Below are 254,462 nucleotides of genomic sequence, written 5' to 3' on the forward strand. Positions count from 1 at the left end.
TAGTAAGGAAACTAGCTGTGTTTTAGGAAGGAAACTAACTTAGTTAGGAACTCTATTTAGGAAGGAGATAGGAACTTTATTTTAAGAAGGAAAATAACTCCATCCCAGTCAAACCAGGACAGCAGCAGTGGCCAATGGCTTCCTGAGCAGTATGTACAGGAGCCTTGTCAAAAGGCCAAAAAGTATACCCCTAGACATCACTCATTAGACCACATTAGACCTCCTTGGTCCTGAGTTTAATCAACATTTTGCTCCCTTTCTCTCCATGTGGGTCTGTAATGTCACTGAAGATCCACAGGGTGGGAGAAATGTCCAAGCTGCAGTCTGTCATGGCTGACCTTTGGTCAGCCTACCCAGCGCCGTGACTCAGGCCACAGCGTGCACAGGAATTCTGTGCTTTGAGGGCACCCCAGAGGTGCCCCTTCTGGCTAAGCTGTGCCACCCCGAGTCCTGTCCTTGTCTCTGCAGTGTCAGTGCTGCTGTGCCACCCCAGTGAGCAGCAGCAAAGTGGAGGCCCCACACCTCTATCACCAGCTCACTGCCAGGCCTGTGCTCAGTGTCAGCTTCACCTTCCGCTCTTGGCCATGGCCATCAACAGCCTCTGCTTCGGCCTCAAGGATGCCCATGGAGGCTGCATGGTGTGAGTTGCAGCACCCCCAGACCTCCTGCATCACCTCCGGCCAGTAGGGAGGTGGCCCTGGGGCCTTTTTTTTTTTTTTTTCCCAGGTGGCCACAGGGGTGGCAGACAGGCCTTGGGCCAGGGGTCTCAGGGCCTTGTCCATCCACTGCTGGGGACAGGAAAAACAGACGTGTGTCGCTTGTTTGAGACATCTGCTTGCCATCCTGTGTCTTTAACCTCAGTGAGCACCTGGGAGTTACTGCAGCTGCTTCTTGTAGGCATCCTGCTCACCTGCCGTGGCATTTATTTATCACAACTAAGTGACAAATCTGCGGGGGCTCCGGCGCAGGAGCAGCAGCAACTCCCCGGCATTATAACGAGTGGTTCTGATTCCGTGTCACTGCGGCTCGGTGCCAGACGAGCCCAACCCCGCGGGACGAGCCCAGCCCCGCAGCCGCAGCCGCGGCCGAGGCAGCTCGAACGCTCCGCGGGGGCCCGGCGGCCTTCGGGGCAGCGGCCCCGCCGCGAGGCCCCGCCGCCCCCTGGCGGGCCCCGCCGGGCCTCGCAGCCCGCTCGGGGGGGGCGGGGCCTGAGGGCCGGGCCCTCCCGCTCGCCCCGCCCCGCCCCCGCCCCGCCCCGCCCCGGCCGCCGCCGCGCACGTCGGGCCCAGGGCGGCTTCTGCGCGGGCGCGGCGGGAGCAGGGGAGGGGCGGCGCCCCCCTGGGCGGCGGGGCGGGGCGGGGCCTCCTCCCGCCCCTCCCGCCCCTCCCGGCGGTGTCGCCGCCGGTTCGAGCCCCCGGGCCGCCCGCTCGGGGCCGTCCCGGGAGGGCCGGGGACAGCGGCCCCCGGCTCCGGCAGCGGCCCGGAGGGGAGCCGGGCCTCGGGCCTCGGGCCTCCTCCAGAGAGCTCCGCCGCCGGGCGGGACGAGGGGGCCGAGGCGGGGAGCGGGGGGGCGGCGCTGGGGCTGCGGGCACGGCCAGAGCCGCGTCGTGAGGCGAGCGGCCTCCGGGCGGCCCCCGAGCCCAAAGCGGGGGGATTTCGACCCAAAGCAGCGCAGGGCGAGGCTGGCGGCAGCCGTCGGCCCCTGAGCTCTACGGATCCCCTGTGTTATATATGGAGTGGTAATTCGCGTCGAGAAGATGGTTGATGTTAATAAAGAAGGGGGAGATGTGGGAGTTGTGGCCATGGGGGTGGGAAAACACCATGGTTGATGATAACATCAGGACTCTTAACGACGAGACCATCAGGAATGTAAAAGAGTTTAGAGGGAACAAAGAAGGGTGATTCAGGAGACCCCATGCAGTCTCCGGTTTCTTGTTCTCCAGCTGTTAAGGCATGGAAGTTTCTGGGTGTTTGCTGCTGTTGTTATATGCAAAGTTGTATGACCAATTAAAAGATGTTTTTGAAAAGGACTGCTGTGGGGTGAAGGGTATAAGAAGGGAGCCTGCCATCAAGATAAAAAAGGCAACACAATGAAGTTATATCATCAGTAAAGAAGTAGAAAGAAGGAATGAAAAGGAACAGGCTGGCAGAATAGAGACGGACGGGAACAGGCACATTGATCGCCTCATGAAGATAGGTTCGGCCAAACTCAGCAAACCACTCGGAGAAGCTCGTACTGAAAGTCGCTGGAATTGGCGCACCGGAGCTGGGAAGAAGCTCAAGCTGAGAGAAGCGGAGCCGCGCACACAACTGCCTCTCACTGGTAAGCAGCTGCACATTATGGGGAATCATACGTCCTTAGGAACAAAGACTGTCCTGGTAACCTTACAGATCATTCTCCTTATTAACAATCGGACAGTTTATGAGCCTGAAATATGGAACCAAATTGAGGTCAAAGTGTGGGACTCTGCTACTAAAAACGACAAGGTTGCGGTGGGATTGCTCGGCACCTGGCAAGCAGTCTCTGAGGCCTTAAAGAGCCGTGTGGGGCCACAGTCAGAAGCATGTGGTTTGCCAGACAGTGAGGGAGCTGCGGGCTCCTTTGCTGATCTGACTGCTACGCCATGGGCCCCTCTGCTGCTGCAGCCATCGAAGGCTTTTGCTGTTATGCCCCCTGCTGACCTGGACGTGCCTTTTGACCCAGGCCCTATTGGCCTTGAAAAGGAGGTGGATATGCTTTTCTTCGATCTGGGAAGAAGGGGATACATAAGGCCTGAAGACTGAGTTGCTTGACAACTTAAAGCAAGACATATTGTTCAAAGGGAATGGAAAATGGAGACTTAAGTCATGGAACTTAAAGGATCGTTTGTTACCTTTTCTGATCGTGAATATGTGTAGGCGTACTCGATTTTAGTAAGTTATGGAACTTAAGGATTGTTTGTTACCTTTCCTGATTGTACGTATGTATAGGCATGCTTGCGTTTAGTAGTAAAGCAATGTTCTGTATATTTAGAATGTTTGATGTTTGTGTGTGCGTGTTGGTGGAGCGTAGACTCCCTGCACACCCAGCTCTGTTTACTTGCCTTTTATACCTTTTAGAAATATTCCTTTTATAAATATTACAAAATTCAGATTGAGTTGAGACCTCATTTATAACACCCCCAGAGCAGCTCGACCCTGCAAATGAGACAGCTGCATATCAGGGCTACTGGGCCTGCAGGGTGCTGAGGCAGCAGTGTGAGAAACACTCTGTAGCCAGTAACTTAGACTTAGGCGAGGATCTCAGTGAAGTAGTAATTTATGTGCGATTGCAATGGCAGGAGAGCACACCTACTAGTTCCAAAACACAGTTTATATACTTTTTGATGATGACAGGACCCTCCCATTTCCCCACTGAGTGGGTAATCCAGGTTCACAATCTATCTGATGCTTCACAGACAATGCATGGCCTTCAGTTAAATTTCTGATTTCTTTTGACTTTTTTACTGTTTGAAGTGGTAACGTTTCTTCACTTATCCAACTTGACACCGTGATTTTCACCTAATTGTTCTAAGGAGTCTGATTGTCTGCATTTTACAAGGTCGCCTGCTAAATTTTCTTATCACTGCAAGCATATCTCAATACCACATTCCTTACCTTTAAACAATGTAACTCTGCAAAACCAACATTTTTATTCCCACAGCAATGAGAAGCCGCCCAGGTTTCAGCACAAGCAGGAGGTGATGGGGCTTCCACCACTGCCATGCCACCCTGGTAAGCAGCAGCAGAGTACAAGCGTATCATCTCTGTCACCAGCCCTAGATGCCCATTTCCCAGAGTGTCAGGCTTGCCTCCAGGTGCCCACTCCCAGAATGCTGCACCTGACCCATCCTATGGAACTTGAAAGGGTGCCTGAGATCCCCACCTCGTGCCTAGGTCTCCCTGAAGCCACAGGGGACACACACACATACCCTTGGTCACCTTCTGTGCCACCAGACCCTCTCTGCAGGCAGCAGGGACCAGGGAACAGACAGAGCCTGGGGTGCAGGGGGCAAGGGGCTCAGCATCCGTGGATGCCCAGCCCTGACAGCCCTGTCCTTGGAGCTACCAAGCCTCTGCCCCGTGATGTTCCCCAGCTGCAGCGACCTTCACAGGGGGAACCCTGGGGTTCCCGAGCCCAGCACCCCTTTGCCAGTGCTCTAGAACTACATCTGCAAGCAAGGTGGGTATGGGGCACTGGAGAAGGGGGAGGACACCTAGGAGACACCAGGGAGATGTCTCACAGGCTGTGTGTCCTTACTCAGAGCTGGACCAAGTGCACAGCACTCCTGTGACAGGCAGAGGTGAGTGGGGGTGGTTTTTGGCAGGGGGCAGCTCTTGGGCCAGGGAGCTCAGGGCCTTGTCCCTTTGCAAAGGGTAGGAGGGACAGGAGCACAGTGGCAATGCCAGAGTCCCCTTGGCTGAGGTAAAATCCAGCTTTTTTTCATTTTCTACCCCAAAATGAGCTTTCCACTAGCAAAAACCCTGTGCAGAGGGTGGGTGGCACCAAGGCAGGTGGGTGTCCCTCCTCTCCTGTGCCTTTGCCCTCCCCAGCATCCTTGTCTTCCCCAACTAATGTTGTCCCCAGGTTCCTCACACCTCCTGAGCATTCTCATCCTTCTCCACCATCTTCAGCCCTCCCAGCTGTCTTTGTCCTCAGGCTCCTCCACCTTCCTTAACACCCTCATCCTTAGTAACTGTCCTTGGCCATTTCAAACCTTCTCATCCCTCCTGAGCATCACTGTCTGTCCTGACCATCCTTATCCCCACCCAAACACCCTCATCCCCTCAACTTGCTGCCCACTTCACTATCAGCTGCTGGCAGCTATGTGCAGTGCTTAGACAGAAATTAATGAGCATCCTCTGTCTCCCCCAATGTGCTGTGTCACTGTCTCCACACTGCTTCTTCTCTCCCCCTGCAGGGTGACAGGGAGCTGGGTGGCAATGGTGGCTATTGCCACAGTCCCCTGTCATCCAGTGGCACCCCAAGGACATCAGGAACCCCTATGCCATGCTGCACCAGAGCAGGGTGGAGTGGTACTGTAGTGGCACAGCTGGGTGACAACAGCACATCTGGGTGGCAATGACGTGGAAGGATTGAAGTAGGACAGCTGGATCACAGAAGCACAGCTGGATTGCAGTGACATGGCTGGACTGCAATGTCACTGCTGGATCAGTGCCATAGCTGGATCACGGTTGGATGTCTGTTAAAATGGCATAGATAGGCAATTGCAAATGCACAGCTGGATTGCACTAGCACATCTGGGTTGTAACAGCACATCTGGATCATGGGAGCATTGGTGTAATGCAAGTGCATGGCTGGAATGGGATGGCACAGCTGGATCACAGCCACACATCTGGGTTGCAATAACACAGCTGGACTGCAATGCCGCAGCCAGCTTGTGGTGGCGCAGCTTGGGTTGTGGTGCCCTGACCAGGTACACCATGCCACAGAAGGGTTGTGGTCCGAGTAAGGGTCAGGTGGCAATGTCCTCACTTTGGGTTCATGGCCATGGAGCCATCAGCCTCACAGCGAGCCCTAAGTCATGCCTCAGCTGTGCGTGTGCCCCTGGTTGGCCCCAGCCCTTGTCTCAGCTCAGTGCAGAGTGAAAATGTAATCAAAATGGAAAGTCAGGTTGGTTTGTAGATCTTCATGTGTCCTTTGCAGAATGGGAAGGTTGGGCAGCTGCTGAGGTGTATGCCACCCTTTTGGTGAATAATGAAAGGGCTGGGATGAATTAGGGTAAATAAAACCCTTTTGGGGACAGAGCCAGCTCTGCCTCGTTCTGGAATACCAGACGGTCCTGCACCAGGAAAAAAGGCCAACAAAGAGGGAAAAAAAAAAAGGGGGGGAGGGGGGGAGAGAGCGGGATGGGGAGAAGAAATGCAAAGGACTTTCCAGACCTGGGCTGGACTTTAACCGGGTTGGGATTTCTGGGTTTTAAGTTCAGCCCGGTGTCAGCCCCGCCCCCGGGAGGGAGCTGTATGAATATTCCATTCTCGTGAACATTCACGGGGCGGGCGGGGCGGTTAACCCCGGGCGGGCGCTTCCGGGTCAGCGGCACCGGCACCGGTACCGATAGCGGCAGCAGTGCAGGTAGGGGCGGCCCTAGGGTGGGTGCGGGCGAGGGCCCTGGGGGCAGCGGGCAGCGCCGGGAGGAGGCAGCCGCGGCCCAGCCGCCGAGGAGCGCGGGCTCGGCCTTGCTCTTGGTGTCTCCGCTCCGAAATCGGCGGGCGCGAGCGCGCGGAGCGGAACGGCGCGGGAGAGGGTCTGAACGCACGCCCTAGAGATCGTTGTTAAAATGAGGTTAAAAAAAAAAAGTGGGGGGAGCTTAGAGTTTGGCTGTGCAAGGGTAAGCCTGGGATGATACTCGCTCACTGTGAGCTTTTGGAGAATCCTGCACCACGTGGTCTTTCTAATTAATCCACACAGCTATAACAGATCTTCTCACATGCTTTATTAAAGAAGCATATTGCCAAGACGCCTTAAATAAAACAGCTCACACAGCAACCGATTCAGGGGAACTGCCACAATTCAATGCAAAAATCACAAGCCTCATTTTATTGTTTATTCTCTAGAGCATGAAAATCTTGTAATTTGAATGGGTTTACCCTGTCTGCTTCCTATACTTTCTGATAGTTACTCCACATGAAGCCTTGCATGATGTAATAGAGAAGCAAAGATGTTCATAACCCCATAACCTGAGGAGCTGGGTAAAGTTGTACATCATAAACAACACACTTGTATAAACACAAAGGAGATTTTCAGAGTTGTTGAGGACCTGGAGGAGGAAAAAAACATCTGTGAATAGAGTGTGGGTGCTGCAGGACTTCAGAAAAAGGTGCTTTTTCGAGGGATGAGGCCGTTGGCCAGGTCCCAGCGCACCTCCCAGCGCAGGGCAGCTCTCTTCTTCTCTGTGGGCACCATGTAGGCATTGGGGACGCAGGTGCGCTGTGGCCTGCTGGGAGGCCAGGCCGGGTCGAGCATCTGCTCCCGAATGCCCCAGCGCAAATCCTTCCGCTGGTCCTCGCCTGGCACATGGAACCTCTCCCACTCTCGCTTGTATTCAAAGTACTTGGCAACCCGATCGGTTTTGCCACGGTTTCGGCCCAGTGCTTCTAACCTTGGTGGAATGAAGGACTTGGGCGGTCCTGCTGTGGCTGTGTACTGAGAGGTGGGAGAGCCCTGGAGGACCCTGAGAAGAAAGGGGGGACCATCCCCAGGGGTCTGTTGGTGACAGTGAGGCTCCAGGGAGGACTCTTCAAGGGAGCTGCTGCTTGTCTCAATTTCTCCCTCAGAAAGGCTGTCTTCTGGGCCAGTGCTCAGCTGACACATTTTCTGTCTCAGGCTCCAGACCTCATCACTGGTGTCCCATGTGCTGATGACTGACTCATCAGAGACCTCAACTCCTCCATCAGGTCTCCGCCTCAGCACCTTCCTCTTCATTGCCAGCCTTCTTGAGTTCCCAGGGGACCACGGTGCAGCAGGGGGCTCTGCAAATGCAGGAAGGGCTGGCTTCAGCCCCGTGGCCACAGTGTAGGGGTCACAGCGGGGGGGTACTCTCCAGCTCTCACTGCTGCCATGCTGCTCCTCATAGCTCAGAGTGGCCCATCTATACCTTTCTGCTCCCTGTGTGTTCTCCATGGTTTCTGCTGGGCTGGCTGGATCCTGCAAAAATAAACTTGCAGTTTATGTCTTGCAGTGCATCCAAGTTGGATGAAGACATGTAAAAAGGGGCTCTGAGAAAGAGTCTCGGACTCTTGGCCACCCTGAAGCTTCTCAAGTTTATGGGTGTCAATCTAGGCTCCAGTTACACAGAGGAGTCCCTAACTATATACAAGTCTACTGCAAACTATGGCACTGCATATGAAGTATCAGTGTGAGACTGGATAAAAACACAGGGCAGATTCACTTTGCTCTGTGGCTGTAAGCCTTGTCAGAGGTATTAATGATTCTCCCTTTATGCAAACCACTATGTTCTTTCAAAAACACCATACCCTAGTCATGATTAAATCTAGGGACATCAAATAAGGGTGTTTTATTTCCACAGATGAGGAAAAGATGTTCATTTAGATGTTGACCATTACAGCCTAAAGGCAGAGCTCCAGGCTGAGTTGTGGGGGGTCTGGTTGAGGTGAGACTAAAGACTGGCTGCAAAAGGGACGTGGACACTGTTCACATTTAGTGTGCAGGTTTGGGGCTATCTTTATGCCATTAAACAGGTTTGGAAATGCAAGTTTCAATCGTGTAGCAGCGATACCATTATGAAATGTTAGAGCAGATGGTGCTGCGAGATGACTGGTAGCTGTTAGCAGGCTGTCTGAAGTGTTGATGCTAGCTGAGCACACGGCGAGAACGGGAACTGCTCCGTGACAGCTTTGCACAGGAAATGTGGGAATGTGCTGCTGCCGTGCTGGGCTGCTGGAGCAGAGCTGGTCTGACAGCGGTGGCTGGAGGAAGACGAGTGATTAAAAGTGCCAAAGAGATTTGGAACCTCAAGTAAGATAAAATTGCCCCAGCCAAGCACCTTGACTGTTCCCACATGCTGCTAGGAACACTGAATGATGAAAAAGAGACAAAAGCGTAATTACATAGATAATTCCTTTACAGAAAGCCTACAGGCACACGTGTAATAAAAACTGCACAAAAAGGCAGAAACACAGATTTTCTCCTTTCTCTGCAGGACCTGAGGAGCTACCAGCTACTGATTAAAACTCCAAGGGACGCACTCACTATGGCAGATGGGAGTGGGGCTACTGATCGAGAGCAGCTCCTGAAGAGGGTGCAGGACTTGGAGGAGGAGGTGAAGCGACTGCAGGAAAAGCTGTTTGAGGGCAAGGAGAGCACTGTGGCAAAAGACACTGTTTCAGCCTCCAGGAAACACAGGAAGCAGCAGCAGCGACCATTTGATTTCAGCGCCTACAGCCGCAGGCACGTGGCACTGAAGATTGCTTACCTCGGCTGGGGGTACCAAGGCTTTGCCAGCCAGGAGAACACCAGCAACACAATTGAAGAGAAGTTGTTCGAAGCCTTGAAGAAGACGCGTCTGGTAGATGACAGACAGACCTCCAACTATCACCGCTGTGGGCGGACAGACAAAGGAGTCAGTGCCTTTGGGCAGGTCAGGATGGATTCACAAGCTCCAGTGTGGGGAGCTCGGGATGGAGATTCTATGGGATTAGTGATGAATGGTGATGAGCTTGGTGCTCAGTACATGGCAGTGCAGATTGGATTTGTTTTTAAAGAACTTTTTCAGACACTAATAGATTATTAGTGCTGTTGTTTTCAGGGGAGGATAAAATGCACTTTAGGCTGCCATTTCCTGAGCCAGGGCAGCTATTAGAACAGCTCAGCACTGCCAAAAAGGGGAGATGCCCCTTCTTCCCCACATGAACATTTTGCTCTTCCTGTGCCAATTGCAATGCTTGGCAGACCCCTCTTAGCTGAGTTAACTCACTAACACAGCAAAAATAATAACTGGATGGCTTCCCACAGACTGAGAAAGCTGAATTCCCGTGCAGAAGGGTCTGAGGAGAGCTGCAGCCAGCGGAAGGGAGCGTGGGAGTGGGAGCTGGAGGGAGGGGAGCAGCTGGCCCACATGGTGGCAGGGAGCCATCGGGAAGGCACAGCCTCCGCATGCTGCCATCAGAGCTTTAGGGTGGCTTTGCTTTCCTCCTCTTCCTCCTCCTGCTTGTGCTCTGAGAGCAGATTGTGCTTAGCTTTTGCTTTGCTGGGATGGTTTTAACCTGCACCACTCATCTGCTCTAGGTCACAAAGCAAACCACATGAAATAAAGGCATGGACCACCTTTACATGTGCTGCTTGATGCGCTTACAAACCTGCAAGTGTTAATTCACCTGTTCCCATGCTAGATTTCTCAGCCAGTTGAACTGTTAGTGGGTGCAAGTCATGATCTCCAGTGTGGGGGAGGTGGGAGGAGTTAAAAAAAAAAAAAAAAAAAAAAAAAAAGCACATGTGTATCTTGCAGACTGATTAAAACTGAAGCCATTTAGAGACCATGTAGGTCTCTGCTATGTAGGCAGTTTGCAAGTTTCTCTGTTTTATTAAAGGAATCTGTAGCATCTGGTAGGAAGCTCAGTAGAGGCACTTGCAGTTTTACCCACAGGAAGGAGTGGTAAGACAGACCAATTTAAGATACCTTCCTCTGTAGGAGATCCTGAATTTCTACCAAAATGTAAGGCAGAGGTGTAGGAAGACTTGGCTTTACATGCAAAGTACACCCATCCACTACCTAATCCCAGTTTTCCTAATTTTGCAGGTGATTTCCCTGGATCTCCGCTCAAACCTGTCAGAGGGGAAGAAACTAAATGGTTGCAAGGGTAACTCAGAAGGGAAAAACAGTAAATCAGAGGAAGAGCTCTGCTACACCCATATTCTGAACAGGGTGCTCCCACCAGATATCCGCGTGCTGGCCTGGTCCCCTGTGGAGCCTGACTTCAGCGCCCGGTTTCAGCTGCCTCAGGAGGACCCTACCGCTACTTCTTTCCCTGCGCGGACCTTGACGTGGCCCTCATGCACTCTGCCGCCCAGAGGTATGTGGGGACACATGATTTCCGTAACCTGTGTAAAATGGACGTGGCCAACGGTGTGATCAACTTCCAGAGAACAATTCTCAGCGCCCAGGTGATGTGGGTGGACAGGGGAGCTGAAGCTGGGCTGCAGGACCCTTTTCGACTATGCCAGTTTGAGGTGACAGGACAAGCATTCCTCTACCACCAAGTGCGCTGCATGATGGCCATCCTTTTCCTGATCGGACAGAGGATGGAGAGCCCAGAAATCATTGATGAGCTGCTGGATGTAGAGAAGAATCCCCGAAAACCACAGTACAGGTATGGACAGCTCAGGAAACCTCCTAGGCTGCTTCTCAGAGACCACTGTGTGCGAAGCACTGGTGGCAAAGCCCTCTTCTGCCAGCCTGCAAAGCCATCTTGTACAGGAAGGAAGCAAGCTGCCAGTGGCCTCTCTCTGAGATAGTGTTAAAGATCACCTTTTCTTGTTACTGCTTTACTCAGACAAGTTATTGATGGTTTTAGCCCTAGTTATTTGGTTAAAAAAAATATATATCAAAAAAAGCAGTTTTGTGAGAGGCAGTACTGTTGTTAGCAGAAAGAGCCAGCTGTTGTGCTGTTGCATTAGCCTTGTGATCCTTTTTTATTGCAGGCCCTCTCTAGCATGCCTCCAAACCCTTAGCCATCTGTTTGTAACACTTTCTCTCCTTTTCCCTAGCATGGCTGTGGAGTTTCCCCTGGTCCTGTATGACTGTGAGTTTGAGAACATTCAGTGGATCTATGACCGGGAGGTACAGGAGTTCAATGTTACCCACCTGCAGCAGCTCTGGGCCAGCCACGCAGTCAAAACTCAAGTGCTGCATAACATGTTACAAGGCCTGGATGCTGCTCCTGTGGCTGCAGGGAAAGGTAAAAAGATGGCAGAAATTATATAGGGATAGTATTAACGGGTTTAAAAAATAAATAAACAAGGGGATAATCAAACAGATGTTTGAAAGTACAGCTATTTCTTCACTTATGTTGCAGGACCAGGGGATGTCACTGCTACTGTCCTTTGGGGAGATCTGAAACCTCCAGTGCAAAACCAGGCCAGCAGCTTCATGGAAGGCGTCAAAGCCCGTACATACAAGCCCTTACTGGAGCGGCCCAAGTGTGAGGGGCTGGAGTCCCGCATCCAGCACTGCCTGCGGAGGGGCCGCAGCCAGGCTGCTGAGCGGGCTGCCAAGCGGCTCTGCACCACTGGAGGCCCGGAGCTCGCCTCACCAACCAGTGACTCCTGAAGGGATGTTCGCCTTTTTTCTTTCCATTTCCTGTTGCGAGTTTGATAAATTTCCGTTAATTTGGGTAAAGTGCTGCTGTGTCGCGGCCTGTGGAGGGGCACGAGCGGGGGGGGAAAGGAGTGGGGCGCGGGTTGGCCTCCTCAGAGCAGCCCCCCCGCGGTGTGGCAGCCCCGGGCTTGAGGTACCGAGGCCTCCCCACGCACTGCGGAAGGCGGGGCACGGCACGGCACGGCACGGCACGGCACGGCACGGCACGGCACGGCACGGCACGGCACGGCACGGCACGACGGCCCGGCCACCCCCCGGCCCGATACCTGCCGCCCCCCAGCTGCTCCCGTCCTCGCGCCGCAGCCGTTGCCGGTCCCCAACCGCCGCCCGCCTTCAAACGGCCGAAGGGGCGGGACGGGAGGGCGGCACTGCCCTTTTCCATTGGCGGTGCGCCTTGTCGCTCATCTCCTTCCGCCTTTTCCCGTTGGGTGAGGAGGCCGAGGGGCCGCCTTCCGCGCCGCCGCCATTGGCCGGAAGGGCGAAGGGGGAGGAGAGGAAAATGGCGGCGAGCGGCGGGGCGCTGTGGCGCCGGCGAGTGGCCGCCCTGTGCCGGGCCGCGCGCTCCGTCTGCGGGCGGGCGGCGGGGGCGGAGCGGCTGGCGGGGCGGCTGCGGGCGCGGCGGAGGGAGGAGGAGGAGGAGAAGAAGAAGCGGGAGGTGAGCGCGGTCGGGCCGGGGGCGTTGCTCCCCTCGCTCCGCGGGGTGCCCAGCAGCGACCGCCGGGAGCCGTCGTCCCGCCGCCTGCCTCTCGTCCCCCGCAGGTGCCCGGGAACCCGGCGCGGAGACGGGCCCGAGAGCTGGCCGCGCTGCAGCGGGTGCACCCCAACGTGTTGGCCAGAGTGCTGAAGCAGGGAGCCGTGTACCAGGACGAGGAGGTGGTGGTGCTCAACAAGCCCTATGGCCTCCCCGTGCACGGTGAGGGGCGCCCGGGGCCAGCGTGGTGCCCGTCCCACCGGGTGAAACGTCTGCTGGTCCCCCTCATGGGCAATGGCACGTTGGGAGGTGGTAGAAAACACCCCCAAACACAAAGAATGCCGCTGCTGTTATGCTGTAGGGCTGCAGATACCTTGCATGTTTCCCGCGCAGTGTGGGTCATCGCTTTGGTTTTAGCATGTAGTGAGTTCAGAAGGGGCCTTGGGCTTGGGGGTTCTCCCATCTGACCAAACAGGGGAGAATAGCTATACCTGTCATGGTGTTAGAGGGGTCCTCTGTCTCTGTCCTTTTTGTGCTGTGGTTTTCTTTCTTCCTTTCAGCTCCAAGGAAAGGTGTGGGGTGTTTGCCATCTTTAGATCATGGCTCGAATTGAGCTGCCTTAGCAACTTGTTCTGTAGAAGAAATGCCTAGTGCTGTCTCTCACTGATTACTGTTAAGAGAAGAATCCCGGTATATCTTGCAGCCCATTCGTCTTGTTTTGTGGGATTAATTTAAGCTAGAGTAGGATGTGAATACCTGCCCTTATTGCCTTGCTGTCTGTGGGTTATGCAGGTGGCCCTGGAATTACGAACTGTATCACTGATGTGCTGCCAATTTTGGCCAAGATGCTGGAAAACATGAGAGCTGAAACCCTGCACCTGTGTCATCGGCTGGACAAAGAGACCACAGGTGTCATGGTACTGGCACGGAGCAAGGAGGCAGCAGACAGGATCCGACTCCTCTTCAAAACTCGCCAAGTGGAGAAGATATACTGGTAGGAATGGTTTTGTAGGAAAAAAAAGTCTTTGGCGAGGAGCAAAGGGAGAATTGCCAGTGTGCAGATGTTGGAAAGTGGGGCTCTATGAAAGCAATGGGTATTTGATCATGAGCATTTGGGTCACCCATTAGAGGGCTGGCTCCTGGGAAGAGAGATGAGGGTGGGTTCCTGTCCTAGATGTGCAGAGGGCTGGAGCTGCACCCCACAGACCTCTGCTTTCCCTCCACAGGGCAATTAGCGTAGGGCACCCTGACCCTGCTGAGGGCATTGTGGAAATCCCCGTGGTAGAGAAGGAGGTGCAGAGCCACCAGCCACACTACAAGGTGAGTGAGCACCATCTCAGCCACAGTTTGAATGCTTTCTTCCCTTTCCTATGGGCTCACCCTCTCTTTATTATTCAGATGACACTGGCTCCAAACTACCGCCTGTCTCCTGAGGATGGGAAGGTGCTGAAAACTCGCAAGAATCGCAGTGCAGAAAGTGCTGTGACACGGTACCGCATTCTGGCTAGCTCATCTGCCTGCTCTCTGCTGGAGCTCCAGCCCATCACAGGTGAGGTTTGGCCATGTTTGTGCATTGTGACAGCTGCCCAGCTGCTTTGTGCTTTCTGTGCTTTGTGCCTGACTGTGCTTTCTGTGCAGTCAGGAGCAGTCCTGGAAGTAGGAACAAGCTGTAGAGCTTGGCCAAGGCTCTGGGAAGTAACAGTTTGCTGCCAGTGGTCTCAGCACAGGGTTATCTGGTGCAAGAATGCTGGTGGATGGATGGCAGGTGTGGAGCTGATGCCCACTGTGGCAGATGTGATGTTTCTCCTCTTCTTCCTCTTCATCTCAGGAGTGAAGCACCAGATCCGGGTTCACCTGGCCTATGGGTTGGGGTGTCCAATACTGGGGGATCACAAATACTCACACTGGAACAAGCTGGCACCCCAGGTAAGGCAGGTACTGTGCCACAGAGTGTTGCAAAGACCAGCTGTTTGGTGGCACCTGCTGGGGTTTTGAAGTCAGGCTGCTGACGTGGGACTGTGGAAGGGATGCTGGGTCTGTCCTCATGCCACTCTCTGTCTTCACTGCAGAAGCTTCCTGAAATCACCCTGAGGAGGCTGAAGCTGGAGCAGAGCAAGGCTCGCCACCTCCCCCTGCACCTTCATGCCCACCGCCTCTCCCTGCCACTGGGTGCCAGTGGGGGCAAGTGGATAGACCTCGTTTGTGAGCCACCTGTCTTCTTTCACAGGACATTGAGGAAGCTGGAGCTGGACATTGATAAAAACTAGGATGAGGCTCATCAGCAGGACAGGACTGGTTCTGTGCATCTCCGTGCCTCTAGCACATGGTAGTGCTGGATCTAGCCTTGCTGCAGTGATGTCTGCCTTGCAGCAAGTGGTGTGATATGGTCTGTGGTCTCTGCTGCTTGGGAGAAACCTCATCTGATGGGTAACAGCGTTGCTGGCTTCAGCGTGTGCACTTTTGCCCACAGTCCAGGCCTGGTTTAGAGCAGAAATGTGGCTAGGTGCACTCAGGAGCCTCTTGTTCATGCTGATAAATCTGGGTAGAAACTGGGCATCACTCAGTCTGTGTTTTGAACTTGACCATGTGTAATAAAGGACCCATCTCCTGCGGAGGTGAAGGTTGTGTGGTTGTCTGTGGGCAGGGTGGGATGATCTCAGTGCCTGGGCAGGTTTGAGTCCATGTGGGTGTAACCCCACCTGGCTTGGGACCTCCCTGGCTCATCCCTTCTGTGCCGTCTATCATCCTGGCACTCTGATTTGGAGACTCCTTTTGTTTGAAAATGCAGCAAAAATGAAATTTGGCAGCAGCTGTGGGTTTTGACTGTTGAGAGACTGTTCAGAGCTGCAGCATGGTGGGGACTCCCTCGCCTCGGCTTGGCTGAGCAGCCCAGGGCTCCCCCAGCTTGGTGCTGTCAGCACAGGGCTTTGGCTGCCTGCTTTTTGGGCAGCAGCCGTACTGCCAGAGTGGGGGAGCTTTTCTACCCTTCTCTTTTCCATCCCACCACCCCCTTCTGATTTCCATATTGCTTATTTCTAGATCCCTCTACTTGCATTGCTCTCCCACTGGAGCTTGCTACCTTGTCCCTGATTGTGTGGGCTGCTGGTCCCATGGTGCCAGGCTGGAGAGGGTGAGAGGGAGAGATTAAAAAGCTGGCATGCGGGGAATTGCAGTCTATGCTCTGCATCAGTAGTGCAGCCACTGACATCTCAGCTCCCACTGTCCCTTGGCCTGTCCCCAAGTCTTGGGACTGGGGGACCTTCAGGAGCCCTAGTTCTCTGCCCGTGCAGGATTGCTGGAAAGGGCTCTTTGTACCCTGTGGGGCCACTCAGCTGGGGCTTTTCAGTAGGGTTATGCCCCATACTTGCTTGTTACAGGAGGCAAAAATAGCTTGGGAGTCCCACACCCCATGAACATGCTGCTGGAAATACATCTGCTTATGAGAGAGGGGAGTAAAACCACCAAGATCTGGTATGCAGTGGGACAAGTGGTGGCTGGGCAGGAATGCTGTCTTCCTGGCCGTGGTGCTGTGACTGCGAGGTGTTCTGTTTTTTTGTTTGTTTTTTTTTTTTTTTTTTTTTCCCTATTTCAAGGCATGCTATTTGCATCCTCACCAGGGAAAGGCTTCCCCTGTAATTATCAGTCAATTTAACGCACTGTCTAAGCTGTCGTTTACAGCTGCCTGGCTGGCAGTGCTTGGCATGCGATACCTTCAGACGTACAAAATCACTTGCCACGCTGCTTGCACCTCAGACAGTACCAGAGCTCCAGGCAGCAGCACCAACTTCCATTTCCCTGTGGTGCGTCCTGTCCCAGATAGAAAAATGTCCCTGTCACACACAGCTGCTGAGTATATGCTTTCGGATGCCCTCCTCCCGGACCCCAGTGGCTCCCGTGCCAAGGGCTTGCGTCTGGAGCTGCCAAGTGACCGTATGCTGAAGTTCATCGCAGTGGGGCTGCCCCTCTTCCTCGTCTCTCTGGCCTTTGCCCGGGAGTTCTCTGCTGGTGAGTTGTGGGGGACGGGGGTTTGCACCAGCCACTGATCACATTTTGTTGCTGGGACAGATTTGGTCTATGGGGGTGGTGGGTGCTGTAAAAGCTTGGTGTTTTCACACACATGGGCATGCTCTGAGACAGAACGCTAAAATCCTCTAAAATGGGATTTCCAGGCTTTCTGTCTCAGGTCTATTAGTTGATTGTGGATTCTAATTGATTTTGATCAATCTGATGGGGTTTTATTGTTTTGTCTAATTTCTGGTAGCCATCACGGTGCACAAACAGCAATCCTAAAACCCCAGCAATCTTAAAGGCACTGGTTTGTCTGTGCTCCACTGCTCACCGGCTGCTCTGCTTACAGCACTCCTTTGTGTTCCCACTGCAACAGCAGAGTTGTTTCAGAGGAGTTGCTGGTGGAGTGTCGGGGTTCCCCATGGTGCTCTCTGGGGGCTGTACTGTACCAGGGTGCCTCCTTGTCTTGGTGCTTGCCTGGATGACTGGGATGGGCTGGTGATGGCAGTACACAGGACTTCACTGATAGAGCTGTTGGGTGTTTCTCAACCTCAAGCCAGAACAGGATTTGGCTAATGTTCTGCTGCAGGATTAGGTTTCACACTGGGTTCTAGCTGGGCTTAAATATTGCTGCCATGAACCCGTGGCTGTGCTCAAAGGGAAGTAAGTGTTCAGGAGGTGATGGTAAAGCTCCTCTGACGGCCAGAAAATGCAGTGGGGACAGGCATTTCCAAGAGACATTCAAAAAGAGCCCTGTCCCACATGCTCATCTCCTCTCCTCATTTGTAGGCTCGCAGATCAGCTGCTTCTCCCCCTCCAACTTCACGGGGAAGCAATCTGCCTATGCTGACACGGCTTGCTGGGACTCACTCCTCCACCATGGCTTTGATGCTGAAGGACATGCTGTCACCAAGTCCCTTTGGGTTCTCAAGGTATGTTGATGGGCCTGGATGGGACCACCAAGATGGTGTCTGGGCACTACCAGGTCTCACCATGATGGCAGTGGGGATGGATCTTGCAGGAGCAAAGTAGTCCAGCACCTCACCCCCGCTAAAATCCCTCTACCCTGGGGGTACTCTAAGATGATTTCTCTAACCTGGGGGTGGTCTTCTCCACCCAGGTTTTCCCGTACTCGCTGCTGGTAGTGGCGGTGCTCATGTACCTGCCCTACCTGCTGTGGCGCTATGCAGCCACCCCTGCCCTTCACTCCGATCTTCTCTTCATCATTGATGAGCTGGACAAGTCCTACAACCGCTCTGTACGCCTCGTACAGCACATGAGGAAGGTCCAGCAGTCCAGTACTGAGCCAGAACAATTTTGGGAGGAATATGAGAGGTGAGATGGTGGGATGGGGATGTGCTTCTTTAGCCCCTCTGTGCTGTATTTGGTGTATTTGGTATCCTCACTCAGGGTGGCTTCAGTGAAGTAGTGGGGTGGCTTCAAGTCACTGCTCTCTTTCCAGGGCTCGCCAGGAGAGGTACTTCGAGTTCCCACTGCTGGAGCGCTACCTGGTGTGCAAACAGCACTCCCACTCCCTGGTCATCATCTACCTCCTGAGGAACCTTCTCCTGCTCTTGTTCTTGGCTGCCACTTGTCTCTACCTGGTCTTTCTCCATCTCAACATCTTCTTTCAGGATGAGTTCAGCTGCTCCATCAAAACAGGGCTGCTTCAAGCTGAGCCCTATGTTCCCCCACTCATCCCTTGCAAGCTGGTCTTCTTCTCTGTCTTCCAGCTCATCAGCCTCACGGTTGGTGGTGTCTATGTCCTCCTTATGCCTGTAGTCATCTACAATGCTCTGCAGCTCTGCCAGTGGGACAAAGGGTTCCTCTCTGTCTATGAGATGCTGCCTGCCTTTGATCTTCTCAGCCGCAAGATGCTCACCTGCCCCATCAATGACCTCAACATCATCCTTCTTTTCCTCCGGGCCAACATCTCCGAGCTGACATCCTTCAGCCGCCTCAGTGCTGTAAGCGCCTTGCGGGAGGCCACTGCTGACAAGCAGGACATCGATACCGTTGTTGACTTCATGACACTGCTGGCTGGGCTGGAGGCCTCCAAGCCAAAATACGAGGCTTGTGTGCCCATGGCCAATGGTGAGGCCATAGGTAGGTCTTAGGGGTAGAGATGACCTCTCTTTGCAGTCTTCTCAGCACCCACACTGTCACATCCTACCTTGTGGATGAGGCTGAACCTGTCCACTCTGTACCTTAGCCTCTTGCCAAGACCTTAAAGCTTTTTGGGCGAGGGTTGGGGTGCTGCAGGGGTCACTGAGGGGGCAGCTGATGGCTTTCTCTCCCCTTTCATGTCTGGGGACTGGTTTGGCAGCCAGGGCCGTGGTGCTACCACAAGCCCACGCGTAGGCAGGGGTTGCTATAGGAACAGTTTCGCTGAGAAAACTGCAGAGTTTAAACCCAGGCTCTGGGCAAACTGGGGGACTGGGAGGGTCCTCATTTTTGAGGAAGACAACAGCCTGGTCTGTTGATGAGTGGGGGCTTAGCCTTAAATTTTAGGGTGCTGGTGTAATACTCTCATGTTACCATGGCTGTGGGTGGTGGACAGGCTCCCAAAGCACCAATGCTTCCTCTACCACGTAAGATTTTGTGGGGAGGTGGGGGGGGGCACCTCCTTTGTCATCTCCTGGAGTAGCTCACAGTGGTTTCTGGGCTCTGCAAAACAACTCACCCCTGGCAGGGTGGGAGCCAGGATGCCTCCGCTCCTTTCCTGGCCCTGAATATGCAGTCTGAGGTTTGTGGTTTTGAAATGAATAAATATGGAAAGAAAGGGACATTGAGCTGTATTTAGCATTGTTGTTGGCATGGCAACTGCAGGGCTGGCACAACCAGCTCTGGGTCTAGCTGGTGGAGAAAGCCCAGGATGCTGGTGTGAGGTGGCTCAAATGCTCAGGTACTGAATTTTTTCCTCTTTTCCCTGCCCTATCCAGAAACGAAGCCTGGAGCGGAAGCAAAGGGAAAAGCTACCCGTGACTCCCTCGGCTCTGCCTGAGCCTGGCCCCAGCAGCTTCTGGATCTAAGCCTGGTCGCTTTGTTGGGATCCACTTGCATCCCCTTCAATGGTAGTAGCATTGGTTGTGTACGTTAAACTCAGGTTTTGATACAGGTGTGACGGCTTCTGTAATATGGTACTGGCAGCCGGGCTGAGCTCACCTGTCTGTCCCCCTTTCCATTGTGCTGGGGTTGAATCCTCCCCACCTCTCCAGCCAAAAAGGGTCAAAACATAAAACAGTACAGTAACTCTCAGACATCTGAGTGCTGCGTGCTGTAGTGCTGCTTCCATGAGAATTTTTCCTGATGTCACAGCAGGATTGAGAAATGAGGGTTTCAGTGATATGGTTGGATGGGGGGGAGAGGACCCAAGAACCCTCTAGCCATTCTCTGTTATTAACTAGGACATCCGCTGCAGCAGACACTCCTGTCACAAAGAGATGTGTAAAACAGGAGCCCTTGGCTATATCTCTGCCCCTTTCCTTGATGGGATGTGCCCTGTGCTCTCAGCCCTAGAGGGAAATTGTCCTGCAGGGGGGTGAAATTCTTCCTCAAGGCACGTTGGGGAGGGTAGTGGGGCTTGGGGGCCACCCAGCACTGCTACAGCAAAGCAAGGGCCAGAAGGTGGGTGGGAAGGAAAGGGAAAGAGGAGCTGCAGGGGCTAGGATGCTCCTGGAGTAGAAGGGAACCTTTTTGCTGGAACACAGAGCCTTTTGCCAGGACCAGGCAGCTTCTGGCAGCTCAGTGGGGACTGCAGCAATAGAGAAGTGACATCCCTGTGACCCAGGTTTCCTCCAGGTCTCCAAAAGCCAAGGAAAAAGGGGGAGGGAAAAGAGAAATCTTAAAAAAAAAAAAAAAAAAACTTAAAGACAAGTGTGTCAGAGCAGATGATGCCAGGAGGAACAGGCTTGCAGGAGCAGCTTGGTGCTTGTGACACTGCAATGCCTCCAGCTAAATTTAGAGGTGTGGGGTGGAGGCATGAAGCCGCACTGGGTGTGCATGGCCAGGATGCTCTGGGGCAGGAGCTGCAGCTCTCACTTGGAGCTCTGCCTAGGGGTGGAAGAAGAGTGAGTTGCAAGCTTATGGGTAAGGATCAAAGGACAGGCTACCGTGCCTTATGCTGCTGTGAGCATTTGCTGCGGGACACCTGATCAGGAAGAAGAGGTAAATGAAGCCTTAAGACAGCTGGAAGTAACCTCTTAGTCACAAACCCTAGTTCTCCTGGAGGACTTCAACCACCCTGAAATCTGCTGGGAAGACCACATAGCTAGGTACACAGTTCAGGAGGTTCCAGCAGTGCATTGATGACAACTTTTTGACACAGGTGGTGGAGAAGCCAACAAGATAGTTGTGCTGCTGGATCTTGTATTAACAAATCAGGAAGGATTAGTTGCAGATGTGAGGGTCGGGGTGACAAAGGGGGGGGAACTACAGGCCAGTCACTTCTCAGTCCCTGGGAAGCTCATGGAGCTGAAGGTGAAAAACATTTTCAGATATATGGAGGACAGGAAGGTGATCATCACTAGTCAGCAGGGAATTTACAGATAGGAGACTTGTGCCTAACCAGCCTGATAGCTTTTTACGGTGAACTTGGTGGATGAGAGGAGAACAGTGGAGGTTGTTTACCTTGGCTTTACTAGGGCTTAACACTGTCTCCTCACAGACAAATTGATGAAGTATGGGTTAGATGAGTGGACAGTAAGGTGGACTGAAAACAGGCTGAATGACTGGTCCTGGAGTATGGTGATCAGTGTGGAAAAAGTCCAGATAGAGGCCAGTTATGAGTGCCGCCTGGGTAGGCACTGGGTCCAAGAGTATTTAATGTCTTCGTTAATTACCTCAATGCCAACCTTAATGCCAACATTAATGACCTAAGCCAACAAAGAGAGTTGTGCTGCTGGACCTTGTATTAATGAAATCAGGAAGGACTAGTTGGAGATGTGAGGGTCAGGGGCAACCTTGGCTGCGGTGATTGTGATATGGTGGAGTTCAGGATCTTGCAAGGAAGAAGCAGGGCAAAAAGTAGGCTTGTGACCCTGGACTTCAGCAGAGCAAACTTTGGCCTCTTCAGGGATCTACTTGGAAGAATCCCATGGGTAAGGACCCTAGAAGGAAAGGGAGGTTCAAGACAGCTGGTCAATATTCAAGCATCACTTCCAAGCTCAAGATCGGTGCATCCCTGTGAGTAAGAAGGCAAGCAAAGGGAGCAGGAGACCTGTATGGATGAGCAGGGAGCTCCTGGCAAAGCTCAGACAGAAGAAAGAATTCTACAGCATGTGGAAAAAGGGACAGGCCACTCAGGAGGGATATGGGGAAAATGTCAGAGTATGCAGGGATCAGGACGGCTAAGATCAGCCCTCAGGAGTCTCAAGCCCTGGAGATGAGAGAGGAAATCCGGAGAAAGGAGGACTTTCCCTTGGTCTAAGGGGATTGGGTCAGAGATCATCTAAGCAAACTCAACATCCACAAAGCCATGGGCCCTGATGGAATGCACCCACGCGTGCTGAAGGAGCTGGGTGATGTTATTGTTACGCCACTCTCCATAATCTTCGAAAGGTCATGAAGAACAGGAGAGGTGCCTGAGGACTGGAAGAAAGCCTGTGTTATCCCAGTCTTCAAAAAGGGCAAGAAAGAGGACCCAGGCAACTACAGGCCAGTCAGTCTCACCTTCATCCCTGGAAAGATGATGGAGAATCTCATCCTGGAGGTCATCTCCAACCATGTGGAGGATAAGGGGTGATCAGGAGTAGTCACCACGGATTCACCGAGGAGAAATCATGCATAACCCATCTGATAGCCTTCTGGGATGAGGTGACTAGCTGGGTAGATGAGGGGAGAGCGGTGGATGTGATCTACCCTGACTTCAGCAAGGCTTTTGACACTGTTTCCCATGACATCCTCATAGATAAGCTCAGGAAGTGCAGCCTAGATGGGTGGTGAGGTAGATTGATAATTGGCTGGAAGGCAGAGCTCAGAGGGTTGTGCTCAGTGGCGCGGAGTCTAGTTGGAGGCCTGTAGCCACCGGTGTCACCCAGGGGTCAGTAATGGGTCCAGAGTTTTCCAACTTATTCATGAACGACCTGGATGAAGGAATGGAGTGCACCCTCAGCAAGTTTGCTGATGGCACAAAGCTGGGAGGAGTGGCTGACCCCCTAGAGGCTGTGCTGCCATTCAGAGGTACCTGGACAGGTTGGGGAGGTGGGCTGGGAGGAACCTCATGAAGTTCAACAAGTGCAAGTGCAGGGTCCTGCACCTAGGGAGAAATAATGCCAAGCACCAGTACAGTCTGGGGCTGACTTGCTAGAGAGCTGCTCTGCAGAGAGGGACCTGGGAGTCCTGGTGGGCAGCAGGCTGACTGTGAGTCAGTAATGTGCCCTTGTGGCCAAGAAGGCCAATGGGGTTGCTGGGCTGCATTCGGAAGTGTTGCCAGCAGGTCAAGCGAGGTGATCCTCCCACTCTGCTCAGCCCTGGTGAGGCCACACCTGGAGTATTGTGTCCAGTTCTGGGCTCCCCAGTACCAGAGGGTTGCGGAGCTACCAGACTGAGAGCAGGGGAGGGCTGAGATGATGAGCAGGGGACTGGAGCACCAGTGTGAGGACACGCTGAGACAACGGGGCCACGCTGGCCTGGAAAGAAGACGGAGGTGAGACCTCATTAACGGACGTATGAACAGCTGCGGGGAGGGGGCAGGAGGACGTTGCCGCCCTCTTTTCCCGCCCCGTGGCTCTGTGGCGGCTGCGGCCGAGCCCGGGCGGAGGGGGCGCGGTCCGCCTTCGGGAGCGGGCTCAGCGGGGACACGGCCGGGCAGGCGTCGCTCCGCCCCTCCGCTGCCGGGTGCCCCGCGGCCGTGCTTCAGCGGCCGTCTCCCCGCGCCGAGGGGCACCGGGGGGCCTGGTCGTGCCCGGCGGGAGAGGGGAAGGGCAGGGCCTGAAACCGGGGCCTGAGGGCCGGGCCCTCCCGGCCCGGCCCGGCCCGGCCCGGCCGCCGCCGCCGCGCACGTCGGGCCCCGGGCGGCTTCTGCGCGGGCGCGGCGGGAGCAGGGGAGGGGCGGCGCCCCCTGGCGGCGGGGCGGGGCGGGGCCTCCTCCCGCCCCTCCCGCCCCTCCCGGCGGTGTCGCCGCCGGTTCGAGCCCCGGGGCCGCCCGCTCGGGGCCGTCCCGGGAGGGCCGGGACAGCGGCCCCCGGCTCCGGCAGCGGCCCGGAGGGGAGCCGGGCCTCGGGCCTTGGGCCTCCTCCAGAGAGCTCCGCCGCCGGGCGGGACGAGGGGGCCGAGGCGGGGAGCGGGCGGGCGGCGCTGCGGCTGCGGGCACGGCCAGAGCCGCGTCGCGAGGCGAGGAGCCCCCCCGGAGCCCCCCAGCGCCCGCCCGGGAGCGGGTTCCGAGCGGGTCCCTGTAACGGGGACGCCTCCCTCGCGACCCAGCCCGAGCGATCGCCTCATCCCCCATTTGGAAACGTCCTAACCCAAAATGAGGAGCCACGATTGGAAAACCTAAATTTCTCTACCAGGTGGTCTCACAGGGCAGAAAATAATCTCCCACGCTGCCACTGAGGCACTTCCATAATAAGAACTTAATAAAATGCCTCAACTAATCATCTCCCAAGGTCCCTGCAGTTATTAGCAGTTCTCACCTGAGGTCTCTCCACATAAAGCTCAAATTTAAGAGCTTGTTTGAGTGCACCCTGCCCTTCCAGCATGACCGAAGGAGGGAGAATATCTCTGTAAAGATGCACGCCTTGAGATGATATTTAATACTCTATATTTAGGCCCCTGCATCCCTGGAGGTTGTCAAAATTTAATACCGTCCCTGTAAGAAGGAGGGACGTGACATTGCTCCTCTTCCACCACCACCCCAACAAGAGCGGGGATGAGGTGCTGAGACACCTTCCTAGCTCTGCTGTGATTGAGGGGGGCCCGGTATGATTCCTCCTGGACATGTTTTGGAAGCACCAATGAAACCCAGGCTTCCCCAGCAAAAACCAAAATCACCGAAAACGAGGTTATGGGGGGCTGCTCGTTTCTGGGGGGGTCTGCAGCCTCTTCCCCACCCCCCTCCGCTTACCTCGGGGGGAAGCCATGCCACCCCACAGAGCTGGCGCTGGGAGCTGCCATATGCAGCCTGAGAAAAACAGGAAGGAGGGATGGGGACAGCTGGCGGGGACCCCGTGTGGGGCCAGTGCCAGCCGCTGCACAGTGACCCGGCCTCACTGACTGCCAGCCCTGCCAGCTCCACTTGCCGCTCCCCAAAGTGCTCGGTGCCAGTACCGGCGTGTCCCCAAGTTGGAATGTGTGATCCCCTGCAAGTGTGACATGCTCACCCATCTCCAGCCCCGCACTGCGTGGACATAAGTTTTTACCTCTGCATCCCAGGGTCATGTTTAGGAGATGCTGAGTGTCTGGAAAGCATCACCCAGGGCGGGTGGTTTTCAGGGGGCCCCCACTATGAGCAACAGCCCTGGTAGGAAAATGCACAGGCTGGCTCAGGCTCAAAACGCTGCTAATGATTAGAAATGTTCTGGCATTTTGCATCCCTCCTCCGCAGCCTGCGGGATTCGCGGTGCTAAGAGGCTCTGCCAGGACTGGGGGCCTGTGGATGGAGCAGGTTTTGGGGGGGGACCTGGGACAAAGCTCCACCCAAACTGTGGAATTTTTCAGGTTTTGCATGTAATTGGATGATGCTCCCAACATTTTGCACAGTGATTTTGGGGGGGCCTTCCCACTAGCACAGATTTTCCTGGAGCCATCCCCGTGATGCATAGATCACCCCAGCTTCGCTCAGCTCCCCAAGAAATGCCTCATCTTGCTTTGCTGGAGCAGGCAGCCATGAGCCAGCGATCAATCTGGAGGCTCTAAAAAGGGAAGGGGGATTGGTTTCCCATCTAAAAGCGCCGTCTGAGCAGTGCAGCCTTTGTCTTGAAGCTGGAGCAGGCTTTTAGGAGCAGATCGGTGCTGGGAGCGCAGCTATTTTTTTCCCCTCGCTGGTGGGAAGAGGTGGCATTTGCAGCAACTCGAAACTGGCTCAGGGAGAACGGGTGCGAGTGGCTCACAGGGATTCAAGGGATGCTCAACCAGCACCCTGCTCCCCTGTGTGCTGCCTCGGCTGATGCGCCCTGGGGGGGGCGGTAGCTGTGGACCCCTCCCACCCCCTCTTGGGCCCTGGAGTGGGATGGGGATGTGGGGATGGGGATGGGGTGAGGGACGGGGAGGGGGACAGGGACAAAGACAATGAGGGAAATGAGGATGGGGATGGGATCAGGAACGGGGATGGTGATAGGGACAAGGATCGGGATGGGGACAGGGATAATGATGGTGTTAAGGTTGGGCATGGGGGCATAGGTGGGAATGATGAGAGGAATTATGTCAGGGATGGGGAGTGGGAACGGGGGTGGGAATGGGGACATGGGTGGGCATGATGAGAGGGATGGGATCAGTGGTACTGATAAAGAAAGGGATAAAGGGAGGGGATGGGGACAGCAACGGAGATGGGGATGGTGGCAGTAGCAGCAGTGAGGACTGTGACAGTGGTAGGAATGGGGACGGTGATGACAATGGATCAGGGATGATGACCTCCTTGGTGGTGAACAGGGGTACTGGTGATGCCATCAAAGAGGCAGGTCAGTGCCACCAGACCCCTGAGCTGGTGGTGGGGGACAGCAGGTGCAGTCCCACAAACCAGCCTGCCCAGGGGTCCCTGTCCATGGGGGGGGGGGGGAGAAGGGGCTCAGCGTGTTTTGGGGGCTGGTTGGAGCAAACACCAGTGCACGGAGCCCACTGGCGAGTCTAGTGGTTGCTTAGCAACCCCAAAACGGATTCGAGGCATGTGAGGTGGGTGATGCAGGGGGCTGCAGGCTGCACCCCCTAAGGTGCTCTGTGGGTCCCCCATCTTGGTGTGGTCTGAGGGGTCTGCGCACTGTCCCCAAGGGCTGGGAAAGTGGCTGGGCTCAGATATTTTGATAGAAAACATCCAAAACTTGGGAAGGAGATGCTGCTGCAGGCATGCCCCGTGTGCTTACCCGGCCTCACCATCTTCATCCTTGGCCCTCCTTTGGGTTTGAGCTCTAAGTAGGTCAGAGCTGGTGTGGAAAGGTTTCCCTCTGCTCCCACAAAAGCAAACCTGGGGGCAAAGCCCCCAGTGTGGGAGCTAAGTATCACCCCCAAGCAGTCACATAACCCCCACTTGCTGCAAGTTCAGCTATGTGTGCATGACCCTGGTACAACCCCTCCCCAAATCAGCGCAAATTCAGGCACAACCCTATTAAATCAGCCCCGCTGGGCACAAAGCACAGCCCCCTGCCCTATTACAAGCCCCAGAGCCCCATGCCATAGGCACAGAGCCCATCCCATTAAATATTTGATAGCATCATCTGTACTGCTGGATTTATATTGCATGAAGCCCCAGCGCAGGCTGACGGCTCCTTTAAGCATTAGGAGGGAGTTGGAGGCGAGGGGAGTTGCTGCAAGAGAAATTGGAGGAGGCAGCGAGAGAAAGAGAGAGAGAGAGAGAGAGGGAGAGAGAAGGGGGAAAAAAATTAAAAAACTAAAGCCCAAGCCTGGCAGGAGCAGCAGTGCTGGCGGGGAGGTGGGCTGATAGGCTCGCCCCGAGGAAGCGCATTACGTAGGCAAGCAGCTCCGCTCAACTTGCCACCTGCGCCGGGAGAGCGAGCCCCTGCGTGAGCCCCTCACCACCATGGACTGCTGCAACGTATGTACCTCGCGCCCTCCGGCTTTCTGGTTTTAATTACTTTTTTTTTTTTTTTTTTCTTTCTCCTGTTTTTGTGCAAGGCACGGTGGCAGGGATGCGGGGGGGGGGGGGGGGGGGGGGGGGGATTGTGCTGTTGTGGGGGACGATGCTGCAGGACTGTGGGTGCAGCACCCAGGAGCCAAACCAACTCCATTCCCTCCCCAAGATCTGCTGCAAAGCCTTGCACCCCAAGATCCCTGCTGCTCCCATGGGTGCTGCCGGGGCTCAGAGGAAAGCACTCCAAATATCCCTTTTCCAGCCAGTTTTGCATGGCATCCCAATGGGGCAGGGCAGGAAACTCCCCCCTTTCCCCAGACCCAGCAGTCAGACCCCTCTTTCTGTTCTTCTCCAGCATTATGTCCCCCCAAAAGCCTCTCCAGGAGGCAGTGAAGGTTTCTTACAGCCAAGAGAGAATCTGGTGCTTCCTCCTGCTCACAGAGGGGATCGCAGTGCTGCACCCTCCAGCCTCACCCCAGGGTGAGCCCCCCTTGCCACCCAGTCACCAGACGGCTCAGAGAGCAGATCCAGCAGAATGAACATATGTTTTTCCCCTTTTCATCCTTTTTTTTTTTTTTTTAATTTCCTGCCTTTCCCCCTTTTCTCTCCCTTTTTTTTTTTTTTTAAAAAAAAAAAAACCTTTTGCCCCAGCTGGCATTAGAGCACTTCTGGCTGCATCTGGGGTGGCAAAGCCCACCCTGGATATGGGATTTCCTCCCGACAAAGCCCACCCTGGATATGGGATTTCCTCCCGACAAAGCCCACCCTGGATATAGGATTTCGCCATGGATATACAAATCCCCCCCCCCACCCCCCCACCCCAGATATAGGATTTCCCCTGCGGGTATAGGATTTCCCCCCTGCCTATAACATTTCCACCCTGCCTATCACATTTCCACCCTGGACCTGCCACTTAAGCTCCTGTCCCCCTTTCCATCAGTTCAACAAACCTCGGTGCCTCCTGTGCCACTTTGCAGTGACATCGTGTCACCTCTAAGGCAGTGCAGGGCTTTAGTGTCCCATGCATCCCCAGTGCTCCCACAGAGCCCGTGTGAGAAAAGGAACACACACACACACACCTGGCCAGGGTGCACACTTTTGCATGAATCAGTCCTGGGTGCTTTCTCTCGTGGGCGGGATGAGCCACGGCTGCCATACCCCCAGCCCAAACATGCAGCTTGCAAAGAACCAAAAAAACTCTTCAAAAAGTCCTTTAAAGCAAACAGTGGTGGTGATGTGAAGGATGCAGTGGCAGTGGGGTGCCCAGTGCCAACCCCCTCTGGTCCCATTTGAATGCTATATGTGCTTTTTTTTTTTTTTTTTTTCCCTCCCCAGCTTTTCACCTGTTTCCACTGCTCAGCAGTGATAACTTTAATGGGGGTCGACCACTCCAACTGCAGTGGCAGGAGGGGGCTGGGCTGCAGGGCGTTATATGGGGGGCCATTGCATAAGGAGACATGCTTTGGGGTCAGGATGCAATGCACAGGTTGTGCATTTTCAACAGGGTATAAATGTGATTATTTCGCCACCACCACTCCTTCCCAATTTTCCCATTGATTTTCAGCATTTTGCAGCACTTCTGGTTAAAAAGACTGGGCAGTCAGCAGGAGCAAAGCAGGGTGAAAGTGATGACCCCCGCAAAACCTCCCTCTGTTCCCCTGGATGGCCCCTCCTGGTATTGAAGCACTCAGGGGACCAGGATCTGGCCCTAGCAGTGCATTTGTCTAGATGGTGTTTGTGGCAGGGTGGTATTGGAAGGTAGTGATGGGAAAAAGCAGGGTTAAAGTATCTTTCTGACACTGTAACCATGCTCTGTTGCTTGCATGCACCATGAGTCCCCTGAGGACCTTGATTTTTTTTTAGCAAAAGACCAGGTTTAGGAGCTCCTGGCATAGGGCAAAGCAGGGACCCCACCCCGTAACTGCCCCTCGCTGTCAGCAGGAGGGAGCCTGCACAAAGCTGGACGAGGACATCCTGGACATCCCCCTGGACGACCCCGATGCCAATGCGGCGGCGGCCAAGATCCAGGCCAGCTTTCGTGGCCACATGACCCGCAAGAAGATCAAGGAGGGGGAGATGGACCGGAAAACCAAGGATGCTGAGTGCGCCAACAGCACCCGTGGTGGAGACCTCCGCAATGGTGACTAGGTACCCCCTGATGTTCCTTACTCTTAAAGCAGGGATTCTTCAAGTAGCCTTCCCCATCCCAGCTCCTGCTGGACCACTTGGGCTGGAGAAGGGTTTTTCTTATTCCAGGAGTCAAAAAGCAAGCAGGAGGTATTCAGGCAGCCCTGCCTTGCCCTAATTTTGCGGGTGCGCCGTAGTAGTTAGCATAGGAACGGCGGGGAAGGCAAAGCCCTAGATTTGAATTGAATTTCTCCCTTAGCAACACCACCCCAAACGCCTCGCCTCAGCACATGCTATTTTTAAAAGCCTGTGTCACAGTCTCCTGGCAGGAAAAGGGAAATTTAAAAGCGCCCACGGTACCAGGGCTGTGGGGCTGGGGATGCTGGGGGTGCCGGGGGTGCAGGGAACAGTCCCAACCCCCGAACACTGCTTTGGGGTTGGCAGCTGTGCCATCCTGCTGCTGCCCCAGCTCCATGCAGGGCACTGGAGTGCAGATGCAGCTGGGATGCAGGGGGGGCTGTAGCAGGGATGTAATTGGAATTCAATGACAATGCAGTAGGGCATGGACCTGGGATGAGATGGGCATTTGGTGGGGGTGCAATGGAACTGCAGTGAAAATTCAGTAAGGATGCAGCAGAGATGCAGCTGCCGATTGCCAATGCTGCAAAGCTTGTTAAGGCCACAAGGCTCATTAGGACTGCCTCTCTGAGTCACCTGAGCAGGGTCTCTTCCTGTGTCAGCTCCAGCCCACAGTGAGCTGGGTTCAGCTCCCACTCCCCACTGAGGTCCTTGGAAAAAAGGTGCCCAGGCTGGGTATCTCTGCTCCCCAAACCCAAAGGTCACCCTAAGTGCCCCAGCTGCCTGGACAGGGCAGGGGACAGGTAGGAGCAGGGGCAGTGGAGGACAGGGAGAAGTTGCAAGGATAGGGTGCAGGCAGGACATGGAGGAGGTGCAGGATGGATGAAGGAGCAGGGCTTGAGCAGGGTGCAGGTGCAGGGTGCAGGTACAGGCAGGGCCATGCATGCAGTCTGACTGCTCTGCTCTCTTCTTGCTTGCAGGGCCCACCGGAGCCGCCCTGCCGAGCCCCCTCAGTCGTCAAGGCGCAGGAGCCCCCGCTTTGCCCTGACCCCGCATGCATCCCCTGGGCCCCCGCAGCTGGGGCCCCCCCTCACCCCTGCCCCAATAAAGGTCCCTGCCAGAGGCCGGGCTGTCCTTGCCACCATGGGGACATCACAGCACCGGGAGAGACATCACACGATGAGGGAGTGAGGTCATGCTGGTGGAGCTGTGACAGCCACGGGTGGGTGGGGTAACCAGTAGAACCGCGATGTCTGGTGTGATGCCATACCTGCACGCATGATGTCACTGGCAAGCACTCAATGTGTGACATTGTGTGACGTCATACAGGCATGTGTGACATCACTGGTGGACATGTGATGGCCAGCATGATATCACACAAGTGTGCGTGGCACTCCTGGGGGACGAGAGCTAGCTCTGGTGAAACTCTGCAGCCCTCGGTGGGCGCTGTGACATCACCACAGGACATGTGGTGGCTGGAGTGACATCATACAGGTGTGTCTGATGTCACAACTGGATGTATGATGGTGGGTGTGACATCATGCAGGCATGTGTGACATCACTGATGGACCCGTGACAGCCGGCTTGAAGTCACACAGGCAAGAGTTGAACGCTGTGATGCCACACGCCCCCCCCATGACATCACACCACCGGTCACGGCAGGTGCGATGCAGACATGGCAAGCTGTGACATCACAGCAAGGGACAGCAGGTCAAGTGGTGCACTAACACACACCGTCAGCATGACCCCAAAGGCCCTGGCTGCCTAGTGTGACATGGGGCCAACAACCCACCACATCCTCACAAAATCAGCCCAAAGCATTTTAATCAAAAAAAAAAAAATCTAAAAAAAGTGCTCCTCCCACCTCCCCCCATAGCCACCTCCAACCCCCCCTGCCTCCCAACACCTTTAATGTTCGTTTATGAAAAATGCCCATTACCACTGATACATTAAAAAAAAAAAAAAAAAATAAGAGGACCCCTCCTCCAGTTGGGGCTGTTTTGGGGTGCTGGCATCGGCGGGGAGTCTCGGGCCACCAAAACCCGGAGCGCGGGCACCTCCCACACCCATTAAACAACCGCAGGACAAGTCCAGCTGCTCCAGGTGTCTTAAAAGAAAAAAAAAAGGTGGAAAAAAGCCCCCAAAAGTGGGCAGGGTGAGATGTCAGAGGGGGACATCCCATTATTCGGGGGGTCACACCAAGGAGCCGGCCCGGCTCTGTGCTGGCACCATGACAGGGATGGCACCTGCCCGTGCCAGGCTGGAGGGGGGCAGCCCCCCTGGAGTGGCAGGGGGCTGCGGGGGGTGCCAGGGGGCCCCGTTGGTGGGGGGGGGGCATCCCCCAGCCCGGTGGGGTCCCCGGTAGCTGCCAGCAGCTGTGAGGACAGAGGCAGTGTCAGAGAGGGGTGAGGCCCCATAGGGTCTGTCCCGGGCACCCACAATGGAAGACAAGGTGCTGGTCTTGGAGATGGCATCTGCGGGGGGAGTCCGTGTCCAGGAGGGGGTTTTGGGGGCCACGGCATCTTCCCTGTGGACAGAGGAGAGAATGGCAACACCTGCTGGAAATCCGGCTGCTCCCCACCACGCACTCCCAAAATCACCTGTATTTTTGGCTGACACTCCCCAGCCCCCAAAGCAACAAAAGAACTCAGACCTGATGAGCCACAGGAGCCCCCCCCATGCAGGGGACAGAAAGAGGGATTCACCCAGCAGGGAGGGGGAACAGAGGTGGAAAATATCCTCGTTAACTCTGAAATCTAATGATGACCAGAAATCTCCCCCCCTCATTAATTCCAAGACGTAGCAATAACTTGTTGAACCTCTGTCCCGGGGAGGGGTGTAGGGGTGTGTGGGGGGCTGCCCTCACTTGATCTCATTCGCTGCCTCCTCCTGGCCATCACGTTTCTTCCTCCGGTAGCCGACAAGCCGGCGGGCAAAGAAGGCAACAGTAGCTAGAGCGCCCAGGGAACCCAGCACGGCACCAGCGATGATGGCCCCCTCACTGGCTGCGGGGAGAGAAGTGGCAGGGGCAGCTTTGCCTCTCCCTCACCTCGCTGCGAGGATCGTGCCCCCCTCCCCAGTCCTGCGGACACGTACTTACTTGAGTGCACCTCCAGGATGATGCGGCACTCAGCTGACCCTGCTTGGTTCTCAGCCACACATTTGTAGAGGCCCGACATGTCCAGCGAGAGGTTCGTCAGCTTGAGGGTGCCCCTAGCCCGGTCTGCAGGGGAGGAATTGGGGTGCTGCCCCATGGCTACCCCCCTGCCCCACACCCACCTCGGTACAGCAGGGATAGCAGGGGGCAAGGTTACGGGGATGCTCACTCTCCTCCCCCCTTTGCACAGCAAGGCTGGGAGCAGGCAGAATTCAGGGGACGACCCCAGCCCCTCCACCTCTCCCCCCCTCCAAAGCTTTCCCCCACCCCCAGCCCCACCTTACCCTGGGCAGGGGGGAAGAAGACCTGCGGGGTGGGTGCGATGCGCTGCCACTGGTAGGCGGGTGAGGGCTTGCCCTTCTCAGAGGCACAGCTCAGCGTCACGTTGGCCCCCACCGCGGGGCTGCCCCGAAGCTGGCAGGCGGGGGGGGCTGGCGGCACTGCAGGCACTACATTAGTCCTGGCCCCGGGGCCACAGGGGGGCACAGGGGACCGGGGTGCCCTGCAGGCCCTTACCCAGCACCGTGAGGTTGATGACGGCCACGTTCTTGCCCGTGCTGGTGGCATCATCCACCACGTTGACAGTGCACATATACTGGCCTGAGTCACGCTCCCGTGTGGCGTTGATGAAAACTGAGATGTTGTGGGTGAGGACAGGGTACAGGAACCCCACGCGGGGCTTCAGCTCTGTCTCCTCCACCTTCACCACCCCATCCAGGTATGTTAGGATCTGCGCAGAGAAAACTCCTGCTCGGACATGTCTGGATGGCACTGCAGGAGGGGAAACCCCTCCAAACCCCACATTTTGGGGAGCAGCAGCAGTCATGTGAGCTACTTCCATCCTCACCCACCCTGAGCATCCACAGCATGGAAACTAAGGACACATCCCCACCACGGGCACCATGAGCATCCTACCACCATAGGCACCTCCTTACCACGGGTACCATAGGCACATCCCCATTGTGGGCACCCCAAGCATCTCTCCATCATGGGCAACTCCCCAGCATGGGCATCCCTCCCTGTGGGCTCCATGACCATCGTGGGTACCATGGACATCTCTCCATCGTGGGCACCTCCCCACTGTGGGCACCACCCCCACATTGTGGGCAACACAAGCATCCCCCATGTTGAAGGCACCGTAGGCACCTTCCCACTCTGTCCCCCCAGTCACCTGGAAGGGGTCAGCATCAGCCTTATCCAGCAGCCACGTGACATAGGGCTTTTTCTGTGAGCGGCTGGTGTACCAGGCAGGCAGCACCACTCCCTGCCCCTCCACGGAGAAGACGGAGCCTGTCCCCACGTGCACCTCCAGCACAGCTGAGCAGACACCTGCCCAGCAGGAAAATGGGACATGACTCAACACCAGGTGCCAGTTTTACCAAAAAAAAAAAAAAAAAAAAAAAAAGGAAAAAATAATAACAACCCCACCAATTGTTAGAAAAACACCCTGTTCCAAAGAAAAGGAAAGAAAAAGCATGTTATCGCCTGGAGACTGGGCCAGGAGGAAATTTTTCCTCCTTCCCCGCCATGGGAAGGGCTTTCCGGCCAGCCGGAGGATGCAGGACAAAGCCTTCCCCTCCCACGGCCACTTCCCCCCACGAAACAAGCATGGGAAAGCATCTGCCCCAGGCTGCCGATTGCATCAGGGATAAATCCCCAAGCTCCCCAAATGCTTTTGGAGGAGCCCACAGGATGCCATGCAGCCCTGGGGCTGGTGCTACCTCCTGCCCCTGGGCGATTTCATTTTTTATGGGGGAAACCCATATAGCACCTGCTTCATTGCAGGCACCCAGCCAGCACCCCCGCATCATTTTGCACCCTCTCAGGTCCTTTGCCACCCCCACAAGTGCTAAACCAGAATAACTGCTGTGTGGCCTTCTGTGTTCCGTCCCCCCCGTCCCCCCCGTCCCAGTGTCATCCACGGGGCTGTGAGGGTGTCAATGCCCCCACCGAAGTATCCCCCCCAGCATCAATTCCCTCAAAAATAAAGTCAGGAGCAGGGGGGATCAGAGTGGGTGCCACAGGTCAGGGAAGGGGGGTGCCTGGCTAGCAGGGGGTGGGATTATTTCCCAGCTTTGCTCAGAAAAGGATCAGCTGGAAAATAATCTGCTCAGGCGAGGTCGGGTGCCTGGAAACAGTTTGCATTGGGTTCCCTCCAGGGCTGAGAATTAAATGCCATGGGTAACCCCAGCACGGCTGCCCCATCCCCATGTCACTGGCTGTCCCCATTCCACTGTCCTCACCCTGAAAAAATGGGGGTGGGGTGGGGGGCTTTACTACTCGTGGCCTGTGGGGGGATTTGGGGCAAATTTTGCAGCTAACATGGGGATTTGGGCATCAGTGCACAGCCTGGATGGGTTTAACCCACAAATTAACTCACACCCAAGCTCAGCCCCTGCTCTCACAGCCCCCTTTCTCTCCTTATCCCCCCCCCCCGCCTCCCCCCCAGCGTGCACACAAACTTCTCCAGGATTTTTTTCAGGGCAGGAAGATGAAAACAAGGCGCCTGGGGGTATTTTTAGCCTCCTGCATTCATCCGCTCTTCCCCCAGCAAGGCTTCAGCGCAACTTCCTGAGGGCGCCTTGCAGCCCCAGGCAGGAAGCCCTGCGCCAGCTGATAACACAGGCTCCCCCCCACAAATTCAAAGTCCTAACACACACCCACCCCACCCCCCCCCACCCCACCCCCAGTCCCCTACTTGGGCCAGTTTGGCCAAGGAAAGGCAGGAGAAATCAGCCCTGGCTGGGCGAGGGCGGACACCTCAGCGCTTAAAAATAGCTAAACCCAACCTAAGAACATAAAACCTTAAGTCCTACCCAGGGGGGAAAACATGGTGGAGACAGCAGCGCAGGTCACCTGAACGCAAGTAGCATCACAAAAAAAAAAAAAAAATAAATTAAAAGAAGTTAAAATAAAATACAGAGGATGGTTCATTAACTACTCAGACGAGCCCGAGTCACACAAGTGGTTTCGCATTTTTGATTTAAGGTTGGAAATGGGAAGCCAAAGGGTCAGAGCAGGTTGGGAGTGAAAAGCAGTGATTTGGAAACTAATCACCCCCAACATCTGCACTCTTCACCCCATGAAAATTCAGGATTTTCAGCCCATCAGCATCTTTACGGCCCAGGTAAAGCACAGCAAAAGCTATGCACAACAGGCAAAGTTGAGGTAGAAAGCCAAGTTCTTGGGGCTGAGCAGCAACTGGGCACCAACATTGGCTCAAGAGGGAGTGAACAGCAAGATGCTCAGCCCCGGCCACAGGCTTCCCATCAATTTTGCCTCAAGATAAAGCCCTGAAATCTTTCCAAGATCAGAGATAGCAACAAATACGCATATAATTACTCACAGGGTTACCATGGCCATGAGCAAACACTTCTGCACTGAGCTCCTATGTCATTGAGCTGTTATTTCAAAAGCAGGCTGCAGGACCAGACTGAAGTTGTCCCAGTGTAGCCAGCCCAAGCCATGTTTTCCCAGTCCCACTGGGAATCAGTGGCAAAGCTCAGCAGACACCTTTTTCCAGTGGTTCTTATCCTCCCTGTCGCTGGTTAGTACCCATACATATGGAAATGTCTAAAACACAGCAAATCCACTGGCGCTTACCCCAGACCAAGCTCCCTTTGCTGTTACAAGCATGCATTAACGCTGAAACCTAGTGACAACCAATTCAACAACAATCTGTGGCTGCAGCATTTCTCTGTCATCCTTCAGCAACAGAGATCTGAGATTGCAGCTCCATCATCACCCCCAGAACACTGGGGAGAAGCGACACTATCAAAACACAGATATTGTCTTTCTGGAGGATGCTTGCTTCCAAAATCACTTTTTTTTTTTTTCATTGTAGAACTGACCCACAGCCCCTCATGCAGGAGGAATCGCCCCCAAAAGTGCTGGAATAGCAGGTGCTTGAGCTCAGGCCGGGGATGCAGCACCAGAGGTCAGCTCCCTGGGGACCAGGACCAAACCCTTTGGCATGCGGGTGCTGCTGCTGGCATCAGCTCCAGATTTAGCCACCTTGCCACTGCAAATCCTCTAATGCTTTAAACAGATAGAAAAAATTAAGCTGCTCGGGGTGTGCATATGCATATCGGCATGGGTGCCTGGGGCACTCGCCTGCTGCCGTCCCTGAGGGCCATCCGGCTGCTGTTTGGGATGAAAAACTCAGGTTTTTATTCAACTGCCTTGAGCTAAGCATCTGTCTGGGGAGGGCTTCCCTCTGCTTCAGCCCATCTGCCAGTTTTTTTCCTTCAGAAAAAGCCTTTAAATCCCTGAAGACCTCTAGCAGTGATTGCACAACCTCATTGACAAACTGCAGCACCTGTATGAAACACTGAGCTGCCCTCTCCCCCTCACCCCCCTCTCCTCCCACTGGCTAAATCCTACCATTTCAGCCCAAAATGCTGCCTCCCACATCAAAATGCCCCCTCCACCCCCCACTCCCCAAATCCTCTTGCAAAAAGCATCCTCCCCAAAACTGTAGTGCCCAGCCAGACGCTATAAGCTATTAACCACTTGGGAATTAATGGGCTGAAGACGGATTGCGTTTGATGCCCTCACTCTATAGGATTAAGGCGATCTGGCCATGTGAAACCGAGACAGAAATTAAACCGAGAGACGACGGCTTGGGTTTAATATGCTCGGCTCGTGCTTCTCCAGAGCGGAAACAGTGGCTGAGCAGGAATCTGACTGGAAAAATGGCCCCTAAGAGCCTTGAAGAAAGGTCAAGAGACTGCCTTGCATGGCCCTTCAAGGAAACGAGCCTGCACCCACCCAGCCATGGGGTTTTCTTCCCTCCCTCAGCTCTGGGCTATTTATAAATGGGCTGATAGAAGCTGCTGGTCCGTGGAACAGCGCCCGTTGGGAAAACCCACAGCAGCTTTTCTCACGACCCAGGGGCAGAAAGTGCCGTATCCTCTGTAGAGCCAAAATCAGGAAAAAAATGTGACTTTTCTATAGATAGACACAGGCAGCCAGCTTTAACCCCCAACGTGCCCAGCCCCAAATTTCACTGCTCAGCCAGTGACATGGGGACAAGGAAGAAGCAATGGGACCACCAAGCATCATCCCTCATTTTTCTTTCTTCTTTCCCATTTTTCTCCCATCACTAGTTTTGCTATGATCCAATGTGGACCCCATAGGATGGGATGTTTGAAAGCATCCGAACCCACCAATTTGGTGCCCAAACATCTTTTCACCGCATTTCTATTCTATGGGGTAATTTGGGTCCTGTAGCATCATGCCCCAAGACTTCAGCATGACTTTGTCCAGGCAACCTGGCACAACCCTATGCAAATTTACATTGTAGACAACACAATGGCTCATCCCAGCACCCTTTAATAGCTTTTTAATGGAAAAAAAATAATAATAATAAAAAAGAAAAACAGCAGTCTCCTGAGGCTGGGGACCCCTAGACAGTGTTCCGCCATGGAGGAAATGCCACCCAAGCATCCCAAGCCACTGCCATTGTTTTGGGGGCCATTTCCTTTGCTAGCAACTTGAAGGGCTGTTTCCCTTTGAAGCACACCCAGCACTTCCAACCTTTCCCTTAAGATCACAAAAAAAAAAAGGATGGAAACGGATGGGGGGGGGGGAAGATAAGAAGGAAAAAAGCCCGTAGACAGAGAGGGGTTGAAACCCTCTCCACTTTGCACATCCAGGCCAGCTTGGAGGCATCGGTAAACAAGGGGGGAGGCGGCAGGTTTTATAATGGGAAAAAAAATAATTGATTTTTTCTGCTCAGCGCTGTGCAGGAGAGCAAGTTGTCAGCAGGGAAGGGGAGAGCAGGCCAGGAGCAGCACATCCACATCCCTGCGCCCTGGTCCCGTCGGGGTGATTCGGGTCCGGGACTTTGGGGGTTCTGCACCGCCCCGGGGTAACTCCGCGGCCCCGTTTGCTTTTCCCTCTGGGGGCACCGAAAGAACGGCAGCTGCCTCCCGCTGGGGATCGGGAACGCGGAGCGGAGCCGGGGGGTGCCCCTGGGGCTCCCCCCGTCGGTCCCCGGTTCCCTCCCGCCCCGCAGGTCCCACCGGCTGCTTCCCCCGCCTTCTGCCGCTGTCCCCCCGCTCCTCCCGGCGGCATCCCCGGCTGCCCCGCGCCGTGCCCGGTGCCCCCCGCTTCCCACCGGTCCTACCGGTATCCCCCCTCCACGGCGTCCCCAGCCCCCGGGAGCCCTGCCGGATGCCCCCCAGCTCCCCGCCCGGTGCCGCGGCGCTCACCCAGCAGCGCAGCCAGCGCCAGCGCGCCCGGCGGCAGCGCGCCCATGGCCGGAGCCGGAGCCGCAGCAGGTGCCGGGGCCGCGCCGGGGCCGCGCCGGGGCGGGGGGGACCGGGACGGGGGGGGGGGGTCTGGGGCGGGGCCCAGGTGGGGGCGGGGTTTGTCGGGGGGTGGGGCTCCTCTCCCCACCCACACCCCGGGGGTCCAAACCACCTCCCCCCCCATTCCAGCCAATCACGGTTATTTGTTAATTAGTAGGGTTATTAATAATTAATTAGGGCATTATTGCGGGGGGGGGGAAGCTTGTCACCTCCCCAGGGGTCACGCTGCTGCTCCCCTGGGGACCCCAGAGCCCCGCAGGGCTCTTCCTCCTCCCAATGGCCCCTGAACAGACGCATTAATCCTCAAAAAGCAGTAAAAAGCATAGTTCAAAACCAAACTGAAAAGACAAAACAGGGACGTTTTGACCCTCTGGCTGGAAGCAGCCCCAGCTCGCTGTGAGCACCCGAGCTGTGTGGCCTTGGCCTGCCTGCAGCTGGGGCGAGGAGCGGGGATGGGGCCTGGAGCAGAGGCAAGGTCCCAGAGGGATTTGGGAGCATATGGGGGGGGGGGATTTGCAGGGCAGGTGGACGCAGTGCATCCTCCCAGAGCAAGGACAGTGGGTACCCAGGAGGCAAGGAGCTTGGTAGGCCCCAACCAACAAAGGACATCAGCGGACCCCCTCAGCAGCATAACCAGCCTCGAGCATGGCAGGACGCAGCCCTGGGGACCACTGGGGGATCCATCCCGGGCTGGAACAGATCTTGGCAAGAGAAGCGGGAAGAGCAGGGAAGGGGCAGGACGGGGGCTGCACACCAGCGATCCCGGCCACCAGATGCCCTCTGCTGGGAACAGCACCAGGAGAGGCTTTGCAGCTAATCCTGGCCCTAACAGGTGGTAGAACCCTTATTTCTCCCCAAAAAGCCTCCCCACACACTTTCATCGCTCAACGCTTCAGGAGAAACAAAAAGTCTCTCTGCTAGGTAAGGCCACACACCAGACAGCCTGAGAAGCCTTAAACCCACACAACCCATCCCCACTACCAGAGGATCCCAAGTGGAAGAGCCCCATTTCCACCCATTTCTCCAGCCCCATGCTCAGTGCCCAGCTGCATTTGCAGCTTTTCTGACCTTAACTTGCTTGTTCCAGTCCCAAATTGTCAGGGAAAGTCACCACTGAACACAGAGGAGTCTCAAATGCTGCCATGCAGCAGTGAGGAGGAGCCTCCCCATGCAGAGCCACATCAAGTGTGAGGAAAACGATGGGGGCAAAGGCGTCTCATGTTTCCTAAATGGTGGGGGTTAGATGGGGCTGGGAAGCAGTGCCAAGGGACACAGAGCACTTCCAAATGCTGTTCATCTTCCCTGCTGCAACTCCACAGATGGTGTTCCCAAGCTGAAGACATGTCCAGAGCTGGGGGGGAGGGGGGTCAGAAGGCAGAAGCTGAAGGCAAAGGAGGAAACTCAGCTCCACCAAGGGACACACTGCTGTCCCACATCCCTTGAGGCACAGCCACCAACCAGGGCTATAAAGCCACTTCCACTCCCTCCTCTCCCCAAACCTTCTGTCCAAGCCTGGCAAGAGGGATGCTCAGGCACCCATGCTGGTAACAAAACAAGCACAGCCACACTCACCATCCTCCATAGCTGCTGACCCTGGACACAATACAACCAAAACTGAAAGGCTCTCACAGGGATGACCTCTGGAACAAAACCCCAGTGGAAATTTCCAGGGTGCTGCTCAGAGCCCCGGCAGGAAAGCTGTGTCCCTGCAGATGGATCCAACCCCAGGAGGAGAAAGACAGCTCTAGGAGTCCGTGCGCATTTGCTTGATTTTATTAGGACTGACACATTCATTGTATGTCACAACGTCACTGATCAATGAGCTTTAGAAAAAACAAAATGCCAGCACCAGCCAGCAAAGTAATGGGGCTTATATAGTAACACTTCTGAAAAGGCTTTAAATGCTTCCTCCCGGCCCCCCCGACCCACCCACCCCTTTCCCCCCACCCCAGTTCTCACAGCTTTGATTGTATCCATAAGCATGGTTTGACAAAACGTTTCCCAGCTGCCAGGTTATTCTCACAGAGGCTAAATAGAATTCAAAAAAAAAAAAAAAAAAGCCCAGGAATAATTTTAATGTTAAAAATAAAATAAAATAAAAATAAAATAAAAGCAGATATGGCAACACTACTAGTAAAGTGGAATACATCACAGAAACGAAAGTCTTTGCAGGCAACACTGTTTGGATAGAACACTTGATGGGTGAAAAAATGTGAAATTCTAAATTATATACAATAGTATCTAGGGTGGCTTTGAAAAACAGTCTCATTTAATGTGATTCAAGGTTTAACTTGCCATTATCTATTGCTTATTTATTCAGATCTGTAATAACACTTAGAGACGGATGTGTAAAAATGAGACATAGTGGAAAAACAGCTTTTTGTATGAAACGCCAAGCATACGCTCAGTCCGATGTGGAATGTACCTACAGTCATTTCATGTACAGGGCTCTCATCGCAGCACTGCTTGGTGCAGAGCTGGCTGGTCGACGGCTGTCCCACACGCCTGGGGCGAGCTCTTTGAAACCGCCCGCAAGCATCTTTCCCTCTGAAACGCATTTCAAGTGGAAAGTCTTACTTGCCCAGCTGTGAACAGACAGGATCTGAAAACGTCCAGTAGTGAGATGGAAACAGGCAGAAGCCCTAATCCTTATGAAGGACGAGATTCAGTTGTTAAATTTTAAGGGGTATCCAATGGCTTTTTCCAGGCACTCTACCAAAGAGCCAGCAGAAAGAAAATCCCTCTCCACTTCCACAAATTTGATGTAGATGGATTTTGGTGAGACACCGGGCTCTACAATGCAGTTCTGAGATAAAAACGCATTGATCCCAACCCACTCTTTGCTGAAGGTTTTGGTGTTTGCCTGAAAATGTAAAAACAGGCACTGCTGGAGAGTTCTGACCTCAGCAATACCAAGGTAACAGTAGATAATACGGGCAGACTCCATCTCCACCCGGAGAGATGCCTGCGGTGATGGCACTTCCAGCTCCCCTTGAGTCTCATTGCCAGGATCGGTGCCTCGGTGTTCCATGAGAGGCGAGTGGGGCTTCTCATGACACTCTTCATACCCAATGGCATACAAGCCCGGGCTTTTGGGGATGCCTCCTGGTAATAAATACTGAACAATATTTCCTCCCGTTGGCTTGGAGTGAGCAATGGGTATCCAGTCAATCTCCATGTGCAGCTCGAGGCACCTTGCTTCACTAATAGTGATCTCTAGGAATTTGTAGTAAACATTTTTCCAGTTCATTTTCTGTACTCTGGTCATGATAACCCTGCCCTCTGGCTTCTCCGAGTTGAAATACTCCCGGAGCCGTTTGCCAAGGGGCACCTGCGAGCTGATCTCTGCGTAGTGGTAGCGAATATCCTCCTTCCAGCGTGTGTTGTAACCGATGCCAAAAATGGCCAGTTTATTAGAGAGATGTAGCCTGGAGAAGTCTGTCCAGCTCTGAAACAGCTCCCACTTCAACTGGACAGACTCCAGGATTTGCATAATGTTCTGCATCACGTCGCGCTTCCTGGAAAAATGAACAGAAGGGTAAGCTGTCAGTAACCGTTCTGCTAAGATCAGAGCTGCTAAACCACCCCAGCCAACACACCAGCTTTCAGAAAATGCTGATCTGCTGCTCGGCACAAGGCACAGCAGAGAAGGTGCGAGCAGGGCTGCTGCTGTCTGCATGGAGAAGGCTTGACCTCAGCACTGCTTTACAGAATCTTTATGAATTGGGCAGTGTCAAGGCTGAAAAGACAATTGCAAAAATTCACATGCTGAGCAGCTGAAGAATCACCACACTGCACATTTGCTAGACTGCTTTTTCAGCTGTGGGTATTTAATTACTGTATACATCCTATGTCACTACATGAATTTCCAGACTACAACACCACACTGTTGTCTTTAAATTAACCTCATCAAAAAAGAAAAAAAAAAAACCTCTCAAACAAGAAACTGAACTCCATCCAATCTCTCTAGCAAACTGCACTTTCAGCTGGAAATAACCCGGAGAAGAAAACATGAGCTGCCCTGCTAAGAGATCTCCAAGTACAGGTTCAGAGAAAGATTTGTGCTCTTATTGCTACCACCGCACCCAGAACCACACTGTAGAAATGTACCTGTATTGCTTAAAAGCAACTGCAAGCAAACATTTCTCTGGTACTACTAAATTAATGTGAACTCTTTTCTTTTTTTTCACAGATGTGTGTACAGCCCTGAAATACTTTGCTTCAGCTTGTCCTGCTGTTTCCTCACAGAAGTTTAAGTGCATTTGCCTGCACCTTGCTCAAAAAAAAAAAAAACAAAAAAAACAAAAACAGAACTTGCCTTTCTTCTTGAAGCAAAAGTGTTGTCTGTTTTCACCTCCATGCTTCCATAATTCCAAAAATGGAAATGGATTTTGTTTCAGCTTCCCAAATAAAAAAAAAAGTTTGCAAGCACAGTGAGCAACTACAGTGAAGACCAGGGCTGACTTTTCCAGAGCAATTCCCCTCTTTTCCTCTTACTTAAGGCTCTCGTTTCAACTAACTGCACACAGACATCCTGTTCTTGCTTATTTGGAAAAATACTATGTGCATGCATAGCTTGTGGGCAACATCAGCACTCAGTCCATCAAAGACAACTGAAGCTGCTTCCCTAATTCGTTACCGACACTCACATGCTTCTATCTAAGTCACTACCCTGAAATTATATCAGTGAACAACAGGTTGCAATTGTGAAAACACAAAACAAGCCAAGGAGATCCAAAGGCTTGCTGCCAGCACTAGGCAAGAAACAGGGCTCTTGGGACATGGAGAACTCACCCAGGCCACAAACCACAACCCAAATCCACCCATGACAAGTGCACCTCTGCAGAGCAGAAGATGCAAGCAAAGATTCCCTACTCCACAGCTTGCTGCTGGATCAGGACACAAGCGAAGCATTAAGCTGCACCATGATGCGCATCTGAAATCCTTCCAGAGATCAAATAAAGAAACTCTTGCATTTCCAAAGATTTCTTTTGGCTGCTAATAACAACACCAGTGTCAAAGTAAGTTTCACTGTAGGGATTCACGCATTGCTAAGCATTCAGGCAGGAGCATTTGCATACATCTGAAGTAAGCTGAACATCTTCATTCAGGAAGAATGAGACACTTCAAGCATAATTAGTAGACAGAACTATTGATTTTAAGAATTCTTGCCCTACAATCCAAGTCATAGGAAGATAGCACAACACTGTTGGTAACTGAGAAACATCTTGGTCCAACCAAAGTGATTTGAAAGCTAGCTCCACTCAACTCTCCTCACCTATCTGTTATACTATATCTTGTTATACTACATCTGTAAATCTGCACTGCAATCATATGGGTGTCACCACATCCCAGAGAGGATCAGGCGCTGAAGCTACTGGATACATTATCTCCCTCGACTTCCCACTAGAACAACATGCACCTTCTTCCTTGCACTGGGTGACAGAGCTTTCTTCTGCAGGGTGAACATGAACTCCCTTCTTCTTATGGGCTCGTACCACCCACTTCCATGGATTCATCATGGACAAACACCAAAGGCAGCAGAGCTGCACGAGCTTAGAGTACGTGAGGAGCTGCCAAAGCTTTTTCTTTTTACCTGAAGCAACTTGTGTTCGCTACGTTCACAAAGACTGCTTTAATTCCTTAAAATCAGCCTTCTGTAACAGCTCCCTATAGAGTTAGGGCACAAGACTGGTGAGACAGTAAGGTCAGAAGTATTAACTGGTTATGAAACAACTCCTTAAGCAATAGCAGACAACACCCCACAAACTGCACGGGACAGACACGAGGCTGGGATTCTCACAGTTACTTTTCTGCCCAAAAAATCTCTACATGGAACACACGCAGGATATAAAGGTCTCTCTTTCCATTTTTGCATTACATTGATCTAATGGTTCAAAGGAAAAAAAAGGTTGGGAGCTACAGAGCCTTTCCACAGTGCAAGAGGGGTTCAATCGTTCAATCAACTTCACAGCTCCTCAGCTCAAAAAGCTTTTTTTTCCTAGGTGCTGCACATCCAAATCAAGCCTAGTATGCTCCAGCTTACTTTACAGAGACATAAATTAAGAGGCAACAGCATCCCAAAATTTATCTATTTTACTCAGAGGACTGCTGGAGACTGACTTCAGTTTTCCAGGCAGGTCGTTCAACTCTACAGTCAAGTTTAATATAAAGGAACACAAACTGACACACCGAATTTTCCCAAATGCAACACATGATTTTGGGAAAGCTCTCCAACTGCTGGGTTTACTGTAAGCTATCCATTTCTTCCTTGGCAGACTGAAGTCAACCTGGTCTCAGGAGTGTTATGCTCCCTGCTGAACAACATTACACATATTAGGTGACCACTGGCTCTGCAAGCTTCACACAAGCCCAAGCCCAACACATCAAGTCTGAGCAGCCGAGGCAGAAATCACTCACTCCACCCAGTGAGAGCTAGGGCTTTATCCGACTAGCATGCAGTGTATTTCAGCTTTCTAGCAGCAGCAATCTTGCCAGCCAAGCAGAAGAATGCCTGGATAGACCTTAAAAGGCATTTTGGTAAGTGCATCACTACTGTGATCAACACATAACAGAGTTCATAGAGCACTAAGGAGGGAACGTGCTTGGAAAGCACAGGATAAGAGCCAAAGGTTGTTAAAAACACCTGTTGCATTGTCAACAAACTCTTATTTCTTAAATTACTTCTTAGAAGTCACTTCCACTTTCCCCAGACTAGCAGCAGAAGAGAAGGCAAGGACAGAAACACTATACAAGAAAAGCGCATGAGTATTTACTCCAAATACATTTACATTTACAGACACTACAGCATACAAGCCTGAACTTTTTCAATAGATAAAAGTGGAAAGAACTTTCTCTACAGCTTTCCTGATGCTTCTTCAGATGCTGAGCAGCAGTGTCACTACGCTTGGAAGATGTCATCTCAGACTTGCACTTTAGACTTTTGGAAGTGTAAGTTCATCCTCTGGGGACAAGACACACAAGGTGACATAGTAAACAGCTGGCTCAGTGCAGGGCTGTGCAACAGCAGCCTGTTTTACCAGTGTTACACATTCATTACATTACAGAGAGACAGAAGAGAGACAGCCAAACTCAGTTTAAGGAAACGGTTCCATCCAAACCCAGATACATGAGAACACAGTGTGGGTAGATTTTCATACAACAGTGAAGGAATAAAGCTAGGAACAAAAAAAAAAAAGCCACCTTTACTAATTACACCATAAATACTATTGCTAAGCTTAGTTCAGCATAAAAAAGAGCTGAAACTCTGGTGAAAAAAAAAAAATTAGTCACTCATCCAACTACTGCTGGGAACAAGAATAATTTCACTAGAGACAGTCTCCAGCAGCACCTCACATATCAGATAAAATACAGGCTTCCCATGGAGGGAATCTTTCAGTTTGAGCACAGAGGAAACAGTATGGAAAAAGAAATGTTAAAAACGCTCTCATTTTCATTTTAGCATCTCCCCTTCCCACTTACACCAGGATTCAACAGCTCAGCAGCAGTCCCGCTGCTGAGCTTCGCTTTCCCAGTCTCCACACAGCACCTCCAGGTATAAGGGCACTCTGCACCTTGACCAAAATACTGGCTGATGAAAAATGGTACCTAGTACCTCCAAATCATGCTACAGTCATGACTACACATGGGGCCAAGCCCAGGAACTGGGAAGCATGCAGTTCTGTAGCTGTGCTCCCCTGTTCTCCAGAGCCAAGAGCTTAAGGCACAGCTAACTCTGTGAAGACAACCCCTCTTTTCACAAGCATGAAAAATTTGGGCGGGGGGATGACTCACTGGGTAGGGGGGCAGTTGAGTGGTAACTGGGAATAAACCCCTTAGCTGTAGTTTTGCAATCACTTACACCACAGCTCTGTCCTGCTAGGTAATAGCTAAATTAATGTGATGTAGCTCAAGCACAGGTGCTGCTCTGCCAGAACACAGAGCTGAGAGTGCTTCTTGTCTTTCTGCTGGTTGCTGGAAGACAGAAACACCTAACATGGCACAGTAGGTAGAAGCCAAACTGTTATTTCTCTCTCTCTTTAGAGCAAGGAAAGAAAATCTGGGCAAGTAAAGAGTTTATCCTGGTTCAGCCCTGTGACACACAGGGCCATGTCATTTTTCATCTGCAGAAGGTGCCCTAGAGCTGCATTTTACCACACTGCGTACTACGACCATCAGCACCTGGCTCAGACTGGTCATCTGCACTTCCATCTCCTCAGAAGCTTTTGCAATTCAAATGAGGAAAGTCTCAAGACTTAGTGCAAATTTGTTCTCAGGCACTGTTTCTAAACAAAAGCAGACTTCAAAAAAACTGAAACAGCTAGTTTCAGTGAAGGATCTAACTCTGCAGGCTTTTTCTATTTCATCTTCAAAAAGCCTGCAGTGAAAAAAAATACTCCTCAAATTTAAAATAGTAGAACAGCGTCTTAAGTAGCATTTCAATTTTCAAAACAGTTTACTGGGAGACAGTAGCATGCCGAGTGAATGCAACAGCATGGCCAACATGGGCCACCTGACAGAGTAGTTGTTTTGAAGGGCAGTTGTTTTCTATCTGAAGTCAAGAGGTGCAGTGCTGTCAATGCTAACAGGCTGTGCAGCTTGCTTGGAGATACAAGGTACTAAGTTTGTTGGCGCATAACCAGGTCCTGGTGCTGGCTAAACTTCAGGAAGAGCGCAACCCCTGGCACACAGCAGGCAGAAGCAAAGCAAGCTATCTTGCTTCTACAGACCTCTGGTCTGTTGATAGCAATAGTGACTTCTTATGTGCGTTTTATCAGAAAAAGAACAGTCAGAAGAAATTCCAGTGCTCAGAGAGCTCAGTATTAAAGCCTGAAGCTGTGCACTGTAGTGGAACGATAAGTTTTCTATAGCAAGCACGTTAGAGATGCTCTCACCTTCATCCCTCCTGTTAGGGAAATAATCTGCATGTGTTTTCTACAACCACGCTCCCATGTTTTTCTACAAGCCACTCAGCTCAGCTCTTGGAATCCACTCACTCATAAGGGGAGCAAAGGATTCCTGCTGGACTGCTGCTGGTTTTTGCAGTGCCACACTCAGCCTCAGGGATACAGAGGCAAAAGCGCTGCAGAGAAATCCCTTCCAAAACTCCATGGGAGGGAGAAGCAAAGACAGCATTTTAAGAACATACGTACAAATAGCCAGGCATCTCCACACTGGAAATTCTCTACTTCAAACATCTCAACACAAGATTCACCAGAAAATGTGAATATACCTTCTCTGAACACATCATCGCTTCCACCAATTTTACTGAGATTATTTCAGCTTTAAATTTCCACGTGTCCAAGTAAGCAGACAAACTGGTGGCCTGTGTTCTTTGAAATAAGCTACATGCATTTTAAAACACCATCCAAAAACATGAGTAAGCTTGGCTTTTTTTTTTTTTTTTTTTTAATTTAAAGTTAATAAATACCCAGCTTATCTATAGTATCTGTCAGGCTTCTCAAGACTGCTTGTAATCACTCCAATCTGAATGTTCATTTCCTTAACTGATTTCCAAGACAACTGCTGAGGTGCTAAACTGGACAAAGTAAAGTCTGGCACACCAGCATGCAGCAATCTTTCGCTTTTCAAACCCCTACCTTGAAAATCTGCATTTGACACTGCTGGGCCACACTGACCAACCAGACAAAGTTTAGCAAGAACGAATGCCAGATTCTTTACCTGGGAGGGGACAACCCTGGCTGTATGTACAGCACTGGGGACAAGAGGCTGGAAAGCAGCTGCAGAAAGGGATCTGGGGGTTCTGGTTGACAGCAAGGCGAAGATAGATCAACACAGTGCTCTGGACACCAAAAGGGCCAACTGCACCCTGGGGTGCCTCAGGCATGGCGCTACTAGCTGGCGCTAAGGGAAGGGACTGTACATCTGCGCTCTGCCTCATGAGGCCTCACCTCAGGCACTGTGTGCAGGTTTGGGCACCACAGTATGAAAAGGACATAAAACTACTAGAGAGGGCCCAAAGGAGGGCTAAAAAGATGGAGAAGGGTCTGGAGGGGAAGACGTGTGAGGAGTGGCTGAGGTCCCTTGGTTTGTTTAGCCCAGAGCAGAGCAGGCTGAGGGGAGGCCTCATGGCGACCTGCAGCTCCCTCACGAGGGGAGCAGAGGGGCAGGCGCTGAGCTCTGCTCTCTGGGGACAGCGACAGGACCCAAAGGAATGGCATGGAGCTGGGACAGGGGAGGGTCAGGCTGGGGGTTAGGGAAAGGTTCTGCACCGAAAGGTGACTGGGCCCTGAAACAGGCTCCCCAGGGATGTGGTCACAGAATTGAGCCTTTGTTTAAGAGGCGGTTGGACAACACTCTCAGACACATGGATTGATGTTTGGGTTGTCCTGTGTGAACCCAGGAGTTGGACTCAGCGACCCTTATGGGTCCCTTCCAACTTAGGGTATTCTGCGATTCTGTAACACCTTCTACTTCACATCCCTGACAGTGCAGAAGACATGAAGAGTGCTTATTGACTTCTTTGCTTTTCATTGCTCGATGTAGTGAAACAGCATATTTTTCAGGTTTCTTTACATCTTTGAAAGACAACCTGAGTCAGTTTGATCTGAGTCTGATTTCCTTGATTCTCAGAGGGGCAAGGAAAAAAAGCCACTTTCAGCAATTCACTGTGTTGGAAAATGCTCTGTGCTTCCACTGAGCACGTAAGATTGGCTTATCACCTGCATGCTTCACAAAATGCCCAAGAGTTCAGAGACACACATGAATTTTAGAGACCTTGGGAGGAGAAAATAAAACCCCAGCTCTGGACAGTCTGATCCAGCCATGCAACTACACAACAGAACTCTGGAAGAGAAGATCAGACAGTATGAATACACCACATGCTCCTCTGAGCCTTGACCTCAAAACATTCAGGTTTATTTTCAATGCAACTCCCTAAGGCACATCCTGAAGGTGAAATTAACCATGAGGAGCTTCTTAGGACTGTTCTAAGAGGTGACAATAATGATTAGAGTGAAAAAAATATATATTTTTCCTCCAGTTGCTAACTGGAATTTGATCCACATTAAGGAAAACAAAAGTGACCATCAGGTACAGGCTAATCCTGGAAAATTAATCTGAAGAGAAGAATTTGATAAAGCTAAGCCATTACAAAGGTCACTTTAAAAAATCTTCCTATTTATTTATTTATTTTACTGTAACTGAGTAATTTAAAAAAGTTATATTACTAGCTAGGGACACTATGTAGATGTGTACAGCAATGATGAATTATCATCATAGACAAGCTCACTTTCCAGCATAGGAAATACTTTAGCCAACCCTATAAAGGGGTTGGTGGTGTAAGACACCATGGTCCACATGTGTTCCCACCCTAAAGAGCCTGCAAGCCAATTTGAAATAGCTCACTTCATCACATTCTGATCTGCAGTTACCCTATGAGTATTAAAATATGAGAGGCTGGAAGAAAGTAGCCCTGGTCTGAAGAATTACGGCACAATTCCTGTCATTTTTTGAAATACTCTGTGTTATTGTTGGCAAGGCAATGGAGATTCACATGCTCAAAACATTTTAAATGCTCCAGTATTTGTCAGATTAAACCAATCCAAAAGGTTACAAGTCAGATCTGGAAAGTTATAAAAATAAAAATCATGAGCTTTGGCATGCCTTCCCACCAAGGAAGGAAAATGCGTGAACTTTTCATGCAAGCATTACTCACACCAAGCCAAGTCAACAATACACACTACTACAGGGATGGTGTCATGTCAGTCTCTTTCCTCCACCTATATTCTCCTTTTGATCCATTTTAAATATCTAGTCAGTGTGCACCATTGCACATGTAAACACCTAGGTATCCAAGTTATGATCCTGTAATTGGTTTAGTGGAAAAAAGTGTTACGACAAAGACTGCTCTATAAAAAAGTTTTTTCCCTTATGTCCAAAGGGGCAAAATTCAGGCAAGTTCAGGCAGATGGAAAAAACAGATCATAAATACATTGAAGAGTTTGGACTCATCTCATGATAACCACAGCCTGCCCACACATCCCTAACAGTTCTGTTGTGTATTTTATCCACTTTTTTAAGTCCTTGCATTCATGCAGTGAGTCTTATTTGCTGTATGATGAAGCCAAGAATGGACAAAGTTGTGAAGCTTTTCAGATGCTCTGAGGTAACTGGAATAATGCATAAAGCAGATTCAACTGTATGAATAGTCTTGCACAATGTATTTATAATTATAATCAGAAGTTTCAAATATCCTCCCTCCTGCAAAATATCCCCAGGGAAATACATTCCAGGGTAAAACATTCATAAATTACTTACTGAGTGTCTTCTGAAGATTCCTGTTTTATCTTTAATGTTCTTTTTGTGGTAGGCATTTCATCTGAAAGGTAGAATTCCAACACACAGTTATGTTTTAAATAATGTTCCTGGTGGTTTTTTTCTTCCTTTTTTTTTTTTTTTTTGTGTGTGTGTGTGTGTGTGTGTGTGTGTGTGTATGTCTGTGTGTGTGTTTTTTCAGGCTGAAATTAAAATCAAACTTACTTCCTAAGTCCACTAAATTCTGCCACATACACAAGACAGCTCCAGATCCTACATCCTTCTTACGAGAAAAAAAAATTCTTTCATATGACATGGTCAGTTACAAGATCTGAATCTCCCTCTGCAAGTGCAAAACCTTTCAAGGACAATAGCACAATTCCTGTTATTAAGTCACAAGTCAATTCAATTACAAACTACATTGTGGGGAAAAAAAAAGAAGAGAAACTATCCTGCTTTCAATAGCACATTTGAAGAGCAAGCACCAGAACAAATGCATCTGTATTCCATTTAGATTTTGTGTGCTAAATGCTTTTCTCATAAATTCTTTGAACATTAAGAATATTGTAAGCCTCAGTGCACCCAAATGCCTCTGTAATACAACTGAATGAAAATGGTGACAAACTAGAAGACCACAGTTTGAGTCACCAGAACAACTAGATGGAGTTAGCTGTCATTTACTTATGTTTTGAAACATCATCATCTCCCCACCATTTCTCTCTCCTAAGAGAAATTCTCTCACCATATTTCTGACTCCTAAACTCCTTAGGGAAGAACTCTAAGAGAACTAGAATATGCTTAATTTGCAAGTTGGCTGTTTTAATATCAAATTGCAATTTAATCCTCTCTCAAAGCATCTGCATCCACTGGTCCCCTGAACACAGATGTGTATAGGTATGTGACTGCAACTCCCATTCCTGTTCAGCCTACAAATCACGAGGAAAGGCACACCAACAGCTTTTTTCCAATTCATCTTCTAACTACTGCCTCACCTGAGTCTGCTGAATTTGATCAACTTCAAGTTTTTGACACGTAAATAAGACCTGTTTCTCTATGCTTACACAAGGGAAGAACATGTACGATAAGGTCCATAGCTCAAGAGATACAAGTATGCTTAAGGAAACCCACTTTTTCACTGCAGCTGGACAAAACTGCCCAGATTCATGTGCTTTCTTTTTTGATGAAGAATATGGTCATTGGCTCCATTTGACAACTTTAAATAAACCACAGGCAACAAGTAAATCTCCAAATCAATTAATGTACTGACTCTTACTCAGAGAAACTGACACCACTAATTCAAGCAGGAAAAGCATGTGAGCTTGCTTACTTTTTGAAGGCCACATCTGGATATAAGCAAATTTACATGTTTAAATCTAACATACCAGTTACGATAAATGGGACGAAGGAGAAACATTCTTATAGTCCTTGGCATCAACAACAACAGCTTGGATATTGTTGACCTGACCTTGTTCACCCCTCTGATTATTACCCATTAGCAATAATTCAGGCTGGCAGAAATGAAATTGCTGAGAGAAGCCTGAGGGCTATCAAAAGGGACTTCAGGGGATTGGGGTGGTTACCAGATGGAGTGGGTGTGGAGGTGGTGTTTCCTTCAATCCCTTCAGTGGTGGAGAGGGATACTGAGCAGACACGGAAGGCCCAGCTGATTAATACATGGCTGAAAGGCTGGTGCTGTCACAGCAATTTTTTTTTTTTTTTTTTTTTTTTTTTTTGATCGTGGGGAGGTTTACTCAGCACCTAGCCTCATGGCTCCAGATTGGTCCCACCTGTCCCAAAGGGGAAAACAGACTCTAGCCTGAGAACTGACAGGGCTCATCAAGAGGGCTTTAAACTAGGTGTAAAGGGGGACAGGGGGAACAGAGACACAGCAGAGATAAGCCTGGTGGAGCAGTCCCAGGGTTGAGGGTGAAGGCAACGGTGCAACACAAGTGCATCTACACCAATGACTGCAGCATGGGCAACAAACAGGAGGAGCTGGAAGCCATTATGCAGCAGGCAAACTATGACCTAGTCGCCACTACTGAAACGTGGTAGGACCACTCCTGTAACTGGAGTGCTGCAAAGGATGCCTACAAGCTCTTCAGAAGGGATAGGCAGCTAAGGAGGGGCAGTGGCGTAGCTCTCTGTATTAGAGACTTTTTCAATGCTGTTGACCTCAGGGTTGGGAACAAAAAGGTAGAGTCCTTGTGGAAAAGGATCAGGGGGTTGGCCAACAAGGTGGGCATCCTGGTGGGGGTCTGTTACAGACTGCCAAACCAGGATGAAGAGACACAGGAGGAGTTCTCCAAGCAGCTGGCAGAAGTCACTCAATCTCCAGCACTTGTCCTCATGGCCAACTTTAACTTCCCACACATATGTTGGAAAAACAATACAGTCCTGAGGAAGCAGTCTAGGAGGTTCCTGGAGTCAGGAAACTCTCTTCCATGCACTCAGCTGATTATTGTGCCTTCCAGAGAGGGTGCCCCGCTAGACCTGCTGTTCACAAACAGAGAAGGACTGGTGGGAGATGTGGTGGTAGGGAAGAAGTCTTGGGCAGAGTGACCATGACATGGTAGAGTTCAATATTATTGGAGAAGTCAGAAGGGGCATCAGTAAAACTGCTACCTTGGACTTCTGAAGGGCAGACTTTGACTTGTTTAGGACACTGGTAGGGAGGGTCCCTTGGGGGGCAGTCCCAAAGGGCAGAGGGGTCCAGAAAGGCTGGACACTCCTGAAGAAGGAAGTCTTCAAGGCGCTGGAGCAGGCTGTCCCATGTGCCGTAAGATGAGCCGGTGGGGAAGAAGACTGGTGTTCCAGTCTTCTGCTTGGTTCCACTTGGTGGAACCAAGGACTTTTGCTGTGTCTTCAGGAGAAAAAGAGAGTTTTTGCCTGGTGGAAGAAGGGGCAGGCAACTCAGGGAGAATACAAGGAAGCTGCCATGATATGAAAAGAAAGGATCAGGAAGGCCAAAGCCTAGCACAAGCTCAACCTGGCCACTAAGGTTAAGGATAACAAAAAATGTTTTTCTAAATAGATTAATGGCAAGAGGAGGGCCAAAGAGAATCTCCAGTCTTTACTGAATGCAGGGGGGAACATGACTGCTGAGGAGAAGGAAAAGAAGGAGGTTCTTAATGCCTTCTTTGCATCTGTCTTTACTAGCCAGACCACTGATCCTCAGAGTACTCGGCCTCCTGACCTGGAAGTCTGGGATGAGGAGCAGAAGAAATACCCAAAAGTTCAGGTGGAAACAGAGACCTGCTGCTCCACCTGGACTGTCACAAGTCCATGGCACCAGATGAGATCCACCTGAGGGTGCTGAGGGAGTTGTCAGATGTGATTGCGTTGCCACTTTCTATCATCTATCAGCAGTCATGGTCATCTGGAAAGGTCCTACATGTCTGAAGACTTGATAATTGGATGCCCATCTATACAAAGGGTCATAAGAAGGACCCAGGAAAAAACAGGCCTATCAATCTGACCTCGGTGCCTTTCTGGTGATGGAACAGGTCATCTTGAAGGCAATCATGCAATGTATGCAGCACCACTGGCGGATTAGGCCCAGTCAACATGGGTTCACAAAAGGCAAGTCCTGCCTGACCAACCTCATCTCCTATGACTGGTGACCTACCTGGTGGATGAGGGAAAGGCTGTGGATGTAGTCTACCTGGACTTCAGCAAGGCCTCTGACATGGTCTCCCACAGTATTCTCCTGGAGAGGCTGGCAGCCCATGGCTATGAATGGTACACTCTTCTGCTGGGTTAAAAACTGGCTGGACAGATGGGCCCAGAGAGTGGTGGTGAATGGAGTGAAATCCAGCTGGCAGTCAGTGGTGTTTCCCAGGGGTGGGTGTTACGGGCCCATCCTCTTTAATGTCTTTGATGACTTGGATGAGGGAACTGAGTGCACCCTCTGTAAGTTTGCAAACAACACCAAGTTGGGGGGAAGTGTCGACCTGCTGGAAGGTAGAAGGCCCTGCAGAGGGACCTGGACAGGATGGGTCGATGGGCAGAGGCCAAGGGATGAGGTTCAACATGGCCAAGTGCCGGGTCCTGCACTTTGGCCACAACAACCCCATGCAGCGCTACAGGCTGGGGGCAGAGTAACTCAAAAGCTGTGCAGAGGAAAAGGAGATGGGGACGTTGGTTGATGCTCACCTGAACATGAGTCAGCACTGTGCCCAGGTGGCCAAGAAGGCCAACGGCCTCCTGGCTTGTGTCAGGAACAGTGCAGCCAGCAGAATCGGGGAGGTGATCATCCCCCTGTACTCTGCTCTGGTGAGGCCACACCTTGAGTGCTGTGTTTAGCTTTGGGCCCCTCACTACAAGAAGGAAATTTAGTGCCTGGAACGCGTCCACAGCAGGGCTACAAAGCTGGTGAAGGACCTGGAACACAAGTCCCATGAGGAGCAACTGAGGGAGCTGGGGTTGTTTAGTCTGGAAAAGAGGAGGCTCAGGGGAGACCTTATCGCTCTCTACAACTACCTGAAAGGAAGCTGTGGGGAGCTGAGGGTTGTCCTCTTCTTGCAGATAACTAGTGACAGGACTAGAGGGAATGTCCTCGAGTTGCACCATGGGAGGTTCAGGTTGAAAATTACGAAACATTTCTTCTCAGAGAGTAGTCAGGCATTGGGACGGGTTGCCCAGGGAGGTGATGGCATCACTGTCCCTGGAGGTGTTCAAGGAAAGGTTGGAGCTGGTGCTTCGGGACATGGTTTAGTGGGTGACATTAGCAGTACAGTGATGGCTGGACTAGATGATCTTGGAGGTGTTTTTCAATCTTAATGGTTCTATGATGCTAAATCCTGCTCATACTTAAGCGAACAGCATTTGAACGGTAGCTGGCACTCAAGGGCCTCCAAAGCAGAATATTGCTGACAGGGAAAACATCTGGTAAAACCAAAGTAGTGGGTGGAAGGAAAGGAGAGACAGGGAATGCATTTTCTTTTCCAAGGTTTCTGGCCACATAACCCTTTTCTCCTGATCTGGATATTCCACCAGCCTTCAAGAACCACTGTTTGCTTTTGGTGATGAACAGGGAGACATTTCTCTCCCTTTTCTCTCCATAGAGATTAGCTGTTTAGCATCTGAGCACATTATGTCCCAAACATCAAAATCAGTACTGTATGAATGCAGAGCACAGGTAACATCAGAGGGTAGAGACGCACTAATGGGATTTCTTACCCAATTCCTGTTCACCAGTCTGGTAGCAATGAAGATCCTGACTGTGGTTTCCCCAGTCCTCCTGCGAATACTCTTCCATCGTGCTGCCATCTGACTCCAGCTCTTGGTACAAGCCACTGCTGTTAATGAGGACAGGCTGGCAGGGCTGCGAATCCCATCCTCCCTGTCCAAACACCTGCTCCAGCTGTTCAAATGTGTAGCTGCTTTTCCTCTTCCCAACACCATGCTCCTTCACACGGCTGTAACACCTGCGAAGGGTCTAAGACAGAAAACTGTGTGTTAATCACCCGGAGGCGATGCTTCAGAAGAGCACACATTCACTTGCAGACAGTTACACAACTGCTAGGCAGAGTTTAGGTTTTTACTTTTGCTGCTCAGTATTTGCCACACGCTCACAAGCTAAATGCAAGGCTGTCAAGTTAATCTACACCTGGCAGGAAGCATCGTTTTTATCCGAGGTTCCTGATGCAGTGTTTTAGCTTTAACATCTACAACACAGAACAAAGTTGCATAGCAGCTACAGGTTCATCAGATTTAACTTGGGCAACTTATTCTCCTCCCCACTTCAGAGTCCCCAGACCTGTTATGTAACATAGGGAAAAAAAAATAGATCCCCAGTCAGAGATACCAACCAGCCAAGAAAATGCACACCTATTACAAGGAGGAGAAAGCAGAGCTGGTGTCGTGGCCACAGCTTGGAGAAGGTGAAGCAGGGAGGAGAAGGAAAGGAAGGAAGAAAGAAAGAGTCCCCAGAAGCACAGACAGTCCAACCTTCCTTACTCTGGTAAGAAGGCATAAGGTACAAAATGTATGCCTAAGCTATTCAGCTAATAAAATATATATTACTTACATATTTTGCATTCCTTACTAACTCACTCTGTCTCTTGTGAAGCTGCTGAAATTTAAAAGAGGTCAAATCAATAATGCTCCAAATTCCCAGACTTCGACATCAATCATTAAGAAACAGTACTCAGGTGGCTCTGTCTAATAATCCATTACAACAAATTTCAGTGCAGAGGTCAAAACCTCCAATAAAGACAGATGCAAAAACCTGTTCGGGTTTTGGTGATCTCTGCAACATCCTGTACTGATGGCCAAGTTGGCAGCTATGCATAGCACAAAGCCATAACAAGCCTATGAATTCCATCCACATTTCCCCCCTAATTCAGAGCTACAGGCAAGCTATTTGGGGGAAAGTCTTTCTAAGCATCCCCCAATGTGTTTTTAATTCAACCACCACTCTGCTTTTAAAAGATAACATCCTGCTCCAGGTTTACTGTATCTGAGCAATTTGCCGTTTGGTAAATTTCTAGAAAGCGTTTTTTCCACATTATATTTCTTAGATTGTTCAGGTGCTAACTTAAATGGCAATCAGAGCCGCCTCTAGAGTTCAAAAGAGGCATTCATTTGGGAATAACTAGTCATGTCACCTTGTTTTCTGGAGGAGGACTACAGCTCTTAAATGACTAGTAAGTACACAGCATTGCATAAAATAGTTGGTTTTCCCCCAAAAGGAACCTTACATCTCCAGAAAGCTCCAACGTACCTAATGCTCCTCATATACTGGTTTAACAGCATCAGCAGGAGAGGAATATATTTCTAACCAGTTTCCTCGTGATATTCAGAGCCCTGGGGGGAGCAGCAAAGCTGCTAAGCAGCAAGTCAGTTTTACCCTGCTGTTTCAAAAACAAAACACAACAGAAAACCCACATAAGCACAAAGGCAGCAATAAGCACAAGAGTTATATTCCATGGTTTGGGAGGAGAACCTGAAAGCTTTCAACCTCACCCACTGTTGGGAGGCTTCAAAGCAGAGACCCCTTCTTCCACCACGGCAGAGGCAGTTTCAGACCACTGCAGTTCAGGTCACAAGAGATACAGCCCAAGTGACGTCTAAGCATGATTTTCTAGCAGCCACTTTGGAAGAGTGATTGGGGCAGCCAAACATGTCAGCATTTTGAGGTTTGGTGACCAGATTTTGCCTTTGCTACGTCTCAGGATAAGCAGGTAGATCCTCTTTGGATGGACACCACCAAATTTTAAGATTCCGTCACCTCTGCTGCAAATAGGGTAGAAAACAACCATCTACGTAATCCTGACACCAAGAACCCATCCAAGAAAAACATCAACTGTCACTGGGGACAACTTCCATTCCCAGTGGCTGGGCGTACAGATAAGCTTGGTTGTTAAAAGTTGGCACCAAGAACCCCTCGGGAACACTGAGGCAGTTTTAAATGATCAGGTTTGACCTGTGCTTCCCCTTCAGAGAAGCGCACTCAAGAATATATTGCCCACCTCTTAATCTAACTTCTGTCCACTCAGTTCAAATCTCAGAGCACTACAGGCAAACTCACATATCAGGCCCAACTCTCTTTTTAAAATCCATACAAGACAGATTTGGGAAATATGCTTCCCAATTTCTAATTCCTACATCTGCCCCAACTCATGCACCGGGGCTAACTACAGTTAGAGTTTCTAGCTGATTTTGTTAGCAGTCAAGCAAAACAAACAATCTTTAGCACAAAAAGCCTGTATTCTTGGACAAGCTCTTTTGGAAAGGCTCAACATCTGCAGTCGCTTGCTCTATTTTAAGTGTGTTTCAAACAACACTCCCTACCAATTGAGTTATCGAGTATCTCACACTGAGCTGCAGCCTGCAAATAGCTATTCCATTCAGGTTATGAACAGGTTTATTTTGTCATGAATAAGTGAACTGAGCATCAACAGAGACCAGTATAAAAACTAAAGGGAGTGATGGAAAGGGCGGGGGCAAAAATAAGCAAGCAATATTCTTGGTCAAGAGTACTTCTGAGGTTACTGCCCAGATGACTCTGGACAAGGCTGAGTGATCCACCTGCTGGATCCACCTCCACTTTTGCTGATATGTTATCCAAAGTTTGAGCATTCAAGCACTTCCCTCCAGCCTTCAAAAGCAGGAGAAAACCTGCAGCCAAGCAGCTGCTGGCTCCTTGGCCCAGTGTCCTGGAGACTGGAGTTTCCCAGTAACTCTTCCTTCTTGGAGGTGCTCTCCAGTGTCTCCAACAGACAGGCCCTATTACCTAAGTGATGTAAACTCCGCACAACACGATCCAGCTCTGTTTCACAGATGCCCGCAGGCTTCTGCTTAGCAGGGATGAAGTGGACCAGACCAATGGCTTTCCCTCTGCAGCTCCTGCAACAATTTTCTCCGCTTGTTCTCTCATGAGACCTAAAGAATTGCTCAGACTTCAGCATAAGCTCCCTGGACATTTTACAGCACTCCATGGCTTGGACACCCTTTTGCCCCAGCTGGGTATTTTCCTCACTAAGATGTAAGATCTAGTTTTTCCTAACACACCTCCTGGAGTACAGCTCAAATCTTGCCAGGTGGTTCCTAAAGCAGATATACACATTAACACAGACAGAAAAACAGCACATTTAGGGCCAGTTTGTTTTCAGTTCCTTGATTACTAGTGATTGCGTGGACTGGAAAACAGAGCCTTTTGCTTACTGTTCTGCAACACAAGGATAGATTACCCCCACTTAAATTATAGTTTAAACAATACATTGAAATCTAAAGGAGAAGAGAATTAAGAGGCTCAGTGTGGAGGCTTGCCACCTTCTGATTTTAGCACTACTTGTAGCTTAGGAGCCCTTACCTCCTCTATGAGGAGCAAAACCACCTGACAAGTGATTACTCTGCAGGAACTGCAGCACAAAGTTTAGAAACGCTGCTCAGAAACACCCTACTAAGAGGTGTGGAGGGAAGCTGTAGATGCAGTCCTTCTCCCAGCAAAAAGATGAGGACAAGCTGTGCCACAGCAAGCTTTTCATGTGCAACCCCAGAGAGATGGTCCAAGACAAGAAGCTTCAGATCTCTGCTCTGAGATCCACCCTTACTCAGGCGGACGTTATGGGCTCTACCGAGCAGCTAAGTGGTCTATGTACGTGTCTGTATTCAATGGCCATATTTACTTATTGGCATCTATTAAATGATAGCTGCTGGCCTAGCCCAGTCCCGGTGGCCCAGAGTAGCACTTAGTGCTATTCAGGATCAACGACATGCTTTCACTTAATGGAAGAGAGGAGTCCTTGCTGAATTAAGAAAGGCAGTATCAAACAGCTGCATGTGGTGCCTCATCATGCCAGGATACTCGCAAGTAACAAAACCATACGGGGATGAAAGAAATGGTTCTTCAAGTTTGGGGAGGTTGCACTGCACGTGGGGATGACTGGCAGAGTGAAAGCTCTTGAACCCTTCATTTCCATGCTGGCAAATTGGATCACAAGGAAACAAACAACTACAGATGGCCGATACCTCTGCTCAACATGCTAGATCATGAACTGCCTTTGTTAAAAGATGTGAAAGGCAGGAGAACAGATGCAAATGGGAATATCACCATAAGAAGCCCTATTTCTGTTGTTTAGGTGTTGTTTCTATCTAGAAAAAAAGAAGAAAGCACAGCTTGAACTCAAGAAAACTGTATACCACAGCAGAAAGGCAGCTGAAGACTTCAATGCATCTCAAGCAGTGCCTGAGACACTGAGTCATAGCAATGCTGTACAAAGCACACAAGCAGCCTCACAGAAACCCACCCTTAAAACTTTGCAGTAGCTGCTGCAGACCTGTCTGAAGACACTCCAGCCCTGCAGGTGGCTGCACATCTGCCAGATCACAGCACTCAGGGATACGCTGGCAGTCAAAATAAATCATACTTTACACCAAAGAACGAAGCCTCAATTGTATCCTGATGTGCCCCAATGCCCAGAGACTTCCTGACGGATTTGGCTCCTGCCCAAGGGTGTCCAGAACAAAACAACGAAAGTGACATGAATGTACTGAGGGGAAAAGGCTGGTCTGGGGAATACAGACAAGTTGCTCATCCAATTGAGAAAGGAACCAGAAATTGCTTTGGACAATGACTTGAAGAAGCAAAGTCACACTACAAGACGCAGATGAGATTTTCAGTCAGTACAGGTAAGCCACATGTTTTTAAGGTGGATTAGTTAGCAAGAGTTAGAACCTAACAAAAAATCACAGTGTATTTTTCATCACTGCCAATTTCTAAATCACAATTAAACATAGTTAAAATAAGCCTGAACAAGAATGACCTGTAGAGGTCAGTCTAGATGATTATCAAGGTCTTCATACACCCCTTCGCTGAGCGCACATGGCTCCCATTAGCTCTCTGAACTGCCACAGCAGACATCAAACTATGTTGTCCATTTTGCTTACCAAGACAGTAGAGTTTGGAAACAGCAGCCCCACAAGCTTCAAGATGCAAGCCTTGTCGTGCTGGCAGGATTTCATGGAGTGCACAAACAGGCATGGCAGGACTTTGCCAGAAACCAAGAGGGAAAGAAGCCAGGTAAAAACAAGCTGTGGCCTGGCTGGGCAAGGAAAACAGTGCAGAAATGGCAAATTTCCCTGCAGTGGCAGTGGGCTGCACCTTGTGGCTCAAAATAGCCACCTGCAAAGATCCTCCACTGGCTGCTGATATTAGAGCTGAGAATAAAATTATTCATACACTTCTCATGGATTTGATGTTGATCAGGCTAGACACCCAGAGAGAAAAAAAATTCTCCATTACCACCTGCAGAAAGACAGACAGTGGGGAACTTCCCTCTCCGGATGGACTCAGCTCCTGGTCTAAGATAGCTCTGGAGGAAAACTACCTAGTTAGCGCTCATTACCTTGAGAAGGCAGATCAGCAAAACCCTCTCTGCCTTGCCAATCTACAACAGCAACGACTTCCAGCTCTGTAAAGATTTTTGGTGGGATGGATATGTCACAGAGATGGAACTCAGCTTACAGAGGTGCATGGATAAGGTTCAACCCAGTCCTGGCATGAACTGCACCTGGCACCAACTGCTCAGTAGCCAGAGGACTGGGACAACATCTCATCACCAAGCCTTTACTGATGGATCTCGTAATCATGCAACAGCAGCATGTCCAACAAATATCAGGGGAATGAGGTGCCACAGAAACATTGCAAATGCATGTGAAAGAACACCTGGAGGGACACAGACTTGTGCTATCAGCTGGCCAAGGCTTTCCCCCCATAGTTAGACTAAGACTAAAGAATGGTTGCGGGTTTTGCCCTTGCATAACACAGGACGAATTCCACTTCCAAAGCGCATATGGGACTGCAGACACTTTCACTGCAATTCAACCAATACTAAGGGCTTACTTTATTCCCACTAAGACCTAATAGCAAAGCTTTTAAGGGCTGTGACACCTAATAATAGTCTTGCATGCCTGTTTGCTCAATAAAGGTATTCTTTCCTACACTACCCAAAACCAGTTTAAAACCCATTGCTACCTACTCCAAAGCAATGAAGACTATGATTGTACAGGTCATCTTTCTCTAGAAACAGAATCATTCCTAAAAAAAAAAAAAATCATACTATGAAGTTTCATACTAACACTGCGAATGTGACAAATATTTCTATGACACCTATCAAGTCTGCCCTGAAAGAAAAGTGCAACAGTCTGGACCAAAGAGATCTAACAGGTTAAGTAACTATTGGCAAGCCAAGAGAGACTGCACAGGTCTATCCCTGTTGGTTCTAGGTCCCATATGAACTGGCAGAACGATGCCACTGCCCCTCCAGAAGACAAAGAGCAGCACAAATTCTCCTGCAGGTGGTATGGAAAACACTCCACTCCAAAACAAGCTCCATATGGGTGGCAGAAAGCATCAACATGGGTGGCACCCCACAGCACACAACTTGCATAGTTCTAAAAGTTGAAAGCTTTACACACAACCTTAGAAGGATGCAAGTGCCAGTCCTGAGGCTGGGGTCCCCAGAGAAAGGTCCCTGCCTGGCAAGTCCAACCTCAGCCTTTGTGCTGTAGCTGCATTGAAAAATCATTATCAATGGAGAGCAATGTCTACATCCAGAGCAGCAGGAAAAACTGGAAGTGAAATACTAGAGGTTGCTTTAACTCCAGTTTTCACCAGAAATAATGGTCAAAATAAGGGCTGGTGACTGGTGAGACCACAGAGGTCCAGAGAGTATCATCTCCTTAGCTCCTAGATTTACACATTTAACAGGATGCTTAACTGGAACAGTGGTGAAAGTGAACTGGTACCCACACAGGCACTTGAAGCTCTGTGCTTTCATGCCAGCTTCATTCTGTTGAGCATTTCAGGTGCATCCAGTTGCTTCTAAGATAAATATAATCCATGATCAACCATGTAACAACTCCTGCATCACTGCCACTGGGACTCTTTTCTGACAAAGAAGTTTCTGCCGACGCGATGTCCAAAATCTCAGCCAACCTGTGTGTGTTGGCTAAGGACAAGCAACAAATCAGCAGGATTTTAACACCTTTCCAAGTCTTCAGTGGTTCTCCTCCTAAGGGGGACAAGACACATGCTCTCACCCTAAGATGTAACGTTCATAAACATGACTTGCTGCCCGCGCAAAGACATGTGTGAGCTGCTTTTAGCCCTGTAACTTGCAGTAGAAGCAGCAAACTAACTTTGCTTGTCTGGGTGTGTAACCTTAGTGCACATCTGCATCATAGAACCACTACAAAAGTGCAGCTGGCAGAGCTGCCTTCCAGAAAAAAGGCAATCTGGCCTGCGGTGCTAACCTACCTCCCTGAATGGCTTGAGACAGCATTCTGGCAACAGGTCTCCTTCCATGGCTAACTTCTGCCAGCTCTGTTACAGCAACTGGATTTTCTTCCTCCATGCTTTTTGCTCTTCCATCTCTGCCAGCCAAGTTGTGAGATGTGAACCAAGCTGTAAAGGTAATACACCACCTACAAGACTTTGGGGAAAAATAAAATTTAACCAGTTTGTCCCTCTGCAATGAGTTCCTGGTCTCAACTATGTGTGTCAGCAGGATAATTAGGTACTTCATTCCCAAAAAGACAGCAGAAGTTACTGGACAGTAAAGATACTTGTCCGGCACATGCAAAGCAAGACAGATGGAGAAGAGCACAACACCACTCTGCAAATACACTACAGCAAGTAGCCCAGCCAAACTAGACAGATACAGCTGCTACGCAAGAGGGTTCACTCCACATGATGCTGACATCTTCCAGAGATGCTTCTCTACTGCAGTACCATAATACATCCGAGAAGGAGTAAAGCAAATAAATCTGTTCTTTGTCACTGAAGAGTGTATTTTTTTTTTCCAGCTTATAAATGTCAACAGAAAGTTGCTCCCACCTACTGGGGTCTGTAAGATTCTCCAGCAAGAAGTGAGTTCTTGGAGAGGATTCAGAACAGGAACTGCAAGAAATGACCTAGCCTGGAAAACTAAAGGCGTCTGAATCTAAGCCAAAGAAAGATCAAGAGGTGACTTGAACACTGCCTGTGCACATCTCAGTGAGTAGAACCACAAGGACAAGGATCTCAGCCTGAGATAACAGGAGAGAAGGTAACAAACAAAAGACAAAGGTAAAACATGTAAATTAATAGAAGGCAAAGCTGTTCTGAAGGTAATTGTTTGGATGGGTTGCTACTAAAGGTACTGATACTCCATCCTTTGAAATCTTCAAACTAAGAGACAGCCACTGCTTTAGGTTATTGAGCCCAATGATGAAATTTAATCTCCTGCATCATGCAGAAGGTCAAACTAGATTACTACAGGAGTCTCTTCTGAGACAGTCTGGTTAGCACAGCATTTCCTTCCTTAAAAACAACTTCATGCTACAAAGATTTTAAAATAGATTGTTTACATTGTAAAGCAGCAAAAAACACAGCCACATTAAAGTAAGCCCCTGTCATCATCGTTTTACTTATAAAGCAAGAGAACGTGAACAGCTGATATTCAAGCATAATTTTTCACTCCATTGTGTTTCATGTGGGTTAGTGGCATTCACTTCCCCCCTCTGTGCCTACATTCTCCATGTGAAAGCATGGGACAAGTGTCTTCAAGGTGTTTTGTTTTTTTTTTCTTTGCAAAACAAATCATGTATTTGCGGACAACCACAACCCAACAGAATCTCCAGTAACCTGTCCAGGGTGACAGGCAGGTCACTGTGCATGTGAAGTCAAACATGAGGGCAGCAAGTTTGCAATCGGCAGCAGAACTTGTGAGTTGTCCCAGCTGAGAGTTAGATACTAGGTCTGTTCTTTGAATGAACAACTTGGCACCCACTTCTGGGAGAGGCAAACAAATTTCAGCATCTCAGCGACTAAATAAAAGCAGAACCCATGCTTTCCCAATTTTACATGGGAACTGAAGAAACGACAAATTAAGAATGACCCTGAATTCATTTTAACAGTCTCCCAACTGCTGAACTGCAACTTTTAAGGAGCGATTTCTTTGCTCGAGAGAGGGTTGCTAGCTGCAATTGCAGCCAGTGAACTTCTAGTACTGAAATACTCACAGCCCAGCTAAACGAAGCACTGTCAGGACAGCAAGTCTTTGATTTCACCTTTGATAAAGGAAGATGCACACAGCAGAAACAAATTATTTTTCTGCAGATTTAAAAATGCACAAGCTCCAGTACTGAAAAACAGCTGCAGGAACACTGAACAATCCTTTAAAAAAAATGAAATAATTTCCTGAAAATTGTCCTTGACTTGCATGGCTCATGCTATGCCACACTGGTCAGTGGCAACCATAAAGCCTGAGCTCATCTGCACTTCCCTAGAGCATCCACCTCTGCCAGACATCGCAGCCATATGCAGAGGTTGGAAGAGGATGAAACGGCGATGTTCATGTGCATTATGTGACTGAAAGCGATGATAGAACATACATATTGGATATATCAGCTTTTTTGGCCGTCATATGGAAACTTCAGAGCACTAAGTGAAAGCTCATTTTTCTGCAGTTGACAGCCTCTGCCCTTTGCAACCCCAGTCAGTAGCTAACCGTCTACCCTCTGGCTGAAGTAACAGCACTGCTAGGTGAAGGGCACAAAACAGAAGTTACTGCATATAAATCCGGAAAGGGTTTTGTAAAATATCCCATTCCTTTGCTTTTAAAAAATAGTTATAAGGTCAAACTGAAGAGCTGAAGGTGCTCCACACCGCTGCATAGAGGGACCAGTTTCAGGACACACAGACGCTGAGCCAGGCTAATTCCCTCATTATCATTTCTGAGTAAAAACATACTTCGCAAAGAGGAGCAGGGCTGGAGGAAAAGCACATGTGTTTTAGTAAACAATTCTTTAACAAGAGCTGTGAGACCACAGTCGTAGGAACAGTCGGAGCATATTACCAAACAAGTCATGATTAAGGATACAGCTTGGCATGCCAGGATGAGGAAACTATGGAGCACAACACAGCTTCTGGGAACCCAACCGGCAGAAATCAAGATGCTTCAGTTCTTCTGCAGTTCCTGATCGCTGAGCTAACTTGTCCACACACATCAGAGCAATGAAGTCAGGCTCAAGGTCTCTTTCTGCAGAAATAAACTAGGAATAGTTGTTGGAACCGTTACGTGTGAATCCCCAAATCTGAAACAGACACTCAGGAGTGGCCAAACTGAACAGCAGTCTCATTTCCAGACTGCAGACCAGCACTGCTTATGTGCAGAAAACCACATGCAGATGTTAAGAAACAGAGAAGATCTGAACTGGGACCTTACTTTACATCCTGTTTGAATTAGAAGATAACGCATATATGTGATACAACTGGAGAACTGGAAAACTTTGTTCTTCAGAGAGGTGACTTTTTCCTTTCCACTCATTTCTAACTCACTTTTCAAGATTTGGCAGAGCCCAGAAATTAGGTGTCCTGAAGAAAGCCAATAGAGAGTTCTTATCTAAAATGTATTTATAAGGTAAGTCAGGTCCAAAACATTTTAAGCATGATTTACACTTATGATCAATCAGCAAATACTTACAGTACTCTCCCTTGAGGGACATTAAGTCAAAGTATCTTATAAAGTCATGGAAATATAGAACATTATGACTACAAGTAGGCAAGTGGAATGATGCAACTAAGCATTCATTCATCACCACCACCCTTGGCTCTGCTTTTAGCTCTGACGACCGACAGCATAAGACTATGAAGTACCTGTGACCTGCCCTTGTTCCCGCAGCAAGTCCAAGTCTTCACGCTCCATCTTAAGAGCACCTTCAAACATCAACCACTCTGCATCCAGAAGTGATTTTCACCCTCGGTTGAGCATGAAAGAGCCAAGCAGCCAATTCTGCCTGGAATTCTACAAAAAAACAGGATTTTAGGATTGGCAGCAGCTACTGCAACTACTTCAATAATTCCCGTAACAATGTCAACTCTTGGCTCTCTCAAAAACCTCAGCTTTCAAAGAGTGCTCATTTTACAGCAATTCTTGAAAAACCTACTGCAAGCCCGAAGGCTTTGTTAAAGCTCCACCATCACAATGTTTTTGCATCTCCAAGACCACAGCGGTAAAGACCCTCACACCAGCATGGATCCAGGATATACAAAAACTCGGGCACCAGCAGGACCTCACCACTGGGCACAGGGTAAGACATTAGCCCTGCTCCAGGACGTGCACAGGATGATGAAAGCCTGCAATGAGGAGCCTTCCTTGCTGACATCAAACTGCTGCTGTTCACCTGGCCGTGCTGGCAGAAAGCCCATGACCGAATAGTCTAGGACAGCATGTCAATGGAAAACAGACAGCCCCTTTATGTTGAGCCTTTTAACCAGATGCTGTGGGGTATGTTATTTCAGACTCCATGAGGACGCACGGTGCATTGATCTAGAAGAATCTGTAGACAAATGCCTGACAGATCTTTCAAGAGGTGCTCTTGAAGCTACGACAACATGAAAAGTAAAAGCCTCGTAGTCTTTCATTCCCTCTAAACTCTTTGATACATACATATGAAAACACAACTTATGGTTTCTTTGCAACTTAAGCATTTCATTGACAACAAATCTGTTGAAGCACTTCTCAATGGGGGAGAAGTCTCTCCTGCAGTAAAGTAGACAACTGCTGGGAAGAGGGGATCTTTCACCAGCCACAGCCCTTGACCAGCATCCTCCCAAAGCATTGTATGACCAGGATGGCCAGCTCTGGGCTGCTCTGGTAGCAAGGCTTCTCCTTGCTTCTCTCTCGCTTTGCATCCCATGAGGCAACTGCTTGCAGAACCTACAGTCAGAATTACGGTAGCAGTCCTCAACAACCTCTGCAGGAGCTGCTGCAACAACTAAAAATCATCAGAGCCTTCGCGGTGAGGAAAACTACCTGAAGTAGTTTTTCCATCATGCATTGGACTCTAGCAAAACCCAAAGTGTCCCAGTTTTGTGGAAGAAACAATTTATGTTGGAAGTTGCTCAGAAAACAAGGGACTTTGAGAAGTTTTGCAGTGGATGAAGTATCTGCTTAAAAGCAACATTTCTCTCAAAAGCATTTTGATGCGTTTGGGGAATTAAGCCCTAAACAGCAAATGCATGGAGACAAAAAGATGACACGCGAAAATATATTTAGTAACCGTTACATCCTTAGGAAGGGGCTTTGCTTCATTTCAATCATCTTTCCAAAGATGCATGCTGATCTAATTATCAGGTAGATGTTGAAGGCAAGTCCCCTTCTTGCTTATTCCTGAGCATCTCTCAGGATGCTCAGCAGCACGTGTAATTGCCTACAACACATAACTGCCACTGGTCTTCTTTATCAGTACTGCAGAATTACAGAGTCCCTTACTCCACATACTTTGCAAATCAAAGACCTGGGTACATGTGCCTGGACAGTTCCAGACAGGATGGGCCAGCACAGCTGTGTTTAGTGGCTAAAACAAGGCACAGAGGAGCAAACGTCCTTGCTGATCCCCAGCAGTAACAAGAGATAACAAGATGTTATTTTTTAATCAATCAACATTTCAAGTGACTGCACAGAAGACCCAATGGGTTATAAGAGGGTAAAACAAAAGCCTTGAGGGAACTCAGAGCATTTAATTTGCTGAGTTTCATTCACACTTATGAACTGAAACCTCTAGCGCTTCTTATGGACTGCGGGCACTGCTGGGGCACCACTGCCTGCCCATTGCACGACCCGTTGCCGTCCCTTCCACCCCACCATGTGGTCCTCAACGCAGCTCCAGTCCTCATGGCACACTGAGTATCTACTCCCAAATGGAACCCAACCTCTTCCTTTTCGCTAGGGAATGATGCGATTGGAAACTCAACCCTCTAAAACCTACCACCAAAGGAAACACAGCTGTAACACAGCTTAATTGTCAGAGAAGCTTTCTGAGATTGCAGCATGCTCTGCGTGGTCATAACCCAGAGAGAGCTTCTCATCTGTGAAATGAACCCCAAACCACGGAAGGACTGCACACTCAACACAGCCAACCTGAACCCACACCGTTCCTCAGCACTGCAGAAGCTCCCTTTCCCACAGGGCTGCCAACACCACCCCACTGCTGGCCAAGGGCCGCTGGAGGACGCATCAGGGGACTAATCCAACCCACCCAGGGCCGTGGGGCTCTGCAGAAGGACCTAGGGCTGCCTGGCACACCCACGGGAAGGTGCCGCGGGGCCTCCCGCGGCCGACCCCTAAAGAGGCTGCTGCTACCTGCCCACTCGAGGGGAACCTAAGGGCCGAACCCCGAGGGCACAGCAGCGCCCGCAGCCCTGCAACGCTGCCGGGGGGCTCCACGCAAGGAGAAGCGAACAGCCGGGGGGACTCGCACGACCCCGAGTCCCCGGGACAGGAGATACCGTCGCCCTCCTGCGGCCTCCCCCCCCCGCCCCCCGGGCCCGCCGCCCCCCCCGGTGCCCGGGAGCGGCCGGGGGTACCTTGATGCGCTCCCGGCACTGCGAGGGGGTGCGCTCGTAGCCCAGCTCGGCCAGCGCGCGGGAGACGCGCTCGTACATGGCGGGCCCGGGGGCCTTGCTGCCGAACACGGTGCCGGCGCCCTCCAGCTGCTGGTAGCGCGCCTCCACCAGCCGCTCGTTGCCCCACACGGCGATGAGCGCGTTGGTCTCCGCCGGCGTCCAGGACATGCCGCGGCAAGCGGCGGCGGCGGCGGCCGCGGCGGCGCCGCCCGGCGAGAAGGAGACGGAGGGCGAGGCCCCGCCGCGGCCCCCCGCGCCGCCGCCGCCCCCCAGCCCGGCCCCGCCGGCCGCCGGCCCCGGGCCGAGCGGGGAGGCGCCACTGGGGGTGGACGGGTCGGAGAGGCTGGGGTTGCCGTCGCTCAGCGCGCCCGGCGAGCCCGGCGACAGCACCTCCATCTTGGGGATCTTCAGCGGCGGCTCGGCGGCGGGGAGCTGCGAGGAACCGCAGGACGCCGCCATATTGGAGCTGCCGGACCGAGCGGGCGGAAGTGACGCGCGGGCTCCCCTCGGGAGGGCCTTCCGGCGGCCCCGAGTCGAGAGGACCGCGGAGGGGGCGTGGCGGAGAGGGGGGCGTGGCTAGAAGACGGGGCGTGGCCGCGGCTGGCGGGGGCGGGGCTTCGCTGGATGCGAGGCGTGGTCCTGCGAGGAGGGGGCGTGGTTAAGCGGACAGGGCGGGGCTTTTGTCAGCGGGGGCGACTCCTAACCGGGCGGGGCGTGTCTCTAGGGGGCGGGGCTTGCCTCGAGGGGCGGGGCCTGTCTCGCGCGCTGCCCCGGGGTGCCGCCGCGCAGAAGGCGCCGCGTGTGCCCCGCAGCCGCCCCCCCGCCGAGCCCCCAATTAAAGCGGCTGCGGGCAGAGGGGCCCTTCCCGGCCTTGATTGATGAGCTCGGGGGGCGCTAACGAAGGGCAGCAGGGGCCGGCTCCGCGCCTCGCCCTTCTCCTGGGACCCTCCCCGAGCCCCCTTTTGGGGTCCCTACGGGTTGGCGCTGCCTGGCTCCATCCTCGGCGTCCCCCCCCCATCGCGCAGCCCGTTAAACAAAATGCTTTAATTAGCGTCGTGTTGGTTAAACAAACCCGTGTTTGGCAAAAGGCAGCTCTTCAGGCAGGACTGGGGGGGGAGGGGGGGCGGTGGCCCCCCCCCGGCTGCTGCAGCACATCTGGCAGGGAGCGGCCCGGGAGCAATCAGAGCCGTAATTATCCAATTCTAATTACAGGGATTACCGCGGTTGTGGCATTACAAATTTCATGAGCTGCAGGCGCTGGAATACATTAAACGCCTCCACTCCAGCGAGGGGATGCTGTCAGGGCACAGGAACACGGGGCTCTTTGTGAGCAGCGATGGGGAGCAAGGGGCACCCAGTGGGATGTCGAGTGTCCCCAAGGGGTGCACCCACTGCCAGTGTGTCCCCAGAGGGGTGCACTTGCTGCCAGCCCTGCAATGTGTGCCTAGATTTGTGCCAGCCTGCCAGCCCTGTGACATGTCCCTAAATGGGTGCACCCACTGCCAGTGTGTCCCCAAAGGGGTACACCCACTGCCAGCCCTGCAACACATCCCCCATGGGATGCATGCCCTTGCTAGCATGTCCCCAAAGGGTGTCCAAAGGGACGCACACACTGAAACCCTCCCAGTGCGTCCCCTGATGGATGCCCCCACTGCCTGCCTTGCTGTGCATCCCCAAATCCAGGTCCCCAGACAGATATCCCCACCTCAGTCCCTGACAGTTTGTCCCCACAGCTGGGTTCCCAAAGGGACGTGCCAACTGCTGAAGTGTCCCCAAAGGGTTGCACCCATCACCACCCCTGCTGGCGTGCCCCAAACTATGCAGCCATTGACGCACATCCTCAGTGCTGGGTGTTCATGTGCCCAAGCCCGAGTGTCCCTGTTACCATCCACCCTTCCCCCCCCCTCGGCACTGCACACACACACATCCCTCCCCCCCCCCCCCACACACACACAAAACCCATTCCGAGCTAATCAGAACACAATTAGAGGGGCTCTCCATAATGCAGGGGAGCAGGCGGAGGGGAGGGATGCAAATGAGGTTAACAGTTAATTACGTATTGAAAAATTCATTATTCCTCTAGAGCAGCTGATTGCGATGCAGCCCTGCATCTCCATTAGGGCTGTTTGACCATTTGCAAATGAAATGTTGGCATGGGGCTTGTCCCCCTCCTTGCCTTGCCAAGGGCCTCGTCAGCAGTGCTAATCATTCCTGTAGTGAGTTGTGCCCATCCTTGGCCACCCTGCAGGCACTTACTTTGCTCCCAGATATCTCAGGACAGAGGCAAATTAGAGGGATTCTTAGTGTAATGGGGGGGAAAGGGGTACAAATGGGAGCCAGAATCTCTGGGGTTGCCCCCATACCAGCAAAAAGCTCACTCCCTGTTAACTGGTGCTAATTTCATCTTCCCTCAACTTTTCTATTTCATTTGAAGCTCCGTTTAATTGGGAAAAGCAGGGAAATACAATTAGAAAAAAAAAAAAAAAAAAGACTGTGCCATCTTTTGCTGAGCAGCAGCAAGATGCAGACCGAGCTTGGCACCAGCTGGGTGAGCGTTCACATTGCATCGCATCAACCAGCACCGCTGGCAGTATACATTGGTTGGGATTAATTTAATTAGGGATGGATGCAGGGTCTGAAATGCCACCATGAAGGCACCCCAGCCACACAGTCTGGATTGGTACTGGTGTTAAGAGAATGAACCACGTCTCTTTCATTGCAGTGACACCAAACCCAAGCAGTTCATCTATTGACCACAACACACAGTTGCTGTTGTGGTGTCTCTGGGGGTGTTTCCAGCCATGCTGGAGGGTGCTGGTGCAGGTGCTCAGCATGCAAGGCCAGGCTCACCCGTATGACGACCAGTGGCCGTTCTCAGCTGGCATCACCTGTGCACTCACTAGGCAGCTTTGGAGACACATGGATGAGGGACAAACAGCCAGTGGCCATACTGCCACCCTGGGGACCCCAGCACCTCGCTCACACCACCCTTCCAACCCAATCATGATAATTAACAATTACCAAAGAGACAAGTGGGCAAGCCATTAGATATTCCTGAACTAGTGTTTACTGCTATTTACTGACCTGTTCATAATTAACCTCCCACTGCAAAAGCATGTTGATGAAAAGAAGTGTAAACTTATTAGCAGTGGTGGTGGCTGATGTCAATTAAAGCAGAAGCTCGAATGGGTTTTCCTGTCATGTGGCAGTGGGCAGCAAAGAGCAAGGTCTGATGAAAGGAGATAAAAGGCGTTGGATGCCTGCGGTGGTGATGCAATATTTAGGAGGACGTGGGGATGCCAAGCAAGGCAGCACACTGCCACTGCGCCTGGGGACACCCCCGGGGGCCACATCCCAATGGGCAATGGTGAGGAGGAGGAGGAGGAGGAGGAGGAGGAGGAGGCAGCATCCAGCTGCCCAGTCCTACGCACAAAGGGACCCAGGCAAGCTTCTTTGGTGGGGGCGGACTGTCACGCCTCTGCCTTTGTCTCCCTTTCAAAGCCAATATCCCAGCCCCAGATGGGTTAATACATAATGCAGACAAGCAAGTAATTGGTTGCCTTTGTATGGCCGTCAGCGATCAGTCCCTGGCCCTCTGATCCCCCATTAGTGGCCATGCAAACAACCCTTCCACCCAATTAAGCACAGCTTTGATAGCGCCTTTCCCAATGATGCGCCAGCCCCAAAGCAGCGATTCGCACATGAGCCACTACCTGTTAGACCTGGCTTCAGGGACACGCAGCCCTCACTGCTCACTGTGACCCAGCTGCTGGGCTCTGCCTGGTTCCCCTGGCCCTGAAGGGAGGCCCGGCTGATGAATGATCTGGGCAAACTCTGTATTAAAGAGGTGGAAATGGGATGTTAATATACACCAAGCTGCTCATCTCGAGAACACATGGGCTCTGGCTTCCCAAAGGCAGTGGTAATGAGGTGGGTTGTGATGCCCTGCAAGGAGCCCCTGACTCACTGCCCTGCTGCGCCTGCCAGGCATGGGGAGAAGACATCCCAACACCACTCCTCTAAGGCACTCCAGAATCTTCCCACAAAGCATCCCAGCAGCAGCCTACAAAGTATCCCAGTGTGCTCACTGAAAACATCCCAGCATCATCCCCTAAAACATCCTGGTATCCTCCCTTGGTTTATCATGGCATCATCTCCTAAAGCAGCTCAGTGTCAGCTTCTAAAGCACTCACTTAAAGCATCCCAGTGTGCTCACTGAAAGCATCCTAGCATCATCCCCTAAAGCATCTGACCACCCTCCTCTAAAGCATCCCAGTATCATCTCCTAAAACATCCCTTGTTATCCCTTGGTGCATCCCAGAATAATTTCCTGGAGCATCTCAGTGTCTTCCCCTAAGGCATCCCCGCGTGCTCAACTAAAGCATCCCAGCAGTATCTTCTAAAGCTTCCTGGCATCATCCCCTAAATCATCACACCATCCTCTCCTAAAGCACGCTGGAATCATCACCTAAAGCACACCAGTTTGCCCTCCAAAACCATCCCAGCTTCATGGTCTAAAGCACCCTGGCATCATCTTCTACAGCATCTCAGTGTCATCACCTAAAACATCCCAGTACACTCCTCTAAAGCAACCTACATCAACCCTGAAGTGTTACTCCCTAAAGCATCCCCCCCACACACTCCTCTAAAGCATCACCCACTCCTCTAAAGCACCATCTCCTAAAGCCTCCGGGCATTATCCCCTAAAACATGCCATTATCGCCCCTGCAGCATCCCACTACACTTCCCAGCATCATCCTAAAGCATCCCCTAAGACACCCCGCTTTGCTCTTCTCCAACACCCCAGTGTCACCACCTAAAGCGCCCCGTCTCTTCCCCCTTGTTGTGCCCGGGGCCCTCCTCCCTGGCACGGCGTCCCGTGCCCTGTATAAATATTCAACGCGCCGCATTTCCAGGCAGCCGCCGACACAGGCGATAGCAGGGAGCTCCCCGGGGGTATGCTAATAGCCGGGCTGTGCGGGATTTACATCCCCCGCATCGGCATGGGGGCTCCCAGCCGCTCGTTTGCCCATACAAATGCCTTGTCGCTTGTCATTATTCAGCTCCGGCCCGCCCGGCTCCCACCTTGCGGCTCCGTGCCTCAGTTTCCCCACCCCGATGCCATTCGGCAACGCCGCAGAGGGTTGGGAAAGGCGGGGACAGAGACTGCTGAAATAAAGAGGGACACGGAGGCAAAGCCTGGGGAGAGCCTCACCCTGTCCTAGCCTGATGCAAAAATTCTGAGGAGCGATTTTCAACCACGCCCGAGCGGCATCCAAGCCCTGCGCAAACAGCCACTAATCGCCGAATTAAAGGACAATTAGTCAGCGCGGCGGCGATAATAAATCTGCTAACAAGGACGCAATGCCCCCAGCACCACCCCGTGCTCGCTGTTTGCCCATCTGATTAACAGGGACAAATCGGGGGATTAGCTGCCGGGACGAAGTGGTTCCTTTGTCTGCTTCCCCCGTCCCAAGAGGAGGTTTTGGGGGCTGGATCTGCATGTGCCGCCCTCAGGAGCCTCTCACCCCTGTCTTAGGCCTGGGGTGACCCAGAGCAGGGTTAATGTGGAGGATTTCCAACAAGCCAGGGCTGGGTGCTTTGATCCCCAGGGCTCCCAAAACCCTCGGATTCACATTAAAAACTCTTCAGAGCACTCCATTAAAAGAGGTCCAAAAGCTCTCTGGGGACGGGTAGCTGTGGGATCCCCAGTGCACAGCTTGTCACCACCTTAGAGGGGATTAACATGCTCCTCTACTCTCTTTCCTGGCCAAGGAGATGCTGGAGATGCCCTGTCCTCGCTGCTTGGCTTTCCGGGGCACACAGAAACCCCAGGCTCAGGGAGGGAAGATTCCATGGCATTAAATATTCCGGCACCACTTTCAATTACCAATGCAGAGAATTGTTAGAGTTGGATAAACCTGTTATTCTGCAGGTAATTTATTTCCACTTTTTCCTACCAGGAGTCCCTGGACTGCTGAAAGCCCAGCAGGAGAAATGGAAAAGCTTTGTGTTACTATTAAATTAATATTTATTTGCTTTCTCTTCTTGCCCATGAACAAGAGGAGGCATGAATAATGCATGGCCCTGCAGATGCCCAGATAGGAGCTCTGTGGTCGCAGCAGTGACTTTCCTGGCTGGGGCTGAAAGAGGTGGAGTGGCTCCCAGGTGTTCACGGATGTGCCAGAGGGCCCCAGAAATCCAGATGTGCATCCAATGCACATGCCAGTATGCCACCAGATGAGTGCACAACCCGTGCCCCTCCAGTTGTGCACGCCTGCACATCTCTGCACCCCTCTAGATGTACACCTGTGGCCTCCAGCACAGCTCCATGTGTGTGCCTGTTCTCCAGAGCCCTCCAGATGTACGGCCAGATGTGAACTCACCCAGATCCTATTTTCACATCCAGTTGAAAGCAGCTAAACATTGTCATGGCTCCAGATGCACACAAATTCAAAGTATGCTGCTCTCCAGAGGTGAGTGTGCACTTCAACACAAAGGTGCCTGCATCTATGTGCATGGCTGTGGCACCAGGGACCCATCCAGCTGTGGGTGCACACAACGCCTTGCAGCTGTGCACACCAGCTGCACCCCAGTTCTGAATCATAAAAGCCTGCTGTCTCCCAGCTGTGCACAATGGCCCGAAAAAGCCTCCAGATGTGAACCAGTGTTGGAGCACATTCGTACCCCAGATGAGCTGAGCTGCACAGGCCCCCTTTCATCTGTAGGTGTGCATCCAGATGTGTGTGCCTGGTGGCCGCTTCTTCCAGATTTGTGGCAAGGGGAGAGCACAGGCGCCTCCAGATGTGCACACAGATGTCACCCAGCTGTCTCCCCATCACCCATTCCTCTTCCCAGCCACCTCTTCCCATCCTGCCCGCACACCCCAAGCCCCCTCGCTGCCCCCACCCCCTCGCCAGCCGCAGCTTTGTGCTTTTCCAGCCTGGTCATTAGTGCCACCCTAACGAGCCCCTTCTCACGCCAGGGGGATGCAGCTGGGGGGCCATGCTCAGGCTCCAATTAGCGCCGGGAGCAGCCAGCTCCGAAAAGGTGCATTGCTTCACACGGTAGCCCGTCGCATTAATAAATCCGCTAATTGCCAATTATGAATTTGAGAGGCGTTTTGCAAAGGCAGAGCAGGGGGTGACGGCAGAGGCGGGACCCGGCATATTGGGGGATCGTCCTGGGCTCCCCAGCAGCATCTTCGTCCCCTTCGTCCTCCTCCTCCCTCCATCCCCCTCGGCTGGGGGGAGTAGCTCAGGACCCCCCTGCCCCCCCTCCAAGGGTGACCACCGCTCCCCGGGTCCCCCCCCCTTTTCTCTCCGCCCCCCACCTCTGTGCCCCCCTCTCCGCTTCTCGCTGGCCTCGCCCCCGCTCCCCGCCGGGACCGGGGGGCGGTGCCGAGCCGAGCCGAGCCGAGTCTTGCCGTGCTGAGTCTTGCCGTGCTGTTCTGGTCTGGCAGTGCCGAGCTGAGCCGAGTCGTGCCGTGCCGGATCCGGCCAGGCCGTGCCGGGTCCGGCCGTGCCGGGCCGTGCCGAGCCGTGCCAGCATGCTGCGGTACCTGCTGAAGACGCTGCTGCAGATGAACCTGTTCGCGGACTCGCTGGCGTCCGAGATGTCCAACTCCTCCGAGCTGCTGCTCGGCCTCAACGGCAGCATCACCGCGCTCGACCTCCACAACTTCACCGCCGGCAACGGTACGCGCCTAGCCCCGCCGTCCCGGCCCCGCCGTCCCGGCCCCGCCGCTGGAAGCAGCGCGCAGCCCCCAGCCCCGACCCGGGACCTGAACGGGGACCGGCCCCGCGTCCTCACACGCGGATCCGTCCCGTGTCCCCAGAGCAGCCCCATTTTCCAAAGCCTGTTCCTTGTCCTGTGACTGGGAGCGGCTTCACATCCCCAGACAAGATCCGTGTTTCCCAAACCGATCCTGCGACCCCGAGCCGGGAGCGCCGCATGTTCCCAAATCGTCTCTGTACCCCAAACCGAGGCCACTCTCGTATTCCCAAAGCCACTGCGCTCCCCGAGCCGGGAGGGTCTCCGGGGCAGAGGCGGTACCGGAGGGACGGGGGGCCGGCTGCATTTAGAGCACTTTTTGAGTTCTTCCCCTCTCTTCCCCTCTCTTTGCGCCCAAAAGTTTTGCTCCGTTTGGGTCAGGGCGGGCCGATCAGGGATGGGGAGCTCTGCTGCAGGAGCCCCCCTGCGGGAGCCCCTTGTCCCATCGCAGCCGGCTGGGCTCGGCAAGGGGCCCGGCTCGAACCCCCTGCTCGTCCCAATTAGCCCCGCGCCCAGCGGCGCCCCTCGGGGTGCCTGGAACTCCGCAGCATCCCGTCCCCACGGCAGCACATCCCTCTCGCCAAGGGCTTCCCTCTGTCCCGCAGGGGTAACCCTCCCGGCGCTCGGTGCCACTTACCCGCACGCACCCCCCCCCCCCCAGCCCATCTGCGTGTGACAGCAGTGACACTCCGTGACCGAAGCCCGAACTGCAGCGCCGGCGCTGGGGCACGCCGGAATGGCACTGGGGGACCCGTCGGGACACACCGTTGGTGGCCCTGGGGACACAGCGGGCCGTGCCACTCGGTCACAGACTGGAGGAAGCCGGGGCTGGGGCGTCATTAAAGTCCCGCTCTTTAATTAACTCCCGAAGGGCTCACCGAGGGGCTGGGATTTCTTGGCCCACTCCAGTTTGGGGGTCTCTGTGTGGCAAATGCTGCTCTGAACTCTGGCTTGGTACAAATCAATGCAGGCACCAGCATTAATGAGCGTTAATTAATTCTCCTGCCTTAACGATAGGGATTTCCCTGCATTCATTGAGAAACAGACTTGATGGGGAGGGGAGGCTTTTTTTTTTTTTTAAATTAAAACCAAACATTTTCTGCAACTTAATGTCACCAACTCCTGGTGTGCCACATCCCAGGGGAAGCAGGCACCAAAAGTACCAAACAGGGACAAACCATGCTGCACTGAGCTCTTTGGTACAGACCCCTTAATTGCTGACCCCCCCCGGCTGCAGCCACTACCCTGCCCTGCCGGTCCACCATTCCTGGGACGGTGCCCGCACACTGTGGGCCCTGACTACCCTTCTCTTCTCCTCCACTGCCCAGGCTTTCTGGTCCAGCATCCTTCCCAGGCCAGGACATGTGTCCCCCTCCCTGTCACTGTCCCCATCCCCGTCCTTTCTCCCGTTCCCGTCCTTGTCCCCATCCTCATCCCTGTTCTTGTCCTTGTCCCCATTCTAGTCCCCATTCTCATGCCCAACCCTGTCCTTGTCCCCATCCCCATTCCAATCCTCGTCCTGACTCCCCCTCTCCCTCCCTCTCTCCCTCTCCCATTTCCATCCTGTCTCTATCCCTATGTATGTCCCCATCTCCACATCTCCTGCCCTATACTCTCATGGCCTTGCTCCCAGCCCCCAGTCCACACAGGGAAGGGTCACACACAGGAGTGACATGGGGGGGCGGAGGATGCACGGGAGCCCTCCCCACTGCCAGCTGAGCCCTGGACTCACTTCATCTCACCTCCTGGGGGCTGAGCATCCTCAGGGTATGCAACACACTTCCTCAGGGTCCCACCCACAGCTGGAGGACTCGGCACCCCGCATCGTGGAGCACCCCTCAGACCTGCTGGTGTCCAAGGGTGAGCCAGCCACACTGAGCTGCAAGGCAGAAGGACGCCCCCCGCCCACCATCGAGTGGTACAAGGACGGTGAGCGGGTGGAGACAGACCGTGAAGACCCCCGCTCCCACCGCACGCTGCTGCCCAGCGGCTCTCTCTTCTTCCTCCGCATCATCCACGGCCGCCGTGGCAAACCTGACGAGGGCGTCTATGTCTGTGTGGCCAGAAACTACCTGGGTGAAGCCACCAGCAGGAATGCCTCACTGGAGGTGGCTGGTGAGCACCCTCCATGCTGCCACCCCCTTTTCCCAGCCACTGGCTTGGGGCAGAGCTGCTGCCCTGGTCAGTACTGGAAAATGTCATGAGGAACGGGTCATTTGGAGGGGCATTGGGGGATATCAGGGGTCTTCCAGCCCCCCTCAGTTTCCCTGTTGTCACCTCTGATCTGGGCTGCTGCTGGATGAGGGGATGAACACCGCCACCCTCCCGCCCCCCCCCTCCCCCCAGCCCTGATGCTGCTAAATGAAAACAAGTGAAAATATTGTACCTGGTGGCATCCCCTGGCTTCCCTCGCTTTGTTGGGTGGCTCGGTGGCCCCCTGGGGTCCTGCAGGGCTGGGTGTCAGCACTGGGAACAAGCCCCAGGACCAGGGTTTGGGGGTGATGGGGGACACGAGAAGGATGGGGGTGGATGCACAATGGGGGACAGTCTGCACTGGGCTTGGATTAAGCACCAGAATTGCTCCTTGATCATGCAAACATTAACTGCAGCATCACTGGGTTTATTGCTGTACCCTGGGAAATCATTTCCATGCTGGGAAAGGGTATTTTTTGCCCACAAAAGGGGTTCCTGCTGCAGAAGGAGCATACAGATGGGGAAACTGAGGCAGGGCTGACACTGTGGCATCCCTCCCCTCCCAGTGCTGCGGGATGATTTCCGGCAGCCCCCTGGGGATGTGGTGGTGGCGGTGGGTGAGCCGGCCGTCCTTGAGTGTGTTCCACCCCGTGGTCACCCTGAGCCCACTGTCTCATGGAAGAAGAACGGTGCCCTGCTCAATGACAAGGATGAGCGCATCACGGTGAGGGACAGGGTGGTCCCCAAAAACCAGGGTTGGTGTTTGGGCCCTGGCTGAGCTTGGCTTCCTGGCAGATCCGTGGTGGGAAGCTGATGATGGCCACCACACACAAGAGCGATGCTGGCATCTACATCTGCGTGGCCACCAACATGGTGGGGGAGCGGGACAGCGAGCCGGCTGAGCTGGTGGTCTTCGGTGCGTGGGGGTGAGGATGTGTTTTTTGGGGTGCTGGGGGTGGCAGGGCTGTGACAGACAGCAGCTGCCCCACAGAACGCCCCACATTCAGCAAGTGGCCACTAAACCAAGCGGTCCTGGTGGACGAGATGGCTGAGTTCCCCTGTGAGGCACTGGGGGACCCCCAGCCCACAGCCCGCTGGCGCAAGGAGGACGGTGAGCTGCCACCAGGAAGGTAAGTGGTGGGCGAGGGGCTGGCACAGAGGTTGCCACAGCCGGTGCTGGGATGGGCATCTGTAATGGGGCTGGGTGTGCTGGTACCTCATCCCATGTCCTCACTGCATCCCACATCCCCATCGCATTCCACATCCTTGCATCCTGTATCTCCACCACACCTACATCCTTATCACATGGTGCCTCCCCTTCACATTCCACATCCCCAACACAATGGTTCCATATTGCAACCACATCCCTGCTTGCATCCTGCATCTCCCACCATGTCCCCCTCACATCCCACATCCCCATCACACCCCATGTCCCCATGGCACCCTTGTGGCACCCTGGTGCCCTGCTGGTGCCGTGGGCTTGGGGGGTCCTCCCCAGGTGGGAGCTGCTGGCTGACAACACCCTGAGGATCAGCCGGGTGCGTGTGGAAGATGAGGGCACCTACACCTGTGTGGCTGAGAACAGCGTGGGCAAGTCAGAGGCCTCAGGCACCCTCATCGTGCGCGGTAAGGGGGGACCCCTTAGGAGCACCCCAGCATGCTTGCAAGTATGCAACCCCCCCTTTTCTTTCTGTCTCCCCCCTGTACCAGTGCCCCCCCAGCTTGTCACCTGGCCCCATAACCAGAGCGTCCCCCCTGGCCACAGCGTGACCTTCCAGTGTGAGACCACAGGCAATCCGCCACCAGCCGTGTTTTGGCAGAAGGAAGGCAGCCAGGTCTGTCCCCTTCACTGTCCCCAGACCTCCAACACCCCCGCCCCCACCACACAGCAGAGCTTTGCCTCCCTTCCTCCCCCAGACGCTGCTGTTCCCGGGCCAGCCTCCCCAAACAGCCAGCCGCTTTTCGGTAGCCCCTGGTGGTGCCATGACCATCGCTGCCGTCCAGCCGACCGACGCAGGCTATTACCTGTGCCAGGCCATCAGTGTGGCCGGTAGCGTCCTGGCCAAGGCACTGCTGGAGGTGGAGGCGGGTAGGTGGGCACCAGGTCAAGCAGAAAATGTGCGTTTTCAGCACACCTGCTGAACTGTGTCAGGGAAGGGGTGGGGGTTCATTTGGATATTTCCCCCACCCTGCAGCACCCACTGAGCATGGGCCACCTGTCATCCACTGGGGCCCCGCCAACCACACAGTGCTGCCAGTGGGGGCCACGGTGTGGCTGCCCTGCTGGGTGGCCGGTGACCCCCAGCCCCACGTGGGGTGGCTGAAGGACGGCCGGGCCATGCCAGGCCCCGAGACCCGCACCAGCCTGCTGGAGAATGGCACCCTGCAGATCAGCAGCCTGCGGGTGAGCCATCCTGCTGGGGAGAGCCCTGAAGGACTGGGGGGGGGGCTGAGATGGGGAGTGGGGTGCAAGGGGTGGTGGGTGCCCAAGGTGCTGGGTGCCCAGGGTGATGGCTGCTCAGGACAATGGGGCAGGAGCTCTTCCCTTTGCAGGTGGCAGACTCGGGGCAGTATGAGTGTGTGGCCACCAGCTCAATGGGTGAGACGCGTTGGAGTGGGACCCTGCAGGTGCAAGGTGAGTTGTGGGGATGCTGTGGGACCAGGGAAGCCATGGGACTGGAGAAGCAGCTGCCATGGGTCTCAGCACCTCTCCTCACAGGTGATGGATCTGGACTTTCCCCACCACCTGCCATCCTCCCCCAGCCACCCTCCACCCCTCTGGTCACCAACGTCACTAAAAGCAGTGTTACCCTGAGCTGGAAAGGGAATGAGCAAAGCAGTGGCACAACTGTCACCTATGTTGTGGAAGCTTTCAGGTATCCCACAGCTGCCCCCTCCAGGTTCAGTGGGGACCTGGTGGCCCAGTGCCACCCTGCCATGGGTCACCTTTGTCCCCTGGCAGTGAGGCAGCAGGTGGCCCGTGGAAGACAGTGGCAGCCAACGTGGAGGGCGAGACACACACTGTGAGTGGCCTTGTCCCTGACACTGTCTACCTCTTCCTGGTGCGGGCAGTCAGTGCCCATGGGCTCAGCGACCCCAGCGGAATCTCAGAGCCCATCCGCACCCAAGGTGAGACCCAGAAGAGGTGCAAAGGGACCCTTTGGTGCCTCACTGTGGCCATGCACCCAACACCATCCTGCTTTTTGGCAGATGCCAGCCCCACGCAGCCAGGCCTGAACCCTCAGCAGGTGCCAACGGAGCTTGCGCAAGTGGCCGTGCACCTGCAGGAGCCAGTGGTGCTGCCACCAGGTGCCGTCCGCCTCTCCTGGACTGTGAGTGCAGGGACACGGTGGGAGAGGAGGGGGACATGATGCAGCACATCCCATAACCCCCCTACCCTGTTCCCATCTCTTGTGTCCCCAGGTGGAGCCCCCATCGCCTCTTGTGCAGGGCTACCAGGTGCTGTACCGGCGGCGTGGTGGGCGCTGGGAGGCACGGGACGTGCGGGCACCGGGCGAGCGGGGTGCCCTGCTCACTGGGCTGCGCCGCGGCCAGGACTACGAGGTGAAGGTGCGGCCCTACTTCCACCATCTCCACGGTCCTGACAGTGCTGTGCGTGCCCTGCGCACCCCAGAGGCGGGTGAGTGTGGGAATAGGATGCGGGGATATGGGACAGCACGGTCATGACACCCCGCGTTGCCCCACAGCCCCCAGTGCCCCACCACGGGCTGTCAGTGCAGTGGGGAATGGCACCAGTGTCCGCATCTCATGGCAGCCGCCACCGCTGGCTGAGCAGAATGGTGTCATTCGTGACTATCGGGTAAGTGGGGCCAGCAGGGGCCCACATCCCCATCACATCCCACATTCTCATCGCATTCTTGTTGCATCCCACATCCCCATTTCATCCTACATCTCCAGCCCATCCCACGTCCCCACTGAATCCTATATCCCCATCACATCCCGCATCTCCATCTCGTTTCACACCTTTATCACAAGCATTATTCCCATCGTCTCTCAAGCCCTCACTGCATTCCACGTCCCCATCACACCCCACGTTTCCCTCTGTCCCCCCCCCACCATAAAGATGCATCCCCCCACCAGATCTGGTGCCTGGGCAACGAGAGCCGATTCCACATCAACCAGAGTGTGGAGGGGACGGTGCTGGCAACGGTGCTGCAGGGGCTAGTGCCTGGTGTCCCCTATCATGCTGAGGTGGCAGCGGCCACCGGCGCGGGTGTGGGTGCTCGCAGTGCACCTGTCCCCATCCATATTGGTGAGTGCCCCTGCACTGTGCAGGACTGACGGGTGGGGGCTACAGGGGTGCTCCTTGTGGTGGGTGCTGTGGTTAGCTCCTCGGAACCTGCTGGTTCCCCCTCTGCTTGCAGCACCTCCTGTGGAGCGGGAAGCAGGGCCAGTAGGCCGGGGTGGTGTGGCTGAGCACTTGGCGGAGATGGCGAGGAGGCCAGCCTTCATCGCTGGCATTGGCGGTGCCTGCTGGCTTGTCCTCGCTGGCTTTGGTGCCTGGCTCTATGGCCGCCGCCGGAGGAGGAAGGAACTGAGCCACTTCACGGGTACGGGCACGGGCACGGCCCTGGGTGTCCCAGATCCACTTGTCCCCAGCGCCCACACAGGGTTCGTCTCCTTGCAGCCTCCTTCGCCTATGCGCCCACGGGTGCACCTATGGGTGCTGCAGGGACCTGCCGTGGCCCCACTGCACTCTCGGCCCAGCCTCCATCTCTCTCTGCGCTCACCTTTCTGCACACCCCGGCTCCGGCGCGTGGCAGCCCCAGGTAATAGCACGGCCCACTGGGAACTGCAGCCCACCCGGGGATGCCCTTTCAGCCTGTGTCCTCACAGGGCTGCCGTTGGTGGTCACCCGTGGCTGGTGGACGCGTGGTGTGGTGGTGGCACCAGCAGCCTGGACACTGCTGAGAGATACTACAACGGTGAGGGGTCAGCTCAGGGTGGGGGCTGGCAAGGGGCTGGGGGTGGAAGCCAGTTCTGACAGGGCCAGCCATGCTCTGCAGAGGCTGGCATCTCCCGCTACATCGCCCAGACGGAGCCATTTGGGGCGGGGGCCACCGAGGGACCCATCTACAGCAGCATCGAGGTGGGCGGCGAGGAGCTGCGCACCTTCCACCGTCCCTGCTCGCAGCACGGCCTCGAGCCACTGGCCACCCTGTACACCCACCTGGCCCCCGGCCGCCCCGAGCACGGTAGGGCCATGGCAGTGCCAGGGGGATGTGGGGACGTTGTGGGGCATCCCTGTCTCTGCAGCCCCACGTCCCTAACCCCAAAGGGAAAAAACTGGGGAAAGCGGTGCAAACGCCCAAGCTGAGCTGGACGGAGCTGCTGCCCCCGCCACCCTCAGCCAGCGAGCTCAGCCAGTACGCTGAGGAGGAAGAGGTGAAGAAGGAGGAAGAGGAAGAGGAGGAGGTGGTGGAGGAAGAAGATGAGGAGGGCAGGTAAGTGCACGTGGCCAGGGGGGCTGTGGCACGCTGGCCCCAGCACCCACCCTGTGCCCCCTGCAGCTTGGGGCTGGAGGACCGGTGTCCCCTCGGGGAGGACGTCCTTCAGCCCACCGCCTCCTCAACTGCCACCCCTGCCGGCTGCTGGTCCCCTGCCGTGCTGGCACCTGCACCCCGCGAGGACATCTGCAGCCCCCACCGCTTCAACAGCCCCCGCCTGCCCCGGTAGGAGATGCCACTTGCTCAGGCTGCCTCACCCGATGTCCTGTCGTGACAGCACAACGGGGACACGGCACCGCGGTCCGGGCATAACTCTGAGGTCCAGACAGGGCAGCACCACCCGGCTGTGCTGCCACCGTGCAAGTTGGCTGCAGCTTTGCAATCCAGCTGTGCTGCCAGGCCACCAGCACAGCACGGGGGGGTCCTCTATGCTCCCCCCACTTCCCCACCCCTTTCAGGCAGTGTCGATGATCCCCAGCCCCACATCACCCCTCCCTCTTTCCCAGGAGGCCCCCCCACGGCGCAGGACCACCACCAAGCCCCCCACTGAGCTCCCATGGCCCAGACACAAGCGAGGGCCACATGCCCCGAGCCCACCGCCCCCATGGCACAGGTGAGCCCTGGGGTGCCAGTGCAAGGGCTGGGGGTGTCTCACCATCGGGGCAGGGGTCTGATGCTCCATCACTCCCAGGGAAAACCCGCTCAGAGACCCTGAAAAGTCGCCCGAAGCCCAAAGGAAGCCGCTACCGCCGGGAGCAGCATCTAGGAGGTGAGTGGGTGTCCGGGGGGGAGGGCAGGGGCCACCCGTGGCACTCAGCCCCCGCTCCCTCCCTGCAGCAGACCTGCCGCCGCCACCACTGCCGCCCCCAGGTGAGACCCCCAGCCAGGAGCCAAGCGGTGCTGAGCGCAAGGCTGCCCATCGCCCACCCCGCCAGGGTAAGCCCTCCTGGGGAGCCGATCACAACAACAAGTGTCAGGGTGGAGGCTGCCACCAGCGCTGTTCCCTCCCCTGCAGGTGACATCGTCCCCTACAGCAAGCCCTCCTTCCTGGCCCATGGCTGCTCCACCACTGGCAGCGCCTCGTCCCGTGGCTCCACCAGCTCCCGTGGCCATGGCTCAGGGCGCAGCCGCCACCCAGACCCGCTGTCACCCTGCCTGCCGCATGAGGAGCGATGAGGCAGCACGGGGACAGTGACACAAGGGACAGGGATGTTGGGGTAGAAATGGGATGCTCATTAATTTTGGTCTGAGATGCATAAATAGGTGTGCACAGAGCCAGTGGGGTGGGCAGAAGCTTGAGGGAGGGACAAGGATGCTCTGGGTGGGGACAAGGATGCTGAGGATGCCTGAGGATGCTCGGAAGGGACAAGGATGCGCAGGAGGGATTAGGAGGTTTGGGACAGCCCAGGACAGTCGCAGGGGATGAGGGTGCCCCAGAAGGATGAGGATCCTGAGGCCAAGGCTTGTTGGGAGGGACGAAGGGAGGAAGAGCAGGAGGGGCACCCACTGCCCCATTGCCGCCCATCCTTTGCATGTAGCTTTTTCTAGCAGAGAGCCCCTTTTTGGGGAAACAATGAATAAAGCTGGATTTCAGCCAAGCCAGGCAAGCTCTGGCCTTCCCACCTTCTATATGCTGGGGACTGCCGTGTTCCTGTCTCTCCTGTCCCTGGCAAGGAGCCCGCCCTGCTTGCTGGCCACCCTGGCCCAGGGGCTGCCCGTCCCTGTCCCCAGGGCCACCTCCCCACAGAGAGGGAACGATGCCTGGCAACTCACGGGGACAAGGGCTCCATCGGCATCCTCGAGGCTGAAGCAGAGGCTGTCAACAGCCACAGCCAGAGCCCGGGCAAAGCTGGCATCGAGGAGGAAGGAGCCATCAGAAGAGCTCGCCAGGCTGCAGCGGGTGCTGGGGACATTTCCCTCTGAGATGGAGCCCCAGCCATTCAGCAGAGACCCCCCTGGGGAGCCCCCCTGGTCCCACATGTCTGTCTTCTCTTCCTCCTCGTCCTCCTCCTCTTCCTCCTCCTCCCCATCGCCCAGCTCTGAGGCAGAAGGTCCGCAGATGTACCCATAGGTGTGCGGAGGGGAGAGGGGCCGGGGCACAGGGACACACCGGGGATGTGTTGGGGACGCCTCTGACATCGGGGGATGCTCCATCCCTGGGGTGTCCATGGGGTGGGCGGCCTCCCGTGCCTGCTCCAGGTCCTTGGCCACCTGCTGTGGCGTGAGGACCCCATCGCTGAGTGCCAGCGAAAGGTGGGCAGGGTCTGGGGACGCATCCTCAGGGTGCCTGGTGGCCAGGAGCATGTTCTTGGGGTGTCCAGTGACAGTGGCCAAATCCCTGGGGTGCCTGGTGACTATGGATGTATCTTCAGGGTACCTGGTGTCTGGGAACACATCCCTGGGATGTTTGGTGACCAGGAACGTGTCCCTCGGATGTTTGGTGTCTGGTGATGTGTCCTTGGGGTGCCCAGCAACTGGGGACTTGTTCTCATGATATGTGGTGAGCAGGGAGTGCCCAGTGGCTGGAGACATGTCCCTGGGGCGCTTGGTGAGTGGGGACATTTCCTTAGAGTGCCTAATGACTGGGGACATGTCCTCAGGGCACCTGCTGACAGGGGACATATTCCCGGGGCACCCCCTGGCTGGCGACATATCTTTGCCGTGCCTGGTGGCCAGGAACACATCCCTGCAGCTCCCTGCTACTGGGGGCATGTCTATGGGGCTCCTGGTGACTGGAGACGTGTCCCGGGGGTTCCTGGTGACCAGAGATGCATCCTTGGGGTGCCTCATGACCAGGGACACATCCTTGGGGCTCCTTGTGACTGGGGACATGTCCCTGGGCCTCCTGGGGACTGGGGACATGTCCCTGGGGTTCCTGGGGACTGGAGACATGTTCCTGGGGCTCCTGGTGACTGGGGACGGGTCTCTTGGGTTTCCAGTAACTGGGGACATGTCCCTTGGGCACCCAGTGGCCAGGAACCTGTAGGCACAAGGTACACACTGGCTTTTGCCACTGGTCCATCTTGCAGCACGTGGCTGGGGCGCAGGAAGGGGCCACCCCATAGCACCCAGGGCATCCCCAGGAGATGTGTAGACTCACCGAGTCCCTGCACGGTGCCAGGCGTGGGGCTGCCCTCGGGGTGCCACCAGTTTCTCAGTGCCAGTGGATGCCAGTGAGGCACTGCCCCGCCGTGCTTTTGGGGAGATGAGAGCTGGCAGCCACCATAGGTCCCCTCCTGCCAGTGCAGCGTCGCTGCCCTGTCCCTTCTGCTGAAGCAACCCAGCCTCCAGGCCAAAACGTGTCCCCCACTCACCACCACTCACGGGGATGGGAATGGTCCCAAGTCCAGCTGCCACCACTGGGGTGCTGTGCACTCGGTCCAGCTCTGCGTGGGGACACAGCCACCGTGAGCAACCTCCAGGTATCCCTGTGGTGCACTCCCCCCATCCCGATGTTCTGTCCCCACCTCGCTTGTGGATGCGCTCCCAGGGTGCTGGGCTCAGGGTGCTGGGTTTGGGGTGTCCCCTGCGATGGTCGCTGCAGCTGGGGGATGTCGCAGGACTGAGGCTCGGTGGCTCCGAGGACAGGGCTGTCAGGGCAAGAGCTGTCAGGGCTGGGCACCTGTGGGTGCTGAGCCCCTTGCCCCCTGCACCCCAGGCTCTGTCTGTCCCCGGGTTACTGCTGCCTGCAGAGAGGGTCTGGTGGCACTGAGGGGGACCAAGGAGGGGGAGTCCTGAGTCCTGTGGCACCAGGGGGTCCCATGCATGAGGTGAGGATCTCGGGCACCCTTTGAAGGTCCCTTAATACCCTGTGGGGGTCACAGGTACTGTGTGAGGGGTTCCATGGCATCACTGGGGTTCCCATTGGGCATGTTAGGGTCCCAGGTACCAGATGGGGGACCCATAGCACCCTAGGGGTGTGGTGCCAGGTACTCAGTGGGCATCCCAGGGCACTGGGTGAGGAGTCCCAGGTACTCTATGGGGGTACCCTAGCAGCCGGGGGGGGGGGGGGGTCCTAGGCATTGGGTGGGGGTCCCATAGCATTCTGTGGTGCTCCCATAGCACAGGGTGAAGGGTCCCAGGCACTGGAGGGTAGTCCTACAGCAGTGGGGGAGGGGGAGGGGTCCCATAGCCATGGGTGAGGGCTCCCGACACGGAACTCACGGGAGGGCTGGGGGTCCCTGCTGTCGCTGCCCAGGAGCCGGCTGCTGAGGCTGCTGCTGCCACTGAGGTTCTGGGGGACGCAGCTGGGTTTCCAGGGGCTGCTGAGCCATGGCGCATCACTGTCCCCCTCTCTGCAGGGCAACAGCATCTGCCATCAGTGTCCTTGTCCCTGTTGTGCCAGGGACCCTGTTGCCACACCCGCTCCAGGCCACTCACCTGTGGCGTGCCAAGGCATCCTGCCTGGCGTGGCGCTGGCAGAGGAGGAGGAGGAGGGCGAGCAGGGCCAACCATAGCAGCGAGCCAGCAGCTGCGATGACAGCAGGCTGCCGCAGAGCCCGCACTACCCCAGTGCTCCCTGCCGTCACCTCTGCAAGGGTATGGCTGATGTCACCTCTGTGCCACTGCTGCGTCCCCCCCCACGCCCCATCATGGTCCCCGTCCCCTACCCAGGACACTGCAGGTGGCATTGCTGGGGACCCCCAGCCCCGCGCCGTTGAATGCGGCCACCTGGATGCAGTATCTGGCCCCGGAGACAGGCAGGGGGATCTCCAAGCGGTGGGTGCCTCTGTCCACTGTCCTGTTGGTGGGGTGCGACCAGCCCTCGCCCAGGGACCAGACCTGGTTTGGGGGCCGATAGGTGGTGATCCTGCACTGCCACACTAGCATGTGCATGGGTGCCCCGTTGAATAGACTCCCCTGGGATGGACTCTTATTGATGGGTCCCTCTTGGATATACCCCTTGGTTGATCCCCATAGAGAGATCCCCTTGGTGAAAACCCCTTTTGGATTAGGTCTCCTTGGATGACCTCCCTTAATAAACTTCTTGGATGGTTCTCCCTGGACGGGCATAATCCCCCCCCCCTTGAATGGGTCCCGTTGAATATACCTCCTTGGATGGTTTCCCCACCTTGGATGGACCCCTCTTGGGCACAACCCCCACCAGGAATGAATTCCCCCTTGGATGACCCCCCTTGGATGGAACTCCCTCCATGAATGGATTCCTCCTTGGATGGATTCCCCTTTCACAGCCCCTCTACCCCCCTCAACGAAACCCTCTTAGATGGACCTCTCAAATGGATCCTCATTGGCCAGCAACCCCCAGTGCCCCCCGTCACCCAAACCTGGTAGCCCTGAATGATGCCATTGTGAGCATCAGGGGGAGGTGGTTCCCATCTCACGACAACGGTGCTGTTCCCTGGCTCAACCTGGCCCACGGTGACATGCTGGGGCGCTGCGCTTGGCACTGCCGGGACAGCAATGCTGAGACCCTGGGACCTCCATTGCCCCCTCATCCCACCCACCACCCCAGTGTACCTTCCTCAGGGATCCGGAGATGCCAGCTGTTGCTGTCCAAGCCCCAGGCCCCTTTGGCATAGGGCCGGACCTTGAACTCATACTGGTAGCCCCGTTGGAGTGCAGGGATGACAGTGCTGAGCTCCCTGCCCACATCCTGCTGGGACCAGGCAGTGCCGACAGGGAGCAGGCAGCGGTACAGCACCGCATAACCCTCTGGCGCTGGCCCTGGCGTCACCATCTGGAGGGAATGAAAAAGGCTGTAGGGACACAGCCAGGACATGGGAAGAGGGCCCCCTCCCAGCCTGGTCTCTTGGGGTGTCCTGGCAGTACACGTACCCGCCAGCGGAGCCAGGCGGCAGCGGTGGTGGGCAGCGCGGTGCCATTATCCAGCTGCAGCCGCATGGCCAGCAGGTCCTGCAGCATGACCTCCCGCCGGCCTGCAGGCAAAAGGTCTGCAGGGAAAGGTGAGTGTGGTGGTGGGGCCTACACCCCAGATAGCCATGCTTGGGGCCCCTGATGTCTCCTTGGATGGACCCACTTGAATGGCCCCCTTGGATGGACAGCTCTTGGATGGCCTCCTTGGATGGACCCCATAGTAGACTCATATTGTTGCATACTTCTTAGATGGACTCTTTGGATGGATCCCTCTTGGCTGGATCCCACTTTAATGGGAATCCCCCCCCCCCCCCCCGCCTTAGATGGATCCCCTTGGAGGAACTTGCTTGGTTGGATCCTGCTTATACGGACTCAAAGGACTCTCTTGGACGGGTTCGCCTTTGACGAACCTCCTTGGATGGACACTCCTTAGTCTGACCCTTACTTGGATGATTCCCCTTAGACGGACCTCATCTATATGGAACCCCTTGGATGTAACCTCTTGTATGGAACCCTTCAGATGGACCTCCTCAGCCAGAGCCCTCCTTTTGGAAGGAGCCCCTAGGATGCACTCTCCCTGAATGAACCCCTTGGATAGCCCTTCTTTGATGGACCCCCTTGGATGGACTCCCCTTGGATGACCCACATGGATGGACCCCACTAAGATGGCCCCCACAGACAGTCCCCTAGATGACCCTGTGCACTGGCACTGACCCTCCACTTGGACACGAGCGGTGGCAGCGGCGCTGCCCAGCTGGCTCTGAGCTGTGCAGATGTAGGTGCCAGCATCGGCGGCTGTCACGGCGTAGAGGCGCAGCGTGTGCTCCTGGTCCACCTCGTGCCTGCGGGCACCAGTATCCCGTCACCCTTGTCACACACCCTGGGGAGGTGACACTGCCACCCTGCCACCACCTACCTCCCCCAGGGCAGGTCTCCATTCTCTTTGTGCCACTGCACCCGTGGCGTGGGATCACCCTGCACACTGCAGCCCAGCTCCACTGTGCCACCAGCCACCACCACGGCATCACTTGGCTGCCGTACAATGGCTGGCTTCTCTGCAGGGAGGGGACATCAGTGAGGTTATATGGCACATTCCCATGTCCCAGGCCCCTCCACCACCACCACTTACCTAGGACAGTGACGTGGGCGCCCCGGCTGTGCCGCTCACCTGCCGCGTTGGCTGCCACGCAGACATAGACCCCCGCGTCGGTCCTGCGTGCTGGGGCCACCCGCAGCTTCCCACGGGTGACCTGATGACGTCCCCCAGCTGGGCGCAAGGTGACACCGTCCTTCCTCCAGGAGACACGGGGCTCGGGGTGCCCAGCGGGAGGCACGCAGTCCAGCTCCAGCACCTGGCCCACTGTGGCTACCAGATCGCCAGGCTGCAGGCGGAAATTGTCCCGCAACACTGCAGGAAAGGGGACACCACCCTGGGTGGGGACACATTCAGGGTGTCCCATCCCCCCGCCCATCACTGTCTCCTGTCCCCAGTTTGTCCTTACCAGCTGGGCGCTCCACCATGGTGTGGGGCTCTGTGTACCCCCCAAGGGGGTGGCAGCCCCCCAGGCACAGTGCAGTGGCCCAGAGCCCCAGCCTGAGTGCTGTGGCCCAGCCGCTCGCCATGGCCTCTGCGTTTCCTCCCAAGATCCGGTCCCTCCCAGCTAGGGTACAATGGCCGGATGCAGGGGACGGGAAGTGCTGGAGGGACACAAGCAGCTCAGCTGCGGGAGCAGCCACTGGGTTGAAGGGAAGCGCAAGTTAAGAAGAAATGAGCTGTCAGCTTGGAGCTGGGAGGCCTGAAGGGCAGGATGCCATTGGTAGGGACCAGAGTGAACAGCCTCAAGGGGGCACTGCAATCCAAAATATGGCAGAAATTTCAGGGTTTCCCAAACTGCCCTTGGTGCTGCTTCCCCCCATCGTGAGATCTCCCTGCCAGCCATCCCCTAGACCTCATTCTTTTTGCAGCTAAGACATGCTCAATAGGTGCACCGAGCCCATCGGTCCTCAGCTGCCACCCGCCTCCCCCATGTTGCCCTGACCCCCCAGGACACCAGGCACCCCCTGGCTGAGTAACACATTTAGTTTATTAGTTAGTAGCATTTGTGGGTGCTCACACACCCCAAGCACCCCGGGGTGCCCCAGCACCCACCCCGGTGACCCAGTCCTCCAGCTTTGTCCTAAACCTATTCCTCGGGAAGCCTGGGGCAATGCGAATGGGTGTGCCAAAAAATGGGTGATTTTCACAGAAAATCCATAGGCAGCAGCGGGCGGGTCTGGCTGGTGGCTGGGAGAGGAGTGTTCTCTTATGGGGCCTGGGCCCATGTTTTGGGGACAGCACAGCCAGGGAGCTGGGGGGGCCTTCCACCTGTGTGCATGGGTGTGAGTGCACGTGAGAGCCTGCACGCTAGCTTGTGTGCACAGGGCTGTGTGTGTGTGTGCACAGTGCTCTTGCACATGCAAGGTGCATGCGTGCTTTCTCTGCACACCCTGTGCATGCTCCCTGCACACTCGTGCATACTTTGTTCACGCTCTTCTCACAGGTTCCATGCACGCTCCATCTGCACACTCCATGTATACTCTTGCTGAACACTCATGGTCTCTGCACACTTCAGGCACACGCAAATGCTGGCACACTTTTTCTGCAAATGCCATGCACACTTACCTGCATGCCCCACGCACACACCGTGCGCGCTTTCTCCACATGCTCCATGAGCGCTACCTCCACACAATCCATGCTTTGTGTATGTTCTCCTGACATACTTTATGCATGGCCTTTTACATGCTAAATGCGTAATCCCTGCACACTGTATGCATGCTCTGTCTGAACACTCTTGTGCATGCCCTCTTATATCCTTTGTACATGCTCTTTCTGCTTGCTCCAAGCTGCTCTTTCCACATGCTCCTTGCATGACCTCTTGCATGCTCTGTGTATGCTCTGCCTGCATGCTTTCTCCACACATTTCGAGTATGCTCTCTCTGCATGCTCTGTGCATGATGTCCCTGCACACTCTGTACACTCACTCTACATGCACTGCACATATCCTTTTGCATGCTCCATGCATGCTCTATGCACACTGCATACATGTTCTCTGCACGCTCCATGCACATCTCCGCACACTCCGTGCACGCTCTCTCTGCATGCACTGTGTGCGCTCTCTGTGCACACTGCATGAACGATCTCTGTGCTCACTCTGCCTGCTCTTTCTGCACAAACTGTGCACACTGTCTCTGCATGCTCCATGTGTGCCCACTTGCACAGTCCGTGCATGTTCTCTTTGCACACTGTGTGCGTGCTCTCCACGCATCCTCTGAGCACACTCACTCTGCAGACTGTGCCTGGGCTCCCTCTGTGCATGCTCGGTGCACACTCCCTCTGCACACTCAATGCACGTGCGTGTGTGTTCCCCGTGCGCCCCACACCCTGCCCCACAGCCAGACCCTTCCAGCAACACCCCAGCACCCCTCGCGGGGCGGCAGGGTGCAGCTCCAGCTGAGATCAATACCAAATTAGTGACTTCCCGCTGTGCCCCACATCACCCCTCAATGCTGGGGGGGGCCGTCCACGTGTTCCCCGCCACCACTGCCAGCTCAGGCACTGATCTCCAGGGTGCTGCCTTCCTCCTGCTCCCGGATGGCAGGGACACCGGTGGCCCGCAGAAGGCGTGGGGCGGTGCGGGAGCGCACAGGTGAGCCGGGGGGTGAGCGGGGAGGGCGGGTGGGGGCGGGCGAGCGGTGGTAGCGGCGAGCCCCTCGCCCCGGCGAGCGCCCGGCAGGCGGCGGTGAATCCTCCTGGGGTGCTGGGGTGTCCTGTGGGGAGGGCGTGGGTGTTGACACAGGGGCGATGCTCCGGCATTTGTCTCGGTGTTGCCTGGCCCCGCTGCCCACTCACCTGCTCCTTGAGGATGTACAGGGCCAGCGGGGCCTTGCGGTCATGGTCGGTGCTGCGTGGGATGGTCTCGGCTGCAGGAAAGGTGGGGAAGGGAAGGGATGGGAAGAGAAGGAAGGGGAAGGTGGTGGGTTCTCAGGGCATGGTGCTGCCAATGCTGCCGGCACCACACTCACCCTCGTGCTTGGGGTGTTCCTCATCCTGCTCGGTGTAGTCGGGGGGTGGCGGCTCTGCTTGCTGCTTTGGTCTGGGGAGGGAACAGAGGCAGTGATAATGGTGGGGATGGGATGGGATGGGATGGGATGGGATGGGATGGGATGGGATGGGATGGGATGGGATGGGATGGGATAGGATGGGATGGGATGGGATGGGGACGGGGACAGAGACGAAGATAGAGACGAAGATGGAAATAGAGACGGAGACGGAGACGGAGACGGAGACGGAGATGGAGATGGAGATGGAGATGGAGATGGGATGAGATAGGGTGGGATGGGATGGGGTGGGATGCGATGAGGTGGGGTAGGACAGGGCAAGTCAGGGTGAGATGAGATGGGATAAATTGGGATGAGATGGGACAGGATGGGACAAGAGTGAACAGGACAGTATCAAATGGGATGGGATAAAACAGGGCAAGATGTAAGGGGGAAGGGAAGGACAGGACGGGATGGGATGGGGCAGGACAAGAAGAAACCCCTTTGGCTCCCATGTTCCCCTCAGCCATACTTCTTAGATGGTTTCCAGCAGGCACAAACAGTCACCAGGGTTACAAGGAGGAAGATGCCGCCCGTGGAGAGGATGATGTAGAGGGAGCTCCGGCCTAGGGGAGAGCAGCAAGGGGGGAACCCCCCCAAAAATCTTAACCAGGAACATCTGCAAGCAATGTCCAGCCCTGGGGACACATCTTACGGTAGACAGTGAGCTTCACGGGGATGCTGCGGCCATGGCTGATGGGGTTCTCCACCAGGCAGCTGTAGACATCGTCATCAGCCATGAGGACGCGGGTGATGGTGAGGATCTTCTGGTCAGGGGACAGGAGAAGGCGGGAGTCGTTGCTCAGCGGCCGCCCATCCTTCAGCCAGGTGTAAGTCGGCTTGGTGCCGTTCTCATGTGAGCAGTTGAGGGTAAAGAACTCGCTGAGCTCCAGCACCGTCGAGGAGGCCACCAGCACTTGAGGCTTTGAGATGGGGACTGTGAATGAGGAGAGCCAAGGTGACACCAACGCCCCAAAGGACACGGATGGACAAGGGGAGGACATCAGTGCCCCAGTGGGGACCTGACCTAGCTGCAAGCAAGCTAGAACCACCTCTCTGTTTTGCTGAACTCCCCAAACCACCTCCCTGATGGACAAATTCCTCACAAAACACTGTGGGGAGAGATGTCCCAAGGGGAAAACCAAGCTCGGCTGGGTGCCCTTACTGTCCACAGTGAGGTTGATGGTCTTCTCGCCGGTGAAGGTGTCATCGGTGATGGAGACCTCCACCTCGTAGGCACCTTCATCAGCCAGCTGCAGCGGGCTGATAAGCAGTGAGCCGTTCTCCAGCACGCGGATACGGTCGCGGTAGTCAGGCCGCAGGTTGCCGATGATCTCGGTGCCGATGGACTGGACGACGGTGACAGGCTTGTCCCGCTTCAGCTGCCACTTCACCACCGGCTTGTCGGGGCTGGCACTGGCGTAGCGCACCGACAGCAGCGCCGCCTTGCCTGCCGTGCCACGCACCAACGCCGACGGGCTGGTGATGTTCACCCCCGCCAGCAGACCTGGGGATGGGGGGGAGACAGCGGGCGCCGCGTCCCGGCCCTCCGAAAAAGGGGAAAAACCCCTCCCGGAGCCGCAACGAGCATCCCTGAAAATCCCTCTCCTGCAGCATCCCCACTGTTTGCACGGAGGTTTGCAAAAATGTATGCATCACCCCAAAAAAGTGCTTTGGGAGGGGGTTGATGCAACCCTTGGAAAGTGCACTGGGGGAATTGATGCAACACTTTGCAAAGTGTATTGGGGGCATTCATGCAACCCTTGCAAAGACACACACACAGGGTTTCCACCCCAAGCCCTAGAGGATGCTCTTGTCCGGCCACCCCCCCATGCCAGTGCACAAACACAGCACTGGCGACTGAGCCACCATGTCCCAGTTCCGAGAGGACCTCCTGGTACCCATCACCCCACAGGGAAATTCAAGCTGTCTGTGCTCAAAGCAAACAGCAAGGCTTAAAAATCTCACTTTTGAGGGAAAACAAAAACCAAGAGCATAAAAATAAAATGGGTTTAATCCCCAAAACACCCCTGTCCCCACTAGTTTGAGAGCCTCATCCATGAGCCCCCATCCAGATGCTGTCACCTGAAGTTGAGCAAACCCCAGACTGAAGAGGGACTGGAGGTGAAATCAGCTGGAGGGGGGGGAGGAGGGGAGATGAGGAGGGAGGCGAGCAGAGCAAGAAAGGGTTTAAACAAGCCTGAAAGTCACGGGACCTATTGGTATGCAGCATCCGTCCATCCATCCTCCCCAGCAGCCGTGGAGCTCAGCCCCGAGAAGGAACCATGGGGTGAAATTTGGAATAAAACCCGGGCACATGGTCAGGATGCGGCCCCTGCCCCATCCCCACACTCTTGTGTGTCTAGAAGCCCATTCCTGCCCTGCTTTAACCCCTTTGCTTTATATTTTCAAGGTTCGGGGGGGAGGAATGGGAGGGATTTAGGAAGCATCACACAAACATCCCCGAAACACCAATCCACCAATCCTTCCTCCAAATTGCTGGTTTCTTCAAGTCCCCCCTTCCCCCCCCCCCCCCCACACTTCATGGAATAAATTTTGGGGTGCAAAACCAATCCACTTTGCTCTGCATCCTCAGCCTGACCCCCACATTGCTGCCTTTGTACGCAAACTTTTGAGAAATGGTGGAAAAGAATTGCAGCTGCCTTCCTGTGCTGGCCCCAAGAGGGGGTGGGTTTGCTCCTTCAGGGGGTGCTGAGCCTCAGAAATCAGTGTGCTGGTGGAGGGGGGCACTTGGGGAATTAATGCATTCGGGTGAGATGCAGTGGGATAGGGGAACAGGAGAGAAGCGGGGTGAGAAAGGGGCTTTTGAGGGAAGATGAAGAATGAGCAATAAAAGCGTTTGGGAAAGTCAAAATCAAATGTCTGAGCCTGGGGTTCACCCCCCAACTCCTCCCCAGCAGGATCAGCTTTTCTCCCACAGAGCTTCTTTCCTCGCTTCTGGACCCTTTTTTTCCTCCTTTCCACCCCTCTGCCACTGGAGGGGCTGCTTGGCAGCAGCGCGCATCCCCCCCTTGCACCCAAGCACCCCCCCAAACCCCCAATTTAATGAGAGCCCCCGGCCTCCTCCACTCCTGCCCCATTTGAGTTAAAACAAACAAACAAACAAACAACAGAAAAAGGGGGGGGGGGAAAGAGAGGAGGCTGGCTGCTCCCCTACCTGCGTGCAGCGCCAGGAGCCAGGCAGCGGGCAGCAGGCATGGGGCGGCCACTGCTCCCCACATTTCGGGCAGGCTGCAGGGGCCCCGCTCTGCGACACTTCCCTGCTCTGGGCACGTCCCTCTGTGCTACTGGCCTGCAGCCCAGCCAATTTTTTTTTTCCTTTTTCTTCTTTCTTTTTTTTTTTTTTTTTATTTGTCCCTTGCTCTCTCAATAGAGCCCTGTGTGTTTCGCCTCCCCAGCGGCCTGAGCTGACATTTGTTTGGGGACAAATCACACAGATTCGCAATTTTTCCCCCCGCCTGGCTGCACGGGGATGCTCAGCATCCCATGGGATCTGGGGACCAGGGTGTTGCATCCTGTTTTCTGTTTGTCATTACTTTTTAGGGGGGCGTTTGGGGGGGTTATTTCACAAAGCTCCCCCCCCCCCCAGTCCCCACAAGCCAAGCGTTCCTTTTGCTTTTTCCAGCCTGATGCTTTAAAACGAAGCCGTGGCTGCCCGCGGGCCCTGCTCCAGCTCCGGTGCCAATTAGCAGCGGTTCCCGGCTGAATGGGGCAGCGGGAGCAGGGCAGGGTGCCCGGAGCCGCTTCCCACAGAGCTCTGCCAAGCTCCTCGAGCGGGCGATGCTCAGCTCCCCCCAGAGCAGCCTCCCCAGCCCTGGGATGCAGTGGAGGATGCTCGGACCTTTTTAGGGAGGTGCTCGGGGCAGATTTTTTGCGGGGGGACGCTCTGGGGAGATGCTGGGGGGGCATAATGGGGAGATGCTATAGGGAGGTGCTTTGGGAAGTTGGACCGATGCAATAGGGAGATGCTGGGGGGGGAGGTGTTGGAGGGGAACACCGCGGGGAGAAGCTCCATGGGTCTCTATGGGGTTATTCTGGGGGGTCTTACGGGGGGTGTTCTGGTGGGGTGCTCCGGGGATGCTGCAGGGACGCTCTGGGGAAGGCTTCAGAGGGATGCTCTAGGGTGTTTGGGGGGCTGCTGTAGCGTTCTCAGGACGCTCTGTGGGATGCTGTTGGGACGCACTGGGGGATGCTCTGAGATGCTCTGAGGACGTGTGGGGCTGACACAGCTGGGGCGTTCTCAGGATGTCGGGGGGATGTCGGGGGGGATGCTCCGAGAGGACACTTCGGGGAGATGCCCCGGAGCGTTCCGAGGACGCTGTGGGCGCTGTTTCAGGGCTGCTCAGGGGCACGTTTCAAGGGGACGCTCCTGGGGCAAGCACCTTCCCCTCCCCCCACCCTCCCCCGGCCTCCCTCGGTGGGACGCGAACCCGCGGCCCCAGCAGCTGGGGGTGGGGCGGGGCGGAGCGGAGGGGGCGGGGCCGGCGGGCGGAAGCGGCGCCAGGATTCAAACCGGTGGCGGAGGCGGAAGTGGCGGGTGGTGGGGCTGTGGGGGGCGGCGGGGCTCGCTCACGCTCTGTTTCCCTCCTCAGGTCCGGGCGCAGCGCTGCGATGCCGCCGTCCTGCAGGGAGCGGCGCGGGGCCGGGGGGCGGCCGGCGGGGTCCCCCCGGCGGGTGCTGGCAGCGAGGAGCCCCCGCGTGGCCGCCGTGGGAGCCTGGGTGGAGAGCGGCCCCCCGGGGCCTCAGCGCGGCGCGGCCTTCGTGAGTGCTGCGGGGCTCCCGGGCCGCCCCCCCCCCCCCCGCACCCTCGAGGGACAGGACGGGATGGGGCTCGACCTCAGGCTGTTATCCCCGTTTTTGTGGGGGTGGTAGGGCTGCGTGGTGTCCACGTAGCCTAGCTTCCCTTTTACAAAGGCCCTGATTTGCTTCCCCTTGAATAAACTGTTTTTCCTTTTTTTAATATTTTTTTTTTAGGAGAAATGCATTAATTTAAAAATCAATTGGGTGGGGAATCTGGTTTGTCTCTATAAAGCTGCAATTGACTAATTATTTGCACTCTGCGCTGTAATATTAGCTGGAACTGTGTATTTTCAGCTTGTTAGTAGGAACTGATTTCCATCATAGGTATCGCAGCTACAATCATCAGGTTTGTGCCCCCTGCCTGCATTTTTCCCTCATACTGGTGTTCCTCACCTTGTTTGTTGCCTCCCCGTTCATCTCTAAAGGATGTCTGTGAGCAAGAGCTGTGTTCCATGTTGCTAATTTTAAAATAAGAATGTTAAATGTTTCACGGTGTAGAGCCAATCTCTGCAGTACCTCATTAGAAACACTTAAGAAAATCTTCCTGGATGCTTATCTCAGGGATTTCTGCTTTGAGGGTTATTACAAGAAGACTAAAGGTGCATTAAATATAGGATGATGAGTTCAGTCCCCTGTAATTAACGTCTAAATGTTACAGAAGCTCCTATGCTTCTGAGATGATTTATTTCCATATTGTAATTTAAATTCTGAAAGGTTGAGATAATATATGGAAATAAACTGTCTCTGTATTCACACAACTTCCCCTGCCAAACTTCAGGGGGAGCTGAAGTCTTCCTGGGTGCTCCTGGTCCTCTGCATTTCAATGCAACTGGGAGCTGCTGGTCCTTGCTGGGAGGGCTGAGCCTTGGCTTTGCACCAGAGTGTTGCTTTGGTTTGTCTTGGCACAAGTCCTCATCCACTACTGGGAGGAGGCATTCTCACCCTGCATGTTTGCCATGCTCAGCTGCGTTCCTTACCTCCCCCTAGCCCTTGTGCCATCAGGTGTGGGCAAAGGTGCGCAGGGTTATCAAAGCTTACGTAAGGCACTTTTATAAACCAGTGGGTCATACTAATAAAAAATATAAATAAATATTAATGCCTCCTCAATTAGAATTGCTAATGAAATCGCTAGCAGGGAGCATGGCAGGTTGTTGATGGCATCTTCAGCATTGTTCCGTGTAGCTCTGGCTTGCTTTCCCTGTTAATAGTGCAGATTCCTGTTTTCATGCTTTGGCTGTGCTATTGGGGCCCTGCTGCTGTTCATATTCCTGGCAGTGAGGGTTTGTGGGGTGCAGACAACCCTGAGATTTGGGGTTGTAAAAAGTGTCTATCAGAAGATATGATACAATCAGCCACATGGGGTCTGTCTGTCAGCTTCTTACCAGCAGCTCCACTCATTTCCCTTCATTCTCTTCCTCACTGCTGTGTTTAAGGCTGAATAAAACTAAGCATGTAAATAAGTAAAACTGAATCACCTTGCAGCTGACAGCCTGCCTTTGCAAATCTTGCTGGCTGCCTCTTTTCAGGATTCTGCACAGTTATTTACTGATTTGACAGCCAGGGAAGTGATACTGGTTTTATTTAAACCTTGGTAGTGCAAGCAGAATTGCTTGGCATGGCTTCGAGTGGGAACCATGGGAAACCTGATTTTTAGGTCATTGCTTTTAATCTTTCACTTCAGATGGTAAAATCATTGTCAGAGCAGTAGCCCTGCCTGTACCATGGTCAGCAAACTGCTTGATGTGCTTCCAGCATTGCTTTTGCGAGACATTTGTCTGAAAAATGGACGTGGGATCTTGTACAGAGTGTTAATGTGATGGAGGTTAGCCCGCTCTTTTGTGTCTAGACTCGGAATTTCTGCGTATTCATGGGAACGCTGACCAGGAGTCACTGTGTTAGGTTACATTTTTTTTTCTCTCCTTTCTCTGCACATTGCAGAGTCAAAGGAAGAAGCATGTGTACTCAGTAACAGCATCTAGCTAGCTAGATTCAATTCAAGCTAGTAGCAATTCAGTAGGCATTGTTCAAGCTGGTGTGCAGTTTATGAAACAAAATGTCATTATTAACTGCTCTGGGTGCTGCTTGCCTGGCCTGTAGATGCAGGTTTTGGACAGGGAAGTAGGAAAATGGGCTGTTATAATGCTGCAATGTAGCAAAAGCATTGTGAAATCTTCTTTCACCTCTCTCAGGCTTCAGCATTTCGAGTTGAGGAGGAGCTGAAGGAGCAGCAAAGGGAGAAAGCAGCAAGCCTGAGACGCTTCCAGGGAGAAGTAAAGCAGCGAGTGAACCAGCAAGTCAGGATGAGGAGAAAGCAGCAGCTGCAGAAGTCCTGTGAAGCGGTAAGCATTCCCCTTCTCCCTGCCTCACAGACTTCCAAAGCTAATGTGTCCCTCTATGCTGGGGAAAAAACAACACTGCAAACCCTAAGTCAAGATCTTGATAAGAAAAAGTGAGGAAACTTGTGGCTACAGCAGGCCCTGTGGCTGCAAATAGCAAACCCGTGAGTGAGGCTAGTGTGATGCCTTGGTTTGCTCTGATGCCAGAGGTGCATAAAGCCTTTTGCCTCCCCACGGAAGGGTCGATGGCTCCCTGGAGCAGTAGCCAGAGAATGTTGTCCTTGGTGCCCTCTCAGATCTCCACAGTGTTAAAAAAAATAGCCAGGCCCAAGTTCATAGAATCATAGAATATCCCGAGTTGGAAGGGACCCATAAGGATCATCAAGATGTGAATGGTGTGAATGTCTCCTGGTCGCACTGAAGCAAAGCAGCTTGACCTCTCCCAGGGCTGCTTGCAAGCAACACTTCCACACCTTGTCCTCCATATTCCCACTTTCTCCCAAGGGCTTGTTTTATCCTGTGAATATATTTAATCCTGTCTACTTTTAAACAACCTCCAGTAATACTTGCCATAAACTCACTGTGCAACAAGAAGGGAAAGTACTGAAATATCAACAGTTTTGGACACACCCCTAGGGTGTTTGGGCTGTTTCCAAAGATGAGAAGGCATGGTCGAGTGGGTATGTCCTCATGTAACTGCTAGCACCATTCAGAACAGCGGCAAAACTGCTTGTGTTTTCTCATTCTGCCCACTAGAGTGTTGCTTTAGTGTCTTGTTTTTTTTTTTACCTCAGAAGGGTGAAATCCTAGATGCTGAGCATGAGCTGCTTCAGGGACATGTGCCTGCCAAGGGGGAGATGATCACTTGAGATTTATGTGTTGTCTTTTTTTTTTTTTTTTTTTTTTTATCATCGGGGCCTGTGTCCTGGCAGGCAGAGAAGGAGAGCTGCCTTGCCATGCAGTACTCAGACTCGGTGCTGCACTTGACTCCCAAGAAGAACACGTGTGTGTTTCGGAGCCACCCCGCACCCGTCATCTGCAGCCCCAGTGTCCGCACCATCCTGGCACAGTGGCAGGAGCAGGGGATGCCCAGCGATCCGTTCCAGCAGCAAGCCACCAAGGTGTGTAGGCTCCCTTCTGCACTCATCTTTTCCGTCTCTGCTCTGTCATGCTGTGTGCTCATTGTTTGAAACAGAAGATGGGCAATACTTGTTTTCTACCTGTTTTTACAATGGATCCCTAATATTTATACTGAATGAAGCATTGGCTTACATTTTTATTCTGGATTATGAAATATTGGTATACCACTCCATGGGATGCTGAGCTTGTACTTCCTCCACTGCTTGTACACAGTAAACTTAGAGTAAAACCCACGGGGAACTCTGCACAGTGACCTGTTACTGCACTGGGATGTCATGTTGGAAAGTAGACACTAGGTGGTGCCACCTCATTGAAGCTTGTGTCCTGCAAACCAGGAGTGTGTGATTGTGAAATCTTGGAAAATGTGATCTAGGGACTTCTTTAATAGAGATGCTTGTGCTGCATTTGGCATCTTATAAGGCATTTGTGTTCATCTAGGAATTGGAGTTGTTCTAGTTGGGGCACTGTTTCCCCTGGGATGTGGAACAATTTCTGTCTGGGCACTGGGGATCTGGGACCTCTAACATCTCAGCAAAGTGATTCGGGAATGGATGAGCTTTACCATGGCTGGATCAGGGTTTCAGTGCATTTGGGCAGCTCTGAAAGATGAATTGGTTGCAGATTACCCCAATCATGTGTTATACCTGTTGGTGAAGCTAACTGAAAGTTGACCCACACTCCCTTGATAAAGCACCGAAGCTCTCATTGTTTTGAGCAGGGTGCATTGCGACATCTCATCTACGTAACTGAACTTCTTGGCATGGCCCTTGTAGAAAGCATCTACTGACTCGTTTTGCTTGTCCTTATGTCCCCTCTTACGGCAGCTCAGCAAAACCATGAGGCAAGTTCGTCGCAGGCTGGCATCCTGCCGGACTGTGCCTGAAGGAATGGGCCCCTCTGAGCTCCCTGGTGGCATCTGGAGCCTCAACAGGAGGCATGAGGTGAGTGAGGGCAGCTGGGGCAGACTAAGGTGTTACCGTGAAGCTGTGGGCAGGTCTGGTGCTAATTGGCAAATCTGAAGCATCACTCAGGGAGTCTGTTTAGCAGAAACTGTGTTTGCAACCCAGGTAATGATTCACCCATGGATGAATGGGGCTTGAGGGCTCTGTCCCATGCATGACACTTCCAGCTTTGTTCTTCTAGCCACCTTTCAGAGACGGCAGAAGGGTAAAGTGGGTGAAAACGCTTCTGTTTGAAGAGACTAATGAAAGATAAACTAGGAAATATGAATTCAAAAAAGGTTTAAGAGGCTTAGATTGTGGTCTGGGTATCTGGGAGGAATGTAGTGATCGACCCTCCCCTTATCTGCCCTTATTTCTTCAACAAACCTCAAGAATTGTTTCCATTGCATCAGTCTGTGTTGTGTGTGTGGCTAAGACCTGGAGGGTTTTCCTCATCCAGAACTGGCTTCTGGCAGGCATGTAGTTGTTGGCATGCATCTCCTTTTCTCAAAGCATTAAGTACATAGTAGCCACATAACAAGATTAGTCCCAAGTGCCTGACCTTTTGTGCTGTTCAATTTCGTCCTGTTTTTGTTACTCAAAATCAGCTTTATGCTACAGCTATTGGCATAGCTGTGTTGTGCTTTCAATGCCAAGACCTTTCTTAAACTGATGTACTTTGCCCATCCACAAGTCCTGGAGAATACCAGCAGCAACCCAACCTGGTATTTTGTCTTACTGCCTTTGCTGGAGCCAGCTTCCTGCCTGTCTTGCAGTTCTTCATTCCCTTCTCTTTTCAGGTTCATCGAGGGTGAAGTACATCTTGGCTAGCTGTTATCTAGAAAATGCCTTTTATATAAGGGCTGGTCTGGGTCTTCCTATTCCGTGTATCGTTGGATGTCTGTTCAAGAAAGTCAGCTTTGAGAACAAGAGTTACAGAAACACTGTAATTATGGGCTCAGAAAACTTGTATCTATTTCAAACACTATGCATACCTTCTGTTTAAGTTCTCAATGCATTCAGACTGCTCAGCAAGATGGACTGATAACATTACTCGGCTATTAGCAGTGTTAAAGCCTCACATAAATAATACAGTACCTACCCAAGCAAGCCAGATGGTTACAGAAGACAGAGAGCACTTGTGGGATGTGTGGTGTGGGAGTCCTGTGACAAGTCATCCACAGCAGTGAGAAACAAGGCTGGGAGGGATTCTGGGCCACACCATCCATCCTCCTACCCGAGCCGTAGTGTAGGTACTGTTGCAAAAGTACGCTAATCTCCACTCTCTTAAAACTATTGGCAAGAAGCCTCTAATAGCTTCCCTAGGCAACTTTTGCCAAGAGGGATATGTTGATTTATTGCCTTACTCTGTTTTATTACTCCAAGATGGTAGAGAGTAAAAGTTCTTATTTTGATGTGACTCCTTCTTCCCATATGAATGCCTTGTTTTCCATATTCACAATTAGACAGCATCTTATTCCCTTCTTTTCAGATGCAAAATGTTGCTGCAGACTTCACACCTTGATAATTGCTGCTTGCCCTTTGCGTTTGTTCATGTTGACCTTCCTTGTGTTGTCTTCCCCAGCAGATTTCTTTGATTTGAATGCAGGCGTTTTAACCTCTTCTCAAATATTTCTGCAACTTCATGTAGCCTGGTGGGTTCTTTCTTCTGTCAGTCTGGCCAATGATGAAATTATCAAGCAGTGTCCACGCAGTTCTTCTCTATCTCAGCAAGCTACATAGACTGAATCCAGATAGTGTTTTTTAATCACCTCCCTTGTACTGGTTTCACTTAATGAGTATTTTCCTTACCGAAGTGTTGCATCAGGCCATGTCAAAAGCAAGGCTAAAATTAAGATGTCTTCTGCTATGGTCTTGCCTGAGGCTTCTTCTGTAGTAGGATAAATTCATACCATCTAGACGCTACTTGCTCGTGACAAATTTATGTTGGTGGCTGCTTATCTTGTTTTCTAGCAGCTTACAGGCAATTTGCAAGGTGATTTCATTTCTCCAGAATTCAGGCAATTGAAAACTTTTGAGGCTGAAATTCCTGTAGTTTTCTCTTTAGTATTTCCCTTTTCCTTCCTTAATTTAAAGGCTATTTAAACACTGCATGTCCTTTCCCAATAACCTGGACCTCCACGCATTTCCAAGGGGGTTGTTAGCAGCTTGTCTGCTGGTCCTGGAGGTAACCCAGGGCAGGTCCTGCCCACTTAAAAAAAAAAAAAAAAAAAAAAAAAAAAAAAGGCACCTCAGTTTCTAGGAATAATCTGACTTTTTCTTCCCAGTTCTAGTCCAAGATTTGTCTTGCTTCTGTTACTAGCTCAGGACAGTTCTTTGGCTGAAAGCCAATGCACAGAAGCATAAAATCCTGTTTTTCTTGGTGTCCTCTGATAGCTTTCCCTCTCCTCGTGTAATGAGTCCCCTTTTGTCCCTCTTACTAGAAGCCTGATTTTTTGTTACCTTGATGTTTCTTGTTTTACTTGGAGCCTTGGCCTTTCTGCCACTTGTTTTATGTCCCTGCATGCTTGTGTTTTCTCCTACATGATTCTTTCAGTAGTGTGACCCATGCTCCATTTCCTCTGTGCTCACATTGATCACAGGCACAAGAAGAGCCAGGTTTGTCTCACACTATGCATCATGTCTGTCCACTCCAGCAAGGTAGCTTGTACTTGTTCAGTTAGCATTGTTTAAAGATCTGCTGCTTCTTTGGTTCTGTTTTCCTTTTTCTATTTTTTCTTCTTCCCTGTAAGGAGTCACGTTCTCTGCAATTGTTAAACAAGAAGTCTGTTCCTGAAACCATTGCTGTTCTTCACTTCTGGAGATCTCTTTTCAGGTCGGAAACTGTTTAAAGACCCTGCTGGTCTGTTCTCTGCTGCAATTCTTTCTGAAACAGATACCTAGATTGTAATCGAGTGGAAATTATCTGTCCTGTGTTTCTGGTGATCTTGTTCACCAAGTCTTCATCTGCTTTGTGGAAAGGTTTGTAGGTCTTCAGCATGACAGAAAAATTCTTTTCCCCAGCTGACCATTCCCCAAAGATTTTTTTTCCCAGCAGTTTCATTTCCTTCTGCCTTCAGGGCTTCAGAGCATCCTTAGAAAGCAATAACCGTCACTCTCCACTTCTTGTCCTAACTGAAGAAGCTTCTCTGTGTTGTATTTTTGTCATTACAGTGTTGATAGAGTAATTCCTATGCCTATCGGATAATTTCTTTTGCAGACTGGCTCCAGGCTATCCTCCATGCCTCATAAATTGCAGCACAACCATCTTGAGCAAACTCCGGCTTGACCTGTGCTCTTCCTGTTAATCCACCCTCTCACTCTATGAACAATCCTACTCTTCCCTACCTGTCTGCATTCCTAGCCTGCTGAAGGGACAGTAAGGAGAAAAACAAACAAAAATGGCTTCTGGCATTTTGATTTCTAGTTTGTAGGAAACAATCTGCTGCCTCTCAAAATATTGTTAATATCCTTTCAGGAGCCTGCCCACTTACCATCTGAACAACTACAGAATAAGTGTCACTCAGGAGATCCCACCCACCCCAAATCCTTGCAGTTGTGAAATAGTGCCTGGAGAGGTCTTTCCCTTTTCTTTCCTTCACCCCACACACATACATCTGTCCCTCTGTTTCTGCAGTTGGTTGTAGTCACGAGCTACCCGGTTAATTTAGATTAAATTTAGATTATTGTGCCCTGCAGTGATGCTTGAATATGTTGTGCTGCTGCTTGCCAGGTCTCAACTGACTTCACAGAACAAGTGTCCTGAGGTTAAAGCTACTTGTAACCCTTGCTCAAGGATATTGCATTTGCTCTCTGCACCAATGCAGTCATATGAACTTTGCATTCACACCTGTCTCCTCCAGGAACCAGTACCTCATGCCACAGTGCCCACAGAAGATGACAGTGAGGAGCTTCTAGCAGGACATCATGATCTTCCAGCTGAACTACAAGACCAGGCAACAGCCCCACATAAGGCTGAACAAGAAGATGGTTTCTATATCAAAGTGGAATTTGAAAAAGTAATACGCGTATGAGGTTGGGCCAGTTGGTCTGAAGAAGTTCAAATCTTTGGGAGTTGGGTTTGTTTAAGCAGGGATGGTGAGGCTACTGTTGTAATCAGTTTCAGTTACTCCTTCAGGCCTGGCTAACTCTTATGCCTACTCTCAGCTTTGGTCAAAACAGGCCAGAGAGCAGTGTGAAAGTCAGGAGAGATTGACTTGGAGAAGGGTCTCTGGCACAGCACACGCAGTCTTGAGGGACACCTTTGCAAGACGGTGCCTATGAACTTGTGTGTCTTAATCGGTGGGCATAAGGTCACCATTTTTAAATACACACAAAGCCAGTTAGGGGGTGAGTGTAATGGGAGCTCTGACTGTTGTGTTCTCTTAGAATAGCCATGCCGTTTTGACGTTACTGTTTTACTGCTTTAATCTTACTGCTGTGGCTTCAAAAGTGGTTTGTATGTGCTTGCCTCATCCTACCAATTGGCTGGTGCTCAGCAGAAATCTGACACTGTGTGTGCAATTGCATCGTGCGCTTAATTTAGCTTCAGGAGGACCTGTGGCTGCCCCTTGTGCTGTGCTGGGGAGGGAGAGCAGTGGGTGCATCAAACCAGACGGAAACCTCCAATAAAATAGAAAAAAAAAAAGGTTTTCATCAGAGGAATAAACTGGCATCCCTCGCCCTTGCCTCAGGGCTGGCAGCTAGTGGGGATTGTACAAAACACCTCCCTTAGAGGTAGCATTTATGTGCCTGCTCCTGGGAACCTGGCTAAAGTATTTATTGATTCTTTGTTTTCAGTCAGAGTTTTGTTAAGCATCTGAGGTGTGGAAATGTTTTGCCCTTTGGATTACTTGGAGTAGTTAGCAAATACTTTATGGATATAGCAACATGTGCCCATCCTTATCTGGTGATTTGTCCAGCTAGGGAGCAGAAATACTGGCTTGGCAAATATTGTGAGTGGAGCGAAGAAGGTGAAGGTTTGCACTGAGGTTTTGGGAGACATTGACTGTTGAACTTCCCTGACACTTCCTTTGCTACTATTACTTTCTTGCACTTCATGAAGTTCAGAATCAAAGTCTGGGAGGTGAGGTGGTAATATGAATCCCTACTTAAACTAATACAGAAAACTCCTTGAAGGATACCTTCAGAAGTGTTTTGTCAGAGCATTGGTGCTCATGCTCCTATATGGAGATGTAGAACGTGTCTTCTGTCTGGTGATAGGGAGGAGAAGCCAAACAAAGTGGTGCTTTAACACTGATAGGTAGCTACGCTCCGCCATGCTACTCTGTCACTCCCTCTCCTCAATAGAACAGGGAGAGAAAAAAACTTGAGATACATGTAAGAATAGGGAGATCACTCACCAATTGCCATCCCAGGAGAAACAGACTCAACCAAAGGGAGACTAATGTAATTATTGCCTATTGCTCACAGACTAGGGCAGTGAGAACTAAAAGCACCTTTCCCCCATCCACCCTCTTCTACTTACTCCACTTGAGCAGCACAGGGACAATGGGTGCCGTGGTCAGTCCCACTTCATCTCCACTGCTCCTTCTCAATCCCTCTCTGCCGCTGCTCCACGTGGGGTCCTTCCCACGGGATGCTGTCCTTTGCAAACTGAGCCTGCAGTGGCTGCCCACAGGCAGCAGCTCTTCAGGAACTGCACCTTACCACAGGGTCTGTCAGGAGCAAACTGCTCCAGCACAGGTTCCCCATAGGCGGCAGCTCCCCCCAGATCCCCTGCTCCTGCAGGGGCCCCTCTTTACAGGCTGCAGCATGGGGATCTGCTCTGTGCTGCCCATGGGCTGCAGGGGGACAGCCTGCTGCACCAGGGGTCTCTGCAGTGGAACTTCTGCCCCAGCGCCTGGAGCACCTCCTGCTGCACTGCCCTTGGTGGCTGCAGGGTTCTTTCTCTTGCACTTCTCAATCCCCTCTCCCAGCTGCAGTTTTTTAGCACAGCAGTTTTTCCTTCCCTTCCCCTCCCCCCTCCTTAATTCTCCTCTCCCGGAGGCCCAACCAGCATTGCTCTTGGCTCAGCTCTGGCCAGTGGTGGGTCCTTCTTGGAGCTGTCTGGAGCTGGCTATGGTCTGACATGGGGCAGCTGCTGGGCTCTTCTCACAGGGGCCACCCCTGCAGCCCCCTCCCCCCCCAATAAAACCTTACTGTCTAAGCCTAATGCACACGTGTCCTGGAAACACATGCAGAACTGCAGGTATCTTGCATAGGGGACTCACCTCCAGCTTGGAGGACTTTGAGTGAAGATGAGAAACTTGACTGTGAAGATGCTGATGCTGCTCTCTTGTACTGTTTTTCAGTTCTGTGATGGGTCAGTGAAGGACTTGAGCCTGCCTAACTCTCCCCAGAGACTGAACCCTTGTTGTCGAGCTCCCCTTGTACTCTGGGCTGGCATAGACCAAGAGGAAACCAAGAAGCAGGTTTGTCTGCTACAGCCAAACTCACTGTTTTGTCTCCATTTCAGGAGTGAAAGGTATTGAGCGTAGGGAATGCTGCTGGCTCAGATAAGCCTTGGGAGCAGCATCTGCTGGGTTTGTAAGTTTGTAAGTGCTGATGGTGTCCTGGGTTTTCAGCAAACCTACACAGTAGGTAGACACCTACACAGTATCTGAGATCCAAATTAACACTGAAGTGTTTTAGAAGAGAAGAGCTTGGTTCATTTTGCCTTGCAAAACAAAAGCTGAAAGGTGTTGTGATTTGTTTTCTGTAGTTGCATGGGGGGAGGAGGGGGGGGGAGACCTGCCAAAAATGTTATTTAAAAAATGCTGGGGGGGAAAAAAAAAAGGAAAGAAAAACAAGAAAACCCTACTTTATCTTGTTTGGATGTAAGGCTGGAATATAAAGGTTCCTACCATATCAGTACCTAGCAGGAGGGATAATAGCTTTCAGGCACAGACTGCAAGCCTAATGCTTGCAGGAGCTTGGCTGTGCTCTCAGCTTGAGCTGCACCATTTGGTCAGTGCAAGGCATGAAGTTACCTCCCTCATAGCAGGCTCATGGGCCCTTTACTTGAGCACAGTAACTTTGCCTAACTTGATTCAGGAGTGGTCTAAGCTTGCTGGGGTTTGTTGTGTGTTGTTAACAGGGTTTTGTATCTTACTGTTGTGCGCTGAGGGTCTGATTTAATCACAGGGGCCAATCAGTCTGTGTCCAACAGTTTGGCTCATGCAGGAGATGCATGAGGGATTGTTTCTCTGGGATGCCTAAAGAAAGTGGCTTTTTTTTCCTGCTTCTTTCTGATTTGAACATTTATCTCATTTTTTGTGAGCTTCTTTGCAGTGTACAGCATAAAACAAAGTGCTTTGAACAAATTGTTTTTGTTCTTTATGTGCATTTTTCTAACAAACTTATCCAAAAATCCGGTTGTGGTTTCTAGAAGGCATGACAGCAGCTGGGGCTTGTCAGGCTGTTGCTTCCCCCATCAGTTCCCTGTGCCTCTTGCTTTGTATCTCCTTGGCTCCAATCCACCTTGAGATAACTGGGTTTGCAGCAGGCTCTTCCGTATGGTTTTTTTCCATCCAGCTTTCTACACTTGCAGCCTGCCAATCTCTCCTGCACCTTTATCTCCAGCTGTGCAAGGCTGTTTCCAGTGAACAGGACAGACACACTCAGTCCAGAGCTCTTGGTATTGATGAGAAAATCCATGCCTTCCGCTTTCTGGCATTGTGGAGCTCAAATGAACTGAATGCTGACTGCTTCCCATTCAGGTGGCAGGATCAGATGTGAGATTGAGTGAGGAGGTTTCCCCACCCTCGCTGCATCTTTGGGTTTAAGCTGAAGCCAAAACACTGAACCTTTCCATGTGGTCTGACTGTGTGAGAGCTGTGTTCCATGTGGGGCTCTTGGGTTTGTCTCAGCAATGCATTTGCCGCCTCTGCAGTTCTGCATGTGATGGGTTCAGCTTGATGTTGTGCATTATTTATTGATTTATTTTGGAGATAACAGGATTTTGTGTAAGGCCTGCGAGTGGATCATGGTGGATAGAAATTCATGCACTGTTGCTTGTAGCACTCTCCTCTATCGGAATGAAGTGGGGGGAGCTGTTTTTTTTCTTGCCAGGAAAGTTAGAATTTAGGAATTTGTCAGGTGTCCTGTATCCATAGGAGACTCAGTCAAAGGGTGCTGGTACTAAGCTCTGTGATGTATGAGATACTTTGAACATCCTCCATCTCTCCAGCTTCTCCTTAGTCCTGGGATATTAAGGGACTTCTAAGGATCATTTGGGGAAGGAGTGAGGCTTCTATCCAGGCAACTATGAGCTCCAAAAATCTAGCCAAGCATTGATATTATCTGATATTAGGTAAGTCTCCTACAAGACATCCTTCTTAAAGTTGCACCTTCATTCCTACAGCGTCAGAATGAGTACCTGAGGTGCAAGCGCCTCTTCATGAATGTTGAGCGAGAGCAAGTGAAGGAGCAGAGGAGGCAGAAAGAGCAGCAGAAGAGGATTGCTAAGTGAGTATGTGCAGATAAGCAACACACTCTCACTTTCCTTTTGCAGCCCAGTAAACAAAACACAAAGGCTTTGAGAAGACTGTCTATCTTGATAGGAAAAAAAAAAAAGCATGTGATGAGTCACATTCTGACTCCTTTGCTGCTTTATCTACCTTAAAAAAAAAATTTTTTTTTTTTTTTTTTAATTAGGGAGTAAGAAATGGGGGTTAGAAATGTCAGGCTGAGAGAGGTATGATTTACCAAACCACAGCCCTCTGGGTCACCGATCCCAAGACCCTGTGCCCATGTTCAGAAACTTTGGGATGAGATCACATTCTCATTAAACTACTTTTCTCCAGGATGTTTATGTCAGACCCTTCACCCTCATAACTATAAACATATATATGGCATAATAAAAAGATTTCTTAGCACTTGTTCCAGAGTTGAAAACTCCCTATCTATGTAAAAAAAAAAAAAAAATCCTTATCTGTGTAAAAGTACCTGTTCATGTTTTGGAGGTTTTAATTTAAAGGAGGCTCTCAATTTAAGGAGGTTCTTAAGGAGGAACTCTGCAGTTTCAGACCAAAGGAAGAAAGATGCTCTACGCTTTTGTCTTTGACTCGCTATGCAAGAGCATCTAAAATTTGCATCTAATACAATTCCACACTGTAATCACCTTGTTTTCTGACACAGGGTTTGCAGTGAGCAGGCTCTGTGGGAGCAGCACAGGTTTGTGAGGGCAGGATTTGGACCTCCCATTTGATTTGATTGAAGTGCAGTTTCAAAAAAAGCAGTATAACCCATATGCCACCTGCAGCTAGCTCTAACTGATCCAAGTGGACAAACCAACAAGCAGAATAAATGAGTGAGCCTTTACATGAAGAGCTCAGCCTGCTGTGATGCAGTGTTCCTGGGGCACAAGATCCTGGTGGTTGTTTTTTGTGGCCATTTTTCAGAGAGAAATTGCAAATCTGAGGAAATTCGACAGACATGTTCCTGAAACTTAAATTGGTGCTCAGAGCTTTGGAGACCCTTTCCTGCCCTGCAAGTGCTGGTGAGACACCAGGGCCTTTCTAGTTAGTGATATCTTCCCCCCCCCTCCAGTCCCAGGGTCTCTGCTAGACTTGCTAGCTGCTCAGAGCATGTGCAAAAAGAAAGCTGTTTTTGCAGTTACTTAGTGTAAAGCTAAGTTGGCCTTGGCCTTAGCTTCTACAATAGAAGATTTATGGTGGTGTAGTTAAGGCTCTATTACCACTTCATTTAAAAGACGTTTTGGAGTTTATAACTTGACAAGAGAAGTTTGGCTTCAGCACTTTCCTTCTCAATGTGTGAGCACTTCATTCTCATATCTGACCCACCAAATGGGACTTTTAGGATGTTGCTCCATTCTATTACGCTTTCTTTCCCTGGCTTCTACCCAGCTTTGACTTTTTTGAATGCCTTTTGGCAGTGATCAGTGTGTAAGATGTTATTGCATTTGTTACTCATCAGCAGGAATAAAATGGCAGATGCTTCGGTTTAAAGTCTTTGTGTTTTGTAATTTCCACTTGTCAGGGGAATGTGCTTTGCATTTTTGTGAATTATACTGTCCAGATTCTGTGGAAGGGCTGGAGTGCCATTTAGGTGCAATGGAAATTGAAGCAATGGAGGAAGATTTGTTTAAAAAATAATAAAAATTAAAAAAAAAATCATCTCTTCAAGCCTATTTAGAGTAGGCATTGGATCCTTGGAGTTTTTTCTGCTGTACCCTGCACTCTTCTGCAGTCCTGTTAAGTTCTTTGTCATGGAATTTTTGCAAGGACAGCTTATGGTAGGATCCAAGCTGCCCTATAATCAGAAGATATCACAGGTGGGGTGGCTGGGACTATTGCCCTTTTGGGTAGATATAAAAGAGCCCAGGCACCATTTTTAGTTTCAAAAGGATGGAAGAGAGCACCTCAGGAGCTTTTTTGGAGCAGTGCAGGTGCCACTTCAAAACTGGAGCGTGTAAATGTGGTCCAGCACATGTCAGGAAATGGACGTCACGTGGGGAAGCTCCTTCCTCCGCTAAGGAAGCCCAGTGACAGCTGTCTGTGCCTGCAGGATTAAGAGCAAGAAGGAGAACCAGCGCCAAGTGGAAGAGCAAAGGATGCAGAAGATGGCTGAGCAGCAAGAACCCTGCTTGGGGGAAAGTGTCTGTGAAATCCTGGCCCACCTTGAACTGGAGGAGAGAAGGCTGAAGAAGATTAAGGAAAAGCAGCAGCGAAATATGGAGTATGTGAGGTGAGCTGCCAAGAACTGGGTCCCAGCTCCTTGTACAGAGCAAAAGTGAATGCTTTGTCCCTTGCAGGTATGTAGAAGCTCTAAGAGCTGAGATGAGGGAGAAGATGAAGCTGTACAACATCGACTTGCCTCCCTTGTGCTCCTGCAGCTCTGATTTCTGGGAGTCCCACCCAGATACCTGTGCCAACAACTGTGTATTCTACAAAAACCACAAAGGTAGGAGTTCCTGCTCTTCAAGAGGACTTAGCGCAGACCTAGCAGAGGGCGTATGTTTGAATGCACTGGGAGAAATCGGTCCTGGCCAGAAGTTCCCATTGGTTCTGGGCTGCTGTTTGCAGAAAAGCTCATGGCTGCCAGGATTGCAAGCATACTCCAAAAAGAAAAAGGACCCGCTGCTGATAGGCTCAACATTGTGTTTAACTAGATCTTTCTGTGCTGCAGGTACATCTTGTAATACTGCACAGATGTGCCCAGCTGCTAGCTTGCCTAGTGTAAGACTAGGGCTACTCAAACATGTTGCTCAGGGAAAAATCAGCTGCTCATTTCTAATCCCCTCTTCCTCTTTCTCTTCACGGAATTTAGTGGCATCCTCAGCAAAATGCCAGCCTCTGTGTCAAAGTGTTGAAAAATGCTGCTGTAAATATGTAGATGTGTTGACAGGGGGAGAGCCATGAGGAAAATACTGCAGAACAGGCTTGTTAAGGGCATGGGAAACCAGTGGCTTTTGGAGCTCTTTGCTTAAATGCTACATCTGCGCTTGGGGAGGTTGGTTGCAAAAAGGTGACAGAAATCATTATCTTTACACAAAGAGTGCTCTGATCTAGGAAAAATACCTGCCTGAGTATAATTGGGAGTTATCTTCTAGGTGGCTTTGTAAAGTGGAGAAATGAAGGCCTTAAAAAAATCCTCTAGGTTTCCTGCTTTGGCTGACGTACCACTCTGTAATTAGGAGTGTACAGACTGCCATACAGCCTGCAGGGTGCAAAAAAAGAATGTGGAAAACTACAGGCATGTTGATTAATCTTAAAAAACAGGTCTTCTCTCTTTGCTTTGCAGCAAAAGACAGAAGCTGCCCCCAGCTTTGGGCCATAGGTGAAACTTTCATCTCCTAATGCTGCTTCTCAGTCCTTTCCATATTTAGCCTACAGCCATGCTCTGCAGTCTGTTGTCCTGTCCTGTGACCCCACAGATGGGAGGACGAAACTGCCCATCCATGACCTCGCTGCTCTCTGCACACACCCTGCGAAGCACCAGTGAAGAGGGTGTGAAGAGTGCATCGCAGTGAAGTCCCTGTGGTTCAGGGACTGGCGTAAGTAGGCATCTTGTCCCAGCACAAGAGCTGCGCCGTGCCAGAGCACTTGCTGCTCCTTGTGCTCAGGTTTAAGTCACGCATCTTTGGTTTCGCTCCCTTGGTGCGGTTGGCCAGACCAGGAGCACAGGGCGGCTGGCAAGTGTGAAGGGGCTGATCGTTCTTGTGGGCTTGTTTACAGGCAAGTGTCTGAATTTTGGTGTTCAGCTGCGCAATAAACTTTGCAGCGTGTGTGATGCTCTGTAGTCCTGTTTGTAGTCAGAAATGAGGAGTAACAAGTTGCCCAGGTTTGAGTATCACATCGCCTCATCCATCGCTTTAAGCCACACTTCTGGGATCAGTTGCAGAGTGTGTTGCTGTGGGTGCTTGGCCCCAGCTCCTGGCAAAGGGTGCGCATGCCTGCCGCCAAACCTTTGCCTGCCCTGATGGGTTCACAGAGGAGTGATCCTGGGCACGCGGCCAGCCCATGCTGCAGGCACTAGCAGTGCTTGGGAAGCACTATGTGTGATCCAGCTGCTTTGAATGAAACCCAATCATGAACTTCTTCCTTCCCACTGCCTTCTATAGATTTCTGAATTATGTACCCTGGCCCCTGGTTTTCAGGTCACGGGGCGGAGTAAGGTATGTATTGCTCATTTGGTTCCTTACTGGAGAGGACCTCTCTAATTGCCCCCACCCAGTAGTACCCAATCCACACTCCCGTGGCCTGTTTTCCTCTGGAAAGGAGCTTTGCCCTGGGAAAAATCTGTTTAAACTCTTGGTGAGCATAGCCAGGGCTTTCCTGGGTGCTGCTGTTCTTGGGATGCTGGGGTGGATTTGCTTTCACAAGGAGTCTAGTAGTTATGGGGATACTGCTCTGTGGTACCAGCATTGCAGGCTGGGGTCCTGTTGCTTCACTGGAGTTCTGAGCATCCCAAAGAGAAACCTCATGCCTGAGTGCTGTCAAAGCCACTGGTGCCCCTGGCACCCTCTGCTTCATATCCTGCAGCCAGTGGGGAACATTCAGGTGCCAGGATGCAGGTGGGTGACCCCATCCGTCTACACACAGTGCAGAGGAGCCGTGGCCGAGCCCAGCACTGCCAGACCTGCTGATGGCACTAAGTATTTTTCTTCTTTTCTCTGAAATCCAATTCACAGTCCAATGCCCAGGCAAAACCTCCAGTATCTTCCTGTGAAAGCGATACTGCGAGTGCGATACTGTCCTGGACAGAGGTTGCACCATAACCTATCATTAATGCTTACTCCTTGCCACGTGGGTGCTGGCTGACGGGATGCCAGGGTCATTGCAGCGTGGCTACCACTGGGCACCCTCCTGCCACCTCTCCAATATTAACCCAGGCAGGAAGGGCAGGCGACCGAGCGTGCAGCCCTGCTTCCACGCTCCCCTTCCAAGGATTTCTGCTTCTGAGCGTAACCCTGTACTGGTCAGGTGTACAACAAACCCACGACCCCAAACCATGGTCCAGAGGTGGCTCATCAGCTTGGGGCTGGTGCTATTTATTAACCATGATTTGCGTCATGGGGAAGATGCTGGAGACATATGGGGGCACTGAGTGGTTTAATGGGGTGCCAGTGCCTGGAGGGGGTTTGCTCCCCTTGGCTGCCCCTGGAGCTGGGCTGGGGGTGTTACCAGCCCCTTCCTCATGCCCTGAGGATGGGGAGAGGAAAAGGGACCCCCATTTTAACCCCTCTGAGGGGTTGCAGGGTCCCTGGCCAGGTGCAGGCTGCACTGGGGCTGAACTCAAAGGGATTGAGGTTAAGTAAAGCTATCAGTGCAGTATACTCGTGATCTCCCCCTTCTATCATGCCAGCTGATGCTGAGTGGTTCCACTTGCACCCCCACTGCTGTCACTGGGACTCTGAGTGGGAGTCTGGAAACCCCTGCAAATAAACTCAAAGCCAGCCAAGGGCAGAGCTGTAGGAGCCAAAATCAGGCCAGGGAAAGCCTTTCCCCCACAGTCATTTGCAGCCACGTGCTTTCTGGGCAGGATGGAAAGGCAAGTGGAAAAGTTGAAACCAGCATTTTCTGTTGGAAAAATTGCATCCAGGGAAACTGTTCGGGTGCCTACCCACTGGGGAAACACTGGCCCTAAAACAGCTCCTTGGGGAGCCAGTGGAGCAGCTCATTCTAAAAGGCTGCAAGTGATTCAGTTTCTGAGGGGTCAGGGCTTGGCTCCAGAAGCTTTCCTTGTCCCACAGTGCCCTACTCACTTCTCCCTCTTTCCAGCTGCTCCAGCTGCCTGCGGGGGTGGGAGCAGCCACTGCTTTTGATACCACCTCCTGCTGCTCCGTGTCATGGGCATCGCACCCATCCCAGCTGCTGCTTCCAAGTTGAGGCCCCATTGGACACGGGAAAAGGATCTGAAAACCCCAGTGCCTGGGAGCTGGCTCCTCTGCTGTGGACAGTGACTTTTCTTGGGTTTTACCGTTGGCCTTTTTTGGTTGTCCTTTTTTATTCTTTTATTTTTGTCCTTTCCCCCCCTACTTTTTTTCCCCCTCTTCCATCCTTTTTATCCCATTTCATCCTTTTTTTGTCCTTATTTCTCTTTCTTGCTTTTATCATTTTCTCATTCTTTTCTTGTCCTTTCTCTTTTTCCCTCTTTCATCCTTATTTTAGTCCTTTTTTCACTTTTCTTTCTGACCCTTATCCTTTTTTTCTTTCTCGCCCTTTTGGCCTTTCTTTTTTCTCACCCTTTCTCCTTTATTTTTCTTTCTTGCCCTTTTGTTCTTTTTTCTCCCTTTTTTTTTTTTCTTTTCGTCCTTCCCCCCCCCCCCCCCCCTTTTTTTTTTTTTCCCTCCCCCACCCCTTTTCCCCACGTCCTTTTTTTTCCTCTTTCCAAGCCCTTCAGCCGCCCCGGGGCTGCCCCTCAGCCCCGTGCCCTCGCCTCCCCCCCCTTCAGGATGCGCCCGCGTCTGCCGCGGGGCACCCGGGGGCACCCGGGGCAGGCCCGGGGCGGGCAGGGCAGGCCCGGGGGGAGGCGGCGCCGGGGCGGTGCCGGGCGGGGAGCGGCGGCCCCGGGGGCCGTAAAGCCGCGGGCGCGGGGCCGGGGCAGCTCCGCCGCCGCTCGCCATGAGGGCAGCTCTCGCCCCCGGCGTCCGCCTGCTGCGCGCCCTGCCCCGGGACAGCCGGTGAGCGGGGGGGGCTCTTCGGGGGGCCGGGGCCCATCGCGCCTCGCGCTGCACGTGCCGGGAGGGGGCCGGGGCCGGGGCCGGGGCCGGGGGCAGGGGGAGCCGCCCCCCGGGGATGCTGACTTCGTTCCCGGCGTGGACGCGCTCAGCCCTCGCGGCTGTCCCGCCGGTGCCGTGCCGCCCGGCCGGTCCGGAGCCTGGCCCCGGGTCGATTCCGTGCCGGGAGCTGCCCCCGCCGCGGTCGGCTCCGCCGAACCCCCCCCCCCCCTCCCCCGCCTCGCTCAGCTGCGGGAGCCGGGATGTGCACGGAAAGTTTCTCTTCCCCTTTTTCTCCGGCCACCGGCAGCGCCTCGATTGGCCCTGCAGTGCTGCCCTGCGATTTTATTCTATTTGTTAAGAATGTTGTTGTTAAGCTATTTATTTTTATGGTTGGGGGGTGGGAAATAGTGATTTCTCTGCATTCCCAACTGCCCGCAACCCCCCAAAGCAGCGCTGTGCCCTGGCCCTTCAGGGCTGCTGGGTGCTTCTGATTCCTGCTGCCAGTGCTGGGAAGAAGTGAAACTCCGAGGAGGAGCAGCACCAGCAAAAGCACTCCCCCCCCCTCCCCCAAGCTTTTAGTTGGTTGCTTTTGATTTTTCCTATGGGGCTGGTGTGAGCCATAACGCTCCTTGGGCTAGGATCTCCCAGCTGAAACAATTGTTTCCATCGGCTTTGCTTGGCGCAGCATCCTCCAGAGACCCCCATCCCCACGTTCACCTGCACACCGGCGCACAAGCCCCGTGTTTCCCTGTTTTCTTACATTTAACTGGAGCAAACAGGAGGGATCAAAACGGGCAGTGCCCCCCCTACCCCGCTTCCCCCTTCTTTTTTCCACCTCAGCTTCAACAAATGCCGCCAGCAGCAATGTGAGTCAGCCACTGCTTCCACCCGTGCCCCCGCGTGACACCAGCAGCGCTGCCTCACCCCGTGGTGCTGGGGGGAGGCACCAGCCCCAACCCAGGCAGTCGCTGTCGATTAGCAGTAATCCCGCTGTTATCTTTAATCCTGATGAAAATCTTGGGGACGGGCTTGGCCATGGGACCGGGTGCTGGGAAATACCCTGGGAAATACCTGTTCTGGAGCTGAGCCAGTTCAGCTCACCCATCCTGTGTGAAAACTCCCACCATCCTTGTGTAGTGTGGGGGGCGGGGGAGGATTGAGGGGGAACTGAGCCAAAAGGACCCTGCTTTTCTTCTTTTCTGTGCATTTCAAAGGAAGACCCCCAGGTCTCCAGTATGGGTTAAATAAGAGCAGCACGCATATATCCAAAAATTGTATTCACCTCCTGATAGCATTCATTCTGGCACCTCAGTGGTCCAGCTGTCTCTCATCCCCCTCACGTCGTGTTTTCTCCAAAAGGCATGATTTTTTTTTTTTTTTTTTGGAGCGGGGCAGCAAGAAGCTGAGTTTTGCCAGCTGGGACAGTTCTGGTGTCCCCTGTCCCCATCCCACCAGCCCCAACCCCTCTGCTCACTCTCTCTTGCAGCTACCGGGGGCTGACACTAGTGCTGACCTTCTTCTGCTACACGAGCTACCACCTCTCCCGAAAACCCATCAGCATCGTCAAGGTGAGTGATGCAGCCTACGTGCCACCCGCCCCCCCAAACCCAGCAGGGGTCCTTGAGCACCCTGGGCTGATCTCACTCCACTTGCTTTGTGTCCACCCCCCCCCCCCATAGAGCCAGCTGCATCCCAACTGCTCGGCGCTGGGTGTGAACCCCCACAATGGCTCCAACAGCACCACGTGGTGCAGCTGGGCACCCTTTGGTAAGACCTGGCCTCCCTAATCCCCCAAATGCACCTGCATCTCACTGTGCCCCCCCCCGTGCTGGCTCTGTCCCTAAAGCTCGGGGTTGTTTTGGCCATTACCGCGTTGGGCTGGGCGGGCAGGGGGGCAGGTGCTCATTACGCTGGTGGCAATCAAGCGGAGTGCTCATGCCCTGTGCCCTGGGCCAAAGGGCAGGAGCAGTGTAGTGGATGTCGAAATTGGGACTAGACTGGGACCATTCCCCTGCTCCCGGCCCCACTGTGAAACCTCCGGGGAAGAGGATTTGGGGGTGAGGACAAGGATGGGGATGTGCCTGAGCCCTAATATCATCTTATTTCCAGACCAGGACAACTACAAGGAGCTTTTTGGTGCACTGGACAACGCTTTCTTGGTGGCCTACGCCATTGGGATGTTTATCAGGTACCCAGGGGTCATCTCGGCTCCTCTGGCTCAGCCCAGTGCCCACCAGTTTGCACCAGTCTGCTTGGAAAGCTGTTTCCCATAGGGATGGAGGTGTGCAAAGAAGAAACCAGCTCTTCCCTCTCTCCATAGTGGCATTTTTGGAGAGCGGCTGCCCCTAAGGTACTACCTGTCAGGGGGAATGGTGCTGAGCGGGCTCTTCACGGCGCTCTTTGGCCTCGGCTATTTCTGGGACATCCACGTCCTCTGGTACTTCATCATCATGCAGGTGTGTCCCAGCCTTGTCCCACTTCAGGAGCGGGAAGCACCCAGGCATTTCCTCCCCACTCAGTGTAGGCGCCGAAACTGCCAGCCCGGTTTGGTGAGCGCCAGGCACGCCTGGCCACCACTCCCAAATCTGCCCTGGGAAGGATGCAAACAACCCCAGGATTGTCCCACTGCCTCCTTTGGCCATGGCACCAGGAGAAAAAAACACCCAAACCAGCATGTTTGCTCTCTCCCTGCCAGGTCTGCAATGGGCTGGTGCAGACGACCGGCTGGCCATCCGTCGTGGCTTGTGTTGGGAACTGGTTTGGGAAAGGAAAGTGAGTGTTTGTCCCTGTCCCTGTCCTTGCTTGCACCCATTCGTTGCTACTGACCCCACTGCCTTGTCCCCACCAGGAGGGGTTTGATCATGGGCATCTGGAACTCACACACCTCTGTGGGCAACATCCTGGGCTCGCTCATCGCAGGCATCTGGGTCTCTTCCAAATGGGGCTTGTCCTTCATCGTGCCCGGCATCATCATCGCTGCTGTGGGTGTCGCCTGCTTCTTCTTCCTTGTGGAGCGTGAGTGGTAGCAACGCGCGGAGACCCAGCACAGTGCCGAGATCAGTGGCAAAACAGTTTCTCTCTTTGTCTATCTCCGAGGGTTTTGGTCACCCCCAATAGCGATTTCCCAATGGTGACAAGCAGGGATATATCCTTGCTTCAGCACTAAAAGTGGAGCAAGCAGCACAGGGATGCTCAGCATCCTTTGGGGTCACAGCATGGCTGCCTCGGTGCCATTCGCTCCTCATAGCCAGCCCAGCTCAGAAACACGTAGGAGGACCCCATGCTTTTTACCAGGCTGTTTTGCTGCCAGGGATGCAGGTACCTGGGGGTGCAGCCCAGTGCAGGCAAGCAGCTGGTGCAGGGCTGCTCCAGAGCTCCCAGAGATGCCCTTTTCTTCTGGCAGATCCTGAGGACGTCGGCTGCAGCCCACCTCTGCATCACGTGAGTCAAATCGCTTCCAGCCTGCCCTGTCCTGGGCTGGGGGGGTTGGTGGTTTACAGCAAACAGTGCCAGGAAAGTAGGCTCTTGCTGGCCACCAGCTCTGTCATCCAAGCTTGTAAACCTCTTGGTGTCATGTCAGAAATTTGAGCAATGTTTGCCTGTTGGGGAGGATGCTCATTGCATTGGTGCAAGCATCCTATGAGCCAGTCCTTGGCCTGAGCCATTCACATCGCAGCAGCAAATCTTAACGTTTCAGCCCCGTGCAGTGACCAGAGCTGCATCTGCTTGCTTTTAGGTGATGTCAGAGGAGAAGGACCCTGAAGGGGTGACCTCTGATGATGGACCACTGGGTGCCTCAGGCCACAGCAGCGCTGAGCACTCGGAGAGCCCCAAAGAGCCGTCTGAGGAGCCTGAAGCCATCAGCTTCCTCGGGGCACTCCGGATCCCTGTGAGTCCCCTGCTCCATACCCTGGTGGCAAAAAATTGGGGGGAAAAAAATCTCTCCTGATGTCTTCTTCTCTCCTCCCAGGGCGTGGTGGAGTTCTCCCTTTGCCTGCTGTTTGCCAAGCTGGTGAGCTACACCTTCCTCTACTGGCTGCCCCTCTACATCGTGAATGTTGGTGAGGTTTGGGAGGTGCTGTGACGGAGCCAGGTGGAGGGAAGCCCTTCTCCGCACCCGGCCCCTCACCCGGCTCCTCTTCCTGCAGCGCATTTCGGTGCCAAGGAAGCCGGGGACCTGTCCACCCTCTTTGACGTCGGGGGCATTTTAGGTTTGTGGTGTGCCTGGGCAGAGGAAGGTTGGATGGGGGTGGGCTGGGGACAGTCCTGCAGCGTGATGGAAAGTCCCCTTCATAGGAGCACCACAGCAAGGTCTATACCCTGCCTGTAGCACTCAGTGGGTACAAAACACACCTAGCTTTAGTTTTGTCACCCCAAGTGACCATTACAATACCTTTCCCTGGGTCTCTTGCTCAGGCTTGCCTTTTCCTTAAATGGTAAATATATTTCGCAAGCATAGAGGAGAGCTGAGCTGAGTGCAGAGTAACCCTTGGCAGAGAGAAAGAGGCTGTTCATGGATAAAGCAAAACTCTTCACTCTGCTGTTTAGATATTTAACATTGAGGGATCTCACTCAGAAGATGGGACAAAAGAGCATCCTGACCCAGCAACCCATTTGATTTTGGGCTAATTCAGTGTGAAGCCTTCTGCTGTTTTACCCTTGGGACTGATGCCAATGACTCCTTTTTCACAGGAGGGATCTTCGCTGGGCTCATCTCTGACTACAGTGGTGGTAGGGCCACCACATGCTGCGTGATGCTGGTGGTGGCTGCTCCCATGGTTTGTGTCATGTCGGGGACAAAGCCCAGTTATGAGGGCCTCAGGCAGCTCCTTTCCTCTGTCCCCATTGCATCAGAGCCACTTTCCCCTTCCTGGCACTGGTCATGCATTTGGCTGGGATTGATCAGTGATTCCCGGGGTGCACATCCAGACCTGGGAGCTGTAGAGTCCTCAACAGCTGGAAAAACATCTGAAAGGGATCTTTTTCTTCCATCCTGCTATAACTGCGCTCTGTCTTAAAGCCCAGGCAATGCTGTGGGAAAGCCTTGGGGGCCCACTGAGCCAGTCCAGCTTCCGTCGCTTTGCCTTGCACCCCAGAAGCCCACAAACGCAGCTCCTATGCTGAGAACCAGAGCACTTGCACAGAGCTCACTTGGCTTCACCTCTGCAAAGCGCAGCTCATCAGCTGTAACTGCAGCCCAGCTGGCTTGGGGCTGGGGGCCTGCTCCTTCCCACAGCCCCTCCAAAGTTGGCATGCACCAAAACGTGGCACACCATGGGACACGATAGCACTAGTGGGGCAGGTCAGCAGCTGTCGAGCCATGCCAGGCTGTAAATTGCAACAGCCCCTCTGTCTAGTGTTCCGTCTGGCAGGCAGACAGCGGGACGTGGAGCCAAGCCTGTATCCCTCTGCCCCCACCCCAGCTGATGCTCGCCCCTTCCCACCCCATGTGGCAGGGGGCTGCAATCTTGGCATGGGGCACAGCCATGATTCAGTTACCTGGTGGGCTCCTGCCTTCTCCATCCCATGCCTTGGGTGCTGCTGCAGTGAAAACACTCAGGAAAGTGGCTGGGATATTCAGGAGGGGTTTGTCCTGTGTCTGTGTTCCAGCTCTTCCTGTACAACCGCATCGGACAGACCGGCATTGGCACGTCCATAGGTAGGAAGCTCCTTGGAGCAGTGGCTCCCATCACTGACAGGCAATGGGGCAAGAAGCTGAGGACTCTCCTGGCTTTATTTCTCCCCTGGACATGGGATTTGGGGAAGGAGGACCTGGGTGGTTGTTTGCTACCATTTGGGGTACCGCTTTGCTACTTCACTGGGGAAAACATGATATAGCGAGCACTGTGTCCGTACACAGACCAGGGACCACTGGGGACAATGCACCCAGTGTCCTGGTGCTCCCTGCACGCAGGCTGAGAGCATGCAAAGGCTCAACTTCTCTCCATGTGCCCCAGCTCTTGGCCTGACCCTGGGGCTGTCTTGTTCCTCGCAGCGATGCTGATTGTCTGTGGCGCCCTGGTGAATGGCCCCTATGCTCTCATCACAACGGCGGTGTCAGCAGATTTGGTGAGTCACGGGATTTTTGCATTTTTAGCTGTGTTCCCCAATGCTTCCAACTCACGGCAAGGAAGAGCAGGGCTGTTGTGCTGTGTGATTTTTTTTCCTATCAGCTCCTCACCTCCTCTGCCACATGACTCCACTCCTGTCCCCTTGCACATTCGTCAAGCACAAACCCAGTGGAAATATTTGCTCGTAAATCATCTGAGAGTGCTGCAACCCTGCTCGTGCCAGGAAGCAGCATTCAGTCATCCCGTCCAATGCTGGAAATTGCCAGCATGAATGGCACTTGATCTGCTTTTCATCCTTATGTCTTGCTCCTCTCTCCCCACAGGGAACCCATGAGTCCCTCAAAGGAAATGCGAAAGCCCTGTCCACCGTCACAGCCATCATCGACGGCACAGGATCCGTGGGTCCGTGTGGCTGAGGGGTGCTGAGCGCCTATTTCTCCAGGAGCTGTGAGGGGTCCTTGTCTCTTCTTGCCCTTATTGGGGGCAGCCCCTAATGTGCCTTATGTCCCCTGGCAGGTGCTGCGCTGGGCCCACTGCTGGCGGGGCTTATCTCCCCCACAGGCTGGAACAATGTCTTCTACATGCTGATTGCTGCTGATGTCCTGGCTTGCCTGGTAGGTCCTTCTGAGAAGGTGCTGCAGGGCTCCAGTGCAGGGTTCAGCCCTGCAAACAGGACTTTTCCAAAGAAAAGCCTTAAAATGCATCTGCCAGTGATGGCACCTCGGTTTTCCTCTTGCAGCTTCTTGCTCGTGTGGTGGTGAAAGAGGTACGCGGGTGGTGTGGCTACATGGCAAGGAAGAGAGGGTACGTACGGCAGAGCCTGGCACCTGTGCTGCTCCAGACAGACATTTGCTACCCCGTGCTGTCACTGCTGCACCTCCATGTGGGTGCCATGCCCCAAACAATTCCCAGGGCCATGTCCCATTCCTGTGGGGACAAAGACATTGTGGGGGCATCATGGGGGAACTGCAGCCAGCAGTGTCTCACAAGGCGCTGAGTGCACCCTACTTGTGCTGTTGTAGCTCTAGTGTGCAGCTAACAGAGTCAGTGCTGGATGGGAAGTAGCTCAGTGTGAGTATTGCCAGCCGCCCCCCGCTTAAGCTCCCAGAATTAAATGCAAATATGAGTCTGATTTGTCCTGATGTCTAGTTTGGCTCGGTGGGGTCACGAACAGCTGCTCTACTGATAGCTTTACAGCCAAGGAGGCAAAGGATCACAATGAAATGGCCAGGAAAGGGAGTGTGGGTGGGCATGCAGTAGGTCCCCATCTCCAGATGACTTGTGACACGTTAGCCCAGATGCCTGATTAGCAAAACATTGATTAATGCACTTGAAATGACCAATTGATAGACCAGCATGCCCACTTATGCTAATGAGCTAGATTATGCAGATTCTGAGCCTGCTAATCAAATCTGTGGCCAAACCACTGTGGGGAAAGTGCACGCAATCTCCAAATCAGCACCGGCCATCTCCAATTGCCACCAAAACCTGTTTGTGGGCACCAATGAGGAAGGGGCCCTGTCCCCACAAATGTTTGGTCCTTTATGTCTTGTGTTTGCAGGTAAAAGAGCAATAGGCTGGGCCATGTGCTACGGTAAGTGTGGCCCAAATCTCCTGCTCCAGCCTCTGGTGGAGGGCTGTCAGGCTGGTCAGGGTGAGGCCAGTCCCAGCCATGCTGGAGCTGTCCCTGCCTGCACCGTAGCCCTGCTGTTTCATGCTGCAGGAGCAGCCAGCTCAGCTTGCAGCAACTCTGCAATGCCTTCTGGTCTTTGGGGAGCACGTTGCCTCCAGAGTAGCTTGCAGATGTGCACATGCTGGGTGGTTTTTGGGTCACTTGCACTTTGGTGGAGGCAAAATGGTGGCTGGATGCCCTCCTTGTGCCTGCTTCTCCTTGTGGTATGGACGTGGCACCCTGGCGGAGCTGCTTTTCCCTTCCCTCTCTCCTGATGCTGCAGATGGTGGAGGACGCCCTGGTACCCGGAGAGCAAGGCCAGGCTGCACAACGCTCAGCCACTTGCTTCTTTCCCACAGGTTCAAGCAGTTTTGATGTGCCCCCGCCAGCATCCCTGTGCTGACAGAGGGAGGAGAGGCCAGGGCAGGCCGGCACCACGCCATCGCCACCACCACGCTGGCCCTGGGCCCGTGCCACCGCCATCTTGCCTCAGAGGGAGGAGCCAGCTGCCCACTTTTCTGGGCCAACACTGTGCCATCAGCCATTTTATCAATAAAGAGGTGCGAAGCCTGTGTTGCCGCTCCATGCCCTTTCCACCCTATGGCAATGCTTGGCCAAGTCTTCCTGGAGGCTGGGGTGGATCACGTGTACCAGCACTCAGTATTTCAGTATGTCAGACCAAGAGGATGGTGCACCAGCACCTAGAGCACTGCCTCACCGACAACGCCTCTTATTCTTCATAAAGGACATTCCTAGGCTGTTTGCTGAGCCCAAATTAAGCTGGTTTTGCTCCTTGTTGCTCAAGCAATTCACAAAAACGACCACAACAAAAAAAGCATTTTTCTCAATTCTGCCATTTAGCACACAAAAAGGGACCGGTAGCTAGGCATCAGGCTTCGAAGGGTGGATCCCCTCATGCACCATGGCTGCTCTCCCTTGCTACAACGCAGGAGGCTGACGGTCTTCGTTAGCCACCTCCTAATTAGAGGAGAAGTGCAATGGGCATGGGCCTCTGGGTGGAGGCAGGTCCAGGAGGCCTCATCAGTGCTGCCTAATTAGCGCAGGGGCCAGCTGTGCTGCCAGCTGTGTGCTCGGGGGGGGGGGGCTCCACCTTTGGTGCACAAGGGGTGATGGCAACCAGCATCTGCCATGGGCTGATGTTTGCATGCAGCTGGCGGCTGAACTCCGGTCAACCTCACCTCCTCGGATCTCAACCCAAGGAGAAAACATCTGGGCCCAGAGTTCTTTTATTAAGTGCTGATTTCATCAGCAGAGGGGAAAAAAAATGAATAAAAGACAAAAAAAGACCTGCGGGCCAGTTGGACAGGCTCCCCGTAAATCCCCAGTGTGGGAAGCGGCAGCTGGACAGCCATGGCCATCGCTACGCACTGGGCCCCAGGCAGCCACATTCAGTGCTGGGGCTCTGAATGTTCCCCCCCAGTGGAGAAAATGGGGAAGAAAAGTGCTGGGGCTCACAGAGAAAAGCGAAGATGCTGCTGAGCCGAGCTAAGAACAGTTGTTTTAGTACACATGGGACTACGCTTTCTTTAACAGCCAGCCACATTGTGGAGGAGGACGGGGAGGCTCAAAATACAAGCTTTAAACATGCAAAAATCCCACAAGCAATTCCACAAGCTCTGACATACACAGGGGGAGCTATTGCAAAAGCAAGTTTTTTTTCCTTTTTTTTTTTTTTTTTCCACCTCCTGCCCTTTCTTGCAGCAGCCTGTAGTTTTTCTAGGATGAATTTAAGTTGGGCTGCGTCCCTCTCCAGCTGTGTTTGGAAAATCTGAGCAGCTTGGCTGCGGCTCTGGCAGTGCTGCTGAGAGTGAGATGAGAGGGCAGACAGCCTGATGCAGTTTTAAACAGCATTCATAGAAAAAGGAGCCAAATGCCAAAAATAAAACAGATTTCAAAGACCAAGGGGTGGATGGGAAGCCAGGGGCATCCCCTGGGTTTGTCCTGGCCAAAGCCAAGCTCCGCATCGCAGCAAGGGCTGTGCAAGCCCGCTGCCATCCTGCAGCTGGGAAGGAAATACTGCGCTGCAAGTGAGCTCATTCAGAGCCTCCCCTTACCCCCCTTTCTGCTTTCCACCTGGGAAAAGCAGAATTTTATGGCATGAAGGCTCTCTGACGGCGACGTGCTTCAGGCACATGTGGGGAGCAGTCACCATGTGCCCTTCCACAGCTGTCCCTGTCCCTGTGTGCTTTCTGTCCGTGCCACCAGCACCCATGGCAATGCAGAGAGGTGTGCTGGGATGGGGCCATGCGTGCTTTGGAGGGACACTGGCTGCAAAGGTGAGGAGGTGGCGTGGGGAAGGTCCGTAATTACCCATGCAAGGAGCAGCCAGCAGGCACTGAAGGGCTTTTTAATTAGCAGCCAAAGGCAAAGCGGGATTCAGCAGCAGGAAGCTGAAGTCAGCAAAGTCAGGGTGGAAATAAGAGGCCAGTTTTTACCAGTGAGGGTAATTAAATGCTGGCAGAGCGCAGCACGAGGCATGAAGAATTGCCATCACTCAAGGACCTTAAATCAGGAAGAGCAGATTCTCTAGCAGACACTTGTGCTCCCTTTGGCCCCGCTTGCTGCCCAGCAAGGAGGGAGCAGCCACTCCAAGGATGCCCCTCGGCTCGCACGAGGCCACAGCAGCCAGCTGGGTACCAGCATCCCCACGGCAGAGCATCCTTGCTCATTTCTAATGAGCTGGGCAGACAATTTAGTGGAGGAAAGGGCTGTTTTCCCACCTGACCTGCAAGCATCTTGGCAGCCCTCCTCTGTGCACACAGAATCTCATGCAAACATCCCAGTTGGCATGGAGGGAGGGCTCCTCTTAGTGGGATTTAGCATGATTCTCCTGGATGGGGCTGGCTCCTGGAACATGGAGCACCCAGTGTAATCAGCCTGCAAGAGGAAAGCTGGGAGCATTTCCTTGCAGTCGTGGGAGAAAGCTGGGTTGGAGCAGGGCTTCTTGACTGTAACATCTTCTAGACTCCCAACATCTTCGCCAACGACAGAGACGTTAGGATTTAAGCCAAAACCACCCTCCTGCTGTACTCTTAATTGAAAAAAAAAAAAAAAAAAAAGTAAAAATAAATGAGGGTGCTAGACAGAGGTGGCCTCATTTTCAAGAAGTTATCCTTCAGGAGCTAGAGGTTTGGGTGGGGAACAGCAGCAAAAGACAGCATTTGGGGCTGCTTGGAAAGCAGCTTCAGTTCATACCAATTCCTTGACGTGGTCCTTCCTTTCCCAAAAATAAACAGGAACTGTCTGGAAAGCCCTTGCGTGGGGGAACAGAATTGTGTTGCTGTGCCTGGAATAAATAAATATGCAGAGGGCGCCCATGCTGAGCTCACCAGCCTGATCTCCCCCTCCGAAGGTGGCAAGGGATGAGGATGGAGCCCAGAAAGCCTCATGGGGAGGGTCCCACCAGGAGGTGAGAGGGCATAGGACTGTTTTTCCAATTAGCACGGTTTTGGGGGAAAAGCATGGAAATGGCCTCCGCAACTCAGGGCCACCACATGCCTCCTGCACACAGCTTTCTGGTCCCCCCAAAATTACCCCCACAGGATTAGCCTTTAAACCAATTTTAGTTAAAATGGATGATTGAGGCAGGGTGGAAAGCAAGTATCTTGCATTTATTTACGCCAAAACTCTAGGAAGCTTCATGCTTCTACTTTTAGGGGTTTTTTTTAGAGCTCCAGCTGCTTTTACCACAGCTTCCCCCTTTGTCGGACTCAAAGCCTGGCAAGCAGCCACTGTCTCCGGCCAGCACAGTTTGCCCCAGGGCTCTGCCAATCAGCCCCCTGCTCTCACACAAGCATGGGGAATAAAGGCACAGCAGGCAGGGAGCTGGGGCGAGCTGTGAGGCTAACTTCATGTTCACAAATGTCATTAAGATGATGAATTAAATATGAATTTTGTTTCAAGTGTAACTTCAAAATCTCCAAGAAACTGGATGTGCTTGTGTTGCATAACTGCTTGGCGTATTCCTCAACATGATAGCTTGAATACTTTCGACATCATCCTCAGTATAAAAAGGGATCAAGTATTTACACAACTCAAAAAGTCAAAGCATAAGAGCCCCCTCTCTCCTTTTATGGGTGTAGAGACACTTTCTGCAGGTGCAATTTGTCCCTGAGCTTGTTAGTTTCAGCTAATTAATCTTTTGTGTCCATGTAGCATTTTTGACAGCAGGTAGGAGTTGGCTGCAACGCGGTCAGTTCTTTTATTATTGTTGACCACCTTGAGTTCAAAACATAAAAATGAAAAAAAAAACAAACAAAAAAAAAGGAAAAAAAAAAAAAAACACCAAAACAAACCAAATGTGTAGGGAGCTATGTGTCTTTCACCTTCTGCCCATGTCAGCCCCAAACATGGCACAGGGCTGTGTTTTCTGGCTTCAGCTCTGAGCTGAGAAATGCAAACACTGAAGGCTCCTTGGCACTGCTACTGGACACAAAAAGTTGTTCCCCCCACCGGCTACCAGCTTCAGTTGCAAAACATGAGTGGGGTTTTCACACTGAGGGATAGCAGAAGCTGGGAGCCTCCAGTTTCCACTGCAGGATAACAGCCAGGGCCTGGCAAAGACGCTGTTAACAGCACGGGCCCCATAAAAACAACAGGGATTCTGGTGGGCTGGCAAAATGGCTGAGCACGGGCAGGCGAGACCTGGCTTTCCTCTGCATCCTTGTGCAATTTCAATTTGCCCCATTTAGCATTATTTTGCATGTTGTTTCCACCCTATTCCAAAGCCTTGGGTTTTTGGTCAACCAGGAAAACCTTAGCTTGAATTTCACTTGACAGCTGTCATCCCTTTGCACCTGCCATTTCAGAGAGTAGGGATTACACCCCTGTTTCAACTCCCTGGCCAAATGAAGCTAAATCATTTGGCTCCTTCCTCAGGAAGCTGGAATGACACAGGAATGATGCCGACTGCAGGGACAGCAGAGGAGTACCCAGCAAAAGGGACCATCCCAAAATATCCACAACCACACATGGACAAGCTAAGCTTCCCGAAAACCTTGGGAAAGGGCACTCTTTGGAGACACTGGCACCAAAAGGCTGCAAAACATGACATTCCTGTGAACTAAATAACAACTGAGCCAGGGGTTCTTCAGAAAGTTTAATTAGTCTTAACATTAAAAAAGAACAGTGACAAAACAACTTGTGGATATTGACTCACTAACTCCCCACCAGTCTCCTATTTCATTGCAATGAAAATTGGATTTCCTCTTCCACGCTACCAATATAAAACAAAGCAAAGAACCCTAAATCCTAAGTTCTCTTGAAAAGTATTGAAAGGCCAACAAGGAGTTAAAAAGTATTGACCAAAACCACCCCAGGCCTCACAAATCCATTGTTCAGGCAGAAACTGGCAGGATCTCTGAGTTCAGTTCTCTTTACCTTCCATGTTTCCCCGATTAGGCTGAAAGCAGAGGGAAATTGAGAACACTGCTCAGTGCTGCGTCCTGCGGTTGGCTGCCACCCAGACCTGCTGCTATCCTACCCTGGAAGGGTATCTCGCATCATTTCTGCTCTCCAGTGCCGGGCCTTATCTGCCACCATCTGACATGGCATCTGCGCTGGTGGCCTCACCTCCAGCTGCGGCGCAGCGGCTTGGCATACACCGGCTCTGCGAGGTGGTGAAGCAGCAGAAGGAACAGGCACCCAAGGAAGACCAGGGCCATCACAGCCAGGAGGATGAGGCGGCTGATGAAGAAGGTGTCCACGATCTGCAGGGAGCGGAAAAGCCACGTGTTATGGTCCTGGTCCACCTGTGGGCCCACGCAGTGGCCTTGAAAAAGAGGTTTGCAGCAGAAGGCCAGCAACCAAGCCCCACGCAGAGCTCTCCTTCTGAGAACGGGGAGGAAAAAAAGAGGTTAAGAAAGGAATGTGCAAGGCCGGCAGGTCACAACATCGATCTCCCAGCTCCTTGGGATGCCCCCGTGCTTTGCGTTGCCCCCCTGGCCCCGTTTTACACAGCCTGGCCTGGAAACACCGCGGGAAGTCTTCTGCAAGCGACACCATGTTTTCCAGCAGCACTTTTCACTCTTTATTTAGCCAATTAACAGGGTTTCAGTGCAGAGAGCCCAGATGGTGTATTATCGATGGTCAGGACAGATCCCAGAGACCCCTAAAACAACTTTCCATTCTCACCAGCCTGGCAGGCGGGCACGGCTGCGCCTCCCCTGTCCCAGCCCATCCGTGAGCTGGGCCTGCACGCGGCAGAGGGAAAACCACAAGGATTCGTGGCACAGATCACTGCCTAAGCAGTAATTAATCCGCATTAATAACAGAACAGAGGAAATTCTGCCTAAACTGTCACGGCACCGTGCCCGGCCCAGGCCGTCGCTCAGCAGGGCCGGAGCCTCGCAGACGTGTGCCGGGTGACGCATAACCGTGAAACTCGCCCTTTTTCCCCCAAACCAGCCTCCGCACGAGCTCCGGGGGCCTTCCCTGAGCACCGGCAGCACCCGCAGGCCCGGCGGGGACGGCTCTTCGGGGCTGCTGCTGCTGGAAACCGGCAAAAAGGGGGAAAAGGGGCAAAAAGGGAGAGGAGAAGACGGGGAAAAAGAGCAGAGAAGGGGGGAAAAGGGGGCAAGGAGCGGCCGCCGGGCCCCGGGGCAGCGCTGGGGTGGGTCCCGCGGCCCCGCCCCGCTGCCCCCGCCTCACCTCGGTGCCGGGGGGCGGCCCCGCGCCTTCCTCCTCCTCCTCCTCCTCCTCCCGCGGGTACAGCAGCAGCGCGGCGCTGAGGAGCGCAGCGCCCAGCGGCACCGGCAGCGCGGCCAGCCTGCGGGGAGAGGCAGCGACGGGCCTCAGCGGCGGGGGCTCCGCTGCGGGCCTCCCCCCCCCCCGCCCCTCCTCACCTGGCGGCACCGGGAGCGCGGGCGAGCGCCAGGCAGAGCAGCAGCGCCAGCGCCCAGAGCGCCGCCAGCAGCAGCGCGCCCGGCCCCGCGCCCAGCACCGGCCCCGCCATGCTGCCACGCCGCCGCTTCTGCCTAGCAACCGCCCGCCGCTCGGCCAATCGGCACCGCCCGCCGCTCTGCCGACGCTTGCCATTGGCTGCAGGAGGGGGCGGGGCGGGGCGCGGCCGGGCTGGCGGCCGGGTGCTTGCGGCCGTGCCCCGGCGGCTCCCGGGGGGCTGTGGCCTCGCGCGGCCCCTCGCTGGGCTGGGCGCGGAGCTGGGGTTTAGAGCCCGAGGAGGGCTCGTTGCTGTCCTGCAACGAGAATTTTTTTTTTCCCCAGGTTTTACCCCTTAGGGTTTGGCGTCACGCACTGCTCGCGTCAGAGTTGGGCTGCCCTGAAAACTAAACAGGAAAAGGGGGAAAACGATGCTGGATGTGAATTGTGGGTTAAAAAAGACGCAGAAGTAGCAGAAATCAAGGAGTTCTCTGGGTGACGCTTGATATCTGCGGTTGTTTTTGCCTGGGGTTGGGTTTTGGCTTTGCATCCAAACCCTTGCACCGGGCAGGACGCACCAACCAGAGGAAATCCTGGCTCGCCGGGCACTGCTAACGTGACTGATGGATTCCTGGCACAACATATTTCATATCGGTAATCAAGGTAACACGAAGCATTGACTCGTTAGGCTCTCCAGTGATGCAGCACTTGATGCAGTAAATAAGGAGGTCAGCTGGAGTCAGACGAAGGATGCTTACAGTCCAGCAAAGCCTGATGTTGAGGGGAATAAATAATTCTTCATTGTGGTTATTATTGTGTTAGTAGTATGTTATTGAATTATTATATAAATATAATTATTATGAATTTGGAAACAGGCAATAGTTCGTTCACAGATTGGGGAAGGCGGCTTCGTCACCACAGGTGGATTTTCTTGAAGGAAATGTGGGGTCATGGCGCTTCAGCAAAGGCATGAAATGGTCCTGTGAGCAGATGCTGGCTTGGGTCAAATGGAGCTTTGCAGAGAAATGCAATTTTCCAGCACTCAGGCTAATTAAACACCAGTCTGGGAGGATGCAGGGGTCACCTTTCTTCAGAGACTACGAGGCAGGATCAGCTGGATCAAAGCTTGTTTGGAAAACACACAAAAATATTTGCTGGGATATAGGGCAGGTTTGAATCAAGTGGGTCTCTTTTGGGGGTGATAACTGCAAATCTGTGATACTGATCGGCTGCAGAGTTAGCAGCATCCTGCTGCATCCTACATAGCACTCGGGGATGTCTGCCAAAGGTTTTTCACCCCCAATACTTTGTCCACGTGAGTGTGAAATAAGAAATATATGAAAACCTCTTCCCATATGGGCCAGAATGGTTTTACACTGCTTTTTGCCCCAGAACATGATTTTTTTTGGTGGGAATATCCCACTCCACTTCATCCCTGGCGAGACGGGGCCTCCATCTCCACAGGAGCAAAATGCCGTCATCCAACCCAAATTACCAGTACCTGGGTGAGACTTAACAGCCTGTGAAATACAAGAGGTCGGACAAAGCGATCGAATGGTTTCCTCCAGCCTCGATGCCATGGAGCGAGCAGAGCTAAAGGAATTGATTTAAAACTCCTTGCACTGTCATAAAACTTGCAGTTTTACAGCTCCAGCCCCACAATTTGGGCTGGGTTATCAAATATTAGAGTTGTGAGAAACAAGCATTGATGCAAGTAAGAAAATATCCTGCTCCTGATTTAAAGACTGGTGAATTGCTAAATATTTTTATTAGCAGCAAATTTGCAGCTTGCTGGAACTAATTTCACGCCTGGTAGATATGGAGCTTAAGCTGGGGATGGCGTTAAATTACTCTCTGGTGAAGGCGTTTAAGCCCTTGGATGGGGATGCTGCTGGATGGGAGTGGGTGCCAGTGCCCCTTTGGGTGGCTCCACCGGGGCTGGGATTGGTGACTGGTAAGCGGTGCGATGGGGAGCACGTCTGTGCCGTGAAATGCACAACCCCATTTGCATGAACCTGATGGAGGCTGCCCCAAGCCAGGATGTGCCACAGAGGGAGTGGGGACTGATGCTTCAGGCTGGGAAGATGCTTTATGTGTTTTAGGGGTGAATTTGGCGTATTTAGGAGCTGATGTGTGATGCTGCAGCCTCTGGTTCTGCAATGCCTCTGGAGGCAGAGAGGTCACTGGTGGTGGAAGGACTGATGGCGAGGATGCTCACCCATAGTCCATTTTATCGCAGTGTGAACGGGGAGTCAGACAGGTTTAGGAGATGGACAAAGGGTGTGCTGGAGGGTATTGGTCGCAGCAGGTGCTGAGCACAACATGGGACAGGTGCAGGGGAGGTGGGGAGGATGCGGCTGGTGGCACTGTGGAGCCGGGAGCACCGCGGAGGCAGTGGGGATCTGGTTACATCTATAAATACCCCGGGGCAGTGAAGAAGAGCTATTTAAATCCCTGCCCCATGCTCCCCTTGCATTTCTCCAACTTTGTGGACAACACGTCTCAGCCAAGGGATGAGTTGCCCTTTTCCAAAGAGAATCACTAATGAAAGAAAGTTAAAATAATATAGGAGAGTTCATAATGGCTCCGGTGGGGATACAGCTCGCTCTCACAGGAACCCATTTCGTATTATCTTTCTCCTGCTCATGGCGGAAATCAATTTTAATAGCAGTGACAGGAAATGAGGATGTAAGACTTCAAATAGAACAAATCCTGCAATGCTCAGAAATAATAAAATGGGATATGAAGTCACTTTTTAAATAAAAATCTGATCCCATCTAGAGAAAACGTGACTAACAGCCCCAAAATGTCCTGGTTTATGGGTCAGAAAGTGGTTCCTGTGGTTGGGTTGCATGCGTGCCCAACCTGAACCCAGAAGGTAGATGGAGGAGGACAGGGTGTCCTGTCATCTCCCACGATGGCCTGAAAAGTCCCAGGAGGGAGGAATTTGGCTACCTGGTGCCTTTGTTGACTATTTATACTTGATTCAAATTGAACTCCCTGCAGTCAGTTGCTTTTCAAGCACACATCCATACACAAAACAGCTTCCTGATACTTTGTGCACTGAAGTTAAAACAACTGTAGGATCATTTCCCTAAAAAGCCCTCAGCAAGCAAGTTGTCTCTGGGCACACTTAGATGTCATCTCTCCCACACTGGGTGATAATTTCCCCTAAAATTAACCAAAATCTGAACTCGGACCCAAACCTCTTTCTGGCGTCCCTTTTTTCCCAGTTAAACCAGTTGATTTTTGTTAATTATTGTTGATTTGATTCAATCTCTGGTATTCTCTTACTGTAGTACGCCAGTGGTATTCTTTTAATCCAGGGCTGTTTTGTTTTTGGAGGTTTTCCTCCACAAGAAAAGAAGAGCTAAAATTCTAGGGAGAAAAACAGAATGAACTTCCTCAGACACGGCGTTCCTCACAGCACTAAAGCACATCACCAGATGTCTGCGTTGCTGATTCCCACCAAGCAAAGAGCAGAAATGTGGTCCCTCCTTCTCTCCTTAGTCCCAGACCCCCTTGCCTTAGCTGGGCTGTTCCTGCGAGTGTGAGACCGTGGAACCATCAACACCTGAAACTCCCCACATGTAACTTCAAGTGGCTCATCATCATTAGTTCTTTTAGTATTCCTCATAACAGCATTAATCATGGGCCACTCATTAGACTTTAATGCACCTGTAATACGTTAATCCGTGGTAATTCAATCGCAGTTTGGCATTAGGTGACATCTGCTTGTTGGGGTCCATTTGCAACACCATGCTTTCTACCTGGTTTGTCAGCCAGTGACCAGGCACTTTGGCTGTACCTTCTATCTCCCAAAATTAAATCCTGGCTTTTCACAACCCTCAGGTTCAAAGCAGTGACACAGCGCTTGGCCAGCTCATAGCCATATCCCACCACGCATGGGCAACCCAAGGATGGAGATCACCCACCTCTTGGAGACAGCAGGCATTTCTCCTCCCCTCCTACCTGCTTTTGTATTGCTGATGGATGGCAAAACAACCATCAGAAAAAGTAAATAAATCCTGTTTGCCACATTGTGACTCCTTCCAAAAACACATACTGGCTTCCCCATGTTCTCCAAGCGCATTTTATTTCAGCCCAGGGGTTTCTCACTTGGACCCAGAGGAAACGTGGTGCTTTGGTTTTCTCAGGTCCATCTGTGAGTCGCTGGGATAACTCCAGCAGCCAGGGTATGCAGCATTTAGGTGGTATTTAGCATACTTTTGCGTGACCCGTGCAAAAAAATAGAAGGTGGCTCATCAGGTGGTTACTCGTTATTCCGGTGCGAAGGTGCATGGTCACAGGGGGCTGGGGGGGCTGTAAAAAAGCAGATTCCAATCCCTGCAAACTTTTGTGGATAGAATTTCAGGAGAGATCAAAAATGATACTAACCTAAGGATGTAAAGCTACTCAAAATTCAAAGTTTATAGTCCATCTGTCTCTTTGCTTCAGGGAGCCTGTATTAAATTTATTGCTAAATAAAACAAATAAGCCTAGCAAAAGTCAGCACTGAAATCTGCATACTCAGATGAGAATTAACAGAAGTCTCTTGCTATGATGGCTGCTTCTCAATTTGCATCTTTAAGGAGTTGTGACCAGTGTGTCTCTCACGCCGCACTGCATCGATGCCCCGGTGCAGGGGGACGCGGGTGGCAGTGAGCTCCCGCCATGGACCAAACCCAGCCGATGCAGGGAGGGACCCTGAAACACAGCCAAAAAAACCCTCAGGCTGAGCTAAAATCTACCAGGCTGCGGCACTGCAAAGCTAGCTATAGCATTGCATGGAAGGGAACCACAGCCAAGCAGCCAGGAGACCCCGAAGGAGCAGCGAGACTTTATTACGGCTTGAAATTAAACATTAAAAAGGAGCAAGTTGGCAGTGGGGATTTTCTAATAAAAATGATCTTGCCTGCCATTTATCCAGCACTTTCATCCGGAAGGACCCCAAAGTGCTTTCCCAGCTCGACAAGACATCATTAACCCCCGGCCGGCTAGTGCAGGAGCAGGCACGGCGGCCGTTTGAAGACATTCCTCTTCCTTATGCCTAGGGGTTATTGATAAAGCTCTTCCTTCTATCCCCCGTGCACTTATCTATTAGTAGCTGTCAGGTCGGAGCAGCTGTATGTTCCGTTAGGAGGCTATTTAAAATGCACTGCGGCTTCTCGTGGTTTGTTTTTCTGCAGCAAACAATGCTGCTGCGTCGGTGCTGTAAATCTTTTTGGTTTGCTCTCCCCATATTCCCAGGAAAATCATGTACGGAGATAAAGATAACATAGTTAAGATGAGTGCTTATTCAGCGGGGAGCTTAAGTATCGCAAACGGAGGGAGATCAGTCTTAACAAAAATCTTCCATGAGCTAAGGTCTGAAAACAGGTGAAAGCTGGGGAATCCCTTCATTTCAACCTGGATAGCGCTCTACAGGAATCGGTTCTGTCCATGTTCCTGGCAGCTTGTTGGTTTTAAGGCTGCACCAGACAGCAATGATTTTTTTCCCCCCTTTTCATGAAACACATAACTGGAGAGAGTTTGGGGAGGTGTGGGAAAGTGTATGTGTCCTGAACACCTGCATCTCAGAAATCCAGCACAAACCCAGGGAGCTGGGAGGTGGGCAGCACACGGGCAGGGAGCTGGGAGCAGCACCTGCTGTACAGTGGGGGCTGTGCTTTCCATCGGACTCCCTTCAGAGCATCCTTTTTCTTATGAATGGGTTTTTGAGCATCCTTTATCTTGCAAGCAGCTTGGCTTACCCCTGTGCTCAGGAAGCAAGCTTGCAATTCGGGGATGCTCTCGTGTCTCTTTACCCCCCTGCCACATATTACCCGGGCTCATCAACCAAACTCATGTTGTTTTTAACATCTATTGTTTAATAATTTACCCTGCTTTTCTCTTATATATATTTCAGAAGTTTTCAGCAGAGCCATACGCATTCATTTCCCATAGCATCCTGTCACAGTTTTCTTTGAGAAATTCAACACCAGCCCTAATGTAATCTTGGAGAGAGAATTGAATTATTTATGGTGGAGTAGTCAAATGACTGAGAGTAAAATGCTATACTTGGTGTAATTTGTTTTCTCCTGAAGCCAGTTATGTAAAAATGTAAATATTACAAGTTATCTATGTCACTGCTCTTGCCAAATGTTTAATATTTTAGTAAACTTGCTCCAAGTACTCTTGCCACTTTACAGAAGGAACTTGGTGTGCTCTTGAATAAGTGCTGATTAGTTTGCTCTAATTGCATATTTACAACTTCAAGTGCACAAAACACAGCCTCGGTGCAGGTGCATGGCACAACCTCCCCACTTAGGGTGTCAAAAGAAGGTTTAATTTCAGGGAGGTTTCAATTCCTTGGTGTGGGATGGGGATGTGGAATAAGGCATTTGATAAAGGGTTTTGTGTTTCAGGGGGTTTGGGCTCCTTTTCCAGTAGCAGCAGCAGCCTGTGGTAGAGAAGGTGCCTCTGGGTGTATTTGATAAAAAGCTGATGGAAATTTGGGTGGAGGAGAAAAGAGCTGGGCTGAGAGCTGGCGAGATGCTGGAACAGCAGGGAAAAGTGGAGTGGTACTCAGCTTGACATCCCAGCAGGGATGCTGCTACATATCCCTGTTCTCACCAGGCAAATCTGTGGGTCCCAGTGACAACAAGATCAGGGGTGACCTAGTACAGCAGAGAGGTGCTTTCTTAGGGAAAAAAAAAAAAAAAAAAAAAAAAATTTTTAGCACAGGCGCCATTTAATTTACGAGCAGAAAACACGACAAGACCCAGTGGCTGGAGGTTGAAGCTAAGCCAATTCAAATGGGAAATCAGGCGGGGTTTTTAGCAGGGATGATAATTAACCTCTGGCAAAACTCTCCGGGGAAGATGTGGCTTTTTCATTTGCAAAGGAGAAATCCAGGCCTGGCCATGTTCCTGGAGGATGCTGTAGCTCAGCAAAATAAAACCAAACTCTCTGCACCCCCGTGGGATGCTCGTGGTGAGTTGCTGATGGCATCAGAACAAATGTGTCAGGAGCAGCAAATAACCCTGAAATATTGGGCAGTCAGTGAAGGGGCTTAAAAGATGCACAGAAGAGAGCTGCTGGGGAGGAGGGGGCTCTGGAGGACCACAGGGGTGGGAAAACGGGCATGATACTGAAAATGCAGGATGGCTTTAATTGCCTTTCCTACACATCCATTTTGTGCCTGCTTTTCATCTCCATTTGGCAAAATAAGACACGAGCATGGTGATCCTGCAGCCCTTCGATACCTAATGAGTGCTTTATGTCCTCCCCTGCGCATCTATCCCACTCAAATCAGAGTCTCCAAAGACCAAAATATTTTTTGCCTGGCCCTGAATCTGGCTGAAACAAGGGAGGACTGAAGACAGCTTTATGGCTCCTCATCTTGGATGGCTCTCATGGAATAGCAATGAGGGTGGGAAGAGCATCCAGCTCTGATTTACACAGCATGCGGAGGTCTACGTTGTATTCCAGGCCCGGAACAACAAGAATTGGTTATAAATCATCGCCCCAGCACTCGCACGGCCTTACCGACAGCGAGCGGGGAGAGAGGGATGCTCCAGGTGGAGCGCGCCAGGGTGGCATTTGTCACAGCGACACGGGGCAATTCGGGAAGAAGTTTTGACGGCTGATGGCGCTGGGATTGAAGGCAGGATGCGGGATGCGTATCCAGCCCTCCGCTGGCCCCTCTGCTCTGCCGGCTTTGGGCTCCCCGCAGCTGCTCTGAGCGCTGCTGCCCCCACCCCGTGCCGGGCGCTCCCTGGGGGGGCTGCGACCGGCAGTGCCCGGATCCTGCCTCCTGCGAGGCCCCGCGGTGCCCCAGAGTAATTTGGGGCCGTTCCGGGCCATTGCAACGAGCATCGAGCCAAACACCGGCTATCGCTTGCTTTGGGGATAAAAACACCGCTTTTGGTTCACGGAGCGCGACGGGGCCGCGGCACGGGCGGGGACAGCGAGGCCCGGGAGGCGGCACCGCGGGGGGGGGAGGGGGGGGGGGGGGGGGGCTGAGGGGGGGGGCGTGGCGAGGAGAGGGGGCGTGGCCGAAGGGGACGTGGCCTGGTGGGAGGGGGCGGGGCGTGTCGGGGGCGGGGCGCGGCGCGGCGGTGGGCGGGGCGCGGCGGGGCGGGGCGGCGGGGCGGGGGCGGCGCGGCGCGGCGGCGGGGCCGGGCCGGCGGCGAGCGGCGGCCGCGCTGTCAGGGCCGGTGTCAGTGTGATGAAGATTGGCGGGCAGGTAGGCTGTCATTCACCGGCGGGCCGCCGCGCGGGGGCGGGCGGAGCCGAGCCGAGCGGCGCGGACAAAGCGGCCCCGGGCGCCGGGGCACGTGCGGCGGCGGCGGCGGCGGCGGGCATCTCCCCCGCTCCCCCCCCGCTCCCTCCGGTGCGGGAAGTAACTTGCCGTTCCGCAGCGGTGCCTCGCGCCGCCCCCCCTTAGCGCCCCCTTCCCCCCCCCCCCGTTCCCCTCCTCCCCTCCCGGTGCACGGCTCGCAGCGGCGGTGCGTGGCCGCCGTGCTACGTCGCGGGGGCACCGGCACGCCTCGCAGCCGGTCGCCGTCACCCCCCCGTGCTCCCCCCACCCTCATCCCCGGTCGGCCGTCGCCGTGCCTCCAGCGGGCTGCGCTTCGCCCCGGCCCTTGCGATGCTCTCCAGCCTTGCGGCCGGCCGCGGTGCTCCCGGTTCCCCCGGGGGGTTGCGGTGTCCTTGGTGGGGGGGGGAGGTGTCCGGTGTCCCTCCCCGTCCGGGGCTGCGCTCCCCCCGCTTGCGGTGCCCGTGGGGGTCGCAGTGCCCCCCCGGCCAGTTGCAGTGCTTCCCGGAGGCTGCGATCCCCGCAGGGGGCTGTGTTCCCCCCGCCCCCCCCCCAGTCCCAGCCCGGTGCAGCCCCCCCTTGCCCCCGCGGTCCGGTTGCGGTTTGAAGTTTGCTCCTGCGCGCAGGGCAGCCCGGCGGGGCAGCACGCCCCGGGGCGGCGGAGCCCCCTGGCCCGGAGGCACCCCCTGACCTCGGGGAGCCCCCAGGGCCGGGGGGCGGGGGGGCGGTGCCACCCTGCAGGGCCGAGCCCCCGCAGCATCGCGCCGCTGCCGTCCAACCCGCTGGGCGCGAGCAGACCCCGCGAGCCCACAGGCCCTGGGTTTGAAGGGCAGAAGTGGCGTTTTTGCAGCTTTTTGCCTTTTTTATTTTTTTTAATTATTATTTTTAACGCTCCCACCCGCCCCCCAACGCACACACACTCGCATCCCCAGGACGCCCCAGAAGTTTGGGGCACCCTCACCAGCTCCGCTCTTTGTTTGGGCTCTGGCCGCGGCCCTCCCAGCCTCCCTCCGGACCTCGCCACCGGCCTCGCGGCAAACGCCTCCCTCCTGCAAGGAGCCCTCAGCCTGGCGGGATGTTTGCGAACCCAAGGTGGGGAGATTAGATTAGGACTCTCGCCACCGGGGGTTATTTTTGGCTGGGATGTGGGGGCAGCTGGCTGGGAACGGCTCCTCTCGGTCTTTTTAATGGATTTCCCTCCCTGGGGAAAGCTCTTGCATGACCCGACGCCAGCTTCGGCGAAACTTTCCCTGCTCTGTGTTCCTAAGCATGCTTTCACACGTCTCGGGTCTTGCTTCTTGTCCCTTTTAAACCAAACAGAAAAACCCTGCCTGGGACCCCCGGATGCTCTGGGGCTGTTTGCAGCTCCCGGGCTCAGCCACAATGGTTTGGGAAAAGAGCGAAACAGTGCCTGGGGCAGGGGCGCGTTTCAGCCCTGCGGAGCAGATGGGTGAAGATGTTGGGATTCCCCCTTATTTTCCTCCTTCCTCTCCCCCCCCCCCCCCCCCCAATTTGTTTAACTCCTCCTGCTGAGATTCCTTTATAATTTAGGGGCAAAAGTTAATTGATCAAATCTAATTAGGGGAAGCTGGTGCCCACAAGCATCAGCATTGGTTGCAGAAGGAACCACCGTCGATGAGACAGATTCTGTCCAATTTTGCACCTGAAACAGATTTCGTCCAGTTTTGCCATCCCCTGGAGCCCCCACTCCCTTTAACTTCAGCCCCCACCACCACACAGGGTCTTTTGGCCAGGAGTGGGTGGGAATGCCCCAAACACTCAGGAAAACTAGAAGGAAGCTGGGAACTGTGTGCCTGAAGCCACTCACGTTTCCTTTGAGCTCCCTCCTTCCCTGCGCTTTTTGGGGAGCAGCACCATGGGCACATGTCCCCTGCGTTTATGGTCACAGCAGTGCTGGGGACCGATGGCGAGTGTGGCCAGGTTGCAATTGGGAGGATGCTCAGCATTCCCACTGGGCTTGCAATAAACTTTTTAGCTGCTTAAATGCAGCTCCCTACATTTATTTATTTATTTTTTTTCCCCAGGAAGGGAGATAAAGGAAAATCCACACTTTTTTTTAACGAAATGCAGAAAAGTCAATGTGGGTAGGACCTGCATGCTGGGTGATGCCCATTGATGCCCACTGCTCCGCTTTGCCTCAGGAAAATGCATCTATTTTAACATTACCAAGTTTGGAACCGCTAACGCTAACAGGACCTCCTGGTGTTGCTTTTTTTTTTTTTTTTTTTGCCTTTCCAGGGAATTTTCTAATGGCTAAATGGTTTCTTCGGGTTGATCGACCACCAGAAAGCTGCTGCTTGCCTTCACCTCCCATTCCTGCTCCAGGAAGCCTGCAGGACGGGTCTGTAAGTCTCCGAGCGATGGCTGATACTCCAGCATAGGTGAGCAGCGGCGTGGTAGGCGGCACGTGGGGACGTATCACAGTGTGCTGGGGTGTTCTCCCCAACTGTTCTTCTCCCTGCCCTACAACACCCTGGTGGATGCACTGGCTAAAAATGGTTCTTAAAAGATGGGATCGTACATCTGGGTGCTGGTGGGCAGGTTGGAAGAGTATCACAAAGCAGGCAGAGAGCCTGGGGTAAAAATAGGAGGAGCTCAAACTTGTGCTGGAAAGGGAGACACTCATTTACTTGTTTAAAATATCAAATTTGAGTTTCTTGAGGCTGAGCATTCTTTCCCCGTTCTCCTGGCTCTGGATGAGACACATCTTCCACGAGGTCTTTCTTTTTTTTTTTTTTTTTTCCCCTTGCAGAAATGCCAAACATGAACAACAAAATGCATTTTCCTAAAGTTTCCCAAAATCTGGTGTGGCAAAAAGCAAAATATTGGTGGGTTTTGGGGGGAAAACCACCTTGGCATCACAGGTCTTGTCTGAATGGTGGCTGGGGACCACGTGGAGGTGAGGGCACTGCTCCCTGCCATCCACTCACCCTCTCTGTCTAATTCCTGCTCTTTCGGTGGTGGTGGGGTAAGGCGCCGGATCCAGGCGTGCTGCCTGTGGAGCTGAGCGCTGGCTTGGTGTGGTATTAATATCTCAGCTGCAAGGGGCTTCTTCCAGACAGCCACTGCTAACTCCTGGCAGCTTAACCCAAGCAGAAACCGTGTATGTTTTTAATGGTTTGGGGTTAAACTCTTGGGGTTGGAGTTAATTTCATGCGTGCTGTTGAGTGACTCCATTCCAGAGCAGTTTTGCAAACAGCCTGCACTGAGCCGCTGGTTGTAACGATCGCTAGGCTGACCGCAGGAAGCTTTTACGGAGAAGACTAAATACAGAGCAGTTTTACCCCTAATGAGAATTGGAATTGGAATCCTGTTAGGAACAAATACCCGTTAATTAGAAAAAATATATTTCACGGCATCATCAGACCAGCTAGTGAAAGATTCCTCCTCAAAATAAGAGCACGGAGGGAAATGATTCTGGTCCTTGCGAGTGACTGGAGCAGGGATGCAGTGCTGGCTGTGGAGGTGATGCTCCAGGTGATGCGGGGCACAAAACCCCTCGGGAGAGGCAGGCGGCAGGGACCTGGGGTCGCCTCCGCGCAGCTGGAAACCTGGCGCGAGCTCGGCCAAGCAGGGATTTGCAGCTGTGTCAATAAGATGAGAATTTGGCCTTGGCTCTGCTGGGCTGATCGCGTCTTTTTTTGTGTTCCCTCTTCACCGCCTCTGCCAAGAGCGCGGCGGTGGCGGGTGAAAATAACCTCTTGTTAGTCTCGAACGTTTGCTGATAAACTTAAATTAGCATTTGTTAAATATTTGCAAGTGTAGCGAGATGGAGAGCTGTATCTGGCATATTAGAGTGATTTTTTTTTTTTTTTTTTAAGCCAAATAGTGCCTTTTTGGTCAGCATTGCTGGAGCGTGATGCTCTTCGCAGCTAACGAGATGCAGATGCTTGCATCTAGCTCCAAGGGGCCAATGCCTGCGACCCTTCTTAGACTGTGCCTTGAGCAGAGGAGCAAAACCAGGAGCAAAAGTAGGCTGAATGGACTCAAATGTTCGCTTTGAACTGGAAATGCTTTCTGTCCCCAGCTGGAGTGTTTTTCCCCTGGTGCATCCTTGCCTTTTAGCATCTCGCAGTGCAGATAGGCGGCACATGAAATCAGAGTGCAAAGGGATGGAAATGCAGGGGAAGGGGTGCTTTGCAGGGACACGTGTCTCCCTGAAAGACAAAGTGCTGGGTCCTGCCAGCACACTGCAAGCCCAGTCCCACCAAGCCCCCAAAAACAGGGGAGCGGTGAGGAAATAAATGCCCGGCCGCCGTGTCAGTTGCAATGAAATACGACTTCAGCGCATTAGGAAAGTGCCACCAGTCATGTTATATGTGTAGCTTTCAACTTTAATAAGGTGTTGCAAAAACTATGAAAATAGTTATAACCAAAACCACATTTTTCGGCGAGCACCAGCTCTGTTCTCCCATTCCCCGGTCACAATGTCTGGCTTTGTATCCTCTATAAAGCTGTTAAAGCCAATTGAAAAATGGCAGCGGGGCAAGCAACGGATTTGGGGTTAATCTACACGATGTGGATATCCGAAAATCCCAGCCTTATTTCGAACCATTTTAGACGACTCGTATTTTATTTCATGTCACTGCTACGCGTATAAAGAATGCACATCAGAAACAGGATTCAGAGCATTAAAATTGCATCGCCCCGCATTGGGAAGCCAACCTGTAATTCCAGAAAAATAAAATGTTTCAGTGTCTGCAGGAAGCTTGTGCCGTGCGATCAGCTCTGTGTTATTCCTCATTTTTGGGGAGGCAGGACCGATCTTTTTAGATGCATCACTTCTAGGTTTGTTGGAAGGCACTTTATAGCTTTATAAAGCCCTTAAAATGTTTTTTAAACACTGCTTCCAGCTTATAAGGCTAGTTTTAGAATAGCAATTACAAGCTCCCTTATCCCCAAGCAAATTCCCACTGTGATGGTGTATGTAAACCGGTTTAGACATTTTTAATGCTCGCGAGCAATAAATTTGAACGAGGAAGCAAGCACCTCAGCCCGTGCAGCTGAAAGATGTGCTGTCCTAATTTATGTGTCAAATAAAACTCCACCAAGTTGCCGAGCAGTGGGGGGAGTTTATATTTTTACAGTTTTAAGCTCTTAATTTTTCCATGCCTGTCCCACAATGAGACTTGTTGGTGTGCTTTGTGCTTTTCTTTTTCACCCCCCACTCCCCCAGCATCTTCTTGCTGCCTCTTAGTGCCGGTGAGCAAGGTTGTAGCATCCTGATGAGCCCTAGGTCGCTCCCAATGAACTGTCCGCTCTCGTCTTCCTCAGTGGAGCAGCCCCTGACCTCCTCCTCCTCCTCAGCCACCCATTTCAGACCCCCACTCCCCCCAAAAAAACAAACAAACCAGAAACTGGATTCCAAGCGCATTAATAAAACAAACAAACAAAAAATCTCAATCCCACGGAGATCACATTTGCACCGTGTCCTGAACAACAGTCTTTAATGCATTTGTGCAGAAATTGCTTTCCTTATATCTTAGTGACAGAGCCAATGTATCTAACTATGGCAATTAATTCGGCAGCATAAAAACCAAAGTGGGGCGTTTTGTCCACCAAATGTGTCCATGCCCATGCCAAGGCCCTCCCTTTGCTTCGGAGGGCATTCGCACGTTTAAAAATAACATTTAAAATGCATTTTGAAGTTGTCCGTTAGATGAAAATGGCACTTTTGGCAAATATTTAGCAGAGCACCTAAAAGCAGAAGCTGTTTGGCTCTAAGCAAACGCTCTATAAATTGGAGCACTTTGTCAGCCTGACAGCAAAGAACAAACTTAATAAACGGGATCGGAGGGTTGTTTTCCTGCACGGATCTGAGCTGTCAGTGCGTAATGGGATGGGTAACACAACTGGGATCAGGAGGCAGATTTCTGTGTGTGGCCTTGATTGAATTAATCTGGTGCAAATTTACCCTGCGAGCCTTGCCTGTGTTTCCCTCAGAGCTGGACGCAAATGGTGCTGGTGGCTCTCAGCGCCCTGACGTCGGCAGAGCAAGGTGAATCTGATAACTGCGATTCTCCTAATGAGCCAATAATTAAAACTCGTATCAGCACTGCAAACTTACCCCACTGTGTCTCCACCTCACTCCAGGGATGCCAGAGTGATTTTAGCGATGCTGCTCCAGGGATGCTGGCATGATTTTAGCGATGCTCCTCTGGCTTTTGGGGGTGACTGGCCAAAACCGGTCCCCATCACAGGCGCGTTCCCCATTCCCCATTTTTTCTTGGTGCAGACCTCAGCACCCAAATCCCTTTGGAGGGGCTATCACTTTGTACTGCCCGCGTTGGCTTTTTGAGTATTGCAGCCTCATCCATGCATTCCGGTCCTGGCCGTTGGGCAACCTTCCCTGACATCTGACCTTACCTTTTCCATTTGTATGGGCTTCCTCCCTCCTCACCCTGCCAGTCTCCCTAGGCAGGATGCCTTCAAGGCATGAAGTCTGTTTGTTTTTTTGTTTTTTTTTTTTGTGTGTTTTTTCCTCCCTATTCCTCCACTTTTAAACATCCTGAGCTGTTTGGCTGGAGGATACATGTTCTGAAAGCAGCAAATCCTGCTGTTTCTCCGAGAGGGAGTGAAGTGAGTGGGCTGCTTCAGTGGCACAGCCGGCAGAGCACCTGGAAAGCGGCCAAGGTTATTGCAAGGTGGGCATCGCCTTGCTTCCCTGCAGCCTTCATGGTGGGATCTCCTTCGGAGGGGATAGAAATGTTCCTGGGGAGATGGGCTGTTATCTCCACGTGAATCGGAGCAGCGTTTTTGCTCTGCTTTAGCTCTGCATTCGTTATACCCTTGGAGGGCCCCAGAGCATCATTCTGGTCCTGCTGGCTGGAAGGGGCACTGGCACGTGTGTGATGAGCTGGGGAGGGCTCAGCGTGCCTGGGCAAGAGCAGTGCAAGAGGGGACGCAGGGCAGAGATGCACTGAGGTGCTCCATGAAGCTTGTTTTGGGCAACAATGGGCAAATTGTGTTAGTGCCTTCTGTCCCCAGGTCACACATTGAATTTTACTGCAAAAAGGGATTATTTGCAAAAGAAAGTGGTGGTGCCGCAACACTGCACCAAAGCTCTCCTGCAACATTTTAACCAGCAATGCACCGAACTGTTCCTTCAATAAAATTTGCAAGCTTTTTTTTTTTTGTTTGTTTTCCTTTTTTTCTTCTTTAACTGCTAGTCTTTTTCAAAGGAGGCTGCTCCCATTGGAGGCAAATTTAAGACCCAGTCTTCATCCTTCTCGCAGGACACTTGCACAAATGCTGTGCTCCTGGACAGAAGAAGAGAGATTTTCAGAAGCAAGGAAGGGATTTGGGAGATTTGATATCTCCCTGTGGGACACGTGGGAGAAACTGGTCCCCTGAGGAGATGTGAAACCTGTGGCTGGTCCAGCTGTTTGGCCATGCAGCAATGGAGGCCTGCACCAAAAACAGCTGAATTGCACTCAAATTGGCACCTTGGTCTTTCCTTCATGACCACTGAGCAGGGAGCAGCAGGGGTGGGAAAGCTGCCAGGTGAGGTTTGCAAAGCCCTCTTTGCAAAGCCCCCCCGCGATGCACCCTTTTCAGAGCCCACCCTTTTGCAATGCCCCTTTTGCAAACTCCTTTCACAACACAACCTTTGCAGAGCTCCTGTTGGAAAGCCCCCAGTGCAAACACCCCCTTTGCAAAGCCCAACATTTTACCCTATGGGATTTTACCACCACCCCCAGGCTGGTGCAAGCCGGGGGCGGGGGACAGCTTTGGCCCCACTCCAGTGCCCAGCCAGGACACACAGCACCCTTCATGAAACCAGACAGAATTAAACCCTTTGTTTCCTGTTTGCCGGCCGCTTTAGCTGAGGCCAGGAGCGCTCAACAAACCCTCCTTTGTGCTAATTTAATTAATCGGGGCGGAGAGGATGAGAGTGCGGGCTATAAATACCTGCTTCTTCCCGGGGGCGAGGGGACCAGTGGCCCCACAGCCAGCCCCCGCTGCGATGTTTCGCGTGGCGGGGATGCATGGTGGTGGCACTTGGCACTTTGCTGATGCCACCACAGGCTTGTGAAACCTTGGTTTGGTGGGAAAAGCATGTTTTTTGGGAAAAGTGCCAATGTGCCGCTTTGAAGCTGTACGTGCTCTGGGGATGCTGGCGGCTGTCACAACCCCACTCCCTCCCTTTCTCTTCCCCTCCAACCAATGCAACCCCCCAAAGGGAGGAAAATCAGAGGAATGCAGCAGCACAGCAGCTTTTCTGCTTCCCCCTGTTCCCAGTGCTGGCTCAAGCCTTCCAGCAATGTCCTGTTTTGTGCTGGAAAAAACACCACCGCAATGCATGGGTGCATGCTCCTGCCCTACTTTTGCAGCATTGCTGGTGCATGTGCTCTCAAAAAGCGAACATTTAGCCCGAGTATTCAAATATTTGCAGAAAGCAATTGTGCACAACTGGGCAAGGCACACTGTGTGCAGGGCCGCTGCTTCTGTTCAGGGGCTCAGGGAGTGCTGGACCCAGCAGCCTGTGGCTGTTCTCAGCATTTTCCCAATGAGATGTTTGCCCTGTGGTGCTGGTCTTTACTTGCAATATGAGTTTCAGACTGCCCAGGCCCTTTGCAAATGAGGAAAATAAATCATGCAAAAGGGGATGAGTTCCCCAAGCTGCAGGAAATAAAGGACAAAATAGCTTCAAGACTTGTTGCTGAGCAAGTTTTGGCTACACAGGGTGACCTGAGACTGCTACAAATGATCTCTTAACCTTATGGAGAACAGTTTTAAATCAAGAAATCCACATGGGGCTGTTTTAGCGCAATGCTTTTGATGCATAGTAACCTAATAAGCAGTGATACAACTTTTGGAGTGCCAGGGGTAAGTCCCAAGCTAAAGAGTTTGCACTCCAAACAGCAAAATTCCCCACTGGATTGGTGCAGATAGCAAATAAGAGCAAATGAGAGAACAGATAAAACTATTCCCAACAACTTTGCAATAGCAAAGAGCCATTCGGCAGCTGGATATCACATACTCACTGTTGTTTTGGGTAGGAAAACCCTGGGCATACGTGGTGAGGGACTAATCCTGCCCAAAAAGCAGTGCAGGAGGGAAGGAGAAGGCACCTCGTGGCTGAGATAACAGCGAGGGATGCTTCTGAAGTGTCCAGAGTGAGTGTGTGATTAGACAGATACCTGTTCAAATGCTTCTTTTTCAGTTTTTTAAAGATAAAAGGGGCCTTCCTCAGCATGCAGGCTGAAAGATTTATGAGCGTTTCATGGCTTGAATAATTCCACCTGTGGGATCCCCTCTGCAATGCTGCCTTTTCATCTTGCAGAGGGTATCGCCAGCCTGTGAGGGCTGGCGAGAGAAGAGCCCCAAGTGATGCTCCAAGCCCTGTGGTGACTGCTGCACCATGGGTTGGGAAATCTGCCTTCAAGCCTCTTTTCCAGACTCTTATTTTTGGGCATCTTCTCAGCTTCTGTTAGTTATGTTCCAACCCCCAGCTGGCTCCCATGGCACCAAAACAACCCCACCAAATGCCCCTAAAAAAAAAAAAACAAAACAACAAAAAACATGAAGCTAATTCAGGTGCTGGAGCAAAGTCATTTTTGGGGGGCAAAGGGGTTAAATCACACAGTTTGGGGAGGAATCAGATGTCCTCCCAAGCTGAGATTCACCACTCCCAGCTTCACAGTTCCAGGGAACAACCTGCCCCTGCCCCATCCCCCTCAGCCCTTTAATTAGCTGAATTTCAGCATTTGACCAAACCTAAAGCACATGTGTTTGGAGTTCTTTTATCATTGCCCTGATGAATAAGGTGCGGTAAGAAAAATTGGTCATAGAAACTCCTTGGGCATCTGGGTTGTTATATTTAATGCTCGTGCTATTTCTACAGTGTTTAAAACGGGAGAGATTTTGCCCATTTATTTTAGGGTTGCATTCAACTGCTGGGTGATGTCACGTGAAACCCAGAGAAATTGTTGGTGAAACAATATCTTGGTCGAGCCTTGACGGCTGGCTTAAAATAGACGCTTCGTGGCACGGCTGCGCAAGGGTGAGCGGAGTGGTGATGGCGGCAGCATGGCTGCTTCTTGTTTGGGGCATCACCTCCGTTTGTTGCCTGGGATGAGTTGCCCAGCTTGGGCCCTGACCCGAATTTAAGGGAGATGACAATAATTCGGTCCTCAAAAGGTGAAATGTAAGAAGAAGGTGGTTTTCCAACACAGAGCCTTTACTCCTGGCTTCATTCAGGGGAAATCACAGCAGGAGGGTGCTTGGACCGATGCAGTGGGAATACATGTAAGTTGGTGGTGCAGGGGGGGTGCTGCACCCATTTCCATTTGGAGAGCCTGAATCTGTCAGGCTTTCCTCGCAGGAAAACCCTGGGCAATGAGCATCTCCCAGGTTAGTGCCTTTTCCCTACTGTGCACAGGGAGCTGGAGCATCCCCGGTCAGCCCCATGCCCCGCTGGCTCCTTGACCACGGAAGGTTGCAATTTGAGCAACCTTCTGTTGCTCCCTTCGCATTTTGGGGGAAGAAACGGTGTTTTTCCCACAGGAAAAAGTAGCATTGGGCTTGTGAGTTGCTAACGTAGGGAGATACTCCTGCTTCTACTGTCGTGGAAAGGAGTTTTTTTTAAACCTGTAGCAGAAGGAGTTAGGAATTGCAGCCTGGCTTGGTTGCTGTCAGAGGGGAGACCCTTGCAAAAGCCACAGTATTGCCAGCATGCTTTGGGTTATTAATAAAAGTTCTGTTTTTCCCAGTGTTTTGGCTTTGGGGTAGTGGAAAACACTAATTTTTCACATCACGTCCCATACTTGAGATGTTTAAAAGCACTCGTGACGTCCCCGGCCTTGTCGCGTCTCTATTTACACAACCTCGTATAAATATTCCACATCCGCTTTTAATCCTGGTTTTCCTGGAATTTAAGGGCTTTGGTCATGCTGAAAGTTTCTGTGCAAAACTTCTTTGTGCCAGGCTTTTTCTCCAAAAAGAAAGTGGCCTGTTGAGATGTGCATCTTCCCCATCCCTTTCCACAGGGAATATTCACACACTCATATTTTGTTCCAGAATGAGCCAAAACCCACCAAAATGATTAAACCTTTACTGAGATGAAGCAGACCGGGACTATCAGCCTGAAAAAAAGGTTGAACAGGAGCATGCTATAAAACTACAAATAGCCTAGAGAAATATCCAGGGGATTTGTATGTACCTTCTTAGGGGGAAAAAGAGCTAAGGGATCCTGATGAGAATTACAGGCTGACATGCTTAAAAAGAACCAAATGAGATATTTTTTCACTTGTTTTGGGATCTCATTGAGCAAAAGGTTGGCTGGGTTAAAAACAACAGTAAAAAAGGATTGGACGAAGAAATGCCAGGGAGTTGTTAACTGCTGGGGTATCACATTTAATATCAGACATCCTTCCAGGTAACATTCTCCTGCAACAAAATAGCATTTTCCTGGATTTTCTGGTGGCTGCAGTGTCTGTCTTATTTATTATTGTATTTAGGGTAACATAAGAGGAGATATTTTTGTTTGTTTGTTCTTATCAATATGCTGGGGGAATCTTTGAGTTTTTCTGGTTTGGCACGATAATCTTGCAAAGCCTCACATTTCTTCCTGGCATCCAGAGTGGCTGCAGCATCCTTGGGGAAAAAAAAAAAAAAAAAAAAAAAACACAAAAGAAAACAAAGAGCAGCCTTGGGTACAGCCTCAGCAAGGCGTTTTGCTGTGACACCAGGCACCTTGAAGCTGCAATTGTAGCAGAAAGGCCCCTAAAAAACAGACCAAACAAGCCCACCCACTCGTAGTTGTTTCTCCTAAAAGGGCAAAGGATGCTCTTGTGATCTCCTCCCAAAATAATTGTGGCTGGGTGAGCTCGGGCAGAGAGCGTGGCTGGGTTTGCGCATGATTAACAGCGGCGTAAGCAATCTGCATACATAGCGAAGCCCCATTGGTATTACATTATTCTATTAGAGTTTCAAAGCTGGTATTAAGTGGACATGATTTCTTCCCATGGACCATTAATTTTGTTTTATTGCTGGCCTGATGGCCATTACCCTTTTTTGCCAGTGCAATCCCCCATTAGGTTTGTACAATTAGCAAAACACGCCAGGAAGGGTGTTGCACCACGCTCAGCATTGCAGCAAGCTGCTTGCACCCTCTGGGGTGCAAAGCTGCTGTGAACCTTAAAACGCACATGGGAGAGGAGTGGATGCGGACACTGTGTATCTGCTCATGTCCTGCAGCCTGGATACCTAAATTAGCAGAGACTCTCCTAATGTGGCACTTAAATTATCAAGGCAATAGGATGGTACCCAAATCAGGAATGATCAATACCAGGTGCTCAAGTCAGCAGATAATCTTGAAGTTTAACCAAATTAGCAAAAATTCCTTCCAGGCACCAAATTAGGAAAGCCCCTAGCATAGCACTTGAATGAGCAATGATGCTGGAGTGGTGCCCAAATCAGCAAAAATCCTTGCAGGACACCTGAATCAATAAGCATCCTGTCTGGGTACCCCAGTCAGCAAAGCACCCAAGCTGGAGACTCCAGCAGGGCACCCAAATTAGCTTGGGTCCTCTCAGGGCGCCTGGGTGCATCTGGGAAGCCGCAGAGGAGAGGTGCTTCCTCTCCTCCCTGGCGGAGCCATCTCCCACTTTGGCTGCTTTATTATTTCGCAGTTTTTCTCCCTTAGCGTGGCCGGTGCCCATGCTCTCCTCTCCCTCTGGCTTCAACTTTTTCTGATCCATCAGCATCAGGGTTTTTGCTCATTAAATGCTGCCTGGCAGAAACCCAGCATCGGGATGCTGAGGTCCTGGGACCCTTCTCCAAACCTGGGCTTTTTCTGCACCTGCTTTTTTGTATGGCTACAAGTGTAACCTCATTTCTACATTTAAAAATTAGTAAAAACCAGCAGAAAGACTTCTCTCTGCCAAGCTGATTGCTTCCGCCTCGTTAAAGTAAAAACTAGTTTTTCAGCATCTTTGGTGTCTGAGGCTCATAAGTGCTGTCTGTGTCTGGTGCCCATTGGTGGTTGTCCTTGCAAACAGAATGCATGTACGAAATCTAATTTTCTTACAAAACCAAGTTTCAGAGGAAAAACTAGGAAAACTTCATACCATTTTTGGTTTCAAAGTGCAATCCCACCCTTTAGGCAGCACTGAAAGAAAGACCTTTTGCATGCAAGGAGAGTGCAAAATAGTAAAGTGGGTTTTGCTCCAAACTTGTAGCAAACTCAGATGGAAATCGGATGGTGGTGAGCAGAACCTGAGAGGTGGAACCATGATGAACTTGGCAAAGGATTCAAAGTCATCGCAGCCCAGCACTGTGTCGCATCATTCCTCCTGGCTTTGGGGAGGTTTTTAGTAGCACCTGCTTGTTGCTAAAATAATCATTTCTGATAAACACAGCAGAGCAAGTTCTGCTTTGTAATCAATGAATATAAATAACCTCTTCTTTGAGTTGAATCTCTCTTCCTTGTTAGCCCTAATTAGAGCCTCTGGTTTTGCTCCTCATCAGTTAAGGGCAAAGCAAACCGGGGCATTTCCATGCACACCATTGGTGCTGCAGGAATTTACCAGCTGGGGCAGCTGGCCGTGGGTATGCGTAGGGGCAGGGTGGCAGAACTACTGAATTCCTTTGCTTTTTATTGTTATTTTTTATCAAAAGGGTAAAGTTGGGACTGCGGCTGCAGTGCAGCAAGGGTGGTATTTAAAACTTAATTATCCCCCCCCCAGTTAAATCAAACGAAAAAAACAACACATTGCAGCTGTGCAGAGGCAGGAAAAAGAGGCTTCGCCAGCAGTGTGAGATGCTCTTTTAGCCCAGAAAGGGAACAAAAAGCATCCATGGCTAGTGCTGGCCTCCATCCTTCTGTGCAGGGCTGGTCCTGCTGCATCTTTGTGGTGAGATGATACTGGCATTTTCTCTTTGATACTGGTATTTTCTTTTCTTTTTCCTGGGTGCCGTGTGGGGTCACCTGGCAGGGCCAGTCCACAAAGGGGGTTGAGAAAGCCTGATCTGCCTGGGCTTGAGAAAGCAACCCACTAATGAGCGAAGTGTTCATTTTAATTAATCCTTATTGATTGTGCACTAAGGTAGACCTCAGAAGTTACTGGGTAATGAGCTCGGAATGGGGCTGCTGGCCTGCAGCAGGCACTGTGTCCTGTTTGCTTGCCCGTGGCTGCATCCCGACTCACAGCCTTCCTTCCCTGTAGCACACTGTCTCGGCCTGGCACTGGAAATGTTAAACCCTCCCTGGGCATGGCTGCACCTCAGAGTAAAAATAGATGGCTGGAATGAGGAGCTGAACAGCTCACGGGACGGCCAAGCTGGTGTCGCCTGACACCACGCAAACAGCCGGGCATGCGGGGCGTTTTTGGCACATTTCTTACAAAATCCGCTCAGGCGTGGCGGGACGGAGAGGATGGGGTTCCCCATGGGGATGAAATCCTCCTCCGTCACAAAATGCCGGCATGTTGCCCAAGGTCTGTGCTCTCCGGGTGTAATTTATTGCTGGGCAGTGACCTCTGTGCTCAGGAATACCTGGGAGAGAACTGCTCAGTGTCTCCTGCACTGCAGCTCCACGTGTCCTTCTCTGCTGCGCGTCTGTCTCCTCTTACAGGGAAGGAGAGATGCTTTTGCCCAAGATCTATAACAGGCTTCACAGTAATTTCTCTATTCTGCAATGCCCTGGCAGGGTGTTTCATTCTGACCCTGGGAGCAAAGAAGGATCCTGCTCCATGCCCTGTGTTTTTTGCGGAAGTTGTAGTCATTTTGGGACTGGCTGCCAGCTGGGCATCCCAAGAGGGTCAAATCCTGCACTTGCTGCCAGGTTATTGAATCGCATGGTTTTCCCCCACCCAAAACCGCTCTGTTCCTGCACGGGGTGGCCATGAGCCCTTCCACTTTTGGGACCTGGCTCTCCCATCCTCTGCTGTGTGTCAGATCAGATGTCACAGCTTTCCCCTCTCCTCTGATAAACATCTCCCTGGGCAGTGGTTTTTGCTTTGCCCCTTGGGTTGGTGGCCACTGAAACCCGAACTCGTATTTATTTATGTTCTTGCATGTTGTTTTCAGTTGGCTCCTTGCAAGCTGTGCCAGGACCCTCCTGCAAGAGCTTGTGCTGCCCTGGATGCCTCGGCTTTCTGTTAGACCCAGAGCCACAGCTCCTGTCTATTTTGCTGCCTGCACCTAAAAGCAGCCAGGATTTAGTCCTGAGCAGAGGCATCCTTGCATCACATGTGGCTTTTTTGCCTAAGCACACAGGAGTGGGCTGCTGTGGCACTTTCTGCCCCAATTGTCCATGGAAAACCCAGACCTGCTACCCTTCTCACCCTGCGTGGTGAAGGAGGATTTCAGTTGTTAAAGTTACAGGATGCTGTTGGCAAACACACTGTTTATAACACCTGCAAGCCTTTCAGCCGTCTTCGGCTCCTGGGCTCCTGGTTGAATTTTAGCATCCTCCAAAACCCAAAAATCTCCCTTTCAGCCCTGCCACTGCCATCTGCAGAGCCCCTAGCTGCATCCTGAGACTTGGTCCCTCCACACCATGGTCACATGTCGTGCTCCTGCCACAGGAGTTTCACTGAGACTTAATTGGGATTGCTTCATTACCTGCTGCTGCTGCAGCTCATCCCTTGCTGGCATCAGGTGGGTTGTTTCTTGGATCTAAACTCCCTTCCAGGAGCAAAAGTGGCAGCAAAACCCTTGTTGTATGGCAAACCTTCAGCTTTGGCAGTGACTGCCACCAAAAATACATCATTATTATGTAGGAGCTGGGGTGCTTATTTGCTCATCTTTGCACCAGGAAAGGCAAATATCCCCAAAGATACTTATTGGAAATGATGAATGAGGATACACATCCTGAGGGGATGGTTTGTTTTTTCAGTGCATGAAAGCTCTCAAATTTCGGGGTTTTCCCTCCATTGGTGGGGCTGCAGCTGTGATGTTTCAGCTCTCCTCCAAGCATTGCTTGAGAATTTATTGGGGATGGGCAGGGGGTGGAGTGGGGGTGGGACGGGCATTGTTACAGTAATGCTAAAACTTGGGGACAGAGAAGTCAAGAAGTTCCAACGACAGGAGGTTGCTGGGGCACGTTGGCTTGGCCACGAATTACCCTTCTGCTACTTGTCTTGGAAGAAGCAGCTTTTTTTCCCCACTGTCTGTTGATGCTGCTGGGAGATGTTTTGCTTTGAGGAATTTCTCCTTTTCCCCTGCCTGTACTCGGATATATTGTTGGGGGCAAGCAGCCTGCTGCTGCCACGGGTGTGAGGGCTCTGGCAATTACCGTTGAACAAGAGTCATAAAATGAAAAGAAACGCCTGGCTATATATAAACCCGGAGTGTTCACAGGGTACCTATTTTTATGATTTTTTTTTTTTTTTTTTAAACGATCCTGGAGTACTTCCTGGAAAACGGAGGCATGAATTGATGCTTTTTATAGGTCACTCCATAAGACACTAATAAAGTGAAAGGTTAAGAGAACGGCCACGTTTCTCTTCTCTCCTCCTGCCAGTTGTTAGAATATCAGATTTTAAATCATGGGGAATTATGAAGTGCAGCAGATTGTGCCAGTGGCTCTTTGAGCTTTCCCCACAGTGCCATGCATCTCAGGGCCATGGGGCGGCTCAGCACTGTCCTGCTCCCAGGTGTCCCTGGGGACCGGAGCAGAGCAACCCCACTTAGCAAAACCCCATCAAGCAAGAGCAGAAATATTTTCTAAATCTCTTTAAAATAGTGGGAATGAGGCTTTGCTGTATGCAGGGCTTCTCAATATGTGTTGCTTTAGTTGTTTTGTTGTTTTGGTGTTGTGTTGGAAAAAAGCTACATAAAATCGTGTTGGGTTGGTGTGTGCCGCCCTGGGTGGTGGGAGATTGCCAAGGCGCCTGAGGCACTGAAAGCAGGCAGGGATGTGAAAGGTCCCCATCCCCTGCTGTGTCCCAGAGGCGCCCTGCCATTAACCCCCCCAGTCCTCAGCCCCAAAGAGGTGAAATGGAGCCGGCATGAAGATGAATGAAGCCAGTGAGCTGTTGGAGCTACTTTCTCAATTAATGGCTTTGTTTAATCATACCCCCTGTCCAGAGGAGTATTGTCTTACGGATAATTTCGTTTGCCTAACGAGATTTTGCTAATTAAATCTCCTTTCGGTCGGTGTGGCTCTCCCTGCAGGATAGGGGAATGTTTGTGAATCCTTCTCTGCTGCTGGCTAAATAAACCTTTCCACTCCGCTACCAAAGAAAACATAGGAATTGCAGTATCCAAACACTGGCTTGCAAATTAATTAGCTTTTGCAACCCTGAGAAGGTGCTTTGTTGCATGTGCATCCCCAACTGCAGGGCAGGAAAAGGCAGGGATGCTCAGCCTTGCCTCAGGTTGCTTGTGCATCTGAGCTGGATGCCTTTGCCGTTGCAAACCATGTGTCAGAGGCTTATCCAGGGCTGACGGACTGTGAAAACCCACTGTGGGGTTTTGAGCCCTCAAAATTAGTCAACCAGCTCCAAAATTTGGCATGGGTATTGGAGCAATAGTTGGGTGTATTTCATCTGCTGCATCTCAGTGGCAATTGCTCCAACACTCCCAGCTTGCTCCCTGACACCTGGGAGAAATCTCAGCCCTGTCACAAAGTGGATCTAAAAAATACAAGTTTGGAGAAGGAGAGAGGTGTGTCGCCTGTCCTGCCGTGGATGGCAAGAAATCCTAAAACAGGATCTTCTGCAGTGTTCTTGAGGTGTTTTAGGGCTGACATGGAATCAGGTCCCATTGCAATGGAAGTTTTGGGACAACTTGCATGAAAAACCTTCCAGCTTTGAATCTGGCACCTATTTAGCACCTGGTTAATCACCATTAAACTACTTGGCACTTGCTGCATTTATGCTAATAGTGACCCAATTAAGCAATAGTCATTACCTTGCACTGTCACTCAGCTAAATCATTTTCCAGAGAGACAGCCCAAGAAAATCACTGTCCCTTTAGCTGGAGCTCCAATGAAGAAGGATAAACTATATTAATATATTTATAGCACTTCTGAGTTGGAGCTGATCACACCAACGGCAGCTGAGCTGCACTAAGCCCAAATTACACCCAAAATATTAAATATATTATCCCCAAACTAAAAATTCAATTAAAAATCCTCCTGGCATCACCATCCAGTTAGCAAGTGCAGGGGTGCACCTAGACCAGCCCTGATGGAAGTTTGTTCACAAACTTTCCTGATCCCAGCAAATCCAAAGGGATTTTGCCCAGGCGCCTCCTAGGGCATGACCTCTAGAAGGGGCATTCATCAGTGAAATTTCATTTGTCAGCACCAAAAGCTGGGTCTGTGTGAACATTCAGTGCCCTCTTGGATGTGCTGTTAAATAAGAAGAAAGAACAGACTTTTTTTTTTTAACTCTTCTGCATTAAAAGTGGTAATCCTGCTTTTACTGATTTTTTGGGGTGAAATTTTGCTGTAAAACAGTTTTCTGCACATTTTCCACAAGTTTTACATGATTCTTCTTCAGTTTGTGGCTTTCTTGGCTGCTTGTGTTTCCTGTGCACACTCCCCCCACACTGCCAGGCACACATGCTGCTGTGCACACATGCTCTGGTGCGTGCTCCCGTGCACGCTACCATTGCCATGCTCTCTCTGTGTTTGCTTCTTGTATGCTCCCATGCATGCTCCCTTGCATACTTCCAGCTTCTGTGCATGCTTCTTTGCATACTTCAAGCTCCCAGGTACACTCCCATGCATGATCCATGCACATTTAGGTGCATGCTTCCATGCATGCTTTCAGCTCCTATGCACACTCTGTGCACCCTCCATGCACACTCCTGTGCACGATCCAATGCCCACTCCCCACATGTACCACATCAGGCTGGCCCTTCCCTCCTTCACCATCAGTGAAATAAAAAGCTCCAAAATAACCTCCTTTCCTCCCAGTTTGCAAGAGCTTTGTCTGAGTTGTTCCTGGCTGTACCAATTTTCATAAAATTTGTGGGGAATTTGTTACCGTGGGACCACATTGCCCAGCATTGGCAGTAATTGCACAGGCAGAAATCCCTGCTCACCCTCATCAGCAGTCTTTGCCATGGAGGCATGCTGCAGCCCCCAAATAGTTCTGCGTGCAGCCTTGCGGGATATTTAATAATATTTAATAACGTGGCATTGTGGTGTAAACATTGCCTGTGGCTTGTCAAAGTCAGTAAACCTAAAAAAGTTACAGGGAGCACAGGGAGAATGGTGATAACCCCTTTGAGAGGCAAATAATTGGCGTCCGAGGAGAAATATGGAAAATGAAAAGAAAAAAAACACATTTATGTATGTATATATATATATTAACGAAACATTAACTCTCAACATGACTTCCATGGGAGCCAGGGGTAGTATGGGGGGGACGTGTGGCTGAAAATCCCACCATAAGTAAAAAGAAAAGAAAATAAAAATGTTTTATCTCTGATCTCTTTCTGTGATAACGATCTTAACTGATTTCCGAGATGGCAGTATAGCTGAAGAAAAAACGTGCATGGTTTTTAAATGAAAGTTGCCTCGGTTGGCAACCAGAAGAGGAAAGGTCTGTGTAAATACTGCCTGCCCTCTGCAAAGGCATCAAGGTGTTGGGTTGGGAACACTGGGTTTACGCACCAAAAATACCTCGAGAAGGTGAAAAAGGTGAAACAGTCCCAGAAGGCTGGAGCGGGGACTTGGGAGATTTGATTCCAAGGGCTTAGATGCTCCCAGCATGGACCTGCCCAGGCTTTGGTTGGCTGAAAGAGACAAAACCTGTAATTCCCTACCAGCATTTCACCTCTATTTGGTAAAACGTTGCAATAATAAAGTGGCATCCTGCTTTGCTAACTGAAAATAGGGAGGACAGGGGAAAATTCCCCTGCTTTCTCTGGGGGTGCATCCACGCATGTGCCAGAGCTTCACCTGTCCAGCGCCCTGCGGTGCCAGACCCAAAATCACAGCTGGGTTTCACTGTTTGATTCTAAACTGTGTAAATATATATTTATATTATTTTAATAGATGTGTTTTTTTCCAAGAAGGTTTTCAGGACAGCTTTTCAAGTTGTACAGCATTTCTGATATTTATTTATTTATTTTGCAATAAATAAATGGCTTGCATAAGAAGCAGTGTGGCCAGCAGGACTAGGGAAGCGATTGTCCCCCTGTACTCAGCTCTGGTGAGGCTGCACCTCGAGTACTGTGTTCAGTTTTGGGCCCCTCACTACAAGAAGGACATGGAGGTGCTTGAGCAGGTCCAGAGAAGGGCGACAAAGCTGGTGAGGGGCCTGGAGAACAAGTCCTATGAGGAACGGCTGAGGGAGCTGGGCTTATTCAGCCTGGAGAAAAGGAGGCTCAGGGGCGACCTTATTGCTCACTACAGATACCTTAAAGGAGGCTGTAGTGAGGTGGGGGTTGGCCTGTTCTCCCACGTGCCTGGTGACAGGACGAGGGGGAATGGGCTAAAGTTGTGCCAGGGGAGGTGTAGGTTGGATGTTAGGAAGAACTTCTTTATGGAAAGGGTTGTTAGGGGATGGGCTGCCCAGGGCAGTGGTTCAGTCACCATCCCTGGAGGTCTTTAAAAGATGTAGAGCTTAGTGATATGGTTTAGTCAAGGGCTTGTTAGTGTTAGGTCAGAGGTTGGATGAGGTGATCTTGGAGGTCACTTCCAACCTAGATGATTCTGTGATTCTGCAATTGTGTATGGTGCCTTTTGGGCTGAGCAGCAGTTGTAATGCTTGGGAAGGGAGGGGAAGGTAAATCCCACATCAGGTACTCAGCAGCTTCTTCCTGTTTGCAGTAAGCATCGCTGAGAGTGACTTTTTGGGGACAAGCCCTGCTCTCAGGGGCAAGGGAGTGGGGAGAAGCACCAAACCCCTTCAGAGGGGCCAGGGTCCCCAAATGCCTTTGAGACCAGTGCAGCTGCAGCATGCACATGAGCCCCGATAATGCTTTGAAGTTCAACCCGCTTTTGTGCCTTTTGCACCCTCTTCCTGCATTGATGAAGTGAGTTGCACGTTGTTCCTTCTGGCCAGGGTCATTAGTCCAAATCCTGAGGAAATCCCTGGCTGTAATCTGCAAATAAGAAGCTGGCAAGTTTTGTTGTGCATAGGGAGCCTTTCTGAGAAATGCTTTCCTTGGCTAGGGGCCAGGCTGGAGCCGGGACTGCCGTGATTTCAACTGCTATTTCCATGCTCTTTTCTTCCGAGGACAATTAAAGGAATACGTGAGCGCTGCCTCTGCACCGGGCTTCAGTGAGAATAATTGCATTTTGTATGTAAAGAGGAAAAACTCCACGTTATTTGATGGCATAGCACATCATGTCACCCCATGTCACTGCATCCTGCATCTCCCTGTCAGCAAAACTGCTTTTAGGTGTCTTTTCTCCAATTTAAGCACCGAGCGCATGCTTGAGGATTCCCCCACCCTGGTGTGGCAACAGGTTCTTGCTCATTGCAGCTCCTGAGCATCCTCCACCAGCTTCGAACAGCCAGCAAAAACACTTCCCAGAGGCTCAGCCCCACATTTTGGGGCAAAACATGAAGTTTTCCTCACTTTCCCCTCTTCCTCTCCGTGCTGAGCACTTGCCACCCCGCTGTCTGTTTTTCCTCACCGAGGTTCAGTTCTAATTATGTTGATTTTCTCCAGCCCACCCCCTCCTGGAAAGCTTATTAGGGTGAATATTTTTATTTATTATCATTTCGCCCAACTCCTGCCAGCATTTCCAATTACTCTCGCCGCTTCCTTGTAATTGTCTTTCTGTAATGGCTCCGAAACAATTGCGCTAAATGAGGTGTCTCCGGCAAGATGAGGGTTTCACTTCATTAAAGGCTAATGTATTCTCAGCTTCAGCTCTGTGGGGCTGGCATGGAAAGAAGAAAAAAAAAAGAGAAACAAAAAAGAGATTTAAACAGCTTCTTTTATATTATTGGGAACAACTTTCCCTCCAGGAGAGGCTTTTTGGCTTTTTTTGCGGGATGCTGGAATGTTTGAAGAGAAGCCTATGGAAGAAGCAAAGCATCTTACTGGGGAAATGCCGACTGTGGGGAGAAAAAGGGGAGTTTTGGGTTGTGGAAATGCTAGGTTTTATTCCCAGTGACCACTGCACCAAAAAACCCTGCTTGCAAAGAGGAGCTGAGTAAATCCAGGAGGTCTGGTGCTTTTTCTCCCTTTCTGCGTGATGAACATTGTATTTGCATGTGCATCGAGGCGTGTGGGTCTTCCCTTTCTCTGGGCTTACACCTTTTTTAATTTATTTTTATATTTTATTTTATTTTATTTTATTTTATTTTATTTTATTTTATTTTATTTTATTTTATTTTATTTTTTATTTTTTTTGACTAATTTTCCTCTAAGCTCCTGCTGGCTTGAAAAATCTGGCTTTTCCCCCTTTTTTTCCCCTCTCCCTCCTGATGGGAGATGCACAGATCAGTCTCGGCCTCACAAAGCAGCACAAGAGGACTTCCTTGTGCAGCGGCCAAGCCCCGCACTGCAAGCCCTCCTTGCACAAAATAATAATGATTATTGCTGCAAAATATCCTTTTCTCTTAAGAAGTGTCATATTTGCCCAGCAGCGAAGGATAGACACAAAGCTTTTTGTTTCTTCAGTGAAATTTCAAGGCTCTCTGGGTATTAGTATTGAACCGTAATCAGATATAGTTGTTCTTATTTATAAAAGCTTATTTTTAAAAACTTTTCTCTCATTCCCCCACTGTTTTTTCCGAGTTTTCTTGCTGATCCGATCTTACAGTGAAGAACTCAGCATTTACTCTGTTGGAAAGTGAAGATGCTGGGCTTATGGCTTGGGGATTTTCTCTCAATTTGTAAGGAAGGGTCTTTCACATTATTTGTTTGGGACCTGATTCAGCAAATGGCTGAAGTCCTGCTCAGGCCTGAAGCACTCCAACGTGAGCATCGTTAATGCAGATATGGGGCTTCAAAGCTAAAACTGAGCTAGAAACTCATGGGAAAAGCTTCCCAGTTAGGTAAAACACAGTCAAATCAAGTGTGTGCGGGGGGGCTGTTGCTGTCTAAACATGGGTAAAAGTCAGTTTGGAGTCACACTTTGGCGTTAATGATCATCATGTCTGCAAAAAGCTGCAAAAATGGCTATTTTTGGAAGTAAGCTGCAAGGGGATTCCCCAAATGAGGGAGAAAATGCATTAATCTGGGGACGATGTGGACAGTTGAAGGCATAGCAATCAGAGGAAAACTGGAATTATTGCTATCATGATTGAGTAGAAAAAGCCAAAAACTCCACCAAAATGCAGTGCCCAGGGAGGAATTAAAGAAAAAACATAAATGTTTGATAAAGAAGACAAAAAACAGCATAGAGAAACTTTTTTTTTTTGCCATGTGAACAACGATTTCTTGTTGTGTGAATATGCTTCATCTTTCTGTGTAATAATGGAACTCGTGAGAAGTCTGTATCCTTCAGGTTTTCAGTGCTGCACCAGATCCCCTGCGTGCTATTCCCATTCCCAGCCCGGGACTACTCGCCCTTGCCCCTTCTAAGAGATGAAATGAGAGAAAGTGCATTTAAAAACACATGCAAGTTTTTCTTTTAAAAATAATCCTGAGTGACCTTCAAGCCTTAAATTTCATTGTCTTCCAGTGAAGTGCATACCGTGGGATTTTTTCTTAAAACAAAAAGTCATTTTGTAGGGGTGCAGCCTTTGGAAAATTCCGCCAGCCTGTTGGCATCCCTAAGTGGCTGAAGAGCATTGAAAACCTGGCAGAAAGTGCAAAAAATGTGGTTTGCTGGGGTTGGCTGCCAGAGGAGCACCCAGGGGGCACCCAGGCTTGCAAAAGTCCAAAAGGCTGGTGTTGCTGTCCTGCACATGCAGAAATAAAGCTGTGTCTGTGGTGGTGCTCGCCGGGGCAAGGAGCACTTTCCTGCTGTACCTGCACGGAGCTCCACCATGTGCACCAAAGCTCACTCATTTGCCATAAATCTGCAATCCTGGCTTTAGAAAGCATGAAAGATGGTGGCAAAAAAAATGTGGCTGTAGCACTTTGCACTGAACAGAGCTGATGCAGCCGAGATGCTGCAAAGTTACACCCTGCTGCCCAAAGCCCTTGCAATAAATAGCCTTTGTGCACCCAGGAGGGGAAAGCACAACATTGACCAAGTGGGACCTCCGCTCAGTCAAGTGCCTGCTGGGGTGGCTCTCACGGATTTTTGCTGTGTCCTTTCAGAGCTCCTTGCCATCCAGCAACCGTCTGGGCAGCACAGCTGTGCCCCATGATGGATTCAGCCTCCTCCTCCTTTTGCAAATATCCTCATCCCTCTGGCACCCCTCTAGCTTGCAGCTTTCATCCCTCCTTATTTCTGATGAGGTTACTGGTGGCTGCACTTTTCCACCTCCATGGAAATGCCCAGGAAACAAACATAACCTCTTCTTGCATGCGCACCGGCAGAGCATGCTTCACTGGCAGAGCATGCAGAGGGTCGACAGTTGGGATGGCTTTTTGCAGGACAGCTCTGGTAGCACCTTTTTATGGCTTTTTATTTCCTGGAAACACATGTATCAGCTCAATCAGAAGCATAATTTGCATTTTATTTTGGATGGGCTGCCGGGAGCAGTTGTAAGAATACTTCAGTGCAGAGCAAAGGCAAACCTGACAGTGCAGGGACTGACCAGCTGGAAGAGCAGAAATTCCTAATTGCTGAAAACCCTGAGGTGACATAGTGAGACTGAAGAGCTGAAATCCCTAATTATGGAAAATTGGGAAGTGAAATGGCATGACCTTGCTTGCGCACTGGTGCAGTTCACCGGGATGAGCGAGCAGACGGCCAGGGATGCTCAGCAACATGGCTACACCAAAAGCAGGGCAGACCTGGTGGCCATCAATCCCCAACTTTTGTTAGGCATCCCTCATTAAGCACAAAGCTTGTGCAGCTGCATGTTCACACCTCCTCAGCCCAAATCATGTCAGTTTTGCACTCACCTGCACAAAAAACAAGCCTGATGGGGTTGCAGAGCATCCAGGTGCGCCAAGGGAGTGATGAGAAATCAGACCTTGCTGATATGTCTGGCAAAAGTCTTTTTTTTTTTTTTTTTTTTCTAAATACAGAATTAAAGAGCAGATGATGGAATTTCATAATACAAGGGTTGGTTTCCTTTTTTTTTTTTTTTTTTTTTTTTTTTTCTGGGGAGGTATGTGAGGGGGTAAGAGGGTAAAGGGTGTGTGTATTAAGAAATAATGGAGCTCAATGAACATGCCCTGGAGCGTCTGCTGTCACTGCCACAGTTTGGTGCCTACAGGTGTAAAAAAAAGAAACATCAAAAACACAAACCTTAGGGTTTTATTATGACTTTGGAAACTCAGAATACATTTTCTTTTGTTATTATTGTTGTTTTTAAGTGCCACTGAGGACAGCTATCTGTTGGGAGAGATTCCTAAGGATTTGGTTGATTTTGGGTTGGCTAGAAGCCTTTGAACAAGACTGAATATACCTCAAAAAAAAAAAAAAGAAAAAAAAAAGTATTTAACAGCCAAGCCCTGCATTTGGTCCAGAAATTATAAGCAGATCCCCTTGTTTTGTGTTTTGCAAGAAATCTGGGGAAAATAGCCAGATTTGTATTACTAAACTTGTACACCAAGCCGATGTACTGAGTTAAAGCAAGGCAGCAAAAGCGTTTAAAGGAAAAAAGCAGGAACAGGGCTTAGGGTCTGGGGGAGGCAAAGTGACTGAAAGGCATGTCTGGAGCATGCAGGCAGCATGATTCAGACATACTGGGGCTGCCCTGAGCTTCGGAGCCAGGAGCAGGTCAGATGTTTTGGGATCTGAGGTGTGCCAAAAAGCATCTCTGCTTTTTTCAGCTATTTCGGTCAAGCTGAGAAAAAATACTGCTGCCTTGAGAAGCAGCACTGTGACACCCTGTGGACTCATCCCCAAGCAGCTGGCAGTCTCAGGAGACATACAGATTTGCATTTTTTTAATAGTTATATGAAAATGGCGTCACAGCTTTGCTTTTATCCACAGTCCTTGCGTCAGTCCCAGCTAACATTTTTTGTGTCCTCCTTGGTCCAATCCTAGCCAGCATCCCTGGTTTGATTTCGCTGGGGTCCTTGGTTCAGTGCCAGCCAGATCTTTGAACTGATTTTAACCAGCAACTTTGGTTCAGTCCTGAATAGTATCTTTATCAATCCTAGTTGGGGTCTCCTGTTTGATTTTAGCTAACCTAGCCATCATTTTCTGTTTGCTTTTAGGTAACATCCTTAGTTTGGTCCTAGCCAGCTTCCTTGCTTTGACCCTAGTGAGCATCTTTGGTTTGAACACAGCTAGTAGCATCCTCGGTTTGAAAATAGCCAGCACCCATGGCTTGATGTTCATGTCCTTGACTTGATCCTGCCCAGTGTTCTCGCTTTGGTCCTGCCCAGCATCCCCAGCTTGGTATCAGCCAGCATCCCCATATGATCCTTGCCAGAATCCTTTGTTTAAATTTAACACAATTTCAAGCTTAGCACTAAAGCTACATTTCTGCCTGCCAAGGGCAGGGGTATGCAGCCGATGCACCCAGCTCCTCCAAGCACTCTCAGTTGTGCTGCTTCCCTCATTAGCCTGCATTTACTGCAGTGGGATTTGGGTTTGGCTGGGTCATTTCGAAGGGACATGAGCCTGTTGCAAAAAAAGCAAGGGGAAAAACGGCGGACAAGAGACTCAATCCATTTCTAAAGCATCAGCAAGAGAGCTGAATTGGGGCATTTCCCCTGCCCATTCCCATTTTTTCAAAGTTTTTTCACAGCTGTCCTTGTCCAGGCAGACCTGAGTCCAGCTGCCTGGGCTGGGTGAGCAGAAATGCAGGTGTGTGCTTGCTCACTTCATGCTTGCTTCTCATCCTAACCCTTGCCCAGCATTAATGCGCAGGGAATTGTAGTGACAGCCGCCACTGGTCCTGCCCAGTTTTTCCTACCTCGAAGAGCTCAAGATACAAAGAAAAAAGGCTGAGCAAAGAAAAAAAAAACACCTCATTTTGCATCAGCGAGTGAGAAATCAGGATGAGAAGCCCCAGCTCCTCAACAGAGCTGCAGCATTTGCAACAACTCTGAGACAGCTCAGGCCAGGCACATGTAATTGTGAATTTGCAGTGTGTGCTAAGTGATGCAAAAGCCATTCTGCTCACTCCATCAGGGGCATGCAGCCTTCTCCTCTCTGCTGCCTTTGTAGGTGGCTGCAAACTGGCTGCATGTTCTGCATGCACAGATAATTAAGTTGCATTTCTGCACATTGGTTACCGTTCCCCTGAACCAGCAGCCCTTCCCTGGGGACTAATTTTGGGTTTTTGCAAGCTTCCTCACAGCACTTTCTTCATTATGCTTGGGTAACAATTTTAATTTTGCTATTATTAAACCTTCCCAGACACTGCCTTATTATGTGCCTTTGAGCTGAAATTCCTGGACTGGGGACTCACATCTGGGCTTGTTCTGCAGATGCTTGTTCTCCTGTACAAAGGAGTAGACATTAAAGCCCGATGTTGACGCGATTTTCCCCAGCTCCCCAGGATGTGCCTGCACAGGCCGGCGTGGGCACGCCATCCCTTAGGAAAAGGGGCTTGGCACAAAGAGGAACCCAAAAACTTAATTTCATCTGAGGCAGGAACTGAGATGAGGCTTGGCTTTTCAGGTTGTACCCTGAACAAAAAAATAAAATAAAACCATCAGGGGTTTTTGCAGCGAAGCCGGGGATGCTGTGGCCACTCGCTGGGTGCATGTCTGCTCTTTCTCCATGAGCTCATTTTGCCCTGGGGGGGTCCCAGTCCCCCTTACCAAGCTGCCAGGTGGGGAGAGGTAGATTTTGCAGCTTTTGCATATTTTTGCAATGAGATGCAAAACAAACAAACAACCAAAACAAAACAATCCCAGCTCTTCTGGCAAGCTGCAGGGCGGGAGCCCTGCTTTTTGGGTTTTCCACCCCAGACCTCCAGGAGCATCACTTGTGTGTCTGGGAGCATGGGTGCATGCACAGGAGGACTTGGAGCAAAATATATATGTTTTTGTGTGCTAAGACACACACATGAACTTGGCAAAACAGGGAGGTGCACTCCTAGAGCAAGGCACATGCAGCTGTAGCCCCCCATATGCAGATCTCCTGATTTACACGCAAACACACTCAATAACTTTCTTTTCTTCCCATTATCTCTAACCCATATACTCCAGGAAGTTTAATTTGTTCTCGCTAGTAATCACCATTAAATAGAAATTGTCTTTTTCTGTGTAAACACGTCATTAGTGAAGCTGGTTTCTGCAGGGTCCAGATTCCATTTTTATTAAAATGAAACACTTTTCGGCTCCTTACTGTGTCCGGAGATGAACAGTATAATTTTAACCCGTTGGGTTGGCCACAGATAATTGCGCCGGCGTTTGATTGGGGCGATTAGGGAAATATCCTCTTTTCATGCAGAAGAATTTGCATTTTTCCCCTACTTCTCTAAAGCTAAGTCATGCTTTCGTACACAGCCAGTTTTAATGAGCATTATAAATCCTAATGAATATATTTTCATGTTCATTTTATTGGCTTGTTTTTATTACTGAAGGTCTGAAAAACAGGTCCGGTTAAAAACTGATGAAATGACTGCGCAGCTTGGGTTGCTAAAAGGCACCATATTTCTGCTCCTTTTCCTTCCTTTTAACGAGGATAGCAGTGAATAAGGGAAACCTCTTTTTGCTACCAGAAACATGCATTACAAGACTGAATTATTTTGGAGCACCAAAAGCTTTTGCCTTCTTGATGCAGTACCTCCCTGGAACAAAGTGTGTGTGGGGGAGTGGGAGGAGTTGGGGAAAAAAAGTGTGATTTTGGGCCCAGGGTGAGGGCTTCGAAGGACTATCAGGGTTGCAATCTGGCATCATCCTTTTTGCATGAGGGCAAATAAATCAGAGAGGCCAACACATTTTGCCTTATGGTCCTATCCCCCTTTAATTCCCTCCATGTACCTTTTTTTGTGTCAGATTTGCCCCAAATCTGCTTTCTGCAGCCCTTCGCCTGTGCCAGAGTGACCTCTTGGCTCTTGTCGCGCTGCCTGTCTCTCATCAGGTACCTCTTTGGAAAGACCCTTTTTCCCCAAAATATCCCATAAAAAGAATGAAGTTCATGTGTTCATAAATCCATGTATAATATACATATAGGCAGTCATAATACACATATATGAATGCATATATAATACATATTATTATACATTATAGTAAATACTGCAAAGAATGAAGCTCACATATATAAATGCGTATATATAATACACATATGTATGTACAAATAAACGCATATATACAAATATATATTCTTGTTACTTTATATTATGTGCAAAAAAATATTTCCCTTGTATATATATATAATGTATATAGATATATATTTACATATTTATGGGAATTAGGTGACCTTGTGGCCTCTCCCTTCCCGTCCTATCTGCAACAACCAGACCTTGAATTTTTTGGCTGTGGCACTAAAAACAATGCGAATCCATTACCAAGATGCTCCAGACAGGATACAGACCATTTGCAGTGCTTAGTTGGGCTCTGAATATGACGTTTCCCATTCCCATGCTATCCAGAAAATAAGCATTTTCAGCTGGGGGGCACAAATCTCCCCAAATCCAGCTCTCGGCATCCCCCAGATGCAGAATCACTGGTGTTTTCTTGCTGCTGCACTGGGCAGCCATGGCTCGGTGACACCGGTGGTGGGAGCCCATGTGAACACGGCTTCACTTCCCCTTGCAGGCAGTGATGTTGGGTTATTTATTTAAAATCCCAGCCCCAAGGAGCGTGGCTGGAGCCGAGGCTGAGCCGCCTCACACTGTTTGCACAAGACCACTGGGGAACAGCGAGGGATTATGGGGAAGTGTCTCAGCGAAGCTGATTTCAAGCTTTTTTTCACCAAACTGCTCCAACAAGCCTGCTTTTTAAAGATTTTTTTTTTTTTTTTCATGCGGACAGGCCTCCTCCTTGCTGGGAATTTTTGGGAAAAACCTTCCTTTTTGTGCATCGAGGCACTGCTGCCCTTAAACTGCTCTTGCCTGCGTGGTCCCCGCTGTGGCCAGAACCTTGTTCTGAACAAGACTGTGACCTTTTTTCTCTAGACAAATTAAATGATTAAAAAAAAAAAAAAAACACGCTTTTTTTTTTTTTTTTTTTTTTTTTTTAAAGCAAACAAACAAACCACAAAACAGTGTAAATAGCCATTTGTGGAAACAGCAGGGTGCTCTCACCTGGAGTTTTGTAACCATGACAGGGGGCATTTAAAAAACATCATTTCAGCTCAGCCCGAATTCTGCAGAAATCTTAACCTGCTTTATGGATGGTGAAACCAATTCAACACTTCCAGCACAAATGCCTGCATGGATAAACCCGTGGCCTTTCTGTTCAGTGGTGCCAAGGTCCATGCAAAATTACAAATAAAAAAATGCAAACAGACATTGCACTGCAAAGTCAAACACACACACACACTTCCCACAGACAGTACAGTATATTGCATTGGAAATTTGCAAAAATGCAAGTCCTGCTTTGCAGTTTCAAAGTCCTGCAAAGAAGCACATTGCATTGCATTGCAAAAAGAGCAAGCAAAAAAGTACAAGCGCATTGCATTGCAAAAAGGAGTATGTGCAGTGCATTTCATTGAAAAAGCCTGCAAACCCATTACAAAAATGTGTTGCAAAATCTGCAAACTTGCATCTTGTTGCAAGTGCCAGAATAGAGCCGATTTATTGCAGTCAACAACAAATTAGTTCCAGTAAGTCTGTGTTTTTCTGAAGAGAGGAGTGAATTCCCTCTTCTGTTTCACCTTTGGAAACTCAAGTTTAATGATGGGAATCTTTCTTTGCACAGAGGATTAACCATGCCCCCTTTTAATTCATAATCCTTTTATTACTGTTTAACTTTTGCTATGTGGCCTGCTGCCTATCCTTTGGCTTGTGATACCAAATATGTCACCTTATTATGAAGCAAAAAATGGTTTGTTTTCCTTTGAGCATGGTGTTTCTCCAGCTCGGGCTGAGCAGCTTTGCTGAAACCACCCCAAAGTTGTTTTTGTGTTTTAATAAAGCTGGTGACTGAAAATGCTCAAAGCCATTGATGTTGCAGGTGCCACTGGAAAAGTGGCTGCACTTGCTGAGTATCAGTGGTGTTGAAGCCTCATTGTCATAATTTAACAATTGTTAAGTGCTTGTGGTGTGTTTTGAGCAAAGAATACCAAATGTCATGAGTGGGTTTCCAGTTGAGAGGAAAGCGATGCACGAAAAACCCTCACGTTGCATCTCTCGGGATGGCACCCACAATCCGGGGATTTTTGTTATTACTATTTTTTTTTTTAATTCTCTGTGAAACTCTAAATGGTTTTGGGAAACATCCAGCAGTAAGAAAACATCTGTAAGGCTAAAAGGGATGTTGAATCCTGCTGGATGAGTTGCCTGAAGCTCAGGTTCCTGCTCCAAAAACCCCCAAATGCCGATGCAAGACTGCGTTTTAAGGACTGAAATTAGTGCAAGGTTAATTCTGATATTTTCAAACTCTGGAGTTTATGTTCCCATGGCAACCAGTATTTTTATCCTCTTCATTCTGCGCCCTTGTGAGATTGAGCCGTTGGGGAATATCTTTCCTCCCGAGACCCACGAACGTGTTGGGGTCGAGTCAGAAAAAATAAATACATCCCTGCCTGCCAAAAAGGGCAGGAATTTCCAACACATCCTCTTTGCAGACAGCAGGAAATCATCACTATTGCACTGCTTTTACCCTGCAACGTCTTGTTGCTACTTGTGTCTACTCACCAGTGCTGGAGTGGTGCAAAAAGATTGTTTTTTACCAACTTCTCCTAATCTTTCAAAGCTCAGCTCTGCGGCTTGTTGCATTTTTTCCTGCAGAGACAAGTGGCTATCTCTTTGCTTACAGCTGCTGGTGAACACAAAAGTTAAAGTGGTGTTGGGTAAAAATGTGGCCAAGTAACCAAAACTGATTTTGTTTTGTTTTGTTTTGTTTGTTTGTTTGTTTTATGAAAAGATGTGCTGTAGTAAGGGTCACCTAGTTGAGTTTTCTGTGTTGCAAAAGCAACAGGAGTCAGAGATTCCCTAAAAATCCCTATGGGCAGTGAAAAAGGAAAAGAGGGGATTTTCAGAATTTTGCATATTTGGAGTTTTGCGTGGCCATTTCCATAGGAACAAAGGTCTGCAGGTGGGGGGAGATGGAAAAGGAGACAGAAGTTTTTAAGCTGAGAAGAAGCTTAAAACCACAAGATATGGCTCAAAAAAAAAAAAAAAAAAAGCGATGGGAATTTCACCCCAAAACAATGCCAGGAATTTGGGCAAAATTCTGCAGCCAGACCTTGTGGTCTGTGGCTGAGTATTCCATGTTCTTCTGCTAATTTTTGAACCCTATCCATATTAATTAATTTTTAATATTAACTTTTTTTTCCTGTGATGGGAGGTTTCTATCATGCAATCCATGACATTGAATTAAGCAAATTAAAGGCAGTTTCATGCTGTATTTTTCTCTCAACTGAATCAAACAATGCTGTTGGCATAGAAACAGCCTTTTGTGAAAAGGTCACCTGCAAGGAGGGTGTTTTAGGTGTAATTCAAGGAGATTACAGGGTATTAGGGTATGGTCATATATATATTTTTATATAGAGAGGAAGCATATATATCATAGCATGCATGTATATATATATACATTTGTCCTCGTGCGCATGCATGCTTCTATATGTGTATATATATATATGCATTTCTTTAAGGAAATATGATAAAGGAGCAACATCCAACTGAGCTGGAAGGTTTGGTAAATTAAAAAGTCTGTGATAAAGGTTTTATTTCCCCTTTTCTTCTTTTTTTTTTTTTTTTTTTTTCCCCTCGCATGTGGAAGGGTGATATCTACACGAAGCTCTTCTCCTCTGTGTTTTTGCGCTTGGCTTTAATTAAACCTCAGGCAGGGCTGGAAAAATGTGGTGAGACGAGATAATTGCGCTATTCCCCGTGCGGGGCTTGGTGCCATGGAGGGAAAAAGCAAGGAGGAGAAATTTGGGGACAATGCTGTGAAGCCAGGGAGGTGGTCAAGGACAGCAGAGCTGTGAGCTTTGGGCCAAACAACTTGCTCTGTAGCCCAAAAACTCTAAAACTGCCAGCTTTCATCCCATTTTGCAATGCTGCATTTTTCCAGTGAATGGGAAAAAGCAGTAAAACTGATTCTATTTATTTATTTATTGAGATGACCAGCCTGGATTGCTTTTCTTTGCTTTTTTTTTTTTTTTTTTTTTTTTTTTGGCAAGGAATTTAAAAGGTGAGATCACTGGAAAATGGCTTTTATATAGGATAGCCCCCCCTGTGTACATGTCCCCTGCAGCTCCTGCTGCTGTCTTCCCCCAAATCCCCTAAAATGGTGGCAATGGGAGGGTGGTCCAGTGTTGCAAAATGAAGCATAAATCTCACAAAAAGAAAATGCAAAGGAGAAGTAATATTATTTTTTTTCCAGGGTTTTCCCCAGTATTAAGTCCCTTTAACAAAATGCAGTGCATTGAAAATAGCCATGCCTGATGGCTCCCTGCACCCACCTTCTGCTGGGTCCCTGTTGGGTTGTAATAGGAGAGAAAGGCACTGGAAATGTGGAAATAGCTGGGAAAAAAAGGGTTCAGAAAGACTATAATAACAAAACCCCCTTTCTCGTCTCTTCTTGCATATCTGTAACAGACCATGGTAGCAAACATTTGGTTCAGATTAGTTTTTGGTGATTACAGCTTGTCAGAAAATATTGTTTGCATCCTGGAGGAAATATTATATTTTAACTTTGTTTTCATTCCAAGAAGTCAAAATATTGATTTTTCATTTTTTCAGGGTAAAATTCCAAAAGCGATTTCTGTTTGGACACATGGAAGCAAAAACTATCAGATCTGTCTGCAGACATGAAATGTTTTGACATTTTAAAATGTTAGTTTCAAATTGACATTTCAACTTAAAATAGCATTAAAATGGCACGGAGTGAAGCTGTTGATTCAAACAAAAATTAAATTTCATTGAGGCATTTTAGAACTTAACATTTTTCTCCGTTCTGAACTCATGCTTTGGAGAAAGGAACATTTATTGCTATTGATGCTCTCTTCCTTCAGAGGATGCCAGATGGGGAAAAATACAATATCTCACCCTAATTTTGCTCTTAAATAATCCCAGCTCCACTATTTGCCATTTTGGACGAAAAACAAACAAACAAACAAACAAACAAACAAACTTTCCCCATGCTAAGCTAGCGAGACATTGGAATGAATCAAATGGCATCATGGGGATTTATTCATTGAAATTTTGCCTTTGGGATTTGCAATCTTGCCTTGAGATTTTGCCTTTTTTGCCCTGGAGGAACTTGCTCTGCAGATGGATGGGGACAGCTTTTGATGTCCTGGCGTGGCCATGGGGGCTCTTCCATGGGACATCTTTCAACTTGCCCCCTTTGGCAGGGAAAAAAAAAGCAAGGAGGTTTTTTTTTCTACCTAGGTGCAATATTAGATATATCACCGCATATTCCTCTGAGTGAAAAAAAACGCCAAAAAAAGTCAACTGAAAAAAAAAACAGTACAAAACAAAACAAAACGAAATAACGCTTGTATTTATTCCCATGTTGGTTGGTGGCCAAATACCATCGCCTGCCGGCATTGGAGGTGGGCTGCATCTATTCAGCTGGGAGCAGCTGTGTAGGAGATCAGCCAATAATATCTCAACAGAGAGTAGAAAAGCTACAGTGAACCTCAAATCACTTTTGCTCTTATTTATCCAAGTGCCTGCAGCTCCCATTTCAAGGTAAATAAAATGGGGACAAACAGCAGAGTCGAAAAACAAGCTGTGTCCAGCACGGGTGGCCATACGGAAAGTGCATCAGGCAGTGGGTTGGCTTCCATGCGTATGCAATTAATTAGTTGGCTGAATTTCCAATTCAGTTGTGGTTGTTGGTATTTTTTTGTTTGTTCGTTCGTTTTTTTGTTAGGTCCTATTTTGGGGCAGGTGCATCTGGATGTTTGAGGGAAAGCAGACATAAGGACTCCTGCATGGCTGTCAGGGATTTGTAGGTCATAGAATCACAGAATTGTGGAATATCCCGAGTCAGAGGGGACCCACAAGGGTCTTCAAGTCCATCTCCTGGCTCCATATAGGACAACCCAAAACACAGATCCTATGTCTGAGAGCATTGTCCAAATTCCTCTTGAACTCTGACAGCCTCAATTCTGTGACCCTGGGGAGCCTGTCCCAGAGCCTGACCACCTCTGGGAGCAGAACCTTTCCCTAACCCCCAGCCTGACCCTCCCCTGTCCCAGCTCCATGCCGTTCCCTCGGGTCCTGTCGCTGTCCCCAGAGAGCAGAGCTCAGCGCCTGCCCCTCTGCTCCCCTCGTGAGGGAGCTGCAGGTCGCCATGAGGCCTCCCCTCAGCCTGCTCTGCTCTGGGCTAAACAAACCGAGGGACCTCAGCCGCTCCTCACACATCTTCCCCTCCAGACCCTTCACCATCTTTATAGCCCTCCTTTGGGCACTCTCTAATAGTTTTATGTCCTTATGCCCAAACCTGCACACAGTGCCTGAGGTGAGGCCTCACCAGGCAGAGCACGGCTGGACAGTCCCTTCCCTTAGCACCAGCTAGCAGCGCCATGCCTGAGGCACCCCAGGGTGCAGTTGGCCCTTTTGGCAGCCAGATCATGGTGATTTGGGTGTTTTCCATGGTGCCAATGGAGGGGTTGGGGCAGAGTGCTCCCTTCAGTGTGGCAGTGACAGGGAGGAGTCATGTTGTGGGTTAATGTGGAGTTGGTTAGAGAAAGGGCATTTCTGAATGCAAAAGGGTGATGAGCACCATGTGTCTGCAGCCAGAGATGTTAGAAGAAGGTTTTGCTTCTTCTCATGGTTCTTCCATCACCCCAATAAAGAAACACAGAAAAATGCTTTTGGGGCACTGTTTTTGGAATTTCTAGTGGTGTCGCTTGGTGTCTCTTAAGTGAAGGGAAATCAATGCTTTTTCCTGACAGACTCATTTTTGCCCACCAACTCCTTCTCCTAGACAACCCCTCTTCCAATAGAACAACAACGACAAAACTTCGGAAGCAGACAGTTCCTCTTCTTTCCACAAGTTAGGACAAGGAAATACTGAACAGAGGAGATTTCAGCTTTGGGAAAATTTCCATCTCCACTGGGTCCCTCAGTAGCATTTTTGAAAAGTTCCTCTCAAGTTTGACCAGAATTGATGGCCAAGGCTACAACCACAGAGTGCTGTTTCCCACCTAAATTGTCAAACGAGGTGATAAATAGTCTCTTTGGGGGGATTTCTTTTAATATCTGAAGTCACTTTATAGCAGTATTTGATTTTTATGGCAGTCTTTGGGCAGTTGGTTTAGGTCACGCTTCTGTGTAGCATAGCCACTGACACAGGATCAGCTCTCAGAAAGGTCAGTGCATTACTAATTGCTGCTGTTTAATAAATGCACAAAGAAATCTACATCCAGAAGTTGCTCACAACCATGCTTTGTTACTCCAGGCGTGTGGGAAGCAGATAATCGATTTTCAAGAACTTTCAAGAATTTGCCTTTTTCTTGTTTGGAATTTGACTAAAAATAACGCAATTCTCAACTTCTATGGAAATAAAAGTACAGAATGATGATGATCTGGGAACATCCTAACATAAAGTTTCTGGAGTGTTACACTGCTAAATGTGAACTTTATAGCTTCCACTCATTTTCTTTGAATACTAATAACTAACAAACGTGGATCAACACCAATTAACAGGTCAACAGTATGGGTTAACACCACACCAAACACTCTGCAGGGTAAATGCCTCACCAGCACTTATGCTCAAATTGCCAGATTTCATTCTGATGAAAAAATCCTAAAAGTATGCATTTTACCATGAGAAATGCCAAATTTCCTGGAACTGGATTTTTAGTGGAAGATTTCTGTGATTTTTTTTTTGGTGTGCACTGACTGCAGATATCGGTAGTAACACCTTGCACTGAGGTGCACATAGCACATGCAGCTTAAATCTATCACAGGCTTACTGCAGGCTATTAATAGTTTATTAACTCTGTTTAAACTCTGCCTAAATGTTCCTGGTGTACCAAGTGTCTCTGCATAGAAATTATGAAGAAAAGAGCTTTTTCATAGAATTACAGAATGTGTCAGGTCACGTTTGCAACTTGTGCCGTGCCCTGCATAGCCACATTTCTGAAAATAATGGTGTACATATAGTATTTGTGAAGAACGGGGGATGTTGTCCTTCTTTTTGTAAGAATTGGAGTGTCACCAAAAAGAAATGCTTCCTGAAAGCTTATTTCGAGTTGTTTCTTTCTTTCTGAGCCAACCCAAAACCTGGCGTTTTGCATGTGCAACAAAAAGCAGGCTGAGGTTTGCATTTGCTGCTGCTTATATTGGAGTGACTCAGGTAACAGGAGATTGATCAGCCCCAAACTTTACAAATTCATTCCCATAAGAAGGAAAGAGTTTTTCCAGCCCATTCCTGCCTATGGGGAAATACAAGTTTGGGGAAGGGATTACAGATGACAAAAAAATTCTGCCACTAGAAGATTGGTGGGAACCTATAATTTATATTTGCTGTCATTGCTAATCCTCACCCATGGGGATCCCATCATTTGATCTCAAGCACTCTCTTCCTGCCAAACATGGAAAAAATACATTCTTTTTTCATCTCCCCACTTCACTTTGCTGTGATGTTTCTTTGTCTTCTGCCAGTCCCTGGGTATTGAGAGTCAAGCCAGGACATTAATATTGATGCAGACCTCAGTTATTAGGAGCCGCATTTCTGAGTGTGACAGCAGCATATAAATACTATTACTGGGTAATTAGTGAGCATCAAGCTGAGTTTGGATCTAGCAGGGCTTAGTGTCCTACTTTTGTGGGGTTTTTCTGCATGGAGTTGTCGGGTTTTTGCCCCCAGTAGGAGCTGAAGGCAGGGTGGAAATCCCAGCTTGGGAGCGCCTGGTTGTTCAGTGAAATGGAAAGAAGCAAAACAGAGGTAAATATAGAAGGAAAAAACCTTTCAGGGTTTTTCATTTTTGAAAACCTTGTGTATTTGAAGTGTAAAGTTGTTTCCGAGTTTCTTAATCAAATTTTCCCATTTTTTGTTTGCTTCTATCCCTTCTTCCCAGAATGGAGTTTCTTGGTTTGCATTTTCTCCTCCTATGCCATGTTTTAATTTTGGTGCTGCAGTCTTGTAAAGTTTGAGAAGGCTTCAGCATCGCCAAAGGGCAAATGCAGCACTGCTGCTCAGCAGCTTGCTGAGGGCCAGAAATGTTGCAGATCTCCCAGCCTGCCAGAACAGCAACCATCTCATGCTTTAAAAAAGAAAAAAAAAATGCAATGGGGAAAAATAACAAACAACTAATTCTTGGGGGGGAGGGAGGGAGGAGGAGGGAAGAGGAGTAACATCCAAAACATCTGGGTTATGTTGGATCTGAAAAACAGGTGCTCCTTGTGTTTCCTCACTCTCCAGCCTTTTCTAGACTGGGGACACCCTTTTATTTTACCCTCTCCTCCACTTCCTTCCCCCCAGCATATTCAAGAAGCATTTTTCCACCCAAATGGAGACAAGGAGACAACACAGGTCCATGGCTCCATCCCCAGATCCTTCGCTTGATCGCATGCTGGTGCCGTTACCAGCTTCTACTGAAACACTGTGTGAATAATTCAGGGGCATTTTGCATCTTTTATAGCTCTGAACTTCAACTAAAAGGAGTTTTGAGATGGTGCTGCTTGTGCAATAAAGTATGAATGTGGCTGAAGGCGAAAAACCTCAATCTTGCATGACTGAAAAGGGACGTGGATGGGGAGGGTGACAGCAGCGGTTGCTGGGGAAGCCTCTGAATGCTGAGAGCTCTTAGAAGTGGTTTAACACATTATTTTCATGTGTTGACATGGGTGAAAGGGCATTCGCTTGCAGGCTGGAAAGCACAGCTTGGCCCCAGTTTTTCCCTGACTGGGACTGTCAAGGGAAGTGGGAAGGTTTAGGGTTTGTCATTCCCCATGGGGAGCCAGCATCTTACCACCGCCCTGGTTTTTGCAGCTCAGTTGCTGCTGTTCCCTAGTGTTGGGTTTCCTTCTCCATGAGGTGTTTGAGCCAAATCATACTGTTTTAAGGACTCTTCATTGTTCGAGGCTTTTAATACAGTTGCTGGGGGTGAACATGAGAGGTGCAGCCTCATTAGCGGTGTGCTAATGGACACACGTCCATGTCCCCTGCTTTGGGATGCTAGCAGAGGACTTTTCCTTCAGGGGTTGGCTGCAGCCCTGGGGCCATGCACCAACATGCCACCAACATGCAGGCTTTGGCAGGCATCTGCATCAAGAAGCTGGAAAGATTTAAAATTCCTAACTAATTTCTTTTCCACAAAACAAATGAATCTTCAGAAGGGCCTTTTGTCACAGCTGCTAAGCCATTAAATTTATCTGAGTCGTTTACAATTTGTGATGGGACTGTTAATGGCCTGATGTGGGGATCAACATCACTGAAAGACATGGAGGTTGTTTTTTTCATTCCCCTTCCCCCCACCCCTTTTTTTTTTTTTCTGTTTTCCTTTTTTTTTCTTTTGGTTTTTAAGTTGCTTCTGGATTCTGGATTTGCCCCTGAGACACAAAGCTGTGTTTGGAAAACGTCAGCTCTGTGTCCCCAGCCCCTTTATCACGCCAGGGCAGCTCGGGCTGAAAGCACAAACCACAGCCCACCCAGGGGGAAGTGCCGCCCTGCTACTACTTACAGCTTCAAAGTACCTGTCCATGATATGAAACATGCCATAAAATGAATATATTCCAGATGTCCCTACAAATTTCTGTCGGCTTCACCATCCACCTGAAGGCGGCTGATGTGGTGAGGCTTCTCAGCATCTGTCACCTTGTTTCCATGGGGCTTCACTGCCCAAATGCATGGGCTGGTGGATTACTTGGCATCCCTGTGGCTAGCAGGGCAGTGGAGGGGGCCAGCTGGCCTGCAGGGTGATGGGGTGATCTCCCTTTTTCAGATCAGGGAAAGGGGTCTCCACCCTTAGGTTTTGGTGAGATCTTCATCCTCATCGACACAGGGAACCTCTCCTTGGAAGGTCTGCATAAACACATTAGGGAGGTCTGCATAAACACATCTTTGGAGTTTGGGGGGGTCTCCATCCTCAGGGCTGGGAGGGCCCACATCCTTGGTTTTTGAGGATCTCCACTTTTGTAGGGGAGGGGGGGAGGGGGATTGCCATCCTAGGAGCTGGGTGTACTTCTGTGCTTGGAGTGAGGAGGGTCTTTATCCTTGGTTTTTGTAGTGCTCCATCCTTGGAGCTGAGAGATCTTTACCTTCAGAGTTGGGGGACCTTCGTCTTTGGGTTATGGGGATCTTCTTCCCTGAGGTTGCTAGAGTTGCTTTGTCCTTGGAGTTGGCAGATCTCCATCCTCAGAGACAGATGACCATCCTTGGACGATCTCCATACATGAGGATGGTGGCAGTGGTGGGATCTCCATCCTTGAAGGTTCTCCCTGCTCAGGGTTGGGGGAATCTCCAGCCGTGGAGGGATCTCCATGCTCAGAGGACCTCTGTCCTAGATCCTGGATAAAACCAGGACCCATTGCTTCTTCCATACAAACCACCTTGCATGAGAGCCGTGAGTGTCTGGCCAGACTTCTGCCCTTGGGCAGCTGCAGTTTTGGTATGACATGAACCTGTACCTGTGAGTGATGCGTACTTTGCAGCCAGCTTAGCAACCACAACCTTTATTTATTTAAAAGCACCACAGAAAACACACGGCAAATGTTTGGTGTTGGATGGGGGTATTTTCAGAAGACAGGACAACAATTTCCTTGGTACCCTCAGTATTAGGGCCCAGTTGGCTAAAAGGACCGTATAAAAGCTGGAATACTGGTGGTGTGGAAGGCAGTGAAATAGGTACAAAGCTAGAATTATTATTCATAGCTAATACGTTGCATGGCGCTAATTAATTTTTAAACAGACTCACTGGGGACCTCATTGCTAAAACATGATGTTTTCTCCTCCGGCACCATAACTGTTAACTCAAAACAAAGCAGAAGAAAGGAAGATGAACCTCAGCACCCACAATACAGCATCAGAGCCGCCCACTTGTGAAGGGGATTTCTCCAATGGCCAAATCCTGCCACCAGGGTTGGGCCAAGGTCAACCAGATACACTCCTCCAAGGGGATTTTTTTGGGGGGTGAGTCAAATCCAGCTTCCCTGAAGTGCAGAAATGTCACCTTAGCTGAGAGCATGCTGGGAGCAAAGGGAAGAGCTATTTTTGGCTCTGCTCTCACCTGTCTCGCTTTACCCAAGCATGGCTTTCCTGAATATTTTTAGCTGTGTTTTATTACCAGTCTTGCAAGCCCCAAACCAGGGGATCATACCATTGCACTGTTACTTGCCCATAGACAAGTTATTTTATTCAAATACTCTTTGGGAGTGCTAAGAACAGACTTCCCTGAACATACTTGTTGTCACTGGCATCTAGCAGAAATCAACATCCAGATATATTTATCTGACATTTCCCATCACGTGATGTGTGGACTACTGCTCCTAACACAGCCAAAGTTGTAAATGCTTTATCTTTGTGTTTAACTATTCTTTTTATCAGGCTGTCCTTTTCTCACCATCCCCTTGAATCTACCTATTAATTCCAACACTTCAAGTTTTCATCAGGATGCATTTCTCCAAAAGAATGAGAATTTATCAAGCTTCTGCAAAATTGTTTAAAAAAAAAAATAAAAACAACATCAAATTTGATGGTTCTATTTCCACCTCCATGTTTACCTTTGCATTTAAAAATTAGGAAATTTGGTGGCTCAGGCCAAACCTTCCCTGCTACTGTCCAGAGTAGGTGATACCAGGGTCTGGTCTAAACTGGACTGAGGGAGAGGAATTATAACTGCAACATTGCAATATTATTATTTTTAGTTGTTGAGGGGAGGCTTTGTTGGGTGCTGGTAGCAACCCCAGGGTCACAGAGTGCTGCAATCACAAACACCCCCAGACGGGGTGATTTCTGTTTCCATATGGAAAAGGGACGTGGCATCTGGTTTCACTCCCAGCAGCTGGCAGCTTGAAGCCTGTGTTTTGCATGGTGTGGAGTAAAGAGAAAATAAAGTGTCGAATTGTTTGGCATTATCAAGGATTTCTGCTCCCCAGGACTCCTGCATAAAGAGATGGAAATTTTAGCTGCTGGAGCCAAGAAACACACAGAAGTATATGAATTTATTACATTTTATCTCATTCCCCTGCAAACAGTACTGGAAATGTCAAAAGATCATCTATTGTTTCATCATTTATAAAGAATTTTTGTTTTCTAGTTGTAATTTCTTTGATGCATGGCTGAGGGGAAGGGAAAGAAATTGGAGCAGGAGACAGCAGGTTGAACGTGCAGTTTGTCTGGCCGCAAAGCTACATGCATTTAAATTTCTCACATCCCAGTTTTTAATTTAACAAATGTAATTAAGGATGGGGTAGGTACTCGGATTATTCATTTACTCCAGATGGAAAAATTAAATTGAATGCAAATTCTGTAATCAGACATGAAGTTGAGAATGTCAGACGTGATGGGGAAGCGTCAGCACATTAATCGGACCACTTTCCCTAAACAGCCCCCAAATCTAGAGCCAGGGATTATTTGAATAATTGAGCTGGCATTTGATAAGATATCTGATTGCTGATATCTCCTTAAAATGGAGCCCTAATTGTAATTCTCCATCAAGAAGGATTAATCTGTGTAACAGAGTGCACTGGGAATAGCGCAGTGTCAGGCTGCCTCACTTGAGTTTTGGTCTTTTATTGAGGGCTGCTATTCCCAGCAAGTGTACCAAAATGATTTATCACTTCTACTGGTACACTATACATGAGATGGGAGGCCAACAGATATCACGGCTTGGCCCTGGAATTTCAAGACTCCCTGAGTCCCAGCGGTGTTGCCCATAGCCTTGGGTGTTGGGGCTGCATTTTGGACGTGCCTCCCATCCTTGCAGAGGGATTTCTTAAGAGTTGCACCAATGTTTTAATGTTCATACTAAAGATTGCCTTCGCTTCCCTTCTTCATGGTGCAATTAAACCCTTAGTTACCTGAGAAACAGAGAAACAAGGAGACTTGCCCCCATCTTCAGAAGATCTCATTGGACCATGACTCTAGCCACTATGCTGGTCCTCTGATGGGTCACAGCCATCGGCAAGCTGTTGAGCGTGGATGGACTCCCAACTCAGCCTTGGCTGGGGTAGCAAGAGGAGTTTCCCCTCAGTCTTGTGGCAGATACCCAGTCACAATCATGGATTTCTTTTCTTGCATTTCCTCAGCAATTATGTATTCACTTCAGAGAAGTAGCTTTTCTGTAGTCTTTTTCACAACTTGCAGCATTTGTTCCTCTTGAAACAAGACATGGCAGGACAGAATTTGCTTCTTAAATCCCACACCATAGCAGATACTGAAAATAATTTTAATTGGTCACTGTTTTTGCTGAAAAAGATTATTTAAATTAAAAACAAAACAAACAAACAAAAAAAAAAAACCTTCAATATTGAATATCTGGAGTTGTAAACAAACAATGATTGCAGTCTTTCTCACCTCCTGTATCTAGCAGTAAATGAAAAAAAAATATGGCAAAGAGATAAAGCTTCAAAGATATCTTGTTTTAAGTGCACGCATATTGTGGAACAAAATGTAAATGAAATTTAAAAAAGAAGGGGAGGGGAATACTCATGAGCCCTACCTGTAGTTGCTAGAACTGCCCAGCAGTGAAATGGGCAGCTCATGTCTCTGTTTTCACTAAAGTAAAGCCAAGTGCCGTAATTTCTTCTTTTTTTCTTACCATCCCACCTCCTCCTGTGGCTGGGTGCTAATATACACTTCTGTTAAATGGGTGCATTAATTATGTCAGCAATGTAATTTTAGCCCAAGTGCATGCATTCAGCCATTTTCTTTTGTCAGCATTCACACTCCAGAACCAGAAGGGCAAGATTTCCCCCCAAAACTTAAATCACTTGAGATGAGTTGGGTGTTATCTTCAAGGTTGCAAATTGCTTGTTTACTCCTCCAGCTGGAGCTCTTAATTCAGAACAATTAGCATGCCATTTAAAACAGAAACAAAGCATATGGAGGTGATCCCAGAGAAAAGAGCCTATTTGGTTTGGAGAGCCCCGGCACGTTGCCTGACATTTGCAGAACCAACTGCTTGACTCCAGTTTGTCTTTCTTTTGACATTCCAACTGAACTGGTGGGCATGATAGGGAGTGATATGGATACCTAGCAGCTTCCCCCCAAAAAAACGTTGAGCACTACGTTGAGTGATGCTTTCTATCAAAGCAAGAACCAGCTTGGTCTCTCCAGTGGACTAGAAATAAAGTGTTCGTTGCTGGGACAAATTCACCATTGAGAGAATATTGACACCACTGTGTCTAGCCCCAAAATATTGCATATTGACCACACCTGTGAATACTAGAATAGTGCCCAGCTTGCTTGACAAAACCCCTTTGCAGTGTTACAAAATGCCACTCCAGCTCCCTCCTTCAAACCTTTCTGCAGCATCATTACAGGTACCTGCTATCTACTTGCTCAGGTTCCTTTTTTTGATGCAGATGAATGACAAAAGTGTAAATCTGGAAATAACCCCCCCAAACTTTTCCGTGGTGAGTGAGCTCAACCTGTTTAATGAATTTCTGTGCCAAGAAATGAAGAGGTGAGCTACTTGCTTTTGTGCAAGGACATAAAGCACTTTATTAGTACTTTATTATGTGAGACTGTGTAAAATATTGCTATGCTGGAAGATGCTGCATTTTTGCAGTCTGGTGGCAGCTCTTGGGACAGTGCCTGCCTGCTTGCCTTCCTTCCTTCTTTCCATGTCTTCACTGTTTTTGCTCATGTGGCTCACCCTATAATTGTACAAAATTTGATTAAAAGCACTCAAGAGTTTGTTTTTTATGTGAAAAAGAAAAAAAAATCCAAATATTTTCCCTCAAGTCTTTGTAGGAATCAGCATTGCCCAACATGGGTTGTATCACAGGAGTTTTTCTGATTCCCCCACAAATGATCTGTACATCTTCCTAATGTGCTTTTCTGCCCTAAAGCTGGCACTAGGGTTTTTGAGAAGTCCTGCAGCATGAATTCCCCCAGACCTGCAGACAGTCAGGCTGTGAAAGCCACACAGGTTGTCTTTAAGAGCTTTTCTGCAAACCCTTTCCTGCTATTCCCTGTCTGAGGATGGATGGAGGCAGCATTGGCAAATCTGAATAACTAATCAGAGTCCTCATTAACCCCCCGCAGAGATGCTCAAACATTCACTTTGCTGTTTGTGAAGCAGAAAAAAAAAGGGGGGGGGGGGGAGGGGGAGAGGGTGGAGGGGAGAACAAAAACCAAAACCCCAAAACCAAAAAAACAAAACAAAACAAAACAAAACAAAAAAACACCCTGCATTAAAATTGATGTGTTATTAATCCCACTGTTCCAGACCTCATGGGCACCGAATTTTCCTCCATCTCGCCTGAGGCTGAACAGTATGGTGCCACTTCTGCGGGGCACTTTGACTTTCCATTATTTATCGGTGTGACACTTTTGTTCCACATGCCCAGATGTGCACATGTGCATGGGGGGGGTGGTCTCCAGTACTTCCATATGTGCCCCCCCCCCTAGATAATGCAAATCGCCTATAGAGGGGCTGGGCTCTGCTGGTGGACTCAACTGGCTCATATCCTGGACTGCGTCTCACCGTGGTGCTGGATGCCATGGCTTCACTGTTGTGGAAGAGCAGAAATATCGCATGCATATTAGCATGTTTTAAATCTCTTTTTGCTCTCTTTACTCTCTGAGCAATGAAACAGGTTAGGCATCATCAGGTTTAGCCTATGGATCTGGGGAGGTGGAAGCATGAAAATGCCATATTGCTCTTTGCACCTTCAAGCATCCCCACCTTGCAGCTCTGAACCATGTTCAGAGGCTGCTGAAGTAAGAAAAGAAATTGCACAGCTGGGAAAAAACACACAAATCAAAGTTTTTTTTTTGCAATGCTCCTCATTCCAGATTGCAGTGGCTGTTGGAGCTGCATGATTGTGGTTGGGGAGCCACGATCACCCCTTGGCTAAGGCTGGAGCTCCTAAAAGAGTAAACCTGAAATTTGAGCTTTTATACTGTTTTGAACATATACAAGGTTTCTCTAGTTTTTACCACATATGTAGAGTTTGGGGCCGGCACAGCTTGGAACAGACTTCTAAGTGTAGAGTGGGTAATGAAAATATTTCAGCAAAGCATTATTAGGGGGACTTCACCATTTGTTATTTTCACTCAGGTCAAAGGAGCTGGTATTAAATTTGTTAAAAACCAATAGCCACAATTAAACAGCACTGACCTGCTGACATTGGAAGCATTGTGATCTGCTCACACTGGAAGCAAGGTAACTTGACAGAAAACATCTTCAGTCAAAGCTTAAAAACCCTATTTTTTTTGCAAAGATCCTGGATTTTTTTTTTCTAACTAAATATCATCTTAATTAGCATTTACTTACCCTTATTTAGATGTTTATTAACAGAGATGCTCTAGCGGACCATTTGTTTGCAGCCTGGGTACAGGCTCAGGTCCTGGGATGCTGGTACCTGACCTGGGATCCCATCTCCACTGTTGTATGTCATTCAGGTTGGGAAGATGGGGATTTAGGATGTTTTGGGGATTGCCGTTGATGCAATCTGTGCAATGATGTGATGCAGTCATGTTATTGCCATTGACAGGTGTCTCATTTGTAACCCTCCTGCGGATGCTCCACGTGACAGTGGGTACCCACTACACTGTGTGTCTCAGCAGCTTGTGTTGCCTGCAGTGGAACATCTTGGGGAGGCATCCCCTCCATTCCTCCTGCATCAGGAGGACTTCAAAGGCCTCTGCTAAACTTCAAAGGATGCCTTTTGAAGTTGCTAAAAGTGTGTGCTGGCTGAAAAAGATTTATCTCCCTTTGCAATGGTGTTTGGGGAAATGTTGCTGGTGGGGTTGGCTATTTGCACTCTTTGTGACAGGGACAAAAATTGCATCTTTTGTGCGGAAACCACACAAATGCTGTTTATGTCCTGTCAGTGCAGGTGCATGCAGCATCCAAGATCTCAGCCCTGATCACCTCCAAAGAAGAAAATCTGCATCGCTTGGGACTGCAGAGGCTGCCAAAGCTATTTTAGCACTAGCAAAGCCCTATTTATCTGCTCCTTTTCTTCCAGTTCTCATGTTTTGTTCCTGCTGCAAGCCCAGATGACAAAAGTCTCTCCCATGGGAGAAAAAAAGACTCTACGGGGATGACAGATTGCTGCAAAATACAAAGTTTTTGTAACATTGTCGGGACAAATCCAAAGCAGGTCAAATCCTGGGTCCTTGACAGGTATTTGGCGTCAGCCCTTGCATGCTCTTCCAAGGCACGAGCCCATTGGTTTTTTATTCCTGATCATAAATATCCTTAATGATATTTAAGCTGCTGTTGCAGTTGGAGAGTTTGGGAACTCAAGACCCATCTGAGTGTTTAGCATAGCCCAGATTAAGCTTCTAAACCTTTTGGCAGGACTCACACATGCCTGAGGAGTCAAGAGGCTTCTTGTCCTTTCTGCTCCTTCACCAAGGTTTCCATGTTTGGAGGTTTTGGGTCCAATTTCTGGATGGAAGAAGAAGGTTTTGGAGCAAGAGCAGACGCAGAAATGGGTGCTAAAACAATAGTGTTGAGAAGTCAGATGGTATTTTGGAAGGCTGGGTGGAGAAATCACATCGGTGATACTGAAACACTGTACAAACAGCTATTTTGCATTATCACTGTTGGGCTGTTTCTGCCTGGTTTTGCCTTGAAATCACCCACTTGCTTCCAACATCTGGAGGCCTCAATGTCGCCGAGTTTTCCAGGAACGGCACTTTCTGTGGGACCTTCCTCATGGCCCCTCCTCTTCTGTACCCTTGGCTGCAATAGTGGATATAGTGTGTGAAGGCATGAAAACGTGAGTGCTGTTATTACAGGGGATTCGGGATAGACTTACAACCAGAGGGAATGGCTGTCATGATTCTTCCAGCAGGCGAGGTGCGGCTTTCTGCCGGTGACATGTTGAAGATGTGTACCACAAGCATGTTTTGCAGACTGGAGGAGCTCCTCAGTAGTGGTGTGTGGCATGGTAAATGTACTAGATGGATCCTGGGGATCTGAGGAGCGCTCCACCAGGTGATACACATCCAGTGCATATATCAGATGTATACTGGAGGTCTGAGGAGCTCTCTAGAGGTGATGTGTATCGAGGCACATATATCAGATGTACATTCGAGATCTGAGCAGTAGTACGTCAAGGGATACTAGACATATGTTGGTGATCTGAGGAGGTCTATACAAGATAACATAAATCGAGGTAGACGGACGTATTGAAGATCTGAGGAGCTTTCCAGAGGTGGTGTGTATCAAGGGATGTAGATGTTTAATGGAGATTTGCGGAGCTTTGTAGAGGTGTTATATATAGCATGGTAGATGTATTTGACATACATTGGAGATTTGAGGAGCTCTCTAGTGGTTATGTATATGATACATACTGGGAGATGTATCAGATATATATTGGACATTTTAGGAGCTCCAGACCCATGGCATATATCATAGATGTATATATCAGACATATATTGGACATGTGAGGAGCTCTCTAGAGGTGATTTATATCAAGGTAGATATATCAGACATATTGGAGATCTTAGGTGACGTTTATCACTTAAGATAGAGGTAATATCTAGACCTGATGTATATCTGTGTATATATCTCAGAGATCTGAGGAGTTTTGTCTCCTATTGCCTGGTTTTGCCTTGAAATTACCCACTTGCTTCCAGTATCTGTTGGAGGCCTTGATGTTTTTCAGGTTTCCAGGAATGGCACTTTCTTTGCTCACTTTTTTTTTTTTCAGAAAACACGCAAAAGGCATTCATGGCCATGCCAGTCATTATTCAGTCCAACTTCACTTTTTACTTCTGTCTGATATGCAGAAGGTTTTAGGCAACACATATCTTTTTCTTGGTTTTGGTGGGTCTCTGGTTACTGTCCTGCCAAGGACTAGCACTGATTTGCCAGATTTCAAGTTGCCTTTACAGACCTTCTCCTGTGTTGTTGTTTTTCCCTTTCCCTTTCCCTTTCCCTTTCCCTTTCCCTTTCCCTTTCCCTTTCCCTTTCCCTTTCCCTTTCCCTTTCCCTTTCCCTTTCCCTTTTTTCATTTTTTCCTTTTTTTTTTTTTTTTTTTTTTTTTTTGACATGGGAAACACTGCAGAGAGGGAGATCTGTGAAGGCATTTAGTGAGATAATTAAAGCTGAACTGAGAAATACAGTAATTTGCAGACATGCTTAAGTGGGTTAGGCAGCTAAATCCCATTTAGGCAGGGAAATTTTGCCACTTGATCTGGTTGGATGGGCCTAGAAATCCTAATCTCAGCCTCCTTAAAGACCAGATCCTTGGGAGATGCAGCATCATCTCTAACATTTGTATGGACTTTTTCTTATTAAATAACCTCTTGATCCAGCTCTCCTTGTTTTTGAATTGTTTTTTTCCTAATTCACGCTGTCTGAGCTTGAGTGTAAAAGGCATATTTACACTCAAGCAATGATTATAATTAACCCCAGGGCTGGTGACAGCCAGTGCAAAACAGGGGCATGGCCAACAGCAACAGCAGTTTCACAGCTTTTCCCCTGTTTTCTCCATTTCAGACCCAGATCATACTGCTAACCCACTGTGAGATCCCATGCCGGGGATTTGCCACCACTGAGGAACAGCAAGGGACAGGACAGGACATACTGGCAGATATTCCTTTGCAGATATACTGGCAACGAGCACATCTTCATTTTCCAGACACATCTTGGTTCACCCTCTAAAACTCTGATTTATTTTTGCCCTTCCTTGGAGATGTCCAGAGCTGCCTGGACATGTCCCTGGGGTCTGATCTAGCTCAGCCATTGGCCCAGCTTTCCCAGGGGGGAAAGCTTTTCCAAGGGGCTATTCCCACCTGTATTTTCCTTGGTTCTACTTTCTGCCCCATCCTGGAAAATGCATGCTATAAGAGCAGACTTGCCTGTTGGCGATGGCCACAGTGGCTTCACTGATGATGCCAAAGAACCTAGCACAGAAAGCTTCATCCTCTGCTTAATATTTAATCTTGTCATTTCAGTGTTTTCTTTCAGTATTCAATATTTCACCATTTACTTTCCCAGGTCGTGTATACCCAGAAGTCTTGCTTTTGGGGCTGCGGGAGAGCACCTGAAGGACAGCAGCTCCCTGAGCACCCCCCAAACGGTAAAGTGGCTTCATTTTATATTAACAGGGTAATGATATATATTAATTGACAGGGACACGGTGACCTCAGTGGGGCTTTATTTGGGGGATTTCTGCTCTTTCCTGGTACCCCTGTTGCCTCTTTCCTTCTTCAGTGAGCATTTAGAGGGGAATTACATATTTTTGCTGAGTTTTCTGTTATTTATTTATTTATTTTCGAAATCAGGCAGCTCAGGGAATCTTGCTTTAAAGCTCAAGTATTGAGAACACGTTGTTAAAAGCCATAACACCATGGCTAGCCTAGAGCAAAACACAGATTTCTATTTAAAAATACCCAAAATATGGGCTGTTATCACTGCAAAATATTGGCAGATCAGTAGGATATGGAGAAATGGTCACCAGTTAAAAATAACTTGAACACAGAGCTTAAAATAAGATGTATATGAAACCAAGGGTCTCAGAGTTCTTTAGTCAGACCCAATCACTAAAATTAGGGCTTGACAGAGTGACAAATGTGTTAGCTCTGTGCCAAAACTGTAGGCACCCAGAGGGTGACAAAGAAAATAAATCTCTGTTGGCTGCAACTTCCCTCCTAACGGAGCACAGAGGAATCTTTGGTCATTAACAAAACAGACTGAAAACGGAGGTGCTACTTTTGATTTGTGCATATGTCCTAGAAAGGCACTTTATCTCTTCCTAAATCAGTGAAGATTAGAGTGGGCACATCTCAGGGGAAAACCCCAAAGCTATTTCTGTTCTTCCAGCTCAAAGTGAAGCTTTACTTCGTCTGCTGAATGGCAGAACACAGTGCAAGACCTTTGGCTTCTTTTCTTTGAGTTTTGCCTACTCTGACAGCACTTCTAATAAATGGCAGCCAATAATGGCAGGATTATTTTCCCTGGACTGCCCTTTTAGCCCCAGTTTTCACCAGTGACCTTCCCTTGGCCAAAAAAAACAGCATTAAGTGTGTGATGAAGTGGCTGAATTTCTCATAATTCCAGATTGGATGTGGGTTTGCCCCACTTCTATTAAAGGTGTAAGTTGGGTTGACCTTGAAAACGCTTCTCTGGTTCATTCATGAGGGCTTAGGGTCACCACGTGTACTTCTTTTGGGGGCGATCCTCCATACCTTGATGCTGTCTTTGCAATGAGTATTTTGATGTGAGTTGCCTGGTGCTTATAGGGCTCAGTGCCCTACAGATTGCTTTGGGGACATTGGGTTGCTCCTCTGGAGGAAGCCAAGGATATGGAAAACAAGAGCACATGTCCATGGAGGGCACAGCCTGGCCTCCAGCAAGGAGGCCAGACCCAGTATATGCAGCAGACTGTGGCGAGGGCATGCAGACATATCCCACTGAAGGTATGGAAAGACATGATGCTGGGCACATGCTTCAATATCTTCTGGAGCAGAAGGGTGATGTTGCTCTTGGCAGTTAATGATAGAAATTATCTACCCCAAAAGCCACCTTCTGAGATGGTGTTTCCCCTTGGCCCCCGTGTTTTCCAGGGACAACCCGTTTTCCACTTTCCTCTTGAAGCCTGCACATCTGTGGAGATGCAGCTCTGAGGCTAGGTTGTGCCTTTTTTCACTGTACAAAAAAAAAATGGCACATTTCACACCCTAAACATTTCACAGTCTTGTTTTATACACATTTCATTTATTGGGTTGAGTTCAAACTAGGCTTTTACTTCCATCTCACATATTTTGGGGTCTACCATTTAGAGTAAAATGGAGAAGAGACTGTATTAAATATCAAACAAGCTTAAAGGAGCTCAAAACTATTTGTAACTCCCTAGTTAGCTGGAGACTGTATAAATCACCACATCATGTCTCAAAGTGCTCTTTTGTCATGAAGGCTGGAAATATGGGGGGAAAAAGCTTTCAAATGGGCAAATGAAAGATATTTAAATTGGAACAATTAATCTAGTGGCTCACATCACAGTCATTGATGTCTGGGTTGAGTTTCAGTAGCAGAAGCTGCAATGTGTTGGCTCTGGGACATGGACAGCACTCTGCTGATGCCAGAAAGCCTAGAATTTCTTTTTGTCAAGGAAAAGCTCATTGTGTCTTGTGGTCTGGAGAGCCATTTCTCATCAGGAATTACACAGTTAAAAAAAACAAAACGTAAAAATCCACATCCATTTCCATGGGGGGAGGCAAGACAGGGAGAAGATGGAGAGCTGCAGCAGAGGGATGTGAAGCAGAAACTCAGCGAGTTGGGAGCTCTGATTTATCTGCCATATGGGAAAGAAGAAAACAGCCAGCTCCAAAGGGATTTCTTTCCCTCTCCCAAAGGGAAAATTTACAAGCGTGTTAGCAGAATTTAGTAAGAAACAAGGCAGATTTAAGTGAGAAAAGGGTTTTATAGGTGTGCCATAGCATTACTCTGCTTTTGGTGCTTTCCACAAGCAGGGAAATCTTTGCTTTGGTTCCTGTGCATGTCTCACCACCCACATGTCTGAAGTCAGGGAAGGTGGGCTGTTTTAATCCAATTCCTGCAATCTGATCAAAAAGCGGGTTTCCACTGGCATTTACCCATTGTAATCATTCACAGAGGTGTTGGGAGATTTGTGTGAAAACTGCAAGCGTGGACACCTGAAAAAGGTTTTACTACAAACTGCACTGTCACTCACAAGATGGTTATGGGCTGCAGCAATGGTTGCAAACAGCCATTGCCTGTTATCTGCTCCCGACTGCGTAGTTTGTGGTCAGATTTTTGCCAGGATCTTTGGAGTATCAGGGTTGGCTTTTGCACCGGTGCTGGTATGATCCACACTTTGCAATGTTTGCGCAGGCTGAGAAATTGGTGATGGACTGCAGGATGGAAAAATGTAGCTGGCAGTTAAATTTCTGCTGAACAGGATTAACCTTGTCCTCAAAAAAGCTCTGTGACAAGGTCTGATCCTGGCTGGGACTTTGGAGTGAAACCTCCCCATTTTGGGACTGGTGTGGGATCAAAATTTGGTGTTTGGGTGCTGGAAATGTGGCTGTGCAGCAGTTCTTCTGTCATTGGATTAGCAGGTTGCAGTAAAAAATGAAGTGTGTAAGGCAAGTTTTGAAAGCATTGGGCAAGATTTTAATCATAAATTATTCCCACTTAATTGCTTGCAGCAAAAAACTGTTAGAAAATTAATCTGCTCCCTATTTTTGTTAATACTCTCCAAGTAATCAGAACCTTTTACCGGACAATTCATGTCTGGCATGAGGATGTTTGCACATTTTTAGGATCATCAGCTATGTTTCACTTCAAAGGTTTTCAATTTGCCCTCCAAAAAAAACTCACCATCTGCTCTTTTGGGAACTTTTGCTGGGCTAGGGGCTGTATTGCCCAAAATTCAAGTATTTTCATGTTACTTTGAAGAAGCCTCTTTGATGTTTCCCTGTGCTTTTTTCCCTCAGCTTTTTTTGGAAGGTGCTTTAATGGTCTCCCTCTATAAAAGTAACACTTTAAAACGTGTGTAGGTATCTCAGCTCTCCACTTAAAAAAAGAACAAAGTTGTTTAATGCTGCCGTTCAAGGTACATTAACCTTGTCTACTAAAGCTCTGACTGGCTTTTGCAGGTTTTATTCTTGTGTTTATGTTGCAGAGATATCCCTGGAGCATTTTAGTTGGCAGTAGGGATGGGTATCTTTGGAGAGAAGAGAAGTATTTAGTGGTAATTGTTGTTCTCATCAGAAATGCACCACCGCAGCTCCCCCCCCCACACCTACTCCTTTCCATGCAGCTGGAACTGGGGGTGATTTGCAAATACAAAATGCTTTTTCCCCCGCCAGGGGAGAGATTTCCCATCCTGTGGGGAAGTTAGTTGTTTTTCGGCAAGTGTGTTTTGGCATCCCCAGCAGTGCAGCGTGTCCCTCTCCCTTTTATTGGTGCTTACATATCAGTCAATAACATTTCTAGGAGAAGAAAACGGGTTTATCATGAAGAAATACCAAATCCCAACCTTCTTTAGACCATGGCAACAGCGGAAGCCCAGGCTTGGTTTGCTTTTTTTTTTTTTTTTTTTTTTTTTTGCATTGGGAAATAACTCAATAATGAGATGTCAGGAATATTGCAAAGGTCAGCATTTAGGGAACTGGTGTCTTGGCTGCTCCTGGTGCAAAAACTCTCCTGGAATTGAGTAAAGGAAATCTGGCTACCAAATATTTAAAATATATATATATATATGTATATATAGATGTATATATATATGTATATGTATGTATATTTGCTGGCCCAGTGGTATTTCTGGCACATACCTGTAATGAGGCATCATGCAAGCCCACTTGGTAGGGAGGAATCATGAGAATCAACTGAGAATGGGTAATATCTTGAAAAACGTGTTTATTCCCCATTTTTGACCATTTAATAGCATCAGGTGTGTTTTTAGTGAGCTCAGGGTGGCAGTAGGGGGTTATTTTAACAGCTTGTGAAAAGATGGTGTTCATCTGCAGCTGGAAACTTTTGTTTTCAGGGAGATAGGTGAATCTTGACACTGAAGGTTGGCGGCAGGGGGAGGTTCAGACAGCAGATATAAATTTGGTGTCTGGGGGAGGAGAGTCGCTCCTGATTCGCTTTACAGGCAAGCAGATGGATGCTGTCACCTGCAGAGGGTGAACCTGTCCCTGCTCATGCTTCAGAGCAAGATGTATAGTTCTCTGGAGGTTCCTCTCCCTTCCTGTCAGCCGTATTTCTTCATTTTAACTTATATATACATATATAATGAATGCATATATCATAAACATCAGCATGCGTAACCCCTCTGTGAAGACAGTGGCATAAAAAACTAGCAGCCCCTTGCGGAGCATGACTAACACACCATCATTGCGAACCCCCAGTTTAAAAAAAAACCAACACCTTTTAGAAAAGTAATTTTCCACTAATACACTGAAATACCTTCCTGTGCCTGGAAAAACACACTGAAGTGCCTTGAATAATTTTGCAACTTTGGGAAAATAAAGGGAAATGCATGAAAACCCGGCTTTATGGTTTTCCACTTTGAATCTTCTCTTACAAATCACATGCTGCAGGGGAGAAGCTGTTGAATTAGCTGGAAAAAATGATCCCTACTTTCCATTGGTTTGGAAACAACAGTTGTATCTTGCAAAGCTAATATTAATGTTATCCACAGAAAATGGTAACGTGGAGTCCAACAACATGTTTTTTTTTTTTTCACATTTGGTGCTACTTCTAATACAGTTTTATAGCAGTTCTGCTAATCGCACAGGTCAGGGATTATTTCCTCTTCACCTCCAGGATGGCAGATGACTGTTGGTAATACTCAGATTTTTTAAAACATTTTGAAGCATCAGTGGCCACTGTGAAAAGATGATTTCTCAACTCATTGTAATTATTTTAATTTGAAAAGGAGCTGATATATGGCTGGCAAAAAGCAGCCTATAAATCTTTCTGAGCTGCAACTCTTTTAGGTAGACACAAGCTCTTCAGGAAATATATTTCCAATTCAATGGCAATATTTCAGTGGTAGCTAAAGTATTTTTTATTTCATAAGGAAATTTAGGATACTTTGATCTCAGGTTGCAGCCAAAACCTGAAGTACTGCCCCTTCTGGAAATGAAAAGAGCATTTATTGACTTTATTGCTCAAAAATTCTCTGCTCCATGTGATGCCCTGTAAGGGGACTGCAATTACTCCTTCTGCCCTCGTCGGCTCCCTGAAAATTCACTGATCTCCCAAGATGTGACCATTTGCTTGAGCTGGTCTGTAAGGTGTTGGTGGGGTTGGTTGTTGCCCTGTGCATCCTCCCATATCTCCTTTCGTCCTCTGGATGATTATAGCAAAGAGCTCACTCACTTAAAATCATTTGGAGGGGGGGAGAAGATGTTAAAAAAATAAGGATTAATGCATAGTATAGCAGCTTTTGAACCTTCCCTGTGCTTAGAAGAAGCGCCTCACTGCCAATAAATCTTTGTGGCTGCAGGAAAGTGCTGACAGCTTTGCACTGTTATCCTGAGATTCATGGCTGGGGGCTCCCACACAAGGCACCCGTCCGGCACTTCCGTGGGCGCCAGCCACTTCCCTGGATATTTACGGCGCCCAAGTGCATTTGTTTCCCTGAGATAAATATACCGCTATCAGCAACAGCTGTCTCTCATTTTTATCCCTTTTTATATTTGGCTATAAGTCCTATTCTCCAAACAAATCAACGCCCGTAAAGCCTCAAAGAATGGCTTGATTTAGTGAGCAGGTTAGATGATATTCAGCAATTAAATTGGGCTCCGGACTGCCACCTTCTGGGAATATATTCAGCCAAAAAGCCCACACCCTGTAATAAATTGCCACCTGCTAAAGGTAGGCTTGCTCCCAGCATGAACAATAAATGCCAAGCAGGGTTTTTCCCCCCAGATATCCATCTCTGGGTGTGTGTTCTTTTTTTTTTAGTCTCCCACTAAGATGTCTGGCCTGCCAGAATGCTGAACTCTGCTTTTCTCCAGGCTGCAGCAATTTCTGGTGAAGCCATTTCCCCCAGGGGCTTTTGCACTGCCTCTTGAGGATGGGGATGCCAGAGCCGTAAACCAAATTTTAACATCTGACCCCACAGATTCTAAGCTGGAAGGAGCAGATAATTTTGCTAGAGGAAAAAAAAGATAAAAAGCATAATTTCAGGACTTAGACTCAATGATCCTCATGTGTCCTCTCCATCTCAGGAGATTCTATGATTCTAGGGTTTTAATCCCATAAATACAATAGCCTTCTTCAAGATGTTTGTGTCATGCAAGGACCCCACTCTGCCTTCCCAATGCACAGCATTTTGGGCGTGCTCTCCTAATAAGCTATTCGTGGGGCACCATACTTGTGCAAAGTGTGTGCACGTTGCTTTTTTTTTTTAATTATTCATTCAAAACAATAAGGGTGGTTAACAATCGTGCCATGTAGACAGCACTCAGCTTTCCGCATGGACATAGCCTCTTGTGATCTTGGTGCCCTGTGGTTCCTATAAAGCCCAAAGCCTCATGGAGAAGACTAGAATATTGCAGATCTACCGCTGAATGACTGTGGGGACTGATCTGAAGACTCCAAACCCACCTCTGCTCTTGTGCCCTGGGTGAGAACATTTCTTCCCACGGGTCAGTGTTGCACTGCAGAAGCAACTCTATCACTTTTTACTGGTAGATCCATTGGCAATATCAGAGGACTTTGCATGGGGCTCCTCTCCAGATAAGAAGCCAGCACAGCTCAATGACAGGCAGAGCGACCAAGCGAAGTCTTTGAGAGATATCATCTCTGACAAAAATGAGCTGTGCCTTGTTTTGCAGGGAGAAATGCACCTTTGGAAGTTCTGGGGAGATTTCGCCAGGTGGCTTTGTGAATTTACTCAATACAGAGCTCAGAGCCTCAGAGAGGACCCAGGATGGTGGTGGGTTGCTTTTTTTTTTTTTTTTTTTTTTTTTTGTAGGTTGGTTGGCTTGTTGTTTGCTTGCTTGTTTATTTATTTATTTATTTTAGCAAGTTTATTGGCTTGCTTTTTGAAGCCACCCTCCATCTGCAACCAAATAATAAGAGGCATTTTTGAGCAAAGACCTGCTTCTTTGGTTGCTCTTGGCCGTCAGGTCTATCTTGGAGACCGTGTCCAGCCAAAAGCTCCTCTGCAAATTTGTTCCGTCACAGTGTCTCTCTTCTTTGCCCATTGCCATTAGGCCTGAAGATACCTCCAATAAAACTCTGTTCCACCCCCACCCCTCCCCAAATAGGTATGCATTTGCAGAAAGAACAGCAACTTCAGGAGAGGTTGAGGGGAGCATATCTCACCCTTTCACTGGCTTCAGGAATGTCCATTTGGGTTGTACAACATCAGGGTTATCTCCCTAGCTCAAATCAAGCAAAGGTTTGAATCTACTTTCCTCATTTCTGTGTGTTCAATTGCCATGGGGTCAGTCAACTCAACATAGGAGCCAGCTGGATTGGTCAACACAACATCAGATACTCAACATAAGTTTAGTGTGCAACGGATTGAGCATACAGCATTACTCCATGGTGGCAAAATGCAAAGAGACATCATTTTTTAGGTTGTTCTTTTTTTTGGTATGTAGTTTCAGGAAAGAGAAGATTTTGCATTTTTGACTTCCTTTCCTGCTTCCCAAAAAGAAGAATAATGGGAAAAGGGAATGGAAATCTCCATATAGGCACATAGCTATAGGAGCAAGGGGTGGAAAGCAAAGCCCTGGGTGCACCGGGGTTCACATGGGGAAAATCACAATGAGCTCCACCAATTGCAGCCATCATTTCCAAGAGCTCTGCTCTCACCTGGCCACTCTCCTTTCTGTTTTTTGTTTTTGTTTTTGTTTTTGTTTTTTCCCTTTTGGGAGGGTTTGGGGAATAGTTTTCCCCTTAATCCAGCAGCATTTCTCTTGCCCTCAGGTTCTCGATGTGACTCCCACCCAGGATGCACCATGTCTCCCCGGCGCCGGCTCTGACGATGATGGCCACCCAGACGGTGCCCCCTCCTCCCTACCAAGACACCCCACAGGTGAGTGTCTGCACCTGCACCCCCCAAAAAACTCTCTGTGACCCCCAGCCCAGCTTATCTTCTCATGCATTATTTACCCCTCATTGCTAAATATGAGCAGTATAAAATATTTCACCTCAAACTCTTCATTTCAGAGACTGGCAAAAATGAAACCCCTCTCGCTGCATCCAAGGTTGCAGTATTAAAGGATCTGGGGACAACCCCCTTGTGTTTTTTGCTGTTGTTGTTTCCATAATGAGCCATTTCTGGCTCATTTTGGGGTTGCAGGGTTTTCTTGGTGGCATACTTGGGTGTGCATCTTGCCTCTGTTGATGCAATGAGTGCCCCCAACCAGTCCAGCCTCCCAGTGCAGTGTCGATATTTTGCAGTAAAGTGTCTTTTGAGGCAATTTGAATGGCATTTTGATTGATTTTACGGCACTTTTGGCAATCTGTCTCAGGGAAAAAAAGACTTCATCTACAATGTTGCTCCAAGGGGTCAAATAACCTCCTTTCCAAGCGTCATTACAGAGTTAGTTATTATAAGAACAGCAATTTGTTCCAAGAGAAACTCAGACAGAGCACCCCAACGTGCTGGATGTGGGGATTTGGGCTTCACTGAGGTCGGATTTTGGGGACGATCCCACTCCTCACAGCCTACTGCAAACTTTTGGGGGGTAAATCTATATTTCTGATTTGAGGTGCAGTGACCATCTGTGGAGACTGAATGTGAATGATCCGGATGAAGCACTGAACTGGCACAATGTTTAAGGCAGCTTTTTAGGGCTTTTATGGGAAATCATTTTTTCCCCACTTTGAAAGGGGCATGTGCTGCAAAGCGTGGCCCTGCTGCATTTCTCCACCATTTGTATCCTGGTGTCACTGCAAAAACAGAAAATCCCCCCCAAGAAAAAAAATAGAGACCCTTCCCTGCAAGTAAAATAAATAAATTGCTGCCTTGCCGCGACTTTTACGCTCCCCCGAAGCCACCCGGGCCTCCTTTCTGCTCGTCTCCTTCGATGGGAAAAGGTCACTTTTGCAAATGACGCCTCGGTGGGGCTTTTATGGCTCCTCCAACTTCTGTGTCATCATTTGCTCGCTCCACTGCTCTGCTCAGAGCGTCTTTTTTTTTTTTTCTTTCTCACTTTCTCCTATTTTTTTAGTGCCTCTCTGTCGAAACGCAGTGCCTTTCTCGCTTACGCAGCAGGGAGCAGGGACACCGATTTAGTCCTAATGGGCAATTTAAGGGACTTTTAAAATAGCAGAGCTTTTCCATGGCATCCTACAGAGACATCCCCTATACCTTTCCCTGTCCCTTCTGCACCCCCATTTTCATTTAAAATGTTGCATTTGGGCACCCTTGGGACCATTGTCATCTGAACACCTTCTTTTTTATCCTTTTGAGGGGGTTGATCAAGCATTTTTTTCTTCATTTCAGGAGATTTAGAGGAAATGCTGCTGTGAAGAGCACTTTGTGTTTGGTTTTTTTATTATTATTATTATTATTTGGTTTGTTGGTTGGTTTGTTTTGTTTTTCCTGTATGCTGTGGCTGCTGTGAGCTCTTCACCTGAAAATGGAAGGATTTGTTATTTCTTGGTTTTGGAAAAACAAATTGCATGTTTATTCCTCTTTCCAAAGATGGGGCAGAGATGGGGAGGTCAGTGGTAAATAAGAAAACAAGTTGAACCATCAATTACAAGAGCTACAACCAATATTGCAAAACTCGTCTCACCAAGGGGACCATCCTGGGGAGAAAAATACTAAAAAAGGGGTTTGGGGGAGCTTTACATTAATATTATTACTGTAGAGGCCATGCAAGCAATCAACCTCACTGTCGGAAATGTGCAAAAATGAAGAAGTGATGGAAAAAGCTGCCTTTCAGAGGAAAAATATGCTGTAATAATCACCTGGTTCTGCTACCAGCATATAACACAGAGCATAATTTATACCAAGTGTGATCACGCTCGCCAAGTGACTCTACCTGTTGGAAATAGGGAGTCTGCATAAAAATCCATGTGTTTGCCATAATAAATTAAAAAGAAAAAACAACAGAAAGTCATTGGCCATTTCGTTGTCAAAATTGGACAAATATAGCTAGCAAAAAGAGGTTGTTTTAAAAATACATTCTCATTTTAATCACAGAAACTGATGAAAGAAGGCTTGTCCTGAAAAAGTGTTTTGTGGATGGTGTCTGATATATCACAAACAAAAACAGAAGCTCTATTGTTGTTGGAGCTTAAAAATTGGGTGGAGATGTCAATTTTTCACTAGGATCAGTGACACATACACACACATTGGGTGGAGATGTCGATTTTTCACTAGGATCAGCCTTACACACACACACACACACACACTGGTGTCCTTGGCACATTTTGGGCTTGGAACCAGCATTAATGGCATATGGATTTCACGCAGTTACGCTGAGAAATTTCACTGTGAAATGCTGATGAATAAGTTAAATAATGCCAATTTAGCAGGTTGCCTTGACCTGAAGACTTTCACCATGGTTGCTTTCAGGACTTGATATACTATAGGACTACTTTGACCATAGTTTTCAAAACAGTGAAGCAAAAAGGATTGCTGCAGTTACCTGCAAGACATCCTGGATCACGGACAGGGAGCCAGGCTAGCAGCCACTGGTTCTGGCAAAGCGTTTTCTTCCTAAAGAACCAAAAAAAGAAGAATATAATATAAATATGAATATAACTGGGAGGTGATGCAGCAAGTGATGCTGCAGAAATCCCTGATGCTCCCTCAGCTCAGCATTCACCCCTGGCTTTAACCAGGAGGCTTACAAAAGCATGGGGATATTTTACATTTTTTTTCTCTCATGCATATTTTTGGCTGTTTTCTGGAAGAAAAAAAAAATGCACCGATGCAGCTTGTGTGCGAAACTCCAGCATTTACTGGGCAGGACATCTCAGAGGAGAGAATGCAGGCATGACATCCCTATCTGCATTTTTTTCTGTTTCCTACACTTATACCTAAATCCAGACCCTTTTTCCCATCTTTTTCTGCATTTTCTCCCCATTTTCCCACCATGGAGACACTCATGCTCCTGGGACAGAAACTGGCTGCGTTTTTCTTCCCTTCTCATCCCTGTAAAGCCCCTTTCAGCCATGTTTTTGGCTTCCTCCCTGCCCGGCACCCCCATCCGTCTGCAAACACTTGCATTGGAGCAACCTTTCCTATTTTTTTCTGCCGACTTGGCACGGCCGGGCTGTTCATCAGAGGTTGCATTAGGCACGGGGATTATTTTCTTTAGTCCAAGGTGAGGTAATGGCTTCGAAACAGCCGCAGAGGAGGCTTTTTTGTGAGTAATAGCCCAATTAGTTGCAGACTCAGCTGCAAACAGCCAACTTGGCAGGATTTTGGGGCTCCAACTGCCGGCGAGGACACGAAATGGGCTTCTACGTCCTGGTAAATGAATGTTAAAGTAAAAAAAGGGGAAAAGGAAAAAAAATAGCCATTTCCCCCCCAAAAAATGTAAAGTAATTCTCAGTGGAGCTAGCAAGGAGGAAAAAAGGGAAAAATGAGAAAAGAGGAAGGGGAGGTATTTAATGGCACAGCCAGAGCGCTGTGCGCTGTGCAAATGCAATATTTGCATTTTGGTTTTAGTTACAAATTGGGAAGAAAGAAGACAGAAACCCAAACTGGTAGGGTGAACCCCACTTTTTTACCCAAAACTATGTATTCTCCCAGGGGAGAGAAGACGGAAGGAAATCAAGGCAGTCCAGCAGCTTACTTCTGTGTTGTGAGCATTTGAAATTACATGATGCTTGGTGACTTTACAGGAGCCAAACTTCAGAGTTATGAACAATAACAGTGATTAAAAAGAGCCGTAGCAGCAGTGAAAGGTCAGGCAGGAGATATTAAAGTCAAACATTTTAGAACCAACGGGTGCCGTAGGTTGGGCCCAACATGGGTTTACGCAGCTTTTAAACAAGGTGAGAAATCTGCTTTTCCATGCCAAGACCCTGACTATAAGGGTGAGTTTTGCTGAAGACAACCATGGGCATCTGCACATATGCACACAAGTCTTTATAAACATATATAAAATATTTAGCAAGACACAGAGGCTTCTTTTTGCTACCCAGCTTGGGGGAGGATAGAAGATTTATGGAGGAAAACAGGCAAATGCTAATTTTTACAGAATTTCAGCACTAGAGCAGGTAAAGCATCCACTTTGTGCATTAATTTTACACTGGGATTTTGAGTTAAGAACTGCACAAGTTTGGAGAGTTGGGGGTGCTGATGCATTTGAACCCAAAGAGATTGAACTTCTACCCCAGGCTTTCTTAATTACTTTTTAAAACCAAATCTTGTAAAGCAACATGTTGCATGGTGTATGTGAGACCCATCTGCAGTCTGGCAGGAAACAATGCAGATTTCTCTAATGCGATGTTAAGCTTAAGTGGAAATTACCCTTAAATGTGTGCACAAGCATGTGCAAATGAGGAAACACATCCTGTGCACATGGGCATGGATGTTTTGGGAGTGCTTTGGGGGTGATGCTAGGAGGATGTGAAATGATTTGCATGTGTGCTGGTGTAGACTCGTTTCACATATTAAACTCACATTTATTTAACTAAAATAATTGCACACTTTTTAAAAGCAAGTCATTAGTTAGCAGAGCCATTTATTACATAGCAGACATAATTTTAATGGTAGATTTTCAACCCTGGTGCATTGTGCGTCCTGTCCCAGCAGCCTTCTGGGGCTGCATCGGCAATAAAGACAGGTGTTTTGAACCAAAAAAAAAAGTTGCTTTTCTGTCTGGCTGCTTGCTTTGCTAAAATGACTCATCCCTGGGCTCAGCGCACCAGAGAGTTGGAAGAGGCTCCCATTATTTTTGAAGAAAGCAGACTGCCTGTGTGTCTAGAGAATCACACCTTCTTGCTTTGAGCAACCTCTGTTCAGTCACGAGACAAATGTTGCAGCTGATTTAATCAGGGACTTCTGAGTGCTTCTGTGGAGAGGAGGTCAGAGCACCTGCATTTCCCCCTAACAAATTACCCCCGTGTCTGCTGTCTCATGGTGCATTGAGGAAGACATCAAGCTTTCTCCCTTGCAGGTCTGACTGTATTTCCCCCATGAAGTGGAATAAGTGCTAATCCTGCTGCCAAACTCAGCGATGCTCAAGCTGGGCAACGTGAGCAGAAGTGCAATAAACCCCATTTTTGTGTTTCTTTCCTTCCCTCCCTCCTTCCTTCCTTCCTTCCTTCCTTCCTTCCTTCCTTCCTTCCTTCCTTCCTTCCTTCCTTCCTTCCTTCCTTCCTCCCTTCCTCCCTTCCTCCCTTCCTCCCTTCCTCCCTTCCTCCCTTCCTCCCTTCCCAGATGACAGCCACAGCCCAGCAGCCCACCAAGGCTCAGCCTGTGCACCTCACCACCACACCAGCAGCCGCCAACACGCCCGTGCCCACTGCAGCTGGTGACCCCCAGGCGCAGCTGGAGGCCGACAAGCGAGCCGTCTACAGGTGATGCAAGCCAACATCAATGTGCATTAATTACTTAGTGCGTCACTGAATACATTATTTCGTTAATGTATTCCTTAGTCTCGTGAATGCCTTGAGTCAGTAATGCATTGATTTAACGCATTGGGTAATGCAGCAACTCACTGATGCATTAATTATTATAATGCACTACTAACTTGCTAATGTTCAAACACATTAATTAATGCACAGGAATGGATTCATTAGCAATTAGCTCCTTTTTAGCAATAATAGCTATCAATAATACTGCATAGTGGTGGAGCTTCTTTGTGGAACTAGTTTTGCAACACCATGGGATCTCCTATGTTCAGCAGCACCTGTCCCCCCCGAGAAATATTCACCTCCAGGAATTCCAAATCGGGTGTTTTTTGCAAAACTCTGTGATTTGAGGCACAAAAAGCACTCAGGAGGAGCAAAGACAGACATTAACCTGAAACATGCAGTTTGTGCATCCGTACAGTGCTCAGGCAACTACACCTGGGCCTCTCCGGTCTGCTTTTTTGTCACTGTGGGGATAATAATATATCATACTATAATGTATACAGCAATGATGTAGGATAATTGTACTAAGTAATATGATAAGTAATGTAATTATATATGATATGTAATTAATTACAATATTATAATGTATACAGTACTTATATAACAATAATGTATAATCTTTTAATATAATAAGGCTTATATAAGGCTTAAGGTTAAGGAGTAACACCCAGTTAACAGCCAGAGCTATGGTTCGTGGATGTGTGGAGCCACATGGGCCCTGTGGGAGGTTCTGGGGGCTCCTGAGCCAAAACCTGCAGATTGGAAGTTAAGAAATTAAAATATTTCACCTCCAAATATTCACATATAGTGAGTCCGAAATGCCCTGAAAGGGAAAGGGATCAGTGAAGAAAAAAACACCTTTTTCCTTTTGCAGCTGTGCAATGAGTTTCTGCTGGGTTAAAGGAAGAATTTCCACAGCATTCATGGGTGTGGCTTTATTGCAAAACTGAAAAATATTTTGGAGTTTTAACAGCCTTAATCTGATGGGTCAAAAATGCCATACATGCCATTTTGGGTATGTTTCCTACATGGGAAAGTGGTGACAAAACTGCAGGCGGCATCTTGGCTGGTACTATGTGTAGACTCAGACATCCAAATCCAGGTACTCATTTTTGGGTACCAGCCACAATTAGCCCCAAAAGCATGTTTTTATGTATAAAAGCATACTGAATGAACCAGTTTTGCTGCATACATGGCCTGGGGGGTTCCAGCCCTGTGCAAAATCTGAATATTAACCTATACAGTTTTCATGTAGAGTATGTATACATAATTAGATATCAAATAGGTGTTTTAGCAGCTGGCTACATGCCATGCTCCCAGTACTGCATCCTCTACCAAAAACAATAGATTTTTGTTAATTTTCAGTAATTACACAAAGGCAGAAAGCAATGGCTGTACACATTGGTCAATGAACCTGGAGGGAAATCACCAGGAAAATGCAACGGGAAATATAAAAGGCAATGGATGAGTGGCCACTAAGTCACCACCAGGTTTTATGCTCTAGCAGGAGTTTTATCACCCATTAAAAAAAAAAAAAAAAAAAAAAAGGAAACTAATCCACCCCCTCCCTGCTTTGTGTGGTGACAGCCGAGCATCTTTGTGGGGACTGGTCCCCAGCAGCATCACTTAAGGTTTGGACAAACAAAAGATGATGCCCCAAAGAAATGGGCACTGAAAACTGCTCTTGTGAGCTCTGTGCACTGGGTTTCCAAGCAGGACAAGTCCATGCTTCCTTGCAGACTGTTTCTTTTTAATGGAGAAAAAGAAAATGGATTTTGGCACTGGGGGAAAGAATACGAGTGCATGTTGTGCTGTGCTGCCCTCTCTGTGCCTGCGTCGCAGCCCCGCTGCCAGCTCGCAGGCAGCGCCCTGCTGAATGTGCGAAATTAGGCCATTAGAGGAATTCATTTCTCTTTATTAGCCCGTGTCAAATCCTTTTTATTAGTGGCTGCGAACGACCTCTCTCCTGCAGGAAAATGTCAGGCCGGTTCAGCCCTTTTATTTGCTCCGTGCCACTGCGGAACAAGCTCTTCTACTTTTATTCCCTCTCGGCTTGGGGTGGGCACAAATGGGTTGGGAAGGCAGGCAGCTGAGCTGTGTACAGACCACATTTGGGGCCAGATCCAGAGGACTGCCTCCCAAAAAAACAGATTTTTGCAAAAGCAGATTCTGCCAAAGCAGGTGTTTCTACCCCCAAACTCTTCCCAGTTCCACAGGGCTGAATCTCTGCCTCCATAACATCTGTGGTGTGGAGAATACCCCTGTTTCCCCATACATCCTGGATATCCATCCCGTATTTCACAGTGAGGGTGGGATCCAGATGTAAAATGCCAAAGCCCCATGGTGCCCATACCATTCCCCTACATTTGGCAGCCACAGGATGGCTAGAAATGCAGAAAAATACATATTTTTTTTCATGGAAAAGGAAAAAGAATTTGCAACAATTTAGCACCCAGCTCATGGCAGAAATCCAAATTTCACTGGTCCTCAAGACTGTTCAAAAAGGGGCCTTCATGCTCTCCCTGAACCTGCCCCTGGGCGTTTTGCATTTTGACCTTTGTTTTGTTTTGTTTTTATTTTTATTTTTATTTATTTCTTTTTTTATTATTATTATTTTCCAGATAAAAATCAAACCATCATACCCTCAGCCACATTGCTTCCCCATCTTGCCAGCACTGCAAGAAATTTGTGAAGGTCAATCATTAATACATAAGAGTACGGGGATGCAGGTACCCTTGGTACCTGCAGATCTTCAAAGCAAAGGGGCTAAATATGCAACTCCCCCACCAAAAAACACACACAATAATTTCACTCACTAGCGCAGGGTGGGTTCATGCATTTCCTTCCTCATTGGTTTTTGAAATGGCATCTGCTGCGAGCCATGGGTTCATAAGGCCAGTAATTCATACCACAGCTTGGAATTTGCCGTTCATATCCCTCAGCTAAGCCCCAGCGGGGTGGCTGAAATTATGGAATTATTCCCCCCCAGCCCCTCCCCATCCTCTCCAGCCTTGGCGAATCTTGCATTAAACCAGGATCAGGCCAGATTAGACCATAATATGCTGCAGTATTAGCAGCTGCAAATGAAGACTTAGCCGAGGTGTTTAACCCCTTCGCCTGACTCTGGTTTGGAAGAGACCTGCAGGAAGCCTGGAGTTGAGCCGTAATCATCTCTCCTTTGGGCCAAAATTGCTTCTTTTGCCCAGCACTTTTTAGAGCTGTATGTATTAGAGGCACCTCCAGAATATTTTTCTGAAGGAGGTGAGACCAGGAGGCAAACCCTGTTGCACTGGGATAACTGGGGTGCCCTTGCTGCACACAGGGCGAAGGGAACAATCCCTGCAGCAGCCTTTTGCCTTCCTCTCCTGAAAGTTGCCTCAAATACTTCAATATTTTTAAAATTGCACTGCTGGAGAGGCTCCCTGAGGGAGGCACTAACTCCTGGTCTTCATCACCTGCTTTGCCACATGTTTTGGTGTAGCACATATATTTGCATTTTATATTGCGTCAGATTAGTGTCATTGTTAGAGCTAATTGTGGATTCACAAACAGGAAGGCAAGCCTGTTTTTGAAGGGGGTCTTGTGTTGAGAAAGAAGAGAGATTTGGCCCAACTCCTCCTTTGTGTGTAGACACAAATGTGCTTGAAGAAGGAGAAAAGAGCCCTCTCAATGGGGTAGCAACCCATGCAGCAGAAGTGAGCGGTATCTGTGGCATAAACAGACATCGTGCGTGTGTAGAAATGCCAGCCCTTCCCTGCCCATCATCTCCAACTGACACATATTTTTGGGTGCCTTTTGGCCTGGATCCCAGTGCAGATGTCAATTCCTGAAGCATGAAGAAATCAGGATGACAGCCAATGCCAAGACAACTGCCACAAAGCCAAAGCTTTTTGCCCATTGCAAAACGATTCTGAAACAGGTGACTCTGGTGAAATGCTGTGAAGCACCAAGATGTCAGGAGAAGCCGTGCCTAGAGGAGAAGATGGTGCATTTTGCAATTTTTATTTTTAATTTTTATTTTTTAATTTTGTAAAAGGTCTAGAGGGACCTCAGTCAGTATTGGCTTGGGAGTGAGGTTTGCAGTACCGGGCTCTTACAGGCTGGGAGGGAACAGATAGGTGATGTGGGGTAAAAGCAGATGGGGGACCTAAAACAGTTGACATTATAGGGGGATCTTCTCTGTCCTTCACAGGCACCCGTTGTTCCCGCTGCTTACTCTGCTCTTTGAGAAGTGTGAGCAGGCAACACAGGGCTCTGAGTGCATCACCTCGGCCAGCTTTGACGTTGACATCGAGAACTTTGTCCACCAGCAGGAGCAGGAGCACAAGCCCTTCTTCAGCGATGACCCAGAGCTGGACAACTTGGTAGAGGGGGCTGGGGCTTGGTGTATGGCCTGGGGGGCTGAGGAAGGGGTAGGGATGAGGAATGTGTCACTGGGGCCTAACAACTTGGGGATCTGATTGTAGCAGTGGCCATCTTGGCAATGTTCTCCATAGACCCTGAGAGATTTTTCTCTGAGACCTTCTCTGAGACCTTCTCTATAAAATCCTCTGCAAGAACAAACTCCAGCCCAATTTTTGACTAGTTTTCTTGCACAGACACCACAGAATCAACGCATCTGGAAACAGCCAAGCTTGATGGCTGGTTTGTGCCCCTAAACCAAAAGTCTTTGCAGGAGTCACTCTTTTTGGTGTAGCATGTGATGCCGTCCACCTTCTTGTCTGTCACCACCTCAGCTCACTCATGAGCAGCTCTTGTTCAACAAGCAGGGCAAAATAAGAGTGTTTTTTTTCCAGAAAAGGAGATGTATATCAAAGGTTTGGGCCATTTTGGGCTGTTTTTGGTACTTTCCCCCCAGTAGCAATCTACATTTCCTTCCAGAAACATTTCCTGAGAAGCCTGTGCTTTGGATGGAGCTTTTCTCTTGCAGGGACTTAGGGAACATCCCCAAATCCTATTACTTTCTCTGGAAAGCCTCCATACATGGTCTCTGTGGCAGGCATGTGGGTGGGCATGATCACAGCACTGTCCTATCACTCTCACCCAGTGCTCCACAAGCAGGTTTTATGGTCAAAAAAAGAAATTTCACCCACCTGAGATGATGCAAAGAGCAAAACTCCTTCTCTGGGGGATGACATGGCCCCTGGGACCCATTGCAGAGGGATTTCCAACAGAAAAGAAGCAAAATGCAATTCACAAGCAGTTTGTCTGATGACCTGGCACAAGGGAAAGAAGAGCAAGCAATGCACATCCAAAACAAGTGCTTTCCTAAAATCAAGTATTTTCAAAATGGATTAAAATACTGCATCTTTTGGGCCAAATTTCAGCTCATGGAGGAGAGCTTTGTGAAATCGCTTACTCCAGACTGGCTTAGCCCCTCCAAAAATTATGGGATGTGCAAAGTTCTGTTTGCAGATTACTGAGCTCATTTTGTCATGTCTTACAGACAAGAAAAGAAACTGCTCTGGGACAAGTGACAAAAAAAGCAACATTTTGGATTGTTCCAATGTAGATCCTGAGGATGAACATGCACCAAATGTTGAGGTGCACCAAAAAAGAAAAATTAAATTAGATAAAAATGGGTGCAACGATCTAGCAAAAGGAGAGTGACAGAGTTGGAGCCAGCTGGAGCTAAACAAAATTAAAATTTATGAAGGAGGAAAACCTATTCCCACATGTATCAGGCTGAAACATCTCCAGCAAATGGTCAGTGTGGGAGATGTGTCCACAGAGATGGCTTCTTTTAATAAAAAAAAAAAAAAAAACACAACACACAAGTGATGGGCTTGGGTTCATAAATGTTTAATTTGGTAGCATCTCTTGCTGCCATGGTGCAATTTGCCTGTGGCAATTTTGCACCAATCCCATGTATGTCTTGCACCACTGGATATGTCTATATTCATGTGCACATATATGTGCATATTTGTACATTTGCCTTGTTTCTAGGACATGTATATAAATTATATATACATGTATATATTCTGACCCAGTCCCCCAAAATTCTCCAAAGCCATCCAAATCCCTAAGTGCACATGGCCTCCAGCAAGGCAGAGATGGATGGGGATGCTGAGGAAGGACCACTTCTGTTGGTGGGAAGCACCAACTGGAGGGAATTTCAGATGAAAATGTCTTGCAGTGCTCAAAACTCAACATTTCCACCTGTTCCTGAGGCAACACTCTTGCCAGGCTTTTCCCCATCCAAAATCAGTTTGCGTTGTCATTTTTTTTTTGTATTTTTTTTAACGCCACTGATTCCCTGGAAATCGGTGGTGGCAAAGTGGGGATGAAAAGGCCAGCGGCATTAGCTATCATTAGAATAAGAGTCATGTATTCCTCACTGCCGAGATGCACATAATTAGAAATTAGAAAAAGGTCAGATCTCACCATTATCAACTCAATCAGCTGCCGAGTGCCACACAGTCAATTAATTCAGCATCTGTATTTTTTACAACCCCGCGCACGTACGCCGTTGGACTGTAACTCTTTATCCGGACAGATATACGGCGCAGCGGAGCAGGGACATAAAATGAGACCCTAAGCAAATGAGCTGAGATAATTGAGAGATTTATTTTTTATACATATATGTGTCAGGTCTTTTTGCCTGTGCCCTTGAATATTGACTTTCATGGCCATGAGCCCCAGGAGGATGTGGAGAGGTGGGGCGCGACACCTCCACCTTGCACTTAACCTGTGCCAAGTACAGAGGAGGGCAAAAGCACAGAAAAAGCATAAAAAAGGGAAAAATGCTGGCCACACCTGAAATTTGTTTGCAAACCAAAAATTGGGTTTCTCCATCATGGAGCTGCTACCTGAGTTTGGCCCTGGATTTTTCGGGATGTTTCCCAACCTCGGCAACTCACAGTTTGTAAAGATGACCACTAAAATTTGCAAGTTAAAAAAACCCTTTGAAATGCAAAGACTCTTTGTTACATAAAACTGGATTTATTGCCCCGGAGTGAATAGCTGAAATTTTATATATTATGCAAGATTTCAAACAGCGGCTGTAAAACTTAAGGTTTCAGCTTGGCAAGAGGAATGTTTCATGTGTAAATTTTTTAATGTTTATGGGGTATGTTTTAATGAGGCCCAGGCTTTGCACCAGCAACAGCTTACGGCAGTGCTGCAGCCCCATAATCTTGTTAGAAAAAGTGGCCTCTGGAGAATAACCAAACGCATTTCTACATCCAGGGCTTTGCATCAGACTTTTTTTTGGGCATTGGGAGAAATTCCCATGAAGGCAATGATAATTTTTGTGAATTTTCACCTCTTGGGATCACAGAGATAGCAGGGGTGTGGAGGGAAAAGAAATGCAGCAGTGCAGAAGGATGGGCTCTGGGATGGACTTCGGGTGAGAATATTGATCTTTTTGGCTTTTTTTGGTTTGTTGAGAATGGAAATGCTTTAAACTCTGCCATTGTGCCCGTGCACAGATGGTGAAGGCAATCCAGGTGCTGCGCATCCACCTCCTGGAGCTGGAGAAGGTCAACGAGTTGTGCAAGGACTTTTGCAACCGCTACATCACCTGCCTCAAAACCAAGATGCACAGTGACAACCTACTCAGGAACGACCTGGGGGGCCCCTACTCCCCCAACCCCTCCTCCATCAGCCTCCACCCTCAGGTAACGCCTTAAAATCGCCTGCAATCGCCATCGTTGCACGTTGGCCAACATGCAAGTCACATGAGGTTTGGGGATTGCTCTGCAGCTCCCGTGGGCTCCAGGAAGTTTGTTAAAATCCATCCCAACCTGAGGAAAATCATTTTTAAAAAAGGTATCTTGCTCATATCATGCAAAAATTGTGAAGATTTTTTTTTTTTTCCTTTTTTTTTCTTATATAGTTTTGTAGTGGGTTTTTCTCATGGCCTTTTTTGTGTGCATGTATGTGTGTGTGTTTGGATTTGGCTGCAGCCCCAATGCTTGCAGCTCCTGCTGCAATGCAAGGACTTCTGCTTAATCTCCTATTGCCGCAGCAACAACATGCACAAGGAGGGAAATGCAGAAGCCATGCAAACGCATGGGCAAATGGACAAGAAATTTGCATTTGTGCTTTGCAAGTGTTTCATGAAAAATACAGTTGTTGGTGGGAGGGACGGGAACATGTCAGTTTTCTCTGCCACTTCCTCACTCCACATTGTCATCTTCATTTCAAGGCATCTCAACAAATTTTGGGTCTCAAGTGACCCTTTTTAGCTTTGCTGCTCCAGCACTCTCTGCATGATCAAGGTTCACACCATGGTATTTTTTTGTATAATTTGAGTTTTAGCCTGGAGGAGAAAACAGCTGGTGCCTCAAGCACAGTGGGAAAGTACAAGGAGATGCACAAGAACTGCAGAAATATCAACTGAAATAGCCAAACTAAAAAAAGCCACCACCTTGGTGGCTTTAGGGACAACACAGGGGATTTTACCTTAATATTTGGAAGAAAAATCAGGTATTGCTTGGGTATTTATCTCTTTCCGATACTGATTTTTTTTTTTTTTTGAGTGGGAAAATGACACTTGGGGTTGCCCAATCCCCCCAGAAATAATGGTAGCCAACTCAAAATTAGCCAGAAGGTTGCCAGGCACCTCTTGGCACTATTCCCATAAGGGAAGCAGATGCCAGGGGTTTTTTTTGGATTTTCAAGGCACTTTGAAGGTGGTGGAAAGGGAAAAAAAACAATCATTTTTAGCTGCTTAGCTGCAAGTACTGCACAGATCAAAACTCCTGGTATGACACTCAGAGCCACTTTGTTTCCCCAGCACAGGGAAGGAAAACATGGAAAAGTTTTATTTCTTATTTGGGTTTCCTGAGAGCACCAAACCACTTAATCATTGATCTAAAAAAACAGCTTCTCTCTATTTTCTAATAATCTCTAGAAATGGACTTACTATCCCTTCACTGCTTTATGGTAGCATTCCTTATGATCAAAATTAGCAAGACACTTGCATAAAAGAGAACAATAATTGCTCAACGAGCATCTCGTTTGTAATTTATTAGTTTCTATTATTGTGCATTGCCATGGCAACAGCTCGCATCCCGGGTGATGAGAGAGATGTTAGATATGAGCCGACGAAGCTCCCGGTCCCAGCAAATGGAGATGCACGTTTTTTATCAGTAATTTTCATGAAAATAATAAGTGAGGGAGTTAATGAGATGGAAAGCCGTCCTGTGGCTATTGTGATTTTTTTTCCTCTCTTCCTTTTTTTTTTTTTAAGTGTTGATCTAATTAGAATGCATCGGTCAGGAAAAGTAATGAGGATTTAGTGCCTCACAAAGAGGTGGGGATCGTATCAGAAAATTAGCACAAGTCTTTGGAAAATAATCAGGCCCATGTAGAGGTGCTGCACACCTCAGATTTCTGCAATGATGGAGCTGCCCCCATTTCCCTTCCAGGCAGGACAGGAAAGTTAAGAAACTCAAGTGAGGCCTTGGAGGCAGTTGCTAAATAAATGGGAACTCACCCAGGAAAAAAGCAATTGGAGAGAAAATGCTGCAGGATTGTCACACTGGCTCAAGGATGAAACGATTTTCAGTGGCAACAGCAGCTGAAATATTCATGGTGACAGCCCAGAAGGAGACACCATCTCATCTGGTCACTGGATGAGGATGACATTCCAGTGTCGATATAAAGGCAATTGTTTTCTAATTACCCAACTCAGCAATGTCAAGTGCCTGAGTGCTTCAGCTGGTTCAGCTTCAGCTTGAGTATACTTGAATTGAGCATGGATAAAGCTTAGAAAAACAACAGTGGACACACTTTGACTTGGTAGTGTTAGGTCAGAGGTTGGACTAGGTGATCTTGGAGGTCTCTTCCAACCTAGATGATTCTGTGATTCTGTGACTTTTTGTCCATCAGCTAGGTCTTAAGAGCTGGGGATGCTCCTGAGAACTGTGGGATCTGTATTTAAAAGATGGCAAGTGGGACGATTTTGCTAATTATTGTTCTAGTAATCTCACACCACAGGTAGGTAAACACCTAAGCAGCTACTAATTTAGGATTTTTTGTTTTTAATCTAAATAATAGAAATGTGATTAATTGACAAGGTTTCTCAGAAAAGAAAATAGGTTTTCTCAGAGCATGGGAGGGACATCAATCATTTTGTGAGGAGATACACCAGGTCAGTCATGAAAGCTTGTGCAAAGTTTTTGACCACATGACAGCCTGCTTAAAAAATGATGCATATGCCATAACAAGGATGTTAACTGAATCTGAGGAAACGGCAGATGGAACCGTCAAAATGCCACTGTGGAAAACTCGCGGTTGGATTTTCCTGTTGTCTCTGAAAAAGAGAGCTCATGGCTTGGCTTTATGTGGGTTTTTTAATATGAAAAATTCAAGAATTGCTGGAAATGCAAAAATGTCATTGAAGAGAAAGAACCTGGGCAGGTACATGATTTGCAAATCATGCAAACAGGTTTTTCCTCTGTTGCTGAAATCTTCTCATGTCACTAAGTTTGTAGGTGACTCCTGGCATTGACCAACTTCAGGTGAAATGTTTTTTCCTGTGCAGTAAGCCTTCCACAAACCTTTGATAACTTAATGATATTTTTCTACCCCATTTTCTCCATTGCTTTCTCATTTGCTTGCAAGAAAAAATATACTGCAAAACCAATCACATTGGGAACCAAAGCACCACCAAGGAGGTTTAATTTTGATTACATCTTCTGTTTTTCAGTCCCTGTTTTAAGTGAGAATTGCAGCAGATTAGCAGCATTTGTATGGGCATTGCCAGGATGGCAGTTCTTCTTGTCTTCCTCCTCAACTTTTCTGATGGTTGGAGACTGGTGGTTGGATTGCCCTGACTCAGTGAAGTGTTTTCTGTATAGGCCTTAATTTATCCAAGTTTTGCCAGGTGGACATGCCTTGATTTCTCAGTTATTTAAAGACAACGTATTTTTATCCCCATCCATCCACCCATTCATCCTTGATAAAGCCCTACATTTCCTGTGTTTGAGTTTGGCCAGCTCTCCCTTGGCAGACTTGTAGGTGTCTTTTTTCTCCAACTAATCCAGATTTTCGCCAGTTCAACTCAAGAACAAATAAATTTCACAAATTTAGGAGGGGAAAAAAAACTTTTATGCATGTGTGCCACCCAAAAATAAATTGCCATATCATGAAGCACAAGCAGTAGGAAAGCAGTGCAAGTGCACTTACTCTTGGGCACTTGGCCTTTGACACTTGCCTTGTTGTAACAAAGTTTTTGTTGTTGTTGTTCAATGCAATATGTACCAGGTCTGTTTCCTCATTAAAGTACTTTTAATTTGGAGAAAGCATGTTTTGCTGTAGAGTTGTAGAATGTTGGTGCCAAGATGTATCTGCAGAGACACCTAGTGATGCATTTTTTTACACTCAAGTGCCAAAATTGCTAGAAACATTCCAGTCCTGAAATATAAAACATTTTCCAGTACAACAAAATAACGAGCATAATGTAATTTGGCTGAACAATTGCAATCCAATGCAATTAGTATGTGAAATAGATTTTAAATTTTCTTGAAGATATCTACATTTATTTTAAGGCAGAGCCTCCACTTCCATTGGGTACCTTTGGTTTTACTGTGCTGATGTAGAAACACCATGAAATTCTCTCATTCTTTTTCTAATAATCCCTAGTATTCATTTCTGGACACAACTGAGCTAGTATTTTGGGACAACTCTCCTTTACACCACCAAAGTATCTTTCCAGGGAGAGAAAAATGCAATTTTTGTCATCATAGAATGCTGCTGAAAATGGCTATGACAATTATGTCTGGAGATGGTAGTTTCTCGTTACCACTTTCATCTATTCTGAATTATTTCTTCCCCATGCAATTCCAGGAGAGGAGCTCTGGATGTCCCCAGGCTGATCCAAGTCTCCAGTCACCCCTTGATGTATCTAACTGCTTCTCAAGGCTCTCCAAGGAGCCCATTTTGTTTTATACGACTACTTCCATCATGTTCATTAGACGGCCACTTACCAAAAACCTCATCACAGTGCATCAAAACTGACTGGTTTTTGCTTTCTGTATGTTAAGCAGCCCTTCTTTTTCAAAATTCCTCTGGTAGTAGGGAAACGATATAAAAAAATCACAAGTATTTTATGGTCCTATTTGCAGTCTTTTTATTAGTTTAACTACTTGTTACAAGGAATGTCTGGGATTCAAAGCAAAAATTCATTGTCCCGCAGCTGTTGCAGCACAGTTTCCAGGTAAATAATGTTCAAATTGTCAATGGAGAGGATAAAAATAACACACTATGGAGACAGTGGTTATATTGTTTTGGGCTTGCTGAGGACAGTCAGTTTGATGGAAAAATTGGAGGAAAAATCGGAGCAGGGGATTTTAACAGCAAAAGTGTGCAGGAGAATCAGAGTTTATTCAGAACATTTTCATGGGGAAAAAAACAAACAAAAAAAAAAAAAAAAAAAAAAAAAAAAAAAAAAAAAAAACACAAGATGAAATGTGCCCCGTGCTGATGAAGAGCACTATCTGTGTACTGGCAGAGAGGGTGACTTTGTGGGATTATTCAGCATAAATAAATATGTAAGCAGGGAAAACCTTTTTAATCGCATTATGACCTGTCATGCCAAAAAATGGTCTCCTTTGCAACAATTATTTAGGGGTACTGCAGTAGCATGACAGCCGACAGCCAAAACAGGAAAAGAAGGAAGAAAAACACCATGTTGGTGATGTCATCATGATGTCATCAGTGATAACTTGGGAAAAAAGTGAAAAAGAACCATGAAAAAAAATTAATTGATCATTGATCTGTGTGTTCAAATTATCATCTCCATCATTTTATTGCTAGAAAGAGGGGATCTGTGGCTTTTTCTGACCCAATCATATTTGCATTGCCAGTGTTCTTGCACGTCAATAGTCCAGAGAAATTCTCTTTTCTTAGACCAAGAAATAGGTTTCTTGAAGAAAAGCATCAAAATGAGGGGAAGTTTAAATAAGAAGATAGAAAATCCCTTCCGTTGGTATTTTGTTCAACAGTTGAGAAACAGCAGGACAACAGAGAAGTGAGACAGAATGGGAAAATGGGTCAAAAAGGGAGAGAAAAGATCCTAGTTTTCTTCCTATTTTTCTGGAAAAAAAAAAAGTGCATTTTTATCTCAACTACAGCTGGGAAAATTATAGATCTATAGCTGTCTCAGGCTTATTTTGAAAGGATGATTTTATCAATATTAATGGCATAACACACAAAAATCTTGCACTTCCAGGAGACCGTGGTACTTCGCCTTGTATTCCCACATATCCTCCCATCATGACACCCTTTCCTCCCCAAAGTGTTTCTATAAATACTCAAATAACCAATTTGTTCTTATTCTACTTGCAGCTCACAGGTGAAAACTATGCTGGAGCTGGGGTTCATACTGACATTACAGTACGAGGGGAAGAAATGCCCATTTTTGCAGAAAGTTAGCTTAAGGCTACAAAGAATTACGTCAAATGAGTCATATTATTATTATTTTCACTTTTTAATTATTATTCTGGCAAGGGGAAACTGCTGGTTGTTATTTTCTGGTGCTCTTATTGGAGACCTGTGCTGTTTACGTGCTTTTTTTTGAAAGTTTAACTTCTTTTCTGAGCTCTCTGCTGTGCTTGACCTGGCATTTAGGAAAAGCTGCTTCATCCAGTTCCAGCCAAAGGACAAAAAAATAAAGACGTTTGTAAAAAGAAGATGACAGTGGGAGAAATTGCTTCTCATCATCTAGTGTGCACTTTTTTTCTTACTGGAAATAGTGGCTGCACAAAAAGGGTGGGGTTGGTTAGACATCAAGCAAGAGCTTTGCGAAGTGCCATTCCTTATTTTTCTGTCTTTTTTTTTCTTTCCAGCTGGGTCAAAAGGAAAGCCCCCTTCTGCACTTTTGCCTGTAAAAAAGTCAAGGAGGAAAACCCAAAACCCTTACTGCATGTGCAACTTCTGTCTTCCCTCTTTTCGCAGGAGATGCTGCAGAGCTCACCCGCAGCACTGCCGGCTGCGTCCAACCCCCCACCAGGCATTGTGGTGCCCGCAGCCGCGCTGCCCCCAGGCAACCTGGCCATGGGTGCCGGGAGCGGGTCGCCCGCCGTGCCAGGTAGGGCCAGCGGGGAGCACAGCAGGGGCCAGCTGGGGGGGTTGCGGCACCCCCACGAGCCCTCTCTTCCGCAGGTGGAGCCCTGTACCAGCCCGTGACGATGGTGACGTCGCAGGGCCAGGTCCTCACCCAAGCCATCGCCCCCGGAGCCCTGCAGATCCCCAACGCCCAGGTACAGCCACCCCCATGCCAGTTCCCTTGATTTACCCATTTTCCACGGTGATTTGCACTGCTGAGACTTGGGCAGGGGGTGAAGGAGGAGGAATAAATTCTCCCCAAATTCCAAAGGGTTCAACCCTTGGAGTATCCCAAATATATCATGAGCAAGGAAGGGTGATCCAGTCCTTCTGCTGCATGCATCAAGTTTTTTTGTGGGTTTACTGGTTTTATTTCCATCCATGTACAAGCCCTTTCTTAACCCAGGTTGAGGAGAATTGCAGTGATTTCTCATGGGGGATTTTTGTGTAGGGTAAAGGATCTGCACCAAAATGATCCACCAAAATGTAGCAATGATCTTGACAGATCACCTGCATCATCTGTCCCACACAGCAATGAAAAGGGTCCTTTTTTCCCTTTCTTATCATCACTTAATGGATTTAGGGTATTTTTTAGGCATTTGCTCTATGACTACTCCTTGTTTGATTAGCCATGCAGGGGTTCCCTGCTGTCTCTCAATAAAGCAATGATCTGGACAACTTGCTGTCTGCACCAGAAAGACTGCGTCATCTACAATCTCTTAAAAACCCCTGTAATTTCTCAGGAATTTAGGCAAAAATACATCAGTCTCTGCCGCACTGTTCCCTGGGGGAAGATTGGCAAAGATCCCCCTGTATACATTTTTCCTGTTTTTCCTGCAACTCCTAATTGTAGGAGCCCCCTAATGCTATCAGAAATAATGCATGTGGAAAATAAAATAAAATAAAATAAAATAAAATAAAATATAAAATAAAATAAAAAAATAAAATAAAATAAAATAAAATAAAATAAAATAAAATAAAATAAAATAAAATAAAATAAAATAAAATAAAAAATAAAATAAAATAAAATAAAATAAAAAAGAAATCCACCTTCCCAGCAGGTTTTATTGCCTGCAAGGCCTTTTTTCCTCTTTCTTTCTTTAATATTTCACTGTCACTGGTTTGGATCTCGCAGAGAAGCCCTCTGAGGTATGAGAAACACACGAGCAGGGAATATTAGGGCAGGGAGAGAGGCCTGGACAAGCACCTCCGGATGCTCTTCCTGCGCCGCTGGTGTGATTTATTCATCTGGAGCCCAGGGGAATCGCAGGGACCTGCCTGTCTGATGTTTAATTCATCCAGGAGAAGTGTTTTGATTAAGAGCTGGGGAAAAAAAAAAAAAAAAAAAAAAAACTTTTTATCTTAGCACTGAGATTTCAGTTCTTTCCCCATGACCTCATTAAAACTTTTCTTGCAGCTTCCCAATGTATTTATTTTTTATTTTTATGTTTAAAAATAACACATTTTCATGCAATGAGCATGTTTGTCCTCATAATGGGAATAAAAGGCGTGAGGATCAAGGGGTTAATGTATCACAGGGTTTTTATCTCATGCTGCAAAAAACAGTTTAGAAAGCTGTCTCCTTTTTAATTATTTTGTTTTGTTTGTTTGTTTGAAGTGTCCTTCTTCTGAAATGTACATTGCAGGTGGTTGTGGCATTGCCCCATGGTCCCTAGCTGTGCTGGTGCCACATTGTTGGGAAAAGGCCAACTGCTCATTGCAAACGGCACTGGGTAAAAAAATAAATGGAGGTGTTAAATGATACAGATCCTGGTGTAAAATGGAATTTAATTGAAATTTTGAGTAACAGACAATTTTGGGGAGTTTCTCACCATGGTTTGTTTTTTGTACTCACCACACTCCCAATTTGGACTGGTTGTGCTCACGGCTAGGGTTCTTGATCGCCATTTTCATCTGTATTTCTCCCTGTTCCTCTCCCTGGCAGGTGAACCTGGATCTCACCTCGCTCCTTGATGGCGAGGACAAGAAGTCCAAGAACAAGCGGGGCGTTCTGCCCAAACACGCCACCAACATCATGCGCTCCTGGCTCTTCCAGCACCTCATGGTGAGCATCGCAGCCACTGGAATGCCCTGTAGGGCATACCAGGTTGACTGCATGAGGTGGGGAAAGGCTGCTTTGCAAGCTGGAAAGAAAAGAAAAGCAAACAAACAAACAAAATGTACAAATTGTGGTGGTGATTTGTCTCAATTTAGGGTATTTGGAGGCACAAAGTGGCTTTGCTTATATTTTGAGAGTACTGGAGGCTTGAGTGTTTTCACCACAGGAGCAAAATTATGCTTTTTATGCCTTAACACTTTGCATGGAAAAGCAAACAAAACCAAGGGGGGAAAAAGCCCAAATACATGATTTTCACCTATCTTTGCAGATGGGTCAATGAACATTTTGTACAGTTAACAGTTCCCAAATACACCTTTCTAGCAAGCCAAAGGGGGCTGCCTGTAACAGCTGCCCTTGCAGATATCATTGTGGCACTGTGGCGACTGACCAAAATACAAAATCACAAAATCGACCCATTTTGGGGATTGTTGCTGGGTGGACATGTACCTACACAGAGGGTCCTCAGAGGATGCAAACAGGATATTTTCGTGCAAGGAGACTGCTTGCCCACCCGTGGGCTGGAAAAGGGGTAAAAACTAAATTTTCTTTTTTTCCTGTGTAATTGGGCCAAGAAATTATTTAGATGTCACTTGCAAAGAGTTACAAGATGGTATCCAGGTTGGTGGGTGAGTGTGTCCCCCCCCCCCCGGAAATGGCAAGATGGAAGATAGCCCCAAGAAGCACCTTGGGGAAAAACCTATCTTGAAGGTGACTCATGACATGGAGCAGCATGGAAACTTCCCAGCCTTTTTTTTATGGGAAATTCTGGATTTATTGCTTTGAGGACAAGGGCGTTGCTGTGTTCAGCTGCATCTCTTGAGCTTCAGAGGGCTGAGCTGCAGATTTGCAAGCATAAAAAAGACTTAAAAGACCAGAAACTGAAGAGCAATTTAATTTTAGGACACATGCCCATGGATGGACCTTTCAAAAGTTGGATCAAAAAGTTAAAAGAAATTCTTCTGCTACTGGGACAGTAGCAGACCTTTGGTCTGAGTCTGGTCGTCATAGCCAGAAGATGCTTCAGCTTCCTGATGGGATTACTCCATCCTAAATTTCTTCATGATCACTCATTTCTCAAAGCCCTTTCCTGAAGTTCCCTAGTGCAGAAGGACTAAAAGCCATTTTGCAAATTTTCCACAAACCATTTTACCAGGCAATTTTTGACCACTTGGGATGATGAGGATAGTTGGCACAAGTCACTGCATCTTTCTGTATATCCCATCTTCTTACCCCAAGGGAACCAGCATCCTAAATAGGTTTGTAACCTATTAACAAGATGTTCATCATTCTGTTGGGTTCAGGAATTTTGTAGAACCAGCAGGAGGAAGAAATGCTGGAAATAATACTGAAAATGCGGGAACGGATGACAACACCATAGGAAATGGCACCAGGAACAGTGAAACACCCCTGGGAAATCCCAAATGCAACCAGCTCTGGGAGCACTTGGCTGAGTTGGTACTTTTTAGGGATGCTTTTGCAAATAAAGAGCTATTTCTTTTTTTCCTCTTGGCATCTGTTATGCCCTGGTGAGATGGCAGTCTCCTACATAACTTAGGGTGTTTTTATGAAGGAAATCACACCATTTTGGTGGCAAACAGATGGAAAAGCCATGTGAATCAATGTTGGGAAATACCCCTTCTTACAGTGCTGACTTGGGGCTCCAAAAACTGTCATGTGGGGCTGGCTTGATTAATTTTAGGGTCTGGAAAGGAGGATTGTAGCACAGCTGGGCGATGGGTGAGGATGTTGAAATTCTGAATGCTAGTAGCATCCCAGTGCAGACATTTCAGGGTGGTTTTCAGCACAGCAATTGCACCAGACATGGAGCGCTGTCAGTAGCCACAGGTTTTAAAGCCCAAATCCCAGATTTACCAACTGTAATTAGAAGACAGTGGTAAAATCACTAAAACTAGCACAAGTTCTCCTTTTCCTTCAAGGAAAAGCCTTGGAAAAGAGCCTTAAGGATACTGGGGAAATAGTGGTGCCTTCAATCTTGCAAGTTCAAGAAGCCACCAAACTTGGGGAGGGAGGGAGAATAAGTGCTTTTTTTCTTTTTTCCTTTTTTTTTTTTTTTTTTTTTACCCCTACTTGGGGCTGCCACTTTGCACACAAGGATGCCATTTTGCTGCCCATCTCTTTTTTCCAGCACCCCTACCCTACGGAGGACGAGAAGAGGCAAATCGCTGCCCAAACCAACCTGACCCTCTTGCAAGTCAACAACTGGTGAGCATAGTGGTGGCCTGTGCTGTTGTCCCATTGGTTTTGGAGATTTCAAGCTATTTTGTCTCTTTTTAATATATTTGTGGGGGTAACATGGTTGGTTAAGACTGACTTGGGTAGCACCATGGGTATGGGTTGCAATGTTCATCTGCAATATCTCAGTGCCCTCTCCTGGCAAGCACAACATACAGCAGCCGGTATTTTCCCTCCTACAATTATTATATTATTTATATTATTATATTATTTAAATTATATTTATATTATATATTATTAGTTGGAAAAATTAGGACAATGGCCTAACATGCCACAGACAAATGAAATGGGGCGGATCGCTTGGGAAAAAAACAGCTTTATGGACCAAGCAGCCTCTTATGAAAGGGTTTTATAGTGCAATTCATTGTTGTTATAGTTTCTACTCAAAATTGTTATAACAACTGTTACTTACTTTAATGGCCACTGTCTTCCTGGGAAAGGTTCATCAATGCCAGGCGGCGCATCCTACAACCCATGCTCGATGCCAGCAACCCGGACCCAGCCCCCAAAGCCAAGAAAATCAAATCTCAGCACCGGCCCACCCAGCGGTTCTGGCCCAACTCCATTGCTGCTGGAGTGCTGCAGCAGCAGGGTGGCAATTCGGGGACAAATCCTGATGGTAAGGACAAATCCAGATGGCCCCTGTTCCTCCTGGATGGGGTGGCTGCATGTTAAATTAAGTCCTGATGTTGGTAATTAAAGATTAAAGGAAAAACATTTTGAAGGAATGGCCCATGCAAGGAAGTCCTTGCAGCTGGCCATCACAGGTGCACTGACAATGGTGCCACTGCTACAGCAGTGCCATGGTCCCCATGTGCCAGGCACTGCCATTACCTGGGCATGGGAATGGCCCTCAGGGGTGACCTGCTATGGGGACATCAGCTGGGGTACACGGAGAGGTGCACGGAGAGGAGAGGAGACAAGATGAGACAAGACAAGATAAAATGAAGAAAACAGAAGATGAAGAAAAGGAGAAACAAATAGAGAAGATGAAAAGAAAGAGAGCAGAGATGAGACCGGAGAAGATGAGAAAAGAGAAGATAAAGAAAAGTGGAAATGAAGAGAAAACGAAGTGAGAAGAAGAGATGAGAAGATGAAATTCTTCACTCAGAGGGTGGTGAGGCACTGGCATGGGTTTCCCAGAGTAGCTGGGGATGTCCCATCCCTGGAAGTGTTCAAGACCAGGCTGGATGGTGCAACCTGGTCTGGTGTAGGTGTCCCTGCTCATGGCAGGTGAGTTGCAACTGGATGGTCTTTGAGGTCCCTTCCAACCCAACCCATTCCATGATTCTATGATGCCATGAGCCAAAGAAAAAAGACGATGACAGAAGATGAAAAGAAAGAATCATAGAATCATTGAGGTTGGAAAAGACCTCCAAGATCATCTGGTCCAACTATCACCCTACTACTCTCTAAACCATGTCCCTAAGCACCACGTCCAACCTTTCCTTAAACATCCCCAGGGACAGTGACTCCACCACCTCCCTGGGCAACCCGTCCCAATGCCTGACCACTCTTTCTAAGAAATGTCTCCTAATTTCCAACCTAAACCTCCCCTGGTGCAACTTAAGGCCATTCCCTCTAGTCCTATCACTAGTTACCTGTGAAAAGAGGCTGACCCCCAGCTCCCCAGACCTTCCTGTCAGGTAGTTGTAGAGAGCAATAAGGTGTCCCCTGAGCCTCCTCTTTTCTAGACTAAACAACCCCAGTTCCCTCAGCCGCTCCTCACAGGACTTGTGTTCCAGGCCCTTCACCAACTTCGTAGCCCTGCTGTGGACATGTTCCAGTCCCTCAATGTCCTTGTAGTGAGGGGCCCAAAGCTGAACCCAGCACTCGAGGTGCAGCCTCACCAGAGCAGAATACCAAGAGACGATCACCTCCCTGGCCCTGCTGCACTATTCCTGACACAAGCCAGGAGGCCGTTGGCCTTCTTGGCCACCTGGGCACACTGCTGACTCGTGTTCAGGTGAGCATCAACCAACGTCCCCATCTCCTTTTCCTCTGCACAGCTTTCGAGTTACTCTGCCCCCAGCCTGTAGCGCTGCATGGGGTTGTTGTGGCCAAAGTGCAGGACCCGGCACTTGGCCATGTTGAACCTCATCCCTTGGACTCTGCCCATCAAAGGTGGAGAAGACGAAAACGAGAACAGAAGATGAGGAAGTTGTAAAGAAAGATGAAGAGAGATCTTCCCAACCATTTTGGACATCCTCTTGCTGAAAAAAAATGAGTGTTTCCTGTTATTCAGCAAAGATGCATGAGCTAAAATGTTAATGTTTGGACTTTAGGGGATGGCTGAATCAGGTGGGACACCCTACAGAGTATTCTGTATAGATACAGTTTTCCACTTGTGTTATTCTAGGTTTATGTACTTTTTTGTCCTTTGGTTGGTTGGGGAGTCCATACATATGTTTTTTAAATTTCAGGCTCAGTTGGCATGGACAACCTGCAGCCCCTGTCATCAGCCACAGCCACCATGGCCATGCAGCAAGCTATGCTGGCAGTCCATGATGACTCCCTAGACGGTACCGAGGAAGAGGAGGAAGACGAGGAGGAGGATGAGGACGAGATGGAAGAGGAGGAAGAGGAGGAGGAGGAGCTGGAGGAAGAGCCTGGTGGCCTCCCAGCTGCACCCGGCACTGACCTTGGCTTGGACCACAGTGACTCACTGGAGTAGCTCCCCCTACGCCCTCCTCAAATCATTGATGGCAGCAGAAACACCCCCCTCCCAAATGGCAAAAAATGGCAAGAACAACAACAAATTGGTGAGAGAAAAGCAAATTGGAGGCACTGACAGGTGCCCTATCTGCCTGTGGGAGCACGGGGGCCACCACACCAGCGCGTGAAGTGAAGGACATGCGTTTACAAGGCACATATTGTGGCCGGATTTATTGTTTTGTTTTGTTTTCCAAGTTTTATCCTTGTTTTCCCCCTTTGCCCTTTGTTTTTGGTGAGGAAAGCATTTTTAGTGGAAGATGTTATGCCCACAATGCTTGGATGACATGGGGTAACACGTTTTTTTCACTGTGGGCTGCTGCATCCTCTTGGATTTCTTGGTGCAAAAAAACAAAAACAAAAACAAAACAACCCAGGACTGATGTTTTTTTGGGAAGGCTTCCCCAGAAAAAATCACTCACAGGCATAAATATCAGCAGGTGGGAAAAAATTGCCAAGTGCAAATTCTGCTTCAGATCAGATTTGAGGAAAGTTTCACACTCTTGACCCACTGGATTGCCCAAACCTCCAATGTTGTGGCCATTTGGTGACTCCATACGTGACTTCCTGGAAAAGGGAGAAAGCTCCCCTGAACTCTTTAATTTATGTGCTAAAAACCCATCAAATCTGGAAAAAGAAAACACCCTTTTCCTTAAGGGCTGAGACTAGATACAAAGTTGGGCAAAACCTGCCAGGAGTGAGACCTTCCCAGGGTGCTTTGGTACCAAAAAGGAAAAAATGGTTAAAAAAAATCCACATACTTTCACCCAAAGTTGAACAGTGAACCCCAGGCTTTGCCCGGGAGGAAGGAAATTCAGTATTGTTGCTGAAAAGATGATTTCTCCCCAATATCATCCACCTGCACAGGAAAACATTGGGTTTCTCACCCCCAAGTGCTCTGAATGAGGTGTCAGGGAGGGCAGCTCTACAAAAACAAGTCATTTGGAGACTTTTGAATGGTAGTAAAAGGGCAAATTTTGCCTTAGAATATGAGACAAAAGCAGCCCAGGTGACACAGGGGCTCTTCTTTGTACCATGGGGGGGGAAACAAAAGTTTTTTTCTGCAGGTTCTTCCCCATAACTGTGGGGTTTCTCCTTCTGTAGTAAGGAAGGACTTGGGCGGCTGCAACAATTGCCATTTTTGTCCTTCTTTTGGCTCTTGAGGAGTTGAGAAGAAACAGCAGCCACAGAAAAACAGCTGCAGCAACAAAGTGATGCAATGGGCAGAAAAGCCTATTTTTCGATACTGATCTGGCGTGAATGTAATCCATAATTTCATAAAGGATTCATTGTAATTTAGTATTAATTCATGTCCATTTATTATAAAGTACTAAGAGATGAGGTTTTGCAGCTGTATTTTATTGTCAGCTTCTTCTGGGGGGAGCTGAAGAGGAACCCCCAAATGGGTGAGTACCCCCGCCCTGCAAAACAGGCAATTCACCCGGATCCCAAATAGGTGAATCTCCCCCCAGATGGGTAACTCACCCTAAGCCCACAAATGAGTGATGCAGCCCAAAAAGGATTCCTGTTTGTACAACAGTGATGCACCCCTCCTTTAGGGAAGTGAGGCTTCCCTACAGAGCTCCAAATGGAGTGGTTTGCCCTCAGTGTGAACAGTGCAACCCCCCAGATTGGTGACTCTCCCCCAAAATGCATTATACTCTTCCAAATATACAGTATGCCCCCAAATGGCTGTCCCAGCCCAAAATAGATGATGTTTCCCTGAAATGTGTTATGCTTACTCAAAATAAGCAGTGTGCACCAAAATGAATAATGTTCCCCAAAAAGGAGGGATGTTCCCCAAATTAGTGATTTTCTCCAAAGTGTTTTTCTCAAAAAATGAGTTACTCCCCACAGAAAAAGTGATGTTCCCCAAAATGTGTGACTCTCAAAAGCAGTTGATGCTCCCATAAATGAGCAAAACTCCCCATAGTGCCTTCCCCCCTGAATAAGACAAGTTGACTCAAAATGATGGCTGCACCCCCAAAATAGAACGTGTTCTCTAAAAGAGAAAGTACCCCCAAACTAGTGACTCTTACCCAAAATGAGCAACACTCCCCAAATCTGATTGGTTCTCTCCAAAATGGAAGCTCCCAACTTCTCCCATGTCCTAATGAGTACCCAGCAGCTCACTAGCCAAAATGTGCATATTTTGCAAAATGCTGAATATTCATGAGCCTCAAAGCAGTTTCCTCCTTGGCATTTTCCTCAAAAAGCTGGTTTTTCTATCTAAAAGCTGCAAAATAGAGTGAGCGTTGCAGGCAGGGAAAGAAGATACTGGAGGACAGTTGCTTAATTAATGAAACAAATTATTTATTTTCCAGCTGTGAAAAGGTGGGGGGAGGGAGGGAGTGTGGGGCAGGGGGGCCACAGGCGACCTGTTTTCCTTGTGTTTGGCCCCATTTTGGGGGGCGCCGGGGTGGGGGAGCTCAAGGGCAGCGCCACATCAGGTTGGGCAGAGCACTGCAAAGAGAGAGGCCATGGGCGTTTGCCAGTGCACGGGTGTGCACAAGGCTGCACTGGGCTGCATGATGATGCACAAGCAGATGGGTGCACAACGATGGAGAGGCTTGCACCAGGAGGCACGAGTGCACTAGCATTCAGAGATGTACAAGGGTTTGCAAAGGCACACAGTGATGCGTGAGCATGCACCAAGTTGCATGAGGACGCGTAAGTATGCACAGATGCATGGGGGTGCACAGAGGAGCCTAAGCATACTTAGGGGCTCACATGCACAAGTATGCATGAGAGTGCATGAGTGTGCACCAAGGATGCATGAGCACGAGTGCACTAGGACACACGAGGGTACACAAGCATGCATGAGTGCTGCATGAGGTTGCACAGTGGCTGCAAATGGGATGCACAAGGGATATGGAAGGAACATGAAAGGGATGCAGGAGGGATGTACAAGGCATACACAAGAGGTGCATGAGGGGACACGGGATGTGCAAGGGGCAGATGATGGTGCAAAGAGTACACGGAATGCACAACTGATGTCCAGCAGATGGGATGAATGGGGGCACAAGGGATAAAAAGGAGGGAGGCACAGGAGATATTCATGAAGGTACATGAAAGATGCAAAAGGACAATGTAAGGGTGCAAAGGGGATGAAGGAGAATGGACAACGAGGGTGCATGAGGATGCATAAGGCCTGCAGGCCTTAAGGATGCACAGAGGATGCACAGGAGACGAGTAAGGGATGCCTGCGGATACATTGAGGGATAATCAGGGCATGCAAAAAGGATACACAGGAGATGCAGAAAGGAAGCATGGTGGATGCACAGTGGCACAAGCATGCACATAGGATACCTGGGAAATGCATGAGGGGTGCATAGGGGATGTGTGGGATATGCATGAGGGATGATGCACAAGGATAAACAGGAATGCATGGGGGCTGTACGGAGGATGACCAGGGGATGTGCAGGGTCAGCAGGTACCTTTGAGGATGTAATCCGTCAGCAGTGTGGGCACCTTCTCGTTCCCCTCTTTCATAGCAAACAGGACTGCAAGGGGAAATAGTGCCGTGAGCTCAGCCCCTGTGCCCCCACATGACCCTCCAAAATTTCCCCTCTGTCCCAAAAGTCATCCGAGACACGGCCAGAGTCTCCCACAATGCACCAAGCATGGCAGTATCCAAAATGAGCATTTTTCACCCCCAGCCAGCCAGTCTGGGGTTATGCAGAATGGGTGTTTCACACCCAAATTGGCACTGGCATAGTGTGTAAAAATAGGGGCTTGCTGCAGATCGGCTGTGCTGCAGTGATGCAAAATGGGCAATTTTACCCCAAATAGACCGTGTTGGGGGTTGCAAAGTGGGTCCGCCACCGTGGCTGGACCACTGTGATGCAAAAAACAGCTGTGCTCCAAATCAGCCATGATGGCACAAAGCAAAAGAGGTATTTTCACCCCAGATAGGTTTTTCCATAGTGCTGCAAATCAGACAACTGTGCCCAAAAATTGTCAATGCTGTATTGATGTAAAATGGTGATTGTGCCCCAAAGCAGCTGTACTGCCATGATACAAATGGGTGTTTTCCCCCCAAATCAGCTGTATCGCAATGGCATTATTTGGCTGATTGCACCTCAAACAGCCTGCACTATGATTCAACCAAAACTGGCTGTGTTACAACAGTGCAAAACTCACAGGTGCTGCAGCAATGTACATTTGTGCCCCAAATCGGCCGTCTTGTGGCAATGCAAAATGGCTGATTCTGATGCAAAATGACTGCCCAAGCAAGGACTCACTGTTGGTGAGCATCTGCAGGTCCTCAACGGAGGGGGGTGATCCCTTCTTCTCATAAGGAATCACTGTGTTCAGGTACTGCAAAACAGAAAAAATAACCACAGAAACACCTTCATGCTACAAAACTATATATTTTTGTTCATTTCGATGATGAAAATTGCACCAAATCAGCATGAAAGCACAAATGCAAAGTATGTCTGCAACTTTCCTGCAATCACATTTAATTTGCAGACATTTGGGGAATATTGAATTATTTGGATGCTGCAAAAACTGCCCAAACATGAAGGGAGGATTTTGTGGATGAAAAAAAGATGATTTTGCAAGGTGGATTTGCAAAGAAGGGAAAAGTGTGTTGCAAAACTGTAAGATTAAATAATATTTTAAAAGGGGAAAATGGGGTTTGGGGGATGCAGGGGAATAGGGTGTGCAAGAGGGCAGGTGAAAGGGGACAGATCTGGGCAATTTGGGGGGAAAAAGGCAGCACCTGCTTCTCGTTGGTGGCAGGGCCAAAGGTCTGGCGCAGGCCGGAATGCAGGATGCTGGAGATGCCCTCCATGCTGAAGCGCTGGGGACGCATTACGACATCACCTCCTGGGCACCTGCACACCTCCCTCGACACCAATGTCCCCATCTCCCTGACCCACATCCCTCTCCCCACCATGGCCTTGTCCCATGCCCTGCTGCCCCCCTCCCCTCTATCCCCATGGCCCCCATCCCCACATCGCCCTGTCCCCACATCCCCATTTCCATGTGCCCTCTCCATGTCCCCCCATCCCAACATTCCCATCACACCCCTTCATGTTCCCTGTCCCATATGCATTGTCCACTTCTCCTGTCCCAACCTCATGTCCCCCCCATGCTGTCCCCAAGTTCCTACCTCCCCAGTCCCATGTGCCCCCATTCCTTCCAACGTACCCCCATTCCATGTCCCACCATCCCATTCCCACATCTCCTGGATTGTGTCCAACCATCCCATCCCATGTCCCCCTGTCCGCACCTCCTGTCCTCATATCCCCATATCCCATCTCCACATGCCCCTGTCCCATGTCCCTCCATCCTGTCCCATGTCGTCCCCATTCCATGTGCCCTCATCCCAAGTCCCCCCATTCCACATCCCTGTCCCATTTTATATCTACATCCCATCCCATTCCTCATCCACCTAGCCCCATGTCCCCACCTCCCCCTCTCCTATATCCCCTTGTTCCATACTATGTCCCCATGTTCCCACCTTCCCCTGTATTCCTTTTATTCCAAGTATCTTATGTCTCCCACCCCATCCCATCCCATCATGTCTCCCCATCCTCACCACACCCTGTCCCATGTCCCCACATCCTGTCCCATGTCTCCATGTTTCCCTGTCCCCACCTCTCCATATCCCATTCCAACATCCCCAGGGTCCCATGGACCCCCTTCCCATCCCATGTCCTCCCGTCCCCACATTCCCCCATCCTCCCACATCTCCCCCCCATGGCCGCCGCATCTCCCACCTTCCTGGGCATGTGTCCCCCGCGTTCGGGGCGCCCCCCCTGCAGGCTCAGCCCCCGTTCACGGTGGCGGCGCCGAGCGGCCTCCCGCTGCTCCCGCTGTTCCCCCTGCACCGCCAGCAGCGCCCCGATGAACGCCGTCTTCACCTCCTTCTCGAAGGCCAGCTCGTCCCGCCGGGCCAGCTGTGCCACCAGCTCCGCTGACAGCGCCCGGCTCGCCGCCTCTGCCCGCCCCGCCGCTGCCACCAGCTCCCCAGCTGAGAGCTGCTCCAGCCCTGCTGCCGGCAGGGCAGTTAGAGACAGGACATGCATTGCACGATTGCAAAATGCATTGCTCCATTAGTGGCATGCACACTGCAGTTACTGGGCTGCCTGGTGCAAGTGGTGAGATGTCCAGTGCAATTAGTGCAATGCACAGTGCAATTTGGCAATGCCCAGTGCAGCTAGTGCAATGCACGGTGCAATACAGCAATGTCCAGTGCAGCTAGTGCAATGCATGGTGCAATTTGGCAATGCCCAGTGCAGTTAGTGCAATGTATGGTGCAATACAGCAATGTCCAGTGCAGTTAGTGCAATGCACAGTGCGATTTGGCAATGCCCAGTGCAGTTAGTGCAATGCATGGTGCAATACAGCAACGCCCCGTGCAGTTATTGGTATGCCTGTTGCAATTAGTGCAATGCACAGAGGAATCAGCGATATTCCTGGTGCAACCAGTGAAAGGCATAGTGCATTAGTGAAACACGTGGTGCAATTAGTGACATGCATTATTTGAACACACACTACATTTAGTAAAATTCCACAGAGGCAATTAATGAAATGCACAGTGCAATTAGTGAAATGCATGTAGAAACTTTTTTAATGTGTTGTGATTATGAAGATGCACAGTGAATTTATTGGAACACCCAACACTGTCATAGTACGATTACTGAAATGCCCAGTGTCATAAGTTAAATGCCCAGAGCAATTACAGAGTTGCTTGGTGCAATTACTGACATGCACGGTGCAATAAATGAAATGTACTATGTGTAATTAGGGGAATACACAGAGCAATTAGCAAAATGCCTATGAGATTAATGAAACTCTCCATGCAGTTAGTGAAATGTATGCATGGTGCTTTGAGGGGGAAAAAAACCAGTGCAATTACTGAAAAGCATCAAAACGTTTTCTACACATTATGGATGGTGCACAGTGCATTTAGTGGCACGGTGCATTCAGGGAGGTGCACAAAACATTCAGTAAAATGCACAGTGAAATCAGGAAAATGCACCATGCACAGATCAGGGAAGAGTCTGCTGCATGCAGTCACATGCATTGTGTCATGGGGAAAGCGCAGTTATTGAAATGCAGGATGCAAACAGTGAAGCGCAGGACACATAAGACATTTTTGCAAAATACACAGGTTATTTAATGAACTGCATGGTATGTTTAGCAAAATGCTTGGTATACATGAAGAAAAGATGGTGATAACAGTGCAAGGTATAGCACATTTAATGAATGGCACAGTGTTTTGCAAAATGTTTTAGAGAAATGCACTACATGCATTTAGCAAAAGGCATTTAGTACAATGCACAATGCAGGAGGGGGAAACGTGCAAAACGTGTGGTGTGCTTGGTGACACACAGGGTGCACTTAATGCAACACTAAAAGCAAGATCTCCATAGGCTTATTTTTTTATAAGAGCCCTCTTCTGGCCAAACAGTGCTTAAACACTGGGTCCAGCCAGCCCTGGAACCTGGAGATTTGTTTGCCCAATTTGGTGGGAATTTCCCCCAAAAAGGGACTGGCCTGGGTCTTGCTGGCCATACCTTCATGGGAGCAGTTGTTGTTGAAGGTGGGGGAGAAAGTGTGCAGGTCACGCAGGAGGATGGGCTCCATGCCCCCACTGCCACTATCTGCATCAGCCTCAGCTTCCTCCTCCTCCTCCTCCTCCTCCTCCTCTTCATCACCATCAGGGTCAGCCTCAGGGTCAGGCGAACTCTGCATCAGCTCCTCCAGCTCCTCAATGACCTGTGGGGCATTGTGCCCTCCAGTTGCACTTTGCACCCCACCTCATCCCACACCTGCACCCTGTACTTGTCCTGCACCTGCACCCTGCTGCCTGCACCCTCCACCTGCACCGCACCGTGTTGCACCATCTCATGTCTGCACCAAGAATCCTGCAGCTGAATCCCTTACCTACACCTGAATCCTGCTCCCTACACCCTATGTTGCATCCGCCATCCTGCACCCCATACTTGTCCCCATACCCTCCATCTGCACCCCACAATCCAAACCTGCACATTGCACACTACATGGGTATTCTGCACCTGCACTGTGCTGTCCATTCACATCTTGTATGTGCATCCTACATCCTGATCTGCACCCAACCCCCACACCCCACATCAGCACCCCCATTTCTAACTCTGCATCCCACACATCCCATCTGTTGTCTGCATATGGCTTCCCCCTTGCAATTCACGTCTGTGTCCTGCACCCCTGCCCACAGAGAAGGGACAGAGTTCCAAACTGATGGGATTTGGCCTTTTTTGCATTTTGAGCACACAACCATGGGGCTGGGATGGGCTGAAGTTGTCCTGGGCAATGCAAGCCCAGTGTTATGGGCACACTTGGGTGTTTGGGTACACACAGGAGCTGAGGGTACCTGCTCAGCCGTCAGCAGTGGCTCCTCATTGATGCCTGAGTCATGCTCGCTCCTCTCAGCAAGCTCCTCCTCCTCTTCCTTCTCACAAAGCTGCAGAAGACACAAGCTGGGTGGCCCCAGTGGCACCATGGACACTGCCTGGTGCAGGCACAGACACAGACATGGCCCCCACAGCTCATGGGGAGAGCTGCCATGGAGCCACAGCTCCGGGGATGTGCTACCTGCAGGGTCTGCACTGGGGAGATATTGGATGGAGACAACGGATAGGGAGATGCTGGATGGGGAGGTAGGACAGGGATACACTGGATGGGAGACACTGGATCAGGGTGTTGGATGGAGACGTTGCCTTAGGAGATGTTAGATGGAAACCTCATTTGAGGATACTGGATGGGGACACCAGACAGCTGTGTGTTCGATGGGGATGTTGGATAGAAATGCTGGGTGGGGATGTTGGACAGGGAGATGACGTTGGACGGGCACATTATGGTGATGCTGGGTGAAAATAATGGATGGGGACAAGTTTGACGAAGATACAGCATGCAGAGATGTTGCATGGAGACATTGGATGGTGAGATGATAGGGAGATATTGGAGGGGAATGGAAGAAGTCAATGGATGTGGACACTGGATGGGGAGACATTGGATGGAGACATTGGACTGAGAGAAGCAGAGGGATGTCAGAAAGAGATGCTGGATGGGGAGATAACGAACACGTTGGATGAAGATGATGGGAATGTTGGAAGGGGAGATATCGGACATGGGATGGAAATGTTAAATGAGGAGAGGCTTGATGGAGATGTTGGATGGGGACATTAGGCAGGGAGATGTCAGAGAGGGATGCTGGATAGGGGTGTGAACAACTAAGTTGTTGGATGGGGAGACATCTTTTTTACTATATTTCAAAGGTTATTTTGCTTTTTTTTAGCAGAAAATAAACCAGGAAATGGACTTTCTCCTCACCTTCTCTAGTGACAGGTTGTGTGACATCCAAATGGGCTTAATTCAGTGGGTTTGGGGACATTTTTACTGCCCTCCCACAATTCCAAACACAGCTACTCACAGCACACACTCACTACAAAGAAGTAAACACTATTTTCTCCCTCCAAAATACACCACCTTACCCCCAGCTTAGGGACAGATTGGCAGGGACCAGATTGCCAAACCAAGCACTTAATCTTGCCTGTTTTAGTGCCATTGTCTTGGTGTTGCATGAAAGAACAGCCCCCCAAATACACTATTTCTGGGTGGTTTGAAGCACCCTGGCTCAGCTCCCTCCCTGATGGTCGCTAAGCCTTGGGACTGATTAACAACTGTCAATCATCACTGGAGGTCACATGGGGACAGGAGGGTTTTGGGGTGTTAAGGGTGCCACAGCCATACCTGGGGGTCGGTGCCATCAGGGGCCTCAGCTTCAGGGTGCAGCCAGGGTCGGGGGGAGTCCCGGGGGGCGAAGCCATCAGTGAGGGCATCCCAGACCCTGCAGGGAGGTGAGTGGTGAGCGGCAACTGCCAAAATGGCCCAAAATGCCCCGAGAAGCACTGCGTTCCAGACAGCCATCCTGAAATGCCATGACGAAATGCCTCAAAGTAGCCCCAAATGCAGCCCCAGAACACCCAGAAATGCCCCAAAACGATGCATGGAGACAACCTGAAACATCACTCAGATGCACAAAACATCCCAAATCACCCCAAATGCTGCCTCAGAACACCCTAAAACATCCCAAAATATCATTCTGCAATTCTACCCTGAAATATCCCAACACTTGTGATGCCCCCAAGACATCATTTTGTAACTTCACCCCTAAAAGGCCACAGCAATGCTCTGAATGAGCCCAAACACCCCAAAACGCCATCCTAAATCACTCCTAAATATCCCCAAATACCACCCCAAAACATTGCCCGGATGCCCTGAAATGTCCCCCAAAAAATGAAAAAGTCCCTAAAGCCCCAGAAATGCTCCAAAATGCTGTACTAAAACACTGCCCCAAAGCCCTGAGATGTCTCAAGACACTCTGAAAAGCCCCAAAGGATCTCAAAATGCCCTGGAACACCCAAAATGCTCCACAGAGACACAGAGATACAACACCAGCCCGGAACAACCACAGATACCCTCAAATGCCCCAAAATATTCCAATATACAACATTTGAACACCCAGAAATTTCCCAAAATGCTGTTCTGAAACACTACCCTGAAATGCTCCAAAATGCCCCAAAATGCTGCACCAGAACACCTTTGTATATCTTAAAATTCTGTCCCTTAACAGCATCCCAAAACACTCTCAAGTGCCCCAACATACTGCCCTGACACCCCAAAACGCCACTCTTAAAGAATCAAAAAATGAAATGTTGCCCTTAGACTAAGATCATTTCTAGAATGCCTCAGAAATCTGTTCCAGAAGCACCAAAACACTGTTCTGAAACACCCCCAAAATGCCACCGCACTGCTCCAGAACATCCCCAACTGCCCCAAAAGACAATGATAGAAACACAACACCCCGAAAAGCTTCTGCAATGTCCAAAATGCTTCAAAACTCCCCAAAAATGCTGTCCTGCATCATGCTGAAATGACCCAAAATGCAGCCACAACACCCCATAGTGCCCCGAAATGCCCTTTTGAAACACCTCAAACTGTCACCCTGAAAAAAAAACTAAATCACCTCCAAAACTGCCCTGAAATTCCCTCAAAATTGGACCTGGAACACCCAAAAATACTGCTATGAAATAAACCAAAACTGCACCAAGTGACAGCAAAACTGTCCAGATTCATTGCCCTGATGCCCTGAAACCCTCCAAAACTGCCCTGGAACACCCCAAAACACAGCTGTGATACCCTGAAAACAAACAAACAAAAAAACCTCAAAGCCTCCCAAAATACCCTGGTTTGCTGCCCCAGAACACAGCAGTGAAATGCCTGAAGCCACCCTGCAAAACAGCTCTGAAATAGAACACCCCAAAATTCATCTGACACTCCAAAATAAACTGCAACAGACCAAAACAAAATCTAGAAAAAAAATCTATGAAACATGGCCCTGAAATACCCCAAGTCACTCCACAAAACTGTGCTAAACACCCCAAACCATGGCAGCTGCCCGGAGCTCCCTGCCAACACTACTGTGTTGCCCACATTCCCCCGCAGGGCCGGGCCAGTTTTGCCCTATTTCACCAAAAAAAGGTGCATGGGGAATAGTAGAGGGAGGGTAGAGGGGAGAAAAACTGAAAATGAAGAATAGAGAAAAAAAAAAAAAAAAAAGATAAAAGAGGTAAAAAGGAGGAAAGGGCAGAAAAATGGAAAAGAAAATGGGAATAAAAGATGGGAAATAAAAGAAATGAGAAAAGAGGAAAAAAAAGGGGGAAATGACAAAGTAGAAAAAAGTGGGGAAAGAAAAATTGGGAAAATGGAGAATGAGGTTAGACAGTGGAAGGAGGAAAATAGGAAAAAGAAAGAGAAAAGGGATAAAAGGAAAAAAAGGGGGGAAGGGAATTGAGGAAAAAGAAAATGTAAGAAAAAATTAAGTACAAGGAAAATGTCAAATGGATAAAAAGGGATAAAATGGGAATTAAGTAAAAAAAAATAAATAGGGACAACTGGATATGGAAGAAGAGGGGAAAAATTGCTGAAAAGTGGCAACACAGGGAAAAAGGTCAAAAATGGGAAAATAGGCAAGGTTAGAACACCAACCCCCATGTATTTTCCCAGGTCTTGACACCTCCTCCCCTAAATTTAGACAAAACCACCCATATTTCCACCGCAACAAATTGAAGTTTTAGTCCATCCCATCCAACACAGTGCCACATCCACACACGTCCCAATTCCCCCTAAACCATTCCAAAACAGCTCGCCCCTCCCCAAATGCCCCCAGTCCCAAACCAATGACCAAAACATCAATTTTAGGAATTCATCTCATCCCTCTCCTTGCCTGATCTTAATTTCTCCCTTATTCATATATTTCACAAATCAATACACAAAAACGCACATTAAAAAATATATATATTCCCAGTTTCAACAAAACTGCAACATTTTTGGAAAAAGCAAGTGATTATATCTGCTTTTTTTTTTTTTTCTGCTTTTAAAGGGACAGCACCTTGCAGAGCCAGGCAAGCAACGGAAGGAGATTTCTGGGTTAATTTTGGAAATAATTGGTTAATAATTAGTGGAAAATAGTGCCTTTAAGGCCTCAGCCCATCCTCCACCCATGCACACAGGGCTCATTCAAGAGTGGGAAAAAAAAAAAAGCCTGTTTTGCCCAAACTGACCCAAAATGACACAATAAGCAGCACAAAGCAGCACCGTGGGCCGGCTGCCGGCGACAGCGCGGTGCTCCCGGCACCAGGCCAAAACACATTTTTTCTCTGAAAAACTACTGATTTTTCTCTGGAAAAAAAAAAAAAAAGATTTGGGAGCTTTTGGGTTGAAAACAACCACTTTGCTTGGTGAAAAAATTAGCATTAGGAACTGCAGCCTGGGGAAAAATCCCAATTAAACACATACAAAAAAATCCACTAGAAAGGCGTTTATAGACAAACACCACTCAAAAAAAAAAAAAAAAAGGCAAATTCTGTCCCCAAATGGCATTTTTGCAACAACAAAAAAAAGGTTTCTAAGGAAAATTAAGATTTCAGTACAAATGCCACCATTTTTGGCCAAATAGGCAAGGTTGGGCAGATTTTGCTCCAGATTGGCTGCCCCGCCTTGGTGCACTGCTTGCATGTTGAAAGGAGGAGGCTGAGCCCTACTCACACCTTACTCTAAGTTTACACTTAACCACCCCCTGCTGCAGTCACAAAGTCTGGGCCTGCTGTGGCCCATTGCAATGCCAGATGGAGCACCCTGCTGTACCTACTCATAGGATACTACACAGCTACTCCAAGGTGTTGCATGATCAAGCTGCAATGCAGTGATGTGATTTGCATGCAAAGGGCATCTTGCGAGCATGCAATTGCATAAGCACCAGTGGTGCTTTACTCATAGGATACAATGTTTTTACTCTGATGCACTGCATTAACCATGCTGCAGTGGTGGTTTGTGTGCTGCGGCCGCATGTGTGTATCTCATAACGTTGCAAGGAGGCATGCAGGCCCAACAGTGCCCTACTCATAGGATACTACACAGCTACTCCATGCTACTGCACAGCTTTGCCATGATGCGAGGTGTTGGGCTGCATGTGGAAGAAGCCTCTCAAGGGTTCAAGAAGGCACACAGGCCCCAAGGGGGCTTACCCACAGGTTACTACAACATTACTTCAGCATGCTGCATGACCATGCTGCAATGCAGGGAGCCAGACTCCACAGGGGTGCAGAGGCAGGCATCTCTGGGAGGAAGGGGCCTTACTCACTCCTCGTCCTGAAGGCGCTCCTCCTCCTCCTGTGCCTGCAGGCGGCCCCGCACAGGAGCCAGGCCCTCGGTGGCGGCATCGTAGTTACGGAAGCAGACAGTGAGCTTCTCGTCGAACTCCTGCACCAGGTCCTCCATCGACTTGAAGCTCATCATCTCAGCTGAGAAGCTCTCCAGCTCGGCCAGTGCAGGGTCCGCAGTGCGCCGGGGGGTCCCCCCATCGTCCCCAGGCCCCTCCTCGAACTCCTCCTCCAGGCTTACCAGGGGTGCCTCCATCCTCCTTGCCCCCACCTTAGCTGTAGGGAGAGGGCACCTGTGAGGTTCCTGCTGCTCAGGGTCACACCAGCCGGGCTCCCAATTCCCTTGGCTTGCACTGTGCTGGCTGTAACCCCAGTACAGGGCTAGTAGTGTCCCAGGGGTAACTTAGCAGCATCCCTACAGCATCTTATTACCGTCTTCATAGCATCTTAGTAGTGCTAAAGTAATATGCTGATTGTCTCTAAGTACTATCCCAACACTATTAGTAGCAAAGTATTTTAAAAGCCCCTAGAGTATCTTACTGCTACCCTGACAGTATGTCAACAGTATCACATCACCAGCTTTATTACTGAACTTTTAGTATCTCAGCAGTATCCTCCTACTATATCACTAGTACCTTAGTAGTGGCATCAAAGTATCATACTGGTATCAGCAATGTTTTGACAGTATTCTAACCTCGAGTGTTGCCCTGATAGTATTCCAGAAGCATCTTACCAATACCTTTTATCATTCCCTAGTAGTATCTCAGAAGTATCCTCCCTAGTAGCATCCTGACAGCATCCTACTAAAAACTGAGTTCTGTTCTGAAAGCACCTTATCAGTATTGTGACAGTATCATAGCGGTACTCTGATTCTATGTCAGGAGCATCCTGATAGCATCCTGGTCATATCTTAATAGTGTCCTGAAAGTATCACAGTAGTACCTGATAGGATCCTAACAGTATATGGCTGGTATGTTAGCAGTGTTCTGATAGTATCTCAGTAGTGCAATGTAAAATCCAGATATCTATTATTTTAGTGCTTTCCTGTGAATATTCTACTGATATCTCAGTAGTACCTTCATAGTGTCTTATCAATGTGCTAAAAGCATTTTTGTAGAGTTCCAATAATATTCTAGTAATATGTTAGTAGTGCCCTGACAGAATCTCAGTAGTATCCTGATAGGATTCTAGCAATAAATTACTAGTAGAGTCCTGAAAGTATCATGGTGATACTTTATAATGTCCTGCTAATCTTACTAGTGTGTCCACTGTATCTCAGCAAGATCCTGGTAGTATCCTAAGAATGTCCTAGTCCTGCCATGTTACTACACCGAAAGCATCTTAACGCTATCATTTGTAGTATCTTGAGAGTACCCTGAAGGTATGTTAGCACTAGCCCAGTGGCACCTTCCTAATGTCGCAATAGTATTGCACTATCATCCCAAGAAAGATCCTGGTAATAATTCTGTAGTGTCCTGACAGCATCCTGGTTGTGCCCTACTTCCTACAGTACCTACTCAGCATCCACATAGTATCCTGCCAGTACCTTAGTGCCATCCAGGAAGTACCCAAGCACTATCTTCACTGTATCCTAACGGCATTTTAGTAAACTCCTGGTAGCATCTTAGTAGTATCCCGTAAGTATCCTATAGGCACACACCCCTGTACATGCATGCACCCCCACATCTGGAGGGGGGCACACCTGCACAGGGGCATATGCACATGAGGGTGCACCTGTGCACTGTACATACACATGCTGCATGCATTCTGGGGAGTGCATGAGTGTCAGGGTGCACATGTGCAAGGGGTACATGCACACATAGATGTAAGTGAGCCCTATGCACATATGCACACACCTCCACACACACGTGTCCCCATGCATGCACACACACACCCCTGCATGCATGCACCAGGGACTTCCACACCCCACGGGTGATGTGCCCTAGACGTGTGCACTGAGCAGGTACCTCCTGTGCCTGCCTTCAGCTCTGCACACATGCAGCCCTGCACATGCAGGCACAGTGCACACATACAGGGGTGCACAGGCGTGGGGTGCACCCTTATGCTGCATGCATGCTCAGGGGGTATGTGCAAAGCATGTTTGCATGCACAGGGGTGCGAGCACACACTGCACACACACATGCCTTCTTGTGTGTGCACCACTGTACATGGATGCACCGCTGTACATGCAAGCACTGCTGTACACGCATGCAGCCCCATCCCACGCACTGTACGTGTGCCCTGTGCACCATTCACATCCACCCCCTTGTCTGCCCCTCCCGAGCTCCCTGTTGCACGCACACACCTGCACTTGTGAACTGCGCATGCACTCCCCCTACCAGCAACCCCCCCATACGTGCAGCTCTGTGCATGCGCCCCCCACACCTACCACCCCCGTTGCACCCCAAAACGCCTCCACAGCCCCAAATCACCTCCCCCTGCTTCATGCCCCCCCTCCCCGTGCAGCGCGTGCGCAGCGCACAGTGCACCACCCCTGCATGGATGCTGATGCGCATCGGGCACCCCCGGGGCACGCAGCATCCTGGTGTCCCCCACCCCCGCGAAGAAGCCCCCCCCCGCCACAGCGCACCACAGCGACGCCCCTCCGTGCTGCATCCCCCCCACACACCTTGTGCACTGCCCCGCAACGCCCAACGCACCCCCCAGCCGCGGGGGTGGGGGGGGGTGGAGGTCGGAAAGGTGGCACCCCCCCCCCATGCACCGCTGCGGTGCGAGCCGCCCCCCCCCCCTCCCCGCGAGCTCGCCCCTCGATGCCCCCCCCCCCGCAACGCTGCACCCCACAACGCACGCCTTCCCCCAGGGTGGGGTGGGGGGCGCAAAGCACCGAGCTGCACCCCAAAAAGCAACCCCCCTCCCCCGTGCTTCCATGCAATGTCAACGCCCCGTGCGCCCCCCCACCGTGGTCACCCCCCCCCCCCCTCCCGGCTGCACCTCAAATCCCCCCCCCCCCAGCCCGTGCGGCCCCATGAACCCCGCATTGCCCGCAGCGCACCCCGGGGGGGGTCGCTCTGTGCCCCCCGTCCCCGCACCCACCTGCGGCCCCGCATCCTCCGCGCGCCGGGGGGGGCTGGGGGGGGCAGGGGACGAGCTACGCACGCGCCGATGCGGGAGGGGGGTGGGGGTGACGTCATCAGGAGCCTACCCGCCCGCCCCCCCCCCCGGGGAAGGGCAAGGGGAGGGGGAGGGGGGAGCGGGGCCAGCAGAGGCCCCGGCTGCATCCTCCCTCCCCCCTCGTCCTCCTCCTCCTCCTCATCGTCCTCCCCCTCATCCTCACCTTCATCCTCGCCCCCCCGGCTTCATCCTCCTCCTCCTCCCCCTCCTCGCAGATGCAGCAGAGGTCCCCAGCCTTTTTGGGGGTCATGCATCCCCACCAACACACAATTTTCGCCTCCCCCTCCCCCATATATATATTTATTTATTCATGCACTTTCCCAAGCGTATGAATACATTGCAGCCATTATGAAAGCAGACAAAAAAAAAAAAAAAAAAAAAAAAAAAAAAAAAAAGGCATAAAAATTGATGAAACAAAGAGGAAATAACATCTTAAAAAATTCTCAGTGTTACAATCCATCCCTTTTTCCTCAAAAATATCCCCCCAAAATATCCAGTTCTGCAAAGTGGCCACATCCTCATCCTTTACAACGCTGGCTCAGTGGGTGGACGTGCAGCAATTGCTGGTTCGGTGCTGGCCGCAATGGCTGTCGGTGACAAAGCTGGGTCCTGAGGGAGGCCGCGCACTGTCGCTGTGCTTGCTGCATCCTGATACTCGTTTTCCAGAAATGTTGCAGCAGTTTTTGTCGGAATTCAGCTGGAAATTTCCATCCTCCCTGCTGTCGATCAATCAGTCTTGTGAACTATTGTGAAGGTCTTGTGTTTTTGTTTGTTTGTTTGTCGGTTTGTTTGTTTTAACAAATGGGTTCAAAACACACTGAAGATTGAAGATTATTAATGGGTTAGAAAATTTGTTTGCCAAGGTTTTAAGGCTATGGATGTGAGAGCTTGTGTAGATGACACATCACACTCGTGACAGCTGCTTGTCCTTGCAGAAGAGCTCAGCACACCAGGAGCACTGGCCTTTTGGGGAAGAAAAGCTGCATTTTCCAGTTCAACAGCTCTTTGAAGCACTTTGCCATGAGAAAACCAGCAAACTTCTGGGTGGTACAATGGATTTATATTTTCTCTTCCCATTTCATAATTAAAGCATTATGAAAATCTGACTATGTAAAGGTCTTGGTGCATTTTATTTCATGTTGTTTTATTTTTTTCTGTTCTGTTCCATCCTGTTCCATCCTATCCTATCCTGTCCTGTCCTGTCCTGTCCTGTCCTATTCACTTTATTTTATGAAGTTAACCACATCCATGACATCCCCCAGGAATTTCTAGCTCCAACACCTTTGCTGTGCTAGCTTGCCCAGGGCTGATGCTGACTTCCCGGTGTGTCCCTGTCCCTGTAACCTCACCCTAGCACCTTTTTTAATTCTGGTCACAGTAGCCACTCCACCAGCAGTTACACTGACAGAGTTTTTCTGTGAAACACTGTTTTGTTAAAGAAATCATTTACTGTTGAGAACCGGTCCTCTCCCACAGGTCTTTACTTCACTGGCCCACCAGAGTCCTTCTTCAAGCAGTTTTCTGTTGAAGCAGAAACCAGCAAATGCCACCAGACAAGGCCAGGGACATTGGTGCTTTCACCCAGCTGTACTGCACGCCTCCTGCACCCCATCATTTGTGCCTCATCTTTCTTCTGATCCCCAGGAGCACTTCCTGAGCACCTCCCAGAAACATTTGCAGGCAAAGGCATGCACTTCTGCACGTCACCAAATCGCTTTCCATTCATTATCTCACCTGTTTTTACTGCATTAGGAAGAACGAAGGTTTCTCCACCACTACATGGCTTTTTACCTTGCATAAGAAACCTCAAAAAAAGGCTCCAAAACATGGATCATTAAGCTTAGGGTAATTTTGCGAAATAGTGGTTTGAGTATGTGCAGCATGATGCATCACTGAAGAGACCAAAGCAGCTTGTCTCTGTCCTGGATGCTCATTGCTGGTCGTGGTGGCTCACGTCTTAAGGTACAATACACCGTTAGGGTAAGAGTTATGTAAATCCATATTTCAAACCGCCTTCTTGAATATTTTTTTGAATATTTATGGCCAAATTCTTGTCAGATCTCATTAGATCGTTGTTGCTTTTACTCCATCATGTGGCTGACAAAGGTTTCCTTTGAGGAGAGAAGTGCCAGTTCTGCTTCTTCCTCACTGCCTGTCTGCACTGGCGTTGTCAGTTGCATCTTCAATATGCATTTCGAGGACGGTGTAGCTACCACTAAGAAACACGATCTGTAAATCCACCTAACACAAAGCACAGTGAGTCACAACAGCTGAAAGCAAGCAAACGAGCAAGGGCACCACTGCTGCCCCCACCATGCTGTGAGCACAAGACCCCAGGACACCAAGCGCCTGGCATCCCACAGGCCCCTTTGACATGCACACCGTTTTATTTTCTCATTTTTCAGATAAAAATTCAATACAAATAGAAGAACCAACATTTTCTTCCTGCACTTCCTTTGGATACCAATGCTCTAGAAGATCTCTGGAGCAAACAATCTCCTAGCCCTGGCTTAAAGCTTTCCCTGAGGAACCAGAGACCATTCAGACAAACACCAAAAATCCTTGCAGAGAGCTGTGAGGGCTCTGGGAGAGCAGGGTTAAGAAAGGAAAGAAAAGCCCAGCTCAGTGCAGGAGGAGCTAAAGGACTGAGATGGAAGTTGAGCCTGAGAAGAAGCAGGCTGGGAGGAAGGTGTGTTAGTTATATTTTAGTTCTCACTGTTCTACTCCCTTATTAATCAGCAATAAATTAACTAACCTTCCCTAAGTCGAGCCTGTTTTGCCCATGATGGTAATTGTCCTTATCTCAGCCCATGAGCTTCTCCGTTGCATTTTCTCCCTCTATGGGGACAGGGAGGAGAGAGTGGCGTGGTGGGCACCTGGTGGCCAGCCATGATCAATGCACCAGAAGGAGCCTTGCTGATGTGTCCCTGGGTCTTCAGCCAAGAAATCAACTGCAAAGGAATCCGTACAGATCTAAAAAGGATATTTTTGTTAAAGGAGGTTTGAACTTTTCTACAGTTTAAAAATGCATTGGAATGGGAAAGAGAAGGTGGGAGATTTATCCCTGTTTCTGGAAAATGTTTACTGTAATTTCATAGAATCATAGAATATCCTAAGTTGGAAGGGACCCTTAAGGATCATCAAGTCCAACTCTTGACACCGCACAGGTCTACCCAAAAGTTCAGACCATGTGACTAAGTGCACAGTCCAATCTCTTCTTAAATTCAGACAGGCTCGGTGCAGTGACCACTTCCCTGGGGAATTTACTGTAGGATTCACAAATTTTAATGACTGACATCCAAAACAAGCTTTCCATAGTTGATATTAATCAAGGTAAAACAGTAATAGAACACAACCCTCTGCTATCTTGTAGGTTCAGAAGTTGTAAATAGAAGAGCTCACAAACATTTACATAGAAATCTATTTAAAGAAATCTCCAGCTGACATGGAGATCCTGATAGCACCCTGTCCTGGTTTCAGTTAGAACTGAGTTAATTTTCTTCCTAGTTAAACCACGACACGCCCTAAGGTTGCTCTGAGTAGAACAAAACTCTTACAGCTTAAAAATTTGTATATGGAAATAAATGAAAAGAGACATGACCAACCACACAAAATAGCATGTATGTTATCTACAAAATCTTTTGTAGTTTTCTTCTTTTCTTCTTTCCGTTTATTTATGTTAACCCCCATCAAAAAGCTATACTATATATCGTAATGAAAATCTGTGAAGAAAGCAAATTTATTAAAAATGAGAGGACCAAAGCACATTCTTCTATCAACAAGTGGACAAGTGTAGCTGCTCTTCCTGGCCCAAACATCATGTTAACCTTTCATTCTGCAGTTAGCATCCCTGCCTCTCTCTCCTCCAAAATTTTCTTCCATTCTCACCTTCATACTCAGGACTTCAAATTAGATCAACTAGAAACCACTGTCATAAACTACAAAATCTTTGATCTTCCCAGCAGATTTGTGTCTATGTCATACCTGTCTCCAAGGATATCAACAAAAAACAAGTGTGAGTTTTCGTATTAGATGCCTTAGCACCCCATAGCACATACCATGGTCTTGCCAGTGGTTTTCATGGCTTATATTTTTGCCTTTAAAAAATTCCAGGGACATTCCAATACAAACTTGGTAGAAAAGTTTAAATCTATTATTTTTAGTACCCAAACCTCTCACATACTCCTTGGCTACAGCAGGATTCCCTTCTCAACACTTCCAGTTGATCAGGTATTTCAGGGCCAGTAGTTGTAACAGAATTAGCTTGTTACTAGTGTCTACCAGCATTTAAGATGCTGTATTGTTCAGCCATTCCCAAAACAGATGTGAAAACACTCTTGCTAATACAAACTGCTATTGTAATTTTACAGACAACTCATAAACACATGGTGTATGGGAGGATATAAGTTGAATGCATAAGTGCTAGACTTTGTGCAGATTCCTAGTAGTGCTGGTCTGATGAGTAATGAATTACCATTAACACTAATAAAGAATTTAACTGCAGCCATTTCCCCATCAAAGATACATGGTAGCCAAGAAAAACAATGAAAAAAAGTTAAACAGAGGTAAAAAAAAAAAAAAAAAAAAAAAAAAAAAAAAAAAAAAAAAAAAAAAAAGATTAAGAGTCTAGTAGCTGGTCAAAGTCTCATCCCAAGTCCTGTCCTATTTACTGCAGCACCAGGCCACAGTAAGCTGCTGCAAACCGCTTTCTTCTTTAGTTGTTCTATGTCCAGTCCAGAAGGAAAGACTGCTCTGAGGGTTAAGGGAATACCCTGGTAAGAATGAATCAGTTAAACCAGAAAATCAATACACTACTACTTCTTGAAGGGTCATGTCTAGCAGTCACACCATTATGTCCCTTTAATCTTAGACCTGCAGAACTGCTCCCTCCCCTTGTCCTACATCTCCCTAACCAAAAGAGGGGGCAAAAGCTCCACTGCAGCACCGGGAAGGAGCTTCGGTGGTAGGAGCCACCAGGGAAGAGCTCTCCAGCGTTTTTTTGTCTGTACTTTGTCCATCGCTGCCACTGAGCATAATGACACAAGGACTGCACATGTCATGTGCTAATTCAGACTCCCCATTTTCTGCTGATCCTGCTTGTTCTTTTGACAATAACAGCACATTTTTTTTCCGCAGCTGGTTGTACAGATAGGTTCCTAAGCTATGTGCTGCAGAAATTTCCCATGTGCTGGAAGGGTTTACTCAGAGACATGTTTCTTGTTCCTAGTAAGTCATGCATTATGTTGAAATAGACAACTCAAGCAACCTCTTTGCTGGACAGGCACCCACAAACAGTGAATCAAAATGTTCTGAAGTACCACAGCATTCAAACTACAAGAGAAAATAGGAGAAAAGAACCAGGTCAAATAACCATTATTATTGCTTTGTATTTGGTACAAAGCAGAAATACATTATGCTAGATTTTATTACAGACCTTATAAAAGTTTGCTTAAAGTCCTGCCAAGTTGACTTCTATAAACCTAATTCAAAAACTCCTTTATTGCATTAAATGTCAAGATTCTGAACTCAAGAGCTAGCTCTCATTAAACAGATACACTTCAATTTGGTGGCAGCTTGTATTCCTTATATATGCAAAGATGAACTCCTTACACATGCACCTATGCATCCTCTGGTGCTTCTAGATCAGTGCCACAGATCTTGAGTTTCCCAGTTTGCTTCTGAGATTGTTTAGGAAAAGAAGAACGAGTTCTACAGATTTCACAGGTTCCACGGGACAAAAAGGGATACCAAATTCTTGAACAGAATACAAAAATATCTTCTCTCTGCACCTTGTTACTAACACTCATTTGATTTCTTCTAGCTAGTAAGGTACTAGATTTGTACAGGAGACTTGACTTCATGAAGAACAATGTGAACTAATTGCATTAGTGCCTAGTTGGCGTACAACCATGTACCTAGAGAAAACTGGAGGTCTCAGGTTTTTCTGGCAGCTTCTTCATGTCTCTTTTCATACATTTATATATACAGCTTTTTAAGCTGTTCAGTTACCTGGGAGATAGTGAAATCGAGGAAGTAATGGATTTTACAGTTATATATATCTTTCTGCTGTTTCCTAGAACAAAAATAGACTGGTAGGAAATTTCATGTATGGAATCATCCCAAACTTAGGCCAATTCTGCTAACCTTATCAAATGCTGGGTATGTACCCACTTACCCTCTCAGGGAGCAACAGGATTACCTCTGTTAGCTGTCCCCCTGGAAGCACCTGCCAAGGCTTCCTGGGGAGAGCTCAGCCAGTCAATGGATGGGCTTCCTCCAAAGCTCTGAACGCAGGGACGCTGCAGGTCCCTGACTCTGCATGTTTGCATTCCCAGTGAACTGGGAATTTCATGAAGAAGAGAGGAGGTAGGAAAGGAACACGGGTGTGAAGCAACGTTCCAGTATGTGTGGAATGCCAGTAGTGTGCATGTCACCACAAGGGTCATGTCACCAAGCCAGGTCCAGATGGGAACACACATTTAATTCTTCTCTACAGTGCAAGTTGTAGTACAAGCTACACTGCAGGTTGCACATTTCCTTATAATAGAATTAAGGATTTCTCATCTGGAAACTGCCATCCCTGCCACACCCTGTTGAACGATATTGCATGTTCCCCAGGATTTATTAATCGTAGAGGATTGCACTGTATTGTGCATGGTAGGGCCTGTCATTATACAGCACAGCCACCTGAACCCTGGGAGGGTTACTAACACACTCAGAAGTACAACGTACTCTGCTAGTGGAGTCTGCCCATGAGTTACATGGAGATATTCCATCTCCTAACCCTCTAATGGGAAGATCAAAACCCAAATGTAAAGTGTCTCAAATCCTGTTCCTGAATCTTGGCATAATCAAATTTGTAGCCACCATCATAAATGTAGCCCAAACTATAGAATCTATGGGCAGCGCCAGCGTTGATACAATTTTGGCCTTGTAAGAAGTATCAGGAATTTGCAAAGGTAGCATTCCAAAATCAGGTGGTATTGGATGTGGCATTAGCTTCTGAAGGTGGTATGTGCATATTGGTAAATACCACCTGTTGTACTTATGCTGATCAATCTGGACATATCTCCACCAACATTTCCATTATTAAAGTCAAAAACCTTTCACAAAATTGGACAAACCAAATGGAACACAGACATATTGGGGTAGCGACACAATCTGGAGGTTGGTTTGGGAATGCCAGTAGGTCAATTTTGAACTGGGTCATTTTTGTCTTACTGATATTTGAAATACTCATACATCAGCAAAACTGATTTTATATTTTCTGTAGTCCCTGCTCTCTATGGAGGGTGAGTGGAAGAGGAGCAACGTCCCTTGCCCCCTTGTGTGAACAGTAGGTAATTTTGAAAGCCTCCAGGGGCCTAAACATAGAGCATTAAATATCACCCGAAGGTGCATGCCTTTACAGAGCTTTTATCACATTCAGTTGTGCTGGAAGGGCAGGGCACTCAGATGAGCTCCTGAAGTCAAGATTTAAGGGAGAAATCTCTGGTGAAAGCTGCTGATAACTGCAGATACCTTGCATTTTAGCAAGTTCTCATTATGCAGGTGCTTCAACGGCAGCGTGGGAGATTATTTTCTGCCCTGTGAGACCACCTGGTAGACAAATTTAGGTTTTCCGATCGTGGCTCCTCATTTTGGGTTAGGACGTTTCCAAATGGGGGATGAGGCGATCGCTCGGGCTGGGTCGCGAGGGAGGCGTCCCCGTTACAGGGACCCGCTCGGAACCCGCTCCCGGGCGGGCGCTGGGGGGCTCCGGGGGGGCTCCGGGGGTTGCTCCGGGGGGGCTCCTCGCCTCGCGACGCGGCTCTGGCCGTGCCCGCAGCCCCAGCGCCGCCCGCCCGCTCCCCGCCTCGGCCCCCTCGTCCCGCCCGGCGGCGGAGCTCTCTGGAGGAGGCCCAAGGCCCGAGGCCCGGCTCCCCTCCGGGCCGCTGCCGGAGCCGGGGGCCGCTGTCCCGGCCCTCCCGGGACGGCCCCGAGCGGGCGGCCCCGGGGCTCGAACCGGCGGCGACACCGCCGGGAGGGGCGGGAGGAGGCCCCGCCCCGCGCCGCCGCCAGGGGGCGCCGCCCCTCCCCTGCTCCCGCCGCGCCCGCGCAGAAGCCGCCCGGGGCCCGACGTGCGCGGCGGCGGCCGGGGCGGGGCGGGGCGGGGCGGGGCGGGGCGAGCGGGAGGGCCCGGCCCTCAGGCCCCGCCCCCCCCGAGCGGGCTGCGAGGCCCGGCGGGGCCCGCCAGGGGGCGGCGGGGCCTCGCGGCGGGGCCGCTGCCCCGAAGGCCGCCGGGCCCCCGCGGAGCGTTCGGAGCTGCCTCGGCCGCGGCTGCGGCTGCGGGGCTGGGCTCGTCCCGCGGGGTTGGGCTCGTCTGGCACCGAGCCGCAGTGACACGGAATCAGAACCACTCGTTATAAGTGCCGGGGAGTTGCTGCTGCTCCTGCGCCGGAGCCCCGCAGATTTGTCCGCCCTTTCCCCGGTGTCTCCACGGCTTCGTCGAGGGCCGCGGGGCTGCGGGGACCCCGCTCCGTGCCCCTGGCCCCAAAACCCGCCGAGGAAGGAGGAGGGAGAGGAAATGCGGGCGCTAACCCCAGCCTCCGGTGTTTGGGGGGATGGATGGGGGACAGGAGGCGCAGCTGAGGATTTGGGGCCGGCGTCGTGCTTGGCGGTGGCTGGGAGCAGGGTGCGCTGCGGCAGCCTCGTGGGCAGCACCGGGGTAACGAGCAATGAGCTCTAATTAAAGAATAGGCCGGTGGGGGGGAGCACGCAGGGGATGAGAAATAGCAGGTAGCGTCCTGCTCCTTACCCTGGCCCTGCTCCCCGCCATGCAGCGTTGGGGTTCGGCCGGGGACTGCCCCACAACAAGGGGTACCGTGAGGACACAACCACCACCCCACGATGCTGGGAAAATCGTGATTTTTATCCCCTTCTCTCTCACCCCCAGCACTCTCCTGTGCTGTTTTGCAGCAGAATCCATGCCCCGCGCCCCCTGCTCCCACATCCCCCAGCTATGGGGCTGGGCTGCAGATCTGCACTGTGCTGCAATGGAGACACCAGCAGGAAAGATGAAAAAGATCGGGGGGCTAATTTAATTAATAATTGATTGCGGGGGAGTAATCAGGAACCCTTCTTTTGAGGGGCATGGCAGCTGCCACACAGGGACAGGGCACAGTAGGATGTGGCATCCCCCTCTCCACGCCACCTGCACCCCGACATCCTCCTGCTGTAGGGGGCAGCCTCGCCGAGCCCCCCCGGGTGTCCCATTACTGTGCCGCCCCCCCCATCAATGTTTCATGGCTGGGGCTCGGCAAGGAGCTGGAGATGAAATATCAAACCCCGCTCTCAGCGTCGCGTCTGCTGGAGGATCAAAACCGATGTTTTTTTGCA

The 254,462-nt window shown here is 49.8% G+C and overlaps 15 protein-coding genes across 21 annotated transcripts; 8 read left to right on the forward strand and 7 right to left on the reverse strand.

Annotated features, from left to right (window-relative positions):
- Window positions 1-3,730: 3,730 nt before the first annotated feature.
- Window positions 3,731-12,031, forward strand: PUS3 (pseudouridine synthase 3). The gene is given in 6 exon segments (XM_032202059.1): window positions 3,731-3,753; window positions 8,703-9,140; window positions 10,299-10,505; window positions 10,508-10,869; window positions 11,267-11,457; window positions 11,575-12,031. Coding segments are annotated over 5 exon segments (1,401 nt in total). The 5' UTR covers window positions 3,731-3,753; window positions 8,703-8,753; the 3' UTR covers window positions 11,829-12,031.
- HYLS1 (HYLS1 centriolar and ciliogenesis associated) lies at window positions 6,514-11,439 on the reverse strand. 2 transcript variants are annotated; one of them, XM_032202060.1, is made up of 2 exons: window positions 11,364-11,439; window positions 6,514-7,687 (listed from the first exon to the last, which is right to left on the reverse strand). In XM_032202060.1, the coding sequence occupies exons 1-2, from the start codon at window positions 11,409-11,411 to the stop codon at window positions 6,851-6,853; spliced, it is 885 nt and encodes a 294-aa protein (XP_032057951.1). In that variant the 5' UTR covers window positions 11,412-11,439; the 3' UTR covers window positions 6,514-6,850. The 2 variants fall into 2 exon arrangements, with proteins under 2 accessions (XP_032057951.1, XP_032057952.1); XM_032202061.1 differs by lacking the exon at window positions 11,364-11,439 and adding an exon at window positions 8,976-9,033.
- A 344-nt stretch (window positions 12,032-12,375) lies between the features above and the next one.
- RPUSD4 (RNA pseudouridine synthase D4) lies at window positions 12,376-15,181 on the forward strand. Its single transcript, XM_032201716.1, has 7 exons — window positions 12,376-12,531; window positions 12,636-12,789; window positions 13,360-13,561; window positions 13,794-13,887; window positions 13,966-14,116; window positions 14,396-14,493; window positions 14,637-15,181. The coding sequence occupies exons 1-7, from the start codon at window positions 12,376-12,378 to the stop codon at window positions 14,832-14,834; spliced, it is 1,053 nt and encodes a 350-aa protein (XP_032057607.1). The 3' UTR covers window positions 14,835-15,181.
- A 1,156-nt stretch (window positions 15,182-16,337) lies between these two features.
- Window positions 16,338-19,058, forward strand: PANX3 (pannexin 3). Its single transcript, XM_032201717.1, has 5 exons — window positions 16,338-16,572; window positions 17,365-17,507; window positions 17,696-17,910; window positions 18,038-18,684; window positions 18,883-19,058. Exons 1-5 carry the CDS (start codon window positions 16,392-16,394, stop codon window positions 19,056-19,058), a joined length of 1,362 nt encoding a protein of 453 aa, XP_032057608.1. The 5' UTR covers window positions 16,338-16,391.
- A 7,915-nt stretch (window positions 19,059-26,973) lies between these two features.
- Window positions 26,974-31,487, forward strand: NRGN (neurogranin). Its single transcript, XM_032201950.1, has 3 exons — window positions 26,974-27,277; window positions 29,255-29,461; window positions 30,499-31,487. Exons 1-2 carry the CDS (start codon window positions 27,263-27,265, stop codon window positions 29,459-29,461), a joined length of 222 nt encoding a protein of 73 aa, XP_032057841.1. The 5' UTR covers window positions 26,974-27,262; the 3' UTR covers window positions 30,499-31,487.
- A 174-nt stretch (window positions 31,488-31,661) lies between these two features.
- ESAM (endothelial cell adhesion molecule) lies at window positions 31,662-38,936 on the reverse strand. The gene is made up of 7 exons (XM_032201718.1): window positions 38,891-38,936; window positions 33,847-34,004; window positions 33,192-33,405; window positions 32,960-33,115; window positions 32,619-32,741; window positions 32,385-32,523; window positions 31,662-32,045 (listed from the first exon to the last, which is right to left on the reverse strand). The coding sequence occupies exons 1-7, from the start codon at window positions 38,934-38,936 to the stop codon at window positions 31,712-31,714; spliced, it is 1,170 nt and encodes a 389-aa protein (XP_032057609.1). The 3' UTR covers window positions 31,662-31,711.
- A 2,119-nt stretch (window positions 38,937-41,055) lies between these two features.
- MSANTD2 (Myb/SANT DNA binding domain containing 2) lies at window positions 41,056-70,622 on the reverse strand. 2 transcript variants are annotated; one of them, XM_032201885.1, is made up of 4 exons: window positions 70,125-70,622; window positions 56,447-56,705; window positions 51,269-51,329; window positions 41,056-42,507 (listed from the first exon to the last, which is right to left on the reverse strand). In XM_032201885.1, the coding sequence occupies exons 1-4, from the start codon at window positions 70,620-70,622 to the stop codon at window positions 41,655-41,657; spliced, it is 1,671 nt and encodes a 556-aa protein (XP_032057776.1). In that variant the 3' UTR covers window positions 41,056-41,654. The 2 variants fall into 2 exon arrangements, with proteins under 2 accessions (XP_032057776.1, XP_032057777.1); XM_032201886.1 differs by lacking the exon at window positions 51,269-51,329 and having other exon boundaries at window positions 42,432-42,507.
- Window positions 70,623-77,712: 7,090 nt separating this feature from the next.
- ROBO3 (roundabout guidance receptor 3) lies at window positions 77,713-86,773 on the forward strand. Its single transcript, XM_032201887.1, has 26 exons — window positions 77,713-77,860; window positions 79,725-80,051; window positions 80,696-80,853; window positions 80,925-81,045; window positions 81,121-81,259; window positions 81,628-81,755; window positions 81,840-81,964; window positions 82,047-82,218; window positions 82,325-82,533; window positions 82,683-82,764; window positions 82,849-83,005; window positions 83,092-83,274; window positions 83,347-83,461; window positions 83,553-83,769; window positions 83,837-83,949; window positions 84,231-84,402; window positions 84,515-84,700; window positions 84,778-84,919; window positions 84,987-85,075; window positions 85,157-85,345; window positions 85,429-85,594; window positions 85,661-85,822; window positions 86,104-86,210; window positions 86,289-86,366; window positions 86,435-86,533; window positions 86,613-86,773. Exons 1-26 carry the CDS (start codon window positions 77,713-77,715, stop codon window positions 86,771-86,773), a joined length of 3,945 nt encoding a protein of 1,314 aa, XP_032057778.1.
- A 450-nt stretch (window positions 86,774-87,223) lies between these two features.
- ROBO4 (roundabout guidance receptor 4) lies at window positions 87,224-93,055 on the reverse strand. The gene is made up of 15 exons (XM_032201719.1): window positions 92,935-93,055; window positions 92,562-92,840; window positions 92,349-92,487; window positions 92,147-92,274; window positions 91,394-91,509; window positions 91,076-91,295; window positions 90,883-91,004; window positions 90,208-90,379; window positions 89,978-90,128; window positions 89,762-89,892; window positions 89,065-89,187; window positions 88,698-88,983; window positions 88,458-88,577; window positions 88,233-88,382; window positions 87,224-88,202 (listed from the first exon to the last, which is right to left on the reverse strand). Exons 1-15 carry the CDS (start codon window positions 93,053-93,055, stop codon window positions 87,224-87,226), a joined length of 3,237 nt encoding a protein of 1,078 aa, XP_032057610.1.
- A 443-nt stretch (window positions 93,056-93,498) lies between these two features.
- On the reverse strand, window positions 93,499-98,858 carry HEPACAM (hepatic and glial cell adhesion molecule). The gene is made up of 7 exons (XM_032201949.1): window positions 98,748-98,858; window positions 96,735-97,076; window positions 96,225-96,506; window positions 96,042-96,135; window positions 95,495-95,565; window positions 95,322-95,392; window positions 93,499-95,239 (listed from the first exon to the last, which is right to left on the reverse strand). Exons 1-7 carry the CDS (start codon window positions 98,809-98,811, stop codon window positions 95,021-95,023), a joined length of 1,143 nt encoding a protein of 380 aa, XP_032057840.1. The 5' UTR covers window positions 98,812-98,858; the 3' UTR covers window positions 93,499-95,020.
- A 1,316-nt stretch (window positions 98,859-100,174) lies between these two features.
- Window positions 100,175-117,242, forward strand: CCDC15 (coiled-coil domain containing 15). Of its 4 annotated transcripts, none has more exons than XM_032202035.1 (10): window positions 100,175-100,351; window positions 102,580-102,729; window positions 103,659-103,847; window positions 104,691-104,807; window positions 108,671-108,826; window positions 111,122-111,241; window positions 113,173-113,276; window positions 115,338-115,517; window positions 115,585-115,733; window positions 116,659-117,242. In XM_032202035.1, the coding sequence occupies exons 1-10, from the start codon at window positions 100,202-100,204 to the stop codon at window positions 116,772-116,774; spliced, it is 1,431 nt and encodes a 476-aa protein (XP_032057926.1). In that variant the 5' UTR covers window positions 100,175-100,201; the 3' UTR covers window positions 116,775-117,242. The 4 variants fall into 4 exon arrangements, with proteins under 4 accessions (XP_032057926.1, XP_032057927.1, XP_032057928.1 ...); XM_032202036.1 differs by having other exon boundaries at window positions 116,707-117,242; XM_032202037.1 differs by having other exon boundaries at window positions 116,643-116,760.
- Window positions 117,243-119,896: 2,654 nt separating this feature from the next.
- Window positions 119,897-128,338, forward strand: SLC37A2 (solute carrier family 37 member 2). Its single transcript, XM_032201880.1, has 18 exons — window positions 119,897-119,955; window positions 121,481-121,562; window positions 121,674-121,761; window positions 122,104-122,182; window positions 122,315-122,450; window positions 122,690-122,766; window positions 122,843-123,009; window positions 123,398-123,435; window positions 123,731-123,883; window positions 123,965-124,055; window positions 124,143-124,205; window positions 124,687-124,772; window positions 125,605-125,653; window positions 125,990-126,063; window positions 126,389-126,467; window positions 126,582-126,679; window positions 126,805-126,869; window positions 128,097-128,338. The coding sequence occupies exons 1-18, from the start codon at window positions 119,897-119,899 to the stop codon at window positions 128,110-128,112; spliced, it is 1,500 nt and encodes a 499-aa protein (XP_032057771.1). The 3' UTR covers window positions 128,113-128,338.
- A 4,498-nt stretch (window positions 128,339-132,836) lies between these two features.
- On the reverse strand, window positions 132,837-134,710 carry TMEM218 (transmembrane protein 218). Its single transcript, XM_032201720.1, has 3 exons — window positions 134,601-134,710; window positions 134,065-134,247; window positions 132,837-133,611 (listed from the first exon to the last, which is right to left on the reverse strand). Exons 1-3 carry the CDS (start codon window positions 134,708-134,710, stop codon window positions 133,326-133,328), a joined length of 579 nt encoding a protein of 192 aa, XP_032057611.1. The 3' UTR covers window positions 132,837-133,325.
- Window positions 134,711-142,801: 8,091 nt separating this feature from the next.
- Window positions 142,802-229,575, forward strand: PKNOX2 (PBX/knotted 1 homeobox 2). Of its 2 annotated transcripts, XM_032201966.1 has the most exons (14): window positions 142,802-142,864; window positions 145,196-145,338; window positions 193,053-193,134; window positions 200,372-200,472; window positions 201,474-201,582; window positions 206,899-207,038; window positions 211,288-211,459; window positions 214,526-214,714; window positions 221,001-221,133; window positions 221,208-221,305; window positions 223,096-223,215; window positions 225,416-225,492; window positions 225,963-226,141; window positions 227,946-229,575. In XM_032201966.1, exons 5-14 carry the CDS (start codon window positions 201,499-201,501, stop codon window positions 228,194-228,196), a joined length of 1,443 nt encoding a protein of 480 aa, XP_032057857.1. In that variant the 5' UTR covers window positions 142,802-142,864; window positions 145,196-145,338; window positions 193,053-193,134; window positions 200,372-200,472; window positions 201,474-201,498; the 3' UTR covers window positions 228,197-229,575. The 2 variants fall into 2 exon arrangements, with proteins under 2 accessions (XP_032057857.1, XP_032057856.1); XM_032201965.1 differs by lacking the exon at window positions 200,372-200,472.
- Window positions 229,576-230,550: 975 nt separating this feature from the next.
- On the reverse strand, window positions 230,551-245,069 carry FEZ1 (fasciculation and elongation protein zeta 1). Its single transcript, XM_032201792.1, has 10 exons — window positions 245,007-245,069; window positions 241,934-242,228; window positions 237,982-238,078; window positions 236,603-236,692; window positions 235,767-235,968; window positions 233,964-234,235; window positions 232,961-233,041; window positions 232,479-232,554; window positions 231,672-231,737; window positions 230,551-230,697 (listed from the first exon to the last, which is right to left on the reverse strand). The coding sequence occupies exons 2-10, from the start codon at window positions 242,206-242,208 to the stop codon at window positions 230,681-230,683; spliced, it is 1,176 nt and encodes a 391-aa protein (XP_032057683.1). The 5' UTR covers window positions 242,209-242,228; window positions 245,007-245,069; the 3' UTR covers window positions 230,551-230,680.
- Between the last annotated feature and the right edge of the window lie 9,393 nt (window positions 245,070-254,462).

The sequence above is a fragment of the Aythya fuligula genome, chromosome 22, assembly GCF_009819795.1.
Source record: "Aythya fuligula isolate bAytFul2 chromosome 22, bAytFul2.pri, whole genome shotgun sequence".
NCBI lineage: Eukaryota > Metazoa > Chordata > Aves > Anseriformes > Anatidae > Aythya > Aythya fuligula.

Coding starts and splice junctions, on each gene's coding strand:
- HYLS1 (XM_032202060.1), bottom strand. CDS start 11,411: ATGCAGCACTTGAGTTTTGACTGCGTGGCTGGCCCAGAGCTGCTGCAG. Junction 7,688..11,363: donor CTGGCCCAGAGCTGCTGCAG/GTGGGTAACATT, acceptor TTATTTTTGCAG/GATCCAGCCAGCCCAGCAGA.
- RPUSD4 (XM_032201716.1), top strand. CDS start 12,376: ATGGCGGCGAGCGGCGGGGCGCTGTGGCGCCGGCGAGTGGCCGCCCTG. Junction 12,532..12,635: donor AGGAGAAGAAGAAGCGGGAG/GTGAGCGCGGTC, acceptor CGTCCCCCGCAG/GTGCCCGGGAACCCGGCGCG. Junction 14,117..14,395: donor GGAGCTCCAGCCCATCACAG/GTGAGGTTTGGC, acceptor TCTTCATCTCAG/GAGTGAAGCACCAGATCCGG.
- PANX3 (XM_032201717.1), top strand. CDS start 16,392: ATGTCCCTGTCACACACAGCTGCTGAGTATATGCTTTCGGATGCCCTC. Junction 16,573..17,364: donor TGCCCGGGAGTTCTCTGCTG/GTGAGTTGTGGG, acceptor CCTCATTTGTAG/GCTCGCAGATCAGCTGCTTC. Junction 17,508..17,695: donor AGTCCCTTTGGGTTCTCAAG/GTATGTTGATGG, acceptor TTCTCCACCCAG/GTTTTCCCGTACTCGCTGCT.
- ESAM (XM_032201718.1), bottom strand. CDS start 38,936: ATGGGCGCGCTGCCGCCGGGCGCGCTGGCGCTGGCTGCGCTGCTGG. Junction 34,005..38,890: donor GGCGCTGGCTGCGCTGCTGG/GTGAGCGCCGCG, acceptor CCTGCTGGGCAG/GTGTCTGCTCAGCTGTGCTG. Junction 32,742..32,959: donor CTTCTTCCCCCCTGCCCAGG/GTAAGGTGGGGC, acceptor CCTCCCCTGCAG/ACCGGGCTAGGGGCACCCTC.
- MSANTD2 (XM_032201885.1), bottom strand. CDS start 70,622: ATGGCGGCGTCCTGCGGTTCCTCGCAGCTCCCCGCCGCCGAGCCGCCG. Junction 51,330..56,446: donor GACTGGTGAACAGGAATTGG/GTAAGAAATCCC, acceptor TCTACCTTTCAG/ATGAAATGCCTACCACAAAA. Junction 42,508..51,268: donor GAATCTTCAGAAGACACTCA/GTAAGTAATTTA, acceptor TCATTTTTCCAG/GAAGCGCGACGTGATGCAGA.
- ROBO3 (XM_032201887.1), top strand. CDS start 77,713: ATGCTGCGGTACCTGCTGAAGACGCTGCTGCAGATGAACCTGTTCGCG. Junction 83,006..83,091: donor TATGTTGTGGAAGCTTTCAG/GTATCCCACAGC, acceptor GTCCCCTGGCAG/TGAGGCAGCAGGTGGCCCGT. Junction 83,770..83,836: donor CCTGCGCACCCCAGAGGCGG/GTGAGTGTGGGA, acceptor GTTGCCCCACAG/CCCCCAGTGCCCCACCACGG.
- ROBO4 (XM_032201719.1), bottom strand. CDS start 93,055: ATGGCGAGCGGCTGGGCCACAGCACTCAGGCTGGGGCTCTGGGCCACT. Junction 91,510..92,146: donor CGCTCGTGTCCAAGTGGAGG/GTCAGTGCCAGT, acceptor CTTTCCCTGCAG/ACCTTTTGCCTGCAGGCCGG. Junction 89,893..89,977: donor GATGCCTTGGCACGCCACAG/GTGAGTGGCCTG, acceptor GTTGCCCTGCAG/AGAGGGGGACAGTGATGCGC.
- HEPACAM (XM_032201949.1), bottom strand. CDS start 98,811: ATGTGGGGAGCAGTGGCCGCCCCATGCCTGCTGCCCGCTGCCTGGCTC. Junction 97,077..98,747: donor GCTCCTGGCGCTGCACGCAG/GTAGGGGAGCAG, acceptor CCCCATCCCCAG/GTCTGCTGGCGGGGGTGAAC. Junction 95,566..96,041: donor TGCTGGAAACCATCTAAGAA/GTATGGCTGAGG, acceptor TTCCCTCCCCAG/ACCAAAGCAGCAAGCAGAGC.
- CCDC15 (XM_032202035.1), top strand. CDS start 100,202: ATGCCGCCGTCCTGCAGGGAGCGGCGCGGGGCCGGGGGGCGGCCGGCG. Junction 102,730..103,658: donor TGCAGAAGTCCTGTGAAGCG/GTAAGCATTCCC, acceptor GTGTCCTGGCAG/GCAGAGAAGGAGAGCTGCCT. Junction 103,848..104,690: donor TCCAGCAGCAAGCCACCAAG/GTGTGTAGGCTC, acceptor CTCTTACGGCAG/CTCAGCAAAACCATGAGGCA.
- SLC37A2 (XM_032201880.1), top strand. CDS start 119,897: ATGAGGGCAGCTCTCGCCCCCGGCGTCCGCCTGCTGCGCGCCCTGCCC. Junction 123,884..123,964: donor TCGGGGCACTCCGGATCCCT/GTGAGTCCCCTG, acceptor CTCTCCTCCCAG/GGCGTGGTGGAGTTCTCCCT. Junction 125,654..125,989: donor CGGCATTGGCACGTCCATAG/GTAGGAAGCTCC, acceptor TGTTCCTCGCAG/CGATGCTGATTGTCTGTGGC.
- TMEM218 (XM_032201720.1), bottom strand. CDS start 134,710: ATGGCGGGGCCGGTGCTGGGCGCGGGGCCGGGCGCGCTGCTGCTGGCG. Junction 134,248..134,600: donor CGCGCTCCCGGTGCCGCCAG/GTGAGGAGGGGC, acceptor GCCGGTTTCCAG/CAGCAGCAGCCCCGAAGAGC. Junction 133,612..134,064: donor GACGGCCTGGGCCGGGCACG/GTGCCGTGACAG, acceptor CCTTTCTTAACC/TCTTTTTTTCCTCCCCGTTC.
- PKNOX2 (XM_032201966.1), top strand. CDS start 201,499: ATGCACCATGTCTCCCCGGCGCCGGCTCTGACGATGATGGCCACCCAG. Junction 201,583..206,898: donor CCTACCAAGACACCCCACAG/GTGAGTGTCTGC, acceptor CTCCCTTCCCAG/ATGACAGCCACAGCCCAGCA. Junction 221,134..221,207: donor CGGGTCGCCCGCCGTGCCAG/GTAGGGCCAGCG, acceptor TCTCTTCCGCAG/GTGGAGCCCTGTACCAGCCC.
- FEZ1 (XM_032201792.1), bottom strand. CDS start 242,208: ATGGAGGCACCCCTGGTAAGCCTGGAGGAGGAGTTCGAGGAGGGGCCT. Junction 236,693..237,981: donor CTGATGGCACCGACCCCCAG/GTATGGCTGTGG, acceptor TGTCTTCTGCAG/CTTTGTGAGAAGGAAGAGGA. Junction 235,969..236,602: donor CACTGCTGACGGCTGAGCAG/GTACCCTCAGCT, acceptor AATGCCCCACAG/GTCATTGAGGAGCTGGAGGA.